The sequence below is a fragment of the Lissotriton helveticus genome, chromosome 6, assembly GCF_964261635.1.
Source record: "Lissotriton helveticus chromosome 6, aLisHel1.1, whole genome shotgun sequence".
Taxonomy (NCBI): domain Eukaryota; kingdom Metazoa; phylum Chordata; class Amphibia; order Caudata; family Salamandridae; genus Lissotriton; species Lissotriton helveticus.
In genome coordinates this window covers 3,675,774-3,964,131 of record NC_136067.1, presented here as the reverse complement: position 1 = coordinate 3,964,131, position 288,358 = coordinate 3,675,774, and the positions used below count along the sequence as shown (strand labels likewise).

General features: G+C 51.1%; 2 protein-coding genes across 2 annotated transcripts; one reads left to right on the top strand and one right to left on the bottom strand.

Annotated features, from left to right (window-relative positions):
- Window positions 1–22,688: 22,688 nt before the first annotated feature.
- Window positions 22,689–67,517, bottom strand: RPL7L1 (ribosomal protein L7 like 1). Its single transcript, XM_078647231.1, has 7 exons — window positions 67,384–67,517; window positions 47,125–47,233; window positions 45,214–45,377; window positions 44,829–44,966; window positions 42,213–42,322; window positions 41,630–41,844; window positions 22,689–23,208 (listed from the first exon to the last, which is right to left on the bottom strand). Exons 1-6 carry the CDS (start codon window positions 67,395–67,397, stop codon window positions 41,636–41,638), a joined length of 744 nt encoding a protein of 247 aa, XP_078503357.1. The 5' UTR covers window positions 67,398–67,517; the 3' UTR covers window positions 22,689–23,208; window positions 41,630–41,635.
- A 22,433-nt stretch (window positions 67,518–89,950) lies between these two features.
- On the top strand, window positions 89,951–283,016 carry LOC144761554 (extracellular calcium-sensing receptor-like). Its single transcript, XM_078646862.1, has 6 exons — window positions 89,951–89,961; window positions 91,301–91,592; window positions 138,827–139,660; window positions 213,816–214,043; window positions 281,651–281,774; window positions 282,103–283,016. The coding sequence occupies exons 1-6, from the start codon at window positions 89,951–89,953 to the stop codon at window positions 283,014–283,016; spliced, it is 2,403 nt and encodes an 800-aa protein (XP_078502988.1).
- The last annotated feature ends 5,342 nt before the right edge of the window (window positions 283,017–288,358 follow it).

Sequence of the window (288,358 nt, the reverse complement as noted above, 5' to 3'; positions counted from 1 at the left end):
TCAGCCGTGCTGAACAGCAGATGTGCTGCTAGACAACATGGCTAAAAGGCACACATAGACAAGGGCAACTGTTCCGTTATTGGTGAGATCTATTGGCTATGCCAGTGCTTGTTCACAAAAACTTAAAAATAAAAGCAGTAGCGACGAGGAAGTTCGTGCGGCACATGCATGCATTTTAGTGGTTTGTGTGTATGTGTACAAGGGAGACGGCCTGTAACACAAGTACTGCTATGAAGGGCTTGAAAACATGGCTGCGCAAACCGGGAGCAGTGTTTGGAGGCAGGTACTTGGTCCGTGCGCTATGGGAGGGCCAAACACAAGAAGAGGGCATGACGCCCGCATGCCATGATGAATGGCATCAAAGAAAATGAGAGCGACGCTGAAGTTTACCAATGGTGGGAGGTGGCCAGCCAGTAAACCCACAGATGGAACACAATACGTCTTTTCGAGACGGTGCATGTGCTGTCGAGGCCGAGACCTAAAAACAATAGATTTCGCACAGGCAAAACCTACTGGCTTTGCCAATAGTGGTTGTGTGTAGAAACAAGGTTATTAAGAGATTTATCCATAATCAGAAATAGGCAACCGACGCCGAGGTTAGAGAGATAAGGCGTAAGAGCAAGAGCTGCTGACAATGGAGCTGGTAAACAGGGTTCGAGTTTCCGTGTCGGCTTAACATCCTTGATTTTGGGCAAATCACATAATCTTGCTGTGCCGACAAAAATGAATGTGTCCTTGTGTAAAGTAACTGGTGCTAATGTAAAGCGCTTCAGTACCTTTCGGTGGCACAAACAAAAGTAACTGGTGCTAATATAAAGTTTTCAAATACCTTCGGGTGGTGCAGTCGTTACTTTAAATGGCAAAGCTCGCAGTTTTAAGCTGCCCTTCCAGCCTGCTGTGGCAGACTGGGAGCCATGTTTTACCTTGTTGTACTCATGAGGACACAACTAGGCTACAGTCCACGAGAGACTCTAAACCCGTGATACTCAAAGTACGGCCCGGGGGCCGCATGCGGCCCGTCGGACCTTTACACGCAGCCCCAGGTTGAACAGCCATAGACAGCTGTTTACTTTACAAAGCACTTTTAACCTGCGGAAGTGTTTCACCTTAGTACATTAGATTGTAAAAGAGCAATGTGATGAGTTTCTTTAAAGTGACAGTTTTTAAACATGAATTTAGAAACATTCATGCCTCCCCCGCCTACCCCGACAACAATGACAATAGGCAAAGGGAAATAAAATAACTCCCCAGGATCACACAGTTTGGTCAAGTGTGGAAGCCGGGATTGATCCCAGGTGCAATTCAACCACTAGCTGTACATGTGTCGCTGCCCCTACGCCCACCCTAAACCCCCCACGCTCCCAACTGCCACCATGCTGGCATCAATGGGGCCCTCGGTCACACCATAGATGAACTTTTTGCCTCTTGGGCAAATGTTGTGGAGTACCCATGCGCTAAACTAACAGGTCTTGGATACCCCATGTACCATATACTATCGAACGATCTTTTCTTTTGGCTGACGATTTTCTAATATGCTTAATTACCATGAAAGTATGCTGTAAAGCGCTCCGATACCCTTGGGTCTGGTCAGCGCTATATAAAACTCATAAAATAAAAAAAATAAAAATATGCGAAAGACTTACAAGTTAGGCTATGCCATTTGGGGAAAAGCCAATTAAACATGCACAATTTTAAGGGTCGGAGCACATGAACTGAGTCCTGGGTGTAAAACGTGTGTGTGTGGAGGGGGGGGGGGGTGTTGTAGACCTGGTATAAGCCCATTTCCTTACACACGTGGCATATTAGAACAAACTCACTGTTCATCAATGGAAATTATGATCTTCAAAATAAGCTCCACCGCTAAAACATTCCGGAAGGGAGCCCTAGTCTATCGTCCTCTCGGACCCACTTTGGGCTTCACTCTATCCCTTCTGGAACTGCTGCCACCGCATTTTAAAGCAAAGGAAAATTGTATTCTCCTGGGTGATTTTAATATTCACGTAGATATTCCTACGCACCCAGAAACTTTAACATTATTAGCTGATTTATCCACTCTAGGCTTAGAAGTGCAGAATAATGGCCCCACGCATATTGGAGGCCACACTTTGGATATACTTTTTTCTAACTGTCCTAAAGTACGATGCCACTCCACAACTCAAATAAACTGGTCCAATCATTTTATAGTGGAATTCTTTTTATTGGGTATAAACAAACCTCCCCAAAAACCCTCTCTCCCGCCAATTTTGCGGCGACAGTGGCATAAAATAACAGTGGAAGTACTGCAGAGGGTGTGGAAGAGACCTGCCTTCACTAAGACAGATAGTGTAGACTTGGCTCTTTCTAAACTTAATAAATCCCTCATAGAGGCAGCCTGTTGGAAATGGGATCCCCGGCTGGCCAGGGCTTTCGCCAAAGTCAGTCAGAGACCACCACCCCTAAGTCAGGGCAAGGGAGTTACACGCCAAGATAACCCCTACTCACCCTCTAGGTAACGTGGCGCGAGCAGCAAGGCTAAACTTGGAGGCGATGTAGGCTAAGTATTTGCGCACGCACCCCAGCAACAACACCCAGGACCCACCACAAAGGAAACTCCACACAAGGTTATATAAAAATAGCCTTTGTATTACACCAAAACACATTAGATAAAACACACACTTTACAATGTGCCAGGGGCACGGGCAGAATTTACAGGGGATATGTACAAGACAGGGCCACCTGGACCACTGTCAGGAATCAGAAGTAGCACTTTCAGAAAGTAAAATTACTTTAGCACAAAATAGCACACAATATAACAATAGAGCGCACAACCAGTAATTACTGGTAACCAGGATCTCACTAGCACCACCTGTACTAGGGAGAAAACAACCACCTATGTATCACAATACCTGTAGGGGTGTAAGAGGAAAACACATGATGCAATGCCTGACATTCATTCAGAGGTGTAAAGGCACATGACGCATAAACAATACATTCAGAGGTGCATAAAGTACCATTGCGCAAAACTCACGTAAGTCACCACCTGTGACTGTCCCTAGGCCCTCTGGCCTTGTTGGGGCTAGGACGCCCTGTGTCCAATGTCCAGGGTCCTAAACGTGGCAGCTGCCCACGAAGTGCTGGGCAGCTGTGTGGCAATGGATGGGGCCAACGTGGGAGCCTCTCTAGGCTCTGCAACAACAATGGGGGCTGTGAGCCTCTCTGGGCTCGTGAAATAAATGGCCCCTGAGCCTCTCTGGCTCGCAAACCAATCTGGCGCCTCGAGCCTTCTCTCCGGGCTCACAACAAGGTGGGGGCAAGGTGGGGCCTTCTGGGGCCACTCCCCCACAGACACCAAATGCCCTCTGAGCCTCTGGGGCTCGTGAATACAACTTGCCTCTGAGCCTCGCAGGCTCCACAGAAATCACTTGTGCCCCCTAAGCCCCTCCGGGCTCTAAAGCAACAATGGCTGCCGTTGGAGTCCCCCTCCTGGGGACTCGAGCACAATTGGGGCACCTGGAGCCTCTCCTGGCTCTACATAAGCAGGATGCCCCCTGAGCCTCTCAGGGCTCACCAACAATTCCTCGCCGGAAGGGAGAAGGGGCCCAGGTCCCGGGGGCGGCACCGAAAGCGTGCCCGACACACCCCCCAACCGCCTCACTCAGAGCCCCACTCACCGGTCTGGCAGGCAGCTGCGTCACGAGAGCTCCCGCTCCTCGGGGCTCGCAGCAGACTTCTTCCCTTTCTCCTGGACTGGTGGAAGGTCCGGGGCTCTCCCGACACTTGGGAGCCCCGGGCAGGACGCTGTGGCTGCTTCCGGCTTCTCTGTCCTGCCCCCGGCCGGCCTGACTTCCGGGTCGCGGCTGCGGGGGCGGGACTTCCGTCGGGCCGCGCTCTGGTTGGCCGGCCTGACAGACCACTTCCGGGTCGTCGCGGGCAGCGCGGCGACCCGTTCCAGGCACCTTTAGGCGGGGGCTAAAGTTACCGAGGGGTCGGCACCCTCGAAGAAAAAGAGAAAACGGGCGGCAAGGTCCCTGGCAGGGTGGGCACCTGCCAGGCGACAAAACCCTCGAGAATAAGCGAGGTGGCACTCGCTTGGGGCGCCAATGCCGGGTGGGCACCGGCCTCTTCAAATAAAGCGCTCCAAAGCGCTATAGCCGAACAAAAGCGCTCCCAGGCGCTCGGAGGAATCTGCAAGCGCTTCCAAGCGCTAAGAGGCAATTCCAGCGCTCCCAGCGCTAGAGGACAGCCCAAAGTCCAGCAAAAGTCCTCCAGGGGGGCAGGGGGGGGGGGCAAGGCTGGGCCCAGAGCCAGCACACTGGGTCTCCAGGCAGGGAGACACCCCAAGTGGCGGTCCTCTGGCCCAGCAGCAGCAGCAACAGCCCCCTCAGGATCCTGGAAGAGAACAACTTCAGTGGGGACACAGCCCCATTTTTATACAGTGCATTCCTTTGTTCAAGGGTGCAGAGTGGGGGCGGAACCAGTCGCAGCTGGTTCTTGAGTACTCTGTTTACCTCAACCACCCTCTCTATTCACTGGCAGGGCTTGGGTCATTAGACAAACCACAGGGGGGCGGAGCCAGCATTGTGTGGGGAAAACCCAGCCCATCCAGGACACAGGTACACTCCTCCCACACATTACTCATGCAGATCTCCCACTCACCACCGGGCAGACCCATCCAGACTTCCTGGAGCCTGGCATGCCAGCCAGCTCCAGCCAATCACATGCCAGCACCCTCACAGCACACGTACAGCCATGTCTAGAAATGGCGCTTCGCTACTAGACACATACATGCTGCATACACCATCTCGCAGCATTCACTCTCACGAGTTCACACATACCAGACTCAAGCCTGTACACCCCACGCATCAGGAACTACCAGGGACACATACATTCCCCATGCATTCCTATGGGCGGGCAGGCCTAGCTCAGCACATGCACTCAGAGTGCGCACGCACTTTCCACTGGGACACAGTGAAAGTGCGCAGAATCCAAAAATCACCATCTCCAGGTCACCATTTCAAGCAAAAAGTCTCGGGGTGAACCTGCCCTAAGGGCCAAAGTCCAACATAACCCCCTTCCAGCCAAAACGCAGGGGAGACCAATCACCACCGTGATGGACTTCCCTGCTTGGGGCGATAGAACACGGACGCGGGCCCGCAACTGCAGGGACACCCTCCTGTTCTATGCCACGGTGAACCCATGGGATTCCTTCTCAACACACTGTCTGGACCAACTGGGCTACCCCACTGGTACTCCCAAGTTGTCCGCGGCCAGGACCAGGCCCTGGGCCACCCAGGTGCCACTGGTCCATGCCAATTCGCAGAGCGGGGGGTAGTAACCCCTGGCACATAGGAGCCATTTTCCACTCTTCCTGTCTGCAAGACAGGACTAGACTGCCACTGGTACTCCAGCCTAGGGCCTACAACCTCAGGCGGACCAGGAGTCTCAGGGAAGGCTCTCCTCCCCCTACCTCTTCTCCTAGGGTTCCTCCTCCCTCTGCGAGGGGTACCCCTAGAACGCCATTCCAACCCAGGGCTTATCCACTCAGGTTGCACCGGGGTCAGAGGTGGGCTCTCCCACCCTCTGCACCCTCTTCCAGAGGTCTGCCCTCTCCCACCTGGAGAAGTTCCTCTGGAAGAAGAACCGGTCAGGACACTGGTTACAGTCGTCCTACCCTTCAGGTCAGGCTGATCCTGAACCTGGCCTCCCAACCTCTGGTCTAGAACCTTCGGTGGAACAATTGCCTGGCACTCCAGGACTTCTGGGGACTTACACTCCATCCCCCTGAGGCTAACAAATGTCACATCTGTTGTGTGACTGTCTGTCTGGCGCAGATCTCCCGCCCTCTGTTCACCTGACAGTGCGTGACGATCCCCCAGACCAGAAGTGGTGTTACCATGGTCACTACACGGGAACCTAGCCCAACTGGGTAGTCCCTGACCCACTGGTCCTTCCACTGGGGAACTCCCCCAATCACTCCTCACTCTGGACTCCTGTACCCTCCCTATCGGAGCGGTACTGCCAGACTCTAGAACCACAGGAGCTCTGGTTACAGACGCTCCAGGTCCTCTACTCACTAGGAGATCCTCCTCAACTGGGTTAACAGGACAGCCTAGGTCCCCAACCTGGTGTTCCCTCAAGAAACCACCCAGGTTCTGAGACAGGGCTTCGGGCCTCTGGGGGCTCTCAGCCACCCACTGACTCCTGCTCCACTGAGCCAGGCAGTCAGCCCCTCCACCCTTCTCACTATACTGGGACCTCGCTGGGCTACACTGAGCCTCTTCCACCACGCTGGGCTGGAAGATCCCTGACCCACTACTTTTGGAGTCACTCACCAATGACTCTACAGAACCTCTGGTCCCTTCCCAGCGGTCTGCTTCCTCTGCCAGCTCACATGGTTCAGACAATCCACACCCTAACAGGTGTTGGCGCAACCCTGGTGAACAACAACTGAGCAACTGCTCTCTGAGAAACATATCGAGCAATAGGTCCCAATCACATTTCGTGGGCTCCCGTACCCAATCACACAGGGCTCTACAACAGTCATCCTCAAAGTCTTCCCAAGACTGATGAGACGGTTTCCTAAGGTTCCTAAACCTCAACCTATTCTCTTCCTCTGGGGAAACAGGAACCATACTCTGGGAACTGGGACTTTCTAGACTGAGATTTAAATAGCTGCCACCACTGGACCCAACCCTCCCTGGGGGATCCAGACACTCAACACTGCGCGCAGGGGATAGTCTACCCTCCAGAGCTACTTTGCCTCTGGTGGCGGCCCTCTCAGCCTCCTCTATCCTGTCCTGCGCTAAGACCCTCTCGGTCTCCAGCTGTTGCCTTCTAATGCCCAGCTGTGCCATAGCCTGGGCATGCTCCAACCTGAGCTTTTCTAAAGCCAGCTGGTGCTCCCTTTCTCTCCTCCTATCTTCCAGCTCCTCTGGGGACAGGGAAAGGGATGAGGCGCTGCCTCCTAAACTGGACCCAGCAAGGGACTCCCTATCTATGGGGTCCTCACTATCTGCTGGCGTCCCTGTGCTATCATCTTCTTCCTCCTCAGACTCTTCAGGGCTCCCCTCTGACCCACCACCCTCATGGTGTGAGACCCGGGCCCTCTCCGCACTGTGCTCACGCTCCCAGTCATCCTTCTGCCATTGGATCAGGTTACCCCTAAGTTGGGACTGGGTGTCTGACTCATTCACTGCAATGTCTCTCTCTTCGCAAAACTCTCTCAGTTCATGCAAAAACAGACCCCAGACATTAAAAGCAGACTCCATCTTGGCAAGATGCTCACAGACACGTGCAACACAGGGGACTGAACAATCTGAAGTAAGAGGACACAATTCCAAAACTTCAACAATCTCCTTATCAAAGAGAACTCATACTCATGCGTCCAGGAAAACACACCATTCATCCACACACACCCTCCCCTCGGATCGGTAAGGCAGTTTCTACCACCCCTGACTTCTCAACCTGACCAAAAGCGACACAGGTACCAAACTCTGGAAGCAGGGCGGGGGACAAATGTACTGAACACAATCAAATGACACTCTTCAGGAGAAGAAAATAATGAAACTTCCAAAACAATACAATCCCCTAAAATGTGGTCATCTAAATGCAGAGTTTTGTGGTATGGCCAGTTACTACTAAGGTACAACGCAAACACAAATCCTTATCCCACCGCTTGCCGCCAATGTTGGAAATGGGATCCCCGGCTGGCCAGGGCTTTCGCCAAAGTCAGTCAGAGACCACCACCCCTAAGTCAGGGCAAGGGAGTTACACGCCAAGATAACCCCTACTCACCCTCTAGGTAACGTGGCGCGAGCAGCAAGGCTAAACTTGGAGGCGATGTAGGCTAAGTATTTGCGCACGCACCCCAGCAACAACAACCAAAGGCCCACCACAAAGGAAACTCCACACAAGGTTATATAAAAATAGCCTTTGTATTACACCAAAACACATTAGATAAAACACACACTTTACAATGTGCCATAGGCACGGGCAGAATTTACAGGGGATATGTACAAGACAGGGCCACCTGGACCACTGTCAGGAATCAGAAGTAGCACTTTCAGAAAGTAAAATTACTTTAGCACAAAATAGCACACAATATAACAATAGAGCGCACAACCAGTAATTACTGGTAACGAGGATCTCACTAGCACCACCTGTACTAGGGAGAAAACAACCACCTATGTATCACAATACCTGTAGGGGTGTAAGAGGAAAACACATGATGCAATGCATGACATTCATTCAGAGGTGTAAAGGCACATGACGCATAAACAATACATTCAGAGGTGCATAAAGTACCATTGCGCAAAACTCACGTAAGTCACCACCTGTGACTGTCCCTAGGCCCTCTGGCCTTGTTGGGGCTAGGACGCCCTGTGTCCAATGTCCAGGGTCCTAAACGTGGCAGCTGCCCACGAAGTGCTGGGCAGCTGTGTGGCAATGGATGGGGCCAACGTGGGAGCCTCTCTAGGCTCTGCAACAACAATGGGGGCTGTGAGCCTCTCTGGGCTCGTGAAATAAATGGCCCCTGAGCCTCTCTGGCTCGCAAACCAATCTGGCGCCTCGAGCCTTCTCTCCGGGCTCACAACAAGGTGGGGGCAAGGTGGGGCCTTCTGGGGCCACTCCCCCACAGACACCAAATGCCCTCTGAGCCTCTGGGGCTCGTGAATACAACTTGCCTCTGAGCCTCGCAGGCTCCACAGAAATCACTTGTGCCCCCTAAGCCCCTCCGGGCTCTAAAGCAACAATGGCCGCCGTTGGAGTCCCCCTCCTGGGGACTCGAGCACAATTGGGGCACCTGGAGCCTCTCCTGGCTCTACATAAGCAGGATGCCCCCTGAGCCTCTCAGGGCTCACCAACAATTCCTCGCCGGAAGGGAGAAGGGGCCCAGGTCCCGGGGGCGGCACCGAAAGCGTGCCCGACACACCCCCCAACCGCCTCACTCAGAGCCCCACTCACCGGTCTGGCAGGCAGCTGCGTCACGAGAGCTCCCGCTCCTCGGGGCTCGCAGCAGACTTCTTCCCTTTCTCCTGGACTGGTGGAAGGTCCGGGGCTCTCCCGACACTTGGGAGCCCCGGGCAGGACGCTATGGCTGCTTCCGGCTTCTCTGTCCTGCCCCCGGCCGGCCTGACTTCCGGGTCGCGGCTGCGGGGGCGGGACTTCCGTCGGGCCGCGCTCTGGTTGGCCGGCCTGACAGACCACTTCCGGGTCGTCGCGGGCAGCGCGGCGACCCGTTCCAGGCACCTTTAGGTGGGGGCTAAAGTTACCGAGGGGTCGGCACCCTCGAAGAAAAAGAGAAAACGGGCGGCAAGGTCCCTGGCAGGGTGGGCACCTGCCAGGCGACAAAACCCTCGAGAATAAGCGAGGTGGCACTCGCTTGGGGCGCCAATGCCGGGTGGGCACCGGCCTCTTCAAATAAAGCGCTCCAAAGCGCTATAGCCGAACAAAAGCGCTCCCAGGCGCTCGGAGGAATCTGCAAGCGCTTCCAAGCGCTAAGAGGCAATTCCAGCGCTCCCAGCGCTAGAGGACAGCCCAAAGTCCAGCAAAAGTCCTCCAGGGGGGCAGTGGGGGGGCAAGGCTGGGCCCAGAGCCAGCACACTGGGTCTCCAGGCAGGGAGACACCCCAAGTGGCGGTCCTCTGGCCCAGCAGCAGCAGCAACAGCCCCCTCAGGATCCTGGAAGAGAACAACTTCAGTGGGGACACAGCCCCATTTTTATACAGTGCATTCCTTTGTTCAAGGGTGCAGAGTGGGGGCGGAACCAGTCGCAGCTGGTTCTTGAGTACTCTGTTTACCTCAACCACCCTCTCTATTCACTGGCAGGGCTTGGGTCATTAGACAAACCACAGGGGGGCGGAGCCAGCATTGTGTGGGGAAAACCCAGCCCATCCAGGACACAGGTACACTCCTCCCACACATTACTCATGCAGATCTCCCACTCACCACCGGGCAGACCCATCCAGACTTCCTGGAGCCTGGCATGCCAGCCAGCTCCAGCCAATCACACGCCAGCACCCTCACAGCACACGTACAGCCATGTCTAGAAATGGCGCTTCGCTACTAGACACATACATGCTGCATACACCATCTCGCAGCATTCACTCTCACGAGTTCACACATACCAGACTCAAGCCTGTACACCCCACGCATCAGGAACTACCAGGGACACATACATTCCCCATGCATTCCTATGGGCGGGCAGGCCTAGCTCAGCACATGCACTCAGAGTGCGCACGCACTTTCCACTGGGACACAGTGAAAGTGCGCAGAATCCAAAAATCACCATCTCCAGGTCACCATTTCAAGCAAAAAGTCTCGGGGTGAACCTGCCCTAAGGGCCAAAGTCCAACACAGCCGATATATTGGCTCCGCTGAAGCTACACAAACAACATACCACCTCTAAGCAAGAAATATGGTACACCGAAGCTCTCAGAGCAGAGAAGCAGGGATGTAGAAAGATTGAAAAGATATGGAGAAAGACCCGAAATGAGGAAAACAAGAAAGCACATCAAGATGCCCAATCTAACTATTACAAACATATCAAGCTGGCAAGGAAGAACAGTCTCAACCAGCAACTTGAAGAGGCAGGTAATTCCTCCAAGGAACTTTATAAAATACTACAGGCCTTTGTAAAACCGGTGGCCTGTGAAAGTCCAGATGAGTTGTCCCAGACCCTTTGTGATGACATATCTTTGTTTTTTGAGAACAAAATAAACTTGATCTATGATAAGATCATGCAAGCCTCCAGTCAAAGGAACAGTATTCCTGCTCCCTCTAAATTGTCCACATTCGGAGACCACTCACTCACTACCTTTCCACCAATTAACGACTCTGATTTTGCTACTCTTATCAGTCATATAAAATCAAGGTCTCCGGATGATTTTCTGCCTGCCAAAATGATTGCTTCCCCGAGTACTCTGATTGGGCCAGAGATCCAATCAGTATTAAATCTCTCTCTCAGTGAAGGGCAGGTACCTACGGAGTGGAAGAAAGCAGTGGTGAACCCTATTCGTAAGAACACGGCACATCCATGGACAGACCTGTCAAACCTCCGACCCATCTCCCTCCTGCCTTACCTTAGCAAGATGACCGAGAAACATGTGAACACCCATTTGTCAAAGTACATCAAGGCAGCGGGGGGTCTAGACTATTCTCAATCAGGGTTTAGGCCCAATCACAGCACCGAATCTGCCCTCCTCTCCGTGACCGATAACATCAGGACGGCACTGGATGGAGGGGGCTCTATGATTCTGGTGCTGTTAGATTTATCCGCTGCCTTTGACACGGTGTCACATGAGATTCTTTTCGGCCGTCTGAGGGAGGAGGGCATAGGAGGCGTTGCCCTGTCCTGGTTGGAGAGTTTTCTCTCAGGCTGGTCACAAGGTGTCAGATTGGGCTCCCTCCATTCCATCTCTAGGGAGCTCACCAAGGGAGTGCCACAAGGCTTATGTCTAAGCCCTACACTCTTTAATGTGTATGTGGCCCCCTTGGCTGACATTGTGAGAGCATATGGGTTCACGCCAGTGTCGTACGCTGACGACACCCAGCTCTTGGTCCCTTTTCAGTCCCTCACGCCCGCAATAAAAAAATCTTTTGCAGATGGCATGAGAGCGGTCTCAGACTGGATGGCCATAAATTGCCTCCAAATGCAACGTAGGCAAAACAGAGGTGATGTTATTTGGGGAGGCCCCTCTTTTGTGGTCCCCAGAATGGTGGCCCCTAGACCATGGGCGAGTACCAAGTCCAAAACAAACAGTGAAAAATCTTGGTGTGTGTTTAGATCAGGCACTATCACTCAAAGAACATGCCAGCCAAGTTGCTGGATCATGTTTTCATACCATCGGACTTCTGCAACGTGTCTTTCCGTTTTTGCCTGACTGTCACAGAAAGACCTTGGTCCAGACCCTGGTGATCAGTAGGCTGGACTACTGCAATGGCCTGCTCATCTCGGCCAACGAAGAACAACTCAACAGATTACAAGTGGTCAAGAATACTGCGGCAAGACTGGTCCTTAATGCCTTGCCCAGGACTTCCTCACGCCCCCTTCTGGACAAACTTCACTGGTTACCTGTTCAGCAGCGTGTTAAATATAAAATCTGCTGCACCATACACAAATGTCTTTTTGGGTCCGGCCCTAAATATTTAACTGACAAGTTTATTCCCTGCAGCCCTGGGCGCTCCTTACGCTCAAGTAATCAGCAGTTGCTTCAGGTCCCCAGGATTAGGAGGGTTAGGCAGGGAGGCCGAGCCCTCTCCTATAAAGGCCCCATGCTTTGGAACTCACTGCCACTTACCCTAAAACAAAACTCCAATTTCCAAACTTTTAGGAAGTTTCTTAAAACTTTCCTATATACAACTTCCTAACTAATGGCAGCCTCTTAAATTCATGATTCAGTTTAACTTCTTTAGTAAAGCGCAAGTGCGGAGATACCCCTTCGGGGGTCGAGTCCTGCGCTATACAAAAACATAAATAAATAAATAAAATGCACATGTGCATAAACCGCAAAGCAGCGTTCCCTAACCTTTGCTTGTTTGCGTGCTCAAAGATCCACGCAGTAGCGCCTGGTGAACGTGTGTGGAGTGGACCAAGTATCTGCTTTACATGTGTAGCCATGATGATGCTGCTAAGGAAGGCCAACGAGGCCCCCTTCATGCGAGGCGGTGCAGCCTGGGTGGAGCAGGAAGTTGCCTTAGCGTAACAAGTTGGAATACATTGGACAAGTCAGTTTGGTGAAAGCAATAAAGTTACAACGTTGTACGAAAGGGCTTGGTTCTGTCAATGTAATACGGGGAATACTAGACACCCAGAATAAAGAGGGTCTCTCCCCCATGGAGCCTGGCTGTTGAAGAAAGCTGGTAACGCAATGGTTTAAGACGGAAGGGGGTACACCACCTTTGGCAGAAACTTTGGGTTAGTGCTAAGAACGACAGTTGAACTTGGAAGAAGGGCTCCTCCACGATAAAAGCTTAGAACCCGCTGACAAGCCAGAAAAACACGACAGCAACAAGGAAGGCAATCTACCAAGATAGGAACTGGAGAGGGCACAAGTGGAGGGGTTCAGAAGGAGGGCCATGGACCAAATATGTACTATATTGAGGTTCCAGATGTACTCTGGGTGCGATGACCCAGTTGATCCATGCCATGAAAGCTTGGATGACTGGGCCAGTCCACATTCAAGACTAGAAGGGTCGTGAACCAGGGTTGTCTGGCCCCCATAGAAGTTACCAGGATGAGGGACACCTGTGGGAGCGTCCAAATCATGCACGGAAGAAGTGGGTGAGGGGGAAAAGCATTTGCAAATATCCCTGGCAGGTTCATCAATCGTGCATTGCCCAAGGGCTGTGGGAGCCTGGCGGCGAAGCTTTGGCAATTTGCATTCTGGGCAGTTGCAAAGAGACCTATGTCGGATAACCCCCAATGACAGGAGTAGGACTGGAGGGTGTGGTTCCCCCTCGTGGACTTGTGGGGGACAGCATCTCTACCAGAAAGTCCTCACCTCCTGAACAGCATGAAGATGAACCTTCTAGAAGTAGGCCGCCCTATGTATGACCTTGTGATACAAGTTAGTGTTGTCTAGAGAGGAGGGTTTGTCCGGGTAGAAATCTGGATCTGTGTCCCCCGGGGGAATCAACAATGTAGTCATCCCACGGGTCGTTCCTAGGATCAGGGTCTTAAAAGGCCTCATTGCATCTACAGGGTATGAGGGGCTGCCCCCTCGAGAAGAGGAATGCAGTGAACCTCTGGAGGAGGTTGGCAAGGAAGACGTGGAGGACCAGTTGGGAGTAGGCTAGTGCTCCTTGTGAGAAAGTGCTCTATTTCTGCATGGTTGCCCCCTCTTTTTGCTGAATTGCTGATGTGCTTTGACTGGGTGTGCCCTGGGCTCCTGCCAATCAGGTACCCACGGCCGAAGGTTCTTTCCCTAAAACTGCATTGAAACTCAATTGGCATCTCTGGCCACAGATCAGCCCCTGGTAAATGGTACCACAGGTACCCAGGGCACTGTGACCAGGAAAGGCCTCTAAGGGCTGCAACACTTATTGTGCCACCCTTAGGGGCCCTGTACCCTGACATACTCCCACTGCCTTTGCAGGCTGCGTGTCTTGGTGCAGAAAAAAGTAGAGTCAACACGGCACACATCCCTGTGTGCCATGCCTACAACACACTGCCCTGCCACAGGTCAGCCAGCCCTCTAGCTTTGTGCACTATGCCAGTGGTGAGGGTACACGTGCCTGAGCCCTGTACCCCTAAAGTGTGCAAGTCCATTCTTAGACATTGTAAGTGCCGTGCTGCCATTAAGAGTATACGGTGCTAGGAGTTTGTCATTATGAACTCCACAGCACCATGATGGCTCCTCTGAAAACTGGGAAGTTTGGTATCAAACTTCTCAGCACATTAAACCCACACTGATGCCAGTGTGGGATGTAATAAAAAATGCACACACAGGGCATCTTAGAGATGCCCCCTGAAAAAAGACCAACTACTAGTGTCCAGACTCAGTGGCTGCTTTCAGCTGCCACCACCAGACATGTTTCTGGACCCCTGGGTCGAGTGCCTGCTGCTCTCTGGGGCCTGAAACAATGCACATCCTGGGACGAGGTGCCAAGCCTCCTCCACCAGGATGTGCAGGGTTCACGAAGGGGAAGCTTCAAAGGCTTGCAGCATTTGTGAGCTTCCCAAGGCCACTTGCTGCTCTCAGCAACTGGTCTCCACTGGTTCTGACCCCCACCTGGTCGGGAGAACCGGCGGGTGTGCAGAAGAGAGGTGTGCCCACCTCTGCCACTCCACCCCTCAGGTGGCGGAGGTGAGATGAAGCCCACACTTCAGTCCCCGCCATCTTGAAGATGGGGGCACTCAGCCAACCAGGGACAGGCTCCTTCCCCCCTCCCACTGGAGGTTGGCATAATAGGGGGTGTACCCCCCCCAGGGAAGAGACCCATTGGTCCCTGCCTTCTGCCTACCTGTAACGCTACTAAATCTAGTATTTAGGGGCACCCCTGAACCTTGCTTCCTCAGACAAGAACCTGCAAGAAGAAAAAGGAGGAGTACCGAACAGCCGTGCCAAAGCTGCAGAGGACGATGCCTACTGACTTGGCTCCAGCCCTACCGGCATGTCCGTACTTTGAACCTGCTCCAGTGAAATCCCTGTGTATCCTGGAGCCAGCAACCTCGAGAACCCAGAGAACCTGCCCTGCCTTCAAAAGAAAAGACTGTCTCCCGTGAACACCGGATTTGTTCACCAACAGACTCCAGCTCCGGTAGGATCTGCACCACTCTGCACCCGGCGCCCATAGCCCAAGTTTGAGAAGCCGAACACCAGGAGGAGGTCTCCCTGGCGATCCTGACCTGAGATCCGGTGACCGTTGACCTGCCTCAAGCCGACGCCGATAGTCTCAAACCGGAAGGTTTTCCCAACTGCGACCAGGAGCTGGTAAGAAGATCTGACCCTAAAAGGCACCCCTGCACCCAACGCCCCAAGGCCTTGGGTGGCCCAACAGATGGTGCCTGACGAACCCCCAGCATCTCAACTTACCTCTCCAAGTGGTGGTCGCACCCAGAATACCTTCGTCCCCGAGCCTGCAGTGTGTTTACAAACCGAAGACTCCCCATTGAAAGCTACAGGGCTCCCAACGCCAAAACAGCACTCTGCACCCGGCTGCCCCAGTGCCGCTGTGGGTGAATCTTTTGTACTGGCCTAAACCCCCATTTGACCTGAGCTCAAGTCCATGAGCTTTGCTCCCACAACCCAGTGGCCTGCTCGTCAGCAGCCACTAACCGGAGGCCCCCTATCCCCATTGGATACCTTACTTGCTAACCAATAACACCGTTTTCCTCCATACGATAACGTACTGTTTTTCTATGAAAAGTTTTTAAGTGTGGAGTTGGAAAGCCCCAAGAAATTCTTTAAAATCGTACTAAATAACAAAAACGCTTTTACTCACCTGTTTACTGGAAATGTCCCAGTGCAGTATCCAGGCATATTGCACTGTGTAAGCAAAGTAATCTGCAAAGTAATATACTGGTCAATTTACAAAAAATCCTATACAAAGTCTATGTGCTGTATGCTGAAAAGCATTGCATTATCAGTAACACGACTGTATACAAAACAGAGTGCATATACAATTGCAATTCAAACTGGTCACAAATTGCATTTCTACTGTAAAGTATTTATTTCTTGCCTGTGACAGGCTTGCTTGGTTCTAGAAAATAAAATAACTAAAAGAATATTTTTATACAAAACCAATTGACCTGAAGTTCAGTCTTTGAGTGTGTGAATTCATTTGCTGACTGAGTGTGTACAACCAATGCTTTACACTGTCCTCTGATACTGGTTTACTGCTCGACCACACTACCACATATCGAGAAGGAGGTGTTATCTACTTTTACCTCTGCCTATTTATTTATTTTTATTTTACAAGTTTTATATTGTGCTGACTAGACCCAGGGGTATCATAGCGCTTTATAGGAACAATGTAGCAGAACTGATCAAAAACATTTGTAGAGTGCAATAACAAACAGCACAATTAGAACAACAAAAAAAGGACACTCCAGGGGCTATTAACAGAGGGACAATACATGAGCCTCTTCTATCAGTGAATACATAGGTTAAAGGTGGGAGAGTAGGGAAAAGACAAAAGGGATGGGTCAAGAGTTTATGAGGCAGGAGTGTGTGGATAGGTAAGGTAGGGACAAGCTCCAGTAGGGAAGGTAGGGGAACAGGTCATTGGAGCAGAGAAGGATTAAGGGCCCAATATGTATCTTTAGATCCTTTTTGAAGCTGGGGTAGGAGAGGTTGCAACGCAGTTGTTTCTGGAGGCTGTTCCAGATGTTGGTGGCGTTAACGGAGAAGGAGCGAGATTGAGTGCGTTTCTTATGGAACAGGGGCAGGACAAGAACGAGAGCGTTGGTACTTCTCGTTGGACGGGAGCAGCCAGCTTTGTGGAGTTTATCAGCAAGGTGCGCAGGGTGTTTTGATGCAGTGCGGGATTTGGCAGGCCTGGCTGGGGAGGAGGGAACTGTCTAGAGAGGCCCCTAACGGAATTGGAAGTGATCTGATGAATGGTATGTGGCCCGAAGACTTATATGGTTGGACATCTTTTGCAGAGAGGAAGTGTTAACATAAAGCAAGAAAAACGTTTAAGGTTTTTACCTCACCAAAGAAAATTTGAAAGCAACTTACACGGGCCAACTACAGACAAAATCTAAGATGTCACAGTTCTAACAAGACACTTAAGTGCAAATCTTGAAAAAGCCATGGTGGCCAAACCAAAACAGGACTGAAGTTCCCTTCCCTCCTTTGCAAAGATAAATCAAGGTAGCTTATCTGTGGTTGCTGCATTACTAGAATCTTAAGTGACCTGTGAAAACGCAAAATTGAAGATCCAATTAAGAGTAATTCCAGGGTATAGAGAACACATATTGACATATCTGGCGGGTCCTGATGAAGGTGGTTTCCATCGCTGTTGCCTTCCACCGAAACGCGTTGACCAAGTCCTTGTAAAATCCCACTAACTAGAGTGGTTATATATGGGGCAATAGACAGAAAATCAACAAAACGTGTTAATGAGTCCGGATATATCAAGTTGTGAATGTGGATGAATGAGAGAGAGTGTTGTGTTTGGTTCAGTTCTTTACCTGGTGATATGGTTATTAGTATGTATGTTATTAGTATGTATATTGGTATAGGAATAATGAATTTTGTATTATGATTTATTGATGATAATGCAATTTGCAGTGAGAACATTCTTTTAAACTGAAAACAATGATAAAAAAGAAATGTTGAATGCGAAAATAATTTCAATAAAAAAAATGAGAAAGTAAAATGAATGTGCTATTGTAGTATGATTATGCCCATATAATCGGAGGTTGTACCCTGAAAATGTAAGAGGTCACAAGGGAGTTTTTTCTATTGTGCTTTATGTGTAATGCATGCAACATTATAAGAGGATCTGCCTTCGATGGGGAGCCAATTGAGGGCTTTGAGGGTAGGGTAGATGTGGTCGAAGCGTTTGCAGTCCGAGATGAGTCTGGCAGCTAGGTTAAGGGCTGCCTTGAGTGGAGCTATGTGGGCTTTCGGAGTTCCAGCGAGGGTAGCATTGCCATAGTCTATTTTTGACAACACCAGTGCTTGGACCACTCATTTGAAGTCATCAGGAGGAATGAAGGGTTTGATTTTTTTTTTAGATGGCGGAGGGTAAAGAGAGCTCCTTTAGCTGAAATGTTTACGTGGGAAGTGAGAGTAAGGCTTTTGTCAATGGCGATGCCTAAGGATTTAACCGAGTTGGATAAGGTGAGCGGGCAGTTGAGAGCATTAAAGTCATGAATCCAGTCCTAGATGGGGAGTGGGTTGTTTTTGGGAGAGAAGAGGACATTGTCGTTTTTTTTAGGATTGAGTTTGACCCGGTTTGGATCTTAGAGAGGGAGGGTACAAGGGGGACTGGGAGACTTCATTATCAGTTGGCAACACAGGTGGAGAGAGGGTTTGAGGCAGGGAGTGCAGAAGGGGGTCTTGAGGTTGGGAAGATGAGGTGTAAGGGGGAGGATTGGATAGTAGGTAGTACAAGGTGCAGAAATATTGTTCAAAGATGGTGAGGTGGTTTTCGGAAGCTTGAATGAGGATGTTGCCGGGTTTGAAGATGGAGATGTCGATTTCACCGGGGAAGTTTGGGGAGGGGGTGGAAGATAGTTTAAAACCATATGGGATTTTACATGATTTAGTGATGAGGAGGTGGTGGAGGAAGATGTTTTTCCATTTGGGGGGGCGTTTGGAGAAGATGTCGTTGGTTTTAATTAAGGAGGTGAGGCTGGCATAGTGATCAACGAATAAAGTTTCATGATGATAACTAAGTAATTTAGGTTTAAGTTTTTCTTCGCATTTTTGGAAAGGTTGGAGGGGTAAAGGATGGGCCATGAGGCAGGGCCATGCCTATGTGATGGGGGAGTCCTGTGGTATGAGGGGGTGATTGAGGTGTGAGGTAGTGATTAAGGGGAAGCAGGACGGTTTAAGTGAAAAAGCCAGAGCAGGAAGCTAAAAATACCATGAGATATTTACACATAACGAAAGACCTAGACAAGCTTAGTAAGCACGACAGAAATAGGGGAAGAGCGGGAGGACAAGTCAGGGGAAGAGGAGTGGTATGAATCAGAGGGGATCAAAACGTGAGTAACAGAGGGAAATAAATTACACGGAGAGGACAGTATTGGAATTAGCACGTTTCAACAAATAAAATCTACTTCTGGCAAGTGTGTTCAAAAAGTGAGTAACAGAGCGAGTACATGTAGGGAGATAAATTACAGGGAAAGCCTACCTTTTGGGTTCCACTGGACTCTGTGCACATACCTTAGTTTGGTATCGCATATACAGAGCCAGCTTTCTACACTCCTGTCCTGATGTTTCCTGTGCTTGAGAGCTGACCACTCAGGCCAGACTTTTATCACCTCCGATTGATAGGCTCATCCAATCAAAGGGTCTGCTACTTTTGCATCCTGAATACACCTCCGATCACACACCCTTCATGGCATGTTCCATGCATGCACAATTTCACTCCATGTTTTCCGGGTACCAGCCTGTGCAAATCCCTAAAGAGGAATTTTAATTAACTTCAGGCCAGGAATCACCGACTAGTGGGGGATGGTCCTCATAGCAGAGTTAGTGCAGCTAAACCCAGATAAGAGTGGAGTGTCTATCCCAGCTCACCAGGCCTTTCCAAGGAAATAGGGAGGGGGACGGGGGAGATGGGATGTTCAGCAGAACAGGCAGCTCGCATTCCTCACACTGGCTCAACTCACCATTCGTCCCCAGTACACCCACGGGCTCTCAAACACACATCAGGTAGACAAAGGCAACAGGCCCACAGGCATGGCAAACTGCACAGAGTTGGTCAGGAGGGTGCCTAGGGACTCACCCCTCATGACTATAGATTTATTGCTGCCACCACGGTCAGTCTACCACAGCCTTAATAGAGAGGGCAGTAGCCACTCTCTGAAAAATAGGGGTGCACTAGGCATGCCCCCTCTACCTCAAGCCAATCTCTAGGGTCTCAATCCATGTAAACAGGGAGACCCTCAGTGGACATGTACGATTGTCATGCTCACTGAGATAGGGATCTAGAAACTATACAGTAGCTTTTGAGTGACTTGCCTGGAGATTAGCATAAGGCAGGGGAAGCACTCTCTCCAGAGACATGCAGGAGACTTCCCGTCCCAACACAAGCCCTTCCCACTCTCTTCCAGAGTACGTGCCCCCAATGCCTTTCCCACTCTCCTTCGGAGTAAGTGCTCTCAATGTTTTTCAGTGGTCGAGGGCTCCGGAGAGCTTTGGTGCCTCATGTATAATACACTTACAAACATACTGTCCCGTAACAGATGTTTTGCAGGCAAAACTGTAGGATTTCTTCTGATCCCACAGTAAACCAAGGTTACAGACTCTGCGCTGGTCCGACCTCAGGAACTTGGTCCTGCACTTAGGACATAACTAGAACCTCATATGCTGTGGCCTCCAAATATTCTGCTCCCGACAGTCGTATGGTCTTTTCATGCGTTAAGGAATGTGAATCGAAGAGCCAAGCAATTGAATGATCTACTGCAGCACGCCGACCCCGGAGCTCCCAAAGTTTGTCCATGGGCATCAATTCACCAAAATGCCATGGGTAGCAGCAGTGACAACATACAACCTTTGACCTTAATGACATTGCAGGAAACATGACCCAATTTTTTTTTACTGATAAAGGCATGTTCCGTGACCCAAATATCACAATTGACGATGGCAGTTTCATTACGCCATGGTTATAAACATAACACATGTTTATTTCAGATACCTCTCATTCCTTTGTCCTGACTTGACCTTAGTTCTGCGGTAGAATGCTTGCCCTGGATTGTAGGGAGTGAGCGGAACGAGTAAGCCAGACCTCTTCTGGAGGGTTTTGATAAATGCTGGAAGCACTGAACGAGCGCTCTGTAATCATCTAATGGGACCAAGGCATTGCAACCTGATAGACCCAAGCACTGGACCCCATTATTCTTTTTTTAAATGTGGTACGGGTGCCACGATAGGGCACAAATAACCTCTGTTGTCGAGAATTGACCCCATATCAGAAAGAACAAAATATACCGGTGGCAAAAATGTTACAATTTATGTTGTGCATATACTATAGGTGACTGGTGCCAAACATTACCTCAATAGGTCATGGCCAGCATTTTGTCATGTTTGTGACCCTTCCATGTACCAGGTTTTCCACCTTTATGCCAAGAATTACCTCCAGGGTGCCAGTACCAGTATTTTGACACGGCCAGAAATGTCTTCAAGTATACCAGTATTTTTCCATGTGTGCCTTGTACCACCTCTAGCGCAGGTTGTTTACCCTGGGCGTGTCTATAAGGCAATAATTACCTTCAGAATGCCAGGACCAAGAACAAACTTTAAACATAATATGTTCTCACTCACATTCACTCTCACAGTCACTCACTCATATATATTTACTCGTACACCCCATTACACTTATTCATTCTCACTCACTCAATCTCCGGTCACTAACTCTTAGTGACTTTCACTCACATCTATCACAAATACACACTCACACCAAACACGCACACAACATGCATCTAAGACGGTTTTTATTAATCACAGCTGCCAAAGGCCCCATTCCAGCAAAGTGGGCTCCATTGGTTATTACACTACAAGTGGATAATAAAATATTCACCATTTATAGAAGCAAAAATAGGCAGAAAATAAGGAATGCAGAGCTGCCCTTGTGTTCTCGGCACTCATTTTGCCACCTCTAGACAAGCTATGAGTTGAATCTGTGACCCCTAAATGAAGTCTCCGGGTGAGGGGCTGATTCCGAGCTCGGTCGGAGGGGCTCCGAACGATGGCCGGAGCCCTTCCGACCGAACCGTGTCGCATGGATTCCTTTTCGACCGAGACATTCTGATGGGTTCGGTCAGAAAGGAATCCAACTCGGATTGCGGACGACAGGCTCTGAGAGCCTGTTCGCCCTCCAGAAATCCCTCAGTACTCCCCCGATCGCCCCTTTACGACCGAGGGAGTATGATGGCAGCTTTTCACTGCCTTTTCGTGCCGGTGTTTCCGGTACGAAACGGCAGTCGGAAACTGTCTCTGGGGGTCCCCAGCAGGGCCCCCTTTGGTGTGAGGCCACCGAATGGCAGCCGTTGATCCCTGCACCCGGCACCTTGGGGTGCCGGCCACAGGGTGCAGGGATGAACTGCACCCCTACTTTCAACAATGCAGGCATGCATTCCGCTCTGAATGCATGCCTGCATTGTAAAGTATACGAATGTGCCCAAACCCTGTTCGGTCGCATCGCACTAGCAGGGCCGTAACCGACTACAGCAGGTCGGTCAGTTACGGCTCCTGTCCGATGTCAGATGGACTCAGGTCCGTCCAACATCGGAATCGGCCCCTAAGTCTGAAACCAATGTGAGTAAAAGACAAAGAAAGGAGTCTGCGTGTTTTGGGGCACGATCACATTGAAATCTGTGAAGGAAAGCATCTTGCAACATTCAAACCCAACAAGATGGCTGGAACAAAAATAAGTACTGCGAACAGACACCGATTATCAAACATAAGGCAGGCAACGCTTATTAATGAATATATCCACAGGGCATGCACTACCAACTGATGCTGGGAGGTAACAATACAGATCCCAACCTAGGCAGCTTCCCACCACCCCAGTAATAATCACAAACACTTGTCAAAAACCAGATTTATTAATATCGTAAGTCGAAAATGTCCAGTGGAGGTCCGAGTACTGATGTTACCACAAGACCCACCTGCTCGTACGGTCCAAACCCATGGGGTTCAATCCAGCACATTGTCAGTTCCACCAGGTTCACCTTGGGTCGCAGGGGGGCAAGAACTCGAGTGAGTTACACATCCTGGTCTCGAAGATCGGAGAAGACTACCACAGACCACTGGAGGGACCCGTCAATCCATCCTGGACAGCCTTCCGACTGGGCCATCATTGGAGGTTTCCACATTGCTACTTGTCCACGTTTTTAGACACCGAGAACCCCAAGATCAGTCAGTTGTAGGTTGGGCGTGCTAGAAATCGCAGGACGCTGGCTGAGAGAAGAGCGGAGAACGATGTGCAGCACAAAGCGATCCGAGAGGCGAGCACCTGGTCGGTACTGATGGGAAACACAAGGGCTTCTTCACACATTCTTCTGGGCCATACACAGTACAGCGCCGGAGTCAAGCTGGAGATTGGCCTGAAGAGAAATAAAACATTCATTTAATCAGCAGCTGACCTTCCTTCAGGCACTCTTACGTCCTCCCTGGCCTCTTTCACTATCAATCATACAGCTCAACCCAGACCTCCCATTCACAGCGCGTGCACTACAAAAAATATACACACACCTTTCTCCCCTCAATGCCCCCTCTATTCCCTTGCTCCTCCAGGTACGTGGGCAAGATAGTAACGTATTTTGCTTCTTTTTCATTGCCGGGACTTCACTGTAGAGGTGGACAGGCTGGTAATGAGTTTGCTTCTATTCATCTGAAACCACTAGGGAGGTGGCAGGCTGTGAATAGATTTTCTTCTGTTCCCAGGACTCCACTAGGTAGGTGGGACGCTGGGTTATGAATCTAACAAAGATATCATTGATAGTGAATTGATTATTGCAGGGAATTAGGTTTTATTTTTCATAAAAAAGATCTTTAATAAGGGAATCTAGCAAGAGAGAATTCTGGCACAAAATAAATCTTATGGAGAACATACGTATTTACCATTAAAGCGCTTATTGGCTAATCCTGAAGTCACAAACTAGAGAGGTAAAGAGTCCGACAGCTTCTCAAACATGTCATATGAAAGAAGAACAGTTTCTCCAATTGTTGCATAATATGCGGTTGTCCCAATGATACGGCGTTCACTAAAACCCAGACATCCTAAAACTAGATTGTACGCTGTCAAGGATGCGAAGAGGATTGCTACTTACCCTGTAAGCATCTTTTCTTGGCATGTAGTGTTGTAGATTTGCGTGCTATGCTGTGATGCTGTCTTAGTGTACCTTTGTCCTGTGTGAGAAGCTCCGGGCTGAGATGAAGCTTCTCGTGTGGGCCTAGGGAGAGCTCCAACAGTGCTGTGAACCATGATTGGGGAGCCCATGTTGGTGCTACGAGTATCATCGTAAAGGATGCTTGCCTGAGCTTTCACCACTAATGGAAGGAGGGGGGAGCGGGTATGCAAATATCCCTGACCAGTTCATCTCATCTATCGAGCGTTGCCCTTGGATTGGTGGTGTGGGTACCTGCTTGCAAAGTTTGGGCATTTTGCATTTTGTGGGTTTGCGAACAGATTTGCGGAAACCCCCATCTTTGAAAGTATGAGAGGAGGGCTTTGGGGTGCAGTTCCCATTCGTGGACCTCTTGCTGCGTCCTGCTTAGAAGGTCTGTAACTTGATTGCTTGTCCCTAGAACATGCTCTGCAATGAATATTGCGATGTATCGCTAAACTCCAGATTTTCTGTGCTAAACGTGATCATTGGAGTGTGTGTGCTCCCCCGGGTTTTGTATGTAATTCATAGTTGTCATATTGTCTGTTCGAATTAGGACACCTTAGTGTGGTAGGAGAGGTAGGAATGCTTTCACTGCTAGGGGAAGAGCTTGCAGCTCTGGATAGTTTATATGGAGATCCTGGTGTTTGAAGTTCCACAATCCATGAATTTATTGGTCTTAGAGATGAGATGCCCAGCCCATAAGAGAAGCATCGGCTGTCCGTTATTTCTGGAACGGGTTCTTGAAACGGCCGCCCTTTGGATACGTTTTGTGGATTCCTTCACTGCAGAGAGTGATGGGTGGGGCCATCCACCAACACTAGATCCTGAAGTTGACCCTGTGATATGTCCATTTTTGTGAGAGACGTACTTGGGGAGGTCTCGTGTGTAGCCTGGCACGTGGAACTGCTGAAATACAAGACGCCGCCATGCCAAGAAGTCTCATGAATATTTCGACTGAGATTAGAGTCCCAGTTTCGAATTGTCGGATTAATGTTACAATGTTTATTCTGTCGCCATCTGGATATGCCAACCCCAAATTTGTGTTTGCGAGGAGGAAATTTGGAGGAGTTGTAAGAAAGTTTTGAAGACGACCCGACAAGTGTTAAATGATCGGGGGGGGACTGTAAGAAGTATGTTGCTTGGTAGTTGTGTTAGAGTTACGGATATTATTTCCGCAACCTCTTCCTGAAAACTTGGTTCCTCTGTATGCGGCCCTGTAAAAGGTTTTAGCAGCATAGGTTTAGTCCATGATTTTCATATGCTGACCCTGTGTTTTCGAAGGAGTCAGATCTTGCACCTTGTTTGTAGTTTGGCCTATGCAATGAACTACGATAATTACTTGTCTGTAGATTATCTATTGATTTTGAAACTGTGAGAAACTGCCTCTTTGGACTTGGTTAGCCCCCACTTTTTGCGTGGTTTTGACTGTAGTGCACAGGGTCCTTTCCAACCAGGCCCCCGTGCTAGTGCTCTTCCCTAAAAACATCCACAATTGGTACCTCTTCTCCCCTGTAAGTCCCTGGTAAGTGGTACCTGGGGTACCTAGGGCCTGGGAGCTGAAGAGGGTCCCCTGGGACACACGTCTGGGCATACTCTGCCAACTTAGTGCGAACAAAGCAAACACAAGATGATGGATTCACCAGATCTGTGACCGAGGGAGAGTGTCTGAAAAGTTTCAGCGCTCCGTCCATCATCTCCTTATGTTTGCCCTAAGTTGGCAGGGTATGCCCAGACGTGGGTCCCTTGCTCACTTTGCCACAGGATTCAAGATAGCCTGGATGATGAGGGGTGTTACACAAAACCGTCCCAAGATGATAGTTTCCGGTCCAGGGAAGACATGGCTTGGTAGTTCAGGATGGACTGTTCCCATGAGGCACAGGGTCAGACTGATTTGCATATGACGAAGGCTGAACAGGGGTGGCAAAGTGAGCTAAATAACGATGATGGATTCAACACAGATCTGTAACGGGTTGAGGGGAGAGTTCAGTGTTCCGTCCATCATCTCCTTGTGTTTGATATTTAGAAGGACACTTCAGTCAGAAACAGAATGGAGCGCGTTCCATTAGTAGATCATTCTCCGATAAAGTTGAAGTGAAAGAGGCCCAGACGGGCGCCAGCCCGTAGGCAGAGAAGGCGAGACCAGCGATGCAGAAGGGTAATGGCTCGGAAATCTATCTACATGATCGACACAATAACATCGACTGAAGATCTACTAGCTAACCGAAGAAAGCACGAAAGAGTCTCGAACCAGAGAGCGAGAGATTACATCTGAACAAGTCGGTGGAAAAACACAATCTGGCAATGAAGTCGCTGATCATGCACAGTATCACCAAGAGGAGGAGCCACACAGCCTCATGACTCCAAGAAAACTTCTTGGGACAAAAACAACTTATAATCATCAGAGCCCAACACTAGATGGCGGACTTATGCACAGCATGTGCATCTACAGCACACATGCCTCGAACACAAGGTTATCTGGATGTGGAAACAGCTGGAATAAGTAGAGGTTGTGACAGGTCTCTAAGCGGAAACTAGGCGCGGTTTGTTAACACCGATAAGAAAAGGAAGTGATCCTTGCAAGACCAGAACACAACAGACCCGGTGTCCCGAGATTAACTCTACTCAGTTCAGAAGAAAAACCTATTTTTCAGGAACTGAAGCAAGGTCCCCCCTCCAATAAATGTTAAATGAACGAACAAGATACTCACCAATACAAATTAAGAATCCCCCGTGTATGTCTAACAGGAGCAGGTACTATGCTGCACATATGCATCTATACATGCACACAAGCAGCATAACGAATAGTTTTCTTACCTGTCGGTGTAGTTTTGCAGCTTGAAGATCTTTCTGGATTCACTATGCTGTGCATTATTCCGCGGTCTTGTGGTTGGGTCCGGATTCGTAGTCTTTTCTTTGTTTTTTTTTTTTTTTTCTCTTTGCCCAGGTGGGCGTCGGCGTCACACCCCCTTTGGGTGTATTTCCGGTGACGTCGGCATGCTTCCTGCGGAAGCTCCCACTCTTGGGCGCCATCTTCGGGTTCTTTTTTTCCGTGTTTCTTTCGTTTCCGAAGTAATGGCAATGTTCTTCTTAGTTTGTATTTACCGCTTTGTATTTTCAAAGTCTATTCTTTAGTTAACCACCTCTTCTCTCTCCAGCCTCATCTTTCTGGCGGAGGTGGGTGGGTTCGCTAGTGAATCCAGAAAGATCTTCAAGCTGCAAAACTACACCGACAGGTAAGAAAACTATTCGTTTTGCAGCGTGAATCTTTCTGGATTCACTATGCTGTGCATAGATTTTGTAGCGGTTTCTCATCTCTGTGGCGGCTGGGTGGAAGATGAGCGTTGGGTGTTGAATATGTGCTGTAGCACCTTCTGTCCCACTTGAGCTTCCTTGTTCATTTGTATGTCCACACAGTAGTGCTTCGTGAACGTGTGCACCGAAGCCCATGTTGCCGCCAGGCATATGTCCTCTATGGGTGTGTTAGCCAGGAAGGCTATTGTAGCGCCCTTCTTCCTGGTGGAGTGGGCACGTGTCCCCTCAGCCAGTTCCTGTCCTGCCCGTTTGTGGCAGAGTTGGATTGTTTGTGCGATCCATCGTGCAATGGTCCTTTTGGTTACTGCTTTGCCCATGAAGCTGTTTGCGAAGGACACAAAAAACTGTTTCGTTTTCCTGTGCCCCTTTGTCCTTTCAATGTAGTGCATGACTGCCCTTCTGGCGTCCAGGGTGTGCAGAGCTCTCTCTGCGCTGGTTGTGGGTTTTTGGAAAAAACTCGGTATCTGTATAGACTGGTTCATGTGAAAATTGGATACCACCTTCGGCATGAAGTGTGGGTCAGTCCTCATCACAACTCTATCGTTGTGTATTTGTATGTATGGTTCTTGTAGCGTCAGCGCTTGAAGCTCGCTTACTCTGCGTAAGGACGTTATCGCAACCAGGAAGGCTGTTTTCATAGTTAGCATCTTTAGGGAGGCCTTGTGAAGTGGTTCAAAGGGCTCTTTCATGAGTTCCGTTAGGACTGTGTTCAAGTTCCATGCAGGTGGCGGCACCCGCTTGGGTGGTGCGATCCTTTTCGCTCCTTCTAGGAATCTCTTCACCACCTGTGATGTGAAGAAGCTCCTGCACGTTTCTCCCCTTGTGTAGGCTACTATCGCTGCCAAGTGAACTCTTAACGAGGATGAGCTAAGGTTCTTCTCCAGTAAGTGCGTCAGGTACCTTAGCACTGTGGAGTCCCTCTTCATCTTATTGTGGAGTCTTTCCTGTCTGCACCATATTGTGAATCTTTTCCATTTCGCAACGTAGCACTTTCGAGTGCTGGGCCTTCGTGCCTCCCGAAGTACCCTCAGGGTGCTTTCTGGTAGTCTCAAATGTGCGAACTCTATGTCCTCAGGAGCCACGCTACTAGGCTCATGCTCTCTGGCTCTGGATGCAGTACCTCTCCGTTCTGCATGGACAGTAGATCTTTCCTCCTGCTGAATCTGTGGGGTGCACACTGTGTCATCTCCATGATCTGCGAGTACCAGGTCTGCCTCGCCCACTGCGGTGCGACCAGTATCAGTGTCATGTTGCTCGCTCTGCACTTGCTCAGTACTCTGTGCATCAGTGGTATCGGGGGAAAGGCGTAGGCAAATGTCCTTGACCAATCTATCCATAGGGCATTCCCCAGTGTCCCCTCCTCGGGCTGCCTGGATGCGAAGTTTTGGCATTTTGCATTCTGGCGTGTGGCAAACAGGTCCACCGATGGTGTCCCCCACCTGTCGAACAGGTATCTTGTCTCCTGAGCATTGAGCTCCCACTCGTGGGATGCCGATGTCTGCCTGCTGAGCCAATCGGCTTGTATGTTGTCCTTCCCTGGTAGGTGTATGGCTAGCAGGTCTATCTTGAGAGGGATGGCCCATCTCCATATCTCCTGCGCCAGCGTTGAAAGCGGTGCGGACTGTGTGCCCCCCTGCTTGTTGATGTAGAACATCGCAGTGGTGTTGTCTGTTTGTATCAATACCCTGTGCTTGTACAGTCTTGTTTGAAAGGCCTTCAGTGCAAGGAAGATTGTCTTCAATTCTAAGTAATTGATGTGCTTTGTGGCATCCGTCGGTGTCCACAGTCCCCTCACCTTGAGCTCCTCCATGTGAGCGCCCCATCCCTTCAGGGATGCGTCTGTGGTGATGGTCACTGTTGGCGTTGGGGGCGTTAGAGGCTTTCCCCTTGCTATGTTCTCCATGGTCCACCATGTCATCTCCTTCTGCACTGCGTGCGTTACAACCACTAGATCCTCCCAACTGCCTGTAGCTTGTGACCATTGCTCCTGTAGCCATTCTTGAATGGGTCTCATGTGGAGTCGTACATTCGGTACCAGGTGGATGCATGATGCCATCATCCCCATGATCTTGCTCGCCGTCCTCACTGTCCGAGCTTGTCCCTTCCGGTAGAGGCGAGTTTCCTTCACCAGCGCCCTCGCCCTCTTCTCGCTGGGGAACACCTTGCCCTGTAAGGTGTTGATCTGTGCTCCCAGGAAGATCTTCACTTGTTCCGGCTCCATTGATGATTTCTTCCAATGGATGGAGAACCCCAGGTTTATGAGCGTGCTGGTCACTGTATGTGCGTGCAGCTTGCATTTCTGGTATGAGTTTGCTTTCACCAGCCAGTCGTCCAGGTAAGGGTATACATGTATTCCCTGCCTTCTTAGGTGCGCTGCGACTGCTGCGAGGCACTTTGTGAAAACTCTTGGTGCCGATTTTAGACCGAAGGCCAGTGTCGTGAACTGGTAGTGGCTTTCTCCGACGGTGAACCTGAGCATGTGCTTGTGCTTCCTGTTCATTGGGATGTGCAGGTATGCGTCTTTGAGGTCTATAGTGACCATGAAGTCCCCGGTCTGCAACTGTGGGAGCACCTCTTGCAGGGAGGTCATTTTGAATTTTTGCGTTCTTATGAATTTGTTCACGAACCGTAAATCGAGAATGGGCCTCATTGTCTCGTCTACTTTTGGTACCAGGAAGTATGTTGAGTATACTCCTGTGTTTCTTTCCTTGAAGGGTACCCTTTCTATGGCCTGCTTCTGCAGGAGTTCTTTTGCTTCTTCCTGAAGGCACTGCAGCTGCTTGCTTGCTAGCGGCTTTCTTCTTGGTTTTCTGTTTGTTGGCCTCGCCTCCAACTCTATGCAGTATCCGAATTGGATAATGTTGAGGATCCATTTGTCTGATGTGATTCCTCTCCACTCCTGGAGGTGGAATCTTAATCTTCCTCCCACTGGTGTCCTGTGGTCGTAGGTGTCTAGTTTGTCTTGACCCATCTGTACGTGCTGCCCCCTGGGATCTTTTTTGTGGGTGGGCACACGGATTTTTTTGAAGTCACTTGGAGGTGGGCTGCTGGCCCCCTCTTCTATTTTGTCCCCGTCCATTTCTCCCTCGAAAGGACTGGCCTCTTTGTTGGTACTGCCAGGGCTGTTTCTGATGGCCCTGCTGACCCTGCGAGTCTGCCTGGTGCGTTTGCTGGAAAGCCTGGTGTGATGTACCTGGCTGGTTTCCGCCTCTTCCGCCGGGCCTCCGTGACGGGGTGCCCCTCTTGTTCCCTCTGAACTGCAATGCTCCCATGGATCTTGCTGTTTCGTTATCCTTCTTAAGTTGGCTGAGTTGCTCATCAACTGTTTGTCCGAAAAGCGTACTGCCGTTGAATGGTGTGTTCAGGATGCTGTGTTGCACCTCCGGTTTGAAACCGGATATCCTGAGCCAGGCGTGTCTCCTTTCCGTGACGCCCATCATCATGAGCCTGCTGGCGGTGTCTGCCCCATCCAGGGCCGTCTTAAGGCAAGAATTTGCAGCATTCTTCCCCTCTTCAATTAGCTTTTCGGCTTTCTGCTTGGCATCCTGGGGCAAGTCCTTCACCAACTGCCCCAGTCCCTCCATGATTTGGTACATGTGTCTGTTTACCAGGGCGTTGGAATTAGCCATGCGCCAGTGGGTCGCGGCATTCCGTTCGATCCTTCTGCCCACCAGATCCATCCTTTTGCTCTCTTTATCCGGTGGCGGGCCCGAGGTAGTGGGTACGTTAGCCCTCCTCCTTGCTGTGGCCGTGATAATGGAGTCTGCGGAGACCGTGCCCTGAATGTAGGCCGGGTCCTTTGCGGCATGCTTGTACTTCTTCTCAGTTCTGGGAGTTACTGCCTTGCATGTTGCGGGCTCCCTGAAAGCTTCCTTCCCCTGAGCCAAGACGCTCTCGAGCATCGGGAGGAACTGGCTCCTCGTTTGTGTTGGGAGCAATGTTTCCAGAAGGAAGTCTGCTTTCTGCTTCTCTTCGTCGAGCTTGAGCTTGAAAGCTGCTGCGGCAGATTGTATCACCGCGTTGTAGGCCCCGATGTCGTCCGGCGGCGAGGGCCTCGAGGGGTAGGTGTCGACCACCTCCTCCGGGCTGTCGGTGTCGACATCGATGTAATCTACCTCCTGAAGGTCATAGGGCGCCGACTCTGTGTCTGTCCTGCCCTCATCTTCCTCCCCATAGCTGTAGCTCTCGTGGGGATTCTCGTACTCCTCCTGGTCGTCGAACACCTCGACGTCCTGGTCTTGCTCGGTGACTTCGGCGACCTCTTCTTCTTCCTCCTCGACCGCCTCCAGCACTGGTGGCTTGGTCTTGTGAGGGATCGTGAAGGCCTTCATCCTTGCGTCGAAATCTTTTTTCCGCTGCATGAAGTTCTCCATTTCTGCCTCGAGGCGCCTTCTTTTCTTTTCCATCTCGGCCGCGTGTTCCGCGTCGGATGGTTCCGCCGCTCTCTTCGACGGATGGCTCGTCGCCGTGCCTCTCGGAGTCGAAGTTTTCGACGTCGAACCGGATATCGGGTCTCTGGTCGTCGTCGACAGTTTCGGGTCTTTCTCCCTCGTCGATCGATCCTTTTCGGGGACGATTTTCGACGTCTTCTGCTGATCAGCAGCTCTCGGCGCCGGGGACTCCTTCTCTGAGGATCCGCTGGGCCTGGGAGTAGTCGCGGACGCCGCCTTTTTTGGCGTCGGCGCTTTCGGGGTCTTGCCCTCGATTTTTCGAGACTCAGAGTCTCTCGGGTTCTTGGGGGCCGAAGAGTCTCCTACCTTGTCAGAAGTCTTCGTGTAATCGGTCTCTACGACCGTGTAGCTGTCGTCTTCGGCGGCAGCGTTGTCTTCTTCCTCGGAGGACATCCCCAGCTCGTAGAGCGACGGGGTCGGGGCCTTCCCCTGCAGGGCGGCGTGTGCTACCCTCTGCCTCTCTCTCACACGAAGGGTCTTCGGGGTGAAGGCGGAACAGGCGTTGCAGTCTCCGCTTTCGTGGTCCACCGGTAGGCAAAGGTTGCATACCGGGTGCTGGTCCTTCTGCGCGTACTTGTGGTGGCAGTTACGGCAGAACTTGAACGGCGTGTTGTCCATCCTCGAGCGTCCAGGGCCTCTCTGGTCGCGTGTTCGTCGACGGTCGTCGAAGATCTGGATGGAAAACGCCTTATCTTTGCTTGTCTTTCGTCGGTGAAGTCCCCTGGAGTCTTCAGATGACTTCTCCTCGTCTTTTCTGTATTTTCTTTCTTCTTTCTCCAAAAATGTCTGGAGCCCAAACGGGAACGATCCAGACCCGACCGCGGAAAAAAAGAATCTGAAGATGGCGCCCAAGAGTGGGAGCTTCCGCAGGAAGCATGCCGACGTCACCGGAAATACACCCAAAGGGGGTGTGACGCCGACGCCCACCTGGGCAAAGAGAAAAAAAAAAAAAAAACAAAGAAAAGACTACGAATCCGGACCCAACCACAAGACCGCGGAATAATGCACAGCATAGTGAATCCAGAAAGATTCACGCTGCAAAAACATGCATACAAGTATACATATTTTAATGGGATTTTTTCCATTGCTACTATCAGTATTCAAGCCCGTCCACATGAACCCAACAGTGAAGGCGTTCTGTCTCACAGCAGCAACCCCTGCAGCTCTGCAAGAACCGTATGTAAACTATTTGGCTCATCGCTGCAGGGCTGATGCCATTAACAGCGTGTTAAATACTAAGAGAACGCTCAACAAGCTGATGAAAAACCTGAATGACACTGGCAAGAAAGCCAATGGCTGAAGGTGGATTCCCCATCGCCCAGTCTTGGTAGCATTCCTCAGGCAATCAGATTTTGCACTTTTTTGCAGTCAGTTTCCCCCCATTCGCCCATTTATCCACACAATTAAATTACTCAGTTTTTCTCCATTTACAATAAACACAGAATGGTTCCGAATGGTGCCCTTAAGATTTGCCCTCATGTGACCCCTCTTTCATACCCTGGTACAAAGCTGCCTGTCGGCAGACAGGTTAGACGCCAGCACCTTTTCACTGGGTACAATTCAGATTGTTGAAGACTTCATTATGCATTCATGAATGTGCCTCAAAGCTACAGGACTATTTTCCGAGCAGCTGCTGGGAGTTTTCCACTAAGCCCGGGGCACCCACTAAACACCTGGCAGTGGACGAGAGGTAGGGAGGGCACACCGACCTCCACGGCTTCAACTTCACAATGCGCAGATAGCAGTCTGAGCAGCAGTGCCCTCCCTTCTCTCACTGGGCTGTGCCCTCCCTTCCTCACTGCACTCTGTTCTTTCATCTCTCACTGGGCTGTGCGCTCCCTTCCTCACTGCACTCTGTTCTTTCATCTCTCACTGGGCTGTGCGCTCCCTTCCTCACTGCACTCTGTTCTTTCATCTCTCACTGGGCTGTGCGCTCCCTTCCTCACTGCGCTGTTCTTTCATCTCTCACTGGGCTGTGCGCTCCCTTCCTCACTGCACTCTGTTCTTTCATCTCTCACTGGGCTGTGCACTCCCTTCCTCACTGCACTCTGTTCTTCCTTCTCTCACTGGGCTGTGCACTCCCTTCCTCACTGCGCTGTTCTTTCATCTCTCACTGGGCTGTGCGCTCCCTTCCTCACTGCGCTGTTCTTTCATCTCTCACTGGGCTGTGCGCTCCCTTCCTCACTGCGCTGTTCTTTCATCTCTCACTGGGCTGTGCACTCCCTTCCTCACTGCACTGTTCTTCCTTCTCTCACTGGGCTGTGCCCTCCCTTCCTCACTGCACTCTGTTCTTTCATCTCTCACTGGGCTGTGCGCTCCCTTCCTCACTGCACTGTTCTTTCATCTCTCACTGGGCTGTGCGCTCCCTTCCTCACTGCACTCTGTTCTTCCTTCTCTCACTGGGCTGTGCGCTCCCTTCCTCACTGCACTCTGTTCTTTCATCTCTCACTGGGCTGTGCGCTCCCTTCCTCACTGCACTGTTCTTTCATCTCTCACTGGGCTGTGCGCTCCCTTCCTCACTGCACTCTGTTCTTTCATCTCTCACTGGGCTGTGCGCTCCCTTCCTCACTGCACTCTGTTCTTCCTTCTCTCACTGGGCTGTGCCCTCCCTTCCTCACTGCACTCTGTTCTTTCATCTCTCACTGGGCTGTGCGCTCCCTTCCTCACTGCACTGTTCTTTCATCTCTCACTGGGCTGTGCGCTCCCTTCCTCACTGCACTCTGTTCTTCCTTCTCTCACTGGGCTGTGCCCTCCCTTCCTCACTGCACTCTGTTCTTTCATCTCTCACTGGGCTGTGCGCTCCCTTCCTCACTGCACTGTTCTTTCATCTCTCACTGGGCTGTGCGCTCCCTTCCTCACTGCACTGTTCTTTCATCTCTCACTGGGCTGTGCGCTCCCTTCCTCACTGCACTGTTCTTTCATCTCTCACTGGGCTGTGCGCTCCCTTCCTCACTGCACTGTTCTTTCATCTCTCACTGGGCTGTGCGCTCCCTTCCTCACTGCACTCTGTTCTTTCATCTCTCACTGGGCTGTGCACTCCCTTCCTCACTGCACTCTGTTCTTTCATCTCTCACTGGGCTGTGCGCTCCCTTCCTCACTGCGCTGTTCTTTCATCTCTCACTGGGCTGTGCGCTCCCTTCCTCACTGCGCTGTTCTTTCATCTCTCACTGGGCTGTGCGCTCCCTTCCTCACTGCACTGTTCTTTCATCTCTCACTGGGATGTTCGCTCCCTTCCTCACTGCACTCTGTTCTTTCATCTCTCACTGGGATGTGCGCTCCCTTCCTCACTGCACTCTGTTCTTTCATCTCTCACTGGGCTGTGCGCTCCCTTCCTCACTGCACTGTTCTTTCATCTCTCACTGGGCTGTGCGCTCCCTTCCTCACTGCACTGTTCTTTCATCTCTCACTGGGATGTGCGCTCCCTTCCTCACTGCACTCTGTTCTTTCATCTCTCACTGGGCTGTGCACTCCCTTCCTCACTGCACTCTGTTCTTTCATCTCTCACTGGGCTGTGCCCTCCCTTCCTCACTGCACTCTGTTCTTTCATCTCTCACTGGGCTGTGCGCTCCCTTCCTCACTGCACTGTTCTTTCATCTCTCACTGGGCTGTGCGCTCCCTTCCTCACTGCACTCTGTTCTTTCATCTCTCACTGGGCTGTGCACTCCCTTCCTCACTGCACTCTGTTCTTTCATCTCTCACTGGGCTGTGCGCTCCCTTCCTCACTGCACTGTTCTTTCATCTCTCACTGGGCTGTGCGCTCCCTTCCTCACTGCACTCTGTTCTTTCATCTCTCACTGGGCTGTGCCCTCCCTTCCTCACTGCACTCTGTTCTTTCATCTCTCACTGGGCTGTGCGCTCCCTTCCTCACTGCACTGTTCTTTCATCTCTCACTGGGCTGTGCCCTCCCTTCCTCACTGCACTGTTCTTTCATCTCTCACTGGGCTGTGCGCTCCCTTCCTCACTGCACTCTGTTCTTTCATCTCTCACTGGGCTGTGCACTCCCTTCCTCACTGCACTCTGTTCTTTCATCTCTCACTGGGCTGTGCGCTCCCTTCCTCACTGCACTGTTCTTTCATCTCTCACTGGGCTGTGCGCTCCCTTCCTCACTGCACTGTTCTTTCATCTCTCACTGGGCTGTGCGCTCCCTTCCTCACTGCACTCTGTTCTTTCATCTCTCACTGGGCTGTGCACTCCCTTCCTCACTGCACTCTGTTCTTTCATCTCTCACTGGGCTGTGCACTCCCTTCCTCACTGCACTCTGTTCTTTCATCTCTCACTGGGCTGTGCGCTCCCTTCCTCACTGCGCTGTTCTTTCATCTCTCACTGGGCTGTGCCCTCCCTTCCTCACTGCACTCTGTTCTTTCATCTCTCACTGGGCTGTGCACTCCCTTCCTCACTGCACTCTGTTCTTTCATCTCTCACTGGGCTGTGCACTCCCTTCCTCACTGCACTCTGTTCTTCCATCTCTCACTGGGCTGTGCGCTCCCTTCCTCACTGCGCTGTTCTTTCATCTCTCACTGGGCTGTGCCCTCCCTTCCTCACTGCACTCTGTTCTTTCATCTCTCACTGGGCTGTGCCCTCCCTTCCTCACTGCACTGTTCTTTCATCTCTCACTGGGCTGTGCACTCCCTTCCTCACTGCACTCTGTTCTTTCATCTCTCACTGGGCTGTGCACTCCCTTCCTCACTGCACTGTTCTTTCATCTCTCACTGGGCTGTGCGCTCCCTTCCTCACTGCACTGTTCTTTCATCTCTCACTGGGCTGTGCACTCCCTTCCTCACTGCACTCTGTTCTTTCATCTCTCACTGGGCTGTGCGCTCCCTTCCTCACTGCACTGTTCTTTCATCTCTCACTGGGCTGTGCACTCCCTTCCTCACTGCACTGTGCTTTCATCTCTCACTGGGCTGTGCACTCCCTTCCTCACTGCACTCTGTTCTTTCATCTCTCACTGGGCTGTGCCCTCCCTTCCTCACTGCACTCTGTTCTTTCATCTCTCACTGGGCTGTGCCCTCCTCACTGCACCCCGTTCTTCCTTCTCTCACTGGGCTGTGCCCTCCCTTCCTCACTGCACTCTGTTCTTTCATCTCTCACTGGGCTGTGCGCTCCCTTCCTCACTGCACTGTTGTTTCATCTCTCACTGGGCTGTGCCCTCCCTTCCTCACTGCACTGTTCTTTCATCTCTCACTGGGCTGTGCGCTCCCTTCCTCACTGCACTCTGTTCTTTCATCTCTCACTGGGCTGTGCACTCCCTTCCTCACTGCACTCTGTTCTTTCATCTCTCACTGGGCTGTGCACTCCCTTCCTCACTGCACTCTGTTCTTTCATCTCTCACTGGGCTGTGCGCTCCCTTCCTCACTGCGCTGTTCTTTCATCTCTCACTGGGCTGTGCGCTCCCTTCCTCACTGCGCTGTTCTTTCATCTCTCACTGGGCTGTGCGCTCCCTTCCTCACTGCACTCTGTTCTTTCATCTCTCACTGGGCTGTGCGCTCCCTTCCTCACTGCACTGTTCTTTCATCTCTCACTGGGCTGTGCACTCCCTTCCTCACTGCACTCTGTTCTTTCATCTCTCACTGGGCTGTGCCCTCCCTTCCTCACTGCACTCTGTTCTTTCATCTCTCACTGGGCTGTGCGCTCCCTTCCTCACTGCACTGTTCTTTCATCTCTCACTGGGCTGTGCACTCCCTTCCTCACTGCACTGTGCTTTCATCTCTCACTGGGCTGTGCACTCCCTTCCTCACTGCACTCTGTTCTTTCATCTCTCACTGGGCTGTGCCCTCCCTTCCTCACTGCACTCTGTTCTTTCATCTCTCACTGGGCTGTGCCCTCCTCACTGCACCCCGTTCTTCCTTCTCTCACTGGGCTGTGCCCTCCCTTCCTCACTGCACTCTGTTCTTTCATCTCTCACTGGGCTGTGCGCGCTCCCTTCCTCACTGCACTGTTCTTTCATCTCTCACTGGGATGTGCGCTCCCTTCCTCACTGCACTCTGTTCTTTCATCTCTCACTGGGCTGTGCACTCCCTTCCTCACTGCACTCTGTTCTTTCATCTCTCACTGGGCTGTGCCCTCCCTTCCTCACTGCACTCTGTTCTTTCATCTCTCACTGGGCTGTGCGCTCCCTTCCTCACTGCACTGTTCTTTCATCTCTCACTGGGCTGTGCGCTCCCTTCCTCACTGCACTCTGTTCTTTCATCTCTCACTGGGCTGTGCACTCCCTTCCTCACTGCACTCTGTTCTTTAATCTCTCACTGGGCTGTGCGCTCCCTTCCTCACTGCACTGTTCTTTCATCTCTCACTGGGCTGTGCGCTCCCTTCCTCACTGCACTCTGTTCTTTCATCTCTCACTGGGCTGTGCCCTCCCTTCCTCACTGCACTCTGTTCTTTCATCTCTCACTGGGCTGTGCGCTCCCTTCCTCACTGCACTGTTCTTTCATCTCTCACTGGGCTGTGCCCTCCCTTCCTCACTGCACTGTTCTTTCATCTCTCACTGGGCTGTGCGCTCCCTTCCTCACTGCACTCTGTTCTTTCATCTCTCACTGGGCTGTGCACTCCCTTCCTCACTGCACTCTGTTCTTTCATCTCTCACTGGGCTGTGCACTCCCTTCCTCACTGCACTCTGTTCTTTCATCTCTCACTGGGCTGTGCCCTCCCTTCCTCACTGCACTCTGTTCTTTCATCTCTCACTGGGCTGTGCGCTCCCTTCCTCACTGCACTGTTCTTTCATCTCTCACTGGGCTGTGCGCTCCCTTCCTCACTGCACTGTTCTTTCATCTCTCACTGGGCTGTGCGCTCCCTTCCTCACTGCACTCTGTTCTTTCATCTCTCACTGGGCTGTGCACTCCCTTCCTCACTGCACTCTGTTCTTTCATCTCTCACTGGGCTGTGCACTCCCTTCCTCACTGCACTCTGTTCTTTCATCTCTCACTGGGCTGTGCGCTCCCTTCCTCACTGCGCTGTTCTTTCATCTCTCACTGGGCTGTGCCCTCCCTTCCTCACTGCACTCTGTTCTTTCATCTCTCACTGGGCTGTGCACTCCCTTCCTCACTGCACTCTGTTCTTTCATCTCTCACTGGGCTGTGCACTCCCTTCCTCACTGCACTCTGTTCTTTCATCTCTCACTGGGCTGTGCGCTCCCTTCCTCACTGCGCTGTTCTTTCATCTCTCACTGGGCTGTGCCCTCCCTTCCTCACTGCACTCTGTTCTTTCATCTCTCACTGGGCTGTGCCCTCCCTTCCTCACTGCACTGTTCTTTCATCTCTCACTGGGCTGTGCACTCCCTTCCTCACTGCACTCTGTTCTTTCATCTCTCACTGGGCTGTGCACTCCCTTCCTCACTGCACTGTTCTTTCATCTCTCACTGGGCTGTGCGCTCCCTTCCTCACTGCACTGTTCTTTCATCTCTCACTGGGCTGTGCACTCCCTTCCTCACTGCACTCTGTTCTTTCATCTCTCACTGGGCTGTGCGCTCCCTTCCTCACTGCACTGTTCTTTCATCTCTCACTGGGCTGTGCACTCCCTTCCTCACTGCACTGTGCTTTCATCTCTCACTGGGCTGTGCACTCCCTTCCTCACTGCACTCTGTTCTTTCATCTCTCACTGGGCTGTGCCCTCCCTTCCTCACTGCACTCTGTTCTTTCATCTCTCACTGGGCTGTGCCCTCCTCACTGCACCCCGTTCTTCCTTCTCTCACTGGGCTGTGCCCTCCCTTCCTCACTGCACTCTGTTCTTTCATCTCTCACTGGGCTGTGCGCTCCCTTCCTCACTGCACTGTTGTTTCATCTCTCACTGGGCTGTGCCCTCCCTTCCTCACTGCACTGTTCTTTCATCTCTCACTGGGCTGTGCGCTCCCTTCCTCACTGCACTCTGTTCTTTCATCTCTCACTGGGCTGTGCACTCCCTTCCTCACTGCACTCTGTTCTTTCATCTCTCACTGGGCTGTGCACTCCCTTCCTCACTGCACTCTGTTCTTTCATCTCTCACTGGGCTGTGCGCTCCCTTCCTCACTGCGCTGTTCTTTCATCTCTCACTGGGCTGTGCGCTCCCTTCCTCACTGCGCTGTTCTTTCATCTCTCACTGGGCTGTGCGCTCCCTTCCTCACTGCACTCTGTTCTTTCATCTCTCACTGGGCTGTGCGCTCCCTTCCTCACTGCACTGTTCTTTCATCTCTCACTGGGCTGTGCACTCCCTTCCTCACTGCACTCTGTTCTTTCATCTCTCACTGGGCTGTGCCCTCCCTTCCTCACTGCACTCTGTTCTTTCATCTCTCACTGGGCTGTGCGCTCCCTTCCTCACTGCACTGTTCTTTCATCTCTCACTGGGCTGTGCACTCCCTTCCTCACTGCACTGTGCTTTCATCTCTCACTGGGCTGTGCACTCCCTTCCTCACTGCACTCTGTTCTTTCATCTCTCACTGGGCTGTGCCCTCCCTTCCTCACTGCACTCTGTTCTTTCATCTCTCACTGGGCTGTGCCCTCCTCACTGCACCCCGTTCTTCCTTCTCTCACTGGGCTGTGCCCTCCCTTCCTCACTGCACTCTGTTCTTTCATCTCTCACTGGGCTGTGCGCTCCCTTCCTCACTGCACTGTTCTTTCATCTCTCACTGGGCTGTGCACTCCCTTCCTCACTGCACTCTGTTCTTTCATCTCTCACTGGGCTGTGCGCTCCCTTCCTCACTGCACTGTTCTTTCATCTCTCACTGGGCTGTGCACTCCCTTCCTCACTGCACTGTTCTTTCATCTCTCACTGGGCTGTGCACTCCCTTCCTCACTGCACTCTGTTCTTTCATCTCTCACTGGGCTGTGCCCTCCCTTCCTCACTGCACTCTGTTCTTTCATCTCTCACTGGGCTGTGCCCTCCTCACTGCACCCCGTTCTTCCTTCTCTCACTGGGCTGTGCCCTCCCTTCCTCACTGCACTCTGTTCTTTCATCTCTCACTGGGCTGTGCGCTCCCTTCCTCACTGCACTGTTCTTTCATCTCTCACTGGGCTGTGCACTCCCTTCCTCACTGCACTCTGTTCTTTCATCTCTCACTGGGCTGTGCGCTCCCTTCCTCACTGCACTGTTCTTTCATCTCTCACTGGGCTGTGCACTCCCTTCCTCACTGCACTGTTCTTTCATCTCTCACTGGGCTGTGATCTCCCTTCCTCACTGCACTCTGTTCTTTCATCTCTCACTGGGCTGTGCCCTCCCTTCCTCACTGCACTCTGTTCTTTCATCTCTCACTGGGCTGTGCCCTCCCTTCCTCACTGCACTGTTCTTTCATCTCTCACTGGGCTGTGCACTCCCTTCCTCACTGCACTGTTCTTTCATCTCTCACTGGGCTGTGCCCTCCTCACTGCACCCCGTTCTTCCTTCTCTCACTGGGCTGTGCCCTCCCTTCCTCACTGCACTCTGTTCTTTCATCTCTCACTGGGCTGTGCCCTCCCTTCCTCACTGCACTCTGTTCTTTCATCTCTCACTGGGCTGTGCCCTCCTCACTGCACCCCGTTCTTCCTTCTCTCACTGGGCTGTGCGCTCCCTTCCTCACTGCACTCTGTTCTTTCATCTCTCACTGGGCTATGCCCTCCCTCACTGCACTCTGTCCTTCTAGGACTGGGCTGTGCCCTCCCTTTCTCACTGCACTTTGGGCCTTGGGCTGCAGTGTCCTTTCTTCACTCACTGTATGAACCAGAGTGCTCTCTTCCTTGCTCACTGGGCTCTAGTCACTGACCAGCAGTACCCTTTTTGTTGCCCTACTCCCTTTATGGGCTCGCTGGTCCGGGGTCGGTGCTCAATAACTTGCTATTCGATTGCTCGAGAGGCTGGGTGTACACAATTCTGTACCTGGTGCTAACAGTGGGCGGGGAGAGCTCCTCAGTTGAGGAGAGCGATCTTACCTTTATCTAGTTCAGCTTTCGGACGAGTTGGTTGATTCCATCGCCGCGATTGCCAGTGTCACCAACCTCACTGCGGAAGCCAAGCTTATTGCGAGCGGCGTGTCGAGGCACTGACAGCGGGAAGGGGGACAGGAAACTCGTCACATCCCGGAAGTGCTTTCCAACAGCGTACACCTCGTGAATCAAATCCTCTAAACAAATGACGCCAAACTTCCCTAAAAGAGGAGTATAATAATGAAGAAATCACAAACGAGACAAATAAAAGACTACACAAACAGGCAAACAACCAGAGGCTCTGTGACAAGAAGTGAGTTAATGCTTCAACACAAAGGTTTCTTGTGGCCAATGTTGCATGTCAAGTCTCAACACAGCACCTCAAGTTTGTAAAACTGCACTTTCACTGTGTGCTCCACAATTTCAAGCAGTCACTTCTTCACTGTGTGACACCATCACAAGCCGATACAAGTCACCCATCCCACTTGATTGCACTGAAGCTGAAAGCTACCGAACAACGCGCCATTCTGAATCAAGCCCATATTTCACAGACCCCCCCTGGTTGGGCAGGTCTAGTGGTACTACGCACCCAGGTGCTCTTCGATCAGCAAGTTGTCGGTCAGCGGCACTTTCTTCGTGCCGATTTTGGCCTGGCCTCGTTTAAGGATGAGTTCTCGGATAGACTTCAAATTGGGATATCTGTCAGAATGAAAAAAGTGACAGTTTAGTGTTGGAAGTAATGACAGAATGAGACATACTGATACACATTCAAGGGTAGCAAGTGATGGCACTGCAGACAAATACAAGGTATACTACGGAGAGCAAGTGGTGCCTGTAGGAAAGTGGGTTTATTTTATTTATTTATTTATTTTGAGAGTTTTATACAGCGCGAACAAGATCTTTGCAGATATCAGAGCGCTTTACAAGTAAAAATACAAAGTAATAAAGCGTATATACAAAGTAATATATGAGGTAGTTAGGTACAAGGTGCTAGTTACATAGGTAGGTCAAAGGACATGAGGTAGGTTACAGGTGTGGTAGTGTAGGTACACTGAGAGTAGACAAACAATTGCGTCAATAGCATAAAGTGCAATACCAAGGAGCATATACTTGCTTAAGCGTGTTTAGAGTATTTAGAGTTTAAAGGTGGGCCAAGTTGAGGTGGGTGTGTGCAGGATGTATAGTCCCACAGGTGCGACAGTAGAAGGGATGTAAAGATCGTTGAGGTGGAGAGGGTAAAGTGAGCAAAGTCAACCAGGTGCGTCAACACTATAACAATATACATAATCAACCAGGTGCAACGAGCATTATAACAAAATACAAAGAGTGAGCGTATACAATTACGTAATTCGATAATACGGGTGGTACAATAGGCCAAGGTCGGACAGGCCTTACAGAGCAGATTTATGAGTGATACGGAGTAATAGGTCATGTGTATTTTGCCATGAGGATCGCTTTAACTTCTTTCTTAAAGTTTGTATTGGAGGAGATGAGTCTTGTTTCAGGAGGGAGTGAGTTCCAGATCCTGGGTGCCATTCCTGAAAAGGAACGTTTATACGTTTTTTCCTTCCGAAATCTTCGAGGTTTCAGCAAAAGATTGTTTGTGCTCCTAGTAGTTCGGGAGCCACCCGAAATTGTCAACTTTTGAGTGAGGTAGGCGGGTGAATTCAGATGCACAGCCTTGTGTGTCATGCATGCAATTTTCAGTTGAATTCTGGCTTCAAAAGGTAGCCAGTTCAGTGATTTAAAGTCCGGGGAGATATGCGAGTGTTTTTTTGAGCCTGTGACTAGTCTCGCTGCGGCGTTAAGGGACGCTCGTAGGGGTGCCGTTGTAGTTAGGGGGAGCCCGCAGAGGGCGGTGCTTCCGTATTCTATGTGCGGGATGACTATAGATTGAACTGCAGTTTGGAAGTTGGGTTCTGTTCCAGTAACCCCTCCCCCTTTTGCCGGACACTGGATGCACTTTGACTTGATGAGCCCTGGGTCCCCACAGTGCGTGTTCTTTCCCAAAACTGTACCTTTGCACCCACAACTGGCACACCTCTGGCCACACGTAAGCCCCTTGTAAAAGGTGCATCTTGCTCCACGAACAGCGACCTTTATACATCAACCCCCCCCCCCCCCCCGGGCGTATTTGCAAGCTCAGAAACTGTCCCTCTCTGTGCCAGCAGATCATGAAATAGTTCCAGTAGGAGTGGGGTAGGTTGAGACACGGGATGACATGGCCTGCCTCTCTGGCGAGTTCTCTGCTCCGTTATTACAGCTGCGGCAGGTACGGGCCTGATATGTGTCTTTTTTTTGTTCCACATATGCTTGAAAAGTCTGTAGTATTGATGTATGGGGGACTTGTAGTATTTGCATCGGGGTGGCATGTAAATACCACAATATTGTTGGAAATGTCATGGGAACGGCACATGTATGCCTCCTAGTATTTATCACATGGTACTTTTCAGCTCCCAGTGCACTATTGTAATTGCAACTAAAATGCTAAATAAAGTTTAAAAAAATAAAGATTGACCAGATCACGAATACCATAGTAGCAACTCAGCAAGTATCTAGGCTTCAAGACTTCCAGAACTTAGTCAAAAGCAGGACTTGGGGCATAAACTAAATTAATCTGAGAAAAGGAGTGATACTGAAACTGGGTGTGCACGTGTCCAGTTTCCTTACCTGGCAGAGCAGCATGCAAAGCACCTCGCCCGCGTTTATCCACTGCTGAAAGGCAGTTGGTTCTGCCGCAGCAAGTACAGTTCTATTACAATGCCACAGATGTCAGTATTCACCTCGTATTAGAGGGGACACAGGCCAGGCACAGAAGGCAAGGCAGAGACCAGACCTATGCAGGGAGTGTGAAACTCAAATACGCGTGACGGTGGGTGGGTGGATAGGAGACATGCTAGACGGAGCAGTGAGGCCAGACCGGGGAGTATGGCCTGGTTGAGACCAGATACTTGGGATGGAATCATGATGGGACTTTTTCGAACTCATTTAAGTGCAGAACAATGATTTTAATATGCAGTCTGTTCTTGTTATTGTACACAAAACGTCAATGACACCACCGCGTCTGACCTAAAAATGAATGTCTTTACTGCAAATTCTAAAATACATTTCAGATGGCAATCCGAAACAACGGAGCAGAGGCAGGCTGGACCAGAGTACGCTGCAATGGGCGAACATTCGTGAGCCAATGTTGTAGATGACTTACCCCCAGGCCACGTACGGCTCGATCGTCTTCAGCATCCGCACAGAGGAGGCAGTCAGCTTCACGAAGACACCGGTGAAAATCTTTCTAAGACGGAGGAGCTCAATCACCCGTCTCACTCTGGGGCAGACTCCTTTGATCCTGAGAGAGAGAGAGAGGTCAGATACAGAACAAACCCAAGTAAAACCAAGGAAACAAGGCTCTAACTTGCAAGAAACACCACAAGCCTGTGAGAGACACCACGAGCCCATGAAAAACGATGCACTGCGGCCAGCACGAACAAGCAGGGGATCTTATACTAAGAGTTTAGATATATCTGAGATCGTGGTGGAGAAGCGGGGAGCTGGTAGGAGACTCAAATAGGAAGCCATTAGGCTTAGATGCTTACTCTGCAATCCGCACGACAAATGCCAACTTTTGCACCTCTGGCAGCGAGAGTCCCTTGGGTTTCTTTTCCATGCGATGTAATCGAACTTCATCGCGATGCCTTATCTGCGAGTGTCGCAAATAAGTCTCCAAGCGCTTGAAACGGAGTGGTTTTCCTTTCTGAACCTAAAGGGAAAAAAACAATGTTTTTTTCTTGAAGCAGCAATCCCAAAAACGAAAACCATGAAGTAGTCAGAAGGGGATCATACAGGGAAGAGGGGTTTCATGAAAAATGCTCCTAAGCCTGCTCCTTTGACCCTGGCCCACAAGTTTCCAACAGAAAGGATTTGCTTCTGTGGTGGTAAACGGTGCAGGATTTATTGCCAGTCGCTTGGATCGAGCTTGCCTACAGGTAAGTACCCAATGGCGCCATTCGAGTAAAACTTAGTGCCACAAAAGTTATCTGATCATAATTCAAAAGGTGTGGACTCTGTGCTGTATCCGAGATATAAAGCCTTCGAAAGTCACAGTGCACCAGGATGACAAGGAACCCTATAAACAGCTCATCTCCTCTACAGGCCCAGGTGCATTCCCTGCGGATCTAGCGTGTTTCATCAGTAGGACCAGGACTTCAGGCCTCGCCACAGCCAGGTTCATCTACAAGATTCACGGACCCAGTGCGAGCGTGGCTAAAGGAATGTTGAGCTGGACACAACAGAAAGGAAGACCTGACCCTACAGAATCCAAGTACATGCCAGGCTTTGTGTGAGATCAAAGAATACGATCCTCAAGGGTCGATGCTAAAACCCTGGAGTGGAAGTCACATCTCCCACTGTGACAGCATTCACGAGGCACAGGGCTGCACACCCTGCGTCTACAGAATGAGCCAAGTGGCAGCATTTCCAAATCCTGACCCCCAGCACAGCGTAGAACTGGGACGCCCACTCCGCCCCCCCCCTCCCCAATGCCACAGGTTCGAGCAGCTCTCTCATCTGAATCAGAGGCCAGAGCACCCAGGGAGACGACACCAGATCCTGATTCGTGGCACCGACTGACAGAAGCATAAACCAGACAACAGAAGCCACCACCCTACTAAGAAGAGACAGGTGAATGTGTCACGGTCTGCAGAAACCCTTTCGGACACTCTCAAAATGAAGCCTGCACTGTGATCAAGCCAGAGGCAGAAGCAAATCCAGGCTCCGAACACGTATGGAACTCTCCAGACGAGGCAGTATCCTAAAACTATTTCACCGACTGTTCATAACATTCGATTTTATACCCAACCCTCACAGACCCTGTACACCTCTGAAGGGGAGCCTACATTACGCCCCCTGCTGGAGAAGGAGTCGCGCTGGCTGGCGGCCAAGGAGACCTTTTGTGCAGCCGAGCTGAATCTAACCCTTTCTTCCAGTGGAGAACTCATGGTACGAGACTCCCACTCACCATCAGATCTTGTGGAAGACATTCACTGCGCCCCAGTGCACATTTCTCTGCTCCCATCAAACTGTAGATCGTTGGCTCATTCAGTGCTCCGAGTAGTTCACAAATGGATCAATTTCATTGCTCTAAAAACGTCACCTATATTTGTTTTTGCCCTCTACCCTGCACGGAATGGTTCACTCGTGGTTCTTTGCCCCTTATCCTCCACCGAATGGTTCACTGGTAGTTCTTTGCCCCTTATTCAGCTCTGAATGGCTCAGCTGTAGTTCTTTGCCCCTTAAGCTGCACTGAAAGTCTCACCCATGATTCTGTGGGTTTTCTCCCCTGCACCGAAAGGCCCGCTCGTGGTTCTTTGGGTCTTATCCTGTGCATCGTTTCTTCCCTTACCGTACCATGAACAAGTCACCCATGGAGCTCTTCCTCCAACCCGTCTCTTTGGCGTTCACCCCTCTCCGAAGAGGTGGGCTGAACCCCCATTCGTCAGAGCACTTACCCTCTTCTTCTCTTGCAGGGCAAGCTTCGCCTGGGTGGCTTTGATGGCTTGGTAGGTCTTCCTCCTCTTCAGCAGATTCTCTGGCACCAGCGGGATCTTCCTCCTGGGTCTGGAGAGAAATTAAGACACAAGTGTCAGGTTAAGGAAGTATCTGAATCCATCTCTCTGCAGTGCCAGCGCTGCTGCGTCCCTTTAGCTACATCCAGCTGTGCAGCCATGGCATATAGGAACACCTCTGCCATGCTTCACCGGGAGCCCTCGCTCCTAAACCAGGGTGCAAGTGACCTCCGTCGATGGACCATGGAATACAACTCAAGTCAGGAGAGCAGGAAGCATGAACACAACTGTTCTAGAGGGAGGGTCCCCTAAAGCCACTGAGCCCCACGCGGACCTGCCGATTGGGTACTGCTGATGTTAGACCAGGAAGCTCCCGGCTGCCCTTACCAGCAACGGGTGTCTGCAGCTCCAACTCACTGGCCAGAGAAAATCTTATTTCTTATAGAAAAGAATAGAGATCCAACAGACATGAACATCCTGCTGCCTCGTTAAGCCGGACCTGACCACTAGGAACCAGACCATGTGAACTCTAGGATTACTAAGACGAAGCATCCCAGAGTAGATCCTATCAGAGCACAGGGAGCAGCACCCTCACCCCACGAGAGATCCTGTCAGAGCACCGGGAGCAGCACCCTCACCCACGGGAGATCCTGTCACAGCACAGGGGGCAGCACCCTCACCCACGGGAGATCCTGTCACAGCAAAGGGAGCAGCACCCTCACCCAGAGGAGATCCTGTCACAGCCCAGAGAGCAGCACCCTCACCCACGGGAGATCCTGTCACAGCGCAGGGAGCAGCACCCTCACCCCACGAGAGATCCTGTCACAGCACAGGGAGCAGCACCCTCACCCCACGGGAGATCCTGTCACAGTACAGGGAGCAGCACCCTCATCCACGGGAGATCCTGTCACAGCAGAGGGATCAGCACCCTCAGCCATGGGAGATCCTGTCACAGCACAGGGGGCAGCACCCTCACCCCAGGGGAGATCCCGTCACAGCACAGGGAACAGCACCATCACCCACGGGAGATCCTGTCACAGGGAGCAGCACCCTCAGCCACTGGAGATCCTGTCACAGCACCGGGAGCAGAACCCTCACCCAGAGGAGATCCTGTCACAGCACCGGGAGCGGCACCCTCACCCACAGGAGATCCTGTCACAGCGCAGAGAGCAGCACCCTCACCCACGGGAGATCCTGTCACAGCACAGGGAGCAGCACCCTCACCCCACGGGAGATCCTGTCACAGCACAGGGAGCAGCACCCTCACCCCACGGGAGATCCTGTCACAGCACAGGGAGCAGCACCCTCACCCAGGGGAGATCCTGTCACAGCCCAGGGAGCAGCACCCTCACCCACGGGAGATCCTGTCACAGCGCAGAGAGCAGCACCCTCACCCCACGAGAGATCCTGTCACAGCACCGGGAGCAGCACCCTCACCCCACGGGAGATCCTGTCACAGCAGAGGGAGCAGCACCCTCACCCACGGGAGATCCTGTCACAGCACCCTCACCCCAGAGGAGATCCTGTCACAGCACCGGGAGCAGCACCCTCACCCACAGGAGATCCTGTCAGAGCCCAGGGAGCAGCACCCTCACCCACAGGAGACCCTGTCACAGCACAGGGAGCAGCACCCTCACCCTCACCACAGAGGAGATCCTGTCACAGCACAGGGAACAGCACCCTCACCCCAGAGGAGATCCTGTCACAGCACCGGAAGCAGCACCCTCACCCCACGGGAGATCCTGTCACAGTACAGGGAGCAGCACCCTCAACCACGGGAGATCCTGTCACAGCAGAGGGATCAGCACCCCCAGCCATGGGAGATCCTGTCACAGCACAGGGGGCAGCACCCTCACCCCAGGGGAGATCCCGTCACAGCACAGGGAGCAGCACCATCACCCACGGGAGATCCTGTCACAGCACAGGGAGCAGCACCCTCACCCACGGGAGATCCTGTCACAGCACAGGGAGCAGCACCCTCACCCCACGGGAGATCCTGTCACAGCACAGGGAGCAGCACCCTCACCCCACGGGAGATCCTGTAACAGCACAGGGAGCAGCACCCTCACCCAGGGGAGATCCTGTCACAGCACAGGGAGCAGCGCCCTCACCCCACGAGAGATCCTGTCACAGCACCGGGAGCAGCACCCTCACCCCACGGGAGATCCTGTCACAGCAGAGGGAGCAGCACCCTCACCCACGGGAGATCCTGTCACAGCACCCTCACCCCAGAGGAGATCCTGTCACAGCACCGGGAGCAGCACCCTCACCCACAGGAGATCCTGTCAGAGCCCAGGGAGCAGCACCCTCACCCACAGGAGACCCGGTCACAGCACAAGGAGCAGCACCCTCACCCTCACCACAGAGGAGATCCTGTCACAGCACAGGGAACAGCACCCTCACCCCAGAGGAGATCCTGTCACAGCACCGGGAGCAGCACCCTCACCCCACGGGAGATCCTGTCACAGTACAGGGAGCAGCACCCTCACCCACGGGAGATCCTGTCACAACAGAGGGATCAGCACCCCCAGCCATGGGAGATCCTGTCACAGCACAGGGGGCAGCACCCTCACCCCAGGGGAGATCCCGTCACAGCACAGGGAGCAGCACCATCACCCACGGGAGATCCTGTCACAGCACAGGGAGCAGCACCCTCACCCACGGGAGATCCCGTCACAGCACAGGGAGCAGCACCCTCACCCACGGGATATCCTGTCACAGCCCAGGGAGCGGCACCCTCACCCACGGGAGATCCTGTCACAGCCCAGGGAGCAGCACCCTCACCCACGGGAGATCCTGTCACAGCACAGGGAGCAGCACCCTCACCCACGGGAGATCCTGTCACAGCGCAGGGAGCAGCACCCTCACCCACGGGAGATCCTGTCACAGGGAGCAGAACCCTCACCCAGAGGAGATCCTGTCACAGCACCGGGAGCAGCACCCTCACCCCAGAGGAGATCCTGTCACAGCACCCTCACCCACGGGAGATCCTGTCACAGTACAGGGAGCAGCACCCTCACCCACGGGAGATCCTGTCACAGCACCGGGAGCAGCACCCTCACCCAGAGGAGATCCTGTCACAGCACCGAGAGCGGCACCCTCACCCACGGGAGATCCTGTCACAGCACAGGGAGCAGCACCCTCACCCACGGGAGATCCTGTCACAGCCCAGGGAGCGGCACCCTCACCCACGGGAGATCCTGTCACAGGGAGCAGCACCCTCACCCACGGGAGATCCTGTCACAGCACCGGGAGCAGCACCCTCACCCCAGAGGAGATCCTGTCACAGCACAGGGAGCAGCGCCCTCACCCACGGGAGATCCTGTCACAAGGAGCAGCACCCTCACCCACGGGAGATCCTGTCACAAGGAGCAGCACCCTCACTCACAGGAGATCCTGTCACAGCACAGGGAGCAGCACCCTCACCCACGGGAGATCCTGTCAGAGCACCGGGAGCAGCACCCTCACCCACGGGAGATCCTGTCACAGCACCGGGAGCAGCACCCTCACCACAGAGGAGATCCTGTCACAGCACCTGGAGCAGCACCCTCACCCACGGGAGATCCTGTCACAGCACCCTCACCCACGTGAGATCCTGTCACAGCAGAGGGAGCAGCACCCGCACTGCAGAGGAGATCCTGTCACAGCGCAGGGAACAGCACCCTCACCCACGGGAGATCCTGTCACAGCACAGGGAGCAGCACCCTCACCCACGGGAGATCCTGTCACAGCACAGGGAGCAGCACCCTCACCCACGGGAGATCCTGTCACAGCCCAGGGAGCGGCACCCTCACTCCAGGGGAGATCCTGTCACAGGGAGCAGCACCCTCACCCCACGGGAGATCCTGTCACAGCACAGGGAGCAGCACCCTCACCCACGGGAGATCCTGTCACAGCACAGGGAGCAGCACCCTCACCCACAGGAGATCCTGTCACAGCACAGGGATCAGCACCCTCACCCCAGAGGAGATCCTGTCACAGCACAGGGAGCAGCACCCTCACCCACGGGAGATCCGGTCACAGCACAGGGAGCAGCACCCTCACCCACGGGAGATCCTGTCACAGCACAGGGAGCAGCGCCCTCACCCACTGGAGATCCTGTCACAGCCCAGGGAGCAGCACCCTCACCCACGGGAGATCCTGTCACAGCGCAGAGAGCAGCACCCTCACCCCAGGGGAGATCCTGTCACAGCACAGGGAGCAGCACCCTCACCCACGGGAGATCCTGTCACAGCACATGGAGCAGCACCCTCACCCACGGGAGATCCTGTCACAGCACAGGGAGCAGCACCCTCACCCACGGGAGATCCTGTCACAGCACAGGGATCAGCACCCTCACCCCAGAGGAGATCCTGTCACAGCACAGGGAGCAGCACCCTCACCCACGGGAGATCCTGTCACAGCACAGGGAGCAGCGCCCTCACCCACTGGAGATCCTGTCACAGCCCAGGGAGCAGCACCCTCACCCACGGGAGATCCTGTCACAGCGCAGAGAGCAGCACCCTCACCCCAGGGGAGATCCTGTCACAGCACAGGGAGCAGCACCCTCACCCACGGGAGATCCTGTCACAGCACAGGGAGCAGCACCCTCACCCATGGGAGATCCTGTCACAGCGCAGAGAGCAGCACCCATACCCACGGGAGATCCTGTCACAGCGCAGAGAGCAGCACCCTCACCCCAGAGGAGATCCTGTCACAGCGCAGAGAGCAGCACCCTCACCCCAGAGGAGATCCTGTCACAGCACAGGGAGCGGCACCCTCACCCATGGGAGATCCTGTCACAGCGCAGGGAGCGGCACCCTCACCCACGTGAGATCCTGTCACAGCCCAGGGAGCAGCACCCTCACCCACGGGAGATCCTGTCACAGCGCAGGGAGCAGCACCCTCACCCACGGGAGATCCTGTCACAGCACAGGGAGCAGCACCCTCACCCACGGGAGATCCAGTCACAGCACAGGGAGCAGCACCATCACCCACTGGAGATCCAGTCACAGCACAGGGAGCAGCACCATCACCCATTGGAGATCCTGTCACAGCCGAGGTAGCAGCACCCTCACCCCACGGGAGATCCTGTCACAGCACAGGGAGCAGCACCCTCACCCAGAGGAGATCCTGTCACAGCCCAGAGAGCAGCACCCTCACCCACTGGAGATCCTGTCACAGCCCAGGGAGCGGCACCCTCACTCCAGGGGAGAACCTGTCAAGGTGCAGGGAGCAGCACCCTCACCCACGGGAGATCCTGTCACAGCACAGGGAGCAGCACCCTCACCCACGGGAGATCCTGTCACAGCACCCTCACCCACGTGAGATCCTGTCACAGCAGAGGGAGCAGCACCCGCACTGCAGAGGAGATCCTGTCACAGCGCAGGGAACAGCACCCTCACCCACGGGAGATCCTGTCACAGCACAGGGAGCAGCACCCTCACCCACGGGAGATCCTGTCACAGCACAGGGAGCAGCACCCTCACCCACGGGAGATCCTGTCACAGCCCAGGGAGCGGCACCCTCACTCCAGGGGAGATCCTGTCACAGCACAGGGAGCAGCACCCTCACCCACGGGAGATCCTGTCACAGCACAGGGAGCAGCACCCTCACCCACAGGAGATCCTGTCACAGCACAGGGATCAGCACCCTCACCCCAGAGGAGATCCTGTCACAGCACAGGGAGCAGCACCCTCACCCACGGGAGATCCTGTCACAGCACAGGGAGCAGCACCCTCACCCACGGGAGATCCTGTCACAGCACAGGGAGCAGCGCCCTCACCCACTGGAGATCCTGTCACAGCCCAGGGAGCAGCACCCTCACCCACGGGAGATCCTGTCACAGCGCAGAGAGCAGCACCCTCACCCCAGGGGAGATCCTGTCACAGCACAGGGAGCAGCACCCTCACCCACGGGAGATCCTGTCACAGCACAGGGAGCAGCACCCTCACCCACGGGAGATCCTGTCACAGCACAGGGAGCAGCACCCTCACCCACGGGAGATCCTGTCACAGCACAGGGATCAGCACCCTCACCCCAGAGGAAATCCTGTCACAGCACAGGGAGCAGCACCCTCACCCACGGGAGATCCTGTCACAGCACAGGGAGCAGCGCCCTCACCCACTGGAGATCCTGTCACAGCCCAGGGAGCAGCACCCTCACCCACGGGAGATCCTGTCACAGCACAGGGAGCAGCACCCTCACCCATGGGAGATCCTGTCACAGCGCAGAGAGCAGCACCCTCACCCACGGGAGATCCTGTCACAGCACAGGGAGCGGCACCCTCACCCATGGGAGATCCTGTCACAGCGCAGGGAGCGGCACCCTCACCCACGTGAGATCCTGTCACAGCCCAGGGAGCAGCACCCTCACCCACGGGAGATCCTGTCACAGCGCAGGGAGCAGCACCCTCACCCACGGGAGATCCTGTCACAGCACAGGGAGCAGCACCCTCACCCACGGGAGATCCAGTCACAGCACAGGGAGCAGCACCATCACCCACTGGAGATCCAGTCACAGCACAGGGAGCAGCACCATCACCCACTGGAGATCCTGTCACAGCCGAGGTAGCAGCACCCTCACCCCACGGGAGATCCTGTCACAGCACAGGGAGCAGCACCCTCACCCAGAGGAGATCCTGTCACAGCCCAGAGAGCAGCACCCTCACCCACTGGAGATCCTGTCACAGCCCAGGGAGGGGCACCCTCACTCCAGGGGAGAACCTGTCACAGTGCAGGGAGCAGCACCCTCACCCACGGGAGATCCTGTCACAGTGCAGGGAGCAGCACCCTCACCCACGGGAGATCCTGTCACAGCACAGGGAGCAGCACCCTCACCCACGGGAGATCCTGTCACAGCCCAGGGAGCAGCACCCTCACCCACGGGAGATCCTGTCACAGCACAGGGAGCAGCGCCCTCACCCACTGGAGATCCTGTCACAGCCCAGGGAGCAGCACCCTCACCCACGGGAGATCCTGTCACAGCACAGGGAGCAGCACCCTCACCCACGGGAGATCCTGTCACAGCACAGGGAGCAGCGCCCTCACCCACTGGAGATCCTGTCACAGCCCAGGGAGCAGCACCCTCACCCACGGGAGATCCTGTCACAGCGCAGAGAGCAGCACCCTCACCCCAGGGGAGATCCTGTCACAGCACAGGGAGCAGCACCCTCACCCACGGGAGATCCTGTCACAGCACAGGGAGCAGCACCCTCACCCATGGGAGATCCTGTCACAGCGCAGAGAGCAGCACCCTCACCCACGGGAGATCCTGTCACAGCGCAGAGAGCAGCACCCTCACCCCAGGGGAGATCCTGTCACAGCACAGGGAGCGGCACCCTCACCCATGGGAGATCCTGTCACAGCGCAGGGAGCGGCACCCTCACCCACGTGAGATCCTGTCACAGCCCAGGGAGCAGCACCCTCACCCACGGGAGATCCTGTCACAGCACAGGGAGCAGCACCCTCACCCACGGGAGATCCTGTCACAGCACAGGGAGCAGCACCCTCACCCACGGGAGATCCAGTCACAGCACAGGGAGCAGCACCATCACCCACTGGAGATCCAGTCACAGCACAGGGAGCAGCACCATCACCCACTGGAGATCCTGTCACAGCCGAGGTAGCAGCACCCTCACCCCACGGGAGATCCTGTCACAGCACAGGGAGCAGCACCCTCACCCAGAGGAGATCCTGTCACAGCCCAGAGAGCAGCACCCTCACCCACTGGAGATCCTGTCACAGCACAGGGAGCAGCACCCTCACCCCAGAGGAGATCCTGTCACAGCGCAGAGAGCAGCACCCTCACCCCAGAGGAGATCCTGTCACAGCACAGGGAGCGGCACCCTCACCCATGGGAGATCCTGTCACAGCGCAGGGAGCGGCACCCTCACCCACGGGAGAACCTGTCACAGCACGGGGAGCAGCACCCTCACCCATGGGAGATCCTGTCACAGCGCAGGGAGCAGCACCCTCACCCACGGGAGATCCTGTCACAGCACAGGGAGCAGCACCCTCACCCACGGGAGATCCAGTCACAGCACAGGGAGCAGCACCATCACCCACTGGAGATCCAGTCACAGCACAGGGAGCAGCACCATCACCCATTGGAGATCCTGTCACAGCCGAGGTAGCAGCACCCTCACCCCACGGGAGATCCTGTCACAGCACAGGGAGCAGCACCCTCACCCAGAGGAGATCCTGTCACAGCCCAGAGAGCAGCACCCTCACCCACTGGAGATCCTGTCACAGCCCAGGGAGCGGCACCCTCACTCCAGGGGAGAACCTGTCACAGTGCAGGGAGCAGCACCCTCACCCACGGGAGATCCTGTCACAGCACAGGGAGCAGCACCCTCACCCACGGGAGATCCTGTCACAGCACCCTCACCCACGTGAGATCCTGTCACAGCAGAGGGAGCAGCACCCGCACTGCAGAGGAGATCCTGTCACAGCGCAGGGAACAGCACCCTCACCCACGGGAGATCCTGTCACAGCACAGGGAGCAGCACCCTCACCCACGGGAGATCCTGTCACAGCACAGGGAGCAGCACCCTCACCCACGGGAGATCCTGTCACAGCCCAGGGAGCGGCACCCTCACTCCAGGGGAGATCCTGTCACAGCACAGGGAGCAGCACCCTCACCCACGGGAGATCCTGTCACAGCACAGGGAGCAGCACCCTCACCCACAGGAGATCCTGTCACAGCACAGGGATCAGCACCCTCACCCCAGAGGAGATCCTGTCACAGCACAGGGAGCAGCACCCTCACCCACGGGAGATCCTGTCACAGCACAGGGAGCAGCACCCTCACCCACGGGAGATCCTGTCACAGCACAGGGAGCAGCGCCCTCACCCACTGGAGATCCTGTCACAGCCCAGGGAGCAGCACCCTCACCCACGGGAGATCCTGTCACAGCGCAGAGAGCAGCACCCTCACCCCAGGGGAGATCCTGTCACAGCACAGGGAGCAGCACCCTCACCCACGGGAGATCCTGTCACAGCACAGGGAGCAGCACCCTCACCCACGGGAGATCCTGTCACAGCACAGGGAGCAGCACCCTCACCCACGGGAGATCCTGTCACAGCACAGGGATCAGCACCCTCACCCCAGAGGAAATCCTGTCACAGCACAGGGAGCAGCACCCTCACCCACGGGAGATCCTGTCACAGCACAGGGAGCAGCGCCCTCACCCACTGGAGATCCTGTCACAGCCCAGGGAGCAGCACCCTCACCCACGGGAGATCCTGTCACAGCGCAGAGAGCAGCACCCTCACCCCAGGGGAGATCCTGTCACAGCACAGGGAGCAGCACCCTCACCCACGGGAGATCCTGTCACAGCACAGGGAGCAGCACCCTCACCCATGGGAGATCCTGTCACAGCGCAGAGAGCAGCACCCTCACCCACGGGAGATCCTGTCACAGCACAGGGAGCGGCACCCTCACCCATGGGAGATCCTGTCACAGCGCAGGGAGCGGCACCCTCACCCACGTGAGATCCTGTCACAGCCCAGGGAGCAGCACCCTCACCCACGGGAGATCCTGTCACAGCGCAGGGAGCAGCACCCTCACCCACGGGAGATCCTGTCACAGCACAGGGAGCAGCACCCTCACCCACGGGAGATCCAGTCACAGCACAGGGAGCAGCACCATCACCCACTGGAGATCCAGTCACAGCACAGGGAGCAGCACCATCACCCACTGGAGATCCTGTCACAGCCGAGGTAGCAGCACCCTCACCCCACGGGAGATCCTGTCACAGCACAGGGAGCAGCACCCTCACCCAGAGGAGATCCTGTCACAGCCCAGAGAGCAGCACCCTCACCCACTGGAGATCCTGTCACAGCCCAGGGAGGGGCACCCTCACTCCAGGGGAGAACCTGTCACAGTGCAGGGAGCAGCACCCTCACCCACGGGAGATCCTGTCACAGTGCAGGGAGCAGCACCCTCACCCACGGGAGATCCTGTCACAGCACAGGGAGCAGCACCCTCACCCACGGGAGATCCTGTCACAGCCCAGGGAGCAGCACCCTCACCCACGGGAGATCCTGTCACAGCACAGGGAGCAGCGCCCTCACCCACTGGAGATCCTGTCACAGCCCAGGGAGCAGCACCCTCACCCACGGGAGATCCTGTCACAGCACAGGGAGCAGCACCCTCACCCACGGGAGATCCTGTCACAGCACAGGGAGCAGCGCCCTCACCCACTGGAGATCCTGTCACAGCCCAGGGAGCAGCACCCTCACCCACGGGAGATCCTGTCACAGCGCAGAGAGCAGCACCCTCACCCCAGGGGAGATCCTGTCACAGCACAGGGAGCAGCACCCTCACCCACGGGAGATCCTGTCACAGCACAGGGAGCAGCACCCTCACCCATGGGAGATCCTGTCACAGCGCAGAGAGCAGCACCCTCACCCACGGGAGATCCTGTCACAGCGCAGAGAGCAGCACCCTCACCCCAGGGGAGATCCTGTCACAGCACAGGGAGCGGCACCCTCACCCATGGGAGATCCTGTCACAGCGCAGGGAGCGGCACCCTCACCCACGTGAGATCCTGTCACAGCCCAGGGAGCAGCACCCTCACCCACGGGAGATCCTGTCACAGCGCAGGGAGCAGCACCCTCACCCACGGGAGATCCTGTCACAGCACAGGGAGCAGCACCCTCACCCACGGGAGATCCAGTCACAGCACAGGGAGCAGCACCATCACCCACTGGAGATCCAGTCACAGCACAGGGAGCAGCACCATCACCCACTGGAGATCCTGTCACAGCCGAGGTAGCAGCACCCTCACCCCACGGGAGATCCTGTCACAGCACAGGGAGCAGCACCCTCACCCAGAGGAGATCCTGTCACAGCCCAGAGAGCAGCACCCTCACCCACTGGAGATCCTGTCACAGCACAGGGAGCAGCACTCTCACCCACGGGAGATCCTGTCACAGCCGAGGTAGCAGCACCCTCACCCCACGGGAGATCCTGTCACAGGGAGCAGCACCCTCACCCAGAGGAGATCCTGTCACAGCGCAGGGAGCAGCACCCTCACCCACGGGAGAACCTGTCACAGCACGGGGAGCAGCACCCTCACCCATGGGAGATCCTGTCACAGCCCAGGGAGCAGCACCCTCACCCCAGAGGAGATCCTGTCACAGCACAGGGAGCAGCACCCTCACGAGATCCTGTCACAGCTCAGGGAGCAGCACCCTCACCCACGGGAGATCCTGTCACAGCACAGGGAGCAGCACCCTCACCCAAGGGAGATCCTGTCACAGCACCCTCACCCACGGGAGATCCTGTCACAGCACAGGGAGCAGCACCCCCACCCAGAGGAGATCCTGTCACAGCCCAGAGAGCAGCACCCTCACCCCACGGAGATCCTGTCACAGCACAGGGAGCAGCACCCTCACCCACGGGAGATCCTGTCACAGCACAGGGAGCAGCACCCTCACGAGATCCTGTCACAGCTCAGGGAGCAGCACCCTCACCCACGGGAGATCCTGTCACAGCACAGGGAGCAGCACCCTCACCCAAGGGAGATCCTGTCACAGCACCCTCACCCACGGGAGATCCTGTCACAGCACAGGGAGCAGCACCCTCACCCACGGGAGATCCTGTCAGAGCACCGGGAGCAGCACCCTCACCCACGGGAGATCCTGTCACAGCACAGGGAGCAGCGCCCTCACCCACGGGAGATCCTGTCACAGCACCCTCACCCCAGAGGAGATCCTGTCACAGCAAGGGGAGCAGCACCCTCACCCCACGGGAGATCCCGTCACAGCACAGGGAGCAGCACCCTCACCCACGGGAGATCCTGTCACAGCACAGGGGGCAGCACCCACAACCCACTGGAGATCCTGTCACAGCGCAGGGAGCAGCGCCCTCACCCACTGGAGATCCTGTCACAGCACACGGAGCAGCACCCTCACCCCACGGGAGATCCTGTCACAGCGCAGGGAGCAGCACCCTCACCCCAGAGGAGATCCTGTCACAGCCCAGGGAGCAGCACCCTCACCCACGGGAGATCCTGTCACAAGGAGCAGCACCCTCACCCACGGGAGATCCTGTCACAGCCCAGGGAGCAGCACCTTCACCCACGGGAGATCCTGTCTCAGCACAGGGAGCAGCACCCTCACCCACGGGAGATCCTGTCACAGGGAGCAGCACCCTCACCCCACGGGAGATCCCGTCACAGGGAGCAGCACCCTCACCCCAAAGGAGATCCCGTCACAGCACCGGGAGCAGCACCCTCACCCCACGGGAGATCCCGTCACAGCACAGGGAGCAGCACCCTCACCCACAGGAGATCCTGTCACAGCACAGGGAGCAGCACCCTCACCCCACGGGAGATCCTGTCACAGCACAGGGAGCAGCACCCTCACCCACGGGAGATCCTGTCACAGCAAAGGGAGCAGCACCCTCACCCACGGGAGATCCTGTCACAGCACAGGGAGCAGCACCCTCACCCCACTGGAGATCCTGTCACAGCACCGGAAGCAGCACCCTCACCTCACTGGAGATCCTGTCACAGCCCAGGGAGCAGCACCCTCACCCACGGGAGATCCGGTCACAGCACCCTCACCCACGGGAGATCCAGTCACAGCACCGGAAGCAGCACCCTCACCCACGGGAGATCCAGTCACAGCACAGGGAGCAGCACCCTCACACACAGGAGATCCTGTCACAGCACAGGCAGCAGCACCCTCACCCAAGGGAGATCCTGTCACAGCACAGGGAGCCTCACCCATGGGAGATCCTGTCACAGCACAGGGAGCAGCACCCTCACCCCACGGGAGATCCTGTAACAGCACCCTCGCCCCAGAGGAGATCCTGTCACAGCACAGGGAACAGCACCCTCACCCATGGGAGATCCTGTCACAGCACCCTCACCCCACGGGAGATCCTGTCACAGCAGAGGGATCAGCACCCTCACCCACGGGAGATCCTGTCACAGCACAGGGATCAGCACCCTCACCCCAGAGGAGATCCTGTCACAGCTCAGGGAGCAGAACCCTCACCCAGAGGAGATCCTGTCACAGCCCAGAGAGCAGCACCCTCACCCACGGGAGATCCTGTCACAGCACAGGGAGCAGCACCCTCACCCCAGAGGAGATCCTGTCACAGCTCAGGGAGCAGAACCCTCACCCAGAGGAGATCCTGTCACAGCACAGGGAGCAGCACCCTCACCCAGAGGAGATCCTGTCAGCACAGGGAGCAGCACCCTCACCCACGGGAGATCCTGTCACAGGGAGCAGCACCCTCACCCACGGGAGATCCTGTCACAGCGCAGGGAGCAGCACCCTCACCCACGGGAGATCCTGTCACAGCACAGGGAGCAGCGCCCTCACCCACGGGAGATCCTGTCACAGCACAGGGAGCAGCGCCCTCACCCACTGGAGATCCTGTCACAGCCGAGGGAGCAGCACCCTCACCCACGGGAGACCCTGTCACAGCACAGGGAGCAGCACCCTCACCCCAGAGGAGATCCTGTCACAGCACGGGGAGCAGCACCCTCACCTCAGAGGAGATCCTGTCACAGCCCAGGGAGCAGCACCCTCACCCCAGAGGAGATCCTGTCACAGCACGGGGAGCAGCACCCTCACCCCACGGGAGATCCTGTCACAGCACGGGGAGCAGCACCCTCACCCCACGGGAGATCCTGTCACAGCACGGGGAGCAGCACCCTCCACCACTGGGCTTATTATTGAGAGTTAAACAGACCAATCAAAACAGGTGGCGGCCTAGCTACCTTTCACAAAGAAGGAATACAGCTTACCAGATTAAAATCTACTGAATACCAGACTCGAGTACCTAGGTGTTGAACTTACAATCAAATGCAACACGCCCATCAAATTTCACACCATCTATCACCCTCCCGGTGAACGTGCCATCTTCACTGAAGAAATAAGCGACCTAAGAACTCACTTCTCCCTAACAGACACAGAAGACGTGTTTCTGGGTGACTTCAACATTCACTGGAACAACCGAGAAGACACCACCGCACAGAACTTTTACAACCTGCTTGAAATAACCAACCTCAAACAACTTTGCAATGGACCAACACACAAAGGAGCAACACTGGATATGATCATCACCAAAAGGAGCTGCTCTCTCGGAGATCGATTTCTCCCATTGACTGGTCCGACCACCACCTCATACTATTTAATATTGACTCACATGTCAGAAACCAACCAATACGATCTGACAAACCAAAGCACTGGATCAGGAACACCAAAGGAGTCCCTATAACCGAACTGGAATCCAGGATTCATGCCCATCTAGGACGGCTAATTTCCTCCCTGTATAGGAAAAAGACTGATAAGAACACTATGTTACATCATCAAAGTGCCCACCCTAGAAACCTGAAGTCCAATCTTCCTTATGGTCAACTGCTCCGCATCAGGAGGAATTGTACAGTGTCAGCAGACTATGAGAGACATGCGAGTCATTTCTGTGAGGAACTAACAGAGAGAGGTTACCCAAAAAAGCTGTTGAAGCATTCGTTCAAGAGGGCACGGTATACACCTCGAGAGTGTCTGCTTCAGACTAGAATTAAACCTGAATTGGACCGATTGGTCTGTGTAACAACCTTTGGGCCCGATACCAACAAATTGAGACAGGTGGTTTTAAAAAACTGGCACCTGTTGGAAAATTTGGATTGTTTTTTTCCACGTCCGCTTTTTGCATACCGCAAAAATAGAAGTATCGGGCAACAATTAGTGAGGGCTGATATTGCACTACCCAAACCTAAAAGCGACTTATTGTCCCAATGGGGGATGAAACCAGTGGAGGGACACCACAAATGTGGTTCCTGTGTGGCATGTGGAAACACGTTGGAAGGGAAGGAATTCCAACATGGAAGTGTTAGATGGAAACACTTGCATTTCTCTAACTGCAGAACACGCAATGTCGTGTACGTCATAGTGTGTCCATGCCAAAAGCTCTATATTGGCAAGACAACACAGCAAGTAAACACACGAATGACACAGCACAAATCAAGGTTAAAAAATAAAATTGTGACCGCCCCAATGGTTGAACATTTCATCGAGAAAAACCACACTGAAAACGACTTTAAGTGGTCTGTTTTGTATGTCCTACAACAAAGTAGGCCCATGGATCCAGATGAAATACTGTTAAAAAAGGAGGCATATTTAATACTTAAATTCAATAGTGCGTTGCATGGTATGAATTCGCTATCAGAAATTGCAAGGCTGTGAGATACCAGATGCGCCAAATCCACACTGATTTTAAGATATGGGGCTTAAATGATTAATTGAAAGATGAATATAGCTATATGTACTAAAAATCCATCATGCTAAAGAATTGCCTTATTTCAATTGTATTTTAACAAATGGTTTACAACTTAAAAAAAAAACCTTCAAAGATGGCCGCCACAGAATACTGGAGTTACTATTGAGTAACCATCATGGTTAAAAAGCCCTTGTAAGATGGCCGCCGCATCCACAGACTCACTAAGGAAGTCGCCGGATTGCCACGGTTGGAAGTGCCACCTAAGACTAAGCTAGTAACCTCACTTCGCTGCCATGAGTTGAAATTAAATTCAACTCTTATTTACATACACAGGAGAATAGCGGGTATCCCGATCGCGGATGGGAATTGGAAATTAACGTAGAACACACAGAGACGCTGCAGTGAAAGTTGAAACCGGCGTGAACGCCAGGTATGCCTTATCGAGCGTGTAACGTCGCTTTTTGAAAAACCGAAAAATTAAATTAGACACAAATGCTCAGTACTGTAATATCGTTTTAGGCTGACACGCAGAATAAACAGAGAAGTGCTGCAGCCCACATTTGAAACAGGCGAAAACGCCAGGTATGCTTTTTCTAGTTTTGAACTCCTTCTCTAGTTTTGAGTTCATTGAACATGAAATTTCAAGTAATGCACTGTCATTTTTAGGCATTAAAATATCGTGAAGAACAGAGAAAAACAACTCGGAGGGTCTTCACAGATCTCTGCCGACACCTTGAGGTATGCCGAATTAAAGTACGTGCATTCTCATTCTATGCATACTGAGGAGGAAGTTACATATTTTCCTCAGGTCCAAGTCACTCCAGTTGAAAGTAATCAAAGTACCTGCGGACCGGCGGCTGCTGGGACAAAGGTAAAAAATGGTGACACTAGAGTATTTAGTTGAAAAGCAGACGGAGTATGGATTAATGAGTAAAAACACTTTGTTTTATACATTTCCAGAAAAATTCAAGAGACCGAGCCCTGATGAGAACTCGACAATTGAATACATCGAGTTCGAAAACGCGTCGGCACACAGAAAAAGATTAGCTATTAGTTGTTTAGTAGACCACAGAATTAATTTATGGTGTATGAATCGTTTAAAAAAAACTGCATTTTGTTCATAGCTGAATCATTTCGTGAGTCGAAAGCTTGACCCTTGCCCTTTTTCGAGAAATAATAGTCTGTATATATGGTAACCAAAGTGTGTATATGTAAGTGTTGTATTGTTTAATTGGATTGTATATTTGTATATATGATGAAAAATTGCTATAATTGTGAGAGAACGTAAAGTGTCCTTTTCATACAAGACGTTTACACTTTAAAAAATAAAAATAAACTAAAAGGGTACGAATAAGATATGCCCTAATTACCTAGGAGTATCACTTGGTATGTTTTCCCTTGAATAGTGGGTTTAAAACAATTTGTAGTTGGTAAATTATTTTTCTTTACCCATCTATAACCCCAGCATTCCCATATGACAGCCGATGACCTCACAGCCACTTTAATTCCGCAATGACAGGTGATCAAGTAGTTCCACTCAAACTCAAAAATTTTAGATCTACCAAATCAAAATCCTGGTTCAATGTAGATCTTAATAACTAAAGACGATAACTCTGATAAATCGGAAAGGGCTTGGAGACTAAACCCTTCGACTCTTCAACTAGAGCAACTTAGATCAATCCGACAGGTATATAAAAAACACATCTTCAGAGAAAAGGCCATGTTCTTTCGCACCCAACTAGACCAGGCAAAGATTTGACCTAGAGAACTCTTCTTCAGTATAAAAAGTCAAACTAACGTCACACCCACAAAGAAATTATAGCCACCAAGGATCGATGCGAAGAAATGGCCAGCTTCTTCACAAATAAAGTCACAAAAATTGAGCAATCCTTCATCCAAACCCTCCTTCCCCCGCAAGCTGCCCCCTTTTAACCACTCCTGACCAAACAGATCAAAATCATACCACAGACAACCAGGCCCGCTTCCAACTGAAGAACGGCGCTAATTGGCGAACTTCGTACTCATGTCAGAAATCGAAGTCTTCAATATAACTGCCAGCTTAAAGCCTACTTCCCACACTTTGACCCCCCTCCCATCCATAATAGTAAAAAATCTCAACCACATCATTGCCCCTTTCTAGACGAAAATCATCAACTCCTCTCTCACTTCAGGTCGTGTCCCAGACTCCCTAAAACGAGGACAAATCACCCCTATACTCAAGAAACCAGGGGCCGACCCCAATGAGCTTAACAACCTCAGACCTCTCTCTAACCTTCAGTTCCTAGCTAATACATATGAGAAATGCGTTTAACAACTCAACATATTGACAACTTCAACCTGCTGCACACCTTTCAATCGGGTTTCAGGAAAGGCTGTAGTACTGAAACAGCGATGCTCCAATTTTTCAGATGATATCCACAGAGCCTTAGTTGAAGGTGAGGCCGGTCTCCTCATCCTTATTGACTTATCAGCTGCTTTCGACACAATAAACCATCCCGCTTTACTTGAGACTCTTAAGAGGAGTTCTGGCATTAATGGCACAGTACTAGAATGGTTCACTTCCTTCTTGCAGCACCATTTGCAACAAATTAAAATCAACTCCTGCCTCTCAGCACCAACACGCGTCAAACTTGGAGCCCCGCAAGGATCGATCCTCTCACCATCCCTCTTCATGGAACCTCCGGCAATTATTTTGAAGCAAGCAGGGGTTCAATACCACCTCTATGCAGATGACACTCAAATGTACCACAAAATCAAATCACCCAAGGATGTCCAACTCCTCAATGCCACGCTAAACAAGATCCAAACCTGGTTTAGCGTAAACCACTTAAAGGTGAACCAGGACAAAATGGAATTGATACGGTTCTCACTGAAAAAGTAACTATTGAAGGCTGGCTCAAGAATCTTGATGCTCCAAACTGCCCCCTTATTCTATCTGACTCAGTAAAATCACTTGGCGTTACCCTGGATAAAAACTGGTCTATGAAGGACCACAACAAGAACTCTGCAAAAGGTGCGCTTTACTCTCTAAAACACCTCAAGAAAAATAAACCTTTCATTCCCCAAGATGATCTCAAGACAATAGTGCAATCCCTAGTCCTCTCCAAGCTGGACTATGGGAATGCCACCCAAAAAGGGTCTCCAAAAGCTCACCTAGCCCCACTAAGGTCAGTCCTTAACAAGGGTGCTCGACTCATAACCGGTGTAAAAAGACATGAACACGTCTCCCCAACCCTCAACGCTCTCAACTGGCTTCCCATAGAGGGTAGATGTATTTACAAACTGGCCTGCATCACTCACAAGGCCCTTCACACCCAATCCCCCCAACTACCTAAACAGCAAAGTGGTAAAAGAAGGAAAATCCAGAACTCTGAGAAGCTCCAACTCACTTCTTCTGATCCCTCCGAAACGGAAAAAGAAAACCACCCAATGCCGGTCCTTCTCTGGCAACGTACCAAGGATGTGGAACGCACTCCCGATCGACCTCAGATGCAACCCCTCCTTCTCCTGCTTCAAAAAGGACCTGAAACTTCTCCTCAACCAAAACTTCACCGACCAGGGTCAACCATCCTAGACATCAATAACCTAATGGACTCTCCCCCCTCCCCCTCTGACCTTCAAGGAAGGTGTTATCTGACGGTTCCAACCACCTGCGTTTTTCAATCCTTCACTCTATTTACAAGTGCGACGTCTTTGCTTATATCTTTATGCATCCTCGTGTCCTGGGAGGTATTTTTTTTGTAGCGCGGACTTTACCCTCCTTATCTGTCTCCTCCCTCTCTGGACATTCAAGAATAGTGGTGACCGGACTATGTCACTGTTGCCTATTTCTTTCATTGATCTCTCCCCCCTCCGATCCACTGCATGTTTATCTACCCTGCTGGATTTTTGTTCTTTGGTTTGCTTCCTTCCTACTATGTAATGTGAGGTCCTTCTGCTGTTTACTGTGTGCATGTAAAGCGCCTTGATACCTAGGGGGCAAGCTAGCGCTACAGAAAACTTTTAAAATAAAAATAAATAAATACCCGAAGGCGTCCGAGGCTTCATATTAGGAACAGTAATGATACATGAGGAGAACATTACAAGTGAACAAATTACTCTATACTCCACTTATCTCCTTCTCTATGATCTTGTAATTGTTTTTCTAGCAACTGTTGTATATTGAAACGAATGTAATCTTGTAATTCTGTTGAACCTCATGTAAAGCACTCTGATACCTCCGGGTCTAGCCAGCGCGATATAAAACTCTTTAAATAAAATAAAAGTGACAAATGTGAGGAAACAAAAAACAAGAGGTGTTTTGCTCTTCCTTTGGGTGTGTGAGCCACGGGTCATGCCTGCGCCATATAAAACTTTATAAATAAAGATGATTTCATTAGTTTTTTACTGGGGCCCCCTCCTAGTGCGGGGGGGGGGGTCATCCCAGGGTTGGGGGCAGCTGGGGGTCCCCCACCTTCACATGAGGCCTGGGGGGGCTCTACCCATCCAGGGGCCCCCTGGAGCCCCCTCTGCTTCGAGAGTGGCCCCGGTCTCTACTCACCGGCCCAGGACATTGCGCCCCCCCCCGTCTCCTCCACCCCGTGGGGCCCCCCCGTCTCCTCCATCCCGTGGGGCCCCCCCGTCTCCTCCATCCCGTGGGGCCCCCCCGTCTCCTCCACCCCGTGGGGCCCCCCCGTCTCCTCCATCCCGTGGGGCCCCCCCGTCTCCTCCATCCCGTGGGGCCCCCCCGTCTCCTCCATCCCGTGGGGCCCCCCGTTCCCCCCCCTCCCTCCCTCCCCAGTGTTTACGTCTGATGCCCCCCACGGACCCCCTGCCCTCCGGCGCCTCTTCCATGGGGTCCTCTGTCCCCCTCCTCCCCCCACAGAGTGTCCCCGGGGCCCCCTGCCCTCCGTAGCCTCCTCCCCGGGGTCTCCCGGGGTCTCCCGGGCCCCCCCCGCCCCCGGATGGCCGCGGATCCTCCCCGCCCCCCTCCGCACTCACTCTCCGGGCTCCATCTTGCAGGCGTGGGTTCAGCACTTCCGCTTCAAAGGACCGCGCATGCGCAGACGTCACCCGGAGCAGCTGCGTGCGCTCGGGGAGCAGTAAACATAGAGAAAGGACAAGCAAAGACAGAGAGGACGGACTGCCGTTACCACGGCGACTAGGACGCAAGCATTGGAAACGCGATGACGTGCCCGAGTGGAGTGACAGGCGCGTGCCCGTCGCGCGTGCCTCACCCAGTGCCGCGCGACGGCAGTGTTTACATTGACGTGGTGTTCCAGGGCGCGCCTTAGGCCTCAGAGGGGCCCATGAGCTGTCTGCGTGGAGGGAGCCCTGAATGAGAATTATCTCATGACTCCAATTTATTAAAACAATATATCAGATTGCATAGGTTTACTAAAAACATGAGTTAATTATGCAATGAATTTATTTATTTATAAAGTTTTATATCTTATCAAAAACATAAGTTATCCAAATTACAATTCTTTAAAAGTTTTTCATTCATTCAGCTGTCGTGTTACATGATCATAATCAGAATAACACAATAAAAACAATATCTGTTAAAAGTATACAGTAAAAAAAAAAACTGAAATGTGTCGACGTGTTTCGGTGGATCTTGCTATTGTGCACCACCTTCCTCAGGACAATATTAAAAACAATGATCTTAGATTATAGAATATACTCATCCCTTGTTCTATATAGCTAGGGAGTGTCTGAGTTTATCGGTATCTCTCCTTCTGTTTTATTTTTAAGAGGGGAGATATCAACATGTTTATTATTAATGGGACTTCACAAAGCGTTGTGACACTACTGTTGCCCTGGCTTGAGGTGCATTACCGGTATTATATTTATGCATTCCTTCCTTCCTCAGTAAAACTCAGGTATGCGCTTTGCACGTGAACAGACGGAAGTTGGGAATATATCCTCCTCTTCTCTCCGATTGGTATTAGTCAATTTTCCCACAAATCATTAAAACTTTTAGATTCACCAATCGGTCTTGCATCGGAATTCTTTCAATTACGCAAACATGGAGGGTGTGCATGCAAAGACCTCCCTCTTCCTTGTCACACTCCAGGGCCAGCTTTAGGCCTGAGGGAACAGGACCCAGGCACAGGGCACCGACTTTAGAGGAGCCCACGGACCAGTCTAGATGCAGGGTGTGCATGCAGCGGCTTCCCTCATCCTCGCCCAGACCAGGGCCAGCCTGAGGCATGGCCATCCTGAGCCCATGCCCGGGGCCCCGACCTTGGAGCGGTGCACTGACCTGCCTGCATGGAGGGTGTGCATGCAGCGGCTTGCCTCATCCTCACTCAGTCCAGGGCCCGGCCTCAGACATGGGGAAGCAGGGCCCAGGCCCGGGGCACAGGGCTCAGAGGTGCCCACAGACGTGTCTGCATGGAGGGTGTGCATGCAGCGGCCCCATGTTGCAAAAATACCCTCTGATCGAGCATGTTGAGCAACAACTCCAAGATGTCCTTCATGGGCAAGTTCAATGACTTGTTATCTAAGTTTCTCAGGAATGACCGTTCTCGACCCTCGTAAGATTATGCCTTCTAGAGTAACTGAAAGTTCTTCCTGATCATGTTTGAACTTCTGATGTTCTAGGTCATCATGAGGAGGTCGAGAATGCGTTCTCCAAGTTTGTTGGGTAAAACTGTCTTTGAGGATTTGCAAATCTCTGTCAGCACTTGTGGCCGCAATGATTTGTTCTACCGATATGACAGCACGTGTGCTGGATTTCACAATGAAGTTAACATAAGCATCGGCCGCTTTAGCAGTGTTGCCATTACACGGTATTGGTGTACGTGAGTAGTAACCAGCAGGGTTTCAATCTTTTCCTAGACGATGTACAATCATATAGTCATACTCCTACAGTCGTAATCCCCACCTTTCAATGCCAGGGGACATGTTGGCTTCCAGATTGACGAAAATGGTGAGCAATGCTTGGTGATTGGTGACAACCAGCCAGGGCGACTGACGCTGGAATCTGGGGATCACGGTTCGATCCCCGGCTCCGGCGGCAGGTTAGCCCAGCACCATGTGACTCTGGGCAATAGCTCGCTTAATCTTCCCGACGGCCCCCAGCGCCTAGAGACCCTTACGGGTGATTGTGCGCTTTACAAATGTGGACTTTACAACTGTGAAATGCTTCCGATACAGGAACACAGGAAAATGTTTAGAATCCCACACCACTTCTAGGCTTTCTTTTTCAGGTTGTGAATGGGCACGATCCGTTGATGACAAACTCCGTATAACATAAGCCACAATATACCTTGAACCGTAACTCCCATTCCAAGGAATGATCGCAGCCTAGGTACATCTTGTGGGGGAGAAGTGATGACGAAGCTTGTACTTTAGCTGGTCCTGGAGGCTTTCCCCCATCAGAAAAGATATGACCAAAGAACTTGAGCTTTGTTGCATTAAAGTCACACTCAGTAACTTAGTATTTTATAACTAAACAACCCAACATGAGTCGAAAAGGTAGTAATGTACCTGCAGTTTTCTGCCCCTTTGAGTTCAAATCAAGCCATGAAAAAAACTTTGGTGCCATTCATTTGCGTAATCACGTCAGCAATGTGCAGACCTGGATGTGGTTCTCTTTCAATCGCCTTATTTACTTACCGCCAAGGCAGGTCCTCCCTGAACTGGAACACAAGCAGCCCGGGCCAGTGTTGGCCTAGTTAGGGCTCATCAGCTGGGTACAACTTGGTTTCAGTGACACAGTGAATGAATACGTATTTGTATTGCGCATGGCTACCCAGAGGCATCCCAGCGCATTTAAGACCCAGACCAGTATTCACTGCTCAACGGAAAAGAAAGGTCTTCAACAGTTTCCTGAAGGCGAGATGGTTAGGTTCCAGCCGAATAGAGTCTGGGAGCTGATTCCAGAATTTTGTTGCATGAAATGAAAAACGTCGGCCACCCATGTGTGTCCGTTTAATCCCAGGGACTGTCAGCAATTTTTTGTGGTTCGATCTGAGAGATCGAGTAATCTGGTGGTGAAGAAACATAGGACGCAACAGGGCCGGGCCGTTATCAGTAGTTGACTTATGGACCATACACATGGCCTTGAACCAAACCCTTTCCTGCACAGGCAGCCAATGTAGTAGTCGCAGTGCTACGTCTAGGGACATCCATAAGAAGTCGGGCAGCGCAGTTCTGAACAGTCTGTAAGATTTTGATGGTTCCCTGTGATGCACCCAGATAGACCGCATTCGCATAGTCCAAAAGTGATAAAGACCGTGCGCACAAGACCCACCTCTGGGCATACACGTCCCACTTAGAGCAACACAATAAGTATACAAAACAGTGATGGATGGAACGCTATGATTAATCTCAGCCACTGGTAATCACTTGATGCCGTAATCCATTCCATCATTTTGCACACCATGCCACCTTAGTTTGGACCCAGATATACACAGATCACTCTTGATCCTGCTCCGATAGGAACAGTCCAGCCTGAACTGCCAAGCCAGGCCCTCCCTGAACTGGAACACAAGCAACTCAGGGCCATTTTTACCCTAGTTATGGGCTCATGAGTCGGGTACAGCTTGGTTCTAGTGACACCAGTAGCATTCAATTTACAGGCCCTGTGTATGGGGTTTAGCACTTTACTAGGGACTTACAGGTAAACTAGAAATGCCAGTTGGAGGTGAGCCAATGTTACCATGTTTATCGGAGTGAGCACAAGCACTTTAGCTCTGGTTAGCAGAGGCAAAGTGCACAGAGTCCTAATACCAGTAAAAACGATGTCAGATAAGTGGAGGAGGAAGCCAAAACGTTGGTGGCAGTAGGACTCGGTGTTGGGTTGGAGTCCGAGTTATGGGACCTGTGGGATCCTTTGAGGGAGTGACATGTATGTGGCAGTTGGACTCTGTGTGTGGTGAGCCTCCAAGTACTGGCACCAAGGGGAAACAACATTTATAACGAAACTTTTACAATGCACTACCATTACAACTAAACTTTTACAACGCAAGATCATTACATCGCATGCCATTAAAACGCAACCATTACATCGCATGACACTACAACGCATACCATTACAACGCATGTCATTACAACGCATACCATTACAACGCATACCATCACAATGCATCGTACCCTTACACTATCCAAAACTTACCCTACTGTTGCACCCCATACATGCAATGTAATGGTATGCGTTGTAATGGTATGCGTTGTAAAGGTAGTATGCGTTGTAATGGAATGCGTTGTAAAGGTAGTTTTTAGACTATGCGTTGTAATGGCATGCGTTGTAATGGAATGCGTTGTAAAGGATGTTGCGTTGTAAAAAATGTGTTGTAAAAGTATGCGTTGTAACGTCATACATCCGCACCAGTGGGGTCCATTGAGTGTGTGGCGTGTGTGTGGCCGTAGGACTCTCCGTGTGGTGAGACACCGAGTACTGTGGCCAGTGGGATCCATTCTCGTTGGCCATTAGTTTGAGACCTTGGTAGGTTCCATGAATTTAGGATAAAAGAAGACTGAGTCAGTTAGGGAGTTCTTGACTTTTCTCTTTTATTTGTAATGTGTTCAGAGTCCATGCTGCTTGACCTGGGGATCCTCAGAAGAGAAAGGTAAACATGTAAGTGTACTTTGCCTCTGTCCTGTTATCGTGCTGAGATACCCCTCCCGGAATGATTTGTGCACACTATAAATTAAAATAACATTCCATCCTTCCATTTTTACGTTGTAATTACATAGCTAAAGAGGATCTGTCGCCTTGCTTTATTCAGAAATATACTTGGCTTCCTGGCTCTTCTCTTCTGTTCATCCACCGAAGAGAGCTTTATACTTTTTCATTAACTGCCCAAGCAAACATGTTTGGATCATATATAATGCAGCACTCACCTTTGTTGCCTTATTTATCAGACTTCTAGGTTGAACTTCAAAGACTGGCTCCCTAAACCGAGCTCCCCATCCCCCAATGCCCTTGTCTGATTGACACCCTTATCTATGTAATGGCTGGTCATTTCTCTGACCCCTAATAGCCTTCTTACAGTCTTCTCTAACCACTCGTCACTTACTTATCCTCTCTTTCACCCAGTCTTTTAACCACACCTGAGCTTTTAACAAACCTTCTCTAATTGTGACATACTCTGAATCATCCTTTATAGATGGGTCAAACTCAAAATCTACACCCTCTACCGTGTCTGCCCACAGACTTCTCTGAACTCGTTCCCTCTGTGCTTGAAAAGCTGGACACTCAAGGAGAATTGTTGTCAGTTGTCTCCATCTTTTTTAAAGGGATTCCATCAATGCAGCAATCGTTTGACATATTCAGCGAAGAGTAAACATTATTCAGTTGGTGTGCTCCTGATAGGCCTATGCTTTGTTTACTTAAGAAAAACAGGTTTTCAAGTTTTATTTCCCAGGTGGTGAAGTTGGAACTGGAGGTGCTGGGAGAGCTCCTGTACCTCCAGCATCCTCGTACTGAAGGGCTGTGTTTGCTGATTTACACGTTGCTCTCTGAAATTAAGGTTTCACTGCGCACACCATTAAAATAGATCCTTCTCCGCCGCATCCTGTTTAATGACTAACAGCTAGATTCATCATTGTTAAATCGGATCGCAAAGGGCCAGATTCTAAGAATCTGGCCCTTTGCGAGCGCAATTTTTGCATTTGGGATTCATCATCCCAAATGCAAAAATCGCTAATTGCGAAATCGCATATTTGCGTGGAATTGCATTTAAGGAATCTCTATTTGAGATTCTTTAAAAGCAATTCATTAACCATTTTCTATTTGCGAATTCGCTATTTCTGGCCGCTATTTACCACGAAGTCTGACTTCGTGGTAAATAGCGAAAACTTAGAAAAATGCACTTTAGTGCATTTTTCTAAGTGGTATGTTACACACACACATGTCCTTTGGACATGTGTGTGCGCAACATCAGGCTGAATTTACATTTCAGGGGTGCTACAGGGTGTTTTTTGGCCGCCCCTGGCACCCTTGAAATCGCATCCTTATTTGCGATTAGCAAATTGCTAATCGCAAATAAGGAATGACTCACCATTCATTCCTATGGACCTTTGGGCCCATAGGAATGAATGGGGAGTCATTCCTTATTTGCGATTAGCAATTTGCTAATCGCAAATAAAGAAGCTGTAGGATTCGCAAAAAAAATTGCGATTTGTACATGATTCCCGTTTTGCGAATCTGTAATAGCGATTCCTTAAGAATCGCTATTACAGCCTCGCAAAACGGGACTTTGATGAATCTAGCTGTTGGTTACTTGCCCATAAGGGCAGTTAGCCCAGGAGAAAGAACGATATAGTGAAAGTAAAATGCATTAATTTATTTTCAAGGGCAGGTACTGGTCTGCTTGTATAACTTGCCACGTGACTGGAAGTCTTCGGTTATCAAAGAGAAAGACTTAAAAAGCAAGCAACCACTGCTCCACACAAACGCATCACCCAGGGCACACACTACAGAACGCTGAACGGCAATTCTTTGCCTCAAGCAGCACATGCTACTCCGAGAACAGACCTGCACATGATAAATCACCATTGAATATTGATTGTTTCAAGGCATGCAAATGTAATCCTAAATGAACAATATATGTGATCCATATTAAGTATACCACCTGCACGAGACAAATAATTAAATCATAAAAGTTTACCAGACAAATATATTTCATGTTCAAGATGGATGTTTTCACTTTAGCGCTGATGGTAAACGTGAAACTAGACCCTCGAACGCAGACGTCTGTGATTCCAAAAATCGTACGAAAAAGGAGACATCTTCTCCAGTTAGGTTGGTATATTTTTTATTCGAGACATGCTTCCACCAGTGAGACTGCAGTACATACATTCTTCAATCCAGTTCCCATTACGCAGCGATGCTCCGGAAGCACATGACCTCGTGACCTCTTCCAAAGGTGCGCGCGAGGTGTCAGCTCTAGGCTCTGCGGTGTGTGGACGGGGCCGGACTGGACTGAGGTGCGCTATGAATCAATGTCGTTCTAAATGTGGAATCAGCATTTCCCGACCCCTTCCACTCGGACATGGCATGGGGGAAAAGCCGTTTCAAGAGGTTTTGTATTGATTTTTGTCCCCTGAACAAAGAGCCCTTCTCAGTTACATTATACATCATAATCAGGTGATTTGTTCGAGCGCTTTAGCAATGGATTTACATGGGGGGAGAGGCGGCGGCGGTGTATATGTATATGTGTGTGTGTGTGCGTGCGTCTGTGTGTGCGTGGGGGGGCAGCGGCGTTGTGTGTGCGCGTCTGTGTGCGTGCCTTCGGCCGGCCTCAGTAACACTGTGTGTGTGTGCTCGCGAAGCGCGTCCACAGTCCCTAAGCGGCTCGTGCACCGGTCTGTCTCCCTTGGGAGGCAAAACAACAGCAATAGGTCTCGTTGGCGAGACCTAAAAACCAAGCACCTACAAAGGAATGGTGGCTCGCTGACCCAACCAATCTACCCTCTCTCCACATGACCCAGAAGGAGTGCAACACAGACACGGAGCTGCTATGGGGAAAACATAGAGATGAAGAAAATGAGGACGGATCCTTTAAAGGGGCGTGTACTGAGATGGGAGCCTCGCCCTGGGATGACGTTGCCCTACGTGGGTTGGAGAAAAAGGAGGAAGCCCAGTTCCCGGCGTGTGTAACGACACCGAGGAGGAAGTACGTGTGGAGTGCCAGGAATGAGAGCCGAGAGGAGGAGAACGCAAAACCGATTGGGGAAAACGAAGAACAGAAGAAGAGGAAATGCCTGGAGGCCAACGACCCCATGAGTCGCCCAGCCACCCTCCAGGAGGAGAGTGGTTCTCCCAGGTACGACAAAGGGTGTCGAGCTGGATAGGGAGGTGGGGCAGTTACGCCAAGAGATAGGGTCGGGTTTCGTCTTTAATTTGTTTTGACCGCCCTCTCTTCGTTATTCCTTGGTTGTACTTCCCTGTCCCTCATTTACACCACCCGCACTATACAGCACTTTTGTTCACTCAAACGCAATTTGTACCGTGTGTGTTCACTCGAGCAGCGGTGACCCCTCACTCCCTGGGCCCCCTGGCATTTGAGTAAAGGACAACTACCTGATGGCAATCCCTTTTGTCTTTTCTCTCCCGCAATACATACGTAGGAGACGTATAGTCTACCGGTACCAAAGTTCCGTCCCAACACCGGACAAGCCACCTCCCGGGAAGAGCCTCAGAAGTATATCTGAGCACCGAGGTTACAACGGATCCCGCTGCCTTTTCCCGTGAAAGACTGTCCTCCAAGAAAAAGAAGTCATTTATAAAAATTAAAACCTTACCTACCTCGCTCCAGTCTCCGGTCCCTTTCTCCCACCCCGCCACAACAGGTGTCAGAAGTGGGATCCCCCCCTTCCATCCTGTCACCGGTGATGGATCAGCTTATACAGCATCTAATCAAAGGACAAGAAAAACTGGAGTGGGCCATTGAGCGCCAAATGACCTCAGCGCAGGAGGACAGAGAAGTATTTAAAACAGCTATGATGGCCCAATTAGAAGGTCTACAGAAGGCTTTTACAGAGCCAGGAGCCTCCGTGGTTACGGAAAGACGGCCCCCTATACCTCACCCTCGTTCCAGTCTCTGGTCCCTTTCTCCCACCCCGCCACATTATTCTATATATATACATATACAATCATGAAAAAACCAATGGTTAAAGGGACGTTATAGTTAGACTCAGATTGTCCATGCACAAAACCATTGAAATTCAGTGGTTATAGTTACCTGAGCTAATTATAACTCACGCCCCTGCAATGCACTGCTGATGACATCACATATTACATCATTCATGACATGGTCAGTGACATCACTGATGACATCTCAAATGATTTCACTGATGGCATTATCCAGTGAGTGTGTTTTCTAAGAGTTTATGATTGTTAAACATATATAGTAAGCTTCTAGAAAAGTTACATTAGTATACTATGTGGTCTGCTAATGAGTATGTATGTGTGTATAGTATTCCTGGAGCGCAACTGTTACTCCAAGGAGTGTCCTGTCACTAATGCAGAAGAAGGGTCAAACCGAGGGAAAAAGAGGGGAAGGACTTAGGAACTAGGAAAGAGCCTAGTTTTGAGCTTGGTCCAAAACAGGGGGTAGCCTCACTGCATCTGAGTTTCAAAGAAAGTTTATCCCACAGGGACCCAGGAGAGAGAACGATCTGTCCCGGACCTTGCCTTCTTAACCCAAGGAACTCTGTCGAGACAGAGGTTGGCAGAGCGCAGGTTTTTCCAGGGGAATTGAGCTGAATTCTAGCTCACAAGGAGCCCGGGCCAGTTCAGTATAAGGCTTTCTGTGTAAGAAGCAAAATCTTAAAACTGATCCTTTTCCTGATCAGGAGCCAGTGAAGATCATGAAGAAGCCATGAAACGTGGGAATATCCGGGTAACCTGAAGATGGTTCTCGAAGCTGCGTTCTGGACTAGCTGCAGTCAATCAATCCGGAAGTCGGGGTGGCCTAAGTAGAGTCCATCCCCCTACTCCAAACGTGCTGTGATCAGGGCTTGCATCACTTGTTGTCTAGCAGTAAAAGACAGAAGATACAAAAATGTATGCAGCATACCTAGTAAGGCAAAGGAAGTGCCCTCCACTGAATTGACTTGGGAGCGAAACAACAGTTGTCCATCAATGTAATGCCCACGTTTTTCACCGCTGAGCTTTGAGTAAGTGGGGGGGAGGGGCTCAGTTGGCCAGAAAGACTGCCAAGATACCTATGGTTCATGACCAAAGAAGAGGAGCTCTGTCTTCCCAGCATTGCGTTTGAGTTGATTTAAAGAGAGCCACCTACACACGGCACTGAGGCAATTTCAGATTTTCTCACCTGGAAATGCCTCATTATTCTTCCAAGAGTAGAGCAGTTGGGTGTCATCAGCGTATGACACGATTTTGGCTTCTAGTGATTCTGCCAGGGTAGCCGGGGGGTAAGATACACATTAAATAGTGTGGGGCTCAGCACAGGGCCCAGTGGCACTCCAACCCTCAATTTACGAGAGTTGGCGGAAAAAGGGGGACACCACACCTCTTGTCCTCTCTCCTCAAGAAAGGATGCTGGCCAATTGCAGGCCAGCCCTCTGTTTTTCTAGAACTTTTGAGAGAGCTGGAAGTAAAGAGATTGGCCTGTAATTGGGAAACATAATTTACAACGCGGTGTTTACACCGCACGGCCTTTACCACGCAGCCATTACAACGCAAGTCATTACTACGACTTGCGCTGGATGGCGCTCTTGGTTAAGGATTAGTGTGATTTTCTATTTCAACACCTTCCCTACTGTTACGTGGACTGGAGTTGGAATAGAAAACCATATTAATCCTCGATCCAGTGCCCTCCAACGCAAGTCGTTGTAACGACCTGCGTTGTGAAAACCGCGATGTAAAGTACCGCAATCAAAATGATCGCGTTGTACTGTCGTACATCCCATGTAATTGGCCGGATCAGTGGGATTGACCTGGGTTTTTTTTTAGAAGAGGAACAATTTTCACCTGCTTCCATTTTTTGGGCAAAGTGGCTGATATGAGAGAGGCGTTGAATAGCTGATTTACAAATAGGTTCATCACTGCCGCACCTCGGGATAGGATTGAGGGTGGCCCTGGACCCGAGGGAGAGCCTGTTTAAGGTGCCTCAGTGCTAAAAGAGAATCTTCCATGGAAATCGGACAAAAGGACTTAAGTAAAATGACTTTGTCTTTAGTGAGGGGGCTAATTGAGCCAACTCTGGACTGTTCACTGAGCCACTGTTCCCATGCCATAACCCAAGGTGCCGCCTTCCTCTCCAGGTGAGGGAGGCTGGCCTGGATAGCAAGTTGTTCACACCTATCCTGGGAGCGTAGTTTATTGCTTATGCATGCTTCGGGGGAGGTGAAAGATTACAAAATTTCCTTGGAATGATTTCTAGCATTTACAACTTTGACCCCAAGGTAGAGTTTTTTTGCTAGTTTAATTTCCACATGATATTTTCTTAATGCTGCCTTCTACTCCGCTTTGGCCGTAGGGCAGTAAGTCACCCTCCGTTGTCTCTCTCTACGTTTACATTCTAGTTTGACTGCTTTGAGAGAGTGAATATACCACGGGCGGGAAGGCTTAGTCCGATGCAGCTGTTTTTGTCTTTCTGGGGCCAGAGCTCGAATGGTCGGAGGCGTGTTTGCAGAGTGGTTGAGAAAGGGGCGGGGCCTCCGATGAGGACTCAGCAATCCCGCTGTCGGGGACTTACTAGTGGCAACAATAGGGGTTTGTGGCCCTAATGACACTCAGCCACCCCCAATAATATTCGCTAGGCTGCTAAGCAATACTCCGTCTGCTCACAGAACTCTGGGGAATTTGGCAACGTTTTTTGGGAACTCCTTGGAATTCCGCGGTGTAAAACTCCACGAGCTCCGCCCAGGCCTGCGGAAAATGAGCAGAACCCACCCAGGCACTCATGCGCCCACTCACACTACAACTCAGAGACTCACGCTCCGACTCACAGACCGTCTCAGAGATGCACACACTCACAGACCCACTCAGACACTCATGCGCCCACTCACACTACAACTCAGAGACTCACGCTCCGACTCACAGACCGTCTCAGAGATGCACACACACACACGCACACACACACACACTCACAGACCCACTCAGACACTCATATACCCCCTTACAGCCCCACTGCTACTCTCACACCCACTTACAACCCTACTCAGACACTCATACACCCACCCAGGCACTCATGCACCTACTCACACTACAACTCAGAGACTCACACACCAACTCACAGACCGCCTCAGAGATGCACACACACACACACACACACTCACAGACCCACTCAGACACTCATACAACCACTGAGATACACATGCACTCACTCACACACAGTGTCAAAGGTTACGGGTTACAGTTAGGAAATACAATTTAAAAAACCTTACAAATTCACTTAAACATCAAAGGTTATAAGGATGTTATAGTTAGGAAATAAAAATTTAAAAACCTTAGAAATTCACAAAAAAATTGTTAAATGGCCGTTATAGTTAAGCTCACTCAAAACCAGCGAAATCCAGCAGTTATAGTACCTGAGCTAACTATAACTTGTGACCCCTTAATGCACTGCTTATGACCTCACACAATACATCACTCATGACATGGCCAGTTACATCACTGATGACATCATCCACAGACCCACTCAAATACTCACTCAAACCCCCATATAACCTCTCATATGCCCACTCACACAAACCACTGGATTTAGGAAATTTGCCCTCAGCGTAAACCAAGACAGCAGCTGCAGAATATTTCATGGCATAAAATTAAAACTCATCCCTCGAACTCTAGGGTGGGAGTCACACTGTCACTTGGGCCCTTGCATCCTGCTTTCCACTGAGGACTGTACGGTGGTTCAATAACAAACTTCTGACTAGTTCGGCCTGAGACAGGTCCATTCTCTGGCTGCCCAGGTCTCTTGCTCTTGTCTCTTAGCTCTTTTCCGATCCAAGGCAAGGAGTCTACATTTTGAGTTATTTAGTCCCTGCCTTCGAGGTTTGGATGAACCAAAATCACCTTGACGTCTCGCGTGGGCCACCTGCTGCATGAGCTCCATCATGGCCCCAGCTGTCCCTCCCTCCCTCCCTCCCCCTGGACTCCAGAGCTTCCTCCCTGGGGTGCAGGATACCCCATCCTAGTCATCAGGCAGTTGTCGCCTCCTGCCAGATGTGCAGGTAATTGACATGTTGTGGAAGATGATGGGTCTGCAGATGATAGGGTGCGCGACACGCTTCCAGCCCTCGACTGCGCGTGGATCCCAGAGGTGCGCGACACGCTGCCAGCCCTCGACTGCGCGTGGATCCCAGAGGTGCGCAGCTGCTGGAAGAGCCTGGTTAATGAATCCATAAAACGCGGACAGGGATCCGTGTTTTGAACTCCAAGCTCTCCGTGCAGGTGGTCTGTGCTCCAGCACGCCCCTGGGTGGAGAGGGGATCCAGGCTCGCAGCAGAGAGCTGTCTCCCCTGGTCAGGGGTGGACCGGTCAATGACTGCTTTTACTTCCTGCACCCAGAGTAGCTCCACCTTGAGTCAAATGTGCTCTTACTTGTGCTTCACTGGGCTTGGTAACGCCCCAAATACGCGCTCTGGCCTTTGTACAGAGGGTGGTTCTCCACACCTTTAAGCACCGTTGATATACTTTTTGAATACTTATAATTTGTGCTAATTCACCAAGAGGCGCCAAAATCCCTATAATAAATACCACGCATCTCTAGGATTTAACAGAGGGTGGCAGGATGTCGCTGTCACCGAGAGGCAGCGTTCGCATTTCGTGCCACTAAGCGGGTAGACGCATGATGTACACGGTGTAGTATTTGCTTCCAACTCAACCAGAGTTACATTGGACATGTTAAAGACGAGCCTTTGCAGTCTACTCTCAGTGTCACATCCGAAGCTCTCCAACATGGCATCCCTCGCGGTGTGGTCATCGTTCTCCGTTCCTCTCTCGATGCTAGATATGACGGCTCTTCGTGTTTGGCTTCAATCTTCATCCCAAAATGAAATGCTGGACCAGCCCTGAGCCGAGGGCACCATCCTTCTGCACAGACCCGCCGCGGGTGCTTGAAGCCACGCAGAGGCTTGACCGACCCATCTTTAGGCACCTCAACACCTGACGCCCTAGAATGAAGCCCTGCGTGACTGTCCTACTGCTCCTGCTCCCCTCAGCCGTCTCCTGGGGGTCTTCCGATCCCCGCTGCCAGCTCCAGGGCAGGAGCATGCTGTCCTTCTCCCAGGATGGAGACATCATCATTGGTGGGGTGTTTGTGGTTCACTCCAAGTTCACCTTCCCAGAGCCAATGTTCACTGAGGTGCCACGGCCGGCCGAGTGTGAAGGGTAAGTGGAGATCACACCAGGGCTCCTGGTGGGTCTGGGATGGGGCGGGCTGGAGATGTGAGTACCGGAGGGTGAGGGATCTTCCATGGGGGGGGGTTAGGGATGGGTTAGGCTGGAGATGTGAGTACCAGAGGGTGAAGGATCTTCCTTGGGGGGTGGTCAGGGATGGGTTAAGCTTGGGATGTGAGTACCAGAGTGTGAGGGACTCCACTCGATTGAGGATTACTTGTAGTTTGGATGCGTTTCTTTGGCCAACGTTTCCGCTGGTCCCGGACACATTTGTCAGAGATCTTGCATCTCAGGCACTTTTGAGAAAGCACCTGCAGTCACTCGGTTACATGCATTCACTCGGTTACCTGCATTCACTCGGTTACCTGCATTCACTCGGTTACCTGCATTCACTCGGTTACCTGCATTCACTCGGTTACCTGCATTCACTTGGTTACCTGCATTCACTCGGTTACCTGCATTCACTCGGTTACCTGCATTCACTCGGTTACCTGCATTCACTCGGTTACCTGCATACACTCGGTTACCTCCTGTACTTAATGCCAAGTTTCACCACATTTCACTGCCGTGCGTCGCTCGGCCGCAGGGAGTTCCATGCGCGGAGGGTGGCTGGTCCCACACATTCAGCCATGGATTTTGACACATTCCCAATATTGTAATCAAAGGGGGGACACTGTTCCTGCAGAGGGGTGCAATATGTCACCCACTCGGTAGGAGGATTATGAGTACAGAAGAGAAAAGGCAGAGAAGTGTAGAGTCTCCTAGGTATTAGGACCCACTTGTGAGAGGGGAGAACAAGTCTTGCCTCTTGTTGCCGTCACATACCCGAAGGATGTCATGTTTCATCATCAGGCGTTTGCTCCTCGTCGGGCCGGCGCTGCAATGCCCTACGACTGAGATCATTTAGAGAACAGTCGTTTGATGCATGTGGGTGTGTGGGGTGGGTCCTTTTGGAGGGTGGTGTAGTGTGTGCAACGTGAGTTAAACCTGCCTGTGGGTTCCCAAAAATAGTTTAATGTGGCGGTACACTTGACAAAGTAAAAACCCGTAGGTTGTGTGTTACCCCACTAGGCTTGATCTGCCCAGGTAACTCAAATGTTTAAAAGGTCGACATGTTTCGCGCCTGGGCGGTCTCAAAGATCCAAGGCGCTTCTTCAGGACCGAAACAGAACACAGTGAGGTGATGTGCACGTAAGAAGTGAAGGGGTGAATACCCTTTTAAGGTGTCAGGGTGGGCCAAATAACTGTGTACCCTACAGTATGGCTACAAACTAAGTAGGTGTGACCACTCCTGAACACCACCTGGGAGAAAAAGCAACAAAAAACAAGAACGATATGTATCAGAACTGTCTCTGTGGTGTCACAGTATGTCCCAACGGTATATTGCCGAACTGGCCTGGGCTCATCAAGCCTAGTGCACGCACTACACCACCCTCCAAAAAGACCCACCCCACACACCCAAATGCATGTTCTCTAAACAAATCTCCACTAAAGCGACCCTTCGGGGGACCCGTAGGGCATTGCAGCGCCGGCCTTCGCACGGGAGATGTAACAAGTAGAACTATCTTTACTTCTCCTTGTTTTTTCATCTTTCTACGTGAGCTGCACACATAGAAAGAGAAAAAAGCCTCCGGGGATTGCTTTTGTGCAGGGAGGTGCCCTTTTCTGCACAAAACAATCCTCCTTACAACGCAGGTGCCCTTGCACCAAGGGTGCCTGCGTTGCGCAAGCCAGCACGCTGTGTGCCAGCGCAAAGAAGGACAGGAATGTTTCATATAATGTTAAATACAGCGCATTCATGCCCTCTCCCCTTCGCGCAGTGCAGCGAGGTGGCTTGCGTGAAAGTTTGATGAATCGGGCGGCGCTGTATGAACCTGGGAGTGGATATTGAGAGTCAGGCGAGCAGCTGCGAGGGCGGTGTGCACGAGTCAGGATCCCACAGTCGTGACATACGCCTGGGAGGGGTGATTGCACCCACGCATGAGGTGCACGTGTGATCTTTGGCATGCCTGGGACAGGTGATATTCTGCAAATCTCTCCCATGTAGGGACTCTGCTCCAACATAACCTTCCAGAGAGATGTCGCCGCCTCTCTTGGGGTATTATTAGTTCATTTATTTATTTCATTATTTGTAGATTCTTATGCAGTGTGCTTCACCCTAAGGCCTCTGTGTTCTGTAGATAAAGCTGAATGAAGGTGGTACAGAGCACTGATAGTCAGGACAGCACTCAAACGAGGTCAGCCAGAAAAGCCAGAAAAGGTGATAATAAAAGGGACGTTATTAATGTAGGAACAGGAATGAACATGCGCTTGTCGGGGTGGGGGGGGAGGGCCGAAGAACAGCAGAAAGCACCAGTGAGTAGAGAAAACATTACTGTTAAGAAAGAAAATGTCACAAAACAAGCCGAACTAGAGACTGAATATGATGATGAAGTGAGCTCGGGAGGGAGGAGGGGGGAGTAGACAGGTGACGGGAAAGAGGCCATAGAAGAGCAGGGGCGATCATGGGTGTGTCGGGGGAGAGACATGAGGAGCCTCATCCAGGTCAGAGGTCAGGGCTCATGGGGTTTTAGTTTATGTCAGTCAAGTCAGAGGGGTTCAGTTTTCTTCTGCACACTGACAGAGTCCATGTTGATTGGACCAGACGAGGCTGCTCTGGGGAAGAGTGCGTCACTTCCCTTCTGGCCTTGGAGCCTTTGGTTTCTACAACCAGAGTCTCTGCCCCTCGAGGTTCAGGGCTGATGGGTTTTTCATGGATAAAATGATGAATTTGATATCTGATGCCAATAAGTTTCAACTCTGTTTTGACTCTGAAGGGGGGGGGGGGGGCAGTGAAGACCCCGGAGAGTTGGAGAGATGTCATCGTAATATCCTTCCTGCAGAAGAAGATCCCCCTTGGTAGGCGAGGATGCAACCGCTGGTTTACAGATGTGTCCTTTGATGAGATGGGAGAGACCCCCTTAGAGGAGTGGCTGAGATGAGTTTATCTCTGGAGTGATGCCCCTCACCTGTTTGGATTAGTTTATCTCTGCTGAGATGTACCCCCTCCAGTTGGATTAGTTTATCTCTGGCGGGATGTACCCCCTCCAGTTGGATTAGTTTATCTCTGGCAGGATGTCCCCCCTCCAGTTTGATTAGTTTAGATGTGGCGGGATGTACCCCCTCCAGTTGGATTAGTTTATCTCTGGCGGGATGTACCCCCTCCAGTTGGGTTAGTTTATCTCTGGCGGGATGTACCCCCTCCAGTTGGATTAGTTTATCTCCGGCGGGATGTACCCCCTCCAGTTGGATTAGTTTATCTCTGGTAGGATGTACCCCCTCCAGTTGGATTAGTTTATCTCTTGCGGGATGTACCCCCTCCAGTTGGATTAGTTTATCTCTGACGGGATGTACCCCCTCCAGTTGGATTAGTTTATCTCTGGCAGGATGTCCCCCCTCCAGTTGGATTAGTTTAGATGTGGCGGGATGTATCCCCTCCAGTTGGACTAGTTTATCTCTAGCGGGATGTACCCCCTCCAGTTGGATTAGTTTATCTCTGGCGGGATGTACCCCCTCCAGTTGGATTAGTTTATCTCTGGCGGGATGTACCCCTCCAGTTGGATTAGTTTATCTCTTGCCGGATGTACCCCCTCCAGTTGGATTAGTTTATCTCTTGCCAGATGTACCCCCTCCAGTTGGGTTAGTTTATCTCTGGCGGGATGTACCCCCTCCAGTTGGATTAGTTTATCTCTGGCGGGATGTGACCCCTCCAGTTGGATTAGTTTATCTCTGGCGGGATGTACCCCCCTCCAGTTGGATTAGTTTATCTCTGGTGGGATGTACCCCCTCCAGATGGATTAGTTTATCTCTGGCGGGATGTATCCCCTCCAGTTGGATTAGTTTATCTCTGGAGGGATGTACCCCCTCCAGTTGGATTAGTTTATCTCTTGCCGGATGTACCCCCTCCAGTTTGATTAGTTTATCTCTGGTGAGATGTACCCCCCTCCAGTTGGATTAGTTTATCTCCGGCAGGATGTACTCCCTCCAGTTGGATTAGTTTATCTTTGGCGGGATGTACCCCCTCCAGTTGGATTTGTTTATCTCTGGCGGGATGTACCCCCTCCAGTTGGATTAGTTTATCTCTGGCGGGATGTACCCCCTCCAGTTGGATTAGTTTATCTCTGGCAGGATGTACCCCCTCCAGTTGGATTAGTTGATCTCTTGCCGGATGTGCCCCCTCCAGTTGGGTTATTTTATCTCTGGCGGGATGTACCCCCTCCAGTTGGATTAGTTTATCTCTGGTGGGATGTACCCCTTCCAGTTGGATTAGTTTATCTCCTCCGAGATGTACCCCTTCCAGTTGGATTAGTTTATCTCTGGCGGGATGTACCCCCTCCAGTTGGATTAGTTTATCTCTGGCAGGATGTACCCCCTCCAGTTGGATTAGTTTATCTCTGGCGGGATGTACCCCCCTCCAGTTGGATTTGTTTACCTCTGGTGGGATGTACCCCCTCCAGTTGGATTAGTTTATCTCTGTCGGGATGTACACCCTCCAGTTGGATTCGTTTATATCTGTCGGGATGTACCCCCTCCAGTTGGATTAGTTTATCTCTGGCGGGATGTACCCCCTCCAGTTGGATTAGTTTATCTCTGGCGGGATGTACCCCCTCCAGTTGGATTAGTTTATCTCTGGCGGGATGTACCCCCTCCAGTTGGATTAGTTTATCTCTGGCGGGATGTACCCCCTCCAGTTGCATTAGTTTATATGGTGTTTGCAAAGATTGTGCAGGTTTAATGCAGTTTGTGTCGAATAAGGGCGGCCACCAGCATTATCTGTAATGGAGAGTCTAAGACGTCCATCTTTTTGGGTGACCCTTGACCCTGTGTTTGGTCTCGATGGTTTTGGGCAACTTTCTAGACAGGCTCAGTTTGCCTTCTCTATTTTTAATCTCTTCATTTCTCCTTCCAGTTTTGCTTCTTTCCTTTCTTGGGTTCTTCATCTCAGCTGCCTTATTAGGGGCATTCCTCCATCCTATGGGGCTGTTGCTGCCCCCTGCAGGTGGAGTGTCAGGAGCACGGCCTTCTTATCTCATAGGGTTTGATCATTTTGGGCCCGATTCACAGAACTAACTTAAGACAAAATCCTAAACTTACTACCATTTTGATATTCAAAGAAGTTAGGAGTCCTAACTTTAGGACTCCTAAATGCCTTCTGCGAATACCGAAAGTCTTAAAAATTAGATTTTTCTTAGTTTAGGAGTAGTAAAGTTAGGACTCCTAACTTCAGGACTCCTAAACGAAGAAAAATCCTAACTTTAAGACTTTAGGTATTCACAGAAGGCACTTCTTTTTTAATGGATGCTGGGCATTTTTATGACTGAGTGATATGGGAGGTGGTCCGGTCTTCCTGGCGCTTGGTTGTCGTACTAGGTTGGCGCAGCTGTAGTCTGGCGCTGAAAGGTCTGGCTTCAGCAGCGTTTGTGTGTCCATTTGGCCATGTGTTAGTGTTGTGTGTTTGGATCTCAGTGCACAGGTTAGTGTTGTGTGTCTGGATCTCAGTGCACAGGTTAGTGTTGTGTGTCTGGATCTCAGTGCATGTCAGAGATAGATGGATGTGGGATGGCGCCAAATGTTGGGTCTAATAGAATTTTGACTATTTTCATATACACATAAGTTAGGGGTGTTTTGGCACATCCACATGTGGTCACATTGGTGTGGGTTGTGCGTACTGTACCGCCACAGATCTTGTGCCCTGAGGTTAGCCTGTGCCAGTTGCAGATGTGGTGAATGACTGGATCCCTGCCCTGTTGTTATCTGAAACAACACCAGTGGCAGCTTCATAAGAGCTCCTTTTAATAGAATCGGTTCTCAGCTGCAGGTTCAGCTCGGCGGTATGGTAGGACCGCCGTGTGCGAAGGTTGGTATTTGTGGCAAGATGGCGGCGGCGTGTGCTCTTGGTGAAAGCTTAGTGTATACAAATCATCATCACCTGTGCGCGGGAAACATCGTTTACAATGCGGGGATTACATCGATGCTATTACATTGCGGTTTTCACAACGCAAGTCGATACAACGACTTGCGCTGGTTGGCGCTCTAGGACAAGGAATAGTATAATTTACTATCCAACACCTTCCCTTCTGAATGTAGGCTGGAGTTGGATTAGTAACTTATACTACTCCTAAGTCCAGCGCCCTCCAACGCAAGTCGTTGTAAAGATTGCGTTGTAAAAAACGAGATGTAATGTACCGTGATGTAAATGTATGCGTTGTATCGTCATACATCCCCTGTGCGCAAGAATATCCGGCATTCTTAGGGGCCCATTTGTGAGCTTTGTTGCTCAGCGCAGCGCAGCGTCACCCTGCTGTGCTGCGTGACAGGAAAAGGGGAGGAAAGCCCTGTATTTAATGGAATACGGTACATTCCTGTCCTTCCCCCTGCGCTAGCGCCCAATGGGCAACGCAGGCACCCTTGCACCATGGGGCAAGGCTACCTCCATTGCAGGCGGGATTGTTTTTGTGCAGGAAGTGGCAGAGGATACCACAAGACGAATATGCCTCCCAGGATTGTTCTTGTGCAGGAAGGTGTTGCTTCCTGCTCATAATCAATCCTGGAAGGCACATTCCTTTCTATGTGGGCTGCAATTTGCATCAGACATAGAAAGAGGATGAAACAAGGAGAATAGAGATATTTCTCATCATTATCCCTGGGAAGGTGTAAGAGTTTGACACAGGAGCCGGCCAGAGGCAGCAGCAATTTATGCTCCTTCCAGCAGGAGCAATATGTGTCCTGTTTCCCTTCCCGGCCCCCCTTTAGTACGGACGGGGGGAGGCCTTACTGCCTATATATATTTGAAAGAAAATGGAGCCGCCATTTGTTTTGTTTTTGTCTCGATCCTGTGGGATCGGCAGGGCAGGGAATCCCTACTGTGCACCCATATATCATTTTTCTTTTAAATTCAGGACCAGGGACTCAGTCCCCAAGTCCAGTAATGGCTGACAGCAAAATTTTTTGGGAAACATCCTTAACAACGCGGTCAGTACACCGCAATGCTGTTACATGGCGGTCGTTACAACGACCGCATGTAACAATGCTATGCCATTACAACGCAAGTCTTTACATCCACTTGCGCTAGATGGCGTGCTAACATTAAAAATTGTGTAGTTTACTATTCCAACACCTTCCCTACTGATAAGCGGACTGGAGTTGGAATAGTAAATTACACTTTTTTAATGTTAGCACGCCACCTAGCGCAAGTCGATGTAAAGACTTGCGTTGTAAAGGCATAGCGTGGTAAAATGCAGTCGTTGTAACGACTGCGATGTAACAGCACGCGTTGTAATAACACGCGTTGTTACATCATACAATCCATTTTTCTCATATTGCTGGCAGCCAGTGAGAGCACCCGCTTCTGCAGGAGTGTGTCTCCCACAGGAGCAAGATGGCCCAAGGGAAAAAAGCTCCTAGGGCCAATCAGAATGCTCTAATTGTAAATTGGCACTCCTGACAGAGTCTTGCGAGCCTCTTGCGGACCCAACCATTCAGATTTACAGCTATATTTGTACCTTCATTTTTCACACATCACAGCACAATATGTGGACCCAGATCTAGCTTCCTGCCAAATGAGGTGTAATTCCGTTCAGTTGTTTTCTCGGTAGTGCTTCTTAAAGATGTCTAGGGAAAATGCATGGGGATTCTGTGTTTTGAAATCCCCATTTTTCTCGGCCCCCAGTTGACGGATCACCCAGAACTTTTCCATGCACAAGCTAGACAAAAAAGAGCATTTTTTTCCAAAATGTTGTAAAGATTTGTTAAATGATACCAAAGTTATTAGCAACACAAAAAATGGAAATGCTGGCCTAACTATAACTACCCACTGACGACCACGACTGTGTAGTTATAGGTTGGTCAGAGTTTGCATAGCAAGAACGTTTTTTGTTTGACTAACAACGTTGACCCCTTTTTACAAACTTTCACAAAACTTTCCAGAAAAAGCTCATCCACCTCAGCTCCTTCCTGGAACGTTTTGGAGTGATCCGTCAGCGACGGACAAGAAAAAGGTGGAGGGGTCTTAAAACTTGTTTTTCCCATAGCAATTTTAGGAAGCATTTTAGCAAAAATGGCTAGAAAGAACTACACCTAATTTAGCAGAAAACGATATCTTTACTCAGAAAGCATGCTTTTTGTGATTTGGTGTAAATCCATTCACCTGTGTTTGAGAAATTAAGGTTCAAAAGTTGGTGATATCTGGGCAGATCCAAGTCAACCTATAGACAAGCTGCAACACCGACAGGAATGTTGCAGCTGCCATTTTGAGGGCTTGGGGAATCGGTCCCCATTTCCAGAGTTTAACAAAAAAGATATAAAGTACAAGGGGGCAGGGTGTGGCTACCCTACCCCTGGCCCTTGTGAGGGGAGGTGTTCCAGAAGAACCCCCTCGGGTCAAAATAAAAACAAAATGTGAAATGGCCCCCTGTTTGGTTCTGCGGCACTACCGCTGAGTCCCGTCCTACTGAAAAAAATGTGGGTTGGGTGTACATGGGTGGTTGGACATTTGTGGGGGTTGTCCAGCAACAGGGCATTCGTCAACTCCAAGCTGTGCCCACCCGAAGGCTATACAAGGTAGGCAGGGAGATGGCCACCCGCTGCTAGCCGGGTTTTGGCGCAGTACATGGCCGCACGCCTGGCTTGCTGCCAAAGCACCCACTGCGCAAGGCCGAAGGGGGGGGGGTGGGGGCTTGGCCTTGCATGCAAACCCACCTACTGCGCATGGTCAAAAGGTACGCTCAGTGAGGGAGCTGGGTAAATATGATCCAATAGCTGTCAATTCACTGAAAATAAAACAAACGTTAAAGTGACGTTATAATTAGAGAAGGTAATAGGATATTACCTTATGGGACAAAAAACTGAAATCCACTGGAAAAACCCCGAAATAAAGTGATGTTATAGTTAGGCCTAGAAAAACAGTTATTGTTTGAGCTAAGTATAACTTGCGCCCTGCTATGCACAGAGTGTGACCTCACATATTAGGTTACCTCTATGTTCAGTGGGTTATGCGTCATAGATTATCTGTAGTTTGAACGTGGTATCGGTAGTTGGTTACTTTTCTTTTTTTCTGCGTAGTTTTATACAGCGCAAACTTGACACGAAGGTTTCAGGTATCAGAGCGCTTTACATGAGCACCAGATGCATTACAGAAGGACACATTAATTTTTTTGTAGGCACAGGGAGATTGTGGGCCATATGTATCAAGCAAATTCGCATTCGCAAATGCAGAAATTCGCAGAATTTTGGCGTTTGCGAATGCGAATTTGCCAAATGGTATGTATTAAGTCAAATCTGGTGCAAAACAAGGAATCGCAAAATGTGTGATTCCTTATTTTGCAATTGCATTTAAGGAATCGCAAATTACCACCAACTTCAAGTTGGTGGTAATTTGCGAATTCCTTGAAAAATGCACATTTTTGCATTTTTCAAAGTGCCATGTGAAGCACATACATGCCCTTAGGGCATGTATGTGCGCCACATGTGCACCCATGCTTATTTCAGGGGTGCAACAGAGTGTCCTTTGTACACCCCTGCACCCTTGAAATTATTCTCAATTTGCAATTCTCAAATTGCGAATCGCAACTTGAGAATAACTTCCCATTCATTCCTATGGGCCTCCCAGCCCATAGAAATGAATGGGAAAGTATTCCTTAATTGCGATTCGCAATTTCCCAATCGCAATTAAGGAATACATAGAATTCGCAAAACAATTGCGAACTTGTACATACATCCCTATTTGTGATTCTGAAATAGCGATTTCTAAAAAATCGCTATTTCACAATCGCAAATCAGATTGATGATACATATGGCCCTATGTGATTTGCCCAGAATCACAGAATGTTGAGCGTCATTGCAGAGACGCAAACCTGGTTCCCCAGATTAGAGATCGACAGCCCTAGACGTTAGGCTACATCCTCTGCCCCACTTGTTGTTAGAGTTTGATACAAGTTGTAGGTTACCTCTGGACATGCATGATAGGTTAGCTGTTGAACTATTTGGGTATCAGTGGTGGTTGTATTACTGACAACCATACATGTTCTAAGGCCTTTGCTATTTTTCCTTTCTTCTCAGCTTCCACATTCGGTATTACCGGGATGTTCTGGCGATGGTTTATGCAGTTGAAGAAATCAACAACACCCCAGACCTGCTGCCGAACATCACCCTGGGCTTCCGCATCTTCGATTCCTGCATGTCGGAGGTCAAGGCGATCCATGGAGTTCTAACCCTGCTGTCCGGGACGTGGGATCCAACTCCTGGTTACAGTTGCCAGAGGCAGCCATTCGTGGCCGGTGTTGTTGGAGAGCTGATGTCATCTCTGTCGCTGCCCATGGCCAGGATTCTGGGAATCTATCACTTCCCCCAGGTGAGCAGATCATGTGTGGTTCAGGTATGAAAAACCTTGCTCATACAATGAAGAGGCCAGGGGGCACTGCATGATGTGCACAGAGAACAGTGCACAACTGTACAAGGTCCCAAGCAGATGTGCCGTCAGCTGGTCTGGGGTTAGGTGCTATCATTGTACGGTATCCACAGAGCTGCAGTGCACACGTCTGCAGGTCCCACCATGGTATCCCATGAGCTGGTCTGAGGGTAGGTTGCGTCATTGCACGGTATCCACAGAGCTGCAGTGCACACATCTACAGGTCCCATCGTGGTATCCATGAGCTGGTCTGGGGGTAGGTTGCGTCATTGCACTGTACCCACATAGCTGCAGTGCACACTTCTACACGTCCCACCGTGGTATCCCATGAGCTGGTCTGAGGGTAGGTGTTAGAAGGGGCGATCTCAGAGGGCCAGGTTGTACTCACCCAACCACCCCGGGACCCACCTCTCCCACAGATCTTGCCGAGTCTTATCGTGAGGTCCTCACCGGGGAGGACTTCGAGTCTAGGATCGTACACACTGAGCTCACACCACGCTTACGAACAGACACCACAACGTTGAATTTCAATGACAAGTTCTTTATATGCAGTAAAAAGAAGGAAGCACTCTTATGTACAGAAAGGATTGAGGAATCACAGAGTCTCTGAGGATTCGGGAAGAGGGAAGCGGGACAGTCTTTAGCCTTTGGGCCAGTACGATGCGTACCCTACGCACAGCTCTCAATCCTTGAGCCGGGGGATACGGGATGATGGTTGTACTGGCTGCTTCACTCACGTCGAGTCGGCTCGGGTCGTGATGGTGGTCTTGATGGTCCAGCCGGACCAGAGTACTCCTCGAGCCGCGACGAGGTCAGCAGGGCTCGGTCCGGAGAAAGTCTTGAGGAGCCGCGACAGCGTCAGCAGGGCTCAGGTGGTCGCTAGTTCAAGCTCGAGCCGCGATAGCGTCAGCAGGGCTCCGAGGTCTTAGAGAGGACGAGCCGCGACAGCGTCAGCAGGGCTCCGATGGTCTTAGAGAGGACGAGCCGCGACAGCATCAGCAGGGCTCCGATGGTTGCGAGTTCAGCTCGAGCCGCGACAGCGTCAGCAGGGCTCAGGTGGTTCAGTTCCGTGTTGCGAAGAGGGAGCCGCGACAGCGTCAGCAGGGCTCAAGGATGCGAGGTTGAGTTCGTCTCAGGGTCAGCCGCGATCAGATCAGCAGGCTTCAGGTCCAAGATACAACTGCCCGCTAGTTGTCGAGCGGGCCCAGATATAGTCCATTGGCCCTTTGATGTCCGGACCCTCGCAGGCGGAGGTCTTATGCCCTGGGGGCTGGTCGTTGGCGAGGTCCGGCGGTTGGCTCTTTGATCCTTTGATGATGGGTCCCAGATGCCAGCGGGTCTGGAGCCAGCACTGGGGGAGGCCAGAGGTGTGAACGAAACTGGCACACAGGGGAAGGCCAGAGGTGTGACAGATACCAGTCTCTGAGGGGAGGCCGGAGGTGCCATCGAAACTCCCTGGCTTATCTCACTTGGGGAGCCCTTTACCCCCCAGCCGGGACTGGCGCGCCTTTGGAGTCTGGGTTTCGCTGGGGCCGGGGTCACGCTAGGCCCAGGGAGACAGGGATCTCGGGAAGGGAAAATGGCTGCCGGGCCTTGTGGGGCATGCAATGGTTAGGCGCTCGGAGCCGGGAGTGGGACGGGATAGTCAGGCCTGGTCGTGGGTTACGAGGGTCGAGGCTTATCGGGAGTAGGACGACCAGGCTCGGGGGCAGGTTACGCTAACGGGGAGGCTGCGCAGGGGACTCAGGTGGCAGGCCTGCGCTCGCAGGGTGTGGAGGGACAGCAGCGGACCGCGCCACGAGGCCGGGTCCAACAGTAGGTTGCGTCATTGCAAGGTATCCACAGAGCTGCAGCGCACACGTCTGCAGGTCCCACCGTGGTATCCCATGAGCTGGTCTGGGGTTAGATGCGTCATTGCACGGTATCCACAGAGCTGCAGTGCACACGTCTACAGGTCCCACCGTGGTATCCCATGAGCTGGTCTGGGGTAGGTTGCGTCATTGCATGGTACCCACAGAGCTGCAGTGCACACGTCTACAGGTCCCACCGTGGTATCCCCTGAGCTGGTCTGGGGGTAGGTTGCGTCATTGCACTGTATCCACAGAGCTGCAGTGCACACATCTGCAGGTCCCACCGTGGTATTCCATGAGCTGGTCTCGGGTTAGGTTGCGTCATTGTACTGTACCCACAGAGCTGCAGTGCACACGTCTACAGGTCCCACCGTGGTATCCCATGAGCTGGTCTGGGGTAGGTTGCACTGATAATCAATAGGGTCCACCTCACGTAGGGTGAGTGTATATCCTGGTGTTAATGGAATACACCTTGTTTATTAAAATACCCCTCACACACCAAAAGGGCCCTTGGTGTCATGCTTCATCATCGGGGTCTTCCCGTCCCGCTGCGGGACGGGGCAGTGCTGAGACAAGCGACTACGCTGGAGCACCTTTAGATGGGGGTGCTATGTGAGTGTAGTGAGTGTCAGTGAGGTCAAAAGTGATACAAAAAGTGCTGTCGCAATGTGGTTTATCTGATCACTTGCCCCTGCAATAAAGAGTACGTTGGCATGACCAGTAGACCTGTCAAGATTCGTATGGGTGAGCATCGCAGCAATGTACGCTGCAACAAAACAACAACCAGAATGGCTGCACACTATGCCACTGTGGGGCACAGTATCCACGAACTTAAATGGACAGTGATTGAGGCCTTCCCAAATGAGAAAGATCTCTTATCTAAGGAACAACGCTGGGTGTACCGCCTTGGAACACACCAGACTGGCCTGAATGATGACATTCCTTGGTCTCAACTCCGCCCTTGATCCCCCTCTGAACCAAACCATTGTCACAAGAGTGACATAATTGTATCAGGCCCATATACTCCATGACCTAAAACGGCACCTCAGCTAGAAAACCTCTTATACTTGCCAACCTCCTTGTTAATTGTAATTACTCTTGTATGCACGCTAAGCCTAACTCCCAGTGAACGCCTATATGACCCAATAGTATTTGCCACACCCACCTTGACACGTGGCTTCTAGCGCCAAAGCCGCTGCACAACGGCTCCCACACGCGCATGCGCTGTGAATGTACCACTTCAGTCACTATGAGGAGGGCATTGCTGCGCATGCGCGCGAGCTTATGGTAGCGTTCCATTCTGCAGGTATACCTGGGTACCCGGGCGCAAGTCCTATTTAACTACGGGATCCAACCTTCACCGACGAGTCCGCACAATAAATATTTACCCACGTCACAAATAGAAAATTACCAGTCAGCAATGGCCGCCGCAATAACATGATTTGAGGCACTATCCACAGCGGCACACCGGGATCGTTAACTAAGCAATTAACCAATTACTCCACCACTTGTGAGCATATAAATACCCGCCCAACTCGCTCCTTCCACACACACGGGAGCCGCGGACGAAGGAGGAAGCATCGTCGTGCTGGGGGTTGAGTAAGTACGGCATAGCCGAACGAAGAGGTCTGTTTCAGAGCCTTTTCACTCTAGTTCACGAGGACCTCCAGAGGGGAACTTTGGAAAGGGAAACATCCTTTTGTGTTCTCTTCCTTTCTTTCAAGAGGGTTGTGAGGTCAGTGGGTCACTGATCCCATCCTGTGGCGCACACTCGTGTTCCTCTCGCAAAACAGAGGTTCCAAACAAATTTTCAATGGTAAAGTATGCTTTTATTCAGCAACACTGTTCATGATTGGCTTTTCATTTCAATAATGATCTTCATAACTTATTCCATTCTCAACAATTTGGCACTGTCCTTTATAAACATCCAATGCATTTCGGGGCTTGTCTGCCCCTTCATCAGGGAAAGGATACTGGAATAAAGTCAAATAAAACATAATGAGAATGGGGTAAACGGACGGTGTGGGGTGGGGTCTTCGTGCGATGGGAGCTAAGGCGTGGTGTTGGGGGGGGTTTTTCGTGTCGCGTTATGGGGTCACCTTAAAAGGTCCCGAGCCCGTGAGGAAGGTGAAGAGGTGTTCGGAATTATGCTTACGTGTGCCGGATCTCTAATACTTCATGAATCTGAAAGCAAAAAGTTATGCGTGTCACTGATTACGGTGTGCCATGGTTGGCTCTAATCTAAAATCCTGTTGTGCTGTTAGACAGCAGGTTTGTCGGAAAACTAACCTGGTCAGAAGTGGTTGGGGATCGTCGGTATTCTGTTCGTCAACGCCGGTCAGGACGGAGGCGTCTACTGCCGCGTTTGATCGCGTTTGGTCATAGCGTGTCCAGGACAGATAGCACGCCCACAACTCACCATGAGTATTTATGAGGAAATTGCAAAAAGCACTGAGGCTAGAGCCTCCACCTTTGCGTTTAAATCAGACGAAGCTGATCGAATCTATGCATTGATTAGGGAAGAAAACGCACAGGAAACCACCACCCGCTCCAAAGAGCAACACATAAGACAACTAATATACTTGAGCAAGAGACGCATTAACCAACAACTACATGCAAGCACTTTGGTTAAATACCACCGTAACCAACGTATACCTAGGGGCTTAAGGATTGCCCTTAAACCATCGCTTTGTAAAAATTCAAAGAAATTCCAGGAAAAGTGGTATGAAATCTTGAATAAATGCTCCCTGGATTTGATCCTTTTAATTATCGAAGAACTATCTGGAATATTGGACGAGTTGACCATTGAAATTACAGAAACAACCACAGAACTATCAAAAATGCTTTCCGAGGAAGATCTAAAAACCATACTTGAGGATATACAATCACAAATGGATAAACATACCAATGACATAAACGAACGTAAGATTCGGAAATATAAGAGGGATACCCTCAACTATAGACTCGGAGAGGTATATACATGGGCCGAAATTTATGCTCAGAAAAGAAGGAACAGACCTTACAACTCACAAACCCTCTTGTCTAGAGCTGGCTCATGGGGCATTAATTCCTCCCTCTAAAAAGTATGTATTTAGTATAGACTACATGCATGGCCTAACCTACCAATATGTGTCCCTTTTCTGTGTGTGTTTGACTGTATGTTTCAAACAGCGTCCAGCTGTTTCACAAATGAGTATTTCTCATAATCACCAATGATCCCAGTACCCTAGTCGGTATATATGTTTGTCTGTCTCTTTCTCCCTTACAGGTGACTCAGAGTCAAGCGCATTTGGGATCCGCGCAATTATAACCACTCACTCTTGTCTTTCAGGCATACTACATCAGCAATTCTGATAGTGGTAGGAACTGTGTAAATATAAAATATATAAAATATATAGCTACACACATTGATAAGAACTTTTCTTCACACTTAATTGTACGTACACTTTATTAGAATCTTTTTACTGTGGTGTAACACTAGTGAGTGCCAGGGGGATCTCCTCTCGGTCCTGACGAAGGGGCTCCACGCCCCGAAACATGTTGACCCACACAGGAGAAAAAGCCCATTAACCAGCTGTATTTCTCCGTCTCACACTTATTTTTAACAATACCAGCCAGTGTTTATTAAATATTTTTTCGTATCACTAGGCCAGGTATTTTTTAACAGCACTTTTTGTATCACTTTTGACCTCACTGACACTCACTACACTCACATAGCACCCCCATCTAAAGGTGCTCCAGCGTAGTCGCTTGTCGCAGCACTGCCCCGTCCCGCAGCGGGACGGGAAGACCCCGATGATGAAGCATGACACCAAGGGCCCTTTTGGTGTGTGAGGGGTATTTTAATAAACAAGGTGTATTCCATTAACACCAGGATATACACTCACCCTACGTGAGGTGGACCCTATTGATTATCAGTACTTCTGACAAGAGGAGGACGTGCCCACCTTGGTGCCTTCCAGCACCACCTCTTCACTCCCCCCTTTTGATTTTCCCTGGGGTAGGTTGCGTCATTGCACGTTACCCACAGAGCTGCAGTGCACACGTCTGAAGGTCCCACCGTGGTATCCCATGAGCTGGTCTGAGGGTAGGTTGCGTCATTGCAAGGTATCCACAGAGCTGCAGTGCACACTTCTACAGGTCCCACCATGGTATCCCATGAGCTGGTCTGAGGGTAGGTTGCGTCACTGCAAGGTATCCACAGAGCTGCAGTGCACATGTCTGCAGGTCCCACCGTGGTATCCCCTGAGCTGGTCTGGGGTAGGTTGCGTCATTACATGGTACCCACAGAGCTGCAGTGCACACGTCTGCAGGTCCCACCGTGGTATCCCATGAGCTGGTCTGGGGGTAGGTTGCGTCATTGCACTGTATCCACAGAGCTGCAGTGCACACATCTGCAGGTCCCACCGTTGTATCCCATGAGCTGGTCTCGGGTTAGGTTGCGTCATTGTACTGTACCCACTGAGCTGCAGTGCACACTTCTACAGGTCCCACCGTCGTATCCCATGAGCTGGTCTGGGATAGGTTGCGTCATTGCATGTTACCCTCATAGCTGCAGTGCACACTTCTACAGGTCCCACCGTCGTATCCTATGAGCTGGTCTGGGGGTAGGTTGCGTCATTGCACGTTACCCTCATAGCTGCAGTGCACACTTGTACAGGTCCCACCGTGGTATCCCCTGAGCTGGTCTGAGGGTAGGTTGCGTCACTGCAAGGTATCCACAGAGCTGCAGTGCACATGTCTGCAGGTCCCACCGTGGTATCCCCTGAGCTGGTCTGGGGTAGGTTGCGTCATTACATGGTACCCACAGAGCTGCAGTGCACACGTCTGCAGGTCCCACCGTGGTATCCCATGAGCTGGTCTGGGGGTAGGTTGCGTCATTGCACGGTATCCACAGAGCTGCAGCGCACACGTCTACAGGTCCCATGGTGGTATCTCATGAGCTGGTCTGTGGGGTAAGTTGTGCCATTGCACTGTATCCACAGAGCTGCAGTGCACACTTCTACAGGTCCCACCGTGGTATCCCATGAGCTGGTCTGGGGTAGGTTGCGTCATTGCACGTTACCCTCATAGCTGCAGTGCACATTTCTACAGGTCCCACTGTGGTATCCCATGAGCTGGTCTGGGGGTAGGTTGCCTCATTGCACGGTATCCACAGAGCTGCAGTGCACACTTCTACAGGTCCCACCGTTGTATCCCATGAGCTGGTCTCGGGTTAGGTTGCGTCATTGTACTGTACCCACTGAGCTGCAGTGCACACTTCTACAGGTCCCACCGTCGTATCCCATGAGCTGGTCTGGGATAGGTTGCGTCATTGCATGTTACCCTCATAGCTGCAGTGCACACGTCTACAGGTCCCACCGTGGTATCCTATGAGCTGGTCTGGGGGTAGGTTGCGTCATTGCACGTTACCCTCATAGCTGCAGTGCACACTTGTACAGGTCCCACCGTGGTATCCCCTGAGCTGGTCTGGGGTAGGTTGCGTCATTGCACGGTATCCACAGAGCTGCAGTGCACACGTCTGCAGGTCCCACCGTGGTATCCGATGAGCTGGTCTCGGGTTAGGTTACGTCATTGCACTGTGTCCCCAGAGCTTTAGTGCACACGTCTACAGGTCCCACCGTGGTATCCGATGAGCTGGTCTGGGGTAGGTTGCGTCATTGCACGTTACCCTCATAGCTGCAGTGCACACTTCTACAGGTCCCACCGTGGTATCCTATGAGCTGGTCTGGGGTTAGGTTGCGTCATTGTACTGTACCCACTGAGCTGCGGTGCACACTTCTACAGGTCCCACCGTGTTATCCAATGAGCTGGTCTGGAGTAGGTTGCGTCATTGCACGTTACCCTCATAGCTGCAGTGCACACTTCTACAGGTCCCACCGTGGTATCCCATGAGCTGGTCTGGGGGTAGGTTGCCTCATTGCACGGTATCTACAGAGCTGCAGTGCACACTTCTACAGGTCCCACCATGGTATCCCCTGCGCTGGTCTGGGGTAGGTTGCGTCATTGCACGGTATCGACAGAGCTACAGTGCACACTTCTACAGGTCCCATGGTGGTATCTCATGAGCTGGTCTGGGGGTAGGTTGCGTCATTGCACTTTATCCACAGAGCTGCAGTGCACACATCTGCAGGTCCCACCTTGTAATCCCATGAGCTGGTCTGGGGGTAGGTTGCGTCATTGCACGGTACCCTCAGAGCTGCAGTGCACACTTCTACAGGTCCCACCGTTGTATTCAATGAGCTGGTCTGGGTTTAGGTTGCGTCATTGCACGGTATCCACAGAGCTGCAGTGCACACTTCTACAGGTCCCATGGTGGTATCTCGTCAGCGGTTCTGGGGTAGGTTGCGTCATTGCACTGCATCCACAGAGCTGCAGTGCACACTTCTACAGGTCCCAAGGTGGTATCTCGTCAGCTGTTCTGGGGTAGGTGGCGTCATTGCACGGTTTCCTCATAGCTGCAGTGCACATGTCTACAGGTCCCACCATGGTATCCCATGAGCTGGTCTGGGGTAGGTTGCGTCATTGCACTGTACCCACAGAGCTGCAGTGCACACTTCTACAGGTCCCACCGTGGTATCCTGTTGGACCCGGCCTCGTGGCGTGGTCCTACCCCTCCCGCATGGCGGACCCTGGACGAGATCGGCCCTCCATCGACCCGCTGTCGCCCCTCCGGACACCACCCTCAACGAACTCTCGATGAGAGCCGCCCCTGGCAAACCCCGGCTCTCCCCCTCTGGAATCCGGCGAACCCGGTTCTCCCCAACTCTGGAGGTCCGGTCACCACCCCGGGCCACCCTCTCAGGCCCGACTCCATCTTGGGCCCACCACGTCCCGAGCACGTGGCCTCGGCCCGACGCCGGCCGCGGCCCCAGCGAAGCCCTGACATCGTGGCACCAAGATCAACCCAGGTGGTAAAGTGGCCACTTGACGGATCCCGGAGGAGAGGAGTTTCGATGGCCCTCCAGCCGTCCCCGGACGCCTGGTATCGATCGCCCTCCGGCCTCCCTGGGCGCTGGCTCCACCCCCCTGCTGGGTGTCTGGACACCTTCATCCCGGTCCCTCTGACCCCCAGGCGCAAGGGTCTGGACATCAAAGGACTCCAGACCTATATCTGGGCCAGCCCTGGATCAGGAAATCAGTTGTATCTGGGAGTCGAAGCCCTGCTGACCTCGTCGCGGCTGATCCTGATAAGAACTCTTGTGCCTGGAACCTGGAACCTCTGAGCCCTGCTGACGCTATCGCGGCTCCACTAAGTTGAACCATCCGCCGAGCCCTGCTGACGCTGTCGCGGCTCTGCCAAGCTGAACCATCCGCCGAGCCCTGCTGACGCTGGCGCGGCTCTACCAAGCTGAACCATCCGTCGAGCCCTGCTGACGCTGTCGCGGCTCTACCAAGCTGAACCATCCGCCGAGCCCTGCTGACGCTGTCGCGGCTCTACCAAGCTGAACCATCCGCCGAGCCCTGCTGACGCTGTCGCGGCTCTACCAAGCTGAACCATCCGCCGAGTCCTGCTGACGCTGTCGCGGCTCAATCAAGTTGAACCATCTTCGGAGCCCTGCTGACGCTGTCGCGGCTCCCGGCACCCCCCAGCTCGAGGATTGAGAGCTATGCGCAGGGTTTCCTAGTACCCGCTGGTACCAAGACTGTCCCGCTACCCCCTTCCCCGGACATTGAGACTTTGTTGGGATCCCACGATCCCCCTGTACATATTACTGCAGAACCTTGCCTTTATTCCTTATATAAAGACTCTTAAATTTACTCTTGTGTGGTGCCTCTCTGTAGTGGTGTGATTGCTCGGCTGTTACGATATTAGGAGAGGAGCCTCGCCAAAGAGGCCTCTCGACGGCACTCGGCCAATTCCATACGGAAAGGTGGGTTTCGGGGCGGCAGTCAGACATCTTCTGTCTCCCCTGGAATCGCCTTTCTAACATTGGTGGCAGGCGACGGGATCCAAGCCGACGCATATCGTACAGCGAACAACTCGCCCACTGCTAACAGAGACGACAGCAACCATGAGCGAGAAAGAAGCCGGAACGACCGCAGAGTTCCAGAAGGAACTACTGGAGGAGTACACACATAAAGAACTCAAACAGTTCTGCAAAAACTTAGGTATCGCTACCACCGGGCTAAGTACAAAAGAAGATTTTAAAGAAGCGCTGCAAACCTGGGTGGAGGCCCGAGAGACACCACCACCGACCGAAGGTGAACCGGTCCCAGACGTGTACCAGGGGACCTCAGCAGCCCCCGTAGAGGAAAGAAACACCAACAGAGACCCGGGCCTCTCCCACGAAGATGCCCGAGAACGAGAGAGAAGCCGGCTCCACGAGTTGGAGCTCGCCCGACTCCGGCTGGACGGAGAACTCCAGTTAGCGGAAAAGAAAATCGCCCTTGAGCAACTACGGCTGCAAGGAGACCTGGAGGAAAGACGGAGACAGAGCGAACTAGAAGAAAAGAAACTCACGTTCGAACACGAGCGTGGCCTCAAAGAGCTGGAGATCAGGGCCAAGAGCGAAGAAGCTGGCGCCGCGGTGCTCCGAAACCCCCCGCCTCCTGCCGACCCGAAGGTCCACATTCCCAAGGATGTCGTCAAAGAGTACCTCAAAAATGACGACATCCAGCAGTGGTTTAAGGCCTACGAAGTCGCCATGGCCGCGCACCGCATACCCCGAAAAGATTGGGGTGCCGGCCTATGGGGGAGATTCGTCAGCGAAGGAAGAGACACCCTGCTGGACCTGGCCGACGACGTGATGTCCTCCTATGATCACATGAAGGACGCCCTGCTCACCCGGTATGGACTCACCCCTGAGATGTACCGGCAAAGATTCAGAGACTGTAAAAAGATCCCCGGTACTACATGGGTGGAGTACGTGAACTTTTATAGCAGAGCGCTGGAAGGGTGGATAAAGGGCAGCAAAGTGACCACCTACGAGCAGCTGTTTGACCTCATCGTGTGGGAGCACCTCTCCAACAACTGCTTTGTCGAGCTCAGACAGCATCTACTCGACAGCAAGCTGACCGAGCCACGGAAACTCGCCGTCGAGGCCGATCGATGGGTGAGCACCCGGGTCCCCCGGACCCCGATAGGAGAGTCCGGACGGAACACGCAAGGGCACCCCCGCCAGCGAGGCGGCGGAGGAGGCCAGAACCGGAGCCGAGACTTCCCGCCTGCGCCGCCCCGGAGTTCACCCCGGGGGTCGCCCCAGAACAACACTTCACCGTCCCTGACCCGAAGAGGGCCCCCCCCCAGCACGACCGGGGCCCCGCCCGAACTTTACCTGCCACAGATGCCAGCGGCCAGGTCACTTCGCCAGTGACCCCCAGTGCCCAATGAACTAGCGCACCGGCGTTGCCGGACCTCCGACCCGCCAGATCGCTGCCGCAGCCCTGGGAGAAGGAGGGGAGGAAGAAGAAGAGGTCTACTACGAGGACCAGACCGAGTGGGAGCCGGCCGCCATGGCCCTAGTCTGTCTGGGCGAGAGAGACATGATTCCCCGGGCTCCACTCCCGAGCAACACCCAAAAGTACCGGCAGTGGGTCAACATTAATGGGCGCTGGACCGAAGCACTCCGTGACACGGGAGCCAGTGTGACAGCTGTCCGCTGCCACCTGGTGACCCCGGAACAGATCCTACCGAATGTGCGATGCCCCGGGCTGGCCGCCGACAATTCCGAGACCCTGTGCCAGATGGCCCGCATCCTCTTCGAGTGGGGAGGGGTGTCGGGCATGCTGAAGGTGACCGTCCGGGACGACGCCCCCGTGGACTGCCTCCTCGGAAACGATCTCGAGAGTTCCCCCTGGGCCCAAGTCGAGCGGCGAGAGCATCTAGGAATGATGGGACTACCAGAGTGGGTCTGCGCGACGACCCGATCCATGACTGCCCGGGCCCTGGCGGCACCCGAGGCCACCCCGACTGAAGAGCCAGAGTGGCCCGCGCCCCCACCGACCGCAGTCAATGAAGAATCCGAGCCCGAGCCCGAGCCATCGGAGCATGACCAAGAAGGCAGCGCCGAACTCAGCGACATCCCCGAACTAGCCCAATGGCGCCAAAAGGGTGGTCCCACCCGAGAACAATTCCGGCAGGAACAGAAGGCCTGCCCCTCCCCCGAGGGGACCCGACAGCAAGCCACCGCCCAAGCTGCCGGGGACACCTCGGGGTCCCACTGGGTCTACTGGGACCACTGCCTCCTATACAGTGAACAAAAAATTGCCGAGCTAGGGGCCAGCCGAGTGTTGGTGGTCCCCCTATGATTCAGAGACTTCCTCTTGAACCTGGCACACGACGTGCCCCTCGCCGGGCACCTGGGGCAGGACAAAACTTACAGCCGCCTGGTGACCCACTTCTACTGGCCCAAGATGCGCAGCGACGTGAGCAATCACTGCAGGTCCTGTCCGACCTGTCAAGCCTGCGGGAAGAGCGGGGGAAAAGCCAAGGCCCCGCTCCAACCCTTTCCCGTGGTGACAACCCCCTTCGAGCGAGTGGGGATCGATATTGTGGGGCCCCTGGACCCCCGCACCTCACAGGGACACCGCTTCATCCTCGTCCTGGTGGACCACGCCACCCGCTACCCCGAAGCCATCCCCCTCTGGACCATAACGGCCCCCGTGGTGGGCCGAGCACTAATGGGGATCTTCTCCCGAATGGGATTCCCCCGAGAGGTCGTGAGTGATCGGGGCACAAACTTTATATCGAAGTATATGCGGTCCCTGTGGCAACAATGCGGGGTCACATATAAGTTCACCACCCCGTATCACCCTCAAGGTAATGGACTTGTGGAGCGGTTTAACAGAACACTCAAGGGGATGATCAAGGGCCTAGAGAACCCCTACGCCGCAAATGGGACGTCCTACTACCATGCCTCCTGTTTGCCTATCGGGAGGTGCCTCAGAAGTCCCTGGGGTTCAGCCCCTTTGAACTATTGTATGGACACCCTGTCCGAGGTCCCCTCAGCCTGGTCAAAGAAGGCTGGGAGAATACAGTCCGAGATGCCCCGCCAGATGTCTACCGGTACCTCCTGACTCTCCGGAACCAGACTCGGAAGTTCCGGGAACTTGCCGAGGCCAATCTGGAGGCCAGTCAGGAGGAGATGAAACGCTGGTATGACCAGAACGCCTCATCCATCGAGTTCAAGCCGGGCCAACAAGTCTGGGTCATGTCCCCGGTCGAACCCTGTGCCCTCCAGGACAAATGGATGGGGCCCTTCAAAGTGGTGGAGCGCAAGAGCCCTGTCACCTATCTGGTGGACATGGAGTCCCCCAGGAACCCCCTCCGGGTCCTGCACGCCAACCGGCTCAAGCCTCACTTTGCCCGCACGGAGCTGAGCCTGCTGCTAGCTACAGATGACGGGGCCCAAGACGACTCCGAGCCCCTGCCCGACCTCCTGAAGTACTCTGAAAAAGATGGCTCCGTCAAGGGAGTTCCCCTCTCCTACGCCCTGACCCCCGAACAGCGCCAGGACTGCCAAGAGCTGTTGGGGCAGTTTGCGGACCTGTTTTCACTCACTCCTGGGGTCACACAGTGGTGTGTCCACGATTTCGACACCGGGGACAGCCCGCCCGTGCGGCACCGGGCCTACCGAGTTCCCGACCGAGTCCGGGCCTGCATCCAGTCCGAGGTTGCCAAGATGCTAGCCCTGGGAGTGGTCGAACCCTCAGACAGTCCCTGGGCCAGTCCAGTTGTCCTGGTCCCTAAAGCCGCCGCCCCCGGCGCCCCTCCAGAGCTCCGGTTTTGTGTCGACTACCGGGGACTGAATGCCGTTACCAGGATCGACGCTCACCCCATCCCCCGGGCGGAAGAACTGATCGATCGCCTGGGGGCCGCCAGATACCTCAGCACCTTCGACCTCACGGCCGGATATTGGCAGATCGGCCTCACCCCCGGGGCCCAAGAACGATCCGCCTTCTCGACCCCCGATGGCCACTTCCAATTCAAGGTGATGCCCTTCGGCATGAAAAACGCCCCCGCTACCTTCCAGAGACTAGTGAACCGAGTGCTGGCGGGGCTAGAAGAGTTCAGTGCCGCATACCTGGACGATATTGCGGTGTACAGCCTCCACTGGAACGAACGCTTGAGACACCTCTGGGAGGTCCTGACGGCCCTCCGGCGGGCCGGACTAACAGTGAAAGCAAGCAAGTGCCAGATAGGCCAAGGGTCCGTGACCTATCTGGGGCACCAAGTGGGGAGCGGCCAGGTGGCTCCCCTCCAAACCAAAATCGACGCCATCGTGGCCTGGGAGCCCCCGATCACCCAGACAGCAGTCCAAGCCTTCCTGGGGCTCACTGGATATTATCGGCGCTTCATAAAGGACTACGGGAGCATTGTGGGGCCCCTCACTGAACTGACCTCCAAAAGACTACCACAGAAGGTGCACTGGACCCCCGAGTGCCAAGCAGCCTTCGAGACTCTAAAGACTGCCATGTGCACCGCCCCTGTGCTCCAGGCCCCCGACTACAGCCGAGAGTTTGTGGTCCAAACCGACGCCTCGGAGCACGGCATCGGGGCGGTCCTGTCGCAAGTCAACCCCAAGGGGGTTGACCAACCGGTGGCCTTCATCAGCCGGCGGCTGCAGGCTCGAGAACAACGATGGAGCACCATAGAAAGAGAAGCCTTCGCCGTTGTATGGGCCCTCAAGAAGCTCCAGCCCTACCTCTTCGGCACCCACTTCCGGGTCCAGACCGACCACCGGCCCCTGCGGTGGCTGATGCAGATGCGGGGCGAGAACCCGAAGCTGCTGCAATGGTCCATCTCCCTGCAGGGGATGGACTTCACGGTGGAACATCGCCCTGGCAACGATCACGCCAACGCTGACGGCCTGTCCCGCTTCTTCCGCCTCGACGAGGAAAATCCCCAAGAAGATGGGTGACTCTCCCCGCCTTCAGCTGGAGGGGACGTGTGTTGGACCCGGCCTCGTGGCGTGGTCCTACCCCTCCCGCATGGCGGACCCTGGACGACATCGGCCCTCCATCGACCCGCTGTCGCCCCTCCGGACACCACCCTCAACGAACTCTCGACGAGAGCCGCCCCTGGCAAACCCCGGCTCTCCCCCTCTGGAATCCGGCGAACCCGGTTTGCCCCAACTCTGCATGTCCGGTCACCACCCCGGGCCACCCTCTCAGGCCCGACTCCATCTTGGGCCCACCACGTCCCGAGCACGTGGCCTTGGCCCGACCCCGTCCACGGCCCCAGCGAAGCCCCGACATCGTGGCACCAAGATCAACCCAGGTGGTAAAGTGGCCACTTGACGGATCCCGGAGGAGAGGAGTTTCGATGGCCCTCCAGCCGTCCCCGGACGCCTGGTATCGATCGCCCTCCGGCCTCCCTGGGCGCTGGCTCCACCCCCCTGCTGGGTGTCTGGACACCTTCATCCCGGTCCCTCTGACCCCCAGGCGCAAGGGTCTGGACATCAAAGGACTCCAGACCTATATCTGGGCCAGCCCTGGATCAGGAAATCAGTTGTATCTGAGAGTCGAAGCCCTGCTGACCTCGTCGCGGCTGATCCTGATAAGAACTCTTGTGCCTGGAACCTGGAACCTCTGAGCCCTGCTGACGCTGTCGCGGCTCTACTACGCTGAACCATCCTCCGAGCCCTGCTGATGCTGTCGCGGCTCTACCAAGCTGAACCATCTGCCGAGCCCTGCTGACGCTGGCGCGGCTCTACCAAGCTGAACCATCCGCCGAGCCCTGCTGACGCTGTCGCGGCTCTACCAAGCTGAACCATCCGCCGAGCCCTGCTGACGCTGTCGCGGCTCTATCAAGTTGAACCATCTTCGGAGCCCTGCTGACGCTGTCGCGGCTCCCGGCACCCCCCAGCTCGAGGATTGAGAGCTGTGCGCAGGGTTTCCTAGTACCCGCTGGTACCAAGACTGTCCGGCTACCCCCTTACCCGGACATTGAGACTTTGTTGGGATCCCACGATCCCCCTGTACATCTCTCTGTAGTGGTGTGATTGCTCGGCTGTTACGATAGTAGGAGAGGAGCCTCGCCAAAGAGGCCTCTCGACGGCGCTCGGCCAATTCCATACGGAAAGGTGGGTTTCGGGGCGGCAGTCAGACATCTTCTGTCTCCCCTGGAATCGCCTTTCTAACATATCCCATGAGCTGGTCTGGGGTTAATTTGCGTCATTGCACTGTACCCACAGAGCTGCAGTGCACACTTCTACAGGTCCCACCGTGGTATCCCGTCAGCTGGTCTGGGGGTAGGTTGTGTCATTGCACGGTACCCATAGAGCTGCAGTGCACACTTCTACAGGTCCCACTGTTGTATCCAATGAGCTGGTCTGGGTTTAGGTTGCGTCATTGCACGGCATCCAAAGAGCTGCAGTGCACACTTCTACAGGTCCCACCGTGGTATCCCATGAGCTGGTCTGGGGCTAGGTTGCGTCATTGCACTGTGTCCACAGAGCTGCAGTGCACACGTCTACAGGTCCCATGGTGGTAACCCTGAGCTGGTCTGGGGGTAGGTTGCGTCATTGCACTGTGTCCACAGAGCTGCAGTGCACACGTCTACAGGTCCCACCGTGGTATCCAATGAGCTGGTCTGGGTTCAATCCAATCCAATCAGAAATTTGTATAGCGCGCTACTCACCCAGAGGGTCTCAAGGCGCTTAAGGGGGAGGGGTTCGCTATTGATCGAAAAGCCAAGTTTTGAGTTGTTTTCTAAAGGAGAGGTGGTCCTGGGTAAGACAGAGGTGGGTGGGGAGGGAGTTCCAGGTCTTCGCCGCCCGGTAGGAGAAGGATCTTCCTCCCATGGTGGCTCTTCGGATGCGTGGAATCGTGGCGAGGGCTTGATTGGATGATCGCAGTTGGCGGGTGGGAGTGTAAAAGGTTAGGCGATTGTTGAGGTATTTGGGTCCTGGGTCGTGGAGGGCCTTGTGTGCGTGGGTGAGGAGACGGAACGTGATTCTCTTGCTGACGGGGAGCCAGTGAAGGTCTCTTAGGTGTTCGGATATGTGGCTTTGTCGAGGTATGTTCAGGATGAGTCGAGAGGAGGCGTTCTGGATGCGTTGAAGTCTTTTCTGCAGTTTGGCTGTGGTTCCGGTGTCGAGGGTGTTACCGTAGTCCAGTCGGCTGGTGACAAGTGCTTGGGTGACCGTCTTCCTTGTTTTGATGGGGATCCATCTGAAGATCTTTCGGAGCATGCGTAGGATGTTAAAACATGATGATGAGACGGGGTTGACTTGTCTGGTCATCGAGAGGGAGGAGTCTAGGATGATGCCCAGGTTGCGAGCATGGTCCGTTGGTTTGGGTGCGCTGCCAAGGGCCTGGGGCCACCAGGAGTCGTCCCAGGCAGAGAGGGATGATCCTAGGATGAGGACTTCTGTCTTGTCTGAGTTCAGTTTTAGGCGGCTGTTCTTCATCCACTCGGCTACTTCTTTCATCCCTTCGTGTAGGTTAGTTCTGGCGGTGGCGGGGTCGTTGGTGAGGGAGAGGATTAGCTGAGTGTCGTCCACGTAGGAGATGATGTTTAGGTTGTGATGGTGTGCGATGGATGCGAGGGGGCTCATGTAGACGTTGAAGAGGGTGGGGCTGAGTGATGATCCTTGTGGTACGCCGCAGATGACTTCGGTGGCCTCTGATCTGAAAGGGGGGAGGCGTACTCTCTGGGTTCTTCCGGCGAGGAACGAGATGATCCAATCCAATGCCTTATCTTGTATCCCGACGTTTCTGAGGCGTTGTACTAGGGTGCGGAGAGGTCCAGGAGGATGACGGCCGCTGTTTCCCCGTTGTCGAGTAGGGTTTGGATGTCGTCTGTGGCTGCGATGAGGGCGGTCTCCGTGCTGTGGTTGGCTCGGAAGCCGGACTGTGAAGGGTCAAGGGAACCGTTCGACTCAAGGAAGGCGGTGAGCTGCTTGTTGACAGTCTTCTCTATGACTTTGGCGGGGAATGGGAGGAGCGAGATGGGGCGGTAGTTCTTAAGTTCGGTGGGGTCTGCTGAAGGTTTCTTCAGAAGGGCGCTGAGTTCGGCATGCTTCCAGCTCTCCGGGAAGGTAGCGGTGTTGAAGGAGCAGTTGATGATGTCCCGGAGTTGGGGTGCGATGGCGGAGTCGGCCTTGTTGAAGATGTGATGGGGGCATGGGTCGGTAGGTGATCCGGAGTGGATGGAGTTCATCATGCGGATGGTGTCTTCGGTGCTGATCGGGGTCCAGGCGCGGAGGGTGGCGGTGGGGGGTTTGGTTCAGTGGTAGGGTCAGTGGTCGGGTCGCCGAAGCTGTTGTGTATGTCTGCGATCTTGCTGTGAAAGAACGAGGCGAGAGAGTCGCAGAGGTCTTGAGAGGGAGTGATGTCGTTGTTGCCGGCGCTGGGATTGGTGAGCTCTTTGACGATGCTGAAGAGTTCCTTGCTGTTATGGGCGTTGTTGTCTAGTCGATCCTTAAATGCTGACTTCTTGGTGGTGCGGATCAGTTGGTGGTGTTTGCGGGTGGCGTTCATGAGGGCGGTCATGTTGTCTGTGGTTGGGTTTCTTCGCCCGGCTTTCTCGAGGGTGCGGCAGTTCTTTTTGGAGTTCTTGAGGTCGTCGTTTAACCAGGAGGCTTTTTTGCTTCCTGGCTTGTTGGGATTGTTTTTCAGGGGTGCTAGGTTGTCAGCACAGTGGGTGATTGATGGCTGCTTCATTTGGGTCCGTTGATCTGGCAGGAGCGTTTTGATTCAGTGAAGTGGTGAGCTGGTCGGCGGTAATTTTGTTCCAGCTTCTGCGGGGGACCTGTTGCGGGAAGTGGTGAGTTGTGTTCTTTCTGAAGCTGAAGTGGACGCAGCTGTGGTCTGTCCAGTGGAGTCCGGTGGAGTGGCTGAAGGAGATGTGCTTGCTGGAGGAGAAGATTGGGTCGAGCGTGTGTCCGGCGTAGTGGGTGGGGGTGTTCACCAGTTGTTTGAGTCCGAGATTGGCGAGGTTGTCCAGCAGGGTGGTGGTGTTGTTGTCGTTGTAATTCTCCAGGTGGAAGTTGAGGTCCCCTAGGAGAATGTAGTCAACGGAGGGGAGGGCGTGTGGGCTGACAAAGTCAGTGATGTCTTCGCTGAATTGTGTGCGGGGTCCTGGGGGTCTGTAAATGAGGGTGCCACTCAGTGTGGTCTTGGGGTCGGTGTGTATCTGGAAGTGAAGGTGTTCGGTGGCTGTGAGGGTGTCGTCGGAACTGGTCGAGATGCGTATGGTGTTCCTTGTGGACGATTGTGATGCCTCCTCCTGTTTGGTTGATGCGGCCCCTTCGGATGATCTTGTATCCGTCCGGGATGGCTATGGCGATGTCGGGCGCTGATGAGGCATTCATCCAGGTTTCCGTGAGAAAGGCGACGTCCGGAGTTAAGGTGTCGAGTAGGTTCCATAGTTCAATGGCGTGTCTGTGGACCGAACGGGTGTTGAGCAGGATGCACTTCAGGTGGTTGTTGCTCTGTTTGGCGTGTGCAGTTGTAGTGTGGGTCCTGATGCAGCAGAACTTGCAGGCTTGGCAGGTGAAGGGTCCATGGGTGCGTCCTGGGGCGGCTCGGTGGCAATCGGGGAGTCGGCCGGTGTTGAGTGCAGTGAGGGTTGCGGCGTCGTATGTTTTGCGGGAGGGATGGCCTCTGCGGGAGCCAGGGGGTCTAGCGCTGGGCGCGGTGCAGGCGCGGACGGGCGCAGACGGGCTTACCTTTGGCGCGCCCGCTGCGCGGGAACGCTGCCCGTTTGCCACTCTGTCATAAGTGGAGAGTGGAGGGGGCGGAGCGAGGGTGGAGCAGCTGGGAGCCGGGAGCGGGGTGGCGAGGTCCGGGGATGCTGGAGGGAACGGGGATGGGGCCGCGGGGGAGTAGCGGCAGGGAGCGGGGAGGCTTAAGAAGCACAACAAATGGCACCAAAACAATGCAGGTGAGATCGGGGGCACAATCTGGCACAAATACAGGTTAATAAACAATATCGATACGATACCAGGCACAATTGCAGGCGAGATCGGGGGCAAAAGTAAGGCACACCAAGGAGCGAGTGGAGCGACCGGTTCTGACCAGATCAGAACGGTCACAGCTCTTCACCTCGCGGGACTTCCCTTATGTTAGGTTGCGAGTTTAGGTTGCGTCATTGCACAGTATCCACAGAGCTGCAGTGCACACATCTACAGGTCCCACCGTGGTATCCCATGAGCTGGTCTGGGATTACCGTCCATGATGGCTTGAGATTCACAGCCTCTGCTGCAGCTCTGTGCCAAGAGGTTGTTGTGCAGCTTCAAGGTGCTATGCCCTCAGCAGGCGAGGCCAAAACTCTGTTCCTAGTGAGCCACGGGGATCACTGTGTATGAGCTCTCTTTTATTCATTACCCCTAGGGAAAGAGAAAGGGTTGGGTCATAAGAATAAGAAACAAGTGCATAAGCAGTTACTTGCACCCAGTATGCTGAGTCCTACCTCCAAGCATGCTCCCAACTTGTACTCTCAGCCTGGGGCCCCTGGTGCAGGCGATGGTCCCCCAGGAGCTGGCGTGCACACAACAGGTGAGAGGTAAAGGGGTGAGATTCATCTGCAGAGACACCTTCTCTCTCTGCCTGCAGGTCCCTAGTAAGCCAGGCTGCTGGGTCTGGGCTGCTGGGTCTGGGCTGCTGGATTTGGATCTGGGCTGCTGGGTCTGGGCTGCTGGGATCTGGGCTGCTGGATCTGGGCTGCTGGATCTGGGCTGCTGGGTCTGAGCTGCTGGATCTGGGCTGCTGGATCTGGGCTGCTGGGTCTGGGCTGCTGGGTCTGGGCTGCTGGATCTGGGCTGCTGGGTCTGGGCTGCTGGGTCTGAGCTGCTGGATCTGGGCTGCTGGGTCTGGGCTGCTGGGTCTGGGCTTCTGGGTCTGGGCTGCTGGATCAGGGCTGCTGGGTCTGGGCTGCTGGAGCTGGGCTGCTGGATCTGGGCTGCTGGTTCTGGGCTGCTGGGTCTGGGCTGCTGGGTCTGAGCTGCTGGATCTGGGCTGCTGGATCTGGGCTGCTGGCTCTGGGCTGCTGGGTCTGGGCTGCTGGGTCTGAGCTGCTGGATCTGAGCTGCTGGATCTGGGCTGCTGGGTCTGGGCTGGATCTGGGCTGGATCTGGGCTGCTGGGTCTGGGCTGCTGGGTCTGAGCTGCTGGATCTGAGCTGCTGGGTCTGGGCTGCTGGGTCTTGGCTGCTGGGTCTTGGCTGCTGGGTCTGGGCTTCTGGGTCTGGGCTGCTGGGTCTGGGCTGCTGGGCCTGAGCTGCTGGGTCTGGGCTGCTGGATCTGAGCTGCTGGGTCTGGGCTGCTGGGTCTGGGCTGCTGGGCCTGAGCTGCTGGGTCTGGGCTGCTGGGTCTGGGCTGCTGGTTCTGGGCTGCTGGGTCTGGGCTGCTGGGACTGGGCTGCTGGATCTGGGCTGCTGGGTCTGGGCTGCTGGGTCTGGGCTGCTGGGTCTGGGCTGCTGGGTCTGGGCTGCTGGGTCTGGGCTGGATCTGGGCTGGATCTGGGCTGCTGGGTCTGGGCTGCTGGGTCTGGGCTGCTGGGTCTGGGCTGCTGGGTCTGGGCCGGGTCTGGGCTGCTGGGTCTGGGCTGCTGGGTCTGGGCTGCTGGGTCTGGGCTGTTGGGTCTGGGCTGCTGGGTCTGGGCTGCTGGGTCTGGGCTGGATCTGGGCTGGATCTGGGCTGCTGGGTCTGGGCTGCTGGGTCTGGGCTGCTGGGTCTGGGCTGCTGGGTCTGGGCCGGGTCTGGGCTGCTGGGTCTGGGCTGCTGGGTCTGGGCTGCTGGGTCTGGGCTGCTGGTTCTGGGCTGCTGGATCCGGGTCTGATGGATCTGGGCTGCTGGGTCTGGGCTGCTGGGTCTGGGCTGCTGGGTCTGGCTGCTGGGTCTGGGCTGCTGGGTCTGGGCTGCGGGGTCTGGGCTGCTGGGTCTGGGCTGCTGGGTCTGGGCTGCTGGATCTGGGCTGCTGGATCTGGGCTGCTGGGTCTGGGCTGCTGGGTCTGGGCTGCTGGGTCTGGGCTGCTGGGTCTGGGCCGGGTCTGGGCTGCGGGTCTGGGCTGCGGGGTCTGGGCTGCGGGGTCTGGGCTGCTGGGTCTGGGCTGCTGGGTCTGGGCCGGGTCTGGGCTGCGGGTCTGGGCTGCTGGGTCTGGGCTGCTGGGTCTGGGCTGCTGGATCTGGGCTGCTGGATCTGGGCGGCTGGGTCTGGGCTGCTGCATCTGGGCTGCTGGGTCTGGGCTGCTGGGTCTGGGCTGCTGGATCTGGGCTGCTGGGTCTGGGCTGCTGGGTCTGGGCTGCTGGGTCTGGGCTGGATCTGGGCTGGATCTGGGCTGCTGGGTCTGGGCTGCTGGGTCTGGGCTGCTGGGTCTGGGCCGGGTCTGGGCTGCTGGGTCTGGGCTGCTGGGTCTGGGCTGCTGGGTCTGGGCTGCTGGGTCTGGGCTGCTGGGTCTGGGCTGCTGGGTCTGGGCTTCTGGGTCTGGGCTGCTGGGTCTGGGCTGCTGGTTCTGGGCTGCTGGATCCGGGTCTGATGGATCTGGGCTGCTGGGTCTGGGCTGCTGGGCCTGGGCTGCTGGGTCTGGCTGCTGGGTCTGGGCTGCTGGGTCTGGGCTGCTGGGTCTGGGCTGCTGGGTCTGGGCTGCTGGGTCTGGGCTGCGGGGTCTGGGCTGCTGGGTCTGGGCTGCTGGGTCTGGGCTGCTGGATCTGGGCTGCTGGGTCTGGGCTGCTGGGTCTGGGCTGCTGGGTCTGGGCTGCTGGGTCTGGGCTGCTGGGTCTGGGCTGGATCTGGGCTGGATCTGGGCTGCTGGGTCTGGGCTGCTGGGTCTGGGCTGCTGGGTCTGGGCTGCTAGGTCTGGGCTGCTGGGTCTGGGCTGCTGGGTCTGGGCTGCTGGATCTGGGCTGCTGGATCTGGGCGGCTGGGTCTGGGCTGCTGCATCTGGGCTGCTGGGTCTGGGCTGCTGGGTCTGGGCTGCTGGATCTGGGCTGCTGGGTCTGGGCTGCTGGGTCTGGGCTGCTGGGTCTGGGCTGCTGGGTCTGGGCTGCTGGGTCTGGGCTGCGGGGTCTGGGCTGCTGGGTCTGGGCTGCGGGGTCTGGGCTGGATCTGGGCTGCTGGATCTGGGCTGCTGGATCTGGGCTGCTGGGTCTGGGCTGCTGGATCTGGGCTGCTGGATCGGGGCTGCTGGATCTGGGCTGCTGGATCTGGGCTGCTGGGAACTGGGCTTCTGGATCTGGGCTGCTGGATCTGGGCTGCTGGGATCTGGGCTGCTGGGTCTGGGCTGCTGGATCTGGGCTGCTGGGATCTGGGCTGCCGGGATCTGGGCTGCCGGGTCTGGGCTGCTGGGTCTGGGCTGCTGGGTCTGGGCTGCTGGATCTGGGCTGCTGGGTCTGGGCTGCTGGGTCTGGGCTGCTGGGTCTGGGCTTCTGGATCTGGGCTGCTGGATATGGGCTGCTGGATCTGGGCTGCTGGATCTGGGCTGCTGGATCTGGGCTGCTGGATCTGGGCTGCCTGGTCTGGGCTGCTGGGGCTGGGCTGCTGGATCTGTGCTGGATCTGGGCTGCCGGGTCTGGGCTGCTGGGTCTGGGCTGCTGGATCTGGGCTGCTGGGTCTGGGCTGCTGGATCTGTGCTGGATCTGGATCTGGGCTGCTGGATCTGGGCTGCTGGATCTGGGCTGCTGGATCTGGGCTGCTGGATCTGGGCTGCTGGGATCTGGGCTGCCGGGATCTGGGCTGCCGGGTCTGGGCTGCTGGGTCTGGGCTGCTGGGTCTGGGCTGCTGGATCTGGGCTGCTGGATCTGGGCTGCCTGGTCTGGGCTGCTGGATCTGGGCTGCTGGGTCTGGGCTGCTGGGTCTGGGCTGCTGGGTCTGGGCTTCTGGATCTGGGCTGCTGGATATGGGCTGCTGGATCTGGGCTGCTGGATCTGGGCTGCTGGATCTGGGCTGCTGGATCTGGGCTGCTGGGATCTGGGCTGCTGGGTCTGGGCTGCTGGGTCTGGGCTGCTGGATCTGGGCTGCTGGATCGGGGCTGCTGGATCTGGGCTGCTGGATCTGGGCTGCTGGGTCTGGGCTGCTGGATCTGGGCTGCTGGATCGGGGCTGCTGGATCTGGGCTGCTGGATCTGGGCTGCTGGGATCTGGGCTTCTGGATCTGGGCTGCTGGATCTGGGCTGCTGGGATCTGGGCTGCTGGGTCTGGGCTGCTGGATCTGGGCTGCTGGATCTGTGCTGGATCTGGATCTGGGCTGCTGGGATCTGGGCTGCTGGATCTGGGCTGCTGGGTCTGGGCTGCTGGATCTGGGCTGCTGGATCTGGGCTGCTGGGTCTGGGCTGCTGGATCTGGGCTGCTGGATCGGGGCTGCTGGATCTGGGCTGCTGGATCTGGGCTGCTGGGATCTGGGCTTCTGGATCTGGGCTGCTGGATCTGGGCTGCTGGGATCTGGGCTGCTGGGTCTGGGCTGCTGGATCTGGGCTGCTGGATCTGTGCTGGATCTGGATCTGGGCTGCTGGGATCTGGGCTGCTGGATCTGGGCTGCTGGGTCTGGGCTGCTGGATCTGGGCTGCTGGGATCTGGGCTGCCGGGTCTGGGCTGCTGGATCTGGACTGCTGGGTCTGGGCTGCTGGGTCTGGGCTGCTGGGTCTGGGCTTCTGGATCTGGGCTGCTGGATATGGGCTGCTGGATCTGGGCTGCTGGGCCTGGGCTGCTGGGTCTGGCTGCTGGGTCTGGGCTGCTGGGTCTGGGCTGCTGGGTCTGGGCTGCTGGGTCTGGGCTGCTGGGTCTGGGCTGCGGGGTCTGGGCTGCTGGGTCTGGGCTGCTGGGTCTGGGCTGCTGGATCTGGGCTGCTGGGTCTGGGCTGCTGGGTCTGGGCTGCTGGGTCTGGGCTGCTGGGTCTGGGCTGCTGGGTCTGGGCTGGATCTGGGCTGGATCTGGGCTGCTGGGTCTGGGCTGCTGGGTCTGGGCTGCTGGGTCTGGGCTGCTAGGTCTGGGCTGCTGGGTCTGGGCTGCTGGGTCTGGGCTGCTGGATCTGGGCTGCTGGATCTGGGCGGCTGGGTCTGGGCTGCTGCATCTGGGCTGCTGGGTCTGGGCTGCTGGGTCTGGGCTGCTGGATCTGGGCTGCTGGGTCTGGGCTGCTGGGTCTGGGCTGCTGGGTCTGGGCTGCTGGGTCTGGGCTGCTGGGTCTGGGCTGCGGGGTCTGGGCTGCTGGGTCTGGGCTGCGGGGTCTGGGCTGGATCTGGGCTGCTGGATCTGGGCTGCTGGATCTGGGCTGCTGGGTCTGGGCTGCTGGATCTGGGCTGCTGGATCGGGGCTGCTGGATCTGGGCTGCTGGATCTGGGCTGCTGGGAACTGGGCTTCTGGATCTGGGCTGCTGGATCTGGGCTGCTGGGATCTGGGCTGCTGGGTCTGGGCTGCTGGATCTGGGCTGCTGGGATCTGGGCTGCCGGGATCTGGGCTGCCGGGTCTGGGCTGCTGGGTCTGGGCTGCTGGGTCTGGGCTGCTGGATCTGGGCTGCTGGGTCTGGGCTGCTGGGTCTGGGCTGCTGGGTCTGGGCTTCTGGATCTGGGCTGCTGGATATGGGCTGCTGGATCTGGGCTGCTGGATCTGGGCTGCTGGATCTGGGCTGCTGGATCTGGGCTGCCTGGTCTGGGCTGCTGGGGCTGGGCTGCTGGATCTGTGCTGGATCTGGGCTGCTGGGTCTGGGCTGCTGGGTCTGGGCTGCTGGATCTGGGCTGCTGGGTCTGGGCTGCTGGATCTGTGCTGGATCTGGATCTGGGCTGCTGGATCTGGGCTGCTGGATCTGGGCTGCTGGATCTGGGCTGCTGGATCTGGGCTGCTGGGATCTGGGCTGCCGGGATCTGGGCTGCCGGGTCTGGGCTGCTGGGTCTGGGCTGCTGGGTCTGGGCTGCTGGATCTGGGCTGCTGGATCTGGGCTGCCTGGTCTGGGCTGCTGGATCTGGGCTGCTGGGTCTGGGCTGCTGGGTCTGGGCTGCTGGGTCTGGGCTTCTGGATCTGGGCTGCTGGATATGGGCTGCTGGATCTGGGCTGCTGGATCTGGGCTGCTGGATCTGGGCTGCTGGATCTGGGCTGCTGGGATCTGGGCTGCTGGGTCTGGGCTGCTGGGTCTGGGCTGCTGGATCTGGGCTGCTGGATCGGGGCTGCTGGATCTGGGCTGCTGGATCTGGGCTGCTGGGTCTGGGCTGCTGGATCTGGGCTGCTGGATCGGGGCTGCTGGATCTGGGCTGCTGGATCTGGGCTGCTGGGATCTGGGCTTCTGGATCTGGGCTGCTGGATCTGGGCTGCTGGGATCTGGGCTGCTGGGTCTGGGCTGCTGGATCTGGGCTGCTGGATCTGTGCTGGATCTGGATCTGGGCTGCTGGGATCTGGGCTGCTGGATCTGGGCTGCTGGGTCTGGGCTGCTGGATCTGGGCTGCTGGGATCTGGGCTGCCGGGTCTGGGCTGCTGGATCTGGGCTGCTGGGTCTGGGCTGCTGGGTCTGGGCTGCTGGGTCTGGGCTGCTGGGTCTGGGCTTCTGGATCTGGGCTGCTGGATATGGGCTGCTGGATCTGGGCTGCTGGGTCTGGGCTGCTGGATCTGGGCTGCTGGATCTGGGCTGCTGGATCTGGGCTGCTGGATCTGGGATGCTGGGTCTGGGCTGCCGGGTCTGGGCTGCTGGATCTGGGCTGCTGGATCTGTGCTGGATCTGGATCGGGGCTGCTGGATCTTGGCTGCTGGATCTGGGCTGCTGGGTCTGGGCTGCTGGAACTGGGCTGCTGGGATCTGGGCTGCCGGGTCTGGGCTGCTGGATCTGGGCTGCTGGGTCTGGGCTGCTGGGTCTGGGCTGCTGGGTCTGGGCTTCTGGATCTGGGCTGCTGGATATGGGCTGCTGGATCTGGGCTGCTGGGTCTGGGCTGCTGGGTCTGGGCTGCTGGATCTGGGCTGCTGGATCTGGGCTGCTGGATCTGGGATGCTGGGTCTGGGCTGCCGGGTCTGGGCTGCCGCATCTGGGCTGCTGGGTCTGGGCTGCTGGGTCTGGGCTGCTGGATATGGGCTGCTGGATCTGGGCTGCTGGGATCTGGGCTGCTGGATCTGGGCTGCTGGATCTGTGCTGGATCTGGATCTGGGCTGCTGGGATCTGGGCTTCTGGATCTGGGCTGCTGGATCTGGGCTGCTGGATCTGGGCTGCTGGGTCTGGGCTGCTGGATCTGGGCTGCTGGGTCTGGGCTGCTGGATCTGGGCTGCTGGATCTGTGCTGGATCTGGATCTGGGCTGCTGGGATCTGGGCTGCTGGATCTGGGCTGCTGGGTCTGGGCTGCTGGATCTGGGCTGCTGGGTCTGGGCTGCTGGGTCTGGGCTGCTGGGTCTGGGCTGCTGGGTCTGGGCTGCTGGGTCTGGGCTGGATCTGGGCTGGATCTGGGCTGCTGGGTCTGGGCTGCTGGGTCTGGGCTGCTGGGTCTGGGCTGCTAGGTCTGGGCTGCTGGGTCTGGGCTGCTGGGTCTGGGCTGCTGGATCTGGGCTGCTGGATCTGGGCGGCTGGGTCTGGGCTGCTGCATCTGGGCTGCTGGGTCTGGGCTGATAGGACTGGGCTGCTGGATCTGGGCTGCTGGGTCTGGGCTGCTGGGTCTGGGCTGCTGGGTCTGGGCTGCTGGGTCTGGGCTGCTGGGTCTGGGCTGCGGGGTCTGGGCTGCTGGGTCTGGGCTGCTGGATCTGTGCTGGATCTGGATCTGGGCTGCTGGATCTGGGCTGCTGGATCTGGGCTGCTGGATCTGGGCTGCTGGGATCTGGGCTGCCGGGATCTGGGCTGCCGGGTCTGGGCTGCTGGGTCTGGGCTGCTGGGTCTGGGCTGCTGGATCTGGGCTGCTGGATCTGGGCTGCCTGGTCTGGGCTGCTGGGGCTGGGCTGCTGGATCTGTGCTGGATCTGGGCTGCTGGGTCTGGGCTGCTGGGTCTGGGCTGCTGGATCTGGGCAGCTGGGTCTGGGCTGCTGGATCTGTGCTGGATCTGGATCTGGGCTGCTGGATCTGGGCTGCTGGATCTGGGCTGTTGGATCTGGGCTGCTGGATCTGGGCTGCTGGATCTGGGCTGCTGGGATCTGGGCTGCCGGGATCTGGGCTGCCGGGTCTGGGCTGCTGGGTCTGGACTGCTGGGTCTGGGCTGCTGGGTCTGGGCCGGGTCTGGGCTGCTGGGTCTGGGCTGCTGGGTCTGGGCTGCTGGGTCTGGGCTGCTGGGTCTGGGCTGCTGGGTCTGGGCTGCTGGGTCTGGGCTGCTGGGTCTGGGCTTCTGGGTCTGGGCTGCTGGGTCTGGGCTGCTGGTTCTGGGCTGCTGGATCCGGGTCTGATGGATCTGGGCTGCTGGGTCTGGGCTGCTGGGCCTGGGCTGCTGGGTCTGGCTGCTGGGTCTGGGCTGCTGGGTCTGGGCTGCTGGGTCTGGGCTGCTGGGTCTGGGCTGCTGGGTCTGGGCTGCTGGGTCTGGGCTGCTGGGTCTGGGCTGCTGGGTCTGGGCTGCTGGATCTGGGCTGCTGGGTCTGGGCTGCTGGGTCTGGGCTGCTGGGTCTGGGCTGCTGGGTCTGGGCTGCTGGGTCTGGGCTGGATCTGGGCTGGATCTGGGCTGCTGGGTCTGGGCTGCTGGGTCTGGGCTGCTGGGTCTGGGCTGCTAGGTCTGGGCTGCTGGGTCTGGGCTGCTGGGTCTGGGCTGCTGGATCTGGGCTGCTGGATCTGGGCGGCTGGGTCTGGGCTGCTGCATCTGGGCTGCTGGGTCTGGGCTGCTGGATCTGGGCTGCTGGATCTGGGCTGCTGGATCTGGGCTGCTGGATCTGTGCTGGATCTGGATCTGGGCTGCTGGGATCTGGGCTGCTGGATCTGGGCTGCTGGGTCTGGGCTGCTGGATCTGGGCTGCTGGGATCTGGGCTGCCGGGTCTGGGCTGCTGGATCTGGGCTGCTGGGTCTGGGCTGCTGGGTCTGGGCTGCTGGGTCTGGGCTTCTGGATCTGGGCTGCTGGATATGGGCTGCTGGATCTGGGCTGCTGGGTCTGGGCTGCTGGGTCTGGGCTGCTGGATCTGGGCTGCTGGATCTGGGCTGCTGGATCTGGGCTGCTGGATCTGGGATGCTGGGTCTGGGCTGCCGGGTCTGGGCTGCTGGATCTGGGCTGCTGGATCTGTGCTGGATCTGGATCGGGGCTGCTGGATCTTGGCTGCTGGATCTGGGCTGCTGGGTCTGGGCTGCTGGAACTGGGCTGCTGGGATCTGGGCTGCCGGGTCTGGGCTGCTGGATCTGGGCTGCTGGGTCTGGGCTGCTGGGTCTGGGCTGCTGGGTCTGGGCTTCTGGATCTGGGCTGCTGGATATGGGCTGCTGGATCTGGGCTGCTGGGTCTGGGCTGCTGGGTCTGGGCTGCTGGATCTGGGCTGCTGGATCTGGGCTGCTGGATCTGGGATGCTGGGTCTGGGCTGCCGGGTCTGGGCTGCCGCATCTGGGCTGCTGGGTCTGGGCTGCTGGGTCTGGGCTGCTGGATATGGGCTGCTGGATCTGGGCTGCTGGGATCTGGGCTGCTGGATCTGGGCTGCTGGATCTGTGCTGGATCTGGATCTGGGCTGCTGGGATCTGGGCTTCTGGATCTGGGCTGCTGGATCTGGGCTGCTGGATCTGGGCTGCTGGGTCTGGGCTGCTGGATCTGGGCTGCTGGGTCTGGGCTGCTGGATCTGGGCTGCTGGATCTGTGCTGGATCTGGATCTGGGCTGCTGGGATCTGGGCTGCTGGATCTGGGCTGCTGGGTCTCGGCTGCTGGATCTGGGCTGCCGGGTCTGGGCTGCTGGATCTGGGCTGCTGGGTCTGGGCTGCTGGGTCTGGGCTGCTGGGTCTGGGCTGCTGGGTCTGGGCTTCTGGATCTGGGCTGCTGGATCTGGGCTGCTGGGTCTGGGCTGCTGGGTCTGGGCTGCTGGATCTGGGCTGCTGGATCTGGGCTGCTGGATCTGGGCTGCTGGGTCTGGGCTGCTGGATGTGGGCTGCTGGATCTGGGCTGCTGGGATCTTGGCTGCTGGATATGGGCTGCTGGATCTGGGCTGCTGGGATCTTGGCTGCTGGATCTGGGCTGCTGGGTCTGGGCTTCTGGATCTGGGCTGCTGGGTCTGGGCTGCTGGATCTGGGCTGCTGGGTCTGGGCTGCTGGATCTGTGCTGGATCTGGATCTGGGCTGCTGGATCTGGGCTGCTGGATCTGGGCTGCTGGATCTGGGCTGCTGGGATCTGGGCTGCCGGGATCTGGGCTGCCGGGTCTGGGCTGCTGGGTCTGGGCTGCTGGGTCTGGGCTGCTGGATCTGGGCTGCTGGATCTGGGCTGCCTGGTCTGGGCTGCTGGGGCTGGGCTGCTGGATCTGTGCTGGATCTGGGCTGCTGGGTCTGGGCTGCTGGGTCTGGGCTGCTGGATCTGGGCTGCTGGGTCTGGGCTGCTGGATCTGTGCTGGATCTGGATCTGGGCTGCTGGATCTGGGCTGCTGGATCTGGGCTGTTGGATCTGGGCTGCTGGATCTGGGCTGCTGGATCTGGGCTGCTGGGATCTGGGCTGCCGGGATCTGGGCTGCCGGGTCTGGGCTGCTGGGTCTGGGCTGCTGGATCTGGGCTGCTGGATCTGGGCTGCCTGGTCTGGGCTGCTGGATCTGGGCTGCTGGGTCTGGGCTGCTGGGTCTGGGCTGCTGGGTCTGGGCTTCTGGATCTGGGCTGCTGGATATGGGCTGCTGGATCTGGGCTGCTGGATCTGGGCTGCTGGATCTGGGCTGCTGGGATCTGGGCTGCTGGGTCTGGGCTGCTGGGTCTGGGCTGCTGGATCTGGGCTGCTGGATCGGGGCTGCTGGATCTGGGCTGCTGGATCTGGGCTGCTGGATCTGGGCTGCTGGGTCTGGGCTGCTGGATCTGGGCTGCTGGATCGGGGCTGCTGGATCTGGGCTGCTGGATCTGGGCTGCTGGGATCTGGGCTTCTGGATCTGGGCTGCTGGATCTGGGCTGCTGGGATCTGGGCTGCTGGGTCTGGGCTGCTGGATCTGGGCTGCTGGATCTGTGCTGGATCTGGATCTGGGCTGCTGGGATCTGGGCTGCTGGATCTGGGCTGCTGGGTCTGGGCTGCTGGATCTGGGCTGCTGGGATCTGGGCTGCCGGGTCTGGGCTGCTGGATCTGGGCTGCTGGGTCTGGGCTGCTGGGTCTGGGCTGCTGGGTCTGGGCTTCTGGATCTGGGCTGCTGGATATGGGCTGCTGGATCTGGGCTGCTGGGTCTGGGCTGCTGGGTCTGGGCTGCTGGATCTGGGCTGCTGGATCTGGGATGCTGGGTCTGGGCTGCCGGGTCTGGGCTGCTGGATCTGGGCTGCTGGATCTGTGCTGGATCTGGATCGGGGCTGCTGGATCTTGGCTGCTGGATCTGGGCTGCTGGGTCTGGGCTGCTGGATCTGGGCTGCTGGGATCTGGGCTGCTGGGTCTGGGCTGCTGGGTCTGGGCTGCTGGATCTGGGCTGCTGGGTCTGGGCTGCTGGATCTGGGCTGGATCTGGATCTGGGCTGCTGGATCTGGGCTGCTGGATCTGGGCTGCTGGATCTGGGCTGCTGGATCTGGGCTGCTGGATCTGGGCTGCTGGGATCTGGGCTGCCGGGATCTGGGCTGCCGGGTCTGGGCTGCCGGGTCTGGGCTGCTGGGTCTGGGCTGCTGGATCTGGGCTGCTGGATCTGGGCTGCCTGGTCTGGGCTGCTGGATCTGGGCTGCTGGGTCTGGGCTGCTGGGTCTGGGCTGCTGGGTCTGGGCTTCTGGATCTGGGCTGCTGGATATGGGCTGCTGGATCTGGGCTGCTGGATCTGGGCTGCTGGATCTGGGCTGCTGGATCTGGGCTGCTGGGATCTGGGCTGCTGGGTCTGGGCTGCTGGGTCTGGGCTGCTGGATCTGGGCTGCTGGATCGGGGCTGCTGGATCTGGGCTGCTGGATCTGGGCTGCTGGATCTGGGCTTCTGGGTCTGGGCTGCTGGATCTGGGCTGCTGGATCGGGGCTGCTGGATCTGGGCTGCTGGATCTGGGCTGCTGGGATCTGGGCTTCTGGATCTGGGCTGCTGGATCTGGGCTGCTGGGATCTGGGCTGCTGGGTCTGGGCTGCTGGATCTGGGCTGCTGGATCTGTGCTGGATCTGGATCTGGGCTGCTGGGATCTGGGCTGCTGGATCTGGGCTGCTGGGTCTGGGCTGCTGGATCTGGGCTGCTGGGATCTGGGCTGCCGGGTCTGGGCTGCTGGATCTGGGCTGCTGGGTCTGGGCTGCTGGGTCTGGGCTGCTGGGTCTGGGCTTCTGGATCTGGGCTGCTGGATATGGGCTGCTGGATCTGGGCTGCTCGGTCTGGGCTGCTGGGTCTGGGCTGCTGGATCTGGGCTGCTGGATCTGGGCAGCTGGATCTGGGATGCTGGGTCTGGGCTGCCGGGTCTGGGCTGCTGGATCTGGGCTGCTGGGTCTGGGCTGCTGGGTCTGGGCTGCTGGATCTGGGCTGCTGGATCTGGGCTGCTGGGATCTGGGCTGCTGGATCTGGGCTGCTGGATCTGTGCTGGATCTGGATCTGGGCTGCTGGGATCTGGGCTTCTGGATCTGGGCTGCTGGATCTGGGCTGCTGGATCTGGGCTGCTGGGTCTGGGCTGCTGGATCTGGGCTGCTGGGTCTGGGCTGCTGGATCTGTGCTGGATCTGGATCTGGGCTGCTGGGATCTGGGCTGCTGGATCTGGGCTGCTGGGTCTGGGCTGCTGGATCTGGGCTGCCGGGTCTGGGCTGCTGGATCTGGGCTGCTGGGTCTGGGCTGCTGGGTCTGGGCTGCTGGGTCTGGGCTGCTGGGTCTGGGCTGCTGGGTCTGGGCTTCTGGATCTGGGCTGCTGGGTCTGGGCTGCTGGGTCTGGGTTGCTGGGTCTGGGCTGCTGGGTCGGGGCTGCTGGGTCTGGGCTGCTGGATCTGGGCTGCTGGATCTGGGCTGCTGGATCTGGGCTGCTGGGTCTGGGCTGCTGGATGTGGGCTGCTGGATCTGGGCTGCTGGGATCTTGGCTGCTGGATATGGGCTGCTGGATCTGGGCTGCTGGGATCTTGGCTGCTGGACCTGGGCTGCTGGGTCTGGGCTGCCGGATCTGGGCTGCTGGGTCTGGGCTGCTGGGTCTGGGCTGCTGGATCTGGGTCTGGGCTGCTGGATCTGGGCTGCTGGATCTGGACTGCTGGATCTGGGCTGCTGGATCTGGGCTGCTGGATCTGGGCTGCTGGGTCTGAGCTGCTGGATCTGGGCTGCTGGATCTGGGCTGCTGGGTCTGGGCTGCTGGGTCTGGGCCACTGGATCTGGGCTGCTGGGTCTGGGCTGCTGGGTCTGGGCTGCTGGATCTGGGCTGCTGGATCTGTGCTGGATCTGGATCTGGGCTGCTGGGATCTGGGCTGCTGGATCTGGGCTGCTGGGTCTGGGCTGCTGGATCTGGGCTGCTGGGATCTGGGCTGCTGGGTCTGGGCTGCTGGATCAGGGCTGCTGGATCTGGATCTGGGCTGCTGGGTCTGGGCTGCCGGATCTGGGCTGCTGGGTCTGGGCTGCTGGGTCTGGGCTGCTGGATCTGGGTCTGGGCTGCTGGATCTGGGCTGCTGGATCTGGGCTGCTGGGTCTGGGCTGCTGGATCTGGGCTGCTGGGTCTGGGCTGCTGGATCTGGGCTGCTGGATCTGGGCTGCTGGATCTGGATCTGGGCTGCTGGGTCTGGGCTGCCGGATCTGGGCTGCCGGATCTGGGCTGCTGGGTCTGGGCTGCTGGGTCTGGGCTGCCGGATCTGGGCTGCTGGGTATGGGCTGCTGGGTCTGGGCTGCTGGGTCTGGGCTGCTGGGTCTGGGCTGCTGGATCTGGGTCTGGGCTGCTGGATCTGGGCTGCTGGGTCTGGGCTGCTGGATCTGGGCTGCTGGATCTGGGCTGCTGGATCTGGATCTGGGCTGCTGGGTCTGGGCTGCCGGATCTGGGCTGCTGGGTCTGGGCTGCTGGGTCTGGGCTGCTGGGTCTGGGCTGCCGGATCTGGGCTGCTGGGTCTGGGCTGCTGGGTCTGGGCTGCCGGATCTGGGCTGCTGGGTCTGGGCTGCTGGGTCTGGGCTGCTGGGTCTGGGCTGCTGGTTCTGGATCTGGGCTGCTGGGTCTGGGCTGCCGGATCTGGGCTGCTGGGTCTGGGCTGCTGGGTCTGGGCTGCTGGATCTGGGTCTGGGCTGCTGGATCTGGGCTGCTGGGTCTGGGCTGCTGGGTCTGGGCTGCTGGATCTGGGCTGCTGGATCTGGGCTGCTGGGTCTGGGCTGCTGGATCTGGGCTGCTGGGATCTGGGCTGCTGGATCTGGGCTGCTGGGTCTGGGCTGCCGGGTCTGGGCTGCTGGATCTGGGCTGCTGGATCTGGGCGTCTGGGTCTGGGCTGCTGGATCTCGGCTGCTGGATATGGGCTGCTGGATCTGGGCTGCTAAATCTGGGCTGCTGGATATGGGCTGCTGGATCTCGGCTGCTGGATCTGGGCTGCTGGGTCTCGGCTGCTGGGATCAGGGCTGCTGGATCTGGGCTGCTGGATCTGGGCTGCTGGGTCTGGGCTGCTGGGATCTGGGCTGCTGGATCTGGGCTGCTGGGTCTGGGCTGCTGGATCTGGGCAGCTGGGTCTGGGCTGCTGGATCTGGGCTGCTGGATCTGGGCTGCTGGATCTGGGCTGCTGGGTCTGGGCTGCTGGATCTGGGCTGCTGGGTCTGGGCTGCTGGGTCTGGGCTGCTGGATCTGGGCTGCTGGATCTGGGCTGCTGGATCTGGGCTGCCGGATCTGGGCTGCTGGATCTGTGCTGGATCTGGATCTGGGCTGCTGGGATCTGGGCTGCTGGATCTGGGCTGCTGGGTCTGGGCTGCTGGGTCTGGGCCGCTGGATCTGGGCTGCTGGGTCTGGGCTGCTGGGTCTGGGCTGCTGGATCTGGGCTGCTGGATCTGTGCTGGATCTGGATCTGGGCTGCTGGGATCTGGGCTGCTGGATCTGGGCTGCTGGGTCTGGGCTGCTGGATCTGGGCTGCTGGGATCTGGGCTGCTGGGTCTGGGCTGCTGGATCTGGGCTGCTGGGTCTGGGCTGCTGGGATCTGGGCTGCTGGATATGGGCTGCTGGATCTGGGCTGCTAAATCTGGGCTGCTGGGTCTGGGCTGCTGGGTCTGGGCTGCTGGGTCTGGGCTGCTGGATCTGGGCTGCTGGGTCTGGGCTGCTGGGTCTGGGCCGCTGGATCTGGGCTGCTGGGTCTGGGCTGCTGGGTCTGGGCTGCTGGATCTGGGCTGCTGGATCTGTGCTGGATCTGGATCTGGGCTGCTGGGATCTGGGCTTCTGGGTCTGGGCTGCTGGGATCTGGGCTGCTGGATCTGGGCTGCTGGGTCTGGGCTGCTGGGATCTGGGCTGCTGGATATGGGCTGCTGGATCTGGGCTGCTGGGATCTGGGCTGCTGGATATGGGCTGCTGGATCTGGGCTGCTAAATCTGGGCTGCTGGGTCTGGGCTGCTGGGATCTGGGCTGCGGGGTCTGGGCTGCTGGATCTGGGCTGCTGGGTCTGGGCTGCTGGATCTGGGCTGCTGGGATCTGGGCTGCTGGATCTGGGCTGCTGGGTCTGGGCTGCTGGGATCTGGGCTGCTGGATATGGGCTGCTGGATCTGGGCTGCTAAATCTGGGCTGCTGGGCCTGGGCTGCTGGGATCTGGGCTGCGGGGTCTGGGCTGCTGGGTCTGGGCTGCTGGGTCTGGGCTGCTGGGTCTGGGCCGCTGGATCTGGGCTGCTGGGTCTGGGCTGCTGGGTCTGGGCTGCTGGATCTGGGCTGCTGGATCTGTGCTGGATCTGGATCTGGGCTGCTGGGATCTGGGCTGCTGGGTCTGGGCTGCTGGGATCTGGGCTGCTGGATATGGGCTGCTGGATCTGGGCTGCTGGATCTGGGCTGCTGGATCTGTGCTGGATCTGGATCTGGGCTGCTGGGATCTGGGCTGCTGGGTCTGGGCTGCTGGGATCTGGGCTGCTGGATATGGGCTGCTGGATATGGGCTGCTGGGTCTGGGCTGCTGGGTCTGGGCTGCTGGGTCTGGGCTGCTGGGATCTGGGCTGCTGGATCTGGGCTGCTGGGTCTGGGCTGCTGGATCTGGGCTGCTGGGATCTGGGCTGCTGGGTCTGGGCTGCTGGATCTGGGCTGCTGGGTCTGGGCTGCTGGGTCTGGGCTGCTGGGTCTGGGCTTCTGGATCTGGGCTGCTGGATATGGGCTGCTGGATCTGGGCTGCTCGGTCTGGGCTGCTGGGTCTGGGCTGCTGGGTCTGGGCTGCTGGGTCTGGGCTGCTGGATCTGGGCTGCGGGGTCTGGGCTGCTGGGTCTGGGCTGCTGGATCTGGGCTGCTGTATATGATACGGGTGCATCATTGTCCAGCTGTACTTGGGACAGTGGACTCGTCAGGCAGGGCAGATGTTGCATCTCGTGCACCCTGACGTGTGGCCAGGGGTCCGGGTAGTCAACAATCTGGAAAAAAAGCCCGGGGTTTACCCAACATTACCCTCCTGTACCCGGGTACCAAACTATGAACATATATATATCATATGAAAAAACAGGCTGGCGCGGAGGGATTCATGTCTGATTTATTTTATAGTGATGCACACAATAAATTATCCTACATCAGTACACAATACAATTGAAACAATGTTCACCAATTTAATTTTAAAAACTCACACACTATGGGACCGATCTTTGAACATAATTCAATCCGAAATCCATATACACAAGGACATAAACATACAAAGATGCAAATACATTCAATGTGAAAGAACAGAAACACAACTAAATAAAGCTCTACGTTACCAATACCCAACAGGGGATTCATGGGTAGTACTTAGCGTGCACGCCCTTACTCTGGGGGATACCATCAGAGCTCATGAGGAGTGTTCCCTCTCTCCCCTTTAAACCTGTTTTGGCCAGTGGGCTACCAGAGCAGCGCCTAGAGGCAGAACAGGAACCTCATGGGCCGTGCAGCGCTCAACGGCGATTCTTCCATTGGGCTGGAGGAGGAGTTTTGGGACAATGGCCGGTGTCTCGGCGCATGCAGATAAGTGGTGGTGGGGACCACTGGCACAAATTAAGTGCTGGGCAGTATAAACCTCCATATAATGCTGTACGAACATCGCCCTAGATACTGATGATCTACAGGGCATCAGGGTGTTTGTGTATACGTTTAATTGTGGATTATGGTGATTTATGACAAAGATTTCTGTCTGTTTTAACTCTCGTGTCATGATCTTTTGAAGTATTGTGAATGTGATCAATTGTTTTTAGTATTGTTACATATTTTTCATGATGACTCTATGGATATAAATGGTTTTAACTTGAAACAAATTCTTTTTTAATCTTGTAAAAACGATAAATGGTTTTAATAAATTACAATCATTAACTTCATGAACAATAGGGGGCAGATTTATGTTAACTGGCGCATCCCCAGTTAACATGCGCCACAGATGCGGCGCACCATGGGGCAAAAACGGCACAGATGCGTGACGCATATGTGGCGTAAAGGTGACGCATTGCTGGAGTTGTGTCGCAAGCGCGACGCAGCTCCAGCAAGGCTATGGGGTGCCCCATCTTAACAATGCTGCGTCAAGACCTACGCCTGCTTCAAGCAGGCGCAGGCTTTTGACGCAGCATTGGCCTGAAAGTGACTGAGTGAAATCTTATAGATTTCACTCAGCCACTTTTGCGAGGCGCACCTGCCCCGGAACGCCCACCCTGCGCCGGAACGCCCACAAGCGGCGCAGGGCTTTACAACGTGACGCATCTGCCTAGATGCGTCACGTTGTAAATCGTTCGTAGGGATGCGCCACGTTTACGCCGCCTTGCGTGACGCAACAGCGGCGTAAACGTGGCGCAAGTGCCTCATAAATCTGCCCCTAGGTGTTTTTGCCAATGCATTGTAGCCACCAGTTAAGTGTCGGACGACTTTGTCAATCTGACCGAGCTGCACGGCAAACGTACAATTTTTTTTCTTTCATAAAACAAGAACCCCAAGTGATATTTTGGGGCAGATTTATGTTAACTGGCGCATCCCCAGGGATGCGCCAGTTAACATGCGCCACAGTGCGCCCCTGCTCCGCCACCCATGGTGCGCCGCATTTATGATGCGGCGCACCATGGGGCAAAAACGGCACAGATGCGTGACGCATCTGTGCCGTAAAGGTGGCGCATTGCTGGAGTTGCGTCGCAAGCGCGACGCAGCTCCAGCAAATCTCGGGGGTGCCCATCTTAACAATGCTGCGTCAAGACCTATGCCTGCTTCAAGCAGGCGCAGGCTTTTGACGCAGCATTGGCCTGAAAGTGACTGAGTGAAATCTCATAGATTTCACTCAGCCACTTTTGCGAGGCGCACCTGCCCTGGAACGCCCCCCCTGCGCCGGAACGCCCACAAGCGGCGCAGGGCTTTACAACGTGACGCATCTGCCTAGATGCGTCACGTTGTAAATCGTTCGTAGGGATGCGCCACGTTTACGCCGCCTTGCGTGACGCAACAGCGGCGTAAACGTGGCGCAATGGCCTCATAAATCTGCCCCTTTGTTTTGGAAAATAAAAAAAGACAACGCCCACCTCACCATGGGAGTTTTCTCCCATGGTGAGGGGGGCAATTGCAGTTTTCACTGCCCCTAATTGCCAGGTTTTACTTGGTGATGGCGGACAGTGAAAACTGCCCATGTGTTCATCCACTCGGAGGTCTGTCGGCAGCGGAGACGGAATGAATTGATCTCATTAGCACATGGGAGTGCAGTGCGTGACCGTATGCTGAGCAATAAGGACATCTGTTACAGACCTCCGTGTGTGGCGTGTTCATTTTCATACTTCTGGGCTGTGGAGAATGCTGCAGCTGATGACGAGTAGGGGATACGTGCCCCTGAGATACAAGACTGCTCTCCCTGAGAGTTTGCAATGATACAGCAACTGCCACGTATACCCTGGAGAAGCAGTTTGAAGTTGGCTTGTGTGGTATCAAAGCTCCCGTCAAAGAAATTCAAGGCCCTACGAAGACCCACATTCGAAAGCCAGCCAGAAACCCACTGGTAAGGCCGAAAGAAAAGATGCTGAGCTTCACCATAACACAAAAATGGCTCGAACGAAACAAAGAGATGACGGCAAAGACAACCAGGTGCGAGAAACAGAAAACTCACCCGCCGTCAAGGATGAGAGAAGCGCTATACGACCTCCGAGCGAGCATGATGACCCAAGCACAGGGCCGGTGCCTACAGAAGGAGCAGATTCAGGTGCACAGCAAAGGCTGTCGGAACAGCCCATGCTCTTTACGGCAGCTTAAGAGAGTGCGAAATACACGACCAGGGGGGCTTTAGGGAGGTGCGACTGGTGCAGCCGCACTGGGTGCTGACCTGGAGGGGGGCACTGGCTTCAGCTGGAGGCGCTGTGCTTTATGTAATACTTAAAAGGACCTGTTTAAGAGTACCTCGTGCGTCCAGCTTTCAGGAAGCAATAAAAATGTAACGATAACTCTTGTGAATAATGTTCCTGCTAGATAGGGAAATGGGAGTTTTGTCTAGTGGCAGTTTTGACTTGCCATAAAGTAGCACAGAGGGTTAATACGTCTGCTGCAAAGAACAGATCTGTATTTTATATTGATAGCCGGGTAGATTAGTAAAGCCAGCCTTTATTAGCGCTTTAAAACAAATGAAATCTATTTGCGAGAGAGACTTTTGAGAGATGAGGGGTTCTTTTGCTGGGTGGTAATGGAGGAATCCTGAGGAGGAGGTCATGGGCAGGGGGGGCACAAAGATTGTCGCACAAGGTGCCACCAGTGCTAAAGCTAGCCCTGTACACGGCAGCCGCATACCTGAAACTACCACCACTGTTTGACACTGTCAAGAAGCAGAACATTAGCGCAAGCTGGATTGCATGGATTGAGAAGTTCAATGATTTCATAGATGCCCTAGAAGAAGGAGATGATGAGAAAATTAGTAAATACTTAAAGAACCTTGCTGGTGACAGAGTAAATGAAGTGTTGAAGAAAATCTTGCACACTGATGAAATATCGAATCATCAGATCAAAGAAGCTTTGGGAACCAAGTTCAATTCGATGCCAAATGTCGACTACGAAAGGTACATGTTCAATCAAGCGAGACAGCAAGCTGGTGAAACAATCAATGAGTTAGTTGAAAGACTTGACGTGCTTTTCAAACACTGTGCGATTAACGACGAAGAAGCCATATGCCTCAAAGTCATCAATGACTGTCTCAAAGGGATGCGCAAATGTTTCAATTGTATTCACTGTGGAAATGTGATCACGGGGAAATCATTATCTCGCCCACAAACAGGGCAAGTGATCAAGCTGCATCGTGCATCAGATTGTAATTCAGATACACTCATTTATGCTGTCAAACTCTCTTGTGGCCAAGTAGAAGTAGTGAAGACAGAACGAAAAATCAAAGCTAGAATCACTGAATACAAGAGTACGATAAGAACGAAAAATCGCAAGTCTAGTTTAGTAACAGAATGGCTAAACCATAATCACAACATAGCCCAACTACACTTTACAGTCAGTGAGACGATCAACATTCACCCCAATACTAACATCCCAAAAACATTAGCTCAAAGGGAGACCTTTGGATACAATTCTTGGATAGTTTGGTCCCCAAAGGGTTAAATGATAAGATTGAAATGTCACGTTTTCTATGATTGCAATAATTCGATCTCCACAGTCATGATTATCTCACAGTATTATAAGAGGGTCATATTCCCTTTGACAAACAGTTTAGGTGTTTTGACTGTTTTGTATTATGTACTTTTGAACAAGAGTGGACTGTTATTAGTCAATTTCATGTTATCACACGTAAGCTGGTTAGTAACTAGAACGCTGCGAAACCTTCACCAGGAAACAGAAGATCACAAAATATGATATGGGGGTGGGTCACTGATCTTTTTTTACACCCTTTATCACACTCTTTTCCTAATCATCGAATGGTTTTCGCTTTCATCTGTGTTTTTTGATCTACAGAAATCATTTAGGAGTCACGGTGGCACAAATACAAGAGTTTTTTATAGTTGTTTTTGAGGTTAGTGGTGCTGGATTTGGGCTCAGCAGTCTGTTTTCTATATCCAGAGAGAAATACAGCACATGATCAGTTTTTTAAAACACACGGGCAACTCTCGGCGTGGCGTAGCAGCGGGACACGGCGTGTCATCACTTCTGATTACAGCGGAGAGAGGATTCTTTCTGGAGCTGCACTGTTCGTGGTCAGTCTTTAACAAGACGCGCAACACTCATTTTGTCACAGTGGGATATGGCGAGTATTTGCAGCTTGTAACAGTAGAGAGAGGAGGGGTGGAAAGAGCTATATAAATGCAAACCTTTTCCCTCTCCTATCCCTCCACTATCCTTCTCAATCCAAATAACTGACTAACATATTCACCACTCAAATTACTTTCATATTTCACTATACTAATTCACCGCTAATCCTTTATGGGTTCCGCAGTAGCTTACTACTCTCCAAAAAAGCGCTTCAACACCCCATCAGGGGTAGTAGGCACTATATAAATGCAAACCTTTTTCCCCTCTTCTATCCCGCGCAACCTACTCTTCTCTATCCAAATAACAGACTAACATGTCCACCACTCAAATTACTATCATATTTCACTATACTAATTCAACACTAATCCTTAATGGGGTCCGGAGTAGCATGCTACTTGCCAAAAATTGTTTTGACGCCTCGTCAGGGGTAGTAAGAGATATACCAATGCAATTACAACACAATACAATAGCACAGACGTTCAGTAGGGGAATCAGGTCGGTTAGACAGGATGGCTACCTCTGATGTCCTTTTTCATCAGAACTTGAGCTCGTGAATAGACGTGGAGAGGTCAACGGAGCCGCACGAGCTCACCCATGGTCTTAGCGTTGTTTGTACTTACAAATGACGCTAAGACCATAGGTGAGCTTGTGCTTACTTTCTCACTAGGATTACACAGGAGAAGACACATACTTGGGGTTGTCTTTTAGCATCCAAAGGCTGACCATGAAAATTATGTTTTTAGTTAATGAGGACACGCTGAGCTTCCAAGCTGAGATTCAGGCAGCACGATGCATAGTACAAGTAAGATTTCAGATGCATGCTGGACCCTGTATTTTCTTCCTTCCCCATTATTTTCAGTTTACGCAATAGTGAAGAGTGTTCATTTGTTCATTGAGTCTTCACAGTGTTTGCGGCACACAGTTCTAGATAGTTTACACGCTGTTTGTGATTGAGCACATAATTGTGAGCGTGCACTGGTAGGGAGTTGCTCAGCCACTGCGCATGATAGTTGTGACTTGCGCAGCTGCTTTCTTATACTCTTTTGGGTATTTCGCTATCCGTTCTTTTTCATTCATTTTCCTTTTCATGTCTCCATTGGAATTCTATTGTTTCATAAAAAGAGCCATGCTCCTTACACATTACGGTAAATATTATTTTATTTACATTTGTCCCTGAAGAAGGGTGGAATCACCCAAAAGGCATTGGAATTTAGACACTGGGGGGACGATTCACAGAACTAAATTAAGACAAAATCCTAAACTTACTCCTTTTGATATTCAAATAAGATAGTTTGGATTTTGTCTTAAGTTTGTCTTAAGACAGACTTAAGACAGACTTAAGACAAAATCCTAACTTAAGTCTGTATTAAGTCTGTCTTAAGTCTGTTTTAAGACAAAATCCTAACTTCTGTGAATACCAAAAGGAGTAAGTTTAGGGTTTTGTCTTAAGTTAGTTCTATGAATCGGGCCCAAGATGTGTTTGCCACTGTTTTAACACTTTTTATGACATTTTATTTCGAGAATATACTTAAATCCAAATTCGATGTGATCTAACATTATTGAATATCAAGCATTGACTAGTGTAGGTACATCATGCTTTGAGTTAAAGAAAAAAGCATTTTTTGCAAAACCTTCACGTGTACTATTGTTTGGATTTGAACAAAAGCATTGAACAGAGTATAGCCCACGGGCTCTCTTATTGCGCTTCGTGTCTAGAACACCTTCGGGGGTACTAGGGTGCTTCAAAGATAGTAACGGGACAGGCAGGCTCCGTCACGAAGCAGCAAACATACTTGATTAACTTTAGAGCAATCTTTCAAACTAGGATTACATTGGAGGGCTGGATAACTCGTTAAATTATGTCTTTCGAAGACACATGTTGAAAAAGAGATGCTCAGTTTGGATAAAGTACTAATGGCGGCAAGGGCCGATGAGAGAGCAGACTGATGAGCTGCTGAAATGGAAGATGGAAGAGCAAAGAGTGAATCAACGTTGGCCATGAAAAGCAAGCACAAGGTTGATGCATGCAAGTCGACATCTCCAAAGAAGATAAAATGGTGTTTCCGATGTGGGTTTTTGTTTCCTCATTAAGGTAAATGTCCAGCCATAGAACAGACATGCAAAGGTTGCAAAACAAACGCTGCTTAAAGGTTTGCAAAGCGAAAGAGAAACTAACTATGTCATAGCTTGAAGAGAATATGGACCTGAGAAGTCTCCAGAAGCATTCTTGCCACGCCCACAAGGCCACAAAGCAACATCAGTTATGGCAAGTAGAAACCAGACAGTCGATCGGCCTCAAGTTCATCCTACAAAGGCTCTTCAACGTCATTATCAAGTGCCAGTGAAGGATACGGGTGTGCGATGATGCTGTCGACCAAAGAACGGCATGCACATGTAGGTTTGGCTGTCTACAAAGAAGAACAAAAGACAAAGTCAAACCACCACACGAAAGAACATAAGCCATTTGGACGCTGCTCAAGATTACAATAAAGGTCAATGGTTTTTTGATAACCTTTATCTTAGAGAGTGATGCATCGATTAACATCATGCCAGTCGAACAGTTCAACAGCTTGTCTCGTGCCATGACTCAAGCCATCAAACACAGAGGTATACATGTGGGCTGCCTCTAAATCGCTTCAGAATCAAGGGCCGTTCACAGCAACAATGCAACATAAAGCTGTGTCAGTGCAAGTGCCAAATCATGTTCTTTGAGAAACGTCATCCAGTGCATGCCTACTCAGTTTTACCACTGCTTATGACATGGAACTGATATCTCTGAGCTCCTCCCAACTACAACCTACATTCTAAGTCTGAAGTAGTGAATCAGTTCCCATCATCTTCTAATGGCCTAGGATGGTTAAAGACATTGAAAGGGCAACTTCATATTAATGAGGACATTCACACTGTTGCCAAGCGGCACCACAGAGTTGCTTTTCATTTGCAAAAACCCATTGAGAAAGAACTAAAAATGCTGTTCAAGAATGACATCATTGAACACTCCACTGGTCCTACACCCTGGGTTTCGTCTATAGTGGTGGTACCAAATAAGGACATTGGATGTGCAGTGCGTATCTGTGTCAATATGCACCAGGCCAACATAGTGATAGGGAGAGAAAGACATCCTGGTCCACACATAGCGGACATGATCATGCAGCTGAACGGAGTCAAAGTTTTCTCTTGTTTTGACCTGAAAAAAGGATACCATCAACTCGAGTTGGAAGTAAACTGTGGGTACTTTACTACTTTTTTGACTCTTGCAGGTCTGTTCAGAAAGAAAACGTTGAGTTTTGGAGTGTCATTGGCTGCAAAAATATTTCAGGCTGTTATACGTCAAATAATTCAATCTGTTGCATATGCTTTTCAGCTACAATGATGACACACTGGTACTTGGGACAACAGAAAAGGAACATGATAAGGCTCTTACACAAGTGTGCCAGCTACTTGCAGAAGCAAGCCTAACTCTGAATGCAGCATAGTGTGAGGTTCACAAGACCAAACTTAAGTTCTTTGGGCACATATCCTCTGATGGGGAAATGGCTACTGATCCAGATAAGGTGCAAGAACTGTCATCTACTTGCCCCCCACAAGATGTCACCGTGCTGCGATCGTTCTTAGGCATGGACAGTTATCGCTCAAGGTACATTTGTGACTTTGCTACTGTGAGTTCCTCTTTGAGAGACCTGACAAAACTAAATGTCCTTTTCCAGTGATCCCCTGAATGTGATCAAAGCTTCAAAGAATAAAACATGGGATTGAGAATGCAACTGAGATGGCCTATTTTGACCCCAAGTAACATACTGAGATCACAGTAGATGTGAGCCTGGTAGTACTGGAAGCAATCCTTGGCCAACATACCAGTCATCTGAATGCTTGGACACACATTGCTGCCTATGCCAGTCAAAGCTTGTCTGACACCGAACGTGCCTATGCTCAGCCGGAGAAGGAGAGTTTGGCTGTAGTGTGGGCCTGGCAAATATTTTCATGTGTTTCTTTACGGAAAGCATTTCACTATTGTTACAGACTACCAAGCGCTACTCACTATTTTAGGAAATGCGACAGCCAAGAGGCCCCCTCGCATTGAGAGCTGGGGTTGCAACTACAAGAGTACGACTATGCCAATGTACACAAGCCGGGTAAAGATCAGAACCCTGCTGATTACTTTTCACGAGTACCGATACATCATCACAGTTCTACATCCAAAATGGCTGAAGAGTACATCAACTTCACGGTGAGATCCAGCAGCCCTATCCATTGAACAGATGTTTGCTGCCACTAATGCCGATAAAAACATTCTTATTCTCACAGACATAATTTCAACTCAATCATGGAACAAAAATCTTCGACCTTCTGCTTACAATGTTGAATTTCAAAAATGTACACGATGAAGTGTCCATTACAAGGGAAGGCGGTGTGTTGAGAGGCTCGAAAATCGATTTGCCAGAGAGCCTTAGACTGCAAGTCATTGAGCTAGCCCATGACGGACATTGTCGCATTGTAGCTACCAAAAGAGCCCTCAGGGACCGAGTGTGGTTCCCGTACCTAGAGGAGGGAATTGAGAAGGAACTAAAAGAGAGCCATCTTTCCAACTGTCTTTCCTCCAACGTGACGCAGCATCCATTAACAAAGCCTGACCTTCCTGCAGATGCCTGGGAAAGAGTTGCAGTTGACTTCTTTGGGCCCTTAGGAAACGGACACCATCTCATGGTAATCCTTGATGAGTATTCGCGATTTCCTCTAGTGGAGGAATTATCATCAACCACCTGTGTCAAGGTCACCGAGCTCCTGGATGACATCTTTGTGGTGTGAGGTATCCCCACCTTTCTCATTTCTGACAATGGTTCGGCGTTCAATAGCAAACAATTCAAGTAGTTTCAAGTCAGGCTCAGTGTCAAGCATCGAAAGAGAACACCTCTGTGGCCAAAGCCAATGGTGTTGTTCAACAATTTGTGGATTCCCTTAAGAGGGTGATTCAACGAGCCTCGATGGAGGGAATTGAGTTAAACCATGCCCTGTGTCAAGCCCTCCGTGCTTATCGGCCAACTTCTTACTTCACAACTGGTGAGAGTCCCGCCACCTTGTTGTTTGGGAGAGCCATCTGAACTAAGCTATCACAGTAGACAGCAGACCGATCTCGGAAAGTTTGTATAATCCACATTTTTATAATCCACATTTCTAAAGCACGAACAATCACCCGTAAGGGTCTCTAGGCGCTGGGGGCCGTCGGGAAGATTAAGCAAGCTATTGCCTAGAGTCACATGGTGCTGGGCTAATCTGCTGCTGGCACCGAGGATCGAACCGTGATCCCCAGATTCCGGAGTCAGTCGCCGTGGCCGCGGCGCCACGGACACCGATCGAAAGTGCAAAATGAAGACCTATGTCGATCGACAACAATGAGCTCAGGAAACGTTCTTCAATGAAGGTGACTTGGTCCTGGTCAAGCAGAAACAAAAGTGGAAAACAGGCTCTCTGTTTTCTGTCAATCTCATGAGGGCTGTGACGTACAAAGGACACATGGTGACGGGGCATCGTCCCGGAAAGTCCATCATATGGGACTCGTCACACTTTAAGCACCTACCTCGATGTTTGTCAGCTCCTACAATTATGAATGAAGTGACCCCATGGTCACTCATCAGAACCTGTGCCATCGGTGGACAATCAGCGTGCATCTCAACGACCTCATACCACTCGATATAGCCACCTAGTGCGAGCGCCTCAATGACTCTTTGAAGAAATATGATGTGACTGTTGTTTATAGCTTTTCATTTAACAAAGGGAGAGATGTAGTGTTGTGAGACTGTGTGTGGTAGGACCCTTTTGGTTCTTGGCAGATTCCACGGAGGAAATACCGAACTACTGGGAAGTGTTCAGGTGTGGTTATGACATCACGAGAGTGCAGTGTATGAGCAGATGCTGAGGAATAAAGACGCCTGTGACGTAGCTCCATGTCTGGTGTGTTCATTCGGATGCTCCCGGGCTGGGGAGGATGGTATAGCTGTCAGTACTACATGAAACTCTTTGTAACTTGAAAATGTTTGAATATTTTAAATAGCCACAACCATGTTCAAAAAGCATTTCTCAAACTCGCATGCAGAATTATATATCGGGTCGTAAACCTGTAGTAAGAAATGCTTCGTCTTACAGATCAGCTACGGATCCGTGATTGCAACGCTGAGTGACAAGCGCCAGTTTCCCTCCTTCCTGCGGACCATCCCAGGCAACGCCTTCCAGAACGTGGCCCTGCCACGCCTGATCGGGCTCTTCGGTTGGACGTGGGTGGGCATGATCATCTCAGACGATGACGTGGGGGAGCAAGGAAGGCGGGATCTCGAGGCCGGCATCAAGGAGCAAGGTGGCTGTGTCGTTTTCACCCAAAAGATCCACCTACTCTACCCCCGTGATAAGCTCCTGCTCATGGCGGAGGTGATCCGGGCCTCGACCGTGAACGTGATTGTGGTGCAGAGCCCGGAGGTCCACGTGGCCGTACTGATGGAGGTGCTGCTCGAGCAGAAGGTGACAGGGAAGGTCTTCATCTTCTCGGTATCCTTCATCATCACCCCCGGACTCTTCTCCAGGGCGGCCTGGAGGATGCTGAACGGCACCATTGGCATAGCCGCCAGCACCGGCAACATGCCTGGCTTCAAAGACTTCCTCCGTCGCCTGGACCCCTCCGGGGCTCCCAGAGACAACATGGCCAGACTCTTCTGGGAGAAGGCCTTCCAGTGCCGGTGGCGGATGAGGAACGAGACAGAACTCCCGCCTGCCCGGGGCCCTCAGGCAGTCTGCTCGGGGCGAGAGGTTCTGTCTGAGGGTCACGTGTCACTCTTTGAGCTGTATGACCTGACCTCCACTTACCACACATATGCAGCGGTCTACGCCTTCGCTTCCGCGTTGAACAAACTTCTGTCTTGCCAACCTGGAGAAGGACCTTTCCTGAATGGATCATGCACCAGCGCAGAGGCCGTCCAGCCTTGGCAGGTGAGGCTAATGTCACTGTCCGTGGTTCACGGCACGCAAGGAGCCTCTTGTGGAGAAGAGTAATTGGGTATCTCTTGCCTCTGCCTCGTACCACGCGTTCAAAGATTCATCCATTCTTTTTCAGGTCCACACATATTGACCTTAATGACACTGATGATGTTGTTCGAGGTGTTTGCACATGTTTTATCTTTTAAAAAAAATATATTTACAGCTCTCTGTTAATTGGTCTTTCATGTTGATAAGTGGCGCGCCTCCCATAGGTTGTCACCATGCATGACCGCAGCCACCCCAGGTCAGCACAGACACTTTTGACCAGTATCGGTACGTGCGTGTCACAAGATCCATCCAGTGATGAGTCATATACGTGTCCTGTCACTGCACTCCCCAAGGCAGTGAGCATTGTTGCTAAACTATCCCCAAGGCAGTGAGCATTGTTGCTAAACTAACAAGCATTGGAAATGCAATAGGTCTCGCATTAGGAAAGTTTGAGCGATTGGCATTGTAAATGACACTTTTTTTATTTATGTGTTGGTTTTGAAAATAGCAAAACTAATAGCTTTGTCAGTTACAATGTCAATAGTTTTAACTTTCGCAAATGTGACACCTATAGCTTTTGTAATGCAATATGTGTTGTATTTACGTGACTTAGATGTATTGATGTTGCAAATAACAATGGCTTTTAATTTTGTAAATAATTAATACTTAAATATAATGTATTGTAATTTATAATGGCAATAGCTTAAAAGTTTGTAAAATAACTTTTGTGAAGATTATGTTCAGTGTATTTTATTGTGACGAAAATCTAAGAACATTGCATTTGCACCTACACACACACACAGCCACACACACACACACACACACACATATATGGCCAATAAACAGATTGTGCAGGGGCAAAATAAAGTCACTCAGTCGGGGGGAGCTACTGACTGAAGTTGGCTGTTCCCACTGTCCCGTGCTATATGCTATTGGACATAAATAGGAACACACCAATGGATGAGGAGAGCTTGCTGGAAGACATTCTTTGTATATTATAGTTAAACAAACAACAACAAAAGGCCAGCCATTAAAACAAGGAGAAACACGAGAGACGGCCTGCGGTCGTCAAAGTGAAAGTACGGCCGGCGGAGGGTATTGCTGTGGGGAGGGGGGAGGAGAAATGCGACACGGCGGGCAGGGGAGGGGGCGGAGCGGGGAGAGCGGCATGAGGGTGTGAAGCAGCCGGGGCCTTTGAAGTGAAGCTAAGCTTCACTTCAAAAGGTGTGGGAGGAGTGCGGCTGAGGGAACAGACGGCGATTTGGTGATGTGCACGCGCATTTTAGGTCAATGCGCTTGCACATTGACCTAAAAGCGCACGGGCACAGCACCAAATCGCCAGTCTAGGTAAAGCTTATTTAAGCCCCTATATATCTCGCTCCCGCTCAATGCGCATGCGCATTGAGATAGGTCGCTCGACCTAAAAATGGTGGTTATATTGAGACCGCCATACGTAGGATAATGACCGGTGACCCAGCTCATGCAAATAAGTGCTGGTGGGGACCACTGGCACAAATTAAGTACTGGTACAGTATAAACATCAATATAATGCCGTCATTCCTGGTCTGACTTTCGCAGAGAGGTGTTTATTCTGGCACCCTAAGGGAGTCCCCATCTGCCAAATTTTGAGGTGTCCGCCAGCCCTGCAGACATCACTAACATTGGTGGAAACACTATCACAGCGGTTCCTGTCAGTGCATTGCAAGTTTCGCGGACGGCTTCGTCAACATGACAGAGCTGCACGCCAAACGTACAATTCTTTTTCTTTCCTTAAACAAAAACCCCAAGTGATATTTTGTTTTGGAAAATAAAAAAAGACAATGCCCACCTCACCATGGGAGTTTTCTCTCATGGCGAGGAGGGCAATTGCAGTTTTCACTGCCCCTAATTGGCAGGTTTAACTTGGCAGTGGCCGACAGGGAAAACTGCCCATGTGTTCGTCCACTCGGAGGCTTATGTCGGCAGCGGAGACGGAATGTAGGTCTGAGTGACTATAAATGAGGAGGGCGGACCTTCACTTTAGTGAAGAGAGCGATCCTTTACCATTGAGACTACGTACCCTCTCTGCCAAACTCTACATTGGGCCGTTTGAATTGTTCTCATTAGCACATGGGAGTGCAGTGCGTGACCGTATGCTGAGCAATAAGGAAATCTGTTACAGACCTCCGTGTGTGGCGTGTTCATTTTCATACTTCTGGGCTGTGGAGAATGCTGCAGCTGATGACGAGTAGGGGATACGTGCCCCTGAGATACAAGACTGCTCTCCCTGAGAGTTTGCAATGATACAGCAACTGCCACGTATACCCAGGAGAAGCAGTTTGAAGTTGGCTTGTGTGGTATCAAAGCTCCCGTCAAAGAAATTCAAGGCCCTACGAAGACCCACATTCGAAAGCCAGCCAGAAACCCACTGGTAAGGCCGAAAGAAAAGATGCTGAGCTTCACCATAACACAAAAATGGCTCGAACGAAACAAAGAGATGACGGCAAAGACAACCAGGTGCGAGAAACAGAAAACTCACCCACCGTCAAGGATGAGAGAAGCGCTATACGACCTCCGAGCGAGCATGATGACCCAAGCACAGGGCCGGTGCCTACAGAAGGAGCAGATTCAGGTGCACAGCAAAGGCTGTCGGAACAGCCCATGCTCTTTACGGCAGCTTAAGAGAGTGCGAAATACACGACCAGGGGGGCTTTAGGGAGGTGTGACTGGTGCAGCCGCTTTGGGTGCTGACCTGGAGGGGGGCACTGGCTTCAGCTGGAGGCGCTGTGCTTTATGTAATACTTAAAAGGACCTGTTTAAGAGTACCTCGTGCGTCCAGCTTTCAGGAAGCAATAAAAATGTAACGATAACTCTTGTGAATAATGTTCCTGCTAGATAGGGAAATGGGAGTTTTGTCTAGTGGCAGTTTTGACTTGCCATAAAGTAGCACAGAGGGTTAATACGTCTGCTGCAAAGAACAGATCTGTATTTTATATTGATAGCCGGGTAGATTATTAAAGCCAGCCTTTATTAGCGCTTTAAAACAAATGAAATCTATTTGCGAGAGAGACTTTTGAGAGATGAGGGGTTCTTTTGCTGGGTGGTAATGGAGGAATCCTGAGGAGGAGGTCATGGGCAGGGGGGGCACAAAGATTGTCGCACAAGGTGCCACCAGTGATAAAGCTATCCCTGCACAGGGCAGCCGCATTCCTGAAACCACCACCACTGTTTGACACCGCCAAGAAGCAGAATATTTGTGTATGGTGGGCTGCATGGATTGAGAAGTTCAATGATTTCATAGATGCCCTAGAAGAAGGAGATGATGAGAAAATTAGTAAATACTTAAAGAACCTTGCTGGTGACAGAGTAAATGAAGTGTTGAAGAAAATCTTGCACACTGATGAAATATCGAATCATCAGATCAAAGAAGCTTTGGGAACCAAGTTCAATTCGATGCCAAATGTCGACTACGAAAGGTACATGTTCAATCAAGCGAGACAGCAAGCTGGTGAAACAATCGATGAGTTAGTTGAAAGACTTGACGTGCTTTTCAAACACTGTGCGATTAACGACGAAGAAGCCATATGCCTCAAAGTCATCAATGACTGTCTCAAAGGGATGCGCAAATGTTTCAATTGTATTCACTGTGGAAATGTGATCACGGGGAAATCATTATCTCGCCCACAAACAGGGCAAGTGATCAAGCTGCATCGTGCATCAGATTGTAATTCAGATACACTCATTTATGCTGTCAAACTCTCTTGTGGCCAAGTAGAAGTAGTGAAGACAGAACGAAAAATCAAAGCTAGAATCACTGAATACAAGAGTACGATAAGAACGAAAAATCGCAAGTCTAGTTTAGTAACAGAATGGCTAAACCATAATCACAACATAGCCCAACTACACTTTACAGTCAGTGAGACGATCAACATTCACCCCAATACTAACATCCCAAAAACATTAGCTCAAAGGGAGACCTTTGGATACAATTCTTGGATAGTTTGGTCCCCAAAGGGTTAAATGATAAGATTGAAATGTCACGTTTTCTATGATTGCAATAATTCGATCTCCACAGTCATGATTATCTCACAGTATTATAAGAGGGTCATATTCCATTTGACAAACAGTTTAGGTGTTTTGACTGTTTTGTATTATGTACTTTTGAACAAGAGTGGACTGTTATTAGTCAATTTCATGTTATCACACGTAAGCTGGTTAGTAACTAGAACGCTGCGAAACCTTCACCAGGAAAGAGAAGATCACAAAATATGATATGGGGGTGGGTCACTGATCTTTTTTTACACCCTTTATCACACTCTTTTCCTAATCATCGAATGGTTTTCGCTTTCATCTGTGTTTTTTGATCTACAGAAATCATTTAGGAGTCACGGTGGCACAAATACAAGAGTTTTTTATAGTTGTTTTTGAGGTTAGTGGTGCTGGATTTGGGCTCAGCAGTCTGTTTTCTATATCCAGAGAGAAATACAGCACATGATCAGTTTTTTAAAACACACGGGCAACTCTCGGCGTGGCGTAGCAGCGGGACACGGCGTGTCATCACTTCTGATTACAGCGGAGAGAGGATTCTTTCTGGAGCTGCACTGTTCGTGGTCAGTCTTTAACAAGACGCGCAACACTCATTTTGTCACAGTGGGATATGGCGAGTATTTGCAGCTTGTAACAGTAGAGAGAGGAGGGGTGGAAAGAGCTATATAAATGCAAACCTTTTCCCTCTCCTATCCCTCCACTATCCTTCTCAATCCAAATAACTGACTAACATATTCACCACTCAAATTACTTTCATATTTCACTATACTAATTCACCGCTAATCCTTTATGGGTTCCGCAGTAGCTTACTACTCTCCAAAAAAGCGCTTCAACACCCCATCAGGGGTAGTAGGCACTATATAAATGCAAACCTTTTTCCCCTCTTCTATCCCGCGCAACCTACTCTTCTCTATCCAAATAACAGACTAACATGTCCACCACTCAAATTACTATCATATTTCACTATACTAATTCAACACTAATCCTTAATGGGGTCCGGAGTAGCATGCTACTTGCCAAAAATTGTTTTGACGCCTCGTCAGGGGTAGTAAGAGATATACCAATGCAATTACAACACAATACAATAGCACAGACGTTCAGTAGGGGAATCAGGTCGGTTAGACAGGATGGCTACCTCTGATGTCCTTTTTCATCAGAACTTGAGCTCGTGAATAGACGTGGAGAGGTCAACGGAGCCGCACGAGCTCACCCATGGTCTTAGCGTTGTTTGTACTTACAAATGACGCTAAGACCATAGGTGAGCTTGTGCTTACTTTCTCACTAGGATTACACAGGAGAAGACACATACTTGGGGTTGTCTTTTAGCATACAAAGGCTGACCATGAAAATTATGTTTTTAGTTAATGAGGACACGCTGAGCTTCCAAGCTGAGATTCAGGCAGCACGATGCATAGTACAAGTAAGATTTCAGATGCATGCTGGACCCTGTATTTTCTTCCTTCCCCATTATTTTCAGTTTACGCAATAGTGAAGAGTGTTCATTTGTTCATTGAGTCTTCACAGTGTTTGCGGCACACAGTTCTAGATAGTTTACACGCTGTTTGTGATTGAGCACATAATTGTGAGCGTGCACTGGTAGGGAGTTGCTCAGCCACTGCGCATGATAGTTGTGACTTGCGCAGCTGCTTTCTTATACTCTTTTGGGTATTTCGCTATCTGTTCTTTTTCATTCATTTTCCTTTTCATGTCTCCATTGGAATTCTATTGTTTCATAAAAAGAGCCATGCTCCTTACACATTACGGTAAATATTATTTTATTTACATTTGTCCCTGAAGAAGGGTGGAATCACCCAAAAGGCATTGGAATTTAGACACTGGGGGGACGATTCACAGAACTAAATTAAGACAAAATCCTAAACTTACTCCTTTTGATATTCAAATAAGATAGTTTGGATTTTGTCTTAAGTTTGTCTTAAGACAAACTTAAGACAGACTTAAGACAGACTTAAGACAAAATCCTAACTTAAGTCTGTATTAAGTCTGTCTTAAGTCTGTTTTAAGACAAAATCCTAACTTCTGTGAATACCAAAAGGAGTAAGTTTAGGGTTTTGTCTTAAGTTAGTTCTATGAATCGGGCCCAAGATGTGTTTGCCACTGTTTTAACACTTTTTATGACATTTTATTTCGAGAATATACTTAAATCCAAATTCGATGTGATCTAACATTATTGAATATCAAGCATTGACTAGTGTAGGTACATCATGCTTTGAGTTAAAGAAAAAAGCATTTTTTGCAAAACCTTCACGTGTACTATTGTTTGGATTTGAACAAAAGCATTGAACAGAGTATAGCCCACGGGCTCTCTTATTGCGCTTCGTGTCTAGAACACCTTCGGGGGTACTAGGGTGCTTCAAAGATAGTAACGGGACAGGCATGCTCCGTCACGAAGCAGCAAACATACTTGATTAACTTTAGAGCAATCTTTCAAACTAGGATTACATTGGAGGGCTGGATAACTCGTTAAATTATGTCTTTCGAAGACACATGTTGAAAAAGAGATGCTCAGTTTGGATAAAGTACTAATGGCGGCAAGGGCCGATGAGAGAGCAGACTGATGAGCTGCTGAAATGGAAGATGGAAGAGCAAAGAGTGAATCAACGTTGGCCATGAAAAGCAAGCACAAGGTTGATGCATGCAAGTCGACATCTCCAAAGAAGATAAAATGGTGTTTCCGATGTGGGTTTTTGTTTCCTCATTAAGGTAAATGTCCAGCCATAGAACAGACGTGCAAAGGTTGCAAAACAAACGCTGCTTAAAGGTTTGTAAAGCGAAAGAGAAACTAACTATGTCATAGCTTGAAGAGAATATGGACCTGAGAAGTCTCCAGAAGCATTCTTGCCACGCCCACAAGGCCACAAAGCAACATCAGTTACGGCAAGTAGAAACCAGACAGTCGATCGGCCTCAAGTTCATCCTACAAAGGCTCTTCAACGTCATTATCAAGTGCCAGTGAAGGATACGGGTGTGCGATGATGCTGTCGACCAAAGAATGGCATGCACATGTAGGTTTGGCTGTCTACAAAGAAGAACAAAAGACAAAGTCAAACCACCACACGAAAGAACATAAGCCATTTGGACGCTGCTCAAGATTACAATAAAGGTCAATGGTTTTTTGATAACCTTTATCTTAGAGAGTGATGCATCGATTAACATCATGCCAGTCGAACAGTTCAACAGCTTGTCTCGTGCCATGACTCAAGCCATCAAACACAGAGGTATACATGTGGGCTGCCTCTAAATCGCTTCAGAATCAAGGGCCGTTCACAGCAACAATGCAACATAAAGCTGTGTCAGTGCAAGTGCCAAATCATGTTCTTTGAGAAACGTCATCCAGTGCATGCCTACTCAGTTTTACCACTGCTTATGACATGGAACTGATATCTCTGAGCTCCTCCCAACTACAACCTACATTCTAAGTCTGAAGTAGTGAATCAGTTCCCATCATCTTCTAATGGCCTAGGATGGTTAAAGACATTGAAAGGGCAACTTCATATTAATGAGGACATTCACACTGTTGCCAAGCGGCACCACAGAGTTGCTTTTCATTTGCAAAAAGCCTTTGAGAAAGAACTAAAAGTGCTGTTCAAGAATGACATCATTGAACACTCCACTGGTCCTACACCCTGGGTTTCGCCCATAGTGGTGGTGTCAAAAAAAGACAGTGGAGGTGCAGTGCGCATCTGTGTTGATATGCACCAGGCCAACATAGCGATCGAGAGAGAAAGAGATCCTGATCCACACATAGCGGACATGATCATGCAGCTGAACGGAGTCAAAGTTTTCTCTCGTTTTGACCTGAACAAAGGATAACATCAACTCGAGCTGGAAGAGAACTGTAGGTACTTTACTACTTTTTTGACTCATGTAGGTCTTTTCAGATACAAAAGGTTGAGTTCTGGAGCGTCATTTGCTGCAAAAATATTTCAGGTTGTTATACGTCAAATAATTCAAGCTGTTGTACATACTTTTCAACTACAATGATGACATACTGGTATTTGGGACAACACAAAAGGAACATGATAAGGCTCTTACACAAGTGTGCCAGCTACTTGCAGAAGCAAGACTAACTCTGAATGCAGCCGAGTGTGGTTCCCGCGCCTAGATGAGGGAGTTGAGAAGGAACTAAAAGAGAGCCATCTTTGCAACTGTCTTTCCTCCAAAGTGACACAGCATCCATTAACAATGCCTTACCTTCCTGCAGATGCCTGGGAAAGAGTTGCAGTTGACTTCAAGTCAAGTCAAGTCAAATGGTATTTAGTCGGATTTTAAAATATCCATAAAAGTACAAATCATCACAACCAATAGTAAATAAATAATCACATAAAAGACATGCATGAAAACGGGCAAAGGATAAGGACTTCAGTATTGACATGAGACCAATGTGCAAGGATAGCAATAAAGTGCAAATGATTACTGTATATGCATTCTGTAAACAACAGTTAGGCGATGTCAATGTTAACTTTAGACTATGTGCAAAAATAGCAGGTATATGTGCAAAGTAATTCACTTTATCTATGGCATATTCATGGAAACTCGCGAACGTATCGCAGATTGCAGGAAGGTGCTTACTCTAAGAATCATGTCATCGTTACCTAACTGCTGTATTTCATGAAATGCCAAATTAAAATTAATAATATCATGTGCTTTAAAATAAGGAATCAAATACTGTTTGGTATATCTGATATAAAAACCACAGAAAAACAGAAAATGTAACAATGTTTGTTTACCACCGATGCCACACAGGCAAGGCAGGTTCTCCAAATTTTTGTTAAAACCTAACGGAAAACAGAGTGAGTATTTTATACTCCCCTCCCTATGACGAAATAGCAAACTCCTATTCCATCTCCCAAGGTTTTTTCTGAGATATACCTGTGGCATGTTATTCTTGCCTGGTGGCTCCAGAAGAGGGGTGTATCTAATGATTGACGGTTTATGGAGCTCCATATTTTCTCTTTCCTCACGGTACAATCATACAGTGCCCCTCTCACGGACCTTAAACTCGTACCGTCTATGGCTAGAGGGGTGGAGAAAATATGCTCCAACCTTACACTGGCTAGGCTTTTCTTCACTGCTCTTAGCCATGGTATATGACTACCCCTGTCACATTTGAGACAATCAGTGATTATTTCTTGTGTTAAGAGTGCGGCAGAATTTCGCCATTTCTTTAGCCAGAATAATGCTGGCCGCGACTTGATGAAATCCTCCACATAATGAAGATTTAATTGCTTATAGCAAATGAAGGTAGGTGCTGAAATTATGGCCCCTAATACCTTTCTACAGAATCTATTTTTCTCAGTTTGAATACTACTACAGTTTGTATACCCCCACACCTCTGCGCCATAGGTCGCCGTCGGTATACATTGGGCTCTACAAATCTGTAGTAACGGTATTACGACCTCCACCTGCTTAGGCTGTCGGAGGCTAATGATTGAATTTATAGCCTTACCGAGTTTATTTTTTCCAAGCGCCACGTTTGGCTGCCAGGATCCTGAGTCTGAAAAAACTAGGCCCAGGTAGGGAAAAGTGCTAGTGCTTCTTATGAGCTCTTTTCCTGACACAATATGGTGAATGTGGTGCTTTTTAGGCCCGCAGGACATTATATACGATTTATTAAAATTGGTACACAAATCCAAATCTGCCATAAAGGATACGAAACCCGTTATTAAAGTGCGGAGTGCTTTTGGTGTGCGGCCCATCAGGACCGCATCCTCTGCATATAAAAGTACGGGAAACAGTTTGCCATAAATTTTTGGGACATCGCAAGTTAATTTAGACAGGGATTTATTTAATTCATGAATGTAAAGAATAAAAAGTAAGGGGGCTAAGACGCAACCTTGTCTAACCCCCCTACCAATTAAAATATCCCCGGAAACCTCTCCTTCGTTGTTTATCCTGACCCGTGCTTTCAGATCTCTATGCAAATGCACCAAAAAGTATACGAGTGCCTTATCCAACCCATAATTTAAAAGAATCTTCCATAGTCGTGAACGGTTAACAAAATCAAATGCCGAGCTTAAATCCATAAAACCCAGGTATAACGGGGCTTTTTTGGCGATGGTATATTTACCCAATATGAGATTTAAGTTCAGGCACTGTTCTACAGTTCCCACATTGTTCCTAAATCCCAGCTGACATGAATTTAAAATTTGAGCTTCCTCTGCCCAGTTCCTGATCTTATTAAAAATCACTCTTCCCAAGATCTTCAGAGTATTATCGATCAAGGATATAGGGCGATAGCAACTAGGGTTGAGTCTATCGCCCTTCTTGAAGATGGGAACGATGATACTATTTGACCAGGTTTTAGGAATTGTAGTATTGGACAGATTATTAAAATCATTACACAGTAAGGGGGACCAGAAATCTGGTTCAGATTTAATTAAGTCAATTGATAATCCGTCAGGACCTGGCGCTTTGTTTCCTGCACTTTGGTTTATGGCATCTTCCACTTCAGTTATAGAAATATTAACCGTGTTAACTAAACAATAACTGACAGCAGTCATTGTTGGTGCTGTATATATTCTCGAGAAATGCTCTTCCCATGTTTTACTAGCTATATTACAATTTATCGTGGTGATGGTTGAGCCAAAAGACCTCATAGATTTTACCTCACCCCAAAACCCAGTGACATCTTTGAGTGCAGCGGAGCGTGCGAGAGAATCCCACCGCTCCTTCAATAGCTCCTCTGTACGTGTTTTTGTTACTTTCTTGTAGCATTCTCTCAGGACTCTAACCAGAGTCCTGTCCCTGGGATCCGCAGAGAGTGCTTCACGTAGTTGGGGGCGTGGCCTGGAGCCTACGATGGTGGACGGATAGTTCTTGAGCTCCGTCCGTAGCCCACGATACTTGCTGGATATCCTGAAACCCCCATCTGCAGCCCACCTGATTTTTGTGACGGAGGTACCTGGGGGGGTTCTGCTTGCAGCGGAGCGGTGTTTGCCCGCTCTGCCCGCCTCACGAACTTGCTACGACATCGGCCTTGGATGAGGCCTATTGGACACAGGGAAGCCCCGGGCTCGAGTGGTGGGCTTGCCCGGCCTGCCCCATAGAGGTTGGCGCGGTCCGATCGGGACCCGGAGCCGAGTCCGGTGACGGACACCAGCCGAGGCCACGGGACACGACAAGGCGCCCTGTCCCAAAGAAGACCCTGCTACCTCCCCATCTACTGCTGAGCGCTGTCCGGCCTCCCTTCTGTGGGGACGGCGGACCAAGTAAGAGATCCACCTACCCGGATTGCCGGATTGCTGCCCGCCTGCGGGATCATCGATGCGCCTGTTCCCTGCGGTGCTTGCTGAGACTGCGGGGTGACCGACACCGGTCGCCTGGATTCGGAGCTGTGGACCCGGCCCCTCTAGGCCTCCTCAGGTACTGCGGTCCTGAAGACTACTTTGGCCGGCGCCATCTTGTTTCCGCGCCCGGGACGGACAGTATCCCCGGGCCTGTGCGGAACCGGCACCGCGCCGGACCCCTGGGGAAGGCATTGGCTGCAGTACTTGCTTGTAGGGGGGTGGCCTATGAGTGCGGCGACCCTTCGGCCCCAGCCTACGCTGCGAAGCACTACGCGGCGTCCTGCTGGGTGCCCTGAATATTGAGCGGAGGCTCTCCTATCTGGCTGACCTGCTGAACCCTCGCGGAGGGCTGGATGCCAGTTGCCTGCTGCGCCGACCGGAACTGTGTGGCGAACAGCGGCGGACATTGGACACTAGCGCCGCAGGCTTCGGACCCCCCCTGCAGGCCTCATTGGCAGTTTGTTTTGGACGCCATCTTGATACTGGGGCCCGGACGAGAGGAGCTTCTTTGGCCCACACACTGGTCGGTTGCTTGATCTGCGCCTGGGATTTCACGTGGTGCGGTACCCCTACAGAGGACGATGCGCCCAGATAGGTGCAGGGAACGGTAGACTGCGGGACCTGACTGGCGGAGCGACTAGCCTGGTGCTGAGGCGGGAGAGAGGGACACAGTTCTGCAGACCTACCACCGCAAGTTGGCCCAGACTTCTGTGGTGCTCCTGCGTACAGCCGATTCACTGGACGCTGGCTGGAGGCCACCTTACCTCCTTCATCTGTACTGTGAGTGCAGTCGACTTTGCACTCGGGGCGTCACTGGATGGGCCACCTGTTCTACAACTGACGTCAAGTACAGAGATTCTTCGCGCTATATGCCGGCTCTTGGCCTGTGCCGCTCCCACCCTTGCACAACACCACTCCCTGGCCCTGCGACGACCACAGTCCGACGCCCGGAGTAGACGCGGGAGAAGACAGCGGCGAACGGCTGTGCCCTTTCCGACGCCACCCTGCTGACAAGAGCCATGGGCAAGCCGAGGGGCAGGAATCATGGACAAGGCGCTGCGACGGACCAGCAGTCCACGGGCTCCGAGGACCCACTGGCTTCCTCCAACGCGGATATCATCCCGCCGACTGGGAAAGGATCCCAGGATGCAAAACTGGACCTCATCCTTACTGAGATACGAGCGACCCGTGAAGCCCTGGAATCGCGTATTGACAACATGGCGACGGGCCTGTCGCTACTTAGGGCGGACCATAACAAACTGGCGGAACGAGTGACGGAGCAGAAACTGGCGCTGAATGACCTGGTGCCTCAACAGACGGAGCATTCCACGAGGCTGGAGGGAGTGGAAAAACAGCTTAAACATCTCTGGGATAAAGTGGATGAGGCAGAAGGACGTGCGCGCCGAAACAACGTCCGCATACTGGGCATACCGGAGAGAAGCGAGGGGAGGAACCCCACCCAATTCGTGGAGGACTGGCTGCGGAAACTAGTAGGCCAAGCAGATCTCACTGCGCTGTACAGCGTGGAGAGGGCACATCGGATGCCTCCCCGGCCCCCCAAACCAGGGGCGCCCCCTCGTCCTCTGATAGCGCGCCTCCTTCATTTCAGAGACCGGGACACTGTGTTGCGTGCAGCCAGGGAGAAGGCACCGATACGATTTGAAGATAAGAACATTTCAGTCTATCCTGATTTCACGCCCAATGTACAGCGCGCCAGATCCACATTCATGGGTGTCAAACGCAAGTTACGAGACAGAAATATGAAGTATGCGCTGCTGTTCCCTGCTCGGCTCAAAATCATGCACGACAACAAATCCCACTTCTTCGAGTCGCCGGAAGAGGCAGAGGAATGGATGGAGGTCACCCTGATACCGCCAACCTCACAGGACCCATTCGGGGTGCGCCGGGAGGACGACCTCAACGAGCGCGGAGACACTACTGACAGAAGGCACAACACTTCGGGTCCGGGTCTCCACTCTTCCAATGGACCCCCTGTGAAGACGCATCCTCCTGATGCTCGAATGGAAGACCACCCATCGTCATCTCACCGGCAGCAGCTCACTGAGGAGGCCCTAGCGGCACATGACGCCAGCGCACGTAGCGACAGGCGCTCCGCTACCACTGGCACCCATACGGAGGTATCCGGCTCAATGGATAGCTTGCCGCTGTTCCCGAAGGTTACAGCCCAAATGGCGGAGGAGTTCTGATCTGCTGAATATATGATACCATCCGGGTGGTAATGTATACTTGAATACCCCCCCCCCCCTCTATTCGCAATTGGTGGGTTGCGTGGGGACCACGCTTTGTTGAGGACTACTGAGACTATGGAGACCGTTTAATGACAGTCGAAGGAGGCCTGTCACCCCCCGGTCTGCACATGGACTCCATTGACTTGTGCCCACGTTGGGCACCACAGTTTGGATCCCGGGCAAGTTGGCTTGGGGACCTTTTTGTTAAGGGGTTATTTGTTTACACGACACACTCACCTTATCTTAGCGCAAAACTGACATGGGGCCCTGGGAGTCTCACAGGGTCGCACCACATGATTGGATATGGGGCCGCTTAATAATTATCAAATGTGCACCTGGAACGTGCGTGGCATGGGAGCAGTCCAGAAACGCCATAGAATTTTGGCCCAGCTCAACCGCAGGGGAACCCAAATTGTATGCCTGCAAGAAACGCATTTGAACGCCTCTGAAGCAGTTAAGCTGCGCAAAAAATGGAGGGGACAGTTATATGCTACCTCTTATTCTGCATTTTCAAGGGGGGCGGCGATCTGGTTCCGTGGCTCTGTCCCCTTTCAGATGTTAGAGCATAGAATTGATAAAGAGGGCCGATATGTATTTGTACGGGGGATGCTGGACGGGGATGCTGTAGTATTTGGCTGTGTTTACTCGCCGAACTCTAATCAATCAGAGTTTTTGTTAACAGTGAATGAGGTGCTGTCAGGATGGGCTGGTCATCGATGGTTTATTGGGGGTGATTTTAATGCTGTGCTTGATGTTGCGATGGATAGGTCACATCCCCCTTTGCAGGCGACTGAGAGTAGGAAACAGGCAGATGCTCTTGTTCGTTGGGCTGAGGGCTGGGACCTGACTGATGTATGGCGCAGTACGCACTCACAGGAAAGGGAATATACCTTTTTCTCCCCACCACACCAGCTTCATACTAGAATTGACCACATTTTCTGTTCCCGCTCTGTAGCAGATACAATTGTTAAAGCACAACACATGGGGAAAACCCTGTCCGATCATAGCTCTGTGGAACTCACGTGGCATTGGGGCAGGCGTCTGGCCCCCATCCCTACTTGGAGACTGTCCCCAGATCTTCTTGAGGACTCAGTGTTCAGGGCCTCCCTGGCCGACGCTATAGAAACATATTTCTATACAAACATGGGCACTGCTAGCACCCGTCAAGTGGAGTGGGATGCATTTAAGGTCTGTCTTAGAGGGGCGGCAATGGCCACTGGGATGGGCAGGAAGAGGGAGATAATCACTCAATTGAAGGAGGTAGAGGGCTCCCTGGCTTCCCTAGAAGGTGAGGCTGCAGGCACGAATGCGCCCTTCACACCACTACAGGAGGCACACATTCGACACGCAGAGCTATTGGAAGACCTAAGGCTCCTAGACTTTAGGGAATATACGAACAGGCAGCATACACAGGCAGATAGAGCTGGCCCCCTACTGGCCCGCCTATTAAAGGACTCACCAGTGAGCCACCCCGTACTGAGTATCTTGGACCAAGCGGGAAATACAGTCACCACCCAGGTTGGGATCAACACTGCGTTCAGGGAATACTATACAGCACTGTACAGTCCCCCGCAGCCCCTTCCGGAGGTCGCATTTGAGGCCTTTACGGAGGACTTAGCCCTGCCTCGACTTACAGAGGGGCAGATCGCGGACCTTAAGCGCACCATCACCGTAGCTGAAATCAAACAGGCAATACGCGCCCTTCCTAAGGGTAAGACCCCTGGGACAGACGGCCTACCGGCCGACTTTTATGCAACGTACATGGAACTACTGGCCCCACGATTACACGCTATCTACTTGGAAGCACTGCGAACGACCACCCTACCGCAGTCGACTATGCAGGCGTTGATCACGTCCCTTTTAAAGCCTAACAAAGATGGGCTTCAGATGGGTGACTATAGACCCCTGTCCCTTCTCAATACTGACTCCAAGATATTGAGCAAGGTACTAGCATCAAGGCTCGTACAATATATACCTCAACTAGTCCACTCGGATCAATGTGGTTTTGTCCCGGGCCGCAGTACAGCCATGAACCTCAGGCGACTAGCCCAGCTCATGCTCGGTGATCGGGAAGACACGGGCTCTGAAGGCTGCATCTCACTTGACTTGAAACAAGCATTTGACTCCCTCAGATGGGATTACATGTTTGACACATTGTCGAAATTTGGGATACCCCCCGAATTCCTCGTTTGGGTCAGGTTGCTGTATACAGCTCCCACTGCTAGAGTGCGCACCTCAGGTCATATTTCGGTCCCTATCGCTATTGCTCGGGGCACCAGACAGGGCTGCCCACTATCCCCCCTACTATTTGTCCTTGCCCTCGAGCCGATGCTCTGTCGACTCCGCCAAATGGCCCCCCGGTTTGGCATTATGCGACAAGGGACGGCGCATATGGTATCCGCTTATGCGGATGATATTATTTTATATTTTCGAGACTTGAGGAGCGATTTGAGCCCTGTTGCCCGGGTGTTTGAGGTCTTTAGGTCGATCTCAGGCCTGACCATAAGCGGATCCAAATCATATGGCTTCACATTTGCAGCCGCTGGTCTGACTACTCCATTGTCCTTCGCCCCTCACGAGTTCCAGATGGCTGAAGTCACCTTCAGATATCTGGGGATGCAGATTTACAGGGAAGCAGATCAGATGATAGACGGTAATCTTGGGAGGGCCATTAGAGCACTGAAGTCGCAGATACAATTCTGGCTCACACTACCACTCTCTATACCTGGCAGAGTGGCGATATCCAAGATGGTGATGCTCCCCCGCCTTCTTTACCACTTCACTAACTTGCCACACCTGATCCCGGCAACTACCTTTAAGGCCCTGGACTCTCTACTTACCGAACTGGTATGGGGGCACGGCCGCAGGCGTGTGGGCCTCTCCAAGCTGCAGCTCCCATCTGAAGCCGGTGGCATGGGTTTGCCTGATTTTCGGGCCTACAACTATGCATGTCAATTGCAATGGCTGGCCTTCTGGGTGGCGGGCCGCAATCTTCATGAGATTAACATGTCGGACAAGGATCATGATTTGGGGAGATTACACTCGTTACTTTTGCCTAACTCAATTGTACCTAGGGATGTCCCCCCTCTCCTCAAACTGGCGATAACGTACTGGCGGAAGGCGTTAAAGTACACATCCCCTGAGTCGTCCTATGCCCCCACGATCCCGCTCCTGGGTATCCCATTGGCTACCGGGACGCTATCGACGGCCTCGATGGAGCAATGGCAGGAAGCCAGAGTGTCACACGTGGGTGACCTGTTCGCGGATGAACGCCTACAGTCCTTTGCAGACTTTAGAGCTGCACATGGAGTCCCTGGGGGCACCTTCCTGCTACACTCTAGCATTCGCCACTATATCATGCATAAGTGGTCCCCTAGGGGACTGGAGCCAGCTACGAATCCTCTCATCACCATGCAATACCTTATGGGCACGGGCGCACACCTTACTAAGTGGCTCACTGTTAGTATCAAGAAGGGGAGGGCTTTCGATCTGTCGCCACTCCGAGCAAAATGGGAAGTAGATATTGGTAGGCCCCTGAGGGATAAGGAATGGGAACGTATTCTCCAGTTCCCCAAAAGAGTGGCTAGAAACCCCAAGTTCAAGTTTATTCAGTCGATGCTTCTACACAGAGCCTACCTGACCCCACACCGCATACACACGATGTTTCCGGATGCTAACAGTAATTGCCCCCGGTGTGACACTGAGGACGCAACACTAATACACATGCTTTGGCAATGCCCCAAACTAGGGTACTACTGGACCACGGTCCATGATTCGCTCCAGGAAGCGGGTGCATTGACCCGATCCCAAACATTGGAAGGCACGTTACTGGGGTTGGGGCCCTCACAGCGCACTAGGACAGTGGCGACACGCTTCGCGGATCTGGCTTTGTTGCTTGCGAAACGTGCCATCACTATGAGGTGGAAGTCGGCTAGGCCTCCTGACCCGGAGTTGTGGAGAACAGAAGTGGTGAGATGGGGTAAGGCGGAGGGAGTTGCACTCCAGAGGGAGGAATACAGGGGACTGAGGAAAAAGCCAATTTCTCTGGACTGGTATACCATACTGGGTATGTTTGAAAATGTGGGAGACGGGGATGACCGGGATACTGATGCCTCTTCGGTTGCACGATAACTGTGTCCTCGGTTGGACTGGCATGCACTGTCACTAACCATGGTGAGAGATGGAGAGATGGGGGGGGATCCACCCATTTTATATTTTATATTTTATGTATTGGTCTGGTTCCATTCCTGTGGACATTTGAACAGTGCCATATGCTATGGCTCTCGGCGTGCCCCGGTCTATTGATTGACCGAATATAATTGTTATGTGAGTGTCGGATGGATCTGTTGGGGGAGGGGGGAGGGAGAGTTTGTTTGTTTTTTTTGTTTTTTTTTTTTTTTAGGACGGGAGTTTGCATTAATATGTACCAACAAATTGAAAATTAAGGAAACTATGCCATTATATGCTCTAAGCAACCTTAAACGTGTATTAATCTGTATCCCTTCGGGATTGGAAGTATTTGTGAATGCTTTACCTAATATGCTAATAAACAGATTTCCACAAAAAAAAAAAAAAAAAGAGTGCTTCACGTAGTTCACGGTTCGCCCTTGAACAGGTGCCATTAAACCATCTGGGGTTTTTGCTTGAGTTACTAACGGGTTTGGAAATTTCTTGTTTAATGCCCGCGCATAACCCAGTAAAAGCCTGAATGATCTCCAGGCCTAGGCATCTTTCGGACAAGCACGTTTCTACTAATATGGGATAATATCTTATATTACGTGCTAGGAGGGCCTTATTGTCTATGCCCTTCCAAATTATTTTAAGTTTATCGGTTGAAACAACTAGATTATTTGCCCCTATTTCTTTACATTTTGTAAGTTTGTTAGCAAATTTAATATTTGTCAGGATAGGGTTATGGTCGCTGTGAACAGTGCTTAAAACATCGGCCCTTACTAAACAATTCTCGAGGGAGGAAGATATAAAAACATAATCAATTGTAGAAGAACAACCACGTCCTCTAAAGGTGGGCAATGGACCTTTGTCCGACATGCCACCAACTTTCTCCATGACATTGACTAAGTCCCGAATGGCTAGGTGGTTATACAGTTCTTGCCCTCTTTTGCAAGGGGTTGCCCGCCGGACAGATATCAAAGCTGAGTTGTCCATTCCTGTGGGCAAATGCGCATTGAAGTCGCCCCCCAAACAAATGCCATCCAGTTTGCCATACATTTGTTCGACTACAATCTTATCAATAAAATCAAACAAGTTGATAAAATTTCTATTGGGTGTTGAAATAAAGTCATTATTATAAAAATGTATTAAACATAATGTAATCCTGTTGGAATAGATAATAGCCTGGAAGTTACTATCATTTTTCTCCAGGGGTTTAATATTACTCCCTGCGGTAATCTTTATCCATGTGGATAAGCCCCCACTTGGTCGGCCGACTAGAGGAATGGGTACAATGTTGTTATGGCAAGAAAATCCCTCAAGAAGCAAACCGCTGGTACACCATGTTTCTTGGAACATTAGAATATCAAATTTGCTGATCCAATCGGTCCACTCTTCCATTTCCATCTTTGACTTTAGACCAGCAATATTCCAACTAAGTATGGTTTGGTCTATGGGACCAAAGTCGTCAATGGCAGGACAGGATGGCGACGATACGTCCAAGCCGACATTATGAAGAGTGTGAGAGGACACAGGTTTGGTCCCGACCTGATTGACCGTTTCAGCATCCTGGGGCCCTTCTACGGTAATCTGGGGTTCATTTGGTGGTCAGTCCTGGCTCTCCAGATCAGATAGGGCTCAAAACCAATTTTGTGTAGAAAGTATTGGTGTAAATAAGTTATGGGTTTTCTGCGGAGGTCTGTAAAAGAACCCCAGGGGTAATGAAGTTATGGCAGTTGGGAAATTGAAGTGATCAATGTTACCTTTTAATATATATTTCACCAGGGAAGGGTGTCTAAAATTCACGACTATACAGTCGCCCGTGATATTCTTGGCCAAAGGTCCTACCCATCCCACCCGTCGTACCATTAAAATTTCATTAGTGATCTCCATACCCATCCCTTTGTATCTGAACAACCAGTCAATACACTTATTTTTAAGCTGGTCCCAGGACTCACTTTGCTCTTCTTTCAGTGGGGGTACTCCAGCTAGAATTATAACATAGGGGCAAGCTTCGGGGGCAAGTGGAGGACAGCGTCAGCATGTTTTTTGGCCCGTATAACAGTGATCGGTTTATTATTTAAATCTTTCACCGGTTTTGCGGGGGCTGGCACAGATGGAACAGGCAAAATTGCCGTAGGCAAAGAGGTTTGACATAGGGGCCTGTCTGCTACAGACAGCGGTGGCAGCGACAACGTGCCTACCGCTGTACTGGACGTGGCATTAGAGGACGGGAGATTTTTATCAACATCACATTTGCCACATACATTAATACTACCGGATGTATTGCAGTTACCCCTACCCCTCCCAATGTCCATGTTAACAGCCTCCAAGTCTTTCAAAACCGTTCACCCCTGATTTGGTCAATGATAGTAACCCCTTTTCTTTTAGCATCTTCTTTTTTCACCAGGCTTTCTAATCTGTCCAAACGTTTAAAAATAACATTAAACTGTTTATCCATTAGACTTTTCAATTGGTTAAAAGTTGAATCCACTATGGTATCAATTAGGTTTCCGTTTATCCTGTCTTGTGTACCATTAGCGGAAGTTAAATCAGTCTGTGTGCAAATGGAATTAAATCCCGCTCCCACTGTTGTTAAATCTACAGTCATGACATCTGGTTGCACAGTCATACTGGCTGATACCCCGCTTGCTACAGTTTTTACACTTGACCACATACTCTGCGGAGTTGGCTGACTTTTATTGCGGGTGGTTGTTTCCTTTTATTAAGTGGCATTTTTGAGGGGCCTCTCTTCCTCTTTTCTCCTATAGTTTTGGTATTAAAGACCAAGCAAGTGGATTCGATGATAACTTCAGTGTCCTGCTGGGAATCAGAAATGGCAATCACATTGCTGTCCATTGTCGAGCCCACAGATAGGTTATCATTATGGGTGGGTTTGACAATTATTATATTCGGCGATAACAGCAGTGAGGTTGTAAGACCGCCGTTTTCTGGGCCATTAGGAGAGTTTAATATGGGTGCAGATAATCCCATTGACATTCTTCTTTCTGTATTTTCGATCTCTGCTGTGACCATATTAAAGGCATTCTCAAGCATGCTTTCAAAGGAAGAGGAGATAATAGACGAGTTTTTGGAGGCCTGAATAGAGGTGACAGTGGTGCGTTTCCCCATGATACAAATGTGCACTCAGATACAACTTAGAGGGGTGGCCCGCCCGACCACTGTCGTCCGTGGACGGCCACAGACGGCCCCACCCTTGTCCCGGGCTTCTCCCGGCGCGTCACGCGGGGTGGAAGGCGTTCCCTTCACTTAAGGTGCCTCCGGGCGCATTGATGGCGTCAATGCAGAGCCGGGCCCTGGGGCAGCTGGGAGTTGTGGTTTCCCAGCTGCAGCCGTTGCCCTCACGGCGCGAAACGGAGCGTGGAGAAGGAAGATGCTGTTTCCCTCATGCCGGTGGCAGTGGCAGCAGGTAGGTAAGAGCCGTTGCCCTCACGGTGTGTGCAAAATCAATGACCTGTGGCCCCTGTTGCAGTTGACTTCTTTGGGCCCTTAGGAAACAGACACCATCTCATGGCAATAATAATAATAATAATCCACATTTGTAAAGTGCACAATCACCTGTAAGGGTCTCTAGGCGTTGGGGGCCGGCGAGAAGATTAAGCAAGCTATTGCCCAGAGTCACATGGTGCTGGGCTAATCTGCCTCCGGTGCCGGGGATCGAACCATGATCACCAGATTCCGGAGTCATTCGCCCTAGCCGCGGCGCCACACCTCTTCCTTGGTAATCCATGCTGAATATTCACGCTTTCCTTTAGTAGAGGAATTATCATCAACCACCTATGGAAAGGCCATCGAGCTCCTGGACGACATCTTTGTGGTGTGGGGTATCCCCGCCTTTCTTAAGTCTGACAATGGTTCGGCGTTCAATGGCAAACAATTCAAGTAGTTTCAAGTCCGACTCAGTGTCAAGCATCGAAAGAGAACACCTCTGTGGCCAAAGCCAATGGCGCTGTTGAACAGTTCGTGGATACCCTTAAGAGGGTGATTCAACGAGCCTCGATTGAGGGAATTGAGTTAGACCATGCCGTGTGTCAAGCCCTCCATGCTTATCGGCCAACTTCTTACTTCACAATTGGTGAGACTCCCGCCACCTTGTTGTTTGGGAGAGCCATCGGAACTAAACTATCACAGTAGACAGCAAACCGATCCCGGAAAGTTCATATAACGGACGCCGATCGAAAGTGCAAAATGAAGACCTATGCTGATCGACATCATTGAGCTCAGGAAACAGTCTTCGATGAAGGTGACTTGGTCCTGGTTAAGCAGAAACAAAAGCGGAAAACAGGCTCTCCATTTGCTGTCGATCCCCTGAGGGCCGTGACGTACAAAGGACACAGTGACAGGGCATCGTCCCGGAAAGTCCACCACATGGGAGTCGTCACACTTTAAGCACCTACCTCGATGTTTGTCAGCTCCTACAATTATGAATGAAGTGACCCTACCAGTCAATCATCAGAACCTGTGCCATCGAGGCACAGTCAGAGTGCATCTCAACGACCTCATTCCACTCGATCTGGCCGCCAAGTGCGAGCGCCTCAATGACTTTTTGAAGAAATATGACGTAACTGTTGTTTATACCTTTTCATTTAACAAAGGGAGAGATGTAGTGTTGTGAGACTGTGTGTGGTTGGACCCTTGTGGTTCTGTGCAGATTCCACGGAGGAAATACCTAACTACTGGGAAGTGTTCAGGTGTGGTTATGACGCAATGAGAGTGCAGTGTATGAGCAGATGCTGAGGAATAAAGACGCCTGTGACATAGCTCGGTGTGTGGTGTGTTCATTCAGATGCTCCCGGGCTGGGGAGGATGCTATAGCTGTCAGTACTAGGAAACATCCTTTACCACGCGGATTTTACTCTGCAAGGCTTTAACAACACGTCCATTACAAGGCAAGTCGTAACCACGACTTGCGCTGGAGGGTGCTAGAGGATTAAGAATAGTATATTTACTATTCCAACACCTTCCCTAGTGTCCACGGGGACTGGTGTTAGAATAGTAAATTATACTATTCTCAATCCGCGCCCCCAACGCAAGTCGTGTTAACGACTTGCGTTGTAAGGGACGCGTTGTTAAAGCACGCGTTGTGACGGTACTCGTCTTAACGTCATACATCCGTCAGTACTACATGAAACTCTTTGTAACTTGAAAATGTCTGAATATTTAAATAGCTCACAACCATGTTCAAAGAGCATTTCTCGAACTTGCATGCAGAATTATACATCGGGTCGTAAACCTGTAGTAAGAAATGCTTCGTCTTACAGATCAGCTACGGATCCGTGATTGCAACGCTGAGTGACAAGCGCCAGTTTCCCTCCTTCCTGCGGACCATCCCAGGCAACGCCTTCCAGAACGTGGCCCTGCCACGCCTGATCGGACTCTTCGGCTGGACGTGGGTGGGCATGATCATCTCAGACGATGACGTGGGTGAGCAAGGGAGGCGGGATCTCGAGGCTGGCATCAAGGAGCAGGGTGGCTGTGTCGTTTTCACCCAAAAGATCCACCTACTCTACCCCCGTGATAAGCTCCTGCTCGTGGCGGAGGTGATCCGGGCCTCGACCGTGAATGTGATTGTGGTGCAGAGCCCGGAGGTCCACGTGGCCGTACTGATGGAGGTGCTGCTCGAGCAGAAGGTGACAGGGAAGGTCTTCATCTTCTCGGTCTCCTTCATCATCACCCCCGGACTCTTCTCCAGGGCGGCCTGGAGGATGCTGAACGGCACCATTGGCATAGCCGCCAGCACCGGCAACATGCCTGGCTTCAAAGACTTCCTCCGTCGCCTGGACCCCTCCGGGGCTCCCAGAGACAACATGGCCAGACTCTTCTGGGAGAAGGCCTTCCAGTGCCGGTGGCGGATGAGGAACGAGACAGGACTCCTGCCTCCCCAAGGTCCTCAGGTGGTCTGCTCGGGGCGAGAGGTTCTGTCTGAGGGTCACATGTCACTCTTTGAGCTGTATGACCTGACTTCCACTTATCACACATATGCAGCGGTCTACGCCTTCGCTTCCGCGTTGAATAAACTTCTGTCTTGCCAACCTGGAGAAGGACCTTTCATGAATGGATCATGCACCAGCGCAGAATCCGCCCAGCCTTGGCAGGTGAGGCTAATGTGAGGCTAATGTCACTGGTTGTGTTACACGGCACGCAAGGAGCCTCTTGTGGAGAAGAGTAATTGCATATCTCTTGCCTCTACCTCATACTACGCCTTCAAGGGTTTATCCATTCTTTTTCAGGTCCACAAATAATGTACTTAAGGGCACTGATGATGTTGTTCCCGGTGGTTGCACATGTTTTATATTTTTGTAAATATACTTAGAGCTGGCTGTTAATTTATCTTCCTTGTTGGGTCTGCTTGGGCAAAAGACTTTCCTAAGAAGGATGGGCAAGAAGGTGCCTCTAGAGCAAGAGAGCGAGAAAGAGAGTAAGACCGGTAGACAGACAGAGAGAGGGAGAGTGATAGGGGGATTGAGAGAGAGAGAAGGGGGGTAGGGACAAGTGGATGCCCGGGGCAGCAAGAGAATGCCACAACCTCCATCACTTATAATGCATGCATTCATGCACAACCAGACCTCAAAATGAGCCTCTTCCTGATCAATACTTATGCTGGCAGGGGGTTAGAAATCAGATCTGAACCACTTAGCTACAGGAGGCACTTCAAAACTCACCTTTCCAACTCTAGCACGGTTTTCTAAAGTGTCCTGACTTACTGTCTGCTCTTTTGTGCTGCAATGCTATTGTTAGTTACTAGACCTATTGTACACGGTTGTATGACACAACCACGCATTTATTTTCTGTGTGTTCCTTAACAACGCGGGTGGAACAACGCATTCCATTTACAACGCAAGTTGTTAACACAACTTGCCTTAGGGGAGGACCGAACTTTGGAATAGTATATTTACTATTCTAACTTCCTTCACGGTCACAGTAGGGAAAGCATTGACGTTTAAAGTCCAGCGCCTTTTTGACCTAACGCATGTTATTGTAATGACTTGCGTTGCAAATGTGCTGCGTGGTTCAGACGCATTCATTATTCCACCCGTGTTGCAAAGGCAATGTTTTGTTCGGCGGACGTTGTGTTTCCTGTTTCCCATTATGGAGGCTTACTTGGTTCTTTACAAAGTGCCTCATACCTTGTGGAGTAAATAAAGTAGGTGATTAAAAAATAAATCACTTAGGTTCATTCAGCACACTCCCTTATTTCCACTGGAGCTCTATGATTGGAGAGGGCAGAAATGTCAGGGGTTCAAGGGGCAGGGCTTCTCAGGGTGAAAACACTTAACGTTGGAGGGCTTATGCTGGACCACTAGAAGTAGACCTTAATGCCCTTAACTGCTTTGCCTAGATTGCTGCTCTGACGAGACCTCTATATTCTTGACCAGACGAGTGTCTGAGCTTGCATTTGGGGGTGCTCAGACCACAAAGAAAGTAGGGTATCGCCCTAAATACCTCTCTCAATTTCATACTAGGATTTCATGGACAACACTGTGGGGGATTGTTGAAAAGTGCTTGTTCTGTCACATGGTGTGGGAGGTATTGTAGTGGAGGGCTTGCAGGAGGGTGTGAGAGTGCTGGTTCTGTGGCAGTGTGTGGGTGGTATTTTATTGCAGGGCTTGCAGGAGGGTGTGAGGGTGCTGGTTCTGTGGCAGCGTTTGGGTGGTATTGCAGTGGAGGGCCTTAAGGTGGGTGTGTGAGTGCTGGTTCTGTGGCATCGTGTGGGTGGTATTGCAGTGGAGGGCTTGAAGTAGGGTATGGAAAGTGCTGGTTCTGCTGCATCATGTGAGTGGTATTGCAGTGGAGGGCTTGAAGGAGGTCGTGGAAAGTGCTGGTTCTGTGGCAACTTGTGGGTGGTATTGTAGTGAAGGGCTTGCAGGAGGATGCAAGAGTGCTAGTTCTGCAGCAGCATGTGGGTGGTATGGAAGTGCAGGGCTTGAAGGAGGGTGCTCATTCTGTGGCAGCATGTGGGTGGCACTGGAGGGCTTTCAGGAGGGTGCTGGTTCTGTGGCAGTGTGTGGGTGGTATTGAAGTGCAGGACTTACAGGAGGGTGTGAGGGTGCTCGTTCTGCGGCAGCTTGTAGGTGGCATTGGAGGGGTTGCAGGAGGGTGCTGGTTCTGTGGCAGCATGTGGGTGGTATTGAAGTGAAGGGCTTGCAGGAGGATGCAAGAGTGCTAGTTCTGTAGCAGCGTGTGGGTGGTATTGAAGTGCAGGGCTTGAAGGAGGGTGTGAGGGTGCTGGTTCTGTGGCAGCTTGTGGGTGGCATTGAAGTGGAGGGCTGACAGGAGGTTGTGAAAATGCTGGTTCTACTGCATTGTGTGGGTGATATTGCAGTGAGGGCTTGATGGACGATGGGAGAATGCTGGTTCTGTGGCAGTGTGTGGGTGGTATTACAGTGCAGGGATTGAAGGAGGGTATGAGTGTGCTGGCTCTGTGGCAACATGTGGGTAGCGTTGCAGTGGAGGGCTTGCAGGAGGGTGTGTGAGTGCTAGTTCTGGGCCAACATGTGGGTGGCCTTGCAGTGGAGGACTTGCATGAGGAAAATCCATGAAAGTACGTGAACTTAAGAATGCAATTCGTTCCAAAAGGTCATCCCTATTGTTAGTAGAAAAAAGGGATGCCATCCAATTAAGTATGTTGAAGGAACAGACACGCTCTTCGTATTGTGAGGCTTCAATGAGCGTGATATTAGATGAAACTTTGTTGTAGGAGATTCTGCGCAGCCGTGTAGATATCCCATTCAGCCAAGATCCCAAGTACAGCAGCACGCGCCATTTGACCAATCCCAGAACAGTCCTACTCATGGGCCACTAAGGGACCTATCAACTGGTCATAATCCGGGTCTGAACATTAAGCATATTGGAGAGGCATAAATCCAAAGCCCAATAGAAAGGGCACAGCAGACAGTAGGACACAGGTTGCACGCAAGTAAAGTAGACAAAGTGAAAAGTTAATCCATAACTCACACTAAGCGTTGCCAATGGCAAGCATTCAAAAAGTTGTTGCATTCGACCACGGTACAGTGACTAACTGGCCTGGTCTATGTATTACCACAAGATGAGCATCCACTGCGTAGTAGAAGCAGAAGGATCAGCATTATACCTGCAAGCGCCAGTAGCAAAGGTAACCCTCCGAAGACGCTAGAAAAGATAGAATGAATAAAAGCTGGTATTACTCCAAATATCATCTGAAAAGAAGTCCCAAGGCCGGATCCCAGATTCTTAAAACAATTAGCAATACCTATGGTGTCAGACGCATTAAATATTTGTTGTATAAGCTCCCCAAAGTGAAGTGGGAGGTTAGTGTTCAGAAGTGACTGAATCTTGCTAGATGACCTAGCCAACTGGAACTCGAAGGTTTCTCGAGCTGAAGTGAGGGCGACCTCTTGTTGAAACAATAGCGCTTCGAGCCTGCTTAATTTGTTGAAATCTGTTTTCAAAGTAGGAATGGAAGGCCAAATGGAACTATCAATTTTCCTATGCGGGGGCGAAAAAGGCATATTGCTACAACAAGTAACATATTGTGAAACTGTTACTAAATACGGGATCCCTGCCCGTAAACCACAGCAGTCGTGGTTGTTAAGAATAAGATAAGTACCAACCAGATGTAGGTCCAAGGTGGGATCAGGTAAGATTTTTGAACCAAGAAATAAAAAGACACAATTTCGTAGGTGGACTTGTCAATGTGGATGACAAAGAGGATGAGTCAGAAGAGATCTACAAAGTAACCACTTGCACTCATGTGTATTAGAGGTGGTAGGGAAGAATCAGCATGATGTTGTTCTCATTTCTTATTTGTCCGGAGATGCTGCAAATTGGGCTGTTCCATTTGTTAGACAAGATAGCACATTATTGTATAATTGGAAACGCTTTATTGAAGAATTCGAGAAAGTGTTTGATAGGCGAACAGTAACATTATCTGCAGATCGAGAACTACTTCAGTTAAAACAAGGAAACAGAGACCTCATAACTTATCTATCACACTTTAATAGACTTGTTGCAGAAACTTCTTGGCCGGAAGAAAAGAGAGCGCCTCTTTTCTATCAGGGACTGAAAGACGAATTAAAGGATGTTTTAGCCCAAATTGATCCACAACCAACAGCTTGTTCAGATCTGATAAATTTAACTTTACGTGTAGATCACCGACTTTCGGATAAGAAAAAGGGTGACAAACCTAATTGGAAAGCTGACATCAGATCTAGGACACAATTCGCACACTCTGAATCAAGCCCTGAGCCTATGGAGATTGGAACCCTTCGACAACCACTGTCTAAGGAGGAAAAGGACAACAGACGTAAAAATGGACATTGTCTCTACTGTGGTCGAAAAGGACATTTTGTGAAAGACTGTATGGTGAAACCTAAAAACAAGTTTTCAAATGTCAACAAGGTGTCAGCTATTGAAAAGGCAGTGGATAGAAAAATCTTGTCCGGAGGGCCAATAACTATGCAAACTTCTAAAGTGACTATGATTTGTGAAGACTCAAAAAGACAAAGACATAAGGAGGAGGTTCAATTTGATATCATCCAAGCTCCTCAGTATGGATTTATTCTAGGAATGCCTTGGCTTTGCCTACATAATCCTTTGATTGATTGGCAAAAAAGAGAACTTGTATTTCTCTCAGATTTTTGTCATTCTTCCTGCTTAAGTTCCTTCAAGCCAACTACTAGTCAAATCGCGACGGCTGAAGAAAAAGAAACAATTTTACCCACAGTATACAAAAAATATCAAGAGGTCTTCAGTGAAGAAAAGGCAGCAATTCTTCCTCCTCATCGCAGTTACGATTGTCAAATTGATCTCATACCAGGTTCTTGTGTACCAAATTGCAGAATATATGCTCTGTCTGAAAAAGAAAATCAGCATTTAAGACAATATCTGGATCAGTATTTGGAGAATGGTTTTATCCGCCCTTCCAAGTCACCAGCCGCCTCTCCTTTGTTTTTTATCCCAAAAGCAAATGTGGAATTAAGAACTTGTATCGATTATAGGGCGTTGAATAAAATAACGATCAAAAACAAATACCCTTTGCCACTCATTCCCGTCCTCTTGGATCAAGTTAAGACCGCAGTAATCTATACAAAACTTGATCTTAGAGGAGCTTATCATTTGGTGCGAATCAGACAAGGCGACGAGTGGAAAACTGCATTTAAAACTCGATATGGATTATTTGAATATTTGATAATGCCGTTTGGCCTTTGTAACGCACCAGCGGCCTTTCAGTTTTTCCTAAACGATGTTTTGAGAGAATTTTTGGATCTGTTCGTTATCGTCTACATAGATGATATTTTAATCTATTCAGATTCAGTGGAAAAACATGAGGGACATGTCAAAAAGGTTTTGAGCACCTTGCAATCACATAATCTATATTGCAAATTATCTAAATGTGACTTTCATGTTTTTGAAGTGGAATTCTTGGGAGTGTTACTCACACCAACTGGCATGAAAATGACAGATAGAACAATCCAAGCAGATGCAGAATGGCCCATTCCAACTTCAGTTCGGGATGTACAATGTTTTTTGGGCTTTGCAAATTTTTATCGCCGCTTTATTGATCATTTCTCTGCAGTGGTTGCTCCCATCACTCGTTTACTAAGAAAAAAGGTGAAATTTGAATGGACTTCTGAAGCCAATGATGCATTTCAGAATTTGAAAAAGGCATTTACTGCAGCTCCAATCCTAATGCATCCTGATGTAAATGAACCTTTCATAATTGAGGCGGATGCTTCAGATGTAGCAATAGCAGCCATTTTGTCTCAGAGACATCATAAAACAGGTCAGATGCATCCAGTTGCATATATGTCTCGAAAATTGAACTCAGCAGAACAAAATTACATCATTGCAGAGAAAGAATTACTTGCCATACTAGAAGCTTTCAAAGAGTGGAGACATTATATAATGGGAGCGAAGTTCACAGTAACGGTATATACGGACCATCGAAATTTGCAATTCATGAGTTCTGCCAGAATGTTAACTCCTCGACTGGACTACGGCAACGCCCTCTACGCCGGTACCACCGCCAAGCTCCAGAAGAGACTCCAGCGGATCCAGAACGCCTCAGCCAGACTCATCCTCGACATCCCACGAACCAGCCACATCTCCGGACACCTGAGAGACCTTCACTGGCTCCCCGTCAAGAAAAGAATCACCTTCCGCCTCCTCACCCACGCACACAAAGCCCTACACGACCAAGGCCCGAGCTACCTCAACAACCGGATCAACTTCTACGCGCCCAAACGACACCTCCGATCAGCCAACCACGCCCTCGCCGCCGTACCCCGCATCCGAAGAGCTACTACAGGAGGAAGGTCCTTCTCCTAACTGGCCGCCAAGACCTGGAACTCCCTCCCGTCCGACCTGCGCCTGACCCGAGACCACCTCTCCTTCAGGAAGAAGCTGAAGACCTGGCTGTTCGAGCAGTAGCGGCACCCCCCTCCCCCAGCGCCTTGAGACCCTACGGGTAGGTAGCGCGCTATATAAATGTCATTGATTGATTGATTGAAGATGGATGATGTTCTTTGCAGAGTATGATTTCATAGTGACTTACCGTCCTGGACAAGACAATAAAAAAGCTGATGCTCTTTCTAGAAAAGATTCTTCTTTGCACAGATTCGAAGGAGCTCCACAAGCTATAATAGATCCTGACAAAGTAATCTGTTTATTATCTGCTGACCAATTTTTAGAAAATATTCATGAACATTTTCCTCCGTCTCAATTGAAGAAATGGAAGAATAAAGAAGAAAATCAAACAATCAAGGAAGGCATATCATTCCACGGAAAGCAGGTTTACCTTCCTACCAAAGAACTACAAGAAACTGTGTTCAATTGGTTACACTCCCATCCTATGGCTGGACATCCTGGTCCCAAAAAGACTGTAGAAAAAGTACAAAGATTATTCTGGTGGCCAAATTTACAGAAAGACGTTACAAAAAAGGCTCAAAACTGTGAAACTTGTGCAAGATTCAAGACAGATCATAGTAAACCAAAAGGTTTGTTACAGGTTTTACCAACACCAACCAAACCATGGGAATATATCTCGTTAGACTTTATTACAAATCTTCCGCAGATCAATCAACATTCAGTCATTTTGGTTGTCGTGGATAGTCTAACTAAGTACGCACATTTTATAGCTTGTAAACGATTGCCAACAGCAGGACAATTAGCACAAATTTTCCTTAAAGATATAGTGCGTTTACACGGTTTGCCTTCAGTGTTGTTATCAGACCGAGGATCTCAGTTTTCATCCAAGTTTTGGCAACAATGGTGTCATAGTTTACAAATCACATCAAACATGTCTACCAGCTATCATCCGCAAACAGACGGCCAAACCGAACGATTAAATCAAACATTAAAACAATATTTGAGATGTTATGTTGAGGATTCCAAAAGTTCCTGGTTGGATTTGTTGTGGATTGCTGAGGTAGCCTATAATTCTTCGCCTCATTCTTCTACTGGATCTTCTCCCTTTGAAGCTCTTTATGGATACGTACCAAAGACTATTCCTTTAACCTTGCCCAAAGATGAGAGTAATGCACCTGCGGTACAAGATACAGTACAACTCATGCAGACTGTTCACCAGAAGATTCACAAACGTTTATTACAAAGTAAAGAGAAATACAAAGAGCAGTATGATAGACATCATCGATCAGGACCAACGTATACTTCTGGAGATAAAGTATGGTTGTCTACGAAGAATTTGCAGTTTAAACACAAAAACATGTTTCATCCCAAATTTATTGGCCCATATCCAGTACTCCGTCAAGTCAATCCAGTGACATATAAATTACAACTTCCCAAAAACTTGCAAATTCATCCTGTGTTTCACACGTCCTTGTTAAAACCAGCTAGGCAGGATGTAAGACCCAGACCTGCTCCGATTTTGGTTCATGGCAATTGAGAATACGAAATACAAGCTATACTGGACTCTAAGCGTAGAGGTACGAAGCTGTGGTATCTTGTGTCTTGGAAAGGGTATGGATCTGAGAACGACTCTTGGGAACCAGCTGAGAACATTCACGCATCTCGCATTTTGCGAAGATTCCACCTCCTTAATCCTTCAAAGCCGGGCCCTAGACCGCTCCTGGGAGGGGGGAATACTGTCAGGACTAGGGTGGCTTGCGGTCTAGGGCCCGCCCCACTCTGCAGGCGTCACTATCGTCCGCCATGCCTGTTGTCACTATGTGGCAAAATGCACCAGACCAATCTGGGAGGACGTTGGTGGCAGAAATGTGCAAGAAGGCCTTAGTAACAACATTGTCAGAAGGTCCATTGTGTTTGTAAATGTGTCACAATCCAATTTGACATAGTCCGCCTGATGCGTGAGGTTTAGCACCCTTATCGCGTCCGCCGGATGTGTGAGCTTTAGCATACCGGTCGCATGCGTGGGATTTAGCATGGGCGTTGTCGCGTTAACGTACGCGACCGCGCCCAAACGTCCGTGCTCACTATTCTGAAGATTTTGAAGGTGATGCAGCTTGTCCCAGGTGTTCTAATCTGGGGACGTTTTTAGAAGAAGTGTTTGCAGTTTCTTCCAGGGGTCGAGTCTTTGGCAGCAAGTTTCCAGGTTCGTGAGGCGTTTTTCTTATCGTGGGCTGCAGAGAAGAAGACTGAGTTCGAGTATCCAGAGTGGCAAACACACCTTTCCAGTTTGTAGAGTAGGTCGTACTCTACAGGTAGGAGAAAGTGAAAACTTTCAATTTTGAGATTTAAAATAATTTGTCAAAGGAATAAAGATAATATTTTCTGATTTTTGGAGATATGATGCGCAAAGGTTATTAGAGATATTTCAAGGTTACATTATTTAGAGCAACTTTACACCTTTGTTGAAATTCAAGTGATGTTTAATTTCTCCATGCTTAGTCGCAATTCAGAACTGAATGGTCGCAAATACAGAACTGCTTAGTCGCAACATTTGCTGCAATTGGTTTTTTTTTTGCGAAAATAAGAGAATTAGTAAAAGTGATTATTTGCTGATGTTTATGATACAAGTTTAGAGGTTGTGCAGATTGTAAAGAGGCTATTTACAATATAAATCAGTCGCAAGATTCATTTGTGTAATTTCTTTTGGGAATTTAAAGCGTAAAATGAGACAACAGTCTTTTCTATCGACAACTGAAGTATATATTGTTTCCAAGCTAATTTGATCTTTCAAGTGTAAAGATATAATTACTTTTAGTTTGTCCTAGAGTCGAGTGAAGCATTAAGAAAACTCGCAACAATAACTTTTCCTTTTCAGATCTCCCTCCCTGCAGTTCCCTTCCTAATTCCCTAATTCCCCCCGCTTGATCACTTCAATATTCTGTGTATTTATTACAATCAGAATTGGAGGTATCGAGAGGTGGGCCCTTATATCTTCACATCAGATCCCGAGGAAGACTTCGTCTGACACAATAAGAGTATTCACATTAGAATCAGCAAACTCAAGAGTAAGAACAAGAGCACGTAGCTCCGCCAATTTTGCTGTACAGTCCCCAAGAGCCTACGTTTGCACTATGGAAGATTTAAATTCTCTATTGGCAATTGTGCCAGCCACAATAGCGCGAGCCGCTGGATAAGCATGTTTGGAACCGATGTAGATGATACATTTGTAGTCATCCAAAGGAAGCAACAACAGTGGAGGAGGGTGAACATGTTCATACTGTAAAAACTCCTGTGTCTGAAGAGCAGGATCAAAGATAAACGTGACATCAGCCGATGTCAAAGATGTAGCCCATTGAATCCAACGGGAATGTAAAGCCTTAGAGTTTGGTACACTCGCCCGAGTCACTATTTCTAAAGCAGGGAGAGGCGTGACCATATGAATGTGTTTTCCCTGTGCCAGCGAGTGTTCTTTCAGAATCGCCATTTGGACCGCTGTCAAAACTTTTTCAATATTTGGAAATAGCATTTCAGCCGATGTGTATAAATGTGATTTGTATGCCAATCAATCAAGATACACTTTATTCAATTCTTTTAAAATCATAAAAGCATAAATAACATATATATATACAATACAATAAAAACAGCACTTATTTGATACAAATATGCAGTCATCGGAAATCATTGTACGTCATATTAAAAACAAGTACAAATCCAAGCATCTAATGGATAATGTATATAGGTACGAGCTTTTACAATACAGAATACTTTAGTGAACATTTTTTGTTTTGATTCTATGAGCCGCAACAAAAAAACTGGCTACACAAAAAATGACACGAATGCTACATAAAGACTGTAAGTAAACAAAGGCAGGCCTAACCTGGATAAAACCTGCCTCCCTTAGTAAGGGTACTAAGTACTTCTTCCTAGGTACCATGTACAAGCTGCAAAACATGATAAAATGCATAGGGTCCTGTGGGGAGAATTCGTCACAACCACAAGGGGGACCATTTTCCGGTTTACACCATGAGTGATAAGTACCTAAGGTGCGATGTATCAAGTTGAATCTAAATTTAATTAATAAAAGCCTATGGAACGGCTCAGTCACAACTCTTAGGTAGGGTTCAAGGGAAGGTGAACTTAATAACAGGTAATGTTGTCTCACCAATGGCTTCACCAATTCATGCTCTTCCCGGATTGCTCTTGCCATGGACAGAAAGTTATTTTTTGTGTAAGACACATCCTCCCGTCTAATGCTGGAAGGGGCATTAAATAAATCCGGGCGCCCTCATTGCGCAAAGGTGTGTCTTATATATTCAAGCCAAGGAATTTTCATGGTGTGATCTAAAGTCATGACATCAGTCAAGATGGAATGATTAAGTGTCAGCTCGTCATTCAGCCACGTCCTTAGCCAGAATAAGAGTGGAGCTAATTTGATCCTGTCAGTAACATAATCAAGTCCCACTTCCCCATGGATTGAAAATGTTGGTGTGGACTGAGGGGTGGATAACAAGCGTCTCAGGAATTTATTTTCCGCTTTTTGTATCTGATCTTGTGAAGCATAACCCCAAAGCGGGGCACCATACATAACTATGGAGATGCATTTGGAGTCATAGATTTTTAAGAGGGCATCCATAGGTCTAGCACCCAACCTTTTAGAAAAACTCAGCACAGCCGAGCTGGCTCTCACCAAGGCTAGACTTTTGGCCTTTATTTGTGGGCCCCATGTGCCCGCCTCATCAAACATAACTCCAAGGTAAGGAAAAACACCCACCCTTGACACAGCTTCTCCTTTACAAGAAAAGGACATGAACTTCCTCTTTTTCCTGTGTGAACCCACCACCATAGTGTGAGATTTATTTGCATTGATCTTAAGGTCTAGCTGGTCCATAAAGGTACCAAAAGAATCAAGCAAACGCTGTAGGCCTACCCCTGTGCGCGCTATTAGTACAGCGTCATCCGAGTATAGGAGAGCCGGGATCTTTGCTTCTCCTATACGCGGGACATCCCCCTCCACTGCCTCAAGATGATTGCTCAGGCCATTTATATAGATGGTAAAGAGGAGGGGGGCCAGGATGCACCCCTGACGAACTCCTCTTAGTGATTTAAAGTGGCTTGTGCATCTCCCTTCCTTCGTAACCCTTATTTGGGCAAATAGACCCTGGTGTAAGGAAGCCAAAAAGTAGATACGTGGCTTGTCCACCCCCATCTGCAGTAGAACCCTACACAACTTTGATCTATTGACAAGATCAAAAGCCGAGGAGAGGTCCATGAACGCAAGATACAGGGACCCCTCCTTGGCAACTGTGTACTTGGAAAGTATCAAGTGCAGATTAGCGCACTGGTCCATCGTACCTCTCTTTGCTCTGAAGCCATATTGGATGTTTGTTAGGCCCCCACCCCTTTCGATGTTATCTCGTAGTTTATATAGTAGGACTCTGCCTAGGATTTTAATCGCAGAGTCCAGGAGGGAAATTGGCCTATAACAACCTGGGTCGTTCCGCTGGCCTTTTTTAAAGATGGGGACGATGATAGAAGTGGTCCAGGTGCTGGGGAAGATTTTACTGTTTGCCGCTGCAAACACATTTGTTAAGATCCTCGCCCAAAGTTTGGGGGAATATCTATAGAAATCCGCGGGGACACCATCTGGCCCTGGGGCCTTCCTTTTAGAGGTTTCCCCAATCGCTTTCTCCACGTCCTCGGGGGAAAAGGACAGAGGAGCACACTCTCCCATCACCCAAGGTGTGTCCATAGCTTCGTTCTTGCTGCCCCATATACCTTACTAAAATGGTCCACCCACTTGTCATCTGGGATAACACATTTGGTGACTAAATTGTCCCCTTCAGAAAAAAATGGGTTATTTACTATAGACAAGAATTGTGAACTGTCATGTAAAACATCACAAGAAAGTAGGTCTTCCCAGGCCTTCCTTTTGATCTCATTGTTTCTCCTATCTACAGTAGCCTTGTACACCTTCTTAAACTGGCCACCATGACCTATCTCTGGGTACAGATTTTAAAGCTAACAACAAGGCCTTGTGGGCTTTGGAGCACTTGGCGTCAAACCAACGATGCTGTTTAATCCCACCCTGAGGTGGTTTGGTTATTAAAGCTTCGGCAACATGAGAACATATGGTTTTAAAGGCCCTTATTACCTCATTGGGAGGCGCCCTTTGATCCTGGCAAATATCCATATGTTCTTCGATTAAAGGTGATAACCTCTCCATAAAATCCTCAGGAACAACTTTAGTCCACTTTAACCTTCTCCCTTGGTCCACAAGACGTATGGTTTGACCATTGACCGAATGAAAGGGCATATCCTCCCGATGGGCTCCCCATTGCATAGTTACTTGGACCGGGTTATGGTCGCTATAAGGTGAAACTAGGGCGTTATAGGAAATCACGCTGTGGAGTAACCCTGAGGTCATGAAAATATAGTCTAATATGGAACCAGAGCCATTGCCTTTAAAAGTAATGGTTCTGTTCCCTCCTTCACTAACGGCTGGTTCATATAGGTTCCAACTGGCGAGAAGATCCTCTATGGCCTCCTCTACCCTAGTATGCTCAAAATGGGGCGGCCCTATGCCCATTTGACCCTCCTGATCTCCTAGAAAGCATAATTCATTACAAAGATGTGCGTTAAAATCACCAAGTAATATTATCTCGAAATTAGTGTAATTCATTTGACTATACATAGCTATACATTGATACAAATCTGCTACATAGTCATTTCCCCTCTCCCTGTCCCAAGCGTTATAAAAATTTATAAAAAGGATGTTACTACTAAATGGGACCGTCCATTCGACAATTAGTATATTTGGGGAAATGCTCGAAATTTTCTTAAAAGTGCCTTTCAGATTTAAGGAAAACAGAAAGGCAAGACCACCCTTTGCCCTACCCGCTGTACTAGGAGATGCCGGAATAGAGTAGGATGAATATCCTTCAAGCCAAGAAGTAGGGGATATGTCCCATGTTTCTTGGCATGCTATGATATCATAGCTACTTACAAAATCAACCCATGATGGGTCAACCCTTTTAGTTCTAATTCCGGCCACATTCCACGTTATCACTTTGCACCCTCTTACCGCGCGTGAATTGTGGGTCTCTATGGTGGCTGGATGAGATGGGGATAGTTGTCAATCGATTTCTTCGATGTCAGCAAGAGGCAAGAAACGATTGCTCACTACCACCCCTCTGCCCTCCTTAACAGTATGTTTCTGTGACGAATTTGGGACACTCTGTGATCCTGGGTTAACTCTAGTTTGGTGTAGTACACTACGACTCTTCAGGGCTTGTGACTAGCCTGTATATGTACAGGTCTAAAAGGGTAAGTGTTCAATGTGGACATCCATCAGATATGGACAGGATTTGTTAAATCAAACGAGGGGTCTGTCGAAAGATAATGCCAGAAAGCAAGTGTGTTTGCTTCCGTTTCAAATCAAATCGTCGAGGTGTTGATTAATAAAAGGGCGTATGCTTAATACGTGTGCGTGTTAATCAGTAACCGGGAGGGGATCCTTATAGTTCGTTCGTTCTTGGCAAACGGCGACCGGGAAACTCAAGAGGAGGGACATCACACATCGGAGAAAGAAACGCCGAGACTGTTCGGCACTCGAACGAACTATAAGGACCCCCTCCCGGTTACTGATTAACACGCATTATCTTTCAACAGACCCCTCGTTTGATTTAACAAATCCTGTCCATATCTGATGGATGTCCACATTGAACACTTACCCTTTTAGACCTGTACATATACAGGCTAGTCACAAGCCCTGAAGAGTCGTAGTGTACTACACTCACACAACGAAACACGTGTCGGCTGATTATGGCTGATTGTGGACCGATTAAACAACTCTTCTTGTAACACACACTGAAGAATCTGCATCTGTTCCTTTTATGATACTGTTGTGTTGCTTTCACTTCAATTGTTCACCTTCTACGAACTTTATGTGTTTTGTGTGCGAGAGCAATGCTGTTTTTTTTAGTCTTGTGAAATTCTTTGATTTTCATATTGAGTGGTTACGGGCTTTTCCGCTCGCTCTTTACGCACCTTACTACTATTCCGCTTTCAACATACCCAGACGTACACACCAGGCAGAGCTCCTCAGTCTTACTGAGTTTTTCTAAAAAAACCCTATTCGCTGCAAATCTAGTTGGGTGCACTGTTAATTTCAATGGTTTAGCCCCTGCTCCTACTATGGGCTGACTACTGCTATGTGATCCTGGGTATTTAATGCGATGATATGTTGGCTGAGGAGGGTAGAAAAACCCCAGAGGGACTGGTCTCATGTGAACTGCCCCCACAAGGTCTGATCCATCCCCAAAAAGTTTATTAGCCTGATCTGGGGAGTCAAAATTGACAACAACACAGTCACCCTGCACTGACTTGTGGCGTTGCCCAATCCTGCCCACCCTGTTCGCGAATATGATTCTGTCTGCTATAAGGGTCCCACCACTACTCCCAGCTGCACACCATGACCTAGCCTTTTTTAATAGGTCATTAGTGGTTTCCACCGTGCCCTCTACTAGGGTCGGGACACCGACGAAAATAGCTACAAGGGGTGCTGCTTCCGGGGGTAAATTTAAATGGAGCTTACTTCCCCTGGGTTGGCTGTTGAGATCCTGTTTACTTAGGCCAATGTTAGTGTCTAGGTTTGGTTTTGACCCTAATTCTCCCGTTAAGGGTTCCCCCCTACAAAGACAGGTATTCGGCTTAATAATGTCTGAGGTATCCTTAGCGCAGGGAAGTGGATGCTTAGGAGTCAGAACAACCATATCTGTGGCCATATCCATATTTGGAGCAGCAGAGTCACCCTTACATAAAATTGGTATAGATGAAAGGTCCTTGACAATTTTGTCAATCAGTGAATATTTTTTTAGTAAACCAAAAAGACAAGTGTTCAGTGTTTCTACAATGTCTTTTGCAATGTCCACGATCAGGGGCTCAATCCTCTCGCAAAAAAGTGTCTCAAGATGTTCATCCAAGCTAGAAGCATTCCTAGCGTGAGACTTGGAACTGTGTTCCGCTTTTTTCCTAATACCAGGGGCCCTTTTGGATCCACTGCGCGCAGCCAAAACCCTCTGAACTAATGGCGGTGTTGTAGGAATAATCACTGCGGAGCTGTCCAAAGGAGCGATAACTGATTTGTTGTTTGTAACAGTCACCACGGGTTCTAAGGGGATAATGGGCCTTATATCTTGATCTGTGGGTTGTGCTGGCAAAGGTACTGGACTGGGCGAGAGACCCAGTTCATGCTCAGCATTTGCTATTTCCTTAGTTAGAGCCCCCACCGCCGAAGAGAGGTAGGAGATTATTGACTCAGAATGTCTGGGCACCATGGCCCTTTTCCCCCCCCACATCGGCAACAATCTTTTTGCGCTTACCCATGGTTGGATGTTAGAGGGCTGGCCCTGCCTCTTTCTGCCTCTGATGGCCTAAGATGGCCCCGCCCTTGTCCCGGGCTTCTGGAGGTAGCGCTCCTCCTTTCAAACACCTCCGGGCGCTTCCTCGTGACGCGGGTGGTATGCGCCGCCTGGGGAGTGCTGGGACTTGTAGTCCTACCCCTGGCGGCAGCGGTGGCAATGGCGTCAACGGGAGCGGGAGCGGAAGCCAAGCAGCGATGTCCCCGGTGCAGCCTCTGCTGGTGTTGGGCTGTGTTCGAGCAAGCAGGTAACCCTCCTGCCGTTCGCTACGCTTGCTTGATTTGTATGCAATAGGTTCTGTGTCACCCTCATTGAATGTCAAGTAAGTGAAACCCACCGTCCCCGGTACTATACGTATCACCAGGTTCGTGGTATTGTCACGCGTCAACAAGTAGTTAGTAGAAAGCAAATCTGATTGCAAAGATTGCAGAACTGAGGTATGTTCCAGAAGCCAGCTGGCCAAAGAGAATGTTGGTTGTATCAACGCATATAGCGGTTTGATATGCTGGGTGTCATCGGGAATATATGTCCTCCCGAAATTCAAAAATCCGGGCAAAGACTGAAGCGTTTTCAGTGTAGAAGGAGGTCACAATTGCGCACATTTCTCCAGAAAGTGGGGGGCTAACCCCTTACCCTCATTATTGAGCTCGTAGCCCAAAATGAGCACCATACAATGAGCGATGTTTGATTTTGCAAAAGTGAATTTGTATCCATAGTCGACAAACGACCAAATAATGCGGCCGACTCGGACAAGATGTGGCATCAGTTCAATGTCCGTCAAATAAATATCATTAACGTACAAGAACGCATCAGGGTCTATGCTGTGTAGCAAAGATACAACACGTGCAGCAAAAGCCCAGGAGCTATTCTTATACCTCATAGGCAAGCGTGTAATATTTTTCTGATTTCCGAGGCAGTGAATGCTGTCAAGTCACTGCTCTCAGGAGCCAAGTTGTGACTATAGAAACTATTGGATATATCCAGTGTAGTTTTATATTTTATACAAATTAGGCTGTTCACTAACGCAGAGCTGTGTGTGTTTTGTACCGCAAATGTACAACAATGACCATTCAAATTTCGATAATCTAAGACAATGCGATACGATCCGTCAGATTTTGATACCAGAAAAAGAGGCTTATTCATTGGTAATATGCAGGATTCAATCACTCCTTAATACTCCAACTGAGTCAAAATATCACAAACTGGAGCCTTAGCTTCTCATTTGATTGGATACTGTGGCTGTGGCTGTGGCATAGACCGTAACTGGATCTCATGTGCTGGGGAATCCCTATCCCAGCCCGCCTGATTACGGTACACTACCGAGGCAGGGACCAAAGCCCACTTAGCTGCAAAAACCTCTGCATGTTCCTCAGGGATGTAACACAAAAACCTCTGAAGTATCACGTCTTCCCCTCTAGGAGCAGCCAGCACAAATGGTGGTGGCCAATCTGCCTCTGCAAACAAAATGTGATATGAAGAGGTGAGATTTTCCCAGAAAACCACTGTGATTGTAAGCTGTATATCACCTTCAATTTGCAAGACTATTTAACAGAGTCTATCCGGGGGGGGCAAATTCCTGTATCTGCTGTTTCTACTGTAATGAATGTATTAGTTGCTCTCGCCTCCAGACAGGGACGCAGTGCCTCCCACACTATGGTAACCTCTACTGGACTGTCGAGCAGAGTCACCGCCCATGTCCATTCTAGAAGAACCCAAAACATGTGCTGTAACATAGGGTCCCTTCTGATCTACTGGAACGTCAACGGATTCCTTACCCCATCCTAGGCAGTCCTATGCATAAGCAGAATCTTTCAAATCAGACGGCGAATAATCAGACATTTTTTTTTTTCAAATCAAATTTTATTGATCGATCGCACCCAAAGTGCAGCCCTCCACATTCAGGAGAAAACTGCAAACATAACAACCGCAGCAAATGACTGGCAATCTATACATCTTTTCGGCTTCCCTCTCCCCCCCTATCCCTCACCCCCCCACCGCCAACTCCCCCACCCCTGATCCCTCCCTAGCCCACCACACAATATCGTCTCATTCACAACTAGTTTCGCATGTAAAACAGTGTACACAGTTCCTCAATTCCGGCCCCCGTCCTGTACTTCCGAACAATCAGCACGCTCTGCCGGTGGATCCAACCACAGACCCCTATAGTCCGCCCACCTCTTCCATATTTTGTGGTGTTTCCTAGGGCAGCCCCGGGCCTCAAAAATAGGACGCTCCAACCCCATACAAAAATCCAGCCCCTTCTTCCACACCACTATTGGAGGTGCCCAGGTATCCTTCCAAGCTTGGGCCACATCTCTCTTGGCGACGGTAAGGCCCAATAGCAGCAATGCCTTTTATATATATATTACCTACTACCCCCTCTAGAACATGCAAGAGACCTAATTGTGGGGTACGTGGAAGTTCCCATCCCAACTCTTCAGACAAACAGTCCCACACCCCCTTCCAAAACCTACCCAAGACATTACAGCTCCATACCGTGTGGAATAGGGTGCCCACCTCGCGAGCCGCACCTCAAACAGTCAGGAGACGCAATCAGACCCGCCCGCAACAGCCTCTCCCTAGTGTAATAAACTCTGTGGAGATATTTGAATTGGATGAACCTCAGGCGTATTGCAATAGCTGCACCTCGGGCGCTTCAAGGGCCTCCCGCCAATCTTCCTCTTCCAACGTTCCGACTGTCAGAAGGTACCTGGACTCCAAGGTTTCCGTGGGAGCAGATGGCTTGAAGGAATTCGCCCGGCTGATTAATTCCCAACTCCCAGACTCCCCTGCTCCCGGATTTCTCCAAGAACAGAAGTGACGGGGAAAGGGGAAGTGGAAAGACAAGAGAGACTGCCACACAGGTGTCTTCGTCTTCTCAGCAATACAGGCTGGAATACACCTGTAAAAGTAAGCACACATTAATACAGTCCCATTCACTGAACCTGACGCTCACTCTCTATCTCATAACCTGTAGATACCTCTGCTCTCTCCTACTTTCTTTACCTTATTATGTGTGGTCATTAGCCTCTCTCTTTAATGAGCATGAAAGATTTCTGCAAAAGAATAGCTGGAATAGTCTCTGAGGAGTGACAACAAGACTGCCTTCAGACGAATTACAGGTGGTAAACCAACGTAATACTATATGCATACAATAATACCTTAATTTACTTGAAGATGCTGGTGGAAATGTTCTTCTACTCAAATGGCAGGTTTAGTCCAAAACGAGTTACTGAACTCGTAGATATTCCAAAGACATTAGTGAGAGTTCAATGGGGTTTCACTCAGGAAAAGGCTAAACTCCTGACTAAGACGGAAATCTGCTGGCTATAATTCTGTCACCAGGACTTTTGTAAACAGGAACTGTTTATCTCAGAGCAGGGACACTTACTGCGGCTCAGGAACAGAAGCACTGAATGTTCAGCCCAGCCTACCGTGTCTCCTCACAGAACTGACTAACTCCAGAAGAACGGAAGCTCCAGGAAGTTGCGCTGCAAGACGCACGCAACAGAAGAGTCATGAATTTTCTCCAAACGAAGTCCGCAGAATATGCTGCCTTCTAGCTTTGAAGGCAGCCAGAACCAAACCGGAACTTTGTGCTCAGGAAACTCAGAATTCAGACGACTGAACAGGAACACGTCTGAACCGTCGGAAAACTTCAGTTGAAGTGCGCTGCGTATAATACGCGAGCGCACGAAATGGCCGACAATGTCCAAAGGACTAGAACGCTAACTTGGAATTACAAAGGGCCAACCAGGAAGTAAATAAAACGACTGATTTCACACTGTCTTTTAGCTACAGAAATCTTATCTTAACATCTTTTAGTAATCACTGCTGACCATCGCTGTCTCCAACTCCATACAGGGAATGGAGAAACTTGCACTGCATTTAACCTAAAGGAAGGCTTGGGAATCTGTTTACCAATCTGAGACTGGGTTCTGACAGTACCCCCCACCAAAGCCCCCTCTCTAGGTTTCTGCGGATAAGTCCTGTGAAATTCTGATACCAATCGCGGAGCATGAACATTCTGACTAGGCTCCCACGATCGATCCTCAGGACCAAAACCTTTCCAATCTACTAGGTAGTACAGACTGTCTTTTCTCCATTTGGAGTCCAAGATTCTTTTTACCTCGAATTCTTCTGCTGATTGAACTTGAATGGGGGTTGGTGGAAGATCTCGCCTGAGGTTTGGTGGATTCCGTTTAATCAAAGAGACATGAAAGGTAGGGTGAATTTTCATGGATTTTGGAAGGGCCACTCTCACACACACTGGATTCACCATTCTTATTACGGAATACGGGCCAATAAATCGAGGCTGGAATTTCCTATTCCCCACCAATCGCATGTGACGGGTGGAGATCCAAACCTGATCCCCAGTTTCAAAAATTGGGCTCTCTCTACGCTTCTTATCTGCTTGCTTCTTATAATCAGATTTAGCCCTAGACAGATTCAGTGAAGCGGACTGAAAAGCGTTATGCAAATTCTGTAAGACTTCCTCTGCAGCTGGGACCTCAACCTCTTCACTACCCACTAGCATATTTGGATGCCTGCCTGAATTGAGAAAAAATGGGGAGTAACCAGTGGCAGAATGGACTGAGTTGTTGTAAGCAAACTCCGCAGTACTCAATAGTGAGGGCCACTCGCCCTCTTGGTCCATCAAATACAGACGAAGGTATTGCTCGAGATCTTGGTTTACCCTCTCCGTCTGTCCATCAGTCTCTGGGTGAAAACTGGTAGACAGCCGTGAATCCACTCCCAGTCCCTTAAGAAAAGATCTCCAAAACCGGGACACAAATTGGGACCCTCGATCCGAAATGACCACCCTAGGAATCCCATGCAATCGGACTATATGCTGAACAAACAAAGAGGCCAATTGGGGAGCAGTGGGTAAACCCTTTAGAGGAATGAAGTGACTCATCTTAGTAAACTGATCTACCACCACCCAAATGACAGAAAATCCTTGACTAGTGGGTAATTCTACAATAAAATCCATGGAGATGGAATGCCAAGGAGATGGGGCCACAGGTAAAGGCATAAGCAGACCTTGTGGAGATTGCCGAGAACTCTTACCCTTAATACACAGTTCACAAGTGGCGACGTGCTGCCTAATCTGCGCGTCCATCCCTGGCCAAAAGAAGTTCCTCTTCACCAGTTCAAGAGTTTTGACCGCTCCCTTATGACCTGCCAACCGATGATCGTGACACTGCTGGATAACTTCAGTCTGCAACTCTTCATTAGGAACAAACAATTTCCCTTGTACATAAGGCTTCCCATTCCTCACTTCACGATCTGGACCTTCCATTTTCCAATTGGTGAAACGAATTGCCTGAAATTCTCTTCTGACTCTAGATTCCAATTCGTTCTCCGCTATAGTAGCCACAATCTTCTCTTGGGGAATGATAAAACCTTCTTCCAACTTTTCCGAAGTATCTCCAAGACTTAAACGGGATAAGGCATCCACCTTTCCATTGGCAGCTCCAGGTTTGTAAGTCAGCACAAAATCATAATCAGCAAAGAAAAGAGACCATCTCAGTTGTCGTGGAGTCAATGTTCTTGCTGATTTTAAAAACTGCAAATTACGATGATCAGTGAACACTGTGATTACATGTTTTGCACCCAGCAAGTAATGTCTCCATACTTTGAAAGCATCCTTGACAGCCAACAATTCCTTGTCTGCAATACAATAATTGATTTCAGCCGCTGACAATTTTCGAGAATGGTATGCCACTGGATGCAGCTGACCTGTTTGCTTGTGTCGCTGAGACAAAATTCCTCCAATCGCCAAATTGGAGGCATCTGCTTCCACAAAAAATGGTTCGGAAGGATCTGGATGCTGCAAAACCGGTGCTGATACAAAAGCCGCCTTCAAATGCTGAAAGGCTTCTTCAGACTCTTTTCCCCAAATGAATGGTTCATTTTTCTTCAACAATCGAGTGATAGGACCCACCTTCTCAGAAAAACTCTGGATGAACCTGCGATAGAAATTGGCGAATCCCAGGAAACTCTGAATTTCCTTGACAGATCTCGGAGCTGGCCAAGATTTGATCGCTTGCAGCTTGGTGTCATCCATAAACACTCCGTCAGGGGAGAGAATAAACCCTAAAAATTCGACTCTGGAAGTATGGAAGACACATTTCTCCAGTTTGACAAAAAGCTGATTCTGCAATAACCGCTCCAGAATGGCTCTCACATGATGTATATGTTCCTCTAAATTGTTGGAAAAGATGAGTATATCATCAATATAAACCACTGCAAAGCGATCTAGGCATTCTCGAAGGACATCATTTACAAAATGCTGAAATGCAGCTGGAGCATTACAGAGGCCGAACGGCATCACTTGATACTCAAACAGTCCCAATCGAGTGCGAAATGCAGTTTTCCATTCCTCGCCTTCTGCCATTCGCACCAAATGGTATGCCCCCCTCAAATCCAATTTGGTATATATACTGGCCTTCTTCACTTGGTCGAGAAGCTCAGAAATGAGAGGTAAAGGGTATCGATTCTTTTTTGTGACCAAATTTAGAGCCCGATAGTCTATACACGTTCGCAGAGATCCATCCTTCTTCGGAATAAAGAAGAGTGGGGAAGAGACTGGAGACTGCGAAGGGCGGATGAATCCACTAGCCAAACTTTGCTCGATATACTCTTTCAAATGCTGATTCTCCGGCTCCGACAGAGCATAAATCCGACTACAAGGCAAGGAGGCCCCTGGCTCTAACTCAATTCTGCAATCGTACTCTCTGTGAGGGGGTAATTTTGATGCCTCTTTTTCATTGAATACCTCCTTCAAATCAAGATATTCGTCCGGTACCTCAGGAATTTCCACGGTACAGATCATTTGAGTTTGGTTTGCTAAACTTACCGATAAAGTAGTTTGAGAAGGAACTGACTGTTTATGAAAACAATTTTCCACACAAAATTTGGAATTCATCTCCACTGTACGCTTAGCCCAATCTATCTGAGGGTTATGCTCAGTGAGCCAAGGCAAACCTAGGATCATCTGAAATTGAGGGGCGTCTATGAGATTGAAACTTAAATGACTTCGATGCTCTCCCGGACCCACCACTGTTATCTTCTCCGTATCGAAAGCTATAGGGCCTGATGATAACTCTGTGCCGTCCACAGCACGCACTGGTTCTGGTTTCAATTTCTTCTCAAAGCGAATTCCCAATGCTTTTGCGAACTGCAAATCACAGAAGTTCCCAGTTGCTCCTGAATCCAACATTATGGAAACCATTTCCTCCTGAGATTCTCCAAACAGAATGATGCAGGATAAAATTAAATGTGGAGCTGCCGGTTGTAAAGTATTAGCCAATTGAAGAGGCTGGGGAGTTGGCTCTTGTGCTGCTCCCACCAGAGCAACTCCGTCTACTGGTGGAGCTTGTCTTTTACCCACGAATTTGACTTTGACTTCTTGGGACATTCCTTAACAAAATGGCCCGACTGACCACAATACATACATAATTTGCCTTTACGTCTCTTTTCTCTCTCCTCCAAGGAGAGAGGCCCCCTCACGGTTCCAATCTGCATGGGCTCCTCTACAGCATGCTCCTCACAAGTCTTGGGAGGTTCTGTTCGGGACCGATCAAACCGAGGCGGAACAGGCCTGAAATCTCTTCTCTTCTCACTTCGACGCTCTGATTGTCGTTGATCAATTTGCAGGACAAGATCAATTAACTCTGATACATCTGTTGGTCTCCTTGGAATTTGCGCCAGACCATCTTTTAGTTCATCTTTTAATCCTCGGTAAAAAATTGCAGCCCTCTTGGCTGTTGGCCAGTTGGTTTCAACAATTAACTTATTAAACTGCGCCAAATAAGCTACCAATTCTCTGTTGCCTTGTTTTAGATCCAATAGCTCGTTGTCTGTGGTTTGAGAAATGGTGCGTCGGTCAAAGATGCGCAGGAATTCTGATTTGAAGTCTTCGAACTTATATAAAACCGGATCATTAGAGGTAACCAAAGGCATGGACCACGCAGCCGCATCACCGCTAAGATAGGACAACACAAACGCCACTTTGGACTGGTCTTCTTTAAACAAAATGGGCTTACATAGGAAATGTAGAGAACATTGGGTCAAAAAGATTTGGGCCTTATGTGGATCCCCCTGAAATCTCTCTGGTGGAGCTAAAGGGATGGTAGGTGACATTGCGTGCACAACCTGGGTAGTCAATGCTGAAGCAGAGGATGGAGAGGGAGAAAAGGTTGGGGACTTAATTCCCCCAAAATTGGGACTGGGACTTACAGATAACTCATCCATTCTTTGCCTTAAATAATTTGCCTCTTGATTGGACTTACGAACCTCTTCTTTGGTTTCACTAAGTTGTTTCTGCAACCCCTCAAGAATAGATGCTAACGCTTTGACATCTAAACCTTCAGCCATTTTACTCAGACGGAAGGATGTAAAGGCACTTCAATCTGTCAGAAGGTACCTGGACTCCAAGGTTTCCGTGGGAGCAGATGGCTTGAAGGAATTCGCCCGGCTGATTAATTCCCAACTCCCAGACTCCCCTGCTCCCGGATTTCTCCAAGAACAGAAGTGACGGGGAAAGGGGAAGTGGAAAGACAAGAGAGACTGCCACACAGGTGTCTTCGTCTTCTCAGCAATACAGGCTGGAATACACCTGTAAAAGTAAGCACACATTAATACAGTCCCATTCACTGAACCTGACGCTCACTCTCTATCTCATAACCTGTAGATACCTCTGCTCTCTCCTACTTTCTTTACCTTATTATGTGTGGTCATTAGCCTCTCTCTTTAATGAGCATGAAAGATTTCTGCAAAAGAATAGCTGGAATAGTCTCTGAGGAGTGACAACAAGACTGCCTTCAGACGAATTACAGGTGGTAAACCAACGTAATACTATATGCATACAATAATACCTTAATTTACTTGAAGATGCTGGTGGAAATGTTCTTCTACTCAAATGGCAGGTTTAGTCCAAAACGAGTTACTGAACTCGTAGATATTCCAAAGACATTAGTGAGAGTTCAATGGGGTTTCACTCAGGAAAAGGCTAAACTCCTGACTAAGACGGAAATCTGCTGGCTATAATTCTGTCACCAGGACTTTTGTAAACAGGAACTGTTTATCTCAGAGCAGGGACACTTACTGCGGCTCAGGAACAGAAGCACTGAATGTTCAGCCCAGCCTACCGTGTCTCCTCACAGAATTGACTAACTCCAGAAGAACGGAAGCTCCAGGAAGTTGCGCTGCAAGACGCACGCAACAGAAGAGTCATGAATTTTCTCCAAACGAAGTCCGCAGAATATGCTGCCTTCTAGCTTTGAAGGCAGCCAGAACCAAACCGGAACTTTGTGCTCAGGAAACTCAGAATTCAGACGACTGAACAGGAACACGTCTGAACCGTCGGAAAACTTCAGTTGAAGTGCGCTGCGTATAATACGCGAGCGCACGAAATGGCCGACAATGTCCAAAGGACTAGAACGCTAACTTGGAATTACAAAGGGCCAACCAGGAAGTAAATAAAACGACTGATTTCACACTGTCTTTTAGCTACAGAAATCTTATCTTAACATCTTTTAGTAATCACTGCTGACCATCGCTGTCTCCAACTCCATACAGGGAATGGAGAAACTTGCACTGCATTTAACCTAAAGGAAGGCTTGGGAATCTGTTTACCAATCTGAGACTGGGTTCTGACACCGACATCCCTGTCCCAGGATTCCCTCAATTTGTGTAGGGAAGATGAACAATGTGTAACTAGGGTCTGGTAGATGCAGGATATTTTCTTATCCTCTAGGTCCCCCATAAATACCTTTGGCTCTAGTGGGCTAAATTCAGGTAAGGAGTCAAGTCCCTCCAGATTAGGTGCAATGGATTGGCGGAACTGTAAATATTTGAAGAATTGGGTTCGAGGCATGCCATATTCCTCGCTAAGATCCTGAAACGATTTAAGGGCCGTGCCAGACATCACATCACCCAGTGTTGAAATTCCAACCCCTAAAGCCCTGCAGGGACACCAGGGCAGGGAGACGACCATTATGCCGTAGGGGGATCTCCTCCGTTAGCGTACCCCACCATCCCATACGATGCAGCGCCTGCCTCCAGACCTGAAAGACCACCTGGGTAGCCTGTGGCAACTGCCTCCTCAACCGCGCCGAATACAATATAGTGTGCAGAATATCGGTCCCCATAAGATAGCGCTCAAGAGCATACGCCTGGTCCCCCTATCTCCATACCACCATTCATTCAGAATCAACTGATGGGAGGCCTGATAGTAGGACAAGAGATCGGACGTCGCCAGCCCACCACAATAGGTTGGCAAAAAGCAGGTGCGCAGCGCAACCCGTGCTGCACCGCCCGCCCAAAGAAAGTGGCTCAGCACCGAATTGACTTGCCTAAACCAATGAGGTGAGATCGGATATGGGTGGGTCTGTAACTGGTATAACAGACGTGGGAGGGCAAACATATTAAATATCGCCGACCAGCTATAAATAGTAAGAGGCATACGGGACCATGTCTTTATCTCTGTGCGAACTCGGTCCCAGACCGGCACTATGTTGCATTCCCAGTAGACCATGGAGGACCCAGATAGGAATACTCCTAGATACTGAAGGCCCCCCACCACCACCTGCAACGTGGACGCCCATGGCCCGATTCCCGTGCGGTCTCCTAACACCCATAGGGTGGATTTACGCGGATTCAAATACAGACCAGATGTTTCACCAAAGATTTGCATTATCTTTAAAATACGCCTCCCGACCTATTGATATCAGTAATAAAAAACAGGACATCATCCGAGTACAGCGCAATCCTATCTGAGGGTCCGATCTCCCATTCAAAGCCTTTCAATTGTGCGTCCATGCGCACCCATGCCGCCAACGGCTCCATGGCCAGAGCAAATAGATACGGCGACAGGAGGCATCCCTGCCGAGTACCTCATCCTATGTGGAATGCGGTAGATGTGGCACCGGCCACCCTCACCGAAGCCGTCAGGTCTGTATATAGGAGTTTTAAGTACCACAAAAAACGGGGCCCGAGGTTAAGACGAGGCAGAAGTGCAAACAACTCAGCGAGTCAAACGCTTATCAATATCCGCCAACAGGAGCGCCCCCTGCTCCCCAGTGCCTCTAACCGCCTCTACTGCTACATGTGCACGTCTGATGTTAGGCCTTGTCGCCCTCCTAGGCATAAACCCAGTCTGATCCGGATGGAGCAGCTCTGTTATGTAAGGGAGAAGACGATTCGCTAGTGCCTTGGCCAGTATCTTCGCCTCAACATTTAGGAGGGATATGGGCCGGTAAGACTCATGCTTCTCCGGAGGCCTGCCAGGATTGCGAAACACCACCACCGCCGTATGTCTCCAGTCCGCCGGAAGGCGACCCTGTTCTCTAGCCGCTGCCAACGCCGCCCTGTAATGTGCTCCCAACTGGAGGTGGGATTTCTTAAAATATTCACTCTGGAACCCATTGGGCCCGGGTGCCTTTCCGGTATTAAGCTCCCCCAGCGCCGTGCCCAGCTCTTCAGCAGTCAGAGGGAGTTCAAGATGCTCCTGTACCTCCTCAGACACTGCACGTGGTGGTAAGTCCGCAATAAACTTATCTACTACCTCTGCAGGGAGGCACTCCTGCTGAGCATACTGTGCTGCATAGTATAGTGCAAAGCTGTCCGCTATCTCTTTGGGGTCTGTGATTGAGGCCCCGGCTGCATCCGTGATCCCGTTTAGTGTCTGCGCTTGTAGCGTATTCTGGCAAAGCCTATGGAGCATAGTGCCCGACTTATCCCCCCACTGATATATTCTGTTACGCGTCGCCAACCACACCTGTCGAGCCTCGTCCAGTAACAAAGACGCATAAGACTGCTGTGCCAATAATAGCTGTCCCACCTCCCTGCCCTCCCCAGTTCCACTGCATCGCACCTCTAGTATCTCAACATGTGCTGCGGCCTTCACCAACGCCTCTCTACGTTTTTGGAGATACCACGTGGAGAGACGCCACCGGAACGGTTGCCGCCCTTTATCCAACCAAACATCGACCGCAACCAGAGAGTGGTCCGAAAGCCCCCGTGGTAATATAATCGCCGATTTCACTCTACCAACTGCTGCGCGGGGGACAAACGGTATACACCCATTACAACGCATTTTTTACAACGCACTACCATTACAACGGAACTTTTACAACGCAAATACTATTACAACGCATTTATTTACAACGCATGTTTTTACAACGCAGGTACTTTTACAACGCATACCATTACAACGTAAGTATTGGTAAGTATATAATTATATTTAAAATGTTATATGTTAGGTTTTTTTTAAAGGGGTATTTTTAGGGTTCAGGGTCAGTTTTGGGTTTTTGGGTAAAGGGGTATTTTTAGGGTTCAGGGTCAGTTTTGGGTTTTTGGGTAAAGGGGTATTTTTAGGGTTCAGGGTCAGTTTTGGGTTTTTGGGTAAAAGGGTATTTTTAGGGTTCAGGGTCAGTTTTGGGTTTTTGGGTAAAGGGGTATTTTTAGGGTTCAGGGTCAGTTTTCAGTTTTTGGGTAAAGGGGTATTTTTAGGGTTTAGGGTCAGTTTTCAGTTTTTGGGTAAAGGGGTATTTTTAGGGTTCAGGGTCAGTTTTCAGTTTTTGGGTAAAGGGGTATTTTTAGGGTTTAGGGTCAGTTTTCAGTTTTTGGGTAAAGGGGTATTTTTAGGGTTCAGGGTCAGTTTTCAGTTTTTGGGTAAAGGGGTATTTTTAGGGTTCAGGGTCAGTTTTCAGTTTTTGGGTAATGGGGTATTTTTAGGGTTTAGGGTGAGTTTTCAGTTTTTGGGTAAAGGGGTATTTTTTGGGTTCAGGGTCAGTTTTGGGTTTTTGGGTAAAAGGGTATTTTTAGGGTTCAGGGTCAGTTTTGGGTTTTTGGGTAAAAGGGTATTTTTAGGGTTCAGGGTCAGTTTTGGGAATTTTAGATAAAGGGGTACAAGAAAAAAATAAAATAAAAATAAATATAAATTAAATTAATAAAATAAAATAAAATTAAATTAAATTAAATTAAATACAATTACATTAAATAAAAAGAATTTTAAATAATATACAATTAAAAAAAATATATATACTTACCAATACTTACGTTGTAATGGTATGCGTTGTAAAGGTACCTGCATTGTAAAAAAATGCGTTGTAAATACATGCGTTGTAATAGTATTTGCGTTGTAAAAGTCCCGTTGTAACGGTATGCGTTGTAAAAGTATGCGTTTTAACGTCATACATCCGGGACAAACACGCAGTCTAATCTAGAAAAGGACTTATGGACTGTGGAGAGATATGTATATTCCCGATCATGTGTGTGAAGGTATCGCCAAGCATCAATCCAGCCTATTCCCCTAACCATGTCGCGTAGTTTAGTGGGAGTGTCCGCTATCTGTCCACCCCCTGGACTATAGCGATCCATCTGACCATTCATGACATCATTCCAGTCACCCCCAATCACCGCGAGAGCCTCAGGAATTTCTGCCCACACCGCAAACAGCTTTTCCACTAGCGACCACTGTAGGGGGGGCGGAGCATACACACTCCCCAGCACCAGGGGCTCCTCATCAATCATCCCTTTAACAAATACGTATCGGCCTTGCGGGTCGACCTACTGCTTTGAGTGGACGTAGGACAACCGGCGATGCACTAGTATGGCCACCCCCCTTAACCCCCTAGCAAACCCAGCATGATAAACCTGTTGGTATCCATAGCGCTGTAGGCTAAGTGTTTTGTTGCCTAGCAGATGCGTTTCTTGCAGCAGTATAACATCCGCACCGTCACTTTTCCCCCACCGCAAAACTGCCCCTCTCTTCACCTTGTCAAGCCCTCCCCTCACATTCCAGCTAAGTATCCGCATGGACGCCCTGGGGATCATCGGCTTGGTTCCTTCAGCCGCCATTCAGGGGGACGCATATCAAGAGCCCAAAAGACGGGTCTAGAGGACGTGTACACTTCAAACGTTGAGACCTCATACATATCGTGCGGATCAAACCAAACCCCCCTTCCAACTCCCCCCCTACCCCACCCCCCCCAACGCCCCCACCCCCATACCTCAAAAAACGCTGAAGTACCTGTCGCGGCCTGGGCAACCTCTGATCCCAAACGCATGACCTGAGGCCGTCCACACCAATGGATCCCCAATAAACTACCCATTCACCCAACTCCCCCCCAACAAGCCTTTAGCCCAGGGAAGTGGTCCGCCCTTTAACTACCCCCCACCCAATCCCCAAACGCCCCACATCTTCATTTTCACTGTCATTTTGTTGGCGCAATTGCCCCTCTCGGCCCTGCGGCCACCTCGGCAGAGCGTCCCTCACACCTACACCCACAGTGTTCCGCCTCTCGCCGATTGAATGTTCAAGGATCCGTGAGCGAATGCTCCAGGGCCGTCGCTCCGCCGCCTGCCGCTCCCCCAGGAGAGGAACGCCTCTGGGACCTGGACCTCCAATTACCCCTACTCCGCGAACCCCTGACGGACTGTGCCGGTGAGCCGTCCAAGGAGGAGTCTGAGTCAGGATGTATGTCAGTACAACGCGATCTAAAAGATCGCAGTACTTGACAACGCTGTTTTTTGGAGGGCGAGGATTTTGGAATCTTATAATTTTATATTCCAACACCAGTCCACATAACAGTAGGGAAGGTGTTGGAATATAAAATTACAACATTCCTTGCCCAACAGCGCCATCCAGCGCAAGTCATAGTAACGACTTGCGTTGTAATGGCAGCGTTATAAAGGCACTGCGGTGTAAACACTGCGTTGTAAACAATGTTTCCCCTGAGTCATGGCCCGGCGGTGTATGCGCCCTCAGTTTCACCGTTTCATCAGTCCAACGGAACACTTTCTCTGGGGTATCAAAGAAGTGGGCACAAGATTGAAACACCACCCATTGGCGGGCCGGATAAAGCAAGGGATAGTGGAGTTTATGATTGTGGAGGAGCGCCTTGGCCGCTGTAAAGGACTGCCTCTGCCGTTGGACCAGCCTGGTATAGTCTGGAAATATCAGGATTCTTTGTTTCTCACACATGAGGGAGTCCTTTGCCCTTGCCTCTCGTAGGATGGTATCGCGATCGTGATAGTTCAACAACTTAGCTATTACAGGCCTGGGACGGGCCCCCACTGGCGGCTTCTGTACCAGAGCCCGATGGGCCCGCTCAATAACAAAGCAGCGTGATAAGGATTCGGGAGGGAGCCAACTCTCCAGCAACTGAGTCAGGAAGCGCTCCATGTTGCCCTTCTCAAAGCCCTCCGGGAGCCCCACAAATCTGAGGTTGTTGCGCCGGGCCCGTCCTTCTGCATCTTCCACTCGAAGGGCCAGCCCCTTCTGAACACTCTCCATGTCAGACACCTTGCGTTTAAGGGTCGCCACATCATCTTCCACTCCCGAAATCCTGGTTTCGGCCTCCGTTATGGGAGCCACCGCGTTCCTCAGGTCTTGGCGCAACAACGTGACATCTGCACCTACGGCGCCTATTTTCGCATCCAAGATATCTCTTGACTGGGTTATCGCCACCATCAATGCCGCATTATCCGGCCCCTGGCTGTTCTGGCCCCCAGCGGCCCCGGCTCCTCCACTGGGCCCCGTATATTTATCAATGGGCCCCTGTTTCGCGGACCCACCGCCACTCCCGCCTCTGGTCATTTTCTTCTGAGGCCGGGGACAACCTCCACCAGGACTGGCCACCGGTATACTCGGAATGCACCTCCAATATCACTGATGGGCACCATGCGTCAGGACCCTCTGTGTCTCTCTAGGCCAGTCGCTGTATCACTCTCCCAAAGTCCAGAAAAACAGTGCCGCAGAGCTGCGCACTGGCCTCACTCTGCTGGAATGTCCTCCACTAGGCCTCATGCTGCCAGGCGACAGACGTCTGCCACTATTTCTTGCCCAAAGCACTCACACTGCAGCCGCCCTCGCCGAGGCCAAGCCGCCCCTGCAGCACCCGTTGACTTAATCCGGTGCATGGGCCATCCCCTCAGATTTCAAGTGGCACCGGTCTTCAATGGCGCCACCCGTCACTGGGCCTCACCACGCAATAGCCCCTGCACCTTGGGCCAAACAGAGAATATGTCGCCACTTGGTGGGCCCTAGGGAGTACTCCGGGGGCACCAACCGCTCCACCGACGTGGCCCCAGGCCTCGGGAGCACAGGGGGCCCAAGCCAAAATCAGCCCACCTACGGTCCGCCGGCTATTCCTGGCAAGCCCAAACGCTGACTGTGCATCCGAAGACCGACCTGCCCCCGGTCACCTGCAGCTGTCGTCCGCCGTCCAGGCACTCCTTGATGAATGCCGCCAAACTCCAGCTCTCGGCTGTGCTCTGGATACTAGGCCCCACCGCGGGAGGACTCCGGCCCCACTCGCCCAGTGCGCCAGCTCCCCTCGCCAGCAGCGGCCCTCTGATAGCCGGGTCACCTCAGTCGGGGCCTCCGCTGCTCTTCTGGGACATGTGGGCCCTCCGGCACCCACCGGCTGCACTCCGCCGCTCACCGCCGTCTCCTGCGCTCCCGGGTCGGGAAGCACGAAACTCGAGGTCCTGGCTGCACTCGCCCGGATCAGGCCTCTGTGCGTCCCTCCGGTTCTCGCGTCGCCCGGGGCCCCAGAGCTCCACAAATGTACCGGAGCAAAGCCACGTAGTTCAGGGCACTGCACCGTCCTCTAGGGCAGCGGGATTAGGAGGGGAAACAGGATAATCTGCGGATATGTGGCGGGCGGGACGGAGCTCTTCTAAGCTACTTCTGCCATTACGGCCCGCTAAGCCACGCCCCAGACATTTTGATATTGGTTCCGTCTATCAAAAGTATCAAAACCATCTTGTCCACGCGTATTAGTATCAATCCTAGCACGATCATCCGTGCGTCCTCTAGGCCCTGAATATCCTAAACGATTTCTCATTTGTCCCCGTCCACGTGAATACTGCTGAGCACGCAATACCAGACAATCGGCAGTCCAATGTGCAAATTTCTTACAGTACGCACATTGGTCAGAAGACAAAGTCGGACGAGCATAAGGAGAAAAAGACGGACCATAAGTCCCACGTCCACCTCTATCACTACCTCTAGAAGGCGGACCATACGCCTGAGCCAACATAACTTTAGTTTTTATCTCCTTAGTCTTTTTAGCCTCATTACCCTTTGCTTCTAATTCCTGATCTTCATAATACTGAGCCATGGTCAAAAGGGAAACCGGAGATGCGGTAGTCCATGAACTCTCACTGGCCTTTAGGCGACTAGCTAGCTATTCCTGGCAAGAGGTTGGTGACATATTTATCGACAAACAAATGCCTTCCCGTGTCATCTGTCAATGACTGGCCACTAAAAGCGTTGAATGCCTCCTCAAAACGTGTAAAGAAGTCAGAAACCGGTTCATGTGTCTTTTGCTTACAAGCTGCTAATACAGTCCAGTCTATCTTTTTAGGGGGAATAATCATCTTTAACTTAACTAATATTGCTGAGGGTGGGTCTAATATTAACTGACATGGTTTCTGTGCAGGTTCCCGTTCTACGCCCATTTGTTTCTAAATCTTTCCATAACGCCCCAAAAGTCGCACGATCATCAACTTTACGAATTGTTCTCCACATGTCAAGGGATAATATCAATCCGAAGAACATGTAGATATCAGGCAGAGTCATAGTACAAGAGTTAATGGCACCCTCAACTTCCTCATAAAAAGCAGATGGATTATTCCGCGGATCGGGCAATGCAGTTTTAAGAGCCAAAACATTTGCTCTATTCCAAGGAGTGTAAACCCAATTATAAATAAAATAACCCTTTGCATCAGTGGAATCCTTATTATCATCTGTTCCCGTACCTCTAGGAGGAACATACAAAGGTGCGGCTTATCGCATAGGTCTCACATGAACTACTACATTCCTATCTGTTTCAGAAGTAGAGGCCTGTGTCCCGCTGGTCAGGGATGTTTGTGCAGCTGCGCCTACTGCCTTTTTCTCTTCTCGCAAACGGACTGCATCAGCACGTAGTTTAACCAAACGTCTGATTGAATCAGCCACTTGAGAGGAGACAAAAATACCATCACGCATTCGTTTACAATCATTTGCTATATCATCGGGCTCCAACTCATCAGAATGTTTCCTGCGGCAAATACCTCAGTGAAATATATTTGCTACCTTTCCTGCCAGTTTTTCATGTTATCTATAAGTTCAGAAGCAAGAGCAGTACCACGAACAGCTTTGCGAGCAGACGATCTAAGCTCAGACGCACGGTCAGCAGTCAACATAGAACGAATTTCTCTTGCTCTGTAGAAGAGTTCTCATCCGAATCATGAGGAGCAGAAGAAAAAGTATACAGAGGCGGAGAACGGTCTAGCAAAAAGGAATCATCTTGTGGTTTGTTAAGGATAGGATAAAGGGGTCGCCGAACAGCATATTGGCCAGTTACCTGTAAATGGCGCTCCCTATCTTCTCTTTTTTTTATTTCCTTCATTTCTTTAGTTTTCATTTTTAATGCTTTCGCATGAATACTTTTTCGTTGTTCCTTTTCGATCAAGGCTTGCTCTCGCTTCATTCGCTCACGCACTTCTTTCTCCCACATTCGTACACAGTCAAACATATCTTGCCTAGTCTTTCACTTAAACATACATTGTTCCACATACTGAATCTTTCGTAGATCAAATGACCCATGCATAGGCCAACACAACTCAGGATCCTTGCTAGTAAATGTATTCCCGTGCTGTACATTATAGAAGAAATACCATATTTAATATACATATCCCTATTAGGCGTCCCCTCCGGTGGGGCCGATTGTCTCTTCAAGTCTCAAATTAGTACCACCACAAAAGCAACACATTCTACGAAGTGTGCTAGAAACAGGCATGCCAAAAATAGTGCGAAATATGCAGTATTATATGCAAAGTAGCACTTAAATCACGTTGTGCCATTCAAATCTTATTCAAAGTAGAGAAAAGTCTCCTCATTACCTGCCTCTATGAATTGCAATTTATATATTCCCAAATCTCAAAATCCCAGAATTGGCCAATACAAATTCCAAACCAAACAGCAAGCGTCGCATCAAACGACCTTACCAATCCCAAATGTCCAGATTCCAACTGCCAAGTTCTTGAATCGACCAAATGGTCACTGCAAGGCGAATCAACAGAAGAGATCTCAGTCGAGGACCGGCACCACCGGGATGGTCAGATCAGAAAGAGAGGAAAAACGCCGTGGTTGCCAAGATGCGGGTCTCCTCAGGCAGTGATCGTCTGCAGTGAGATTCCAATCCTTCGTTTCGACCGCTCCTTCGGGCATCCGAGTCGCCGATGAGCCCCACTGGTTGGGCGCCAATTTGTCGTGGTGAGCCTCAGCTTGGCGATCTAGTGCTAGGGTTTCGCCCTTCTCTGCACAAGTCCTCAGGCCAATAGAATAGAAGTTGGCACGGAAACTGTAATATAAAACAAAGCTTTTATTAAACCTCATGAGGTGGAACCACATTCACACAACACCCTTCGGTAGTGTATGAAGTAGCACACTGAACAGAAGGAACATGCGGGCCAATTACGATGGTGGGCTGATCGCCCCCGCCCGCCATCGTCACTGCAAAGACCCCCCCCACCACATTATGATGGCTGGGGTGTCCGCGGCAGTCGGAAAGACCGTCCGCCGCTTTTCCACCGGTTGACCAGTCGACCGGCAGAAAAAGGGGTGTAATGTGGTGGCAGTGTCTGGAATACACCGCCGTTCATATTACGATGCAGACCGTAATCAGCCTTTCCATGGCTGTATTGCCGCCATGGAAAGGCTGGCGGTTCCTGCTGTTGGGGGCTGTTGCGGGCCCCCAGGGTGTTGGGAGGGTGGGGGGTGCTCTTTTACATGTACAATGTGGCAGGCACCGCACGGTGCCTGTCACTTTGTGCATGTAAAAGCACAACATGACTATTTTACATTGCGGTGGGTGCTGCTTGGGTCCTTTTATACCCACACAGGGCCTCAGAAGAAGGTGGTACAAGTACAAAAGAGAAGGGTTACATACATAAAAGGTCATACAGAAATGCAAAGTCAACAGTAGGGAGGAGCTAGCAGTTTGCTGACTCCGGTAAGAATAACCTGACAGTTACAGATTAGAACAGGTGTATGAACAGTTACAGTTTCTTCTGCGCATGTGCAGAGTAGCAGAGCCTAAATATAGTCTTCTATAAGCAGAGTACAAGAGTAAACAACGGCAAGGTAGGACAGAGCACATGGTGAGCACATGGCAGACAAGATGGTTGCCAAATACAAGATGGCTTCAGCTAAATGCTAACACCGATCGCTGCCAAATTACAACAACCCCACCCACCTCCCCTAGTGCTGAGTCATATTTAGGTCTTGCCTTGGCAGCGTTTGCGCTGTCTCTTTGAGACATGCTGTATTCAGGTATGGACTTTAAGCTCCTCCCATTGTCCGCCCATCTTTTCAATTGGCTCCTGTTACTGTCCTTTGTAAACGCTGGCTTTTGATTTGTCAATAGGCTAAGTAGTCCCTCCTTAGTACCTCCCTGACTTTTGTTGTTACCTTCCATAAGGACAGCCCCTCTTACATGTGTCCTTACACTCTAGCTTTCACTAGCAGTTAAAGATCACTATTTACTTTATTCATGTGTTGCTGAAGCAGTCAAAACAGAGCGTTTGGCAATGGGTACTTCTTGTTTATATAAAGAAAACGCATTGCCTTAGAATGATGGCTAATACGTCGGCATCTGAAATGACGAGAAGGGGTAAAAATCCAGTAAATAAATTGGATTTAATTCCAAAAATGACAAAAATTCCCTAAGCACATTTATTGCGGTAGTGAGCAATCAAGAGCCTTATTTAACAAAAATGTGGGCAAAACCTACAATGTTCTAAGCGTTGAAGATAGTGCCAAGTAGATCAGCAAATGTGTCAAGAACTGTGTGTTCAAGAGAAGCTATACTTCTTCTGCGGAGTGCGTTATTGGAGGATAAAAAACAGGGTGGCTAAAGTTAAGGAAACATCTTTTGTCTAAGAATTGAGATTTTAGTCAAAAAGAAATCCCCTTTGGACAACCAAGTTCACCTAAACATATACACTAATACACATAATCATGCACATAATCATATCACCAGAACATAACACCAATACCATCAAAGGTCAAGTGCTGAAAAAATATACAGAATGTATTCATCATAAAACATTAAAAAGGTTAAAAAAACATTATTTAGCAATTGTATACACATAAGGTTTAAAAACAAAACAAATCAAATTATTACAGTATTGGGAGAACCTGCAAGAAAATTAGGGCCAGATGCATCAAGCATCCATTTTGCGATTCCTTATTAGCGAAAAATAAGGAATCGCTAATAAGGAATAGCAAAATGGAATGCATCAAGCAATCACTACAAAAATAGCGATTCCTTAGAATTCCTTAATTGCGACTCACAAATTGGGAGTCGCAATTAATGAATACCTCCCCATTCATTCTTATGGGCCTACAGGCCCATAGGAATGTATTGGAGATTGCATGAGCAATTAGCGAGTACCAGTAGGTACTCGCAAATTGCTCATGCAATTTCAAGGGTGCAAGGGTGTCAAAATGACACCCTGTTGCACCCCTGATTTTGATCTATGCACATATGTTGCGCACACACACATGCCCTTAGGGCATGTGTGTGCGCAACATGAAACTTTGAAACATGCACAAAAGTGCATTTTTCAAAGTTTTTGCAAATTACCATGAAGTTGTACTTCGTGGTAATTTGCGTGCCCTATTAGCGAATTCGCTATTTTTGAAACTTTCATGCATTGCATTTAAGGAATCTCAATTTGAGATTCCTTAAATGCAAACAATCGCAATTTAGCGAATTCTCTATTTGCAATTTTTGCATTTGGGATGATGCATCCCAAATGCAAAAATACCGGTCGCAAAGGGGCAGATTCTGAGAATCTGCCCTTTGCGACCGGTTTTTTGCTTGATGCATCTGGCCCTATGTTTCTAATTGGCTAAATAGGCAGATACATTAGACCATTTTACTGACATTTAATTTTTGAAAAATAAATGTGACAAATAATAAAATTTCTATCAGAGTCTACAGTATGCCAGTTGACATTGGGCGTCGACGCGTTTCGGTGGGTGTAACCGCTTAAACACCACCTTCTTCAGGACAAAGGACGATATCTCCCAAACCACAATCAGAATCTGTATCAAATTACACAGAGAAACAATAAATAAAAAAAACACAATTAACCTTTGATGAGCATATATTTAAACAGTGTTTCTGTCCTGGTGATACCACAAACATTCCTTTCTTTCCAAGCACATGAACAAGTTTAAAAGAATACAATATAATTGAAAGAAATGGGGAATGCATCTCACCATTCCCCCAAAATACGTAAACCAATCTCTCATCATTCGTACTGAGGCACACCTGCAATTTCAGATATCTACAAAAAAGTCAGATACCTGTTCTGATTCAAAAGAATCTATACAGAATGAGCTGCCGGTATTTCCTAAGTAGTCATTAATGAAGGGATTAAAAAACCTCACTCTCAATCGAAAACCCCAACTGTGGTGGCGGAATATTACTGTAAAAATGAGACAGACAAAACCTTCTCATTTGCCTACTCAACAAAAGTGCCATGTCAGCATATTATCTATTAAAAGAAAGTCTGGGGTAGCTCTACCTTTAACAACTGTGTTTATTCGCCTAATAATAGTAGGTAGTTGGAGTAATATATATCTGTCAAAAGAAATATTTTTATATACTTAGAGAGAATATATTAAGTATACTAGTTGTTAAAAACTGAACATGTGAAACGTTGTTTTCATACTTTGATCAAATTTTCCTATTCATTTACCTTTTAACCCCTTTGCCCCGGCCGCGATTTCGCGGCAGTGCGGCACTTCCGCAAAATGGGCGGAGCCGGGTCGGCCATTGGCCGACAGCAGCAATAGCGAGATAGTGCTCCCGTCGGCCAACAGCCAACAGAAGCACGCAACGGGTTAAAGACAATACACAGACTCTATCATACACCCCTTTCTGTACTCTTATTCTTGGGATTTCACGCTGATTAGTCGTTACCTCAAAAGATGAACTCGCGTTCTAGCAGTCTGCAAAAATATATGAATGATAATGATACTATATGGTATTACCATAGGAGGTCAACCTATACTCTCCTCACTCTGAAATAAATGTTTTTTTGTTGTACGAGGGAATCAGGAAATAACACTTTATGCAAGAGGTACAACACTACATAAGCTTATCCCAATAAAAAATCAATTGGTTTTTCATCAAAACACCTGTACATATAATAGGTTGCTTCATTCACAATTTTATTATATAGTTTACAACAGTCATTTGCTCACTGAATACGACTGCCCGATAGTAATTATATTAATAAATCATCCGATACAAGTGCCTTTGCACTAGTATGCCTTATCCCACTAAAGACAACACGACCGGTTAAGATGGCCGACATGTTTGCAGGAGGTTGGATCGGGGTTTCTGATTAGGATTGATTAAATGGAAGTGACGTTATTGGTCACATGCTCTGCTGCGGGACATTAAACATCATCTCGAATGCATGGGGGCAGATTTACAATAACTGGCGCATCTCTGCATATTAGCAAAGCTGCGCCAGTTATTCAGCGTCACAGAAAAAGGCGTAAGGTTTTGACGCAGTGGCATCATAAAAGTGACACTATTACCAGGCTTCTTTGCGACGGAACGGCCACTCTGCATACATTTGATCCAGCGCCCCTATAGAAAATATGTCATAAACAACGCTACCCAACTCCACAATACTCACCATTAATCATAAAACACTCACAAGGCCCATAAACCAACGGAACATATTTTTGGGCAACTGAATCATGTGACCTAATTAATAAAACCTATTCATAAAATATATACTCATTTATATACAGCTGCAGTATAATGAATTTACCATGGTTTTGTAAAACTTTGCATTTAATTAAGCCACTTAGGCAAATGGATCTGCTGATGGTAACGATTGCGAAATAACAAGGCCAGCTTGTCTTTTCAGAATCTTATTTATTAACTATTTATTCAAGGAAAGTGCATTTTATTAGAATCTTTTTATTATAGCAGCATTATTTGAGGAATGGCAAAATAGAACAAACAGTTTCAAGCAAAATCAATTAGCATGATTAAAGAAGAAAGAACAGTTTTCCATCACCTAAACCCTGACTTCCCTGTCTAAAACTCATTTCACCTAAAGTATAAAGTAAAAGTCATTTAGCCCTATTAATGCTTACGTGCTCCAAAGAAAGTCCGTCAGCACGTCACGTCTAACAGGTCTCAGGAGAAGATGAGCAGCAGCGCGCCCTCCCTCCCAAGGGGTCAGTTTTTATACCTTTCTAACTAGCTAAAGTAACATTATTGGACGTTTTTTCGAGAAACTAAACTTTCAATTGGCTAAACCACATCAGCCCACTATTAGGTCATTGTCCTTTGACCAAGTCCGGGACCACATCACAGCCCTTATTGTTCTTAGTTTTACCATCCTCTTTGCTTCCTCAAAAAGTTACATTTCCAGAGGAGGAACTTTCATTTCCTAATCTTGGCAGGTTCCGCAGCATCCTGTCCTTGACAAGGGCACCAAGAACACATTCGACTCGACCACGTTTGACATTGTTTAAACGTTGTTTGTTCAGCAGAAAGATGACTCTTTCATCAGCGCGACTGCGCATGGGTAGAACTTTCACTCTGGTCAAGTTTTCACAAGCTGCAAGACCGCCGTCCATTTTGTCAGGCCCATTTGTAAAACTAATGCATAAACAAACACAAAACATTGATTAATGAAAGAAATAAAGTTTGTTCTGTTACCCACCCACCTTTACTAATTATTACCCATTAATCTATGTTACCTAGCAGAAGCAAATGAAGCAACAAACAGATTTGTGCAACATTTAAGACAGAAAAACAAAACATGAGCACACAGAAATAAGCACATGCCATTATAAAACAGCCGCATTTTAGTTCTGACAAAGTCGACAGACAAAATTAATTTATTATTTTACACACACATGCATTTGCAACATAAAGCACAAACATGAGCACACATATTAGTTTCCCGCGTGTAATGATTTGCAATTTCACTCTAGGTTGGTTAATAAATCTCACTGCACACTTTGTTAATATTATTATTCATTATGGAGGTTTAACTTTGCGAGTTGTAATACATTTATTTCCAAATCTCGCTCCATCAACTCCCTCATCTGGTGATTTCAAAATCACCAAACTACACCCAAACATTTAGCAAATTTTATCTCATAAATGAACATGTTTCAATTTCACTGTATTAGTATTTCTAAAGACTTGTCTCAGCTGTTTGCCTGCAACTCTCATATTGAGTTCTACGAAACTCTTCCAGTTCTATCTCTCTCTCCTGTTCCTTTCTGATCTTGTAGATTCTCTTCTTTTCCCTCAGGTATTTCTTTCTCTTGTGTAACATGCAACTGATCTTCAACAATAGTATTACAAAAATTATAACTAATAAAGGTGTCAGTATCTTGCCAAGAATTGAACCACCAATCTCTTGAAACCAGGTTTTAATTGCTTAATCTTTTCGATAAACGTTCTGAAAAATCATCTTCTTCCAAGGGTACATTTCCGATTGCAACTCTGTAAATAATTTTAATATACATCTCAATATTCCTACTCTCATCTGGAATATAGGTGCAGCAATGATGGACATGTAAAATGCCACAAACTCCTCCCTCTTTTGCTAGCAGAATGTCAAGGGCAAGACGATTCTGCATTACCATGGACCGTGTAGCAATAACTTCAGTATCCACTAATTGGAAACCACTAGCTGTGTCTGTTGACAATCTGTCAACAATTGTGAACAATTTTCTAATTCTACCTGCATTCAGGGTTATACCCACTAAAGGTATTACTGCTTCAAAGATGTCTCCCAAAATTTCTGAGAAACTTTCTCTTTTGTACCTATTTACATGATTGCTAATTTCAAATGAACCTTCTTCATTTCTGTCAACATGAAATATCTTTGGAAAGACAAGACCAACAAAACACGTCCCATACCAGTGATCAGGGAGGTTATAGTAAGCTTTGTCTCCACAAACAAAATAAATTCCAGGAAATATTGGGTCTTTGCCACCCTTGAATCCCCAACCCCCCATGATTTGATAAGTGTCCTCACAATGGCTTGCTCCCACAAAATAATTGTCGAATGAAGTGTTATCTCTTCTGATACAAAATTTACCACTAATTGGTTTGTCTATGTGTATAGCAACATTCTCAAATGATTTGCCATTAAGCTTTTCATCCTCCATCTACCAGAATTTGGATTTAGTCTGTTTGATCATCTCATTTCTTTTGTAAATTGCTCTTCTCTCCTCAGCTAGATTCAGGAAAGACTTTTCCTCAGCTCTCAATTTGCATGTCAAATTATTTCTAAAAGCATACTCATAGGTGAGTTCATTTGTCACAATAAAGAATCCCCTCATCTGTTTGGCTTATTGGTGCTTATTTAAGCTGTTTTCAATTTTTAGGTTTGCAAAAATCTCATCATAATTGGAATAATAATACTCCAAACGGCCAGTCTGATAAAATAAACTAGCTATTACACTGCAGGTTATGCCATAAGTAAGAGGAAGCATAGTGTATGTCACTCCCTCTGAAACAGAAGCAGGCAATTTCACACAAATGTAACAGTCCTTTACCTTCATGACCTTCACATATTCAGCCAGGAGTCTGGAAAACGTATTGCTAGAAAAATCACTAACAGATCTATCCTGATGGATCTCTGGTCTGTGCTCAATAACTCTGTTAGTTTTGCTCGTTGCACTATGTTTGTCTTGATTAACTAAAGCTTTGCTTGTCATATTGACCTTATACTTTTCCTTGTCAAATCCAAAAGGGAAAATTACAGCTAAAACTAACCAAAGCAAGATTATTAGAGTCACACAAATTGAGGACATCTTACAACATCTCTTGAGAATAGAACACCTTGAACTGTTATTAACAAAAACGTAAGGCATTTTCACAAAGCCTTGCAAAGAATACAAAAACTAAAAATTACAAATGGCAAAAAATTGTCTAAATTTCTAATACCCCCCTTTTTTAAATTTTCATCCAAGCATTCATGATCGACGTCATTCTCATTTCTGACTTCTGTTACAGTTCCATCAGGCAATAATGTGGAAGGATTTAAATTCACACATCTTGCTATCGAGACGTTATCTGATCCCAGAATAACTTTCTCGTACTTAGTAAGTCTGTTACTTGTCAGGTGTTGCGTGTTGCTTCTGGTAAGGAGAATTTCAACTGAATGGGGTACATGGACTTTTACAGGAAATCCCATCACAATTCCCTCACTTTGCTCAAGGCTCACACTTGTTGCAGCTACTGCTTTTAAGCAGCCTGGTAATGCTTTCGCAACTGGATCAAGTACTGCCGAGAAGTATGCAATAGGTTTTCTCAGTTTTCCATGTCTCTGTATTAACACAGACAATGCACACCCTTCTCTCTCACTGCAGTACAGCTCAAACTCTTTTTCATAGTCTGGCCTACCTAAACCAGGTGCTTCACATAAGCTTCTTTTTAATTTTTCAAAAGCTTCCATCTCAATTTCTGTCAGGACAATTGGATCTTTTATATCTGATTTTGTCAATCTCTGCAGTGGTTTCGCAATTACTGAAAATCCACTAATCCATTGCCGACAATAGCCGACCATTCCTAGAAACATTCTGACCTGTCTCTGTGTTTTTGGAGGTTGCATTCCCTGTATCATTTTAATTCATTCGATTGTCACTTGTCTGATTCCCTTTGCAATTCTGTGACCAAGATATTTTACCCCTTGTTTGCAAAACTGTAATTTTGCAGGTGACACTTTATGTCCCTCATCTGCCAGGTGATTCAAAAGAGTAATTGTATCTGTGACACAGTTATCTCGTGTTTTGCTGCTACGAGTAAGTCATCAATGTACTGGACTAATGTTGATCTTCCAGGTAAATTTAGATTCTCCAATGATTTCTTTAGCAACTGATTAAAGATAGATGGACTCTCTGTATACCCTTGAGGGATACGACACCATGCTAATGTGCGACCTTGGAACCTGAACGCAAAGATTTGCTGGCTATCAGGATGCAATGGAACAGTAAAGAACGCATTGCAAAGATCAATGACAGTGTACCATTCTGCATCATGCGGAATCTGGTAAAGAATCACTGCTGGGTTTGGAACAACTGGGCAACAAGGAACAACTATCTGGTTAACCTTTCTCAGGTCTTGAACAATTCTGTACGTTCCATTTGGCTTTTTGATCCCCATGATCGGTGAATTACAAGGACTGCTCTCAATTTCTTTTAAAACACCTTGTTTTATGAATTTTTCAATCACAGGAATAACACCTTCAATTGTCTCTGCTTTCATCTTGTACTGTGGAATGTTTGGAAAATGTATTCCCTGCTTCACTGTGACTTTAATTGGATCAACATTTTTCATCAAGCCCATCTCACTTCCTGATAAATCCCAAATCTCAGCTTTGACTGTCTTTTTCAATTCTCTGGAAGATTATCTTTGTCAAATACAGGAAATAATTTGCTTTCCTCTGCTTCAACCATTAACATTGTTAATTTATAAAGCCCATCTTCCTCTAGTGTCTGAAGCTCAATACCCTCCGGTGAGCAATATATTTTGCAATTTATCTTGCAAAGGATGTCTCCCTTTAGCAAGTTTACAGGACTGCTGTTACAGACTACAAATCTGTGTTTATCTTTGAATTTGCCAATCTCAATTTTGACAGGCTCCGTCAAACTCGTTTTAATCTGCTGATTTGCTACACCAACTACTTGGATCGATTCACCAGAGAGAGGGAGGTTTTCTATTTCCACTGATCTAACAGTAGAACGGGTAGCACCAGTGTCCACAAGAAAAGTGATTTCTACATCATTCACTTTGCCATTTATAAATGGACCTGACTGGTCAACCTCAAGAGTGGCTCGAAGCACACACTCTTCCCCCTCCCTCAGGCACCGTCATAAACAATCCTCAGAATCACTTCCACCATTTTCTGTCATCAAAAATTGTCGGGAAACATTTGGCACATTAGCTCTTTGTGTTCTTATTACCTGATCACCTCCGCTGAATCCTGTTCCCGAATTATACCTCTGACCACCTCCACAGTTTGGAAGGGGAGGCTGTGGAATCTGACTCTGCTGATTTGCTAACTGTCGCTGTAGCTGTTGCTGAAGATTCAGCTAGTTTAATTGTCGCTGTAGCTGTTGCTGCAGATTTACATCATTCTGCATCTGTGGATTTAATGATGCATTTTTAAAATTTCTGGGCGGAATTGTACACTCTCACTTCCAGTGTCCAATTTCACCGCAATTAAAACAAGGCAATTTTTGCTTCAGTTCCTCAATATTAATATTACATTTTGGCTTATTGTAGCCGCCTTTAAATTTTCCTTGACCCTGATTCTGGTTAAAATTTACGTTTTTATTCTCCAAATTTGCAATCTGCTGTTCAGCTACCTTCACCTGTGCCCACATTGCTTTCTCCTTTAATTTTTTCTGCCTGGCATCAATCTCATCACTGCAGTATTTTGCCTTTCTCAATATGTCATCTACTGTGAGTGCTTGCCATCCGACAATACCATTCTTGATCATATCACCGATTTCAGGTCTTAGGCCATAAATAAATCTGTATATAAAGTGGCTCATGTCCTTTTCACTTAATTTTTCATAGCCACTGTATTGTTTAAAAACCAGCAGCAGTCTTTCATAGAATGAATGAACTGATTCTTTCGGCTCCCGATTCGTTCTGTCAATTTTAACCCAATCTACTTCTTTAGGGGCAATCTTCCCTTTTAACCAATAAATCACTTTGTCATACAGTCCCATGACTTCTGATGATGGAGCACCTGTCACTGTATCTCTAGCTGGTTCTACTTTTGGCCAACTTACAGCAATTTTACATTCTGTCCAAAGATCTGATGGGACAACGATGTCAAAGAATCCATCCAGATCAATCCACAGAACTTTCGACACTTTAATAAATCTGTCCACCTGCCGATACCATTCCACTGGCTTCTCTCTCAACCGAGGAAAATCATTTGTGAACAACAGAATGTCTTGTCTAGACCAGGGAACATGAACATAACCACCTCCTGCAATTTCTCTCATTGGATACTGGTTAGCCAACCTTTCTCTTTTTTCTTCCTCTCTTTTCTTGGTCCATTTCACTCTCCACTTGCTCAAGTCACCCAATTTCTTAATGTACACAATCAAATCCTTTACATGCACAATTCTTCCCATTGTATTAAAATTGTCAATGTCTTTTTCAGTGAAATCCAATCTGTAATGTTTTCCCAAATTTTTCTGCCTACTCAAATCAATCTCTAATTCTGCAGCCAATTCTTCTAATTGATCATATTTGTTTTTCGTTTTCCACTGTACACTTTTGCAAATGAATAACAATTCATCATCTTGATAATGCTTCAAACTGTCAGGACCAATTGTGCCAATGATTAATTCCTCCAAATCTGCTTTAAGTTTTGCAACATCAATCTTTGAGGATGTATCTGTTTTCTCAACACTTTTTTCTGGAGATTCAGTATCTGACTCTGCACCCATTGGTGTTCTGCATAATGAACCTGGATTAAAAGTTAAATCAGGCATCATTGTTTTCTCTCGATGTATTTCAGTTAATTCCGAATAAAAATTTTCAGCCACTTTCTGAATTTCTGTATTTAATGGAATAGCCAAACCTGGATGTCTAATTTCTCCTTGATCGAAAACTGGCTGAACAGGACCAATCGTTACTTGAACTGTTACTGCTTCCATACCTTTAGTCAATTGCCGAATTAATTCTTCTTTTGATCGTAAGTATTCTGAAGTATTTGGAATTTCCTCATCCCTTCCAGTACCCATTAAGCTTCTGGGAGGAATCTCATTTCTTGGAACTGGGGTTTCTGAAAAATTTCTACTTTCATCATATGCACTAGAATTAGTTCTTGTTTCTAATCTTTCAGGAGTTTCTGTATTATTCGGGTAAAATCTAGGTGATTCCTCATTAAGTGGAGGTGCACTTGGTGTGGTTCCTGTAGAAACCATCGGGGTAGACCATGAACAAGCTGGTTTTAAAGGAGTCTGTTTTTTATTTGTAAGATATATTTCTTCTAGAACTGGATCTTCCAAATCACTCTCTCCAATATTATTTTTCTTTTGGGTATTCTTTTGACCTGGTATTTCTGTAATCATTACTCTCACTGGATAGAGACCATCACACATGTCTGCCTGTCTCCACCAACGCCTTCTATCCTCATGGGTTTCTCTATTAGTGTTTGATTTTGGAGGTCTTATCATACCATTCGCTTCCCGCTGAAGTTGAAACATCTCATCCTCCCATTCAACTAAAGCCTCAAATTGTGTTGGTCTAGGCTTCGGCACTAGAGCCATCATTTTTTCTCTTACATTTTTTTTAATTCTCATATTAAATGAGCCATCCTCCGGCCAAGCCAAAACACCATCGTCTTTAGTATAATGCATCCAAACGTCAATCCAAAGACAAGTATGATAACCATATTCACCTTCCATATAGGCTGCAGGTGTTTTGTACTTATGAAGTAATTTTCCACCTCGCGTTTCAATTTTCTTATCGAGTGAAATAAAAACTTTACATTTATGAAGCAATGTAAGCTTTTTCTCCTCTTTTTTATAATAATAACTCATGTTTTAATCAAATCTGTTCAAGTTAAAATGATTGTAAATGTTTCCTGGTTGTTCCGCAAAACCAGCCAATCCGTGCGCGAAACACACCAACAAGCCAATCAGGTTGAGCTACGTCACCACTTTGCTCGACCAATAGAATTGCTGCTTTCTGGGAAAGCCAATCAGCTAACAGCTCGTCAGAGTCACGTGAGCCAATCAGTGCGCTAGCTGTGACGTATGCTAACCAATCACAGCGCGGACCCTGTGACGTACACAGCTGCTGCAGCTCCTCGCCTCTCACTCCCAGCGCTCACCCCTCCTTCACAAAAAAATTTCACAGTGCCATTTTAAGAAAACTTTTCAATGGATTTCAATTAATAACAACAGAAAAACAAACCATTTGTCTGTTCCACTAAAAAAAGTGATAGTTTATACAATCATTCAAGTATTCTTTTGCGTGTAATAGACGACACTATTCTCACAGAATATACAATCGTTGATAAAGTATGACTACTCTACCCTTCAAACAGGTAATAACGAACTTGTTTTCCTCTGAATGCACATAAAGTAACAATTTAAAGTTGTACTCGAACGGAATTACAAAATCATTTACGCACTTTCAAACGGAAAGTTTCTCTGACCATACATACATGATATCCTGGCAGGACTTTAACCAGCCATAGAAATCCACTTTTGCCAGTAAAAATGAACGACGTCACTTCACCCTTCACTCAAGTTTGGATAAATTCTACTACTCTTTTCACAGTGAGTTTTAAAACAGGCTCCAATTCCCTATACTCAAAAGCTACGATTTCATAGACAATCCTCACTGTACTTTCTACCTAGCACACCTAAAATCCCTAAATTTGTGTTGTACGACCACAACACTAGTGATAACAATACCACTATTTTTAAAACAGAACAAATGCACTGTGTAACTTCACTTTGTCACACCACTCATATGCCGGCACAACCAGGATTTTTCACACTACAGGAAAAAACCTTTCGACTACATGTAACAAGTGAACAAACTCAACATATGTTAAACATCGATCCTATGTAATTACCATGTAACATGTTGGTTACGAGAGCAACCGGACTCTGCTACCTGAAATTTGATCCAGCGCCCCTATAGAAAATATGTCATAAGCAACGCTACCCAACTCTACAATACTCACCATTAATCATAAATCACTCACAAGGCCCATAAACCAACAGAACATATTTTTGGGCAACTGAATCATGTGACCTAATTAATAAAACCGATTCATAAAATATATACATATTTATATACAACTGCAGTATTATGAATTTACCATGGTTTTTGTAAAACTTTGCATTTAATTAAGCCACTTAGGCTAAACACATTCGACTCGACCACGTTTGACATTGTTTAAACGTTGTTTGTTCAGCAGAAAGATGACTCTTTCATCAGCGTGACTGCGCATGGGTAGAACTTTCACTCTGGTCAAGTTTTCACAAACTGCAAGACCGCCGTCCATTTTGTCAGGCCCATTCGTAAAACTAATGCATAAACAAACACAAAACATTGATTAATGAAAGAAATACAGTTCGTTCTGTTTCCCACCCACCTTTGCTAATCATTAACCCATTAATCTATGTTACCTAGCAGAAGCAAATGAAGCAACAAACAGATTCGTGCAACATTTAAGACAGAAAAACAAAACACGAGCACACAGAAATAAGCACATGCCATTATAAAACAGCCGCATTTTAGTTCTGACAAAGTCGACAGACAAAATTAATTTATTATTTTACACACACATGCATTTGCAACATAAAGCACAAACATGAGCACACATATTAGTTTCCCGCGTGTAATGATTTGCAATTTTACTCTAGGTTGGTTAATAAATCTCACTGCACACTTTGTTAATATTATTATTCATTATGGAGGTTTAACTTTGCGAGTTGAAATACATTTACTTCCAAATCTCGCTCCATCACATTTATACCTGATGTAGGTATAATGTAGCTCAGGGCTTTACAACATGACGCAACTGCGGCGTAAAGTTGTCGCAAGGGGCTCGTAAATCTGTCCCTTGGTGTTTAGTGTATCCTGACTACAGAGGCGGCGTCACCCCATACTTGAATTTGAAGCATATACAAGGTAAGAAGACAGGGTTTGAGCTGTCTCTATGTCTTTTCGCTACCCCCTACCGATTTAGATCAGGGTATTGGGAAATAGGGAGAAGTGTAATTTTCGGCTGCCTACTCAATATGAAAGACGCCATCGTTCTTAAAATCTAGGGGGAGGTGGCTAGACAGTATTGCTAAAAAATGCTAAAAATCAAAAGCGTTACATGCTCTCTTGCCAATAGTAAGTGTGTTAATTTAAAGTGATAATCCAGTATTGCATTTTTAATACAAGAGAATGTTCTGACGTGATTTGTTGCTCTAGACCTCCCTATGGGAGTGGTACGGAGGATTCTGCAATGTCATCCAAAAGTATTTCCATCAGCTTGTGCTGCATTTTGGATCTGATTCAGCACTTACAGGCAGGACACTCAGAGAAGGGGTACCGTGCGTTCTGGTATACATTGCAGCAAAGACCAGGACCCCAAGTTGCATAGTCCTCCACAGCGCAACATGCGCATAAGCCTTGTACATACTGCCAAGGCAATACAATAGTGTTCTTACGACGTTGACTTGTGTAAGCAAGATTGGGTTTCTAGCAAACTGACCCAAAGTGTCACAAATACAAATGTGTGTTAGAAGACAATGTTACAAGTGAAGGCAACTTGCAGGAAAGCCCGGCGTTCATGTAAAATGGGAGCGTTTCCCTTCTGGACCTAAACGGGACACATGACACCTCAGCTGGAGGCAGGGACCTCACCGACTGCCAAAGACTCTTTACCCTTTGAGTCCATTCACAGTGTTCTACTCACAGATGCTGCATTCCTGTCCTCACTGTGCTTGTTCTGTGTCTTTTCTCTTTGTTTCCAGGTTCTCCATTATGTGAAAGGTGCCCATGTGAAGCTGAAAACTGGCGAGGAAATCGTTTTCGATGAGAATGGAGATGTCGCCGCCGCCTACGACATCATCAATGTCCAGATATTTCAGGACGACTCCACTGAACTAGTGAAAGTGGGGAAGTTTGACCCCTGGGCTCCCAGGGGTCACGAGGTCACGATCAACAAGAGCGCCATCTTATGGAATAGCGGATACTCGCAGGTACGGGCCTATGAAGGGTTCCCATCATCTCACACCTGTTGCCTTTGTCCCTCACTTAGCGATTTGTCCAGTTTCTTTCTGATTTCTATATAAATTAATTGTAACAGCTGTGATGGTGAGATTTTACCTCCAAATCTCCCCTAGTGGAGTCTTCATATGTCTGTGGCGGTCATGCAGCGCTGTGATAAACTCCTGTGAGACAAGGGTGCGGAACACTTATTCAAGGTCAATACAGCACATTTCTGCAAAGCGTCAGGTCCTATGCCCACGTTCAGCCACTGGAATTCTGTGGGATTAACTTTTATACATATATATATAATCAATCTACAGGCGCCAAATATATAGGCAAGTCAAGATTTTTCCTATGAACATGGTCCTATCTGTAACTACCTACTGGCGACTGCCATTAGCTTATATATATATATATATATATATATATATATATATATATATATATATATATATATATATATATATATATATTCACTGAAAAAAACATAGGTTAGAGACCATATATAGTTAGCTGGACATTTTATTGACATAAAACCAATGAAATTCCATATATAGTTAGTTGCACTAACTATATATCGCGCACCCGCAATCCACTGCTGATGATGTCACATATTACATCATTCATGACATGGTCAGTGACATCACTGATGACATCACTGATGACATCTCAAATGACATCACTGATGACATCACTGATAACAACATCCAGTGATTTTTTGTTTCTGTAAAGTTTAAATATGTCTTACATATTGAAGAATGAGTGGATGTGTAGGTGTCTGGACGAAGGATTTAGTAGGTGCATGACTGACTGTATGAGTGAGTGATTAAATGTGTCTCACTGAGTGCATGGGTTAGTGACTAAACTGTCTTAATTTGTGCATCATTATGTCTGTTGTTCTGTAAACTGCTGCATGTGTTGATCAGTAGCTATATGACTAACTATATGGGTTATTGATTGATTGTCCAAGTATTTGTATAGGAGACTGAGTGTGTGTGTGGCTGGCTGGGAGGTGTATGACTCTGTGCAGATCAATGTGTACTTGTATCAATGATTGTATAAGAAGGTAAGTATGTGTTAGTATATGTTTGAAAATGTAAGGTGCTCTATGTTTAACTGTATAGACAAGAAAATGGAAGTGTCATTGATTCTTTACAGGACTGACTAGGTGTGTGAGTAACTCCATGGATGAGTGGCAGACTGTGAGTGTCTGTATAGGTGTATGAGTGCATATGATAGTGTTGTAAAGATGAGTGATTGTATGTATGAATGATTGTATGGGTGAATGAGTGAAGGTGTGTGTAGACGTAGCAATCAGTGAGTGCGTATGTAGTAACTAGTATTGGTGTGTCAATGGTTTCAAAAATTATACTCTGTATTTAACACTGGGTGAAACAGAGGTTATATTAAAATGTGAGGAGATGCATTGTATTGTCACATGAATGATATCATCAGTGATGTGGTCATTGATGTCAAATGAGATGTCATCAGTGATGTCATCAGTGATGTCATTTGAGATGTCATCAGTGATGTCATCAGTGATGTCACTGACCATGTCATGAATGATGTAATATGTGACATCATCAGCAGTGGATTGCGGGTGCGCGATATATAGTTAGTGCAACTAACTATATATGGAATTTCATTGGTTTTATGTCAATAAAATGTCCAGCTAACTATATATGGTCTCTAACCTATGGTTTTTTCAGTGAATTTTCAAGGTTTTGTAAATGCTAATTCCTAACTATATATGGTCTATAACCTATGGTTTTTTCAGTGAATTTTCAAGGTTTTGTAAATGCTAATTCCTAACTATATATGGTCTATAACCTATGGTTTTTTCAGTGAATTTCAATGGTTTTTTAATAGCAAATATCATAAGCTGTCGAATGTCAAGTACGTGGTAAGTAAAAACATTTTCGTGTTTATGCACACTGATCTGCTTTGAATGCTGCCCCCCACCCCTCATTTCTATTAGGAGTACTCTCTCTTTGCAGATAGTGAAGGGTAGTTAACGCAGGCCTTTGCCCCCGTTGTAATCCGTCGTGCCTGCTTCTCTCTCCATTTGATTGATTGTTCTCTTTGGTTCATTCTCTATTTACAAACAAGCACAGAGTCGCAATACTCTGTTTAGTCTTTGCAGATAGCGAAAAATCGTGTAAAAAAACAAAAGGAATCGAGCAAAATCAGTAGGCCACTAATGGGATCTCTTTTTGACCTCGCTAAAATAGAAACATTAGGAACAACCTGTTGAAAATAGCAATGTGTATGTACATAAGCGGCGTTCATTTGTGTTCACAGTACCCCTTGTTGATTGTTTGAATCGAGCATTGAATTGTTCGAAGTTGGTTCTCTTAAGGATCTTCTCTGCCTGCAAACGAGGAAGAATAGGAATATTCTCTCTCCCTTTGCAGATAGTGAAGGGTAGGTAACGCAAGCCTTTAACACGTCGTACCTATTTCATTCCTCATTGATTGATTGATTGTCCGAACATTGACTGTTTGGGAATTAGTTCTTTTTGGAGGTATTCCCTGTTTGCAAATAAACGTAGGAAAATCTTTGCAAGTAGTGAAAGTGTAGGTAATGCGGACCTTTCTCCCCCGGTGTAATCTGTCATGCCTATCTACTCCCCACTGATTGATGCACCTGTTTCACCCGGACCATTTACTAGAGATAGGTCATCTGGCCCAACAAGAGAGCACCCCTAGTGAAAAGGACATATGCAATAATAACGAAGTGATCACTGTATCCTGTTAACAGAAACTTTAGCATGAAACAACCTGGAAAGAAAAGAATAGGAAAACGAAAATCAGTAGGCCACTGATGAACTTTTTATTAAATAACAAACAAAGAAACGATAACAATACGTAATGATAAAACCTATTATTGTCCTAGAAACAAGAAACGTTAGAAGTAAGCCCGTAATAAGAAACCTGAAAACATCGCCCCTCACTGCCCAAAACGTGTCTGTCCCACCGCCTGCCACGGCCAAATAACGGAAACTGGGAAAGATAGAAGTCAGCAGACATCCGCCCCATTCTAGAAACTTCCAAAGGGCAACAGGTTTTCGGCTACGCCCAGCCGGAAGCAACACATATAAGGCAGGTCCTGCTGCCACACCTCGGAGATCATCACGTAGGGTGTAGCCGGAGGAGAGGCCGAGGCCGAGGCCAGCGGGACCCGGCCAGGGGGATTGACAACGCTGGAGAGTTGCAGGGGGGGGAATGTCCGTGTCCTCGACCCTCCCCTCTCTCTCCCAGTCCGGCCGCGGTGGCCCTTGACAGTTTCAGGTAGTCCCGCCACATTCTCTACCGGTCCGGCCACCAACGGCCGGGGCCGATGGGATCCGGCTGCAGCCGATAAACCAAGGAACCCGTTCATGGGGCCAGAGCAAGGGGCGTCCGGCCGATATCCACCGGAAGCCCGGCCCGAAGACGGACGGGACATTTCTTCTTTCTTCAATAATGGCTTTGACAACACTGGGGGGGATGTCTTGCACATGCCTCCGACCCCCCCCCCTCGTCCACATCGCCTGGTCCGGCCATAACAAATCTCAAGCGAGACGCCGTGGGGTGCACTGGGAGGGAGAGAAGGTGCGAACAGGCCTCTCCCGCCTCCCCAGTGGAGGCTTCCCACCTGCACCCTCAGCGCTCCAGGCGCCCGGAAAAGGGTTCTTCCACTGTGGCGATGCTGCAACGTCTCGCCCGGCAGGGTGGAGCCCGTCCGCTCATTTGACCCCGCGATCGCCAGTAGCTACCGAACTCTCAAAATGGCGATCGACCTGGCAAGAGCGGGCCCAGCATAAAGAAATGGCCCGGTCACTGGTTGACTCCACCACCGTAGTCCTCCACGACCTTGAAGATTCTAGAGGAGCCGCGGGAGTCTCCGACCCCCGCAGACACCCCCGATGGGGAATGACTGCCATGATCGCCCGTGGAGTGACGAAACTGTATCCGCGGGACGTCTGCGCTCCCATGCTGGCGCCAGCCTCACTTTGAATTACTAGAATCCTGCAAACCTCAGTTCCGGTGAAAGCACACTGTGACCCGGTAGGAAAAATTGTTGCACCCCCTCCCCTTTTTGACTGATAGTTCAAACCACCGATCCTTTCCTTTGCCCTTTTACCAGAACTTTGGACTGCCTCCCCCTCTTTTACATTTTCTAGAGAAAACAAAACATTAACCACTACATTAGCATAGCAGTTGACACCAGAACTGTTTTCAAATTGAAAACCAACAACATCTTCAACAGAATCCTTTTTGTTTCTGCTGTGACCCTGCTACAGCACAGGCATTGTCCCCAGCAGTAATTCTGCAATGCCGGTAAGAATAGCTGTGGTGCCTACTGGACTCACTCACCCCCGCGGCGCCCCACGCCGTTATTTGCTGGGCGGCAACTTACTAGACATCACCTTCGTGCCATCTAGATTTCAGCGCGTTCTGCTGCCTTGGAACTATTCGCACAACAGACCGCTACTGACGACCCACCCCCAGGCAACATCTTCTGAATTTTCATAATTTGAAAGAACTAGTAACATGTCCTCATCAGGAATCTCCTCATGAAAAGTCTGCAATGATGATTCTTGTAACTCTATGGTCTCCAAACATTCGATAAATTCGCCATCAAGAGATTGATCAAAAAAATCATTCAAGTCATCTCCTCCTTGTGAGAATATTTCATTATTGGTGCTGTCAATTTCAATAAATGTATTGGATAATTCAAAAGAAATTGCCACGGTCTCTTCGTTGTTTAAATGTTTTTACTGTTTTTGTTTTGTTGTATATATTTATAAGTTATTAAAGTTTTATAATCCTACTACTTTGTTGGAGTGCTATATATTTTTAATGTGACACATAAATGTAAAAACTTTGATGTACAAAGAGTCATCCCTGGAATCTTCCGCTTCAGGCTCGGTCCCCTCCCCAATCACAATACAGGATGGTTTTCAGATAGTAGGAACACGTGTGGTGTGACGGATCTCATCGGGTGTGGGCCTTGATCTACTATAACTCCTTTGAAGAGGGGTGATTCTTTACAGCTGGGGCCATAAACTACATCTGCAGGGCTAGCTGATAGCCTGGACAATCGGACACAGAGGAAGAGGAGTGTCAGAGGGTGCGGTAGTGAATAGGGCGAAAGGGAGGTGTCGGGCGGGCACAGAGTGTGATTCTCAGGGAAGAGCAGCGCAGATGGGGAGAGGTTTATTGCCCATGCATAACACAGAGAGCGGGGGTGACCAGTGCCTGGGGAAGATGCTTGCGAGGGTGGGGAGCCATGCTACGAATCGACAGCGTGCAGAGAGTGGGTCTGGTCAAGGCATCTAAAATGGCTGCCGTGCACGACAAAAGTGTGGCATTTCAAAAAAGGCAAGATGGCGCAAACAATGTTTTTCAACACTTCCTCATTTCCTTCGAATCGAACGTTAACAGACGTTGGTGCATATTACCAAAGTTAAGCGATATTTATCGCTAACGATGCTTACCAACGAATTTTTTACCGCTAAGCATCGTCAGAAATTATCGAAGATAAACCTTGCTATTATCAAGGTTTATCGCAAATGCGATAAAAAACGACCGCAATGCATTAATATCGCTGAAAACTCAGCGATATTCATGCATTACCGAGCTAATGCTCTTAGCCATGTTATCCACCTCCCATTGGATAACATGGCTAAGAACTGCTCAGGGCAGGTGTTAGTTTTTGGAGATATTCGCGCTTAGCGCGAATATCTCCAAAAGTTGGTAATAGGAGATAGATATCTTGCATGTTGTAATGCAAATTATTGTGGTATATGGAACTCATACCATAATCTCTCAGGAAAGCAGAAACTGATCCTTTTGGGACCGCCTGAGAAGGCCTAGGGGGTGAGGGGTACTCTACTTTGCCCCCTTTTCTCGTTCCGAACTATTTTATTTTACTCTCTTCTGTAATTACACAAAATAGCAGCGATAAGATGCATCGGAGACACACAGTGAGAGAAACGAGGCCGGAGATGAAGAAGAGATGTCAAATACACATTGGAGATAATATAGTGGGAGAAGGGAAGTAAATATGAGTAAACTTACCATGTAACATAAAAATGTTGCACTCTATACTATAAGTCTCATTTTATACTACAATCACTTCGCTACAACCTCATAAATTAAAAATAAAAATGAATAATGTCTCAAACAATTTTTGATTTCTAAATATAAATTTATTCTTCTGAATTTTCTAAATTTGAAAGAACTAGTAACATGTCCTCATCAGGAATTTCCTCTTCAATCATCTCATCTGGAATCTCCTCATTAAAAGTCTGCAATGATGATTCTTGTAACTCTATGGTCTCCAAACATTCGATAAATTCGCCATCAACAGATTGATCAAAAAAATCATTCAAGTCATCTCCTCCTTGTGACAATATTTCATTATTGGTGCTGTCAATTTCAATCAATGTAGTGGAATCATTCAAGTCATCTCCTCCTTGTGACAATATTTCATTATTGGTGCTGTCAATTTCAATCAATCTAATGAAATCATACAAGTCATCTCCTCCTTGTGACAATATTTCATTATTGGTGCTGTCAATTTCAATCAATGTAGTGGACAATTCAAAAGAAATTGCCACGGTCTCTTCATTGTGAGCCATTTTATTTTGAAATTGCTTGCTGTAAATTGCAGAAAAAAATAATCACTTTCATTTATCGTTTTTAGTAATACATAATATAAAACTAACTTTATCAAGTATTTAGTATAACAGAAGGACTGCAAATAAATAACAGAAAACATTTTTCAAATTATCTTCAAGTGTACAACATAGTTCCCCTTACAAATTAACAACTCACCTTTTTAAAAGTAGGAGAAGTGTTAGTACTGTGTAAATCAAACACCAGAAATTCACCACCAAAAATTCCTCACAAATGTACCTCAGACAGTAGTATCACAAAATGGCTGTGGTTTCCTCTCATTTGAGATATATACATAACCAATTAACTTTCATCACACACAAATACAAAACCAAAGTAACATTTTAATTGGTTCTAAATTTCAACACTTTCAAATGTGTTTTCCCCATGCAATTTTCCATAGGACATTTACATACGTCTACAGCCTGAATGGCTGAACGGAATTACACCAAACTTGGCAAAATGGTACATCAAACCTAAGAGGTCAGGAAGGATCTACTATGCCCCCTTATGGTCATTTGCCCCTTCGCTTTGGCCTCCTCTTGTCTCTCGATCCTACCGAGAGACAAGATGGCGGCCGCTACGGACTGTTTGGAATGTTTACAGACGCCGGAGAACCAATCAGCTTCGCAAAGCTCCGTAACGCGAAAAGTACGCGAAGCGGAGCGCTGTTACAGATATATATCTTTTTTTGAACGTTAATTTCTCAAAATCCACTGGAGCACATATATTGAGACCTAGCAAAGGCACATCGGGCTACCAGTCCCTAATATTTTACCAAGTTTCGTGCAAATCCATTCAGCCGTTCGATTATTATTATTTATTTTTTTTGCCCCGCGGGGCCCTTTTAAAACCTCCACATCAAACCTAGGGGGTCAGCGAGGATCTACTATGCCCCCTTATGGTCATTTGCCCCTTCGCTTTGGCCTCCTCTTGTCTCTCGATCCTACCGAGAGACAAGATGGCGGCCGCTACGGAATGTTTGGAATGTTTACAGACGCCGGAGAACCAATCAGCTTCGCTTCACAAAGCTCTGTTGCGCGTAAAGTCCGCGAACCGGAGCGCTGCCCGGTCCGCTGTTACAGATATATATCTTTTTTTGAACGTTAATTTCTCAAAATCCACTGTAGCACATATATTGAGACCTACAAAAGGCACATCGGGCTACCAGTCCCTACAATTTTGCCAAGTTTCGTGCAAATCCATTCAGCCGTTCGGGCTAAAAGTGAGGCCAACCGCCCTATGGAAAACTCAATGTTAAAAACACGTTTTGGGACCCCCCTTTTTTCTCGACCCCCCCTGGACGAACCCCCCCCCCAATTTTCAGGGGCTGCTCAGAAACAAAACGTGCCATTTTCCTGAAAATTTCAGCCAATTCCGTCCACAAACGCCAAAGTTATTAGACATAGAATTTTCAAAAATCCCATAGAGAAAAAATCCTAACTATATATACCTACTGGCGACCGCCAGTAGGTAATGTGGGGACATATATATGTGGGGACATATAATATAGTGTTTCCGGGGTCCCGCGCATGGGCGGGAATATTCTAATGCTTATGACTATTGATGAGGATCCCCTGGAAGAGAACTGCACCTCAAGTGTCTATGTTGCAGCAGCCCGTCCAGTCCCTCTATTATATATGGTTCCCGGAAGATAATGCCAATAAGTGGTTATTCTTCCAAGGCAGCAAGGACTTTTTGGCGCCAATATGCCTATTAGTCCAAACCACTCCGGGATAGAGGTGGGGGGCCTCTTATTTTGCCCTGGTTCAAATAAACCTTTCAGCTCACTTAGTAAAGCCTCGGGCCTGGACGGGGCTCGTCGGTCACAGATCAGGTGGAAAAGGTTTTAATAAAACATTTGTCTTAGATCACACGAGGTGTCTGCGCTGCGCCGGGATTCACACGTTAGCCCCTCCCCAGCCGTTCATTGCTGTAATGAGCCACTGATGGGGGTGAGACTCGTGCCCAGACAGGGTCAACACCCCCCTATGGGGGCGAGAGAGGGGCCGCGGCAGGAAACACAAACCGAGGATCCTGGACTCGAGGGGACACACGGTGGATATGAGGCCTCCTCCTGTCACGCACACGGTGCAAGGAGCCCGAAGTGACTCCTGGTGACACAAGCACACGGTACAAGGAGCCCGAAGTGACTCCTGGAGCCCGAAGTGACTCCTGGTGACACAAGCACACAGTACAAGGAGCCCGAAGTGACTCCTGGAGCCTGAAGTGACTCCTGGTGAACCAAGCACACGGTACAAGGAGCCCGAAGTGACTCCTGGTGACACAAGCACATGGTACAAGGAGCCCAAAGTGACTCCTGGTGACACAAGCACACGGTACAAGGAGCCCGAAGTGACTCCTGGAGCCCGAAGTGACTCCTGGTGACACAAGCACACAGTACAAGGAGCCCGAAGTGACTCCTGGAGCCTGAAGTGACTCCTGGTGACACAAGCACACGGTACAAGGAGCCCGAAGTGACTCCTGGTGACACAAGCACATGGTACAAGGAGCCCGAAGTGACTCTCCTGGAGCCTGAAGTGACTCCTGGTGACACAAGCACACAGTACAAGGAGCCCGAAGTGACTCCTGGTGACACAAGCACACAGTACAAGGAGCCCGAAGTGACTCCTGGTGACACAAACACAGGGTGCAAGGAGCCCAAAGTGACTCCTGGTGACACAAGCACACGGTACAAGGAGCCCGAAGTGACTCCTGGAGCCTGAAGTGACTCCTGGTGACACCAGCACACGGTACAAGGAGCCCGAAGTGACTCCTGGAGCCCGAAGTGACTCCTGGTGACACAAGCACACAGTACAAGGAGCCCGAAGTGACTCCTGGAGCCTGAAGTGGCTCCTGGTGACACAAGCACACGGTACAAGGCGCCCGAAGTGACTCCTGGTGACACAAGCACACGGTACAAGGAGCCCGAAGTGACTCCTGGTGATACAAGCACGTGGTACAAGGAGCCCGAAGTGACTCCTGGTGACACAAGCACACGGTACAAGGAGCCCGAAGTGACTCCTGGTGACACAAGCACACGGTACAAGGAGCCCGAAGTGACTCCTGGTGACACAAGCACATGGTTCAAGGAGACCGAAGTGGCTCCTGGTGACACAAGCACACGGTACAAGGAGCCCGAAGTGACTCCTGGTGACACAGGTGCCTCCTGGTGACACAAGCACACGGTACAAGGAGCCCGAAGTGACTCCTGGTGACACAAGCACACGGTACAAGGAGCCCAAAGTGACTCCTGGTGACACAAGCACGTGGACAGGGAGCCCGAAGTGACTCCTGGTGACACAAGCACACGGTACAAGGAGCCCGAAGTGACTCCTGGTGACACAAGCACACGGTACAAGGAGCCCGAAGTGACTCCTGGTGACACAGGTGCCTCCTGGTGACACAAGCACACGGTACAAGGAGCCCAAAGTGACTCCTGGTGACACAAGCACGTGGACAGGGAGCCCGAAGTGACTCCTGGTGACACAAGCACACGGTACAAGGAGCCCGAAGTGATATGTAAAATGAAAAGTGGTTGCTACTATACTCACCAGATGGCCGGACTTTCCTTTGATTAAGGTCACGCGACCGGAACGCGTCAGGACTGCCGTTGCACATTGAAGAATACAGCTATAGACCAATGCACCCGTGAGTGCGACTCATTTTCTTTCTATATGAAACAGGCTCCTTCAATTGAAAGAAAATGAGTCGCACTCACAGGTGCATTGGTCTATAGCTTTATTCTTCAAGCTGCAAAGGCAGTCCTAACGTGTTCTGGTCACATGACCTTTATCAAAGGAAAGTCCGGCAATGTGGTGAGTATAGTAGCAACCACTTTTCATTTTAGCACAATTTATAACTTTGTCCCTCTAGTGGACCTCCCGGGTGGAACGTCAATTGCATTATATATATATATATATATACCTCACTCTAAAGGCCTCAGCGTGCACCATACAATGGACTACACAGCCCAGACTGTCTGAAGGTGTCTCACAGAAGGTAAGTACTCATTGGTTTCCATCCATTAGCGCAACAGTCTTCTGGTGTGTAGTTCCTAATGATACAAATGCATTTTGACAACATAAACTAAGGGATTGGTGTTCATACTGATTCTAGACACCCCCAAAGGATGTTAGCCGTTACACCAGCTACCTTACGGTGCCACCATAAGCTCCCTAACCTTACAAAGGGCGAATAGTTTCTGGAAACTATCGAACATTACAACCATTGAACCATCAGGGATCGTGAAAACAGGACAGTACTTTTCATTCAGTCACTCGTGCTCACGTCTCAGAGCGATATTCGGAATCAACTATGGGGATATTTTCAATAAGCATCTATTGAACCAGCATCATTCTAGTATAAAATGCGATGCAGGGTCCGTACCCCTCTGGTGAGCTCTCCCCTATGTGCCCTCTGTTCCTTCCAATGCAGGGTCCGTACCCCTCTGATGAGCTCTCCCCTATGTGCCCTCTGTTCCTTCCAATGCAGGGTCCGTACCCCTCTGATGAGCTGTCCCCTAAGTGCCCTCTGTCCCTTCCGATGTAGGGTCCGTACCCTTCTGATGAGCTCTCCCTTAAGTGCCCTCTGTCCCTTCCGATTCAGGGTCCGTACCCCTCTGATGAGCTCTCCCCTACGTGCCCTCTGTCCCTTCCGATGCAGGGTCCGTACCCCTCTGATGAGCTCTCCCCTAAGTGCCCTCTGTCCCTTCCGATGCAGGGTGCGTACCCTTCTCATGAGCTCTCCCCTAAGTGCCCTCTGTCCCTTCCGATGCAGGGTCCGTACCCGTCTGATGAGCTCTTCCCTAAGTGCCCTCTGTCCCTTCCGATGCAGGGTCCGTACCCCTCTGATGAGCTCTCCCCTAAGTGCCCTCTGTCCCTTCCGATGCAGGGTCCGTACCCCTCTGATGAGCTCTCCCCTAAGTGCCCTCTGTCCCTTCCGATGCAGGGTCCGTACCCCTCTGATGAGCTCTCCCCTAAGTGCCCTCTGTCCCTTCCGATGCAGGGTGCGTACCCTTCTCATGAGCTCTCCCCTAAGTGCCCTCTGTCCCTTCTGATGAGCTCTCCCTTAAGTGCCCTCTGTCCCTTCCGATGCAGGGTCCGTACCCCTCTGATGAGCTCTCCCCTAAGTGCCCTCTGTCCCTCCCGATGCAGGGTCCGTACCCCTCTGATGAGCTCTCCCTTAAGTGCCCTCTGTCCCTTCCGATGCAGGGTCTGTACCCCACTGATGAGCTCTCCCCTAAGTGCCCTCTGTCCCTTCCGATGCAGGGTGCGTACCCTTCTCATGAGCTCTCCCCTAAGTGCCCTCTGTCCCTTCCGATTCAGGGTCCGTACCCCTTCTCATGAGCTCTCCCCTAAGTGCCCTCTGTCCCTTCCGATTCAGGGTCCGTACCCCTCTGATGAGCTCTCCCCTAAGTGCCCTCTGTCCCTTCCGATGAGCTCTCACCTAAGTGCCCTCTGTCCCTTCCGATGCAGGGTCCGTACCCCTTCTGATGAGCTCTCCCCTAAGAGCCCTCTGTCCCTTCCGATGCAGGGTCCGTACCCCTTCTGATGAGCTCTTCCCTAAGTGTCCTCTGTCCCTCCCGATGCAGGGTCCGTACCCCTCTGATGAGCTATCACCTAAGTGCCCTCTGTCCCTTCCGATGAGCTCTCCCCTAAGTGCCCTCTGTCCCTTCCGATGCAGGGTCTGTACCCCTCTGATGAGCTCTCACCTAAGTGCCCTCTGTCCCTTCCGATGTAGGGTCCGTACCCCTCTGATGAGCTCTCCCCTAAGTGCCCTCTGTCCCTTCCGATGTAGGGTCCGTACCCCATCTGATGAGCTCTCCCCTAGGTGCCCTCTGTCCCTTCCGATGCAGGGTCTGTACCCCTCTGATGAGCTCTCCCCTAAGTGCCCTCTGTCCCTTCCGATGCAGGGTCCGTACCCCTCCGATGAGCTGTCCCCTAAGTGCCCTCTGTCCCTTCCGATGCAGGGTCCGTACCCCTCTGATGAGCACTCCCCTAAGTGCCCTCTGTCCCTTCCAATGCAGGGTCCGTACCCTTCTGGTGAGTTCTCCCCTAAGTGCCCCCTGTCCCTTCCGATGCAGGGTCCGTACCCCTCCGATGAGCTGTCCCCTAAGTGCCCTCTGTCCCTTCCGATTCAGGGTCCGTACCCTTCTGGTGAGTTCTCCCCTAAGTGCCCTCTGTCCCTTCCGAGGCAGGGTCCGTACCCTTCTGATGAGCTCTCCCCTAAGTGCCCTCTGTCCCTTCCGATGCAGGGTGCGTACCCTTCCGATGAGCTCTCCCCTAAGTGCCCTCTGTCCCTCCCGATGCAGGGTGCGTACCCTTCTCATGAGCTCTCCCCTAAGTGCCCTCTGTCCCTCCCGATGCAGGGTGCGTACCCTTCTCATGAGCTCTCCCCTAAGTGCCCTCTGTCCCTTCCGATGTAGGGTTCGTACCCCTTCTGATGAGCTCTCCCCTAAGTGCCCTCTGTCCCTTCCGATGCAGGGTGCGTACCCTTCTCATGAGCTCTCCCCTAAGTGCCCTCTGTCCCTTCCGATGCAGGGTGCGTACCCTTCTCATGAGCTCTCCCCTAAGTGCCCTCTGTCCCTTCCGATGCAGGGTCCGTACCCTTCTGATGAGCTCTCACCTAAGTGCCCTCTGTCCCTTCCGATGTAGGGTCCGTACCCTTCTGATGAGCTCTCCCCTAAGTGCCCTCTGTCCCTTCCGATGCAGGGTGCGTACCCTTCTCATGAGCTCTCCCCTAAGTGCCCTCTGTCCCTTCCGATGCAGGGTGCGTACCATTCTCATGAGCTCTCCCCTAAGTGCCCTCTGTCCCTTCCGATGCAGGGTCCGTACCCCACTGGTGAGCTCTCCCCTAAGTGCCCTCTGTCCCTTCCGATTCAGGGTCCGTACCCCTTCTGATGAACTCTCCCTCAAGTGCCCTCTGTCCCTTCCGATGCAGGGTCCGTACCCCTTCTGATGAGCTCTCCCTCAAGTGCCCTCTGTCCCTTCCGATGCAGGGTCCGTACCCCACTGATGAGCTCTCCCCTAAGTGCCCTCTGTCCCTCCCGATGCAGGGTCCGTACCCTTCCGATGAGCTGTCCCCTAAGTGCCCTCTGTCCCTTCCGATTCAGGGTCCGTACCCTTCTGGTGAGCTCTCCCCTAAGTGCCCTCTGTCCCTTCCGATGCAGGGTCCGTACCCTTCTGGTGAGCTCTCCCCTAAGTGCCCTCTGTCCCTTCCGATGCAGGGTCCGTACCCCTCTGATGAGCTCTCCCCTAAGAGCCCTCTGTCCCTTCCGATTCAGGGTCCGGACCCCTCTGATGAGCTCTCCCTTAAGTGCCCTCTGTCCCTTCCAATGCATGGTCTTTACCCCACTGATGAGCTCTCCCCTAAGTGCCCTCTGTCCCTTCTGATGCAGGGTCCGTACCCCACTGATGAGCTCTCCCCTAAGTGCCCTCTGTCCCTCCCGATGCAGGGTCCGTACCCCTCTGATGAGCTCTCCCTTGAGAGCCCTTCGTCCCTTCCGTTGCAGGGTCCGTACCCCACTGATGAGCTCTCCCTTAAGTGCCCTTCGTCCCTTCCGATGCAGGGTCTGTACCCCTCTGATGAGCTCTCCCCTAAGTGCCCTTCGTCCCTTCCGAGGCAGGGTCCGTACCCCTCTGATGAGCTATCACCTAAGTGCCCTCTGTCCCTTCCGATGCAGGGTCCGTAACACACTGATGAGCTCTCCCCTAAGTGCCCTCTGTCCCTTCCGATGCAGGGTCCGTACCCCTTCTGATGAGCTCTCCCTCAAGTGCCCTCTGTCCCTCCCGATGCAGGGTCCGTACCCCTCTGATGAGCTCTCCCCTAAGTGCCCTCTGTCCCTTCCGAGGCAGGGTCCGTACCCTTCCGATGAGCTCTCCCCTAAGTGCCCTCTGTCCCTTCCGATGCAGGGTCCGTACCCCTTCTGATGAGCTCTTCCCTAAGTGCCCTCTGTCCCTTCCGATGCAGGGTCCGTACCCTTCTGATGAGCTCTCACCTAAGTGCCCTCTGTCCCTTCCGATGCAGGGTCCGTACCCCTCTGATGAGCTCTCCCCTAAGTGCCCTCTGTCCCTTCCGATGCAGGGTGCGTACCCCTCTGATGAGCTCTCCCTTAAGTGCCCTCTGTCCCTTCCGATGCAGGGTCCGTACCCTTCCGATGAGCTCTCCCCTAAGAGCCCTCTGTCCCTTCCGATGTAGGGTTCGTACCCCTCTGATGAGCTCTCCCCTAAGTGCCCTCTGTCCCTTCCGATGCAGGGTCCGTACCCCTCTGATGAGCTCTCCCCTAAGTGCCCTCTGTCCCTTCCGATGCAGGGTCCGTACCCCACTGATGAGCTCTCCCCTAAGTGCCCTCTGTCCCTTCCGATGTAGGGTTCGTACCCTTCTGATGAGCTCTCACCTAAGTGCCCTCTGTCCCTTCCGATGCAGGGTCCGTACCCTTCCGATGAGCTCTCCCCTAAGTGCCCTCTGTCCCTTCCGATGCAGGGTCCGTACCCTTCCGATGAGCTCTCCCCTAAGTGCCCTCTGTCCCTTCCGATGAGCTCTCACCTAAGTGCCCTCTGTCCCTTCCGATGCAGGGTCCGTACCCCTTCTGATGAGCTCTTCCCTAAGTGCCCTCTGTCCCTTCCGATGCAGGGTCCGTACCCTTCTGATGAGCTCTCACCTAAGTGCCCTCTGTCCCTTCCGATGCAGGGTCCGTACCCCTTCTGATGAGCTCTCCCTCAAGTGCCCTCTGTCCCTCCCGATGCAGGGTCCGTACCCCTCTGATGAGCTATCACCTAAGTGCCCTCTGTCCCTTCCGATGCAGGGTCCGTACCCCTCTGATGAGCTCTCTCCTAAGGGCCCTCTGTCCCTTCCGATGCAGGGTCCGTACCCTTCCGATGAGCTCTCCCCTAAGTGCCCTCTGTCCCTTCCGATGCAGGGTCCGTACCCCTCTGATGAGCTCTCCCCTAAGTGCCCTCTGTCCCTTCCGATGCAGGGTCCGTACCCTTCCGATGAGCTCTCCCCTAAGTGCCCTCTCTCCCTTCCGATGCAGGGTCCGTACCCTTCCGATGAGCTCTCCCCTAAGTGCACTCTGTCCCTTCCGATGAGCTCTCACCTAAGTGTCCTCTGTCCCTTCCGATGCAGGGTCCGTACCCCTTCTGATGAGCTCTTCCCTAAGTGCCCTCTGTCCCTTCCGATGCAGGGTCCGTACCCTTCTGATGAGCTCTCACCTAAGTGCCCTCTGTCCCTTCCGATGCAGGGTCCGTACCCCTCTGATGAGCTCTCCCCTAAGTGCCCTCTGTCCCTTCCGATGCAGGGTCCGTACCCCTTCTGATGAGCTCTTCCCTAAGTGCCCTCTGTCCCTTCCGATGCAGGGTCCGTACCCCTCTGATGAGCTCTCCCCTAAGTGCCCTCTGTCCCTTCCGATGCAGGGTCCGTACCCCTCTGATGAGCTCTCCCCTAAGTGCCCTCTGTCCCTTCCGAGGCAGGGTCCGTACCCCTCTGATGAGCTCTCCCCTAAGTGCCCTCTGTCCCTTCCGATGCAGGGTGCGTACCCTTCTCATGAGCTCTCCCCTAAGTGCCCTCTGTCCCTTCCGATGCAGGGTCCGTACCCGTCTGATGAGCTCTTCCCTAAGTGCCCTCTGTCCCTTCCGATGCAGGGTCCGTACCCCTCTGATGAGCTCTCCCCTAAGTGCCCTCTGTCCCTTCCGATGCAGGGTCCGTACCCCTCTGATGAGCTCTCCCCTAAGTGCCCTCTGTCCCTTCCGATGCAGGGTCCGTACCCCTCTGATGAGCTCTCCCCTAAGTGCCCTCTGTCCCTTCCAATGCAGGGTGCGTACCCTTCTCATGAGCTCTCCCCTAAGTGCCCTCTGTCCCTTCTGATGAGCTCTCCCTTAAGTGCCCTCTGTCCCTTCCGATGCAGGGTCCGTACCCCTCTGATGAGCTCTCCCCTAAGTGCCCTCTGTCCCTCCCGATGCAGGGTCCGTACCCCTCTGATGAGCTCTCCCTTAAGTGCCCTCTGTCCCTTCCGATGCAGGGTCTGTACCCCACTGATGAGCTCTCCCCTAAGTGCCCTCTGTCCCTTCCGATGCAGGGTGCGTACCCTTCTCATGAGCTCTCCCCTAAGTGCCCTCTGTCCCTTCCGATTCAGGGTCCATACCCCTTCTCATGAGCTCTCCCCTAAGTGCCCTCTGTCCCTTCCGATTCAGGGTCCGTACCCCTCTGATGAGCTCTCCCCTAAGTGCCCTCTGTCCCTTCCGATGAGCTCTCACCTAAGTGCCCTCTGTCCCTTCCGATGCAGGGTCCGTACCCCTTCTGATGAGCTCTCCCCTAAGAGCCCTCTGTCCCTTCCGATGCAGGGTCCGTACCCCTTCTGATGAGCTCTTCCCTAAGTGCCCTCTGTCCCTCCCGATGCAGGGTCCGTACCCCTCTGATGAGCTATCACCTAAGTGCCCTCTGTCCCTTCCGATGCAGGGTGCGTACCCTTCTGATGAGCTCTCCCCTAAGTGCCCTCTGTCCCTCCCGATGCAGGGTCCGTACCCCTCTGATGAGCTATCACCTAAGTGCCCTCTGTCCCTTCCGATGAGCTCTCCCCTAAGTGCCCTCTGTCCCTTCCGATGCAGGGTCTGTACCCCTCTGATGAGCTCTCACCTAAGTGCCCTCTGTCCCTTCCGATGTAGGGTCCGTACCCCTCTGATGAGCTCTCCCCTAAGTGCCCTCTGTCCCTTCCGATGTAGGGTCCGTACCCCTTCTGATGAGCTCTCCCCTAGGTGCCCTCTGTCCCTTCCGATGCAGGGTCTGTACCCCTCTGATGAGCTCTCCCCTAAGTGCCCTCTGTCCCTTCCGATGCAGGGTCCGTACCCCTCCGATGAGCTGTCCCCTAAGTGCCCTCTCTCCCTTCCGATGCAGGGTCCGTACCCCTCTGATGAGCACTCCCCTAAGTGCCCTCTGTCCCTTCCAATGCAGGGTCCGTACCCTTCTGGTGAGTTCTCCCCTAAGTGCCCCCTGTCCCTTCCGATGCAGGGTCCGTACCCCTCCGATGAGCTGTCCCCTAAGTGCCCTCTGTCCCTTCCGATTCAGGGTCCGTACCCTTCTGGTGAGTTCTCCCCTAAGTGCCCTCTGTCCCTTCCGAGGCAGGGTCCGTACCCTTCTGATGAGCTCTCCCCTAAGTGCCCTCTGTCCCTTCCGATGCAGGGTGCGTACCCTTCCGATGAGCTCTCCCCTAAGCGCCCTCTGTCCCTCCCGATGCAGGGTGCGTACCCTTCTCATGAGCTCTCCCCTAAGTGCCCTCTGTCCCTCCCGATGCAGGGTGCGTACCCTTCTCATGAGCTCTCCCCTAAGTGCCCTCTGTCCCTTCCGATGTAGGGTTCGTACCCCTTCTGATGAGCTCTCCCCTAAGTGCCCTCTGTCCCTTCCGATGCAGGGTGCGTACCCTTCTCATGAGCTCTCCCCTAAGTGCCCTCTGTCCCTTCCGATGCAGGGTGCGTACCCTTCTCATGAGCTCTCCCCTAAGTGCCCTCTGTCCCTTCCGATGCAGGGTGCGTACCATTCTCATGAGCTCTCCCCTAAGTGCCCTCTGTCCCTTCCGATGCAGGGTCCGTACCCCACTGGTGAGCTCTCCCCTAAGTGCCCTCTGTCCCTTCCGATTCAGGGTCCGTACCCCTTCTGATGAACTCTCCCTCAAGTGCCCTCTGTCCCTTCCGATGCAGGGTCCGTACCCCTTCTGATGAGCTCTCCCTCAAGTGCCCTCTGTCCCTTCCGATGCAGGGTCCGTACCCCACTGATGAGCTCTCCCCTAAGTGCCCTCTGTCCCTCCCGATGCAGGGTCCGTACCCTTCCGATGAGCTGTCCCCTAAGTGCCCTCTGTCCCTTCCGATTCAGGGTCCGTACCCTTCTGGTGAGCTCTCCCCTAAGTGCCCTCTGTCCCTTCCGATGCAGGGTCCGTACCCTTCTGGTGAGCTCTCCCCTAAGTGCCCTCTGTCCCTTCCGATGCAGGGTCCGTACCCCTCTGATGAGCTCTCCCCTAAGAGCCCTCTGTCCCTTCCGATTCAGGGTCCGGACCCCTCTGATGAGCTCTCCCTTAAGTGCCCTCTGTCCCTTCCAATGCAGGGTCTTTACCCCACTGATGAGCTCTCCCCTAAGTGCCCTCTGTCCCTTCTGATGCAGGGTCCGTACCCCACTGATGAGCTCTCCCCTAAGTGCCCTCTGTCCCTCCCGATGCAGGGTCCGTACCCCTCTGATGAGCTCTCCCTTGAGTGCCCTTCGTCCCTTCCGTTGCAGGGTCCGTACCCCACTGATGAGCTCTCCCTTAAGTGCCCTTCGTCCCTTCCGATGCAGGGTCTGTACCCCTCTGATGAGCTCTCCCCTAAGTGCCCTTCGTCCCATCCGAGGCAGGGTCCGTACCCCTCTGATGAGCTATCACCTAAGTGCCCTCTGTCCCTTCCGATGCAGGGTCCGTAACACACTGATGAGCTCTCCCCTAAGTGCCCTCTGTCCCTTCCGATGCAGGGTCCGTACCCCTTCTGATGAGCTCTCCCTCAAGTGCCCTCTGTCCCTCCCGATGCAGGGTCCGTACCCCTCTGATGAGCTCTCCCCTAAGTGCCCTCTGTCCCTTCCGAGGCAGGGTCCGTACCCTTCCGATGAGCTCTCCCCTAAGTGCCCTCTGTCCCTTCCGATGCAGGGTCCGTACCCCTTCTGATGAGCTCTTCCCTAAGTGCCCTCTGTCCCTTCCGATGCAGGGTCCGTACCCTTCTGATGAGCTCTCACCTAAGTGCCCTCTGTCCCTTCCGATGCAGGGTCCGTACCCCTCTGATGAGCTCTCCCCTAAGTGCCCTCTGTCCCTCCGATGCAGGGTGCGTACCCTTCTGATGAGCTCTCCCTTAAGTGCCCTCTGTCCCTTCCGATGCAGGGTCCGTACCCTTCCGATGAGCTCTCCCCTAAGAGCCCTCTGTCCCTACCGATGTAGGGTTCGTACCCCTCTGATGAGCTCTCCCCTAAGTGCCCTCTGTCCCTTCCGATGCAGGGTCCGTACCCCTCTGATGAGCTCTCCCCTAAGTGCCCTCTGTCCCTTCCGATGCAGGGTCCGTACCCCACTGATGAGCTCTCCCCTAAGTGCCCTCTGTCCCTTCCGATGTAGGGTTCGTACCCTTCTGATGAGCTCTCACCTAAGTGCCCTCTGTCCCTTCCGATGCAGGGTCCGTACCCTTCCGATGAGCTCTCCCCTAAGTGCCCTCTGTCCCTTCCGATGCAGGGTCCGTACCCTTCCGATGAGCTCTCCCCTAAGTGCCCTCTGTCCCTTCCGATGAGCTCTCACCTAAGTGCCCTCTGTCCCTTCCGATGCAGGGTCCGTACCCCTTCTGATGAGCTCTTCCCTAAGTGCCCTCTGTCCCTTCCGATGCAGGGTCCGTACCCTTCTGATGAGCTCTCACCTAAGTGCCCTCTGTCCCTTCCGATGCAGGGTCCGTACCCCTTCTGATGAGCTCTCCCTCAAGTGCCCTCTGTCCCTCCCGATGCAGGGTCCGTACCCCTCTGATGAGCTATCACCTAAGTGCCCTCTGTCCCTTCCGATGCAGGGTCCGTACCCCTCTGATGAGCTCTCCCCTAAGGGCCCTCTGTCCCTTCTGATGCAGGGTCCGTACCCTTCCGATGAGCTCTCCCCTAAGTGCCCTCTGTCCCTTCCGATGCAGGGTCCGTACCCCTCTGATGAGCTCTCCCCTAAGTGCCCTCTGTCCCTTCCGATGCAGGGTCCGTACCCTTCCGATGAGCTCTCCCCTAAGTGCCCTCTCTCCCTTCCGATGCAGGGTCCGTACCCTTCCGATGAGCTCTCCCCTAAGTGCACTCTGTCCCTTCCGATGAGCTCTCACCTAAGTGTCCTCTGTCCCTTCCGATGCAGGGTCCGTACCCCTTCTGATGAGCTCTTCCCTAAGTGCCCTCTGTCCCTTCCGATGCAGGGTCCGTACCCTTCTGATGAGCTCTCACCTAAGTGCCCTCTGTCCCTTCCGATGCAGGGTCCGTACCCCTCTGATGAGCTCTCCCCTAAGTGCCCTCTGTCCCTTCCGATGCAGGGTGCGTACCCTTCTGATGAGCTCTCCCCTAAGAGCCCTCTGTCCCTTCCGATGTAGGGTTCGTACCCCTCTGATGAGCTATCACCTAAGTGCCCTCTGTCCCTTCCGATGCAGGGTCCGTACCCCTCTGATGAGCTCTCCCCTAAGTGCCCTCTGTCCCTTCCGATGCAGGGTCCGTACCCCACTGATGAGCTCTCCCCTAAGTGCCCTCTGTCCCTTCCGATGCAGGGTGCGTACCCTTCTGATGAGCTCTCCCCTAAGAGCCCTCTGTCCCTTCCGATGTAGGGTTCGTACCCCTCTGATGAGCTATCACCTAAGTGCCCTCTGTCCCTTCCGATTCAGGGTCCGTACCCCTTCTGATGAGCTCTCCCCTAAGTGCCCTCTGTCCCTTCCGATGCAGGGTCCGTACCCTTCCGATGAGCTATCACCTAAGTGCCCTCTGTCCCTTCCGATGCAGGGTCCGTACCCTTCTGGTGAGTTCTCCCCTAAGTGCCCTCTGTCCCTTCCGATGTAGGGTGCGTACCCTTCTGATGAGCTCTCCCCTAAGTGCCCTCTGTCCCTTCCGATGCAGGGTCCGTACCCTTCTGGTGAGTTCTCCCCTAAGTGCCCTCTGTCCCTTCCGATGCAGGGTCCGTACCCTTCTGGTGAGTTCTCCCCTAAGTGCCCTCTGTCCCTTCCGATGTAGGGTGCGTACCCTTCTGATGAGCTCTCCCCTAAGTGCCCTCTGTCTCTTCCGATGCAGGGTCCGTACCCTTCCGATGAGCTATCACCTAAGTGCCCTCTGTCCCTTCCGATGCAGGGTCCGTACCCTTCTGGTGAGTTCTCCCCTAAGTGCCCTCTGTCCCTTCCGATGTAGGGTGCGTACCCTTCTGATGAGCTCTCCCCTAAGTGCCCTCTGTCCCTTCCGATGTAGGGTTCGTACCCCTCTGATGAGCTATCACCTAAGTGCCCTCTGTCCCTTCCGATGCAGGGTCCGTACCCCTCTGATGAGCTCTCCCCTAAGTGCCCTCTGTCCCTTCCGATGCAGGGTCCGTACCCTTCCGATGAGCTCTCCCCTAAGTGCCCTCTTTCACTTCCAATGCAGGGTCCGTACCCCTCTGATGAGCTCTCCCCTAAGTGCCCTCTGTCACTTCCGATGCAGGGTCCGTACCCTTCCGATGAGCTCTCCCCTAAGTGCCCTCTGTCCCTTCCGATGAGCTCTCCCTTAAGTGCCCTCTGTCACTTCCAATGCAGGGTCCGTACCCCTCTGATGAGCTCTCCCCTAAGTGCCCTCTGTCCCTTCCGATGCAGGGTCCTTACCCCTCTGATGAGCTCTCCCCTAAGTGCCCTCTGTCCCTGCCGATGCAGGGTCCGTACCCCTTCTGACGAGCTCTCCCCTAAGTGCCCTCTGTCCCTTCCGAGGCAGGGTCCGTACCCCTCTGATGAGCTCTCCCTTAAGTGCCCTCTGTCCCTTCCAATGCAGGGTCCGTACCCCTCTGATGAGCTCTCCCCTAAGTGCCCTTCGTCCCTTCCGTTGCAGGGTCCGTACCCCTTCTGATGAGCTCTCCCCTAAGTGCCCTCTGTCCCTTCCGAGGCAGGGTCCGTACCCCTTCTGATGAGCTCTCCCCTAAGTGCCCTCTGTCCCTTCCGATGAGCTCTCACCTAAGTGCCCTCTGTCCCTTCCGATGCAGGGTCCGTACCTGTTGGACAGGCCCCATGAAGGGCTCGCTCCCTCCCCGCATGACAGGGCCCTGGTACCGGCCCTCCAGGCGCTACCCGCAGAAGCAACCCGCAACCCGTCCCCCATGGGACGTCTGCTCCCAGGATTCCCTGTGTCCCTGGCCTGGGCCACCGTCAGCACCCTTGCCCGGGCCAACCGCCATCTTGGACACTGCACCACGAGGCCGCGTGGCCTCAGCTCGACCCCAACCCCGGGCCTGGCCAGGCCCCGACATCCCGGCACCACCATCCACCCAGGAGGTGAACGGACCACTTGGCAGGTCAATGGGAGTAAGAAGTGTCGATGGCTCTCTCCCGCCAGGTGCCGATCACCCCCAGCCTCCCCGGGTGCCGGCTCCACCCCCCTGCTGGGTGTCTGGACTCCCTCATCCCGGACCTCCCGGCCTCCAAGAGCGAGGGTCCGGACATCAAAGAGCGCCAGACCTATAACTGAGGCAGCCCCAGAACAGGAAGGCAGTTGTATCCTGGAGTCGAGAGACACCGAGACGAACTCATCCTTGACGGACTGCTGGCGCTGCCGCAGCCCTGCCTTGTGAACTATTGTCCTGCCTGCTGGCGCTGCCGCGGCCTTCTGCAACCTTCATCCTCGTGGGACCTGCTGGCGCTGCCGCGGCCCGTTGCAACCTTCATCCTCGTGGGACCTGCTGGCGCTGCCGCGGCCCGTTGCAACCCTCATCCTCGTGGGACCTGCTGGCGCTGCCGCGGCCCGTTGCAACCTTCATCCTCGTGGGACCTGCTGGCGCTGCCGAGGCCCGTTGTAACCTTCATCCTCGTGGGACCTGCTGGCGCTGCCGCGGCCCGTTGTAACCGTCATCCTCGTTGGGACCTGCTGGCGCTGCCGCGGCCCGTTGCCACCTACGATCTCCTCGGGACCTGCTGGCGCTGCCGCGGTCCGATCCGTCCGAACACCGAGCTCGAGGATTGTGAGCTACCGCCGTTTCACCCCAGTACCCGTAGGTACCAAGACTGTCCCGCTACCCCCTTTTCCCTACTAGAGACTAGAATTGAGAGGATCATCGTGTCCTGATCTCCTTGTATCGTACTACCTTACTCCAAGAACTGCCTATAAAAGGTGTTAATCTGATCTTCGTGTGGTGTCCATCTGTGGGGGGGAAGTTACTTGTCTGTGCGATCGCTGGAGACGGCCCTCACCGGAGGCCTCTCCCCTTGTGCTCGGCCGACCCTCCAGGTCCCCGTCTAACATTGGTGGCCAGCGGCGCGATCCGAACCAACGCGTACCGTACAGATAGTAACTCACCCTAGGACTAAACCACAATGACGACCAAAGAGAGCGGATCTGCAGAGAAGTTCCAGATGGAAAAGCTGGAGGAATACAGCCACCGAGAGCTAAAACAATTTTGCATGGACTTAGGCATTGCTACCACCGGGCTAAGCACAAAAGAAGACTTCAAAAACGCCCTAGAGGCCTGGACAGAGACGAATACCGCCACATCCCGGGACCTCGAAGCCCCGGAAGTCAACACCACCCTGACGGAAGAACGGAGAACAGGTCCCTCCCGAGAAGAGATCCAGGAGCGGGAAAAAAATAGACTACACGAGTTAGACTTGGCAAGGCTCAAATTAGACGGAGAATTGAAGCTGGCGGAACAAAAAATAAACTTAGAACACTTACGGCTCAGAGAAGAGCGAGAGGAAAAACAGAGACAGAGGGATCTCGAAGAAAAAAGACTGGCATACGAACACGAGTGCAAACTAGCAGAGATAGAAATAAGCAAACTGAACAAAAATCTAGGGGTGCCCGAGCCACCGCGCTCCCCGGGTACTACCGAACAGAAGGTCCACATCCCCAAGGATGTGGTCCGAGAATACCACCGGAACGACGACATACAGCAGTGGTTCAAGGCCTACGAGATCGCAATGACGGCCCACTGGATCGCTCGAAGTGACTGGGGAGCCGGGCTATGGGGAAGATTCGTTAATGAGGGCCGTGATGCCCTGCTGCAGCTTCCGGACCATCAAATGACGTCCTATGACCACATGAAGGCCGCCCTCCTCAGTCGATATGGGCTTACGCCAGAAATGTACCGCCAGAGGTTCCGCAACTGCACCCGGATCCCGGGTACAACTTGGTTGGAATATGTAAACTATTTCAGCCGAGCCTTCGAGCGGTGGATCAAGGGTAACAACGTAACCACCTACGAACAACTCTTCAATCTCATTGTGTGGGAGCACCTCTCCAACAACTGTTTCGTCGAGCTCAGGCAGCACCTCCTCGACAGTAAATTGACTGACCCACGGCAGCTCGCCACCGAGGCTGACCGTGGGAGAGCACCCGAGTGGCCCGGAGTGGGCCGAATGAGCAGAACAGAACCAACCAAGGTCATCATCGTCCCCGAGGAGGAGGAGGAGGACAGGGCCGTGGCAGAGACGCTGTCCCGGTCACTCCCGCTAACACCACCCCGCCCCCAGCCGGCCGGGGAAACCCCCCGATGCGCCCGGGGTTCCGGGCCAACGTTACGTGTCACCGATGCCAGCGAGTCGGTCACTATGCCAGTGACCCGACCTGCCCGAAGAACCAGGCTCCTGGGCCCCGCCAGGTGGCGGCCGCCGCCCTAGGAGAAGAACAAGTCTCCGAAGACCCTGAAGCATACGAGTCGGAGCAGTTCGAGTGGGAACCTGCCGCCATGACCCTGGCCTGCCTAGGGGGAAGAGACATGGTCCCGCGGACTCCCCTGCCAGCCAACACTCGGAAGTACAGCCAATGGGTGAGCATAAATGGGTGCAAGGCCGAAGCCCTGCGTGACACCGGGGCCAGTGTGACGGCCGTCCGTTGTCACCTGGTGACCCCAGAACAAATCCTGCCAAACGTTCTTTGCCCCGTCCGATCGGCATACAATTCGGAGCGCCTGTGTCGGATGGCCTGCGTCCCCTTCGAATGGGGAGGAGTGTCCGGCATGCTAAAAGTAACTGTCCGCGACGATGCCCCCGTGGACTGCCTCCTGGGGAACGATCTCGAGAGCTCCCCGTGGGCAGCGGTTGAAAGAAGAGAGCATCTGGGGATGTTGGGTCTCCCGGACTGGGCGTGCGTGACCACCCGGTCCATGACCACCCGCACCATCCCTAGACCGGAAGAACCTGAATGGTCAGTACCTCCTCCCCCGATCGCTCCCGAAGAAGACTCCATCCATACCGACCACCCGGAGCCAACCCCAGAGGGGTCCGCACAGCCCCCCGAACTTCCCGACCTGGCTCAGTGGCGTCAAGAAGGGGGGCCCACCCAAGAACAATTCCGGCAGGAGCAAAAGACCTGTCCCTCCCTCGAGGGACTGCGACAGCAAGCGCTCGCCCAGGGCCAAGGAGACACCACCGGGGCCCACTGGGTTTATTGGGACAATGATCTCTTGTACAGCGAGCAAAGAATCGCAGAGCTGGGGGCCGGTCGAGTGCTGGTGGTGCCCCTCCACTTCAGAGACTTCCTGTTGAACTTGGCCCATGATGTCCCCCTGGCTGGGCACCTGGGGCAAGACAAAACCTACCACCGCCTGGTGACTCACTTTTTTTGGCCCAAGATGAGAAATGACGTCTCCAACCACTGCCGGTCCTGCCCGACCTGCCAGGCCAGCGGGAAGAGCGGCCGCAAACTCAAGGCACCCCTACAACCATTCCCCGTGGTGACCACCCCGTTCGAAAGGGTGGGAATAGACATTGTGGGGCCCCTGGACCCCCGAACAGCACAAGGGCATCGCTTCATCCTGGTCCTGGTGGACCACGCCACCCGCTATCCTGAGGCGGTCCCACTTCGGACTATAACAGCCCCAGTAGTGGGTCGAGCCTTAATGGGGATCTTTTCTCGAGTGGGCTTCCCCCAGGAAGTCGTCAGCGACAGGGGTACGAACTTTATTTCAAAGTATATGAAATCCCTCTGGCAGCAGTGCGGGGTCACTTACCGATTCACCACCCCCTATCACCCCCAGGGAAACGGACTGGTTGAGCGGTTCAACCGCACTCTCAAGGGGATGATCATGGGGCTAGAAGAACCCCTACGCCGCCAGTGGGACGTGCTACTACCGTGCCTCCTCTTCGCCTACAGAGAAGTCCCCCAGAAGTCCCTCGGCTTCAGCCCCTTCGAACTCCTGTACGGACACCCCGTTCGCGGGCCTCTCAGCCTAGTGAAGGAAGAATGGAAATGGCCCCCCTAAAAACCCCTCCAGACGTCTACAAGTACCTCCTGACCCTCCGCAATCAGACCCGGCGATTCAGGGAGATCGCCAAAGCCAATCTTGAGGCCAGTCAAGAGGACATGAAGAAATGGTACGATCAACATGCCTCCTCCATCGAGTTTGAACCGGGTCAGCAGGTATGGGTGATGTCCCCCATCGAACCGTGTGCCTTGCAGGACAAATGGACGGGGCCCTTCAAGGTGATCGAGCGCAAGAGCCCCGTCACCTATCTCATCGACCTGGAGTCCCCCCGGAACCCCCTCCGGGTTCTCCACGCCAACAGACTAAAACCACACTTCGCGCGCTCAGAGCTCAGCCTGCTGATGGCTACCGACAGTGGCGCAGAAGGAGACTCCGAGCCCCTCCCTGACCTACTGAGGACCCGTGAAAGAGATGGTTCGGTGGACGGGGTCCGACTCTCCGAGGCCCTGACCCCGGAGCAGCGTCAAGATTGTCGGGCCCTCCTGCTGCCGTTCGCAGACCTGTTTTCTCTCACACCCGGAGTCACCTCCTGGTGCCTGCACGACGTGGACACTGGGGACAGTCCTCCTGTCCGACACCGGGCGTACCGAGTACCGGATCGGGTACGTACCTGCATCCAAGAAGAAGTCTCCAAGATGCTCGCCCTCGGAGTCATCGAACCTTCGGACAGTCCCTGGGCCAGCCCGGTCGTACTGGTCCCCAAGGCCGCGGCCCCGGGCACCCCACCTGAGCTCCGATTCTGCATCGACTATCGGGGTCTGAACGCGGTCACCCGAACCGACGCTCACCCTATCCCCCGAGCAGATGAACTAGTCGACCGCATGGGGGCAGCCCGCTACCTAAGCATCTTCGACCTGACAGCGGGCTACTGGCAGATCGGCCTCACCCCCCGGGCCCAAGAACGTTCCGCTTTCTCCACCCCGGATGGGCACTACCATTTCAGAGTGATGCCATTCGGCATGAAAAACGCTCCAGCCACTTTTCAAAGACTGGTGAACCAGGTATTGGCGGGCCTCGAAGAATTCAGCGCCGCCTACCTGGACGACATCGCGGTATACAGCCGCCACTGGACAGACCACCTCCACCACCTCCGAGAGGTCCTGCAGGCCCTCCAACAGGCCGGCCTCACAATCAAGGCCAGCAAGTGCCAAATCGGCCAGGGGTCCGTGACCTACCTCGGACACCAAGTGGGGAGCGGTCTGGTGGCCCCCCTTCAACTCAAGGTAGCTGCCATTCAGTCCTGGCAACCCCCCGAAACACAAACCGAGGTCCGAGCCTTTCTGGGGCTCACCGGATACTACCGGCGGTTCGTGAAGGACTATGGCAGCATTGTGGGGCCCCTCACGGAACTCACGTCGAAGAACCACCCAAAAAGAGTCAACTGGACTTCCGACTGTCAAGCGGCCTTCGAGAAGCTGAAGGCCGCCATGTGCACCGCTCCTGTGCTCCAGGCCCCCGACTACAGCCGCGAGTTCATCGTTCAGACCGATGCCTCCGACCATGGTATTGGGGCCGTCCTCTCCCAACTGAACCCCGAGGGAGTCGACCAACCAGTGGCCTTCATCAGCAGACGCCTACTGCCCCGCGAGCAGCGCTGGAGCACTATTGAGCGGGAGGCCTTCGCCGTAGTGTGGGCCCTCAAGAAGCTCCGACCGTACCTCTTCGGAACCCACTTCCGGGTACAAACAGATCATCGGCCCCTGCAATGGCTAATGCAAATGCGGGGGGAGAATCCCAAACTATTGCAGTGGTCCATCTCCCTGCAGGGGATGGACTTCACTGTAGAGCATCGCCCTGGTCAAGACCACGCCAACGCGGACGGCCTGTCCCGCTTTTTCCGCCTCGACGAGGAAAGTCCCCAAGAGGATGGGTGACTCTCCCCGCCTTCAGCTGGGGGGGACGCATGTTGGACAGGCCCCATGAAGGGCTCGCTCCCTCCCCGCATGACAGGGCCCTGGTACCGGCCCTCCAGGCGCTACCCGCAGAAGCAACCCGCAACCCGTCCCCCATGGGACGTCTGCTCCCAGGATTCCCTGTGTCCCTGGCCTGGGCCACCGTCAGCACCCTTGCCCGGGCCAACCGCCATCTTGGACACTGCACCACGAGGCCGCGTGGCCTCAGCTCGACCCCAACCCCGGGCCTGGCCAGGCCCCGACATCCCGGCACCACCATCCACCCAGGAGGTGAACGGACCACTTGGCAGGTCAATGGGAGTAAGAAGTGTCGATGGCTCTCTCCCGCCAGGTGCCGATCACCCCCAGCCTCCCCGGGTGCCGGCTCCACCCCCCTGCTGGGTGTCTGGACTCCCTCATCCCGGACCTCCCGGCCTCCAAGAGCGAGGGTCCGGACATCAAAGAGCGCCAGACCTATAACTGAGGCAGCCCCAGAACAGGAAGGCAGTTGTATCCTGGAGTCGAGAGACACCGAGACGAACTCATCCTTGACGGACTGCTGGCGCTGCCGCAGCCCTGCCTTGTGAACTATTGTCCTGCCTGCTGGCGCTGCCGCGGCCTTCTGCAACCTTCATCCTCGTGGGACCTGCTGGCGCTGCCGCGGCCCGTTGCAACCTTAATCCTCGTGGGACCTGCTGGCGCTGCCGCGACCCGTTGCAACCCTCATCCTCGTGGGACCTGCTGGCGCTGCCGCGGCCCGTTGCAACCTTCATCCTCGTGGGACCTGCTGGCGCTGCCGAGGCCCGTTGTAACCTTCATCCTCGTGGGACCTGCTGGCGCTGCCGCGGCCCGTTGTAACCGTCATCCTCGTTGGGACCTGCTGGCGCTGCCGCGGCCCGTTGCCACCTACGATCTCCTCGGGACCTGCTGGCGCTGCCGCGGTCCGATCCGTCCGAACACCGAGCTCGAGGATTGTGAGCTACCGCCGTTTCACCCCAGTACCCGTAGGTACCAAGACTGTCCCGCTACCCCCTTTTCCCTACTAGAGACTAGAATTGAGAGGATCATCGTGTCCTGATCTCCTTGTATCGTACTACCTTACTCCAAGAACTGCCTATAAAAGGTGTTAATCTGATCTTCGTGTGGTGTCCATCTGTGGGGGGGGAAGTTACTTGTCTGTGCGATCGCTGGAGACGGCCCTCACCGGAGGCCTCTCCCCTTGTGCTCGGCCGACCCTCCAGGTCCCCGTCTAACAGTACCCCTTCTGATGAGCTCTTCCCTAAGTGCCCTCTGTCCCTTCCGATGCAGGGTGCGTACCCTTCTCATGAGCTCTCCCCTAAGTGCCCTCTGTCCCTTCCAATGCAGGGTGCGTACCCTTCTCATGAGCTCTCCCCTAAGTGCCCTCTGTCCCTTCCGATGTAGGGTTCGTACCCCTCTGATGAGCTATCACCGAAGTGCCCTCTGTCCCTTCCGATGCAGGGTCCGTACCCCTCTGATGAGCTCTCCCCTAAGTGCCCTCTGTCCCTTCCGATGCAGGGTCCGTACCCTTCCGATGAGCTCTCCCCTAAGTGCCCTCTGTCCCTTCCGATTCAGGGTCCGTACCCTTCTGGTGAGTTCTCCCCTAAGTGCCCTCTGTCCCTTCCGATGAGCTCTCAGCTAAGTGCCCTCTGTCCCTTCCGATTCAGGGTCCGTACCCTTCCGATGAGCTCTACCCTAAGGGCCCTCTGTCCCTTCCGATTCAGGGTCCGTACCCTTCTGGTGAGTTCTCCCCTAAGTGCCCTCTGTCCCTTCCGATGTAGGGTGCGTACCCTTCTGATGAGCTCTCCGCTAAGTGCCCTCTGTCCATTCCGATGCAGGGTCCGTACCCCTCTGATGAGCTCTCCCCTAAGTGCCCTCTGTCCCTTCCGATGCAGGGTCCATACCCCTCTGATGAGCTCTCCCCTAAGTGCCCTCTGTCCCTTCCGATGCAGGGTCCGTACCCTTCCGATGAGCTGTCCCCTAAGTGCCCTCTTTCCCTTCCGATTCAGGGTCCGTACCCTTCTGGTGAGTTCTCCCCTAAGTGCCCTCTGTCCCTTCCGATGTAGGGTACGTACCCTTCTGATGAGCTCTCCGCTAAGTGCCCTCTGTCCCTTCCGATGCAGGGTCCGTACCCCTCTGATGAGCTCTCCCCTAAGTGCCCTCTGTCCCTTCCGAGGCAGGGTCCGTACCCCTCTGATTAGCTCTCCCTTAAGTGCCCTCTGTCCCTTCCGATGCAGGGTCCGTACCCCTCTGATTAGCTCTCCCTTAAGTGCCCTCTGTCCCTTCCGATGCAGGGTCCGTACCCCACTGATGAGCTCTCCCCTAAGTGCCCTCTTCCTCCCGATGCAGGGTCCGTACCCTTCTGATGAGCTCTCCCCTAAGTGCCCTTCGTCCCTTCCGTTGCAGGGTCCGTAACACACTGATGAGCTCTCCCCTAAGTGCCCTCTGTGAGAAGTTGGCCTGGTAGGGGATGTTTCCAATTCTGGAACCACCTACTACCTGACCAAACAATCCCTTATGGTGTCTGGTTGCAAGTCAACCTTATTAGACAAGCTATCCTAGGGGTAGCATGGACTAAGCAGCCTAAAGGCTTAACTTAAGAGGTCGTGTTAAGCGAGCTGTTTCACCACATACAATCCTGTAATATCAAATGAAAGGACACCACACAAGTATATATTATAAAAATATATGTGTTTATTACTAAAAACAATCCCCAGTATTCTTTATGAATAAAGGGGCACAAGCGTTAAATCAAAAGCACTGTTTAAACATACAAGTTGCACAATTATGGATGAGGGCGGGTGGCCACTCAAACCATATACTAAACAAGTGGTATAAGAGAGGCCACTCGAACAGTGGTTAGGCCTAGGGCCTAGGGAATCGCTGGGAGCAGTCAGGACAAGCAATGCTGAAGTCGGGAATGGCCCTCGGGATTCGGGAGATGTGCGGAAAGCGCACGCATGCACCAATGTTAACCAATGGTGCGTAAAAGTCATAGAGTTAAAGTTTAAGGACACTTCCGCTGGACCTAGAGGAACAAAACTTAACACACAGACCCTAGAGGTGTGCACCAGTGTGGGAACACCGGCGGAGCAAAGTTACCTCACCCACAGGAAGTGGGTGCACAGGGTCGAAGTGGCGTCGGGTTTTGACACGCAGGCTCTTGGTGCTTGAAGCTGAAAGGGCTGCAGGCGGTTTGAAGATGAAGTGTCCGGTGGAGTCCAAGGGTGGACTCAAGTTGTAGAGTACCTGAAAGCAGAGGGGACAGAGTCTGGGTCACTCAGCAGTGACCAGGGTAGAACCAGGACGGAACCAGGCAATGTCGGGCGCAATCAGGTGGTCGTCGAGGAGCTTCTCTCCGCTGTCACGTGAGCTCTGGGGCATCTGCGACGTCCAGGAGCAGGTCACGATCTGTCCCACGCAGGCTCTCACCGTCGGTGCAGTCGGCTTCAAGTTTGGAGCAAACAAGCCTTGGCAAGAGCAATCCACGCGGGATCGGAAGATTGCTTCTCACTCGGACCAGGAAGGTCAGAGTCGGGGCTCCTTTTCAGGGGAGCTGGTGTGGATCTGGAGCAACCAGATTCACGAGTCTTCTTAGTTAGTTCGTCGGCACAGGGACCACTAGCCGGCTGGCAAGTGACCGGGCCAACGCGTTGAGCCAAATAGAGCCAAAGGGCCCCACGCAGCACTCGTCGAGTGTGGAGGGCTGAACTTCGGCTCAGGAGCAGCTCAGGGTGGGGGCTTCTCAAACCCTGGTGCACAGCTTCGAGGGTCACTCGTGGGCTGCACGGTCAGCGTCTCGTGGTCAATTCAAGATGGCGTGCCCCACGCTTCCGGTCGCCTCCACGGGTCTCAGCTCTGCAGGGACTGTGGATCGGGCTGTTGGAAGGCAGGCAAGCTTGATCTCGTCGATCTCAGTCGCTCGAGTTCCGGCGGGAACTGCAACTAAGTAGACGTCGAGGGCTGGATGGTGCCTGCTGCTGCAGGGTGGTCACTCCTTGACCACAAGGGAGATTCTTCGGGCTTCCACGTTGAGATGGAGGTCCAAGGGTCCAGAGTTTCGTTTCTAATGTTTCTTCCAGGAAATCTGATGTGCATTGGCACTGCTCCCACTCTTATTCCAATCTGGGGGGCGTGATTACCTGCTAGGTCCCCTCCTATGGGTGGGACCCAGGAAGTGGGTGGATACACCCCCTTCCTTTGATCCAGGCCGCCCTGGCACGAGGGCTGGAGTGCCCCAGAACCGGTTTGGCCGGATTATGCAAGGGGCAGCCTTGTGCGCCCCAGGCAGTGTCTGGTTTCTTTCAAACCTCCCTGCTACAATCCACTATCTCCTGTCTGGAGGGCGGTGACACCCTCCTGTGACAGGAAACCCTTTGTCCAGGACCCATTTGGTTGAGTTTCGGTCAACTGCAGGGGTCCAGACATTTGTCTGTGGCAGAGGCATCCATTTTGTGGATCTTAAGGTCTTTGGAGAAATTAACCGCATTTAAGTGAAGTAACATGTCTTACCCCTCTAGAGGGGTGGAATGCTATCCCCGTCGCCAGAACTGGCGAGGGGATAGTATTCCAAATCGTATGACACCTTACACGACATGTTTTGATAAAGCCAAACCAAAGTTGCTATTTAACCGCGAGGATTATAAGGCACTTAAGAGTATATGGTATGGCATTATCCTGAAACAGCTTAGGGAGTTGTTCCCGACAGCTGCAGACAGGCTCAGCTCATGCTAGAGCTCCATCTCACATAAAACCACGCACTCTGCCTCCAGGATTGATGAGGCCTTCCATAGGAGTGGCTCACAGGTTTACATGTGTCCAGATATAGGTTTAGATATAGGTATACTATACCTAAGCAAGGGGTGATTACACCACCTTACCCCAGCTGAGTGATCAGCCAGTTGTGTCAATTTAAGAACCAGCCAGGGGTGGCAAAAGATATGCTGCAGCCCCTGGTAGGCCTTGGTGGCCCCTATGCCCTGGGCACCTATAGTGCATTATACAGGGGCTGACAAGGAGTCCATTTCCAATTGGTATGTGCCTATAGCACATGTATCATTAATTTAGTGAGAGAACAGCAGGCTGGGGGTCTGATCAGCAGGCCCACAGCCTCAGTAGTCGAAAACCAGTGAAGCAAAAAGCTAAAATTTGGGGTGACCATAGGATAGCAGACCCTACTCTCCTACACAACCCCCCCCCCAAACGCAGGGACATTAAACTAACCTTGACCAGATAAGTCTTCATGTTCTAAGTGGAAGTACCTGGAGAGACCATCTGCATTACCATGGTCAGTCCCTGGGCGGTGCTCCACTGTAAAGTCCATCCCCTGTAGGGAAATGGACCACCTGAGCAGTTTGGGATTTTCACCCTTCATCTGATTAAGCCATAAGAGGGGCTTATGGTCTGTCTGCACCAGGAAGTGAGTTCCAAACAAGTAGGACCTCAACTTCTTTAATGCCCAAACCACAGCAAAGGCCTCCCTCTCAATGGCTGACCAACGTTTCTCTCTGGGAGTCAGCCTCCTGCTAATGAAAGCAATAGGCTGGTCTTGACCATCTTGATTAAGTTGTGAGAGCACAGCTCCCACCCCCAACTCAGAAGCATCTGTATGTACAATGAACTGTTTGGAGTAGTCAGGACTCTTCAGGATAGGTGCAGAGCACATGGCCTTCTTCAGGTCATCAAATGCCTTTTGACAGCTAACTGTCCACTGAACCTTTTTTGGCATCTTCTTGGATGTCAAGTCATTTAATGGTGTCACTATAGACCCATAGTTTTTCACAAACTTTCTGTAATACCCAGTCAGGCCCAAGAAGGCTCTGACTTGTGTCTGGGTAACTGGAGGAGCCCAGTCCTGTATGGCCTGGATTTTGCTTTCCAGTGGCTGAACCTGGCCTCCACCTACTAGGTGGCCCAGGTATACAACCTTACTCTGCCCTATCTGGCACTTAGTGGCCTTGATAGTTAGGCCTGCCTTTTGCAGGGCCTCCAAAACTTTCTTCAGGTGGATCAGGTGATCCTCCCAGGTGGAGCTAAAGACAGCAATATCATCTAGATATGCTGCACAAAAGTCATCCAACCCAGTAAGGACTTGGTTCACCAACCTTTGGAAAGTGGCAGGTGCATTCTTCAAACCAAAGGGCATTACCACAAATTGATAATGTCCACTAGGGGTAGAGAATGCTGTTTTGGCTTTTGACTCCTCAGCTAATCTGATTTGCCAGTAGCCAGCTGTCAGATCAAATGTGCTCAGAAACTTGGCAGAAGCCAATCTGTCAATGAGCTCATCTGCTCTTGGAATGGGGTGAGCATCTGTCCTAGTGACAGCATTGAGACCCCTGTAGTCCACGCAAAATCTCATTTCTCTCTTTCCATCTTGGGTATGAGGTTTTGGCACAAGGACTACTGGGCTGGCCCATGGGCTCTCTGATGGCTCAATCACTCCAAGCTCTAACATCTTTTGCACCTCAGCCTTGATGCAATCCCTGACATGGTCAGGTTGCCTGTAGATCTTATTCTTCACAGGCAGACTGTCACCAGTGTCCACTACATGGGTACACCAGTCAGTCTGGCTGGGTGTGAGTGAAAACAAATGCCTGTGGGCCTGCAAAACTTGTCTGCAGTCCATCTGTTGCTGGTCAGTGAGGCTGCCTGCCAAGGCTACTCCATCAACTGAACCATCATCAGGGTTCTGGGAAAGCAGGTCTGGGAGAGGGTCACTCTCTTCCTCCTGATCCCCATCTGTGGCCATGAGCAAGCTCATGTCCTCCCTGTCCACAAATGCTTTCAAACGGTTCACATGGATTACCCTGTGAGGGCTCCTGGGTGTTCCAAAGTCCACCAAGTAGGTGACTTCTCCCTTCTTTTCAATGATAGGATAGGGTCCACTCCATTTGTCCTGGAGTGCTGCTGGAGCCACTGGCTCCAGTACCCACACCTTCTGTCCTGGTTGGAACTCTACCAGTACAGCCTTTTGGTCATGCCAAGCTTTCTGCAATTCTTGGCTGGCCTCCAGGTTTTTGGATGCTCTTTCCATGTATTCAGCCATCCTGGAGCGGAGACCAAGTACATAGTCCACTATGTCTAGTTTGGGCTTTTTGAGAGGTAACTCCCATCCTTCCTTCACCAAACACAATGGACCTCTCACAGGGTGGCCAAACAAAAGTTCAAAAGGGCTGTAGCCAACCCCCTTCTGTGGGACCTCTCTGTAAGCAAAGAGCAGGCAGGGTAAAAGAATGTCCCATTTCCGCCTGAGCTTCTCTGGTAATCCTTTTATCATGCCTTTAAGGGTCTTGTTAAATCTCTCCACAAGCCCATTGCATTGTGGATGATATGGGGTGGTAAACTTATAGTTTACTCCACATTCCTTCCACATTGCTTTCAAATAGCTGGACATAAAATTGGTGCCCCTATCTGATAACACCTCCTTTGGGAAGCCCACTCTTGAGAAAACTGCAATGAGGGCTTTTGCCACCACAGGTGCTGTGGTGGTCCTCAGGGGAATAGCCTCTGGATACCTGGTGGCATGATCCACTACCACCAGTATAAACCTGTTCCCAGATGCTGTTTGGGGGTCCATTGGACCCACAATATCAATTCCAACTCTTTCAAAGGGAACCCCCACCACAGGTAGTGGTATTAGGGGGGCCTTTGTTGTGCCACCTGACTTACCACTGGCTTGGCAAGTGACACAGGAGCGACAAAACTCCTTGACATCCTCTGACATGTGAGGCCAGTGAAAGTGTGAAACAAGCCTGTCCCACGTCTTGTTCTGGCCTAAGTGTCCTGCAAGGGGAATATCATGGGCCAAGGTAAGAAGGAACCCCCTAAACTGCAGAGGTATGACCAACCTCCTGGTCATGCCAGGCTTGGGGTCTCTAGCCTCTGAGTAAAGGAGTCCATCATCCCAATACACAGTATGGGTACCTTGGGCATCCACAGCAGCCTCAGCAGCAGCCTGCTGTCTGAGGGGTTCAAGGGAAGGGCAATCTAATTGAGCCTGACTCAGGTCTGCCCTTGAGGGTCCCCCTGTCCCCAGAAACTCAACCTGGTCAGGTTCAAGCTCCTCAGAGACAGTCTCCTCTTGGACTGCAGAATCAGTTTCCTCTGAAACTTGATCCTCAACCTGGGGCAAGGTGGAAGGCTGAGCCTTTCCTCTCTTGCTCCTTCTCTTGGGTTGTGGTTGGTCTATTGTTTCAAGATCCACCACTGGTTCAGGAAGGCACTTCTAAGCCTGAGCCCTTGTCATGGCAAGGACATGCTCTGAAATCCCTAGCATTTCTGCATGAGTCCTGTACTCCACTTCTGACCATGCTGAGCTTTCAAGGTCATTGCCTAACAGACAGTCTACTGGTAGGTCTGCACTCACCACAACTTTCTTTAGGCCATCAACCCCTCCCCAGGAGAAGTTCACAACTGCCACACTATGGGAGGTAGTGGAGTTGCTGGCGTTGGTCACTAAGTAGCTCTCACCTAGTACAATCTGTCCAGGGTCCACAAAGTCAGGTGTCACCATTGTGACACTGGCACATGTGTCCCTGTAGGCTTGAGCCAGTTTCTCATTAATTAAGGGAGTCTGCCTGTATTTGCCCAGGTTACTGGGGCTTACTGCAGTGGGCAACTCAATGTCCACATCATACAGGAGAACTGCCTGTGTAGGGATTCTGACTAGGCCAGATCCTACTTCAATACCCAGGGTCAACCCAGCTACACCCTTGGACTGTGTTCCACCACTGCTTACTGTACTTGGGGTTGCAGTTGCTTTAGGAGCTGTAGTGGTGGGAACTGGATTTGCCTTGGTGCACTCACTGCCCCAGTGTGAAACTGATTTGCAGGTATTACACCAAGGTGTCTTTGGACCTTTGTTCTTCTTCTTCTTGTTTCCATTTTGGGAACCACCCTCCTTACTATTAGTTTGGGGGCCTGAAGACTTCTGGTCTTTTTCTTTATCTTTCTGATTCTGATTACCACCCTTCTGGTCTGTTTTCTTCTGGTCACCACCTTGGTTCTGGGGTTTCTGCTTAATCCTTGTTCTGACCCATTTGTCTGCCTTCTTTCCCAATTCTTGGGGAGAGGTCAGATCAGAGTCAATAAGGTATTGATGCAACAGCTGGTTTGTACAGTTATTAAGGATCTGTTCTCTCATTATAAGATTGTACAATCCTGTATAGTCTGAAACTTTACTTCCCTGCAACCAACCCTCCAAAGCCTTAGTGGCACACTCAACGAAATCAGTCCAGTCTTGAGTCTGTGCTTTTTGGGTGTCTCTGAACAACAACCTGTATTGCTCAGTGGTTAGGCCAAACCCTTCAATAAGAGCACTCTTCAAAACAGAGTAGTTTTTGGCATCCTCAGGTCTAACTGTGAGGAGCCTGTCCCTCCCTTTCTCAGAAAAGGAGTACCATAAAATTGCAGCCCACTGATCTTGAGGAACCTGCTGTACCATGCAGGCTCTCTCCAGAGCAGTCATCCATTTGTGGATGTCATCCCCTTCTTTAAAGGGGGGCACAATTTTTGTCAGGTTTCTATTGTCATAGCCCCTGTCTTTTTCTCTTGGAAAATTGCTGCCACCAGTGGCATCTAAGCCACTTAATTTCTGCTCTCTTGCCAAGGTAAGTCTAGCTTGAGCCAAGGTAAGTTTAGCTTGAGCCAGGGCTACCTCCTCCCTCTCTATCTGGAGTCTGACAGCCCTCATTCTGGCCCTATGCTCAGTCTTTTGAGAGGCAGTCATACCTCTCTCAGATTCTCTGGAGGCACTAGAAATATGAGAGTCCCCTGAGGGAGATCTCACTCTTCTGTTGCCTGGGAGAATAAGACTGTGGGATCTGGGGAGGTGCTGGCCCTCTCCATTTCCCAGTAGGTTTAAATTGGCCTGGCTAAGCCTGGCAAATCCAACCTGGCTACCCTCCTGACCCTGGTCTTCTGTGTCCTCAATCTCTGAGTCCTCATCCACCTCTTCTCCTTCTTCCTCCTGAGGGGTACCAGTTACAGCTGGGTTCTCTCCATCTCCTGACCTTAGGGGAATTCCTTTCGCCCTTTCTAATCATCCTGTTCTAGAATGGCTATCAGGATTGGACAGGTGGGGCTTCTGCCCCTTTTTAACCCTCTTGATTTGCACAAGGCAACCAAGTCCTTTCGGGTTAGCTTGTCATAGCTGGAAGTTGCCTGGGTAAGGTCAACTGTCACAGGAGTAGACCCTGAGGCTTTTCCTGTGTCAGACATGACTCTAGTGTGGTGTAAGTGATGCACCTACCTACACTAGGGGCCAGATGTAGGTAGGGTTTTACCGGTCGGTAACGGCCGAATTCGGCCGTTACCGACCGGTATTTGGCATTTGATATGTAGGGGCAGGTAAACAGGGAAAATCGGTAATTTTACCGATTCGGTAAATATACCGGTCGGTAAATTTACCGACCGGTATATTTACAGAATCGGTAAAATTGATATGTAGGTGGGACTCTTCTGAGTCCCACAAGGCCTACAAAATCGGTATTTTACCATCAAATTGTATTTGATGTTAAAATACCGATTCAGGTGTGCATGCACATGTGTGCATGCACACCTGTGCCATATGACAGGCAGACCTGCCCTTAGGGCAGGTATGCCTGCCATATGGCCCCCGAACCTTTTGTGGGGGTGCTAGAGGGTGTCAAAGTGACACCCCCTGCACCCTTGTCAAAATCGGTATTTACCGAATCGGTAAATACCGACCGGTAATGCCCCATTCATTCCTATGGGCTTCAAAGCCCATAGGAATGAATGGAGCATTACCGGTCGGTATTTACCGAATCGGTAAATACCGATTCTTAACGATTCGGTAACTGGAACATCTGGATGTTCCTACATACCCCCACTTCTTATTTACCGATTCTTAATTACCGAATCGGTAAAATTCGGTAATTAAGAATCGGTAAATAAGTTTTACCTACATCTGGCCCTAAGTGTTTTCCTACTGTACCTTACTAGTGAGTTGTAGTCAGGGTGTGCTAATCCCTTCAACCTACAACTACTAAGTTCAGTAGAACTTAATATGCTAAGCTTTTGATTTTATATGTACCTAGAGGTACTTGATGTGATCTTTCAATTTGATACAAAGATTGCAATGGTAAAACAACAGCAAGCTCAAATCCGCACCGCTGCTCACCAATGTGAGAAGTTGGCCTGGTAGGGGATGTTTCCAATTCTGGAACCACCTACTACCTGACCAAACAATCCCTTATGGTGTCTGGTTGTAAGTCAACCTTATTAGACAAGCTATCCTAGGGGTAGCATGGACTAAGCAGCCTAAAGGCTTAACTTAAGAGGTCGTGTTAAGCGAGCTGTTTCACCACATACAATCCTGTAATATCAAATGAAAGGACACCACACAAGTATATATTATAAAAATATATGTGTTTATTACTAAAAACAATCCCCAGTATTCTTTATGAATAAAGGGGCACAAGCGTTAAATCAAAAGCACTGTTTAAACATACAAGTTGCACAATTATGGATGAGGGCGGGTGGCCACTCAAACCATATACTAAACAAGTGGTATAAGAGAGGCCACTTGAACAGTGGTTAGGCCTAGGGCCTAGGGAATCGCTGGGAGCAGTCAGGACAAGCAATGCTGAAGTCGGGAATGGCCCTCGGGATTCGGGAGATGTGCGGAAAGCGCACGCATGCACCAATGTTAACCAATGGTGCGTAAAAGTCATAGAGTTAAAGTTTAAGGACACTTCCGCTGGACCTAGAGGAACAAAACTTAACACACAGACCCTAGAGATGTGCACCAGTGTGGGAACACCGGCGGAGCAAAGTTACCTCACCCACAGGAAGTGGGTGCACAGGGTCGAAGTGGCGTCGGGTTTTGACACGCAGGCTCTTGGTGCTTGAAGCTGAAAGGGCTGCAGGCGGGTTGAAGATGAAGTGTCCGGTGGAGTCCAAGGGTGGACTCAAGTTGTAGAGTACCTGAAAGCAGAGGGGACAGAGTCTGGGTCACTCAGCAGTGACCAGGGTGGAACCAGGACGGAACCAGGCAATGTCGGGCGCAATCAGGTGGTCGTCGAGGAGCTTCTCTCCGCTGTCACGTGAGCTCTGGGACATCTGCGACGTCCAGGAGCAGGTCACGATCTGTCCCACGCAGGCTCTCACCGTCGGTGCAGTCGGCTTCAAGTTTGGAGCAAACAAGCCTTGGCAAGAGCAATCCACGCGGGATCGGAAGATTGCTTCTCACTCGGACCAGGAAGGTCAGAGTCGGGGCTCCTTTTCAGGGGAGCTGGTGTGGATCTGGAGCAACCAGATTCACGAGTCTTCTTAGTTAGTTCATCGGCACAGGGACCACTAGCCGGCTGGCAAGTGACCGGGCCAACGCGTTGAGCCAAATAGAGCCAAAGGGCCCCACGCAGCACTCGTCGAGTGTGGAGGGCTGAACTTCGGCTCAGGAGCAGCTCAGGGTGGGGGCTTCTCAAACCCCGGTGCACAGCTTCGAGGGTCACTCGTGGGCTGCACGGTCAGCGTCTCATGGTCAATTCAAGATGGCGTGCCCCACGCTTCCGGTCGCCTCCACGGGTCTCAGCTCTGCAGGGACTGTGGATCGGGCTGTTGGAAGGCAGGCAAGCTTGATCTCGTCGATCTCAGTCGCTCGAGTTCCGGCGGGAACTGCAACTAAGTAGACATCGAGGGCTGGATGGTGCCTGCTGCTGCAGGGTGGTCACTCCTTGACCACAAGGGAGATTCTTCGGGCTTCCACGTTGAGATGGAGGTCCAAGGGTCCAGAGTTTCGTTTCTAATGTTTCTTCCAGGAAATCTGATGTGCATTGGCACTGCTCCCACTCTTATTCCAATCTGGGGGGCGTGATTACCTGCTAGGTCCCCTCCTATGGGTGGGACCCAGGAAGTGGGTGGATACACCCCCTTCCTTTGATCCAGGCCGCCCTGGCACGAGGGCTGGAGTGCCCCAGAACCGGTTTGGCCGGATTATGCAAGGGGCAGCCTTGTGCGCCCCAGGCAGTGTCTGGTTTCTTTCAAACCTCCCTGCTACAATCCACTATCTCCTGTCTGGAGGGCGGTGACACCCTCCTGTGACAGGAAACCCTTTGTCCAGGACCCATTTGGTTGAGTTTCGGTCAACTGCAGGGGTCCAGACATTTGTCTGTGGCAGAGGCATCCATTTTGTGGATCTTAAGGTCTTTGGAGAAATTAACCGCATTTAAGTGAAGTAACATGTCTTACCCCTCTAGAGGGGTGGAATGCTATCCCCGTCGCCAGAACTGGCGAGGGGATAGTATTCCAAATCGTATGACACCTTACACGACATGTTTTGATAAAGCCAAACCAAAGTTGCTATTTAACCGCGAGGATTATAAGGCACTTAAGAGTATATGGTATGGCATTATCCTGAAACAGCTTAGGGAGTTGTTCCCGACAGCTGCAGACAGGCTCAGCTCATGCTAGAGCTCCATCTCACATAAAACCACGCACTCTGCCTCCAGGATTGATGAGGCCTTCCATAGGAGTGGCTCACAGGTTTACATGTGTCCAGATATAGGTTTAGATATAGGTATACTATACCTAAGCAAGGGGTGATTACACCACCTTACCCCAGCTGAGTGATCAGCCAGTTGTGTCAATTTAAGAACCAGCCAGGGGTGGCAAAAGATATGCTGCAGCCCCTGGTAGGCCTTGGTGGCCCCTATGCCCTGGGCACCTATAGTGCATTATACAGGGGCTGACAAGGAGTCCATTTCCAATTGGTATGTGCCTATAGCACATGTATCATTAATTTAGTGAGAGAACAGCAGGCTGGGGGTCTGATCAGCAGGCCCACAGCCTCAGTAGTCGAAAACCAGTGAAGCAAAAAGCAAAAATTTGGGGTGACCATAGGATAGCAGACCCTACTCTCCTACACCCTCCATCACTTCCGATGCAGGGTCCATACCCCTCTGATGAGCTCTCCCTTAAGTGCCCTCTGCCCCTTCCCATGCAGGGTCCGTACCCCTCTGATGAGCTCTCCCCTAAGTGCCCTCCGTCACTTCCGATGCAGGGTCCGTACCCTTCTGATGAGCTCTCCCCTAAGTGCCCTTCGTCCCTTCCGTTGCAGGGTCCGTAACACACTGATGAGCTCTCCCCTAAGTGCCCTCTGTCACTTCCGATGCAGGTTCCGTACCCCTCTGATGAGCTCTCCCCTAAGTGCCCTCCATCACTTCCGATGCAGGGTCCATACCCCTCTGATGAGCTCTCCCTTTAGTGCCCTCTGTCCCTTCCCATGCAGGGTCCGTACCCCTCTGATGAGCTCTCCCCTAAGTGCCCTTCGTCCCTTCCGATGCAGGGTCCGTACCCATCTGATGAGCTCTTCCCTAAGAGCCTTCTGGCCCTTCCGATGCAGGGTCCGTACCCCTTCTGACGAGCTCTCCCTTAAGTGCCCTCTGTCCCTTCCGATGCAGGGTCCGTACCCCTCTGATTAGCTCTCCCTTAAGTGCCCTCTGTCCCTTCCAATGCAGGGTCCGTACCCCTCTGATGAGCTCTCCCCTAAGTGCCCTCTGTCCCTTCCGATGCAGGGTCCGTACCCCTTCTGATGAGCTCTCCCCTAAGTGCCCTCTGTCCCTTCCGATGCAGGGTCCGTACCCCTTCTGATGAGCTCTCCCTCAAGTGCCCTCTGTCCCTTCCGATGCAGGGTCCGTACCCTTCTGATGAGCTCTCCCTTAAGTGCCCTCTGTCCCTTCCGATGCAGGGTCCGTACCCTTCTGATGAGCTCTCCCTTAAGTGCCCTCTGTCCCTTCCGATGCAGGGTCCGTACCCTTCTGATGAGCTCTCCCCTAAGTGCCCTCTGTCACTTCCGATGCAGGGTCCGTACCCTTCTGATGAGCTCTCCCTTAAGTGCCCTCTGTCCCTTCCGATGCAGGGTCCGTACCCTTCTGATGAGCTCTCCCCTAAGTGCCCTCCGTCACTTCCGATGCAGGGTCCGTATCCTTCTGATGAGCTCTCCCCTAAGTGCCCTCTGTCCCTCCCGATGCAGGGTCTGTACCCCTTCTGATGAGCTCTCCCCTAAGTGCCCTCTGTCCCTTCCGATGCAGGGTCCGTGTCCTTCTGATGAGCTCTCCCCTAAGTGCCCTGTGTCCCTCCCGATGCAGGGTCTGTACCCCTTCTGATGAGCTCTCCCCTAAGTGCCCTCTGTCCCTTCCGATGCAGGGTCCGTATCCTTCTGATGAGCTCTCCCCTAAGTGCCCTCTGTCCCTTCCGATGCAGGGTCCGTATCCTTCTGATGAGCTCTCCCCTAAGTGCCCTCTGTCCCTTCCGATGCAGGGTCCGTATCCTTCCGATGAGCTCTCCCCTAAGTGCCCTCTGTCCCTCCCGATGCAGGGTCTGTACCCCTTCTGATGAGCTCTCCCCTAAGTGCCCTCTGTCCCTTCCGATGCAGGGTCCGTATCCTTCTGATGAGCTCTCCCCTAAGTGCCCTCTGTCCCTCCCGATGCAGGGTCTGTACCCCTTCTGATGAGCTCTCCCCTAAGTGCCCTCTGTCCCTTCCGATGCAGGGTCCGTATCCTTCTGATGAGCTCTCCCCTAAGTGCCCTCTGTCCCTTCCGATGCAGGGTCCGTACCCCTTCTGATGAGCTCTCCCTCAAGTGCCCTCTGTCCCTTCCGATGCAGGGTCCGTACCCTTCTGATGAGCTCTCCCTTAAGTGCCCTCTGTCCCTTCCGATGCAGGGTCCGTACCCTTCTGATGAGCTCTCCCTTAAGTGCCCTCTGTCCCTTCCGATGCAGGGTCCGTACCCTTCTGATGAGCTCTCCCCTAAGTGCCCTCTGTCACTTCCGATGCAGGGTCCGTACCCTTCTGATGAGCTCTCCCTTAAGTGCCCTCTGTCCCTTCCGATGCAGGGTCCGTACCATTCTGATGAGCTCTCCCCTAAGTGCCCTCCGTCACTTCCGATGCAGGGTCCGTATCCTTCTGATGAGCTCTCCCCTAAGTGCCCTCTGTCCCTCCCGATGCAGGGTCTGTACCCCTTCTGATGAGCTCTCCCCTAAGTGCCCTCTGTCCCTTCCGATGCAGGGTCCGTACCCTTCTGATGAGCTCTCCCCTAAGTGCCCTCTGTCCCTCCCGATGCAGGGTCTGTACCCCTTCTGATGAGCTCTCCCCTAAGTGCCCTCTGTCCCTTCCGATGCAGGGTCCGTATTGTGGAAAAGTAAATTTTGCCATGTTGTATGTGCCTACGTGTTCCCCATATTATGCTATATGTGCATGATCGATATGCATGTATACCCCTCTGATCGATTAAAGACGCAATTACAGTTGTGTCCATTTCTAGTATGCCAGTTTCCAGTTCTCGTGAAAGCAACGAATATTAGGCTCATGTAAACCTACGTTGCTACATTTTACAGTGTGCACGTTAACTCATTGAATTGTCCCCGTTTCTAGGCCTCAAAAGGGCCCAGACTCAGATTCAGCTCCTGTCTCCTGAACCCTCTCCGAGGAGCGATACAGCCCCCACCTGCATCCCTGACCCCTAGCTTACTTTCATGCCTCGCAGTGCCCGGCCCGGCCTGGCTCTGCCTCCCAGTCTGCCAAGAGTATGTTATGATTCTAGTTATCAGTCCGGCCCTCCTTCTCTGCATTCCTAAGCTACTGAATCGCATCAATAGTTTCTGTCATGGTCTAGCCTTTATGTCTCCATGTAAGAGAAATACTGTATTAATATTCATAGAATATTCCTCGTACATGCAATACATGTAGAATTATGCACGCACCAGTCTTAGTGTCTAGTAGCCTTTGCCCTGATAACTTTTGGATTCTATCAATATGTACTCCAAACACCAGATACCAGATATGCCTTAGGTACATGTCGCTCTGACACTCCAGACTTTAGTCTCCTCTTCTAGCGCAGAAGTCATAGCCCCCAGTTCTCCCTGGTAACACGTCATTGCCCGTTTGCGCGCACCACTAGGTTAAAGGTCCCAGCTGCTCAGGTAGCCCCCTCCATGTTTCCGCCCCGTTTATGACACTTCTGTTACGTTTACATCACATGTCTATGTATACGCCCTGTACACGCCTTCTTGTTACATCATTTTGCCCTTATCTTTCGCGACTGCTACAAGAAACGCCTACTGCTACGCCTACTGTATTGAATGTAATGAAATTGTTTTGATATATATACTATGAACTGTTACAAAAAGTCCCCCAGTTTTTCCCTTGTCCCTTCCCTGGCAGCTGCCATCCCGTACTATTGCAGGCTGTCATGTTCCTGTCCCTTATGCCTGATTAAAGCCTGTAGACTCAAGATACCTCGAATCCTGACTCTTATTTATTGAGCTATCTGTTTCATTCACTGTATTAAAAAATAGAACCGGTAATTAATTATTTATTTACCACATAATGGCGCCCGATTAGGGACTTGCCCTTTCCCCACGCGCCGGCGAAGCCACGCAGGCCCCCTGATCCTCTGCAGCCGTGACGGAACCATACCGTGCACGTGCAGATATTTCTGCTTCAAGTATCCCTCAGGCCCACGGAGGAGACGGAGGTTGCGGTCCAGCATCCAGACGAGGCGGTGAGGAACGCGGCGAGTCCCGACCAGAGCCCAAGCCGAGAGTCCAAGGTCCGAGGTATCCGGAGGCCCACCTGTAACTGAAGTCCGAAGTTCGTAGTCCGTCGTCGTAGCAGTCCAGTCCAGTCCGAGGCCTTCCGTTCTTGCTGCCCGGTGAGTACCGTTGCTGGGGTAGTATCTAGACAGGGTCAATTAATTTGTCTCTGGTCCGTGGGTTTGGGTACACAGATCCAACACGAAGTGTCCACCTAGGTGGATGCGGGTCCTGACGTGTCTCTTTATGGGACCGGTAAGTTTCGTACTGTTTAGCAGTGCATCTAGTAATTCTAGTAAGTTCCGTTCTCGAGAAATTCATGTGTTCTGTTCTCAGTATATCAGGTAATATTCTGTCCGAACTGTTATTTTAAATGTCGTTTAATGTGTTTTCAATGTCGTGGTATGAATGATTTGTTTTTCCAGTCATTATTGTGTTTATCGTGTATTGTATTGTGTCCAGATTCCAGCCTAGACAATGCCTCTATTCTCCAAGTTACGTCAGTTAAAAACCAGAAAAGGGTTATTAGAGGAAGCAGTTCCTGTCCCGCCTAGGGACAGTCCAGGTCATTTTATGTATCATAAGCATGGCTTAAGTGCCATATTATATCTAGACTTATGGGTGGACTACACCAAGGAATTAGAAGAGAAATATAGATGGCCCGTATCAGGTACGTGGGATGCCAAGTGCATCATGCGAGTAGAAGAAACATTATGGAAAAAGAAATCCAGACAGTCCCAGAAAGATGCCATTGAGTTATGGCGCAAAGAATCTCATAGAAGAACCGAAAAAGAAATCAGAAAAACAGAATTAAGTAGAGAATCCTCGGAAAGAGCCCAAGAAAGGGAATTAATCGAAGTAGGTGAACGAGTTAAAGCAGAACAGTCAGACAGACAGAGAAATGCCCTTATTAAGGGTATGTATCCTCTTCTTGCCGAGGGCTTGCCAAAAGCAACCCCGGAAGCACCATGTAATTTTCCGCCGCCCTTGGTTCCGATTAAGTTACGTCACAAACCGACCGCAGCTGATATTTTTCTCTCGTCCTATTTGGACGACACAGTCCCAGCATATGCAAATCCTGTTCCGCCAGCTCCCGTAAATAATGTAATTCCTGTTCCTCCAGCCAACGGGGCACCCGTTACAGCACCTGTTACGGTACCCCCGGTCCAGCCTACAGTACATGTACCCGCTACATCAGTCACTCTACCAGCACGTACAGTACACACCGACGATTCTAGTCTAGGGGCCACGGGGGGAAGTCCTCCTGGAACCCCGCCTCAACACAGACGTATGACGATACTTGAGCTACATGAACGAGCGTTACAGCGTTCGCCAAAAATTCAGACATTTACAGATATCAAGCGAGCACTTACTGAATGCCGTTATGATCCAGTTTCAGGCGATGGTAATATGGTCATATATTCATTACGTGTAAGACGGGTGACCGAATATTTGGACACCCTACCGAATATGAAAGGTTATCTAGACAGAATATATTGTTTCATCCGTACAGGAGTAGATCCGGGAAGTATTGGCGATGCCATGGTTCAAAGGAAAGTCGAGATTCAACTCATGCTTTTAAAGTTTCTAATTAATTGTTTAATAAGGGAACAAGATTATCCGGATAAAGATCCGGAAGAAATGAAAGTCCTGGCCAGGTGGAGTGACCATATAGCTGAGGGAAGACACAAGACACAGAACTGTATAGAGAGTATGTACAAGAAAATCCGTAAGGAAATAATAAAGATACACGAGAAACGAGAAGCAGCACAAGTAACCGAGAAAGAAGACAACTCTTCTACTGAAGAGGTAGACGACGAGAATCCCTCCAGAATAGCGTATGTAGGTAGAACTAGACTTCCCGACCGACATTCATGCCTAGATCACAAGAAAGCTTTCCCTCCTCCAGCACCAGAACAAGGTTCTCTTGAGCAAGTATTCCAAGCTACCGATCACATTCTGAAATCACGAATAGGTTATAGTGAGCTTAGTACCATGCATGAACAAGAATTAGTCCGATCAGCAGTCCGGTGGACTACTGATTCTACCACTTTTCCAGACGAAATAGTGGCACAAATGTTTCTGAAACTGCCCCCAGCCGAGCAGCGACTGGTGGGTATGTATATGATCCAGCACCTCATTACACTGTATGAGGGACAGCATTCTGATCCAGGTCCGTTACATGATATATTGAACGAGTTACTCCAGTATAGATGGAGAGGTTTAGGTACTGATTTAATTAGTATCATTCTAGAACAGCGCCACAAATATCGAACGTTTTTAAATCCACATTTTGTTCATGTTTCACCTCCAGAAAGTAAATCATTTTGCATAGATAGACAGCATCCGTTACGAGAAGTACACCCAGTTAGGGAGCGGGTGGTGAACTAGAACGAGTATTTGTCTACACCCCTATCACAAAGATGGAACTCTTAGAGATGAAAAAGTTAATTCCCTGTCACGACAAAGATCCAGCAGGGTTCCATCGAGAATTAAAAGACATGCTCCGTATGGGAGAATACACTTATCCTGATATCATTAAAATGTTAAAGGTCCTGTTGCCCGCAGGGGTATATGAAAAACTCAAGGAAATAGAATGGGAGGTGGGAGAGAAAAAGATAGATTGGGCAGCTCTAGAAGCTGAAGAAAATTCACGAGTACCAGGTACCGGTCTTGGGGGTAAAGTTAAAGAATTACCCGAGTTATTGATACAAGTTTTGCCAAGATTACTAGCCACGAAAAAGGAAGACTGGGATGCAATCTCAGCCTGTAAACAGAAACAAGATGAAGATACTAGTGATTTTTATTCTAGATTCGAAAAATGTTTTATTATTAACAGTGGTCTGAAAACAAGTAGTGAATCGTACCCTCATCTTTTTGTTACCAAACTAGTCGAGAATTCAAGTCCACAAGTTAAAAATCGAGTATTGAAAGTCGAAAGTACCTGGCAAGCTAATACTCCGTCACAGATGCTTCAAATGCTCCAGTATCACCAGAACAGAATCAGGGAAGAGCAGGAACACGAAAGAAGACGTATGAAAGACACAAAAATGAAAGTATTAGTTGCACAATCTGTTCCACAAGACAGTCAGAAGAGGGGTCCGAATAAAGCCAGTCATCCTACAGCTCCCGTTAAAGGGACCTGCAATTACTGTAAACAGCCAGGTCATTTTATAAACGAGTGTGCAGTTCTGAAACACAACATAGCTACTGGTAAGACTAAAGAGAGACCACGTCCGCCTAGACAAGAACAAGTTTCACAGACTTCTCAGTCACCACAGAATGCACAACACACAGTTACAGCACCGCAGCCTATAGCTGCCACACAGCACGTTACACAGCAGATGTACCAGTATGCTCAGACAGAGTATCCAGATTATCAGCCGTATTCATGAAACAGCCTAGAGAGGGAGGTAGGCTTGCCTCTCATCGAGATACCTGTAGATCAAGAGGGTCCCTATGTACACAGTCAAGTATTAGGGAAAGACAGAAGGTTTTTGATTGATACAGGGGCAAGTAGGACTACTATCAGTCATGACGAGGTTCCAGGGGCTCCGCTCTCAGGCTCTAAAAATGTTTCCCTTGGATTTTCAGGAAAGCCGATTGTTAATGAAATTTCGAAACCAGTTACTCTAGAAGTTGGTCCCTTGTCCCGAACCACTGATTTGTTACTCACGAAATCATGTCCAGAAAATTTGTTAGGCATCAAGACATTAAAAGAATTAGGAGCAGTTATTTGCTGTTCCCCAGAAGGGGTCCGTTTGTTTTTGAGAGATTTTAAAGGTCATTATGTATTGCGTGATTTTGATCCAAGATTATTGAATGTACCACAGCATTTATGGGCGCAAGGTCCAACTGATGTAGGTTGTATGCATATCACACCCCATCGTGTGACTCTCAAGCAAGGTATAGTTTTGCCACGAATCAGACAGTACGGATTGCCACCTGAGGCTGTAGCAGCCTTATCCAGAATTATTGATGAACTTATTGCTCAAGGAGTGGTTGTAGAAACTGACTCCAATGTATGTAATTCTCCTATCATTCCAGTCCTGAAACGTACTGATCCAAATGCACCCTCAGTATATCGATTAGTGATTGACCTCCGAGAACTTAATAAATGTATCATACCTCAGTATCCAGTAGTCCCAGATATTTCATCCCTTTTGACAGTCATTGATTCTGAAGCTACATTTTTCACAGTTATCGATCTCAAGAATGCATTTTTCAGTGTCCCCATTCATCCAGACAGCCAGTACCTTTTCGGTTTCTGTTTAAATGGAAGAAGCTATAAATTCACACGAGCTCCTCAAGGTTTTACAGAAAGTCCTAGTATTTACAGTCAAGCACTTAAGAGACAACTAGACATTATCCGCATGCCAACTGACACTGCCCTGCTCCAGTATGTCGATGATCTACTGATCACAGCCCGTTCTGAACGTGACTGCGAGCGTGCGTCACTTACAGTTCTGTATTTTCTGGCCGAGCAGGGGCACAAGGTGTCCCCTTCCAAATTACAATTCTGTGTCCAGCAAGTGGTATACTTAGGACACTTACTGTCCAAGTGGGGTAGGCAGTTGACACCTGACCGTATCCAGTTAATAGCGAGTCTTCCACAGCCCAAGACACAGAAGGAGGTACGAGCTTTTATTGGCCTCACTTCTTACTGCAGACAATGGATTCCACAGTATGCATTTCTAGCCAAGCCACTGATACAGTTAACGACACAGGAGGCAGCCGTATCGACTGTCCTCCCTTGGACCCAGGAACATACACTTGTTTTCAATGAATTAAAGAAAGCCTTATGTCAAGCACCTGTTCTAGCGACACCGAACTACAGTAAGCCTTTTACACTTTTTGTCACAGAACGTGATGGTACTGCATTATCTGTTCTCACACAAGATCAAGCAGGACAGTACAAGCCCTGTGCTTATTTTTCGAGCACATTAGATCCAGTAGCCCAGGCTCTGCCTGCGTGCCTCAAGTCAGTTGCAGCCACAGCTCTAGCTATCAGACAAAGTGATTCCATAGTGTTAGGACACTCCCTGACAGTACAAGTTCCACACTCCGTGGAAGTTCTTTTAAACCGAACACAGACTCAGCACTTGACAATTGCACGTTTAACAGGTTATGAACTGACACTGTTCCAGCCACACATAGAAATCAGACGCTGCAATATTCTAAATCCTGCTACACTGTTACCGTCAGTTACTTCAAATCCTGCCACACATGACTGTGTGGAAGTTGTTAACACTATGACAAAACCAAGACAAGACCTGACAGACATTGCATTACCTAATCCTGACCTGACACTTTATGTGGATGGTTCATGTATGAGAACAAGTACAGGAGAACTAGTAGCCGCGTATGCAGTGACTACTGAAACCGAAGTTATAGAAACACATCGTATTGACACCTTGTCTGCTCAAGCAGCAGAGCTAGTAGCTCTGACCCAAGCCTGCATACGTGCCAAGGACCTGAAAGTAAACATATATACAGATTCACGTTACGCATTCGGAGTCGTACACGACTTTGGAGTGCTCTGGCAGGAGAGAGGTTTCATGACTTCTCATGGAACCAAGATTCAGCATGGTCTCCTCATTCAAGCTCTGTTAGATGCAATACATTTACCGACAGCTATCGCTATCATGAAGTGCAAGGCACATACGAAAATTACTGACATCATTTCCCAAGGTAACGATCTAGCAGATCGAACAGCCAAGCTTACAGCTCAGATTCCAGACATTCCAGTTAACACGACACACACATTCACTCAAGATCAGACTACTTGTATGACAGTTAAGGACCCTACACAAGATGTCATAGACATACAGTTACATGCTACTCCTGAAGAAATCAAGAAATGGTCCGAACAAGGAGGGGTCCAGACAGATCAAGGATGGTTGACGAAGGGAAAAGCCACATGGTTTCTCCCCGACTCTATGGTTCAAGTCATTATTAATACCGCACATAGTCCAGCACATCTAGGAGAAAAAGCTATGTTAGACAGTATTCAGAACCTTTGGTTCAACAAGCATTTACGAGCTGCAGCCAAGCAGAAAGTCCGTACCTGTATGATATGTTGTCAGTTCAACCCAGGTAAAAGTGTCCCGGTGGAACAAGGTGGATTCCAACCTCCTGACCACCCTTTTGAAGTCCTCCAGATGGATTATATTCAGATGGAGCGATGTCGAGGTTTCAAGTATGTCCTCGTAGTTGTATGTGCTTTGTCCAGGTGGACAGAAGCATATCCAGTTCCAGATTACACAGCCGCGACCACTGCCAGGCAGTTGGTTCGTGAGTTCTTTCCCCGCTATGGACTCCCTAGGGTCGTGTATTCAGACAACGGCCAGCCATTCTCATCCGAGCTTATGAAACATGTTTCCCTTCTGTTAGGGTACCAGTGGAAGTTCCATTGTGTGCGCCATCCTGAAGCAGCCGGTCTCGTAGAGAGACATAATCAGACTTTGAAAATCCGCATAGCAAAAGTATGTAGAGAAAAAGGTGTAGACTGGCTAGTAGCTCTGCCAGTTGCTCTGTTCTATATGAGGATGATTGCACATTCTAGATCAGGTCTGTCCCCGTATGAGGTCGTATTCGGCCGTCCCCCAAACATGTGGGGTACACCTAGACCCCGCAGTATTACAGATGTTTCCAGTAATATGCTGACAGATTACCTAGCTTCCTTGATGTCTGCCCTACACTCTTGTCGTTCACAGGTTGCCGCCGCATTTTCAGACAACACCGAGGTGAAACCGCATGAAGTCGTCCCCGGTGACTTCGTATTCGTCCGAAATTTTGATCGTTCAAGTCCGCTGGAGCCCCGCTGGAAGGAGCCTCGCATGATCTTGTTAACAACAAGGACCGCGGTTAAACTCGAGGGCAGGAAGGGGTGGGTCCACCTGAGCCATATAAAGAAGTTCCATGGAATACGTAAACAGACTTTTGCTAAGGACTGCCTTATTCCGAAAGACTGCCTAAAAACAGACTCTGAACTTGACTCTGAACTCAAAGCCTCCCCTGTTAGAGAAAACTCCGCAGCAGGAGTATAAAGAGAAGCTCCGGTCTAGTAAAATAAGTCAGCCAGTTTAATTGTCTAAGTCCCTCTCGGGTGAAACGGTTAGACAGGTTCCTGACATGTATGAGATAGACCCCCACAGTGAGAGAGTTAGTCAAAACTCTAAAAGATGTATTATTGTTCTATGTTTCCTATTATTTTTGAGTCTTATGGTTACCTGCACAAGTTATGCATTACATTTATGTTTTCCAATTTCACATGTACATATGTTTTCTAATGATACAGTAGAGCACACATTTAGTGATCTGCCTCCTCACGAGCTATCCTATCGTCTTGCTATGCGAAATAATACATTCATCCGAATGTTGCACTATTCACACCAGACCAGCAATGCCACTAATTGTTGGGTATGTGGTCGACTCCCCCCTTTCCAGACACCGAAGGGAGTTCTGCCACTCTTTCCTTATCCGTTTTCACATAATGGTTCGTGTGGAGCATGGTCCACGTTAACGTCATCCTCCAATGATATGTCCCTTCTGAATAGAACATGTTTTCCAGACAAGCAAGGTCTCTCCCATAGAACAGGGTTAGATCTAGAATATGAAGTATATGATTTAGGTAATTATTCTTCGAATTTCATGGTCCTGAATGTTCAGTCAGATATTACTCCAGATTTGCCTGCTATTTCAGTACTACCAGTCAAAGGCGAATTATGTGTCAGAAAGAATGGTTCCGCACATGTAGGACATAGTGATTGTACTACTATTGTCGAGTATAGTGACAGTGGGAAATCTATTTTCAAAGCCTCACGTCATTCTTATTTTGTTTGTGGTCAGACCGCATATGTTCGTCTGCCCCTCGATTGGGATGGAACATGTTACATTGCCTTCCTACTGCCACCAGTTTTTCTAGCCCCATCTGATTATCACAGAAACACACATCTAGTACACATTAGACATAGAAGGGAGATCGAGTCCCCGATTGTCGATCAAACTGAAACTACTCTAGAACAGTATCAAGACTTTAATAAAGGTTTCTTCTTTTTTATAGGACCTATCCAGAATAGTAAGTTAATACGTAGGTTAACCAGAACCCTTGAAGCAGTAGTGAATGAGACTACTTCTGCTCTAGGTAACTTAACCGAAGAGCAATCTGCTATGCGTTTTGTCGTGCTCCAAAATCGTCTCGTTCTTGACGTCATACTGGCCGATAGAGGAGGAGCATGTAGAGTCATCGGATCTAGTTGCTGCATTTTCATTCCTAATAACGCGCCGTCTGTTTATTCAGCTATAACCAGACTTCATAAAATTGCCCATCAGTTGCACCAGAATCCAGGCACCTGGACATGGTCCGTTGGCTCTGGAGTATTGTATCTGCCTGGGGATGGAAAGTACTGTCATTCCTGGGTATTGCAGTAATGATCATATTCAGTTGCTGCCTCTGTATACAATGTGGCCCTGCGATTTGCGGCATTTGTGCTACCTCTTGTATTCCTAGTCCTAAATCCCGTTCCAAGACAAATCGAGACGAGCAAATGATGCTATATGAACAGATAGATGGTATCATGAATATTGATGTTTCCTGATGGAAACGTAGGGCACAAGGAGGGAATGTGGAAAAGTAAATTTTGCCATGTTGTATGTGCCTACGTGTTCCCCATATTATGCTATATGTGCATGATCGATATGCATGTATACCCCTCTGATCGATTAAAGACGCAATTACAGTTGTGTCCATTTCTAGTATATTGTCGTGTAGGCATGGTTATGCAGCTACATCCCCAATGGAGGCACAACGGAATAGTTCAAAGCAATGATTCAAAAGTTTCGGTTGAATATTTCAAAGGTTTATTTTAAATGTTTTTCATTTTCTCCATAGATATTTAGTTCATATCTAGTATCAGCTTAATCAAGCTTGGTAGAAAGCGGGGAACGCCTCCGATGCATTTCGGGCTGGGTAGCCCTTTATCAAGGAGCGCTGTGGGGAAGAGACCGGCTACCCATCACAACCCCACCCTTCACTACCTACCGGATCGGTCACGCGCTGACGCTAGACGCTACACTTCCTTCACCGTCCTTCCCATTATTTAAATATCACACTCTATTGATCGGCACCAGTTAATTAATTAATTTTTAAATCACTAGCTGCCATATACCCCAGCACTCACAGCGCTTTCTCGTCTTCCCCACAGCGCTCCTTGATAAAGGGCTACCCAGCCCGAAATGCATCGGAGGCGTTCCCCGCTTTCTACCAAGCTTGATTAAGCTGATACTAGATATGAACTAAATATCTATGGAGAAAATGAAAAACATTTAAAATAAACCTTTGAAATATTCAACCGAAACTTTTGAATCATTGCTTTGAACTATTCCGTTGTGCCTCCATTGGGGATGTAGCTGCATAACCATGCCTACACGACAATATACTGATTAATACGTGTTTCGACGGAAATACGACCCAAGAGTGCACACGCAAACTACTCAGACTCTTATCACCGCTACCAACAAACAGCTGTGCCCCGCCTAAATCCCACTTCTCCATTTCTAGTATGCCAGTTTCCAGTTCTCGTGAAAGCAACGAATATTAGGCTTATGTAAACCTACGTTGCTACATTTTACAGTGTGCACGTTAACTCATTGAATTGTCCCCGTTTCTAGGCCTCAAAAGGGCCCAGACTCAGATTCAGCTCCTGTCTCCTGAACCCTCTCCGAGGAGCGATACAGCCCCCACCTGCATCCCTGACCCCTAGCTTACTTTCATGCCTCGCAGTGCCCGGCCCGGCCTGGCTCTGCCTCCCAGTCTGCCAAGAGTATGTTATGATTCTAGTTTTCAGTCCGGCCCTCCTTCTCTGCATTCCTAAGCTACTGAATCGCATCAATAGTTTCTGTCATGGTCTAGCCTTTATGTCTCCATGTAAGAGAAATACTGTATTAATATTCATAGAATATTCCTCGTACATGCAATACATGTAGAATTATGCACGCACCAGTCTTAGTGTCTAGTAGCCTTTGCCCTGATAACTTTTGGATTCTATCAATATGTACTCCAAACACCAGATACCAGATATGCCTTAGGTACATGTCGCTCTGACACTCCAGACTTTAGTCTCCTCTTCTAGCGCAGAAGTCATAGCCCCCAGTTCTCCCTGGTAACACGTCATTGCCCGTTTGCGCGCACCACTAGGTTAAAGGTCCCAGCTGCTCAGGTAGCCCCCTCCATGTTTCCGCCCCGTTTATGACACTTCTGTTACGTTTACATCACATGTCTATGTATACGCCCTGTACACGCCTTCTTGTTACATCATTTTGCCCTTATCTTTCGCGACTGCTACAAGAAACGCCTACTGCTACGCCTACTGTATTGAATGTAATGAAATTGTTTTGATATATATACTATGAACTGTTACAAAAAGTCCCCCAGTTTTTCCCTTGTCCCTTCCCTGGCAGCTGCCATCCCGTACTATTGCAGGCTGTCATGTTCCTGTCCCTTATGCCTGATTAAAGCCTGTAGACTCAAGATACCTCGAATCCTGACTCTTATTTATTGAGCTATCTGTTTCATTCACTGTATTAAAAAATAGAACCGGTAATTAATTATTTATTTACCACAGTATCCTTCTGATGAGCTCTCCCCTAAGTGCCCTCTGTCCCTCCCGATGCAGGGTCTGTACCCCTTCTGATGAGCTCTCCCCTAAGTGCCCTCTGTCCCTTCCGATGCAGGGTCCGTATCCTTCTGATGAGCTCTCCCCTAAGTGCCCTCTGTCCCTTCCGATGCAGGGTCCGTACCCCTTCTGATGAGATCTCCCTCAAGTGCCCTCTGTCCCTTCCGATGCAGGGTCCGTACCCCTCTGATGAGCTCTCCCTTAAGTGCCCTCTGTCCCTTCCGATGCAGGGTCCGTACCCTTCTGATGAGCTCTCCCTTAAGTGCCCTCTGTCCCTTCCGATGCAGGGTCCGTACCCTTCTGATGAGCTCTCCCCTAAGTGCCCTCTGTCACTTCCGATGCAGGGTCCGTACCCTTCTGATGAGCTCTCCCTTAAGTGCCCTCTGTCCCTTCCGATGCAGGGTCCGTACCCTTCTGATGAGCTCTCCCCTAAGTGCCATCTGTCACTTCCGATGCAGGGTCCGTACCCCACTGATGAGCTCTCCCCTAAGTGCCCTCTGTCCCTTCCGATGCAGGGTCCGTACCCCTTCTGATGAGCTCTCCCTCAAGTGCCCTCTGTCCCTTCCGATGCAGGGTCCGTACCCCTCTGATGAGCTCTCCCTTAAGTGCCCTCTGTCCCTTCCGATGCAGGGTCCGTACCCTTCTGATGAGCTCTCCCTTAAGTGCCCTCTGTCCCTTCCGATGCAGGGTCCGTACCCTTCTGATGAGCTCTCCCCTAAGTGCCCTCTGTCACTTCCGATGCAGGGTCCGTACCCCACAGATGAGCTCTCCCCTAAGTGCCCTCTGTCCCTCCCGATGCAGGGTCCGTACCCCTCTGATGAGCTCTCCCTTAAGTGCCCTTCGTCCATTCCGTTGCAGGGTCCGTACCCCACTGATGAGCTCTCCCTTAAGTGCCCTCTGTCCCTTCCGATGCAGGGTCCGTACCCTTCTGATGAGCTCTCCCCTAAGTGCCCTCTGTCACTTCCGATGCAGGGTCCGTACCCCACTGATGAGCTCTCCCCTAAGTGCCCTCTGTCCCTTCCAATGCAGGGTCCGTACCCCTTCTGATGAGCTCTCCCTTAAGTGCCCTCTGTCCCTTCGATGCAGGGTCCGTACCCCACTGGTGAGCTCTCCCCTAAGTGCCCTCTGTCACTTCCGATGCAGGGTCCGTACCCCTCTGATGAGCTCTCCCCTAAGTGCCCTCTTCCTCCCGATGCAGGGTCCGTACCCTTCTGATGAGCTCTCCCCTAAGTGCCCTCCGTCACTTCCGATGCAGGGTCCGTACCCTTCTGATGAGCTCTCCCCTAAGTGCCCTCTGTCCCTTCCCATGCAGGGTCCGTACCCCTCTGATGAGCTCTCCCCTAAGTGCCCTTCGTCCCTTCCGATGCAGGGTCCGTACCCATCTGATGAGCTCTTCCCTAAGAGCCTTCTGGCCCTTCCGATGCAGGGTCCGTACCCCTCTGATTAGCTCTCCCTTAAGTGCCCTCTGTCCCTTCCAATGCAGGGTCCGTACCCTTCTGATGAGCTCTTCCCTAAGTGCCCTTCGTCCCTTCCGATGCAGGGTCCGTACCCTTCTGATGAGCTCTCCCCTAAGTGCCCATCGTCCCTTCCGTTGCAGGGTCCGTAACCCACTGATGAGCTCTCCCCTAAGTGCCCTCTGTCCCTTCCGATGCAGGGTCCGTACCCCGCTGATGAGCTCTCCCCTAAGTGCCCTCTGTCCCTTCCGATGCAGGGTCCGTACCCTTCCGATGAGCTCTCCCCTAAGGGCCCTCTGTCCCTTCCGATTCAGGGTCCGTACCCTTCTGGTCAGTTCTCCCCTAAGTGCCCTCTGTCCCTTCCGATGTAGGGTGCGTACCCTTCTGATGAGCTCTCCCCTAAGTGCCCTCTGTCCCTTCCCATGCAGGGTCCGTACCCCTCTGATGAGCTCTCCCCTAAGGGCCCTCTGTCCCTTGCGATTCAGGGTCCGTACCCTTCTGGTGAGTTCTCCCCTATGTGCCCTCTGTCCCTTCCGATGCAGGGTCCGTACCCCTTCTGATGAGCTCTTCCCTAAGTGCCCTCTGTCCCTTCCGATGCAGGGTGCGTACCCTTCTCATGAGCTCTCCCCTAAGTGCCCTCTGTCCCTTCCAATGCAGGGTGCGTACCCTTCTCATGAGCTCTCCCCTAAGTGCCCTCTGTCCCTTCCGATGTAGGGTTCGTACCCCTCTTATGAGCTATCACCTAAGTGCCCTCTGTCCCTTCCGATGCAGGGTCCGTACCCCTCTGATGAGCTCTCCCCTAAGTGCCCTCTGTCCCTTCCGATGCGGGGTCCGTACCCTTCCGATGAGCTCTCCCCTAAGTGCCCTCTGTCCCTTCCGATGAGCTCTCACCTAAGTGCCCTCTGTCCCTTTCGATTCAGGGTCCGTACCCTTCTGATGAGCTCTCCCCTAAGTGCCCTCTGTCCCTTCCGATGCAGGGTCCGTACCCTTCCGATGAGCTCTCCCCTAAGTGCCCTCTGTCCCTTCCGATGAGCTCTCACCTAAGTGCCCTCTGTCCCTTCCGATTCAGGGTCCGTACCCTTCCGATGAGCTCTCCCCTAAGGGCCCTCTGTCCCTTCCGATTCAGGGTCCGTACCCTTCTGGTGAGCTCTCCCCTAAGTGCCCTCTGTCCCTTCCGATGTAGGGTGCGTACCCTTCTGATGAGCTCTCCGCTAAGTGCCCTCTGTCCCTTCCGATGCAGGGTCCGTACCCCTCTGATGAGCTCTCCCCTAAGTGCCCTCTGTCCCTTCCGATGCAGGGTCCGTACCCCTCTGATGAGCTCTCACCTAAGTGCCCTCTGTCACTTCCAATGCAGGGTCCGTACCCCTTTGATGAGCTCTCCCCTAAGTGCCCTCTGTCCCTTCCGATGCAGGGTCCGTACCCTTCCGATGAGCTGTCCCCTAAGTGCCCTCTGTCCCTTCCGATTCAGGGTCCGTACCCTTCTGGAGAGTTCTCCCCTAAGTGCCCTCTGTCCCTTCCGATGTAGGGTGCGTACCCTTCTGATGAGCTCTCCGCTAAGTGCCCTCTGTCCCTTCCGATGCAGGGTCCGTACCCCTCTGATGAGCTCTCCCCTAAGTGCCCTCTGTCCCTTCCGATGCAGGGTCCGTACTCCTCTGATTAGCTCTCCCTTAAGTGCCCTCTGTCCCTTCCGATGCAGGGTCCGTACCCCTCTGATTAGCTCTCCCTTAAGTGCCCTCTGTCCCTTCCAATGCAGGGTCCGTACCCCTCTGATGAGCTCTCCCCTAAGTGCCCTTCGTCCCTTCCGATGCAGGGTCCGTACCCATCTGATGAGCTCTTCCCTAAGAGCCTTCTGGCCCTTCCGATGCAGGGTCCGTACCCCTTCTGACGAGCTCTCCCCTAAGTGCCCTCTGTCCCTTCCGAGGCAGGGTCCGTACCCCTCTGATTAGCTCTCCCTTAAGTGCCCTCTGTCCCTTCCAATGCAGGGTCCGTACCCCTTCTGGTGAGCTCTCCCCTAAGTGCCCTCTGTCCCTTCCGATGCAGGGTCCGTACCCTTCTGATGAGCTCTCCCCTACGTGCCCTCTGTCCCTTCCGATGCAGGGTCCGCACCCCACTGATGAGCTCTCCCCTAAGTGCCCTCTGTCCCTTCCAATTCAGGGTCCGTACCCCTCTGATGAGCTCTCACCTAAGTGCCCTCTGTCCCTTCCGATGCAGGGTCCGTACCCTTCTGATGAGCTCTCCCTTAAGTGCCCTCTGTCACTTCCGATGCAGGGTCCGTACCCCTCTGATGAGCTCTCCCTTAAGTGCCCTCTGTCACTTCCGATGCAGGGTCCGTACCCCTCTGATGAGCTCTCCCCTAAATGCCCTCTGTCCCTTCCCATGCAGTGTCCGTACCCCTCTGATGAGCTCTCACCTAAGTGCCCTCTGTCCCTTCCGATGCAGGGTCCGTACCCTTCTGATGAGCTCTCCCTTAAGTGCCCTTCGTCCCTTCCGTTGCAGGGTCTGTACCCCACTGATGAGCTCTCCCTTAACTGCCCTTCGTCCCTTCCGTTGCAGGGTCCGTACCCCACTGATGAGCTCTCCCTTAAGTGACCTTGGTCCCTTCCGTTTCAGGGTCCGTACCCCTTCTGATGAGCTCTCCCCTAAGTGCCCTCTGTCCCTCCCGATGCAGGGTCCGTACCCCTTCTGATGAGCTCTCCCTCAAGTGCCCTCTGTCCCTTCCGATGCAGGGTCCGTACCCTTCCGATGAGCTCTCCCCTAAGTGCCCTCCGTCCCTCCCGATGCAGGGTCCGTACCCCTTCTGATGAGCTCTCCCTTAAGTGCCCTCTGTCCCTTCCGATGCAGGGTTCGTATCCTTCTGATGAGCTCTCCCCTAAGTGCCCTCTGTCCCTTCCGATTCAGGGTCCGTACCCCTTCTGATGAGCTCTCCCTTAAGTGCCCTCTGTCCCTTCCGATGCAGGGTCCGTACCCCTTCTGATGAGCTCTCCCCCAAGTGCCCTCTGTCCCTCCCGATGCAGGGTCCGTACCCCTTCTGATGAGCTCTCCCTTAAGTGCCCTCTGTCCCTTCCGATGCAGGGTCCGTACCCTTCTGATGAGCTCTCCCCCAAGTGCCCTCTGTCCCTTCCGATGCAGGGTCCGTACCCCTTCTGATGAGCTCTCCCCTAAGTGCCCTCTGTCCCTTCCGATGCAGGGTCCGTACCCCTTCTGATGAGCTCTCCCCTAAGTGCCCTCTGTCCCTTCCGATGCAGGGTCCGTACCCCCTCTGATGAGCTCTCCCCTAAGTGCCCTCTGTCCCTTCCGATGCAGGGTCCGTACCCCTTCTGATGAGCTCTCCCCTAAGTGCCCTCTGTCCCTTCCGATGCAGGGTCCGTACCCCTTCTGATGAGCTCTCCCCTAAGTGCCCTCTGTCCCTTCCGATGCAGGGTCCGTACCCTTCTGGTGAGCTCTCCCCTAAGTGCCCTCTGTCCCTTCCGATGCAGGGTCCGTACCCTTCTGATGAGCTCTCCCTTAAGTGCCCTCTGTCCCTTCCGATGCAGGGTCTGTACCCTTCTGATGAGCTCTCCCCTAAGTGCCCTCTGTCACTTCCGATGCAGGGTCCGTACCCTTCTGATGAGCTCTCCCTTAAGTGCCCTCTGTCCCTTCCGATGCAGGGTCCGTACCCTTCTGATGAGCTCTCCCCTAAGTGCCCTCAGTCACTTCCGATGCACGGTCCGTACCCCACTGATGAGCTCTCCCCTAAGTGCCCTCTGTCCCTCCCGATGCAGGGTCCGTACCCCTCTGATGAGCTCTCCCTTAAGTGCCCTTCGTCCCTTCCGTTGCAGGGTCCGTACCCCACTGATGAGCTCTCCCTTAAGTGCCCTTCGTCCCTTCCGTTGCAGGGTCCGTACCCCCTCTGATGAGCTCTCCCTTAAGTGCCCTCTGTCCCTTCGATCCAGGGTCCGTACCCCACTGGTGAGCTCTCCCCTAAGTGCCCTCTGTCCCTTCCGATGCAGGGTCCGTACCCCTCTGATGAGCTCTCCCCTAAGTGCCCTCTGTCCCTTCTGATGCAGGGTCTGTACCCCACTGATGAGCTCTCCCCTAAGTGCCCTCTTCCTCCCGATGCAGGGTCCGTACCCTTCTGATGAGCTCTCCCCTAAGTGCCCTTCGTCCCTTCCGTTGCAGAGTCCGTAACACACTGATGAGCTCTCCCCTAAGTGCCCTCTGTCACTTCCGATGCAGGGTCCGTACCCCTCTGATGAGCTCTCCCCTAAGTGCCCTCCGTCACTTCCGATGCAGGGTCCGTACCCTTCTGATGAGCTCTCCCCTAAGTGCCCTTCGTCCCTTCCGTTGCAGGGTCCGTAACCCACTGATGAGCTCTCCCCTAAGTGCCCTCTGTCACTTCCGATGCAGGGTCCGTACCCCTCTGATGAGCTCTCCCCTAAGTGCCCTCTGTCACTTCCGATGCAGGGTCCGTACCCCTTCTGATGAGCTCTCCCCTAAGTGCCCTCCGTCACTTCCGATGCAGGGTCCATACCCCTCTGATGAGCTCTCCCTTAAGTGCCCTCTGTCCCTTCCCATGCAGGGTCCGTACCCCTCTGATGAGCTCTTCCCTAAGAGCCTTCTGGCCCTTCCGATGCAGGGTCCGTACCCCTTCTGACGAGCTCTCCCCTAAGTGCCCTCTGTCCCTTCCGAGGCAGGGTCCGTACCCCTCTGATTAGCTCTCCCTTAAGTGCCCTCTGTCCCTCCCGATGCACGGTCCGTACCCCACTGATGAGCTCTCCCCTAAGTGCCCTCTGTCCCTCCCGATGCAGGGTCCGTACCCCTCTGATGAGCTCTCCCTTAAGTGCCCTTCGTCCCTTCCGTTGCAGGGTCCGTACCCCACTGATGAGCTCTCCCTTAAGTGCCCTTCGTCCCTTCCGTTGCAGGGTCCGTACCCCTTCTGATGAGCTCTCCCCCAAGTGCCCTCTGTCCCTTCCAATGCAGGGTCCGTACCCCTCTGATGAGCTCTCCCTTAAGTGCCCTCTGTCCCTTCGATCCAGGGTCCGTACCCCACTGGTGAGCTCTCCCCTAAGTGCCCTCTGTCCCTTCCGATGCAGGGTCCGTACCCCTCTGATGAGCTCTCCCCTAAGTGCCCTCTGTCCCTTCTGATGCAGGGTCTGTACCCCACTGATGAGCTCTCCCCTAAGTGCCCTCTTCCTCCCGATGCAGGGTCCGTACCCTTCTGATGAGCTCTCCCCTAAGTGCCCTTCGTCCCTTCCGTTGCAGGGTCCGTAACACACTGATGAGCTCTCCCCTAAGTGCCCTCTGTCACTTCCGATGCAGGGTCCGTACCCCTCTGATGAGCTCTCCCCTAAGTGCCCTCCGTCACTTCCGATGCAGGGTCTGTACCCCTTCTGATGAGCTCTCCCTTAAGTGCCCTCTGTCCCTTCCGATGCAGGGTCCGTACCCTTCTCATGAGCTCTCCCCTAAGTGCCCTCTGTCCCTTCCGATGCAGGGTGCGTACCCTTCTGATGAGCTCTCCCCTAAGTGCCCTCTGTCCCTTCCGTTGCAGGGTCCGTAACCCACTGATGAGCTCTCCCCTAAGTGCCCTCTGTCACTTCCGATGCAGGGTCCGTACCCCTCTGATGAGCTCTCCCCTAAGTGCCCTCTGTCACTTCCAATGCAGGGTCCGTACCCCACTGATGAGCTCTCCCCTAAGTGCCCTCTGTCCCTTCCGATGCAGGGTCTGTACCCCTTCTGATGAGCTCTCCCCTAAGTGCCCTACGTCCCTTCCGTTGCAGGGTCCGTAACCCACTGATGAGCTCTCCCCTAAGTGCCCTCTGTCCCTTCCGAGGCAGGGTCCGTACCCCTTCTGATGAGCTCTCCCCTAAGTGCCCTCCGTCACTTCCGATGCAGGGTCCATACCCCTCTGATGACCTCTCCCTTAAGTGTCCTCTGTCCCTTCCCATGCAGGGTCCGTACCCCTCTGATGAGCTCTTCCCTAAGAGCCTTCTGGCCCTTCCGATGCAGGGTCCGTACCCCTTCTGACGAGCTCTCCCCTAAGTGCCCTCTGTCCCTTCCCATGCAGGGTCCGTACCCCTCTGATGAGCTCTCCCCTAAGTGCCCTCTGTCCCTTCCGATGTAGGGTCCGTACCCCTTCTGGTGAGCTCTCCCCTAAGTGCCCTCTGTCCCTTCCGATGCAGGGTCCGTACCCTCCTGATGAGATCTCCCCTACGTGCCCTCTGTCCCTTCCGATGCAGGGTCCGTACCCCACTGATGAGCTCTCCCCTAAGTGCCCTCTGTCCCTTCCGATTCAGGGTCCGTACCCCTCTGATGAGCTCTCACCTAAGTGCCCTCTGTCCCTTCCGATGTAGGGTCCGTACCCCTTCTGGTGAGCTCTCCCCTAAGTGCCCTCTGTCCCTTCCGATGCAGGGTCCGTACCCTCCTGATGAGATCTCCCCTACGTGCCCTCTGTCCCTTCCGATGCAGGGTCCGTACCCCACTGATGAGCTCTCCCCTAAGTGCCCTCTGTCCCTTCCGATTCAGGGTCCGTACCCCTCTGATGAGCTCTCACCTAAGTGCCCTCTGTCCCTTCCGATGCAGGGTCCGTACCCCTCTGATGAGCTGTCCCCTAAGTGCCCTCTGTCCCTTCCGATTCAGGGTCCGTACCCTTCTGGTGAGCTCTCCCCTAAGTGCCCTCTGTCCCTTCCGATGCAGGGTCCGTACCCTTCTGATGAGCTCTCCCCTACGTGCCCTCTGTCCCTTCCGATGCAGGGTCCGTACCCCACTGATGAGCTCTCCCCTAAGTGCCCTCTGTCCCTCCCGATGCAGGGTCCGTACCCCTCTGATGAGCTCTCCCTTAAGTGCCCTTCGTCCCTTCCGTTGCAGGGTCCGTACCCCTTCTGATGAGCTCTCCCCTAAGTGCCCTCCGTCACTTCCGATGCAGGGTCCGTACCCTTCTGATGAGCTCTATCCCAAGTGCCCTCTGTCCCTTCCAATGCAGGGTCCGTACCCCTTCTGATGAGCTCTCCCTTAAGTGCCCTATGTCCCTTCGATGCAGGGTCCGTACCCCACTGGTGAGCTCCCCCCTAAGTGCCCTCTGTCACTTCCGATGCAGGGTCCGTACCCCTCTGATGAGCTCTCCCCTAAGTGCCCTCTTCCTCCCGATGCAGGGTCCGTACCCTTCTGATGAGCTCTCCCTTAAGTGCCCTCTGTCCCTTCGATGCAGGGTCTGTACCCCACTGGTGAGCTCTCCCCTAAGTGCCCTCTGTCACTTCCGATGCAGGGTCCGTACCCCTCTGATGAGCTCTCCCCTAAGTGCCCTCTTCCTCCCGATGCAGGGTCCGTACCCTTCTGATGAGCTCTCCCCTAAGTGCCCTCCGTCACTTCCGATGCAGGGTCCGTACCCTTCTGATGAGCTCTCCCCTAAGTGCCCTCTGTCCCTTCCCATGCAGGGTCCGTACCCCTCTGATGAGCTCTCCCCTAAGTGCCCTTCGTCCCTTCCGATGCAGGGTCCGTACCCATCTGATGAGCTCTTTCCTAAGAGCCTTCTGGCCCTTCCGATGCAGGGTCCGTACCCCTCTGATTAGCTCTCCCTTAAGTGCCCTCTGTCCCTTCCAATGCAGGGTCCGTACCCTTCTGATGAGCTCTCCCCTAAGTGCCCTTCGTCCCTTCTGTTGCAGGGTCCGTAACCCACTGATGAGCTCTCCCCTAAGTGCCCTCTGTCACTTCCGATGCAGGGTCCGTACCCCTCTGATGAGCTCTCCCCTAAGTGCCCTCTGTCACTTCCGATGCAGGGTCCGTACCCCTTCTGATGAGCTCTCCCCTAAGTGCCCTCCGTCACTTCCGATGCAGGGTCCGTACCCCTTCTGATGAGCTCTCCCCTAAGTGCCCTCTGTCCCTTCCGATTCAGGGTCCGGACCCCTCTGATGAGCTCTCCCTCAAGTGCCCTCTGTCCCTTCCGATGTTGGGTCCGTACCCCTTCTGATGAGCTCTCCCGAAAGTGCCCTCTGTCCCTTCCGATCCAGGGTCCGTACCCTTCTGATGAGTTCTCCCTTAAGTGCCCTCTATCCCTTCCGATTCAGGGTCCGTACCCCTACTGATGAGCTCTCCCCTAAGTGCCCTCTGTCCCTTCCGATTCAGGGTCCGTACCCCTTCTGATGAGCTCTCCCCTAAGTGCCCTCTGTCCCTTCCGATGCAGGGTCCGTACCCCTTCTGATGAGCTCTCCCTCAAGTGCCCTCTGTCCCTTCCGATGCAGGGTCCGTACCCCTTCTGATGAGCTCTCCCCTAAGTGCCCTCTGTCCCTTCCAATGCAGGGTCCGTACCCTTCTGATGAGCTCTCCCTTAAGTGCCCTCTGTCCCTTCCGATGCAGGGTCCGTACCCTTCTGATGAGCTCTCCCTCAAGTGCCCTCTGTCCCTTCCGATGCAGGGTCCGTACCCTTCTGATGAGCTCTCCCTTAAGTGCCCTCTGTCCCTTCCGATTCAGGGTCCGTACCCCTTCTGATGAGCTCTCCCCTAAGTGCCCTCTGTCCCTTCCGATTCAGGGTCCGTACCCCTTCTGATGAGCTCTCCCTCAAGTGCCCTCTGTCCCTTCCGATGCAGGGTCCGTACCCCTTCTGATGAGCTCTCCCCTAAGTGCCCTCTGTCCCTTCCGATGCAGGGTCCGTACCCTTCTGATGAGCTCTCCCTTAAGTGCCCTCTGTCCCTTCCGATGCAGGGTCCGTACCCTTCTGATGAGCTCTCCCTCAAGTGCCCTCTGTCCCTTCCGATGCAGGGTCCGTACCCTTCTGATGAGCTCTCCCTTAAGTGCCCTCTATCCCTTCCGATGCAGGGTCCGTACCCCTCTGATGAGCTCTCCCCTAAGTGCCCTCCATCACTTCCGATGCAGGGACCGTATCCTTCCGATGAGCTCTCCCCTAAGTGCCCTCTGTCCCTCCCGATGCAGGGTCCGTACCCCTTCTGATGAGCTCTCCCTTAAGTGCCCTCTGTCCCTTCCGATGCAGGGTCCGTACCCTTCTGATGAGCTCTCCCCTAAGTGCCCTCTGTCCCTTCCGATGCAGGGTCCGTACCCCTCTGATGAGCTCTCCCCTAAGTGCCCTCTGTCCCTTCCGATGCAGGGTTCGTACCCTTCTGATGAGCTCTCCCCTAAGTGCCCTCTTCCTCCCGATGCAGGTTCCGTACCCTTCTGATGAGCTCTCCCCTAAGTGCCCTCCGTCCCTTCCGTTGCAGGGTCCGTACCCCTCCGATGAGCTCTCCCCTAAGTGCCCTCTGTCCCTTCCGATGCAGGGTCCGTACCCCTCTGATGAGCTCTCCCCTAAGTGCCCTCTGTCCCTTCCGATGCAGGGTCCGTACCCCTCTGATGAGCTCTCCCCTAAGTGCCCTCTGTCCCTTTCGATGCAGGGTCCGTAACACACTGATGAGCTCTCCCTTAAGTGCCCTCTGTCCCTCCTATGCAGGTGCCGCGCTCTGTCTGCAACGACGGTTGTCTCCCTGGATACAGAAAGGCCTCTAAGGAGGGGGAGCCTGCCTGCTGCTTTGACTGTGTTGCCTGTTCCAGTGGAGAGTTCAGCAATGAGACTGGTTAGTTTCACCGTTCAATAACTCTGGGAATGTTCATGATACCTTAGGAAGCAAACACTCAATAGTAAATGGTTGCTGTTTCCTTGGCACGTTCTAGTGTTTTTCTGTGTGAAATGTTCAGTAGACAGAGGTCAGGAACCCTTAACTCACCTTCAGGACTGACACCTCTAAAGAAAGATGCCTCTGGTGTGCCGAAGACCAAGCACCTCGGAGGACACTCCATGTTGGGAAGATCTGCTCCCGCTAGCTTGAAATACCAGCATCCCCCTTGCACTATGTTTCCATCCGCTGTTGGATTCAGATAACTTACAGCCTCTTTCTTTTTCAGATGCCTCTGACTGCTTCAAGTGCCCTGATACTCACTGGCCCAATGAGAAGCGAGATGCCTGCATCCCTAAGCAGATAGAGTTTCTCTCCTATGGGGATCCGCTGGGCTTGACGCTGACTGCATTCGCCACATTTTTTACGCTCCTCACTACCTCTGTCGTCTGTGTCTTCATCAAGCATAGGAGCACTCCAATCGTGAAAGCCAACAACCGCGAGCTGAGCTTCGTTCTCCTCCTCGCCCTCATGCTCTGCTTCTTGTGCCCCTTGGTGTTCATCGGCCGCCCTGGGAGGCTCACCTGCCTGCTGCGGCAGACTCTCTTCGGGGCTGTCTTCTCCATCAGCATCTCCTCGGTCCTTGCTAAGACGATCATCGTGGTCAGCGCCTTTAAAAGCACAGTGCCAGGCACCAAGAGATGGCTCGGAAACAGGACTCCAGCGTGGATTGTCCTCTCGTGCACCTTGGTGCAAGTTTTAATCTGCGCATTGTGGCTCCTGACCTCTCCACCATACCCAGTACTGAACCGGACATCCAGTCAAGCGAACATCATCCTTGAGTGCAACGAAGGGGAGGGCGTCTTCTTCTACTGCATGATGGGATACATGGGCCTACTTGCCATGGTCAGCTTCGTGGTAGCCTTCCTCTCACGCAACTTGCCCGGCCGATATAATGAGGCCAAGCTGATCACCTTCAGCCTCCTGGTGTTCGTCAGTGTGTGGATATCCTTCATCCCAGCCCACCTGAGCACACGGGGGAAGTACATGCTGGCCGTGGAAGTCTTCGCCATCCTCTGCTCCAGCGCCGGGCTCCTTTGCTGCATATTCTTGCCCAAGTGTTACGTTATTCTGATCAGGCCCGAGCAGAACACCAGAAAACATCTCGTCCCAAGGGGACGTCTCAATGAAATGGCACACTGACATCTGGTAGAGGAAGAAAAGGGCACAGTTCCTCCTCGTCTCCCCGTTGTTACTCCTTCCTCCACTCCCTCCTACGAATTCTTGCAACATTGTTTATGTGTACTGTACCTTTCTAAGCTCTTGTATCTGATGTATCTTGTAACGCAACGATCCTAAATGTAAAGCGCTCTGTTACCCTCTTGGGTCAAGTTTGCGCTATATAAAACTTTATAAATAAATAAAATAAATAAAAACTCTGAGTCAGGAGTAAACAAACTGAAGGAAGAAGACTGAGATTAAGAGAGAAAGCAGGACAGACATGAGCAAGAAGGAAAACTGATTCCTTGTGGGATTTACAGAGAGAACACAATGCAGGACACTACAAGACTGGAGAAGTGTCAAGTCACAGGACAGTGACTGAAAGAGTTGTGCTTTTATGACTGTTTGATATAGCAGCCGAATAAAGCTTTCCTTGACTTGACTCAAAGAGTTTGCGTGGTTACAAAATGATTTTATGTTGTGCAAGACTGAAACCGTGCAACGGAATACTCCTGGAATGGACAAATATAGCACAAAAGAACCAAATGAAACTTTTATTTGAATCTTGAAACCCTGAACGTTATTACAAATGTGCTGAGCTATCATAAATGCATGTTCTGTTGGCACCTTTGTTGCTGCTCAGCTGAATGCGATTAAAAAGAAAAGTGGTTCTGTTGGGTAGCAGAATGTATTGCTTCAAAGAAAGGCAATGTTAGCTCATGACACAATAAACAAATTATATTCATTCAAATTCAACTAAACCTCTCTGAGAACAAACGAAATTCACAGCTTTTATATAGTAAAAGTCACAATTACAACATAGCGGAATTACTTCATTCCGTATGCGTTTCTATAAATGCTAAAAACAAGTGAGGAGTGACTGTTGGTGAACAAAAGTGAATAGTGCAATGTTATTCAGTGACACTTATATACAACTTTATACAGTATTGTACACAAGGGGGGGAAGAGGGGAGGAAAGTTCTTGGTTTGGAGGTTACTTGACCAAAGTTGACGTACAACTTTGGTCAAGTAACCTCCAGGAACGGGCACAGTAACCATCTGTTTCCTTGGAGCATTAACTCAGAACTCTGACCGCTAAACCAAGAACTTTCCTCCCCTCTCCCCCCCCTTGTGTACAATACTGTATAAAGTTGTATATAAGTGTCACTGAATAACATTGCACTATTCACTTGTTTTTAGCATTTATAGAAACGCATACGGAATGAAGTAATTCCGCTATGTTGTAATTGTGACTTTTACTATATAAAAGCTGTGAATTTCGTTTGTTCTCAGAGAGGTTTAGTTGAATTTGAATGAATATAATTTGTTTATTGTGTCATGAGCTAACATTGCCTTTCTTTGAAGCAATACATTCTGCTACCCAACAGAACCACTTTTCTTTTTAATCACACTTACCCAGGTTCTGAGGGACACAGGGTTACCCCCCCCTTTTTTGTTAAGCTCAGCTGAATGCAGCTTGAACGCCATCCAACAAGTCACTCCCATAATGATCTGAGGGAGCAACGTATATGGATGTATTTTAATGGTATAGATTAATATGAAAACTTGTCCAAACGTTTTCATTAACACTCTTTGTCTTTCTGCATTGAGGAACTTTGTTTTTCCTTGAGCTGGGGACGGGGATTGTTCTGCTTTTGCAGCATTTTTAAAACATGAAATTGGCAGTCTAGGAAAATACCACTTTATCAGGGAAGCTAATTTACTGTCGGTATAGCTTGAAAAGCCCCAATCAGGGTGAACCCGGTCTTGAGTTTCTTGTGCTCTAGTTCAGGGATGACTTACCCCGGCAGTTCAGGCCTGACTGTTCCGATTGGAGCAGGGTCAAGACTGATTTGCATATGGCTGCGTCCAAACTGAGGTTGCATGGTGGGCAAAAGAATGATGGGTTCCAATGCTACCAGCGGTTATGCAAACTGAAGGCAGTCCTCCCATCACCGTTTGTGTGTTTGATGTCCCAATCTAAGTGGCAAGGGTGTGCCCAGGCGTGGGTCCAGTGCTCTCTGTGCCACTGGAACCAGGTTACCCCAACTGAAGAGGCCCAATCAGTAATTCAATCTTAGGAGGAATGGAAGATGCATTAGGAATCGAACCCGAGACTTTAAGTTTAAGTTTAAAGGAGCTTGTAAAGCGCCTGGTGACGCCTCCCGGCGTGTCCCCGCGCTGTGGAGAGAGTGAGTTTTGAGGAGAAGGAGAACCTATCACTGATTAAAGAGGCAAGTTTTCAATTTCTTCCTAAAGGGGGTCTCATTCACCTCTACTCGGATGTCCATGGGCAGGAGGTTCCAGTGCTTCGCCGCCATTGTGCGGAAGGATCTGCCTCCCATTCTGGCCTTTTTAGGACGGGCAGTTCTGAGCAGACCTGTACCTTTGGATCTGAGGGTTCTGTTGGGTTCATATGGCAAAGCCAGATCGGACATATAGGCAGGTGCCTTGTTATGGAGAATCTTGTGACACCATAGCAGAGCTTTGAAAATGATCCTCTTCTTGATAGGCAACCAATGGAGAGTTGCTAGAGAGGGTCGTGAAGGGGCTCTGCGGGGCAGTCTTAATACTAGGCGTGCTGCCGAATTTTGTAGGACCTGTAATTTCTTTATATTTTTCTCTGAAGTGCCTAAGAGTAAAACATTCCCGTAATCAATTCGGGAAGTTATTAGCGCCTGCGTCATAGTCCGTCTGGAGTTGAGAGGCAGCAAGTCAAGGGTACGGTTGAGAGTCTTCATCACTCCGAAGCACTTGCCTACCGTTCTTTTTATATGGCTATCAAAAGATAGCTTATTATCAACCCAGACTCCTAAATTCTTCGCCTCCCGGCTGGGAGGGGGCAAAGTACCCAAACAAGTGGGCCACCATTCTTTAGTCCAATTGGTCTCATTACCTCCAATGATTATGACCTCTGTTTTGGTACCGTTCAGTTTTAAACAGTGCTCTGTCATCCAAGAGGAAAGCTTGCTCATACAGTTGTTGAAGTTCGTGGCTTCCGTGGATGGGGCTTGCGTCAAAGATATTAAAAGTTGCGTATCGTCGGCGTAAGAGACAAGCTCCACACCGAACGATTGCACCACCTCTGCCAGGGGGGCCATGTATAGATTAAACAGGGTGGGACTCAGGGCCGAACCCTGAGGCACCCCCTGTTCAAGCCGCACACTGTCTGAGAGGGAAGTCCCTCTTTGGACTTGGAAGCTCCTATCGATCAGAAAGGCTTTCAGCCATCCCAGTGCCCTGTTGGTTACTCCGGCTTTGTTTAGACACTGTAGCAAGATGGAGTGTGCTACAGTGTCAAACGCAGCACTGAGGTCGAGCATGATGAGGGCCATGATCTTGCCCTCGTCTGCTCCCTCTCGTAGGGTTTCAGTGGCCCTGAGGAGGGCCGTTTCCGTTGAGAAGTTGGATCTGAAGCCCGATTGGGATTTATGGAAAACATCATGTTCTTCTAGATGTTCCATGAGTTGGATGTTAGCAATTTTCTCGGCTAGCTTAGCTAAGTATGGTAGCAGGGAAATTGGCCGGAGATTGTCCATAATGTCTTGGCTGACATTCGGCTTTTTCTTGATTGGTAGTACAACTGCCTGTTTCCAATCCGCCGGCAGGCAAGCTGTGGAGAATGAAATCTGAAGTAGATGTCTATAATGAGGTTCTAGAGCAGGGAAGGCTTCAGCTAAGATTTTCGGAGGCGCCGGGTCTCGGGGAGAGCCCGATTTGATTTTATTACACAATTTAGACAGGACTTCGTACGGGGGAACTTCAAAAGATTTGAGGCACTTTAGAGTTTTAATAAGACTGTCATTTTCTGTGAAGTCAGAAGCCGACTCTACATGATTGGCGAAGCTTATATATATTTTATTGATTTTACCTGAGAAGTACTGTGCCACTTTATTACATGATTCCACAGAATCATTTTGAGTGGAGGAGTTAGTATCCACTACTGATATTTCTTTGTAGATCTGGAATAATTCCTTCGAGGAATTGCCTGCTTCCATGATACGAGAATGGTAATGCTTTGCCTTAGCCAAACGTACAGATTTGTAATACACTCTTTGAGAGTTTTTATACTTCATTTTAGTTTCTGCACAGAAATTCTGACGCCAGGCTCTCTCAAGATTTTTGCAGGTTGTTTTCATAGTCTGCAGTTCTTGGCTAAACCAGGGAGCAGCTTTTTTTAATCTCCTGGCATTGGTCATGATACGACTGGGGGCAGTAATATCGAGGGCCTTGATTACGATACTATTTAGGTTGTTGCTAGCTGCTTCACAGTCTTCCCCTTTCGGAGGGCCCTCCTCCTGGGTAATTTTAATAAAAGATTCTATAGTAAAGCTCTTCCATTTTCTGCGTTTGTACCGCAGAGATTGGTGTTGGAAATGCTCAATTTTGTCCAATTGAATCGTGATCGGGATAATGTGGTGATCCGACCAAGGTATGGGTAAAGGCTCTAAGGTGTGAACTCCCTGCCAGTTACTAAAGATAGGATCCAGTAGGTGACCTAATTGATGAGACGGTTCCTTGTTTTTCATTTCAAGTTGAACCGAAAGAAGCTCCGTTTGGATCTCAGAGGCATCATTATCTAGTGGATCTTCAAAATGAGCATTGAGATCACCTAGCACTAGAAGTCTAGATTTTCTAAGTGCTAAGTGGGTAATGGCTTCCATTAAAGTGGAAGTAAAATCATACATTCTGCCAGGTGGGCGATAGATCAGGATGCCCGATACGGAGTGGTTGGGGCCGGTATTAATTGTGAAGGATCCAGCTTCACTGTGATCAATCTGTATAGGAGCTAAGGAGCAGACTAGAGGGGCTTTCGTAGCTATGGCAATACCTCCCCCCCTTCCGTCTTTCCTATCTAATCTAGAGAGGGAGTAGCCGTGGGGCATGGCCTGGATAATGTCAGGGTCAGAAAACTCATCTAACCAGGTCTCCGTCAAGAATAGAATGTTAAGATTTTGATCCTCGAGTAGATGAAATATTTCGAGGGCGTGTTTGCGGAGAGATCTACAATTGAGTAGAGCTGCTTTCAAAGAGTGACCCGAGCTTGTTGTAGGAATGTGAATCATGGGTTCAAAGCTACACCCTGTACATTTGCTTAGCGACTGGGCAGTCATGGTGTGCTTACAAGCTGCAGGCTTGTCAGGTTGGAGATCAAGCAAAGCATGTCTGCCATACCTTATAGTGGCTGGTGTATATGAGCCAAGGTCTGTGGCCCCGGGCCCCGTTCGGCCGCGGACGGGCGCAGACGGGCTTGCCTTAGGCCAGTCACACATTCTGAAATCAGTTACATTATCTAGTAAACTCATTATTCTGGGAAAAGTACT

Coding starts and splice junctions, on each gene's coding strand:
- RPL7L1 (XM_078647231.1), bottom strand. Junction 42,323..44,828: donor GAGCCGTACGTGGCCTGGGG/GTAAGTCATCTA, acceptor TCATTCTGACAG/ATATCCCAATTTGAAGTCTA. Junction 41,845..42,212: donor GCTGATCGAAGAGCACCTGG/GTGCGTAGTACC, acceptor CTCCTCTTTTAG/GGAAGTTTGGCGTCATTTGT.
- LOC144761554 (XM_078646862.1), top strand. Junction 91,593..138,826: donor GAATCTATCACTTCCCCCAG/GTGAGCAGATCA, acceptor TTCGTCTTACAG/ATCAGCTACGGATCCGTGAT. Junction 214,044..281,650: donor GGAATAGCGGATACTCGCAG/GTACGGGCCTAT, acceptor CCTCCTATGCAG/GTGCCGCGCTCTGTCTGCAA.